Genomic DNA, 288,358 nt, shown 5'->3' on the forward strand with positions numbered 1-288,358 from the left:
AAACAATCCAGTGTTTAAGAACATATATATATATTCTGTAAACGTTTATCTGTATTCTTTTGTGTGTGTGTGTGTGTGTGTTTACTGTTTGTCAGATATTACTAGAAAGTTTTTCAACTTGATATTCTCATTTAGCTTAGTAACATGAAAGTTACCTTTGTGTACATATATACGTACAGGCTAAAACTCTAAAATACATTAGCAATTTAAAGCGTGACCAAGACGGATGTATCCTTGGTGCTCTGGAATGTCCTTCCTCACTCTGGCAGTAGTTTAGGAGACTCCAGCTCAGCAAGTGTGAGTTGGAGAACACAGGACCCCTGGCCAACACAAGGCTGAGCTCCAAAGGCTCCCATTTCCTGATGAAATCCTTTCCTTCCCCTTCTGTGTCCATTTGTGGCATAGCCCATTGGGTATTCCCAGTCCCTCTTGAACTCGTTTATAAATATGTAAAGCAGCAGTCAGTTGAGACCCTCTCTTGGAGCCTTTCCTATGATGTCTCCTGCCCACGTGCACCTCTCAGCAGGAGGAGTCAGGGTGTTTTGCTGCTTCTCTGCTTCTAAGTGTCCATTCCTCCCCAGCACTGTCAGTCCACACTCCACTGCATAACAGAAAAATTAGTAAATTGTCCGCAACACTCAAGAGTTTATCATACGAATGCTAAGATACTTTATTTTTAGAAAATACTTTTGAGACAGAGTTTCATTCTATTACCCAGGCTGGAATGCAGTGGCATGATCTTGGCTCACTGCAACCTCCACCTCCTGTGCTCAGGTTATCCTCCTACCTCAGCCTCTCAAGCTGCTGGGACTACAGGCATGTGCCACCCTGCCCAGCTAATTTTTTGTAAAGAAAAAATATATATATTTTTAAGAGACAAGGTCTCATTATGTCCTCCAGGATGAGTGCAATGGCACAATCATACCTCACTGAAGCCTCGAAATCCTAGGCTCAGGCGGTCCTCCCACCATAGCCTCCCAAAGTACTGAGATCACAGGCATGAGCTACCCTGCCTGGCCAGAAAAATACATTTTAAGAAGCTAATTTTTTTTTAATTATTACACTTTAAGTTTTAGGGTACATGTGCACAATGTGCAGGTTAGTTACATAGGTATACATGTGCCATGCTGGTGTGCTGTACCTATTAACTCATCATTTAGCATTAGGTATATCTCCTAATGCTAACCCTCCCCCCTCTCCCCACCCCACAACAGTCCCCAGAGTGTGCTGTTCCCCTTCCTGTGTCCATGTGTTCTCATTGTAAGAAGCTAATTTAACCCATTTATGCCTGAGGTTGCAATTTTTTGAATTTGAAAAATCAGACCTTGGTGATGACCTTGAGCAGTAGGATATAAATAACTCCCACATGCTTACTGTTCTAATAATGGAACGCTAGGCATAGGTGGGTTTAAGCTGAAAGAATAATCTCAAGACATGCCAAAATGATATTTGATAAATTTCAAAGCCTACTGACAAAGATATATCAGGATCCAGGGATTTTCTCCATATAACAAATCATTTATAAATCACAGTGAAGTCAACATCCTCATAATGAAACATGAAACTCTCCTATTTAAAATTAGTGATAAGGCAGGGATGCTTACTGCTGTTTGCGTTATTTGCACTTCTACAGGAAACATTAACCTATATGAAGCAGAAAAAAAATTATGACTATTTGCCAATAATGTTATTTTGTAAAAAATTATACATTTCAAATTCTTTAATTCAGCCTTTACTAGAATTAAAGTAAAAATTAGAAATCACACAATTTTTAACAGCCAAATCTTTGAGAGATTTATGCACTCTGACCTACCAACCCCAATATTTAGGAATACAAAGAATTGAATTGGCTATTACATTTTGTAATATGGGTAAGAAAAAACAGTGGCGAGGCATGGTAGCTCACACCTATAATCCCAGCACTTTGGAAGACTAAGGCAGGGGGAGTGCTTGTGGCCAGAAGTTTGAGACCAGCTGCCCACTACAGAAAGACCCTGTCTCTACAAAAAAATAACCAGGTATGGTGGCGTGTGCCTATAGTCCCAGCTGTTGGGAGGCTGAGGCAAAAGGATCATTTGAGTTCAGGAGGTTGAGTCTGCAGTGAGTTGTGATTGCGTCACTGCATTATAGCCTGGGCAACAAAGCAAGACCCTGTCTCTAAATAAATAAATAAATAAATAAATAAATAAATAAATAAATAAATGAGAAAAAGAGCTGGAAATGATTCAGACACAGCTACCCTGAAGCTTGGGGTAAAGTTCCTTTCTGGCCTATTTTTATTTATTCTATATCTTTTTAGAAATACATGTTTTCTAATTTTTAAAGTTGATACATAAGAATTTTTCATGACACCTGTAATTCCAGCACTTTGGGAGGCCAAGGCAGGCAGATCACTTGAGGTCAGGAGTTAGAGACCAGCCTGGTCAACATGGTGAAACCCCATCTCAACAAAAAATATACAAAAATTAGCCAGGCATGGTGGCACGTGCCTATAATCCCAGCTACTCTGGAAGCTGAGGCAGGAGAATGGCTTGAACCTGGGAGGCAGAGGCTGCAGTGAGTGGAGATCGTACCACTGCAACCCAGCCTGGGGGACAGAGGGAGACTCAGTCTAAAAAAAAAAAAAGAATTGTGCATGTTTATGGAGTACATCATTACGTTTCAATCCGTAAAGTATATAGTGAGCAAATTGGGGTAATTTGCATATCCAACACCTCAAATATTTATCATTTCCTTGTGTTGTGAATATTTAATATCTTTTCTTCTAGCTATTTGAAAATATATAATAAATTATTGTCATCAGAATATTGAAGCATGACTAGTTTGTTTGCAAGAAGCTTTCCTGCGAGAGTCTACTTGTAATTTAAGTGATGACTATCACAGAACTATTGACTTTGAAACTATAAGGCTCTTTCAATTATTTGCTACAAGAAAATGTTTTCTTTTTATTATGTATGTGTCATACGAAGGTAAAATTTCAATACTTAACACATACTTCAGCTATAATAATCTTGTTATGTTGAAGTCATGAATTATAGAACAAGAAAACTAAATGGTGATTGTAGCAGTAACATTTAAAAAATACAAAGCAGAATCTCAAAAATTTGTGTAAAATTCTTAGCACTGATAAGAATTCTGAAAGTCTTGAGGTGGTAGTGAGCTAAGATCAAAATTAAATAAAATTAAAATTTAAGAGAGTTCTGAAAGTCACGTACAAGAAACTAAATGCATTTATAAAGTATTTCTAATTAGCTGGGCATGGTGGCGCATGCCTGTAATCCCAGTTAGGAGGCTGAGGCAGGAGAATTGCTTGAACCCCCGAGGAGGAGGTTGCAGTGAGCCTGGATCACGCCACTGCACTCCAGCCTGGGTGACAGAGTGAGACTCTGTCTCAAAAACAAAAACAGAAAAAACCCCAAATAAATAAAAAGCATTTCTATATACTGGACGTTATGGAGTTCGTGTTTGTGTTTTCCTCTAATTCTTGTGTTGAAACCCTGACCCCTAATAGGATGGTACTAGGAGGTGGAACCTTTGGGAAGTGAGCAGGTCATGCGGTTGGAGCCTCCCTGAATGAGATCAGTGCCCTTATGAGAAGAGACAATAGATCTCTTGCTTCCTCCATTTCTGCAATCTGCTATGTGAAGACACAGAAGAAGATGCCCAACTGCAAACCAGGAAGTAGGTCCTCATAGATACTGCACCTGCTTTGATCTCGGACTTCCAGATCTAAGAGAAGCTTTCCAGAACTAAGAGAAATAAACTTCTGCTCCTTAAACCACTCAGTCTATGGTAATTTGGCATAGCAGCCTGAACTAAGATACCAGATATATACAGAAAAAATTATTTTTAAATTTCCATTCTTGTAATAGTTGCCATAAATACCTAATACCTAGAATTAACCTTAAAAGGATATATTCAGGACCCCACAGACAAAAATCAAAACATTTTTAAAATGTTATTGATGAAAATAAAAGAATTGAGTAAATGGAGAGGCAAACATGTTCTTAACTGGTAAGTTTAAATAATTGAAAATTTTCCCCAGGCTAATTTTTAGATGGACATCCCAAAGTTTGTTTGTTTCTCTGAAGTTTGACAAAATATTATATATTATTTTTATTTTGGTCACATAATAAAATGGCATAAATACCCAAGGACATTTTTGAGACAAGGTCTCACTGGAGTGCAGATCATGGCTCACTTCAGCCTTGACCTCCTAGTATCAAGCCATCCTCCACTTCATCCTTCTGAGAAGCTGGGACTACAGATGTGAGCCACCATGCCCAACCAAGGAAGTTCCAAAAAAGAGAAGTAAGGCAAGATGTGAACCACATTATAAAACTAAAATAATTAAAATGACATCATACTAGAACCAAAATCATCATACAGGTCAGTGGAATAGAATAAAAGGTACCAAAACAGTATCTATATATACACATTTATTATCTGGGTAAAGAAGTCACTTCAAATTACTGAGTGTTAAAAAAAAATGCCACTGGGACAATTGATTAACCAAAAAGAAGAAATTAAAAACTTCATTATGTTAAGAAAAATTTTCAGTTAGGTTAAAATGTTAAAGTAAAAATAAAAATGTAGAATCTATAAAAGCAAAGCAAATTACTTAAGTTATTTTAGAGCAGGAATTTTCTGAGCATAGGGCAATGGATGAAATTCGAACACATGAAAGTAAAAAAACATGTCAAGTGAAAAGTAAAATGTAAAAAATATATGTGACAAATATGACAGTTAACATACAATGAGGTTGTTCAGCTAAAAGAACACCTCAAATATGTAGAAAGGAGGTTTCACATATCTCAAGTTGCTAATAAAAATAATAAAAATATTCAACTTGAATATAAAGCAAAAAATACAAATTATATACCATAAAATACAAATTAAGAACAGAAGTTATATACTATCTTTTCCTTACCAATTTATAGAGAGTTGGCAATGCCGTATATTCTATGATGCCTTTAAAAGGCACTCATATACTGCTGCTGTCAGAAAAATTGGTATAGACCTTCAGAAAACACATAACGAAACCTGTGAAGACATTAAAATAGGTTTATATCATTTGATTTGGTGATTTTGGTTTGAAGAATTGAAAATAAGTATATAGTCAAATAAAGATTGATATATAAAGTTCATTACAGCATTGTTTATAATAGTTTGAGTAAATAAACGGCAATAGTAAAATGGATAAATCATCGTGTCTCTAGATGGTTGATTGTAACAAAACCATTAACATTTGACATAGTTCCACAATCATAAAGTCATATGCAAAAGTCAAGATGTATAATTGTGTATAGATCTTAATTTCATGTATATTATAATTATTGAAATGTTTATAATGTTTTTTACTGGGAAGCAGAATTATAATTTTCTATAATTTCCGAATCTTCTAATGAATTATTTCAAGCAAATGGGCAAATATTTTCCTCCTTACTTAGATGTGCAAAAATCAAACAAAACAAATTTGTATTGCATTCATTCATTCATTCATTTCTTTATCTGTTTGCTTATTTATTTATTATTCCTTTTTCCTTACAAGTGCCTCTTCCCAGCTGGGTAGTGGAGGAACTTAACTTGGTCAATTGACAATCTCTCCATGTCTTCTTTAAACCATTTCCTTTCAGTTCCTGCTGGTCACCTACAGGTTAATGTTCAAGTTTTCAGAATGGAGCTTTTCATCTTTCTCCTTCCCAAGATGGAGTCTGGGTGTGAGGGAGGACATTGTGTCCTGAGGAAGATGGGGAAGGGCCCTCTCATCTTCATCTACTGTGGTGCTGTAGAGTCTTTCTCAGTCTCTGAGTGATGATTAGTGGAGTCTCTCAGCCAAAGATAGTCAGTTTCTGGAGGATGACGTCCGCCATTTGAACATCTCAGCTAACCCTGCTGCCGTCTCTTATCATTTGCATCTGGTAAATTCCTCATCTGTTATCTCTCAGTTGGTTGGAGTCCCATATCTGCTATCTACTCTTAGAAGTCTTAAGTGTTGGCAGGCCGAGGCAGGCGGATCACGAGGTCAGGAGTTCAAGACCAGCCTGGCCAGCATGGTGAAACGCTGTCTCTACTAAAAATACAAAAATTAGCTGAGCATGGTGGCATGTGCCTGTAGTCCTAGCTACTCAGGAGGGTGAGGCAGGAGAATTGCTTGAACCCTGGAGGCAGAGGTTGCAGTGAGCTGAGATCATGCCACTACCCTCCAGCCTGGGCAACAGAGCAAGACTCCACCTCAAAAAAAAAGTGTTATATTTAACTTTGAAGTCTACTTAGATTTGCTGTTTGGTGTACTTTGTAAGCTACATTGTATGTCCTTTGTCTTGTCTTCAGAGATGCCCTCTCACTCTTAAAACAACTAGTATCATCAGCTACATTCTGTATCCCTTTACAGGGTGAATGGGGTTTTCCAGATGATTCCCAGGCTATGTGAGAGCAAGCAAGGTTCTGAGGAGGGCAACTTAGTTATTCTCCTGGCCTAACTTGTCATAGCCCTTATTTTACTTTTTGCCAAGTTAGTGTGGGGTTCACCTGGAGAGGTGATCTAATCCCATAGTCTCAAATGAACAAGAGAGCAGTTTAATTTCATTTATTTATTTATTTGGAGACAGTTTCTTACTCTGTCATCCAGGCTGGAGTGCAGTGGCATGATCATAGCTCACTGCAGCCTCAAACTTCTGAGTTCAAGTGATCTTCCTTCCTCAGCCTCCCAAGTAGATGGGACTACAGTGCACACCACCCCACCTGGCTTTTTATTTTTTGTAGAAACAGAGTCTAGCTATGTTGCCCAGGCTGATTTCAAACTCCTGGCCTCAAGCAGTCCTCCCTCCTCAGCCTTCCAAAGTGCTGGGATTACAGGTGTGAGCCGCTAAACTCGGCTATTTTTATGAAATTTTAAAACATAAGTGTATTATTTGACTCCTTGAGAAGGACAAGTAAGAAACAGAATTGTGGACCTGTTTAGATGCTAGGAGGCAATATGGTGTGGTGAAATAAATATCAGTTTTGGATTAAATATTTCTAATTCTGATCCGAACAGCGATGATTTCTCTGTGATATTTGAGAAGTCACAATGTCTTAGAACACAATTTGTCTAGACAATGGAGAGTCCAAAGTGGGCAGGGGGACACAGGTCAAAAAAATGACCTATCTGGTACTATGTTTGCTACTTGGACAACAGGATCATTAGAAGCCCAAACCTCGGCATCATGCAATATGTCCATGTAAAAAACCTGCACATATATCCTCTGAATCTAAAATTTTAAAAAAGAAAAACATGATGTGTTTCATTTATAAAGTGACCCTTTAACATACTGTGAAGGATTGCTGGGAAAACTTGAAATAATATATGTAAATTGTGTAGCTCAGTGCCTGGCATGTATTATGTGGTCAATAAAAGTGGGAGCATTTGTTGGTAGTGCTGGTTCTTGTTGAGGTTTTGGTGATTCTCCTCTTTTAAACTCTACTCAGGCTAAGGCTCATGTCTTCAATACACTTTGGAAGGAATCTCAACACTTGCTCAAGTGCTGGGTATTCAGTAGATGTGACGGGCTAGGATACAGACTGTGATATTGACTTTCTTTTTAGAACTGTGAATTGTCCATTATGCCTATGGTTATGGAAAAATAATATGCACAAGTTTTTCAAAAGAAAGAGGAGTGTAGTCAAAGGTTATTATTAGCAGTTCAACACTGCGATAGGTGTAGTCCAATCCGCTGTACACAGGTCTCCTTTAGAGCCAATGTCTTGTTTAAAAAATAAAGCAAGCTAAGCATGTAATAGTGGCACATCGAGAAATGCTTTATGTGATACAGAGTGTACCCGAGTGCTGACTGAAGTAGTTATGAAGCTCCTGGGCAGGCCAAATGGCATAATAGCAGCAAACCCATAGATCTAGGCTTCTTACATGGTAAATAACAAGGTAGGTCAGGTGTACCCTGGGGAGGAGGTTTTGGGGATCTGAGTTCCTGCATCTGAGTCTTTTCCATTGTATATATCCTTTCCCTCCTTGTTGGTTGGTTTTAGTATTAAAACAAAGACTATCCCAGGTTCTCTGCACCCTAAAATCTGGACCAGCCCATAGGATCTGGTCCAACCACATACTTACCTATTAAGAATAAAACAATTGTAAAAGTGTAATATTTCTATTCCCCCCAAAAAATCAGAAAGTAAAAAGCAAGTTAATCTCATTAGCTTTCAGGATAATAAATTATTTTACTAATTCACTCTCTCTCTAATCTCATGATATTTCTAAAATATTTTAACTGTTATGTGATATCTTCAAAAACATATAAGGAACTCTGAAAAAGAAGGAGGGCATTTTTCCAAATTTCTTACTTCTCAGAATATATAAAAATATTCAAAAGTAAAAAGAATGATTCTTGAAATCTGAACTTGAGGCTTTGTTTTATTATATAATGCAGGAGAGTGATGCCGCTGGCTGAGTCTGGGAAAGTTTACAGAATTCTGGTCTGAGGATCATCCCACAACCCCCTCCCCTACCAAGACCTAGAGTCTGGGTGTTCAGATTGGGCACTTGGCAGCAGACGATGATCTAGAAGGCAATCAAGGAAAATGGCTATTAAAAGATCACAGGCTTACTGAAGGGAGAAAAATGACTTTTGCTAAAAGCTAAATCTCTGAATATCCCCGAAGCTATTTTTTCTCTTGACCTATATGTGTGGCCCTGTGTATGCATAGTCACAATTTTCACCTGATTTTTTTTTTGGGTGTGGGGGGTAATGATCTTTACACACATTTAAATTTAACACTTGCTAAGCCACTTAAAGGACTGAGTTAAATAAGAAATCACTTAAGCAATCTTGGATTCTTGCCATTCCTTGTGATTTCATGGGGAGGGGGGTACCACTCGTAGGACAGAAGCCAATCTCTAATTGTTTTATTTAATTAGATCATTTCAATAGCTAAGCTAGCCTGAAGACCTTGTTTCTCTGTGTCCTCTCACCTTGATTGGGTTGCTTTGTTCAAGCCTATTTCTCTAGAACCTTTGTACTTTTTGACCATGGAATTGATGGGGTATTAGCTGGGGTCTTCACATATTTTAGCAGAGGCATTTCTCAGGTTGCTTCTCATTTTCCCTTCTCCTCTGCTCCATGATATATGAAAATTGATTATTTTTGCCTTCCTGCAGCCAAGTAGAAGGTTGTAAGTCACTATGAATCTATAAAAGCTGTCACCTTTCAGTGGTGGTGCATTTGTGATATTTTCTGAGGGCTAAGAGAATGGGTGTTCTTGATAAATACTTCTCCCTGTCACCTAAAAGACAAAAAAAGAAAGTATTCCACTGTCAATTTATCATAAACTTGAAATGTCAATGGAAAACAGCATTTTTTGGTTGCACATGAAAATTACACATGGCATTACTTTGAAAGATTGAATCTTCTGAAACTCATCAAGCAATAACTGCTCCACACATTCAGGGATGGCAGTGTTTTTCTTCCTCTTCTGTCAGGGAATGCATTACAGAGGTGATGTGAGTCTATGGCTTCTCTGAGCACCAATAAGAGGTCCAAATGAATGATTGGAATGCTTGCAACTTGGCTGAACCAAATGTGATGAGTTCTTGTTCTCACCTATTTTTAAATAACTCCTAAATATTCAACCAAATGTAATTTAATTGCATTTACATATTGGAAGCTAAGCAATGGGTGAATAAGGCCAAATCCTTAGCAGGATGCTAATGGGATTTGGAAGTTCAAGATCCCTGATCAACTCTACTAGCTTATTTATGATGGAATCACAGATGTGGATCACAGGTCAAGAAAGGTTGGTCAGTTGTCTGAGGGAGCATTTCTCCACAATTCTGCCCCATCATTTCCATACAAACTAAGGTTACACCCTATAATTTGAGTGTGGTCTGAGTCTACTAGGAAGGGGGCCCTGGACCCTAAATCTTATCTTCATTAGATGTCAGAGTTAGATGGTACCTTACTCAAAAACGGGCCCAACTCCTACATCTTAAGCTGTAAGATTTACCCAAAGACATACAACAAAGCAAAGTGGTTGCAGATTCTGGTGCACAGCTTTTACCCACAAGTCCATTGTCATGTTGGTTTTGTTTTGTTGTTTGCTTTCCCTATCTCCACTCTGATCCTAATTCTGACCATAAGTTTCATCTGCGATTTTGCACAAGTCAGGAGTGACTTGTGGGTGAAGGCCTGTGTATGAGTGGGATCCGCACTCATGCATTTACTTGCATAGGTCCTGCAAGGAAGGACCTCAGCCTCAACAGCATCCTTCAGAGCAGCCAACTGCAGTGATCCTTTTCTTATCCGTCCTTATTACTTATTTACATAAAGAGCTGCCATCCCTTAACTAATAAATTTTGAGCCTTTCTTGTAAATCTGGATGGCTTGCCAGTGTGATGGCAGTGCAAAAGTGATTTCCCCAGAGGGCAGGCAGTAGACAGAAAGTAACTCCGCCTTTGTTAGGGAAGATATATGAGGCTTTTAGCTATCTGCAAATATGGTGAAATTGGACGATGGTAGCAGCATCCAATCACCATTCCAGTTCCTCTCTGCCAGAAGGACATAATGCAGGAGTCAGTATATGGTTCCATGCCCAAAGATGCAAAACAGAAAGATAATAGCATATGTTTGCTGAGACTTGAAGCCAGGTATTGCATTAAGCATTTTAAATACCTTATTCCATTTTAAAATCCTTACTATAGCCTGAGAGGATGAGTATTATTAAAATGACCATTTTGCAATTGAGAAAAATGAGGCCCCAAAAAAGCTGATCCTCTTGTTTAAGGTCTTAAAATTAGAAACAGAAAAGCTGGCATTGAACATGGGCTATTTGACCCCGAAACCTACGGTTGTAGCCATCACACTCTGACATGAGAAACTGCTAACTTAGGGCTCTAATTTCATGCAAGCCCAGAAAAACAGTGTAGTGAAAGAAAACTGGTACCAACCTGTGGGTACGGTGATGTGTCTTCTAGTCCCAGGTCACCACGCACTGACCATCAATCTTAGGGAAGTCATCTGTTCTCTGCAGCCCAACCTTTGCATTCTCATCTGTTAAATGAGTTTGGGACAGTTTGGTTTCTAAGATCTCTTCTAGTTCTAACTATCTGGAGCTAGGTTGTAACCAAGCCAAGGGCAGGAGACAGATCACCTGATTCTGAGTTAAAACCCCACAGGACATTTATATGAGGTCAGTGTTGATACCTCCACATGACTCTTTATACAGAACAGTTCACAAAACATGACTTATAGACTGTACCATAAAAGGGCTTTTAGGAAGCATTTAATTAAAGCCCCAATTCTTTTCTTAATATATGATGCTTACTGAAAAATATTAGACGTAAAATTAAAAAAAAAACATGAATCTCATTGGTAATTCTACCACATTTCAAATATATCACACTTAATAGTTTGGTAAATATATTTCCATGTCACCCCCTGTTTTGGTACTAACATATGCAAGTATTTTTCTAAACAAAAAAAAAGTGATAATATTTAACCTGCTTTTGACTCCCAATAAACAGTGCAGTTTTTTTCTGTTAATATTCTAAAATATAAAATATAGTCATACAGGGAGGGGAACAACACACACTGGGACCTCTTGAGGGTTGGGGTTGGGGGAGGGAGAGCAGCAGTAAAAATAGCTAATGCATGCTGGGCTTAATACCTAGATTATGGGTTGATAGGTGCAGCAAACCACCTTGGCAAATGCTTACCTATGTAACAAACCTGCACAACCTGCACATGTACCTAAGAACTAAAAATTAAAATTAAAATATCACCATAATGGCTGCATAGTATTCCACTGAATGAAAGCAAAATAATTGGCGTTATCTTTGCTCAATAGAGCAAAACGAGTTTTCATTTTTAAAAATTGTTTTCATTTTTTATTATGAATAACTTGACAGATATTCCTAGAGTTAAATACATACTATCTTCAATGGGATAAAAGAAAATGAAAGAAATGCTACATTAAAGACAATGCACTTTTAAAAAGATTTTAGGTACATACTATTAAAATCTCTACAGAAAGGTTTATTAGTTGTCATTTTACCCGTTAGTATAGGAGAGTGTCTATTTCCCTAAACATTCATCAATATTACGTACTATTTTTAACAAGTATTGCCAAACCATTGCTGAGTTCTCAGGGTGTCTTCAAGGCAATTTAACATGATGGTTAAAACACAGCCCCTAGAGGCAGGCTGGAACTGGGGCTCTGCTGTTTGCTATGTTGTGACCTTTGGCAAGTAACTTAACATCTCTGTGTCTATAAAATGGAGACTTTAGTAACATGAAGGGTTGCATGTTATATATGATAACATATAGAGAGGAAGTAGAATGTAGGTAAGAGATATTTTAATTGTGAATTACTATTCTTTAATTACAAATGAATTTGAGCACTTGAATAAGTTTGCTAACCATTTGTTTCTCTTTTTCTCAACTGTAGCTTGCTGTGTTTAGCCCACTTTTATATTCAAAGATTCTTTTTCTTTTCTTAACTTTATAAGAAGGTTTTATATGTTAGGAATATTACTTTTTGCCTTTCACATGTTGCAAATAAGCCTCATATTTTCAAACAAGCACCCTGAGACCCAGAGAGATTAAGCTCTGTGTCTTCTAATGTTCCATCCAGGTCTCTTAATTTGCTTCATTTTTCATTCATTTGTTGTCACAAAGCTTTTCCTTTTTGTTTTTTACTTTTGGTGAGTTGTCGATTTTATTCCTCTTTTTTTCTTCATGTTCAATCCAAATTTGAACTTAAATAAATACAATTACACCTTGTTAACAAAGGCCTCTGGAAGAAAAGTAATTTCAAGAAAATTGTAAAATTGACTTATTACTTCAGATGTTGAGCTCTATGTGTCTTTTGTGATTCTGTTCACATCCTCTGAAGTCTGTTCTAACCATACCTGTCTGTTTTCCGGTTATGCCAGGCAAAATTTTAAGTTGAATCCTGTGATGGTTAGTATTGATTGTCAACTTGATTGGATTGAAGGATGCAAAGTATTGGGCACTTATTTCTTTCCTGTGTTCTTATACACTTTGTCATATTTAGATAATGCACTTCCCTTGCATTATTGAAATTGTCTTTATGTATGTTGGTCTCTCAGCAAACTGTGAGTTCCATGAGGGTAGGGACAATGTTTCTTTTGCTTTTCTGTCCTCAGAGCCTAATAGGCATTTGGAGAATGGCAAATCAGATCCCTTATATCAGGATGAGAATTAGCAGAACTATATGTCCAGAAGCTACCTGAGGCCTTCTGCCAGCTACATCTGCCATAGGAAGTTACAAAAGCAATTAAGTGTTCATACAACTCTAAACTTAACCATGCTACAGTAGAGGTGATTAAAAACAACAACAACAACAAAAAACTTAAGCACTGTTGATGAAAAGAGTTGAACTCTGTAAATTATTTGAAGAGATTTATTTTGAACCAAATATGTGTGACCATGACCTGTGACACAGCCATCGGGAGGTCCTGAGAACATGTGCCCAAGGTGGTTGGGGCTCAGCTTGGTTTTATACATTTTAGAGAGGCATGAGACATCAATCAGATACATTTAAGAAATACATTGGTTTGGTCCAGAAAGGCGGGATAACTCAAAGCAGGTGAGGGAGCAGTGGGGAGCTTCCAGGACATAGGTGAATTTAAACATTTTCTGGTTGACAGTTGGTTGAGTTTGTCTAAAGACCTGGAATTCACAGAAAGGGAATGTTCAGGTTAAGATAAAGATTGTGGAGACCAAAATTCTTTTGAAGTCTTATGGTGGCTGCCCTTAGAGACAATAGATGACAAATATTTCCATTCAGATCTTAGTCAGTCTCTTTAGGATTGGGAGGGTCTGGAAGAAAAAGATCTAGCTATGTTTATAGAGATTCTTTACAGATGCAAATTTTCCGCCACAAAGAACCACTTTACAGGGCCATTTCAAAATATGGCAAAGAAATATGTTTGGGGGTAAAATATTTTTATTTTCTTCCTTGTCTCATAATGTTATGCCAGAGTCAGTTTGGAAAGTAAGTCACAGTATATAGGGTTAAATAAAACCCGTCTAAGGAGAATTTACGATTTGTAGGGCATGACTCCCCACATCCCTTAGGAATTTGGGCAAGAAAAAAAAATCAGAGTTTAGTCCTCAGCACATAGAAAAATCATCTGACTTCTATTATCTTCCACTAAATCACTAAATCTTGGGCATGCCATTTGATCTCTCTGCATCACACTCTCTTTATCTGTAAATGAAATATTGGAACTAATTGAAATGCCTCTAAGGCCAGTGTTTTAAGTTCCAGTGTTTTATAGTTCTATAAGGCTTCAAACTAGAAACCACATATATTTGTGTTTTTATTTTTTTTTAACTTTTAGGTTCCAGGGTACATGTGCAGTTTCATTATATAGGTAAATTGTGAGTCACGGGGGTTTGGGGTGCAGATTTTCTCATCACCTAGGTAATAAGCACAGTACCTGGTAGGTAGTTTTTCAATCCTCTCCCTCCTCCCACCCTCAAGTAGGCCTTGGTATCTGTCCCCTTCTTTGTGTCCATGGGTACTCAATGTTTAGCTCCCACTTTTAAGTGAGAGCATGCGGTATTTGGTTTTCTGTTCCTGCATTAGTTCACTGAGGATAATGGCCTATAGCTCCAACCATGTTGCTGCAAAAGACATGATCTCACCCACTCTTTTTTATGGCTGCATAGTATTCCATGGTGTGTATGTACCACAGTGTTTTGTTTGTTTGTTTGTTTGTTTCTAATCTAATCTACCACTGATGGGCATTTAGATTGATTCCATGACTTTGCTATTGGAGATCACATATTTGAAAGAGAAAAGCAAGAAATAAACAAGAATAGGAGTGAACCCATGTTCACTAGATCTAATGATCTGTCTCATATACTTGAGGGAGTTCCTTATTCAATGGAGACAAACAAAAGAACAACAAAACACAAAAATAATTATAAAAACATCAAGATAGCCTTCACCCCATAGGATTGTATTTATGATAACAATTCTTAATCTTCTATTAACGGGGTTAAAACATTCTTTACTCTGCACAGCTGTTCTGTAGCTTTTAAGATATGGCAAAAATTGCAAAAGAATCCTGAATTTTAAAGGAAGGGATACCAAAATAGTGTGCATATTATGGCTACAGAAGCAGTGGCTTTGGTGCTTTTATTTGGAGCTACCATCATTTCCACTTAGCTCATTTCTGTATGAAAATGAAACTAATCAGCTTCAGTGCATGAAACCATTAGCTACTACTTCAAAGTGCTGCTTTTCACAAAGGTCAAAGAGGGCCCACCCAGCAGCAACAGGAATTTTGCAAGTGATGTGTGTCACATTTGCATATGATAATTAGTTTCTCTATAAATACAATTTGTTCTGCAGATTAACATTTTGTGTCCTCATTAGATAGCAAACATTTCCATATTAAACCCACAAAGCTGCCAGCGTTGGCTCTGCTTGCATTGCATGATAGCATTAATACCTTTGTTTATACTGATGCCAATTAGTAGTGCTAAGTCTTGGAAGAATAAAAGAGATCACTAATGCTATTAATATAAGTAGTAATAATAATGTTGAGAAGCTTTCACAAACCTTGTTAACTTCAAAGATCATTAGCAGTAAAGTACCACTGGGTTGTAAATGGCTGCGTTCTTGGACACATAAAGTATAAGCATATCTAGAATGCTCTGGTCTGCCTTCTCCTGGCTTACAACAATGCCAGTCTTAAATGATTTGCATGCTGTAAACAGGAGCAAGCAATTAAAACGTTGTTTTCTTTTGCTAAATGCATTTAGTTCAATAAGGAAAAAGGATGTGCTCTAGCCAGAAGAAACAGCAGTTTGCTCAACTTGTGTAGCTCATTGCAACACAGTTTGCTGTCATTTACCAGGCCAACTTCTCTAAGGCGGCGAGGCATTTTATGGTTCCATAAAAGGTTTTTATAAAACAAGATGACCTGGAATTTCTCAGGGGAGGATTTAGTTTTCACTGGACCAGAGTGGCAAGTTCTCTGAGGAGGTTGTTGAGGGATATAGAAGACGGTGATAGATACATGAGAGATGGGGTGGTGGTTGTCACCTGTTGCATTAATCTTTTAATACTGAGTAGAGGAGGCTGTGTCAGACAGATGCTCCCTTGTGAAGTGTTAGTTCTGCACCTGAAAGGGCTGCACTTACATGAAGACTAGTAGTCATTCACCCACAGTTCAGTGACAAGGTATGGATGATCATATAGTCACTGTTGGTAAGCACATTTCTTACAGTAATTAACTAACTTCATTTCTCGGCCTGTTTTTGTTTTGTTTTGTTTTTGAGATGGAGTCTCACTTTGTCGCCCAGGCTGATGTTCAGTGGTGCGATCTTGGCTCACTGCAACCTCCACTTCCCAGGTTCAAGCGATTCTCCTGCCTCAGCCTCCCAAGTAGCTGGGATTACAGGTACATGCCATCATGCCTGACTAATTTTTGTATTTTTAGTAGAGACGGGGCTTCACCATGTTGGCCAGGCTGGTCTTGAACTCTTGACCTCAGGTGATCCACTCTCCTCGGCTCCCCAATGTGATGGTATTACAGATGTGAGCCACCGCACCCAGCCTTCCTGCCTGTTTTTTGTTTGATGTGGTGTATATACTTAGATTCAGCAATTTTAAAAAACATTGATTAAAGCACCAGTTAATCAACTGCGATATTCAACCAAAATTTAAATGCTTTACCATTGGAGTTTGGGCTGGGACACAGAGCCCAAACTAAATTTTACTAAAATGCAGAATTTTATATCATTTCAGAAGTCAGGCTCACAGCTCTGCTATTACTAGCTGGGCAATTTTGGATGAGACAGTTTCTCTGTCTTAATTTCCTCATCTGTGAAATGGAGACGAGAATTGTACATACCTCACAAAATTATCATGAGGATTAAATGAGCTACTCCAGTGGTAACACAATGCCTGGCCCAAAAAACAGACTCCAGTGGATACAAGCTATTGTTCTCAGTTTTGCATACTTAATATTTCCTGATGCTGGGGGAACAACAGTTACAAAATAACATCTCTCTTGGCAGATTGATAAGAACTCCAGTCTTCCTCAAATCTTACCCAGGAGGCGTCACATGTGCCAGACACAGAACCCTCTCCTCTCAGCTGTGACCTGAGTTCTCTATTCTCCTGCCTCTAGTTGTTTCTTAAATATCACCTGTCACTCAGATGGTGTTTCCTTCACCACTTCCCCATCCTTGCACCTGCCTTGCTGTGGAGCTAATTTTGTCTTATCCAATATGACATGATATTCTGCCATTGTCTCATCTTATGTGGTATACAGCATCACTCAAGTTTCAGAAGAGTGTAGTCTTATATTTTCACTGTTGACCAAAGATTTCTGTAACCTTGGTCTTTTGTTCTCACTATTCTATCACTCCAAGCTTTGGCACAAGTTCCTTGTGGGAAGAAAACTGGATCCACATAAGTAGTTGAGTCCATACCTCCAATCATTCTTCCCTTCTTATGCGGACCTATGGCCCTGAAGAATGACTTGTGGTTGGTGATATGGTTTGGATCCCATGTTCAGTTGTAATCCCCAATGTTGGGAGTGGGGCCTGGTGTGAGGTGACTGGATCATGGGGGTGGATCCCTCATGTTTGGTTTAGCACCATCCCTTTGGTGCTATTCTCATGATAGAGTTCTTATGAGATCTGGTTGTTTAAAAGTGTGTAGCACCTCCCCCTACTCTCTCTCCCTCCTGCCCTGACCATGTAAGACATGCCTGCTTCCCCTTTGCCTTCCACCAATGATTTTAAGTTTCCTGAGGCCTCCCCAGAAGCCAAGAAGATGCTGCCATGCTTCCTATACAGCCTATGGAAACATGAGCCAATGAAACCTCTTTTTTCTATAAATTACCTTAGGTATTTCAGAGCAAGAATGGACTAATGCGGTTGGTTAGCTAGTTAATCATTGGCTTCGCCCTTTAGCCCTTCATACAGGAAATACACAATGGTATACAATGAATACCCTTCAGGTCCATTCCTGCTGTTCATGTTTCAATCCTCAATGTGAATATCTGGAAGACTCCCTTGCTGAGATTTCTGCTGTATGTTTCTGGGTGTGAAAAGGAACCAGGGACATTTAATATACAAAAGAGGAAGTTTAGGGAGGCCATGTTAATTTCTCTAAATACCTGAAGGACTGCCCAGTGGAAAGAAAGATTAATCTGCTTCCGACAACCAAGCCAATAGATGGAGGTTATAGGAAAAAAAGAGATGTTAGCTAACAAGAAAGAACATTCTAATGATCATAGCTGCACAAGGAGGCCTGCTCTGGGAGAAAATGAGCTCTTTGTTTTAGAGATATTCAAGCAAAGGCTAAATGATAACTGGCAAGATGGCCAACAGAGGGGATTCATGCTTCAGATAAGAGTTGGCCTTGAGCAGTGATGGCTGTAAATTTCTCTGTGGGAGCATCTTTGGGCACCAACTAGTATGAAAGGACTACTGGCATTTAAGGGAGACTTTAATAATTGCCTTATAATTATATGTTACACAATGCTTCATATAAAATGAAGAAGTAACAGTTATCCTTATCAAAGCACAAAGTGATAGGCCGAAGGTCATTGCTCATTCATTCTACAAATGTTCATTGAACCTTTATTATGCCTAGAAAAGCAGACACGTTTCTAGGTTTTGGGGCAGGATATTGAGCAAGACAATGTTTACTCTCTTGAGCAGGCATTCTAGTAGGAGACAGGGATAGGCCTGTAGACAAAAGAAAAAGTAGATACAAGTCAAGGTAGATATCTTTTAAGACACTCCATCAACTTATCTTTTTACCACTTCATCTAGGGTTCTTTTTTCCATGAGTCTCTGCTACACCATCCTCCAACACTAGTACAGTCAGATTAAAGGGAAAACAGCTGATAGACAATAAATTAAGTCTCTGGTCCTGAAAAATGTGATGAGTGGATTTCTCCTACTAGCTGTTTCTCTCCTTCTCTAGATTCAACATGGAAGAGTAAGAACCCTCTCATTCACATGATAAATACTAAATAAATACACAATGAAAAAAATAGACTGTATTACCAATGGCCATAATAATACAAATATTTCTCTGTATTACTCAGGAGAAAAAGAATGTAAAATTATCTTTTTAGATCAGGTGTCCATCGAGTCCCTATGAAATGTCTGTAAACGTTCAAGGTCTAAGTCGTACATTTCCTTTGGAGTCTCTCATGAAACTGAATCTTCTAAACCCCCCACTGCTTCGATCACAAAATAGATTCTTGGAAGTGAAACAGGCCTGCTAAAAACTCTCCTTTAAGCAATGAAGGATGTAAGGAAACTGGAGGAGTTTCAAAGAATAATAACAAGAATGATTAAGGGGCTGAGAGCATGATTTATATTGAATGATTAAAAGGATTAAACATGCAGAACTTGGCCAGTGCTACACACTTAGTTATAAAAAACATCAGAATCAAGTGCCAAAGCTCTCAGCTCCCATGAAAAATACAAATTTGCATATGATTTGGCACATATTTCTAAGTGAAGTTCAGCAGATCTTTACCGAGGCAGCATTCATACAATGCCAAAACCACTTGTCTGGTCATTTTAAAGTACAGCCTGGTGATGTCAGTAAAAACTTGCTATTTGACTTCATTGAATAGACAATTAAAACAAAATGTGCCCACCCAGGGCTGCCATCCACATGTGATGCATCCATAAAGTATATAAAATAATGTAACACATAATCATTTACTGTATTAGTCTGTTCTCATGCTGCTATAAAGAACTGCCTGAGACTGGGTAAATGATAATGGAAAGAGGTTTAATTGACTCACAGTTCCACAGGGCTGGGGAGGCCTCAGGAAACTTACCATCATGGCAGAAGAGGATGCAAACATGTCCTTTACATGGCGGCAGGAAGGAGAAGAAGGAGAACTGAGGAAAGGGGGAAGCCCCTATAAAACCACCAGATCTTGTGAGAACTTACTCACCATCATGAGAATAGCATGGAAGAAATGCCCCCATGATTCATTTACCTGCCACCAGGTCCTTCCTATGCCACGTGGGGATTATGGGAACTACAATTCAAGATGAGATTTGGGTGGGAACACAGCCAAACCATATCATTTACCCTAGAGTCACAAACCAAAATTCCTACAGATAGCAGACAGGCAATCACATGAGTGAAGTGGGCTAAGCATAAAGGGTGCAGGGCCTATGGGTTCCAGCCAATGTTTCCATGTGGGTATTTTGGCCAAGAGCTGACAGATCTTCTTGTCTATCAGATGACGCCAGTGATTAAGGGTGCTTTCAGCAGCAAGTAATGAAAGAGCAACACAAAAAGGGGGAGCTGGTGGAGCCAGTTACCCTAGAGCTGCATATCTCCAGAGTAGGAAGAGGAACTACTGGGTTAGGAGGAGGGAATAGAAATCGATGTGAAAAGGAAATCAAGTGGTAGTCATTAGAATTTAAAAATCCATGTTGTTAATATTTTTAAAAATCCACTGACTTAAAACACATGGACAGAAATACCATTCTTTGGATATTAGCTTGTTGCCACTTATCTGGCTAACTTCTTTGTTTTAGAGCTAGAAAATAGATCCAGGGAAAAAACATTCTCAAATGCATAGTAAATGTAGATCCAGGGAAAGGGAAAAAACATTCTCAAATGCATAGTAAATGGATCATCAGAAGAACTGATTAGAAGCAGTGGCCTAGGAAAGAATATCTGGGTTCTTTTCTGATTTTGTTGTCGGAGTGATTTACTTCTAGGTTCATAACTTTGAACTTTCTTTTCAATTACTTTTTATTGTATAGACAACATAAAATTTTCCATCTTAACTGTTCTTAAGTTTATAACCCAGTGATGTCGAGAAATACATTGTGCAAACATCACCACCCTCCATCTCCAGAACCTTTTTTATCTTGCAAAAATGAAACTCTGTATGTATAAAACAGTAAGTCTTTATTCCCTCTCCCTGCAACCCCAGACAACCACCACTCTACTATCTGTCTCTTTGAATTTGAGTACTCTTATGTACCCCAAATAAATGGAATCATATTTTTTTTGTGATTGGCTTATTTCACTTACCATGAAGTCCTCAAGATTTATCTGTATTGTAGCATATGTCAGAATTTCCTTCCTTTTTAAGACTGATAATATTCCATTGTATGTATATACCACATTTGCTTTATCCATTCATCCATCAGTGGGTATTAGGTTGCTTCTACCTCTTGTGAATAATGTTGCAATGAACAGGGTGTGCAAATATATTTTTGAGATGCTGTTTTCAATTATTTTGGATATGTACCCAGAAGTGGGATTGTTGGATCATGTAGTAATTTTACTTTTAATTTTTAAATAAACCTCCATATTGTTTTCCATAGAAGCTGCACCATTTTACATTAACATGAAGAGTGCACAAGGATTCCAGTTTCTCCATATCCTTGCTAATGCTTGCAGTTTTTTGATAGTGGCCATTCTAATGGGTGTGAGATGATATCTCACTGTAGTTTTAATTTGATTTTCCTGATGATTAGCAATGTTGGGCATCTTTTCATATGCTTGCGGACCATTTGCATATATTTGGAAAAATGACTGTTCAAGTCCTTTGACTGTTTTTCAATCGCATTGTTTGGTTTTTGTTCTTCAGATTTAGAACAAAAACAGAATTCTTTATATGTTCTAGATACTACCCCTCATCAGATACTTAATTGTATGTATTTTTTTCCCATTCTGTGGGTTGGCTTTTTACTCTGTTGATAGTATCTTTTGATGCACAAAAATTTGAAATTGACATGAAGGCAATTTGTCCATTTTTTCTTTTGTTGCCTGTGCCTTTCATGTCATCTCTAAGAAATCATTGTCAAATCCAATGCCATGAAGACTTTGCCATAGGTTTTCTTTTGAGTTTTATACTTTTAGGTGTTACATTTAGGTCTTTGATTCATTTAATTTTTGCATATAATATTTGGTAAGAGTCCAATTTCATTCTTTTGCATGTGGATGTACAGTTTTCCCAGAACCATTAGTTTAAAAGACTATCTTTTCCCTGTTGAATGATGTTAGCCTCTTTGTTGAAAATAAGTTAACCATATTTGTGCAAGTTTATTTGGGGATTTTCTGTTCAACTCCTTGGTCTATATGTCTGTATTTCTTCAAGTGCCATACTTTTTTTGATTACTGTAGCTTTATAGTAAATTTTGAGATCTGGAAGTATGACTCCTTCAACTTTGGCCTTTTTAAAAGTTGTTTTAGCTATTTGGGGTTCTTGAGGTTTTATGTTAATTTTTGGATGGATTTTTCTATTTATGAAAAAATTATGATTTTGATAGATTGCATTGAATCTGTAGATCACTTTGGGTATTATTGACATCTATCAATATTGTCTTCCAACCCATAAACAGAGAATATCTCTTCGTTTGTCTTCTTTAATTTCTTTCACCAATGTTTTGTGGTTTTTATTTACAAGTCTTTCAGCTCCTTGGATAAATTAATGCCTAAGTATTTTATTCTTTTTGATGCTATTGTAAATAACATTGTTTTCTTATTTTTCAATTGTTCATTGTTAGTATAAAGAAATGCAACTGATTTTTGTGTGTTGACTTTGTATCCTACTACTTCACTGAATTCATTTATTTCTATTTTTTTGGAATTTTTAAGGTTTTCAATGTATAAGATAAATCATCTGTGAACAGAGATAATTTTACTTCTTCTTTTCCAAATTAGATGCCATTTACTTCTTGTCAATTGACCTGGCTAGAATTTATTGTATTATATGCACTAGAAGTGGTCAAAGTGGCCATCCTTGTCTTCCTGACGTTAAAGGAAGAGTTTTCAGTCTTTCACCATTTAGTATGAGATTTGCTGTGGGGTTTTCATATATGGCTTTTATTTTATTGAGGTTATTTCCTTCTATTCCTAGTTTGTTTAGTGTTTTTTTTTAATCGTGAAACTATTTATAGTTTGTGGAGTGTTGATTTTGAAAAGTGACTTTTCTGTGTCAATTGAAATAATCATGCACGTTTTTTCTTCATTTTGTTAATGTGGTGTATTATGTTGATCAACTTTCCTATGTTGAACACATTCTTGGATTCTGGGAATAAGTCCCAGCTAGTCATTGTGTACAATCCTCTTAATATACTGCTGAATTTGATTTGCTAGTATTTTGCTGAGGAGTTTTGCATCAGTGTTCACACTATTGCAATAAGCATTGCATTAATGTTCATGATCTGTAGTTTTCTTTTCAATGTGAATTCTGTTGATCATTCAAATAATCAAGCTTTGGTTTCATTGATTTTGTCTATTACTTTTCCATCCTCCATTTCACTTACTTCCATGCTAAACTGTATTATTTCCTTCTGCTACCTTTGAGTTTAGTTTTTTTTCCTAGTTCCTTAAGTTGTAAAGTTACTTTGTTGTTTTGAGATCCTTCTTGATTTTTAATATATTTACAGCTATAAATTGTGTCTTTAGCACTGCTTTTGCTGTGTCTCATAAGTATTGGTGTGTCCCATAATTATGTTCTGTTTTGTTTTCATTGATCTCTAAGTAGTTTCCAATTTCCCTTGTGGTTTCTTCTTTGATATATTGCTTGTTTAAGAGAGTATTGTTTAATTTCCAAAAATTTGTGAATTTTTCAGTTTTCCTACTGTTACTGATTTCTAACTTTATCCTGTTGTGGTCAGAGAAGATACTTTGTATGGTATCTATTTTAAAATCTATTGGGATATAGACATATGGTCTATCCTTGAAAATGTCCTATGTGCACTTGAGAAAAATGTGTATGTTGTTGAGTACAGTATTCTGAATATGTCTGTTAGATATAGTTGGTTTATTGTGTTAATTCCTCTAATTTCTAATGCATCTTCTGTCTAGTTATTCTGCTTGTTATTGAGAGTGGCGAATTAATGTCTCCAATTATTGGAACTATCTGTTTCTTCCTTTAATTTTGTCAGTTTTTACTTCACATATTTTGATGGTCTGTTATTAGGTGTGTAAATGTTTATAATTATTATATCTTCTTGCTATAGTAGATCTTTTATGAATGTATAATCTTTTTTGTCTCTTGTAACCTCTTTTGATTTAAAGTCTATTTTGTCTGATATTGGTATAGCCACCCCTGCTCTTTTTAGATTACTGTTTACATGAGGTATTTTTTCATCCTTCCACTTCAATCTATTAGTGTCTTTGGTGCTAGTGAGTCTCTTGTAGCTAGCACATGGTTAGATCATGTTTTTCTAAAAATGTATTTTGCCAATCTCTATCATTTGATTATGGAGTTTAATCATATACATTTAAAGTAATTACTGGTAAGGAGGGACTTCTGTCATTTTGTTATTTGTTATTTGTTTTATATCTTTTTTGGTCCCTGATTTATTGCATTATAGTATTCTTTGTATTTATAGTTGATTTTTGGTAGTGAAATGTTTTAAGTCCCTTCTCATTTCCTTTTCTGTATGTTTTATAGGTATTTTCTTCGTAGTTAACATGGGAATTAAATATAAAATCCTGAAGTTATAACACTCTAATTTGAATTTATACCATTTTAACTTTAATAATATAAAAAACTACTCCTTTACAGCTCTGTTCCCATCCCTTTCAGTTGATGTCACAAAATTACATTTTTATACATTGTATTTCCAAAACAATAAACTAATAATATTTTAAGCCATTAGTCTCTTAAATTATATAAAAAACAAAATGTGGAATTACAAGCCAAAGTTACAATAATACTAGCTTTTATAATTGCCCATGTATTTATTTATCTTAACTGTGCTCTTTATTACTTCCTATGGCTCTGAGTTAATGTCTAACGTCCTTTTGTTTTGACCTGCAGAACTCCCATCAGCACTTCCTACAGAGAAAGCCTAGTGGTAACAAACTCCCTCAGCTTTTGTTTATCTGAGAGTGTCTTAATTTCTCCCTCACTTTTTAAGAACAGTTTTGCCAGATATAAGATTCTTGGTTGAAATTTCCTTTTCTTTTGCACTGTATCAACCACTGCTTTCTGCCCTCCAAAGTTTCCAATGAGAAATCTGCAGATAATCCTGTTGTAGAGCCCTTGTATATAATGAATGGCTTCTCTCTTGCTGCTTTTAAGATTCTCTGTCTTTGGGGTTTGCAGTTTGATAATAATGTGCTTAAATTGAGTTTGTTGAGCTCCTCAGATGTTTACGTCTCTCATCAAATTTGGGAAACTTTTAGTCATTATTTCTTCAAATAATCTCTTTTTCCCTTTTTCACTCTGCTATCCTTCTGGGACTCACCACAATGCATATGTTGGTCCACTTGATGGTGTTTCATAGGTGTCTTAGGCTCTGTTGACTTTTCTTCAATCTTTTTTTTTTCTGTTCCTCATACTTGATAATTTTAATTGTCCTATCTTCAAGTTTGCTGATTCTTCTTTTTGCTCAAATCTAGCTTTGAATTCCTCTAGTAAATTTTTTATTTCAGTTTTTATGCTTTTCAGATCCAGAATTTATTTTTGGATTCTTTTTAGGTTTCCATCTCTTTATTGGTATTTCTATTTTGTTCATATGTTATTTTATTGACTTTATACATGTCTTCCTTTAGTTTTTTGAGAATCTTTAAGATAGTTGTTTTGAAGTTTTGTCTAGTAGATCTGTCTTCAGGTCTTCTTTTGGGAAATTTCTATTTATTTTTTTCTTTTGAATGAAATATATTTTCTTATTTCTTCATATGCCTTGTTATTTCTTTTCTGTCGAGGTGGCCATTTGAATCTAATAATGTGCTAACTCTGAAATTCGGACATTCTTTTTCTTAATGTTTGCTGTTTTTTCTAAATTATTATTGTTGCAGGCTGTTTCTGTGCCAAATACTGGTCTAAGGCATAAAATTAAGACCTTCTCAGATATTTTCTGAGCCTATGTTTTCCTCTGTGCATACACACTGACTTTCTAATTTTCCTATATATGCGGTTGCTTTTGAATGCCCTAGTCCTCCATGACTGGCTCAAAAGGGGAAAAAAAGAGAAAAGTAAAAGCGAGGAGAAGGCAACATCCCTTCAAATCTTCTGGAAGTCACTTTAGTCAGAAGGTGAGGGGCTTGCAACAATGGGGGAGGTATGACAAGAATGGCCACAGACTCTGTCTGTGCTTCTGTAATCAGAAGCAGCAATTAGTGATCAGAACACACATCTACAGTATTTGAAGAACACAGCCCTTTTTGGCCACTCTGGCTTCCGTACTCTATTAAGACCCTTAGAAGGAAAATACCCCTAAGAATTGTATAATTATAATTTCAACATGACAGGCACATATATACATCAGTGTACATTTACATGCAAGATAGACATGAATGAAGCTTTAATAAAAGGGAAGGGTTTTTAAAATAATTTTTATAGGACTATCTAGGTTGGTTGAGTTTGTGCACTGCACAATTCTAGGGGCTTCAGTGTCAAGTGCACATTCAATTTGTGGCACCGAGATGAGATATCAGGTGAACCCTCTGAGCCATGAAGTTGGGGGGAATTCTATTGTTGGAATGCTGAGATATCACAGCCCAACCATCTAAAAATATATTTGCCTAATTGCCAAGATTTCCTTATATGTTCCCTGCCTACTTGCTGCTACAATGACTTCTAGAGGGAGAGAATCAGAGAAGAGTTCTGGTGACAAAATGGAAAGTGGTTATACAGCTTCAAAAAGATAGAATGTTCATTCTGACAGGTAGGACACAACTTTGAGTAAGGAAAAGCAGTTGCCATTTTCAGAAAAAAAGGAACATTTGGACTAAACACCCTGAAAAATTTTGACAGCAAGAATTATGAGATTGGGGAAATATGTAGTAAAGGAAGTGGTGGAAACCCCATCCCTAGAGCCATTTGAAAGTCAACGGGATAAGGAAGTAGAAAATCTATTCTAAGAAAGAATCTTCCACTGCTTCCCCTGGGTCTGACAGATGACATAATGGGTCTCCTCCATCTCTGATTGTTACAGTTCTCAGACTTTATGTATTTTCCAGGGTTTTATAATGTTGCTGTTAGACCAGGCTGCCCACCTCCCTCTAAAAAGAAAAAAAAAATCAGACTCCAAACAAACCCTAAACTAGTTGCTCCAAGGAGTGCAAAGATATACCAAATGGAAATTGTGAATCATAAAATTCTCTAGTGTGAATTTCATTATTCCCTGAAGATAGTCTACCAAGATGAGAGACGTTGTCATCATTTTACTTTATTTATCTGTTTTTCTCTTTCTGGTACATTTTCATTTCAGGAGAGAAAAACCAATGGGACAGCAAATTCTCATAGAACTGGCTGAAAAGGATCTGTATTTTTTTCTTGCTGTCCACTTATTTTCCAACAAGAACCCTGGCTGTCTTTGTGATGACTCAGGAAGAGGAGGATTTGTGCACAGCCAAGAGGAAATAGGACCTCCATATTTGCCATTTGGATGCAGAGAATATGAACAGACTTCTCTGAGACCCAAGAACTGAAGAAATTGTTGGGTCCTCTCAGTAAAGTGGGTCTAAGAAGCATGTGTGAATGAGTGTTGGTTGGGCATGCAGGTGTTGTTAATTGTGTTTTTGCTCTTTTTTATACATATCTTTGTGTTATCTACTTACAGTTATAGACTCAGATATGGAAGAAATCTGAGTCTCACTCAGACAATTTGGGGTTTCATTCTTTTTTATATGTAAAATCTAAGAAATACCCTAGTAGTTAAGTGACTCGTCTGCACCGCCCAGTTTTCTCTCTGTGGCAGCAGCTCCAAGGGTAATCTAGTAGCAAAATCTAGAACCATGGCAAAAATGCAGAGAGAGAAATATATATTTTCATGGAATCAGTATACAACACTAAATGTAACTGGCCTTTTGGGAAAAAAAAAAAGGAGGGGGCGGTGGAAACCTGGTCTAACAATCGTCTCAGCCCTGTCTGGATTGTGGAAAAGGGCCCATAGCCCAGGCGCTCTTCCATGATTACATATTAACATACATGCATGTTGGAAACCTACTATATATATAATTGCTTTATGTCCACAGTAGATTTTAAATTCTTTTTTTTTCCCTAGCAAACATTCTTCTAGAGACTCTCAACTTTAATTTGAAAAAAAGGTAAAATCTCATTTGTCTTGATGAGGGCTACAGTGTACCCCTAGTGACCAGATATTCCATACTGAAATCATTGCTGTTTCTAACTCCAGGGCCAGTGAATCTAGGACTAGTGTTGAAGGGGAGAGTGCAGAATGAAGAACTATTTTCCACTCAGTTTTGCCTGTTTACATTTTACTACTAGAACCTCTCCTTTATTGCTTCGTTTAGAATCTGGATTAGCAAAGCGTCAGGAGCTTTCATGTTTATCACACAATTTAAAATGGAATGAAACACACACCATCACAAAGCCCAGGTGTTGGATTAGAATTTTTTTTTTTTTGCTTTAAAAATGGTTTTTATTTCTATTTTTATTTTATTTATTTTTTCTTCAACTTTCATTTTAAGTCCCAGGGTACATGTGCAGGATGTGCAGGTTTGTTACATAAGTAAACAGGTGCCATGGTGGTTTGCTCCACAGATCACCTAGGTACTAAGCCAAGCATCCATTAACTATTTTTCCTGATGCTCTCCCTGCCCCCACCCCCACTGAAAGGCCCCCGTGTGTGTTGTTCCCCACCATGTGTCCACATGTTCTCATCATTCAGTTCCCACTTATAAGTGAGAACATACGGTGCTCAGTTTTCTGTTCCTGCGTTAGTTTGCTGAGGATAGCATCTTCCAACTATCCGTGTCCCTGCAAAGAATGTGATCTCCTTCCTTTTTATGGCTGCATATTATTCTTTGGTGTATATGTATCACATTTTCTCTATCCAGTCAATTATTGATGAGCATTTGGATCAATTCCATGTATTTGCTACTGTGAATAGTGCTGCAATGAACATATGTATGCATGTGTCTTTATAACAGAATTGTTTACATTCCTTTGGGTACATACCCAGTAATAAGATTGCTGGGTCAAATGTTATTTCTGCCTTTAGGTCTTTGAGGAATCACTATTTTGTCTTCCACCGTGGATGAACTAATTTATACTCCCACCAACAGTGTAAAAGCATTTCTTTTTCTCTGCAACCTTGCCAGCATCTGTTATTTATTGACTTTTTAATAATGGCCATTTTGATTGGCGTGAGCTGGTAACTCATTGTGGTTTTGATTTGTATTTCTCTAATGATCAGTGATGTTGAGCTCTTTGTGTATATAAATTGTGTGATTCCAACTCAGTGCTGTCTAACCCTCAACCCTCCTTGCCCTCCTCTCTTCCGTTCCCCTTCAGAAATGTCTGAATCCAGTTTTTCTTCAGAATACTTTCTCCAGGCAATGTTGGAAGTTTTCTTTCCAACTTCCAGTCTTTTCTGCTCTGTCTTGATCAATAAACGTGTTCTTTTGCTTGTAGCCTAGGGCCAAAGCCTGTGTGTTAAAGTGATGTTGTCACAAAATGCCTGGTGATGTCATAAAGCACTGGGAGATCTGGCAAAAGCAGCAATCCTCATTTTTATGTCCCCAGAAAATTATTGGTACCCAAAGGGCCATCACATCTTCTGTCTATGCACCAGTTGTTGTAGAAATAGTGAAGGCCTAGTTAACTTCGTGCATTTACATGTTTGACAGATTTCTATAAAAGACTGTGTAGAGAATATAGATTTAAGGAGCCGAAGTTATTAAAATGGGGTGGGGTGAGAGGAACTAGGCCAATAAAAGCAGACAACGTGGTTTTTTAATCCTTTCCACAGGAATTCAGGCAAAAGGGGAATAAAATAATTCTACAGGGTCACTTGTAATTCAGCTTAAACTAAGCTCAGGAAACTGAATAATATTTCTCAGAAGGCTGATTTATGCACTTAAAGTAACTAAGTCCCAGGTGTCATAGGAAGTAATACAACATCTAGCAATGTCCTAGCCTGCATGCTCAAACTAGCTGCCTAAATAAATTTCTAACTTCTCTTTAAAACATTTCAGAGTGAGTTCTACTGGGATTGCTACAGCCCTAGATTCTCTGTTAGAAGGGGCTGCCTCAGTAAGAAAAGCCCAGGGACCTAGGTAGGTTCTGCATTATAAACAAATTGTGTTCCAAAGTTTGTCTGTGAATCATTTCTTTGGAAACCTAAACATATTTTCTTTACAGAAACAGAGGTAGACACAGTTAGGCTCCCTGGCTTTCATAACCCTCCAAAGTCTATTTAAACCATATGCAGGTCAAATCCCCTCTGCTACATAAAAACTAGAGAATAATCACTTAATCACACAAACCAAGGGAGAGGAGATCAGATTTAATAAATGTTTTTTTTCATTTATTCCCTCCCCCCTCCATTTATCCCTTAATTAGAAGAGGGTAAGTGATAGATGGAAATTTGGTGGATGTCCTGACGGAGATTTCCAACACTTTCAAGGATTTTAGACGCCAATGGCACAGATTCTTTATTAACTAATTATGCATAATTTATCTTTTATGACAGAGAAAATAGCAAGGAAAGTGGCTCAGCAGAGAAAGGAAAGGGAAATACCTAGCAATTTCTATGGGAAAAAAAAGGCCCTTTCAGGGTAACTGTTATTGCTATATCAGGACATCTTGGAAGCTAAGTGTTTCAAAGTCAAATGTACTTGGAGCCATGAAGCTTCATTTTTCTCTTTGGTTCCAGTGACCTCACTTACCCAGGTCTTTATTAGGCATGCTAATAAAAAGTAAAATAAAAACAGTTTTGGCAGTCTATGTCTTTTTTTTCCCTCAAAAATGCCCTGAAGTGGTGGTACAGAGTGGAATTAACACATCCTAAATGCAGGCAGTCGGAAGGAGACAGAAGAGAAACAAAGGGCTGGATACCCCACATACTGGATAAGAAGAGCCTGATAACGGAGTTGACTGTATTTGGAATTTGCCTGTTTCCTTCTGTAAAGGAGACAGGGAGCTGAATGAAGTGCTTATCTAAGAAGTGTCAGAACCCTTGCGCAATGTTGTTACAAGGATGTTAGTAAAGCAGGGGGAACGTTTTGGCAGGTACAGATGGGATTCTGTTTGACGGAATGTATTTTCTTGCTATGTGTTAATCTGTGCTCTTCTGGTATCAAGCCCTTAAGGAGTTTGGATAAAGCCTTTAGGGAACCCACCTTTAACCCTCTCTTTAGTATACATTACAAGGAATTTAGCATCCCATATGTGACACGGATGGAACTAAATAATTGCAGTGGGGTGTTGGGAGAAAATCACCCTAAAGCAGGCAACTCCTGCCTAGAAATTATAGCTGGAGAAATCTGGCTAAGCAAGAAATCTCTGGAATATTCCACATGAGACTAAGGGATAGGTTGATGGATTTCTAACAGGTTACACCCAACTCCAAGTGAGAAGTCATTTGAAAGAGTCCCAGCTGGACGTCACAGGCCCCTAATGAGAGAACACAATGAAGCCAGTATATCCACATGAAAAAGTTGAATTCAAAGAGGACTCTAAGAGGGCCTAGACAAAGCAGTTTGGAGTTTCAGAGGAGCAAACACCATTCCATAAGGTCTTCAATCTTAACCCACTGAAACAATGTAAAAGTCTTCTCTTCCCTCTATTTAAGTCAGAGCAAGTTTTTAGCAGAATTTAAACTCAAAAGATGAGGAAAAAGACCACATTCCACAAGAGTAACTAAAATGATAGTAAAAGAGAAGCAATTTTTGTCTCCATAAAAATAACCTTGGAGTTGCAGTTCACAGCACCTAAAAAGCACACTACCATGTACTTAGCACCAAAGGAATATCAGATGAAGTGAGATTTCTAAAGTAATGCAGATCAAGGGCAAAGGGAATAGCTCGTGGTCAAGAACAAATGTAAAGGAATGACATGGGTAACTACAGAATCAAGAGAGTCACCCAGAGGGAAAGAAAATTCATTGGAATATGTGACGGGCAGGAATTAGTGATGAAGAGAGAATACCAAACAAGAAAAGGGAGACGTGGGGCATTGAGAATGGATGGCAGGAGATAAGCTACTCTATTCCCTGTGGGTTTGATCTTCCCTGATAAAGAAAATTGTGTCCAAATTCGGAAGGATAAAATAAACACTGTAAAGGAGAAACTGAAGCCCAAGATAGGTGAATCATTTCAAAAGGCATCTAGCTCCTAAAATACATGCAAATGTTTAGGTCTAGATACATTTGCCCTAAACTACAAAGAAAACTTTGCAGATTGAATTTATTTTTTTAATTACTTAAAAATAATTAGAGGGGGAGCCAAGATGGTTGACTAGATGCAGCCAGGAAGAGCTTCTCCCTCAAAAAGAGACAAGACTGCCCAGTAGACTGGCACACTCTGCACAGATCTTTAGAGGGATGGCATTGAGAGTGGACAGTGGGAGGACATGGACCGTGGGCTGAAGGGTGGGGAGGGGAAGCTGGGAACCTCGCACAAGATTCCTGAGCGCTAGGACTCTTTCCTGGCCCTGAGCAACTCCTACTGAAAAGGTGAGTGAAACAGGTGTGGAGTGGCCCACTCTTGTAATGGACCTCTGGTATCCTAGCCACAGGAGACCCCAAGACCCCCATAAACATCTGAGCTGGCAGGAGGAACTGCCCAAAGAGTTGGCAGAGACAGAACTCCAGCCTGCCCATAGCCCCAAAGGTTTGGCATGGGAGTGGCTGGAGTAGAGAGTACGGCCATGGGCACCCATTCCCCAGGCTTGCCATATTCTTCTAGGTGGTTCTAGCCTTTGTTGACTGTCTGACCTGGGCAGAACAGGGCTGTCTTGTCCCTGGGATAGGGACAGTCTGACCTGAGCACCCCCTGTCTTCCAGCCTCTTCCAGGGTCCCTGCGTGGCCACATCTGCTTGCAGTGCAGCCTCAGCTTGCCAGTGACCACTGCCATATCTCTCTTGCCAGCAGACCCTGCCTAACAGAGCACTTTGGCAGATAGACCCCACCCGCACCTACCAGCAGCCTTCCCCTGCCGGAGCACACTTGCTTGCAGCCTCCCCTGGCTGCTCCACTAGTGCACACACGTGCATCAAACCCCACCTCCCTGCCAGCATGCATATACTTGGGGACGCCTACCATCTCACCAGAGTGCTTTTGCCAGCATCTCCTGTCAGAGTGTTGTTGCCAGCAGACTGTGAACACCTTGATGCCTCTAGCACAGCAGGTGCTTGACTTGGAGGGACCAGAGAACAAAGTTGCTGGCCTGGTGCCAGCCCTACAAGATTAGAGCATGTAGTCTAGGAATACTGAGCTGAGCTTTGGCCCCCTGAAAGCATTCAGAAATGAAGCCCATCAACTAAACCTAACTTATATCATGACCAAACCCTCAAGGGCGCAAAGAATATAAAAGCAAAAGGCTTCATTTGAAAGGCAGCAACTTCAAAGATTCAAAGAACATCAGCCCACACAGATGAGAAAGAACCAGCACAAAAATTCCTGCAACTCTAAAAGCCAGAGTGTTGTCTTATCTCCAAACAACTGTACTAGTTCCCCAGCAATGGTTCTTAACCAGGATGAAATGGTTGAAATGACAGACATAGAATTTGGAATCTCTATGGCAAGAAAGCCCATGGACATACAGAGGAAGGTTGAAACCCAATCTCAGGAAATCAGTTTGAGTTGAAAGATGACATAGCCATTTTAAGAAAGAACCACATTGAACTTTTGGAAATGAAAACTGCATTATAGGAATTTCAGAATTTAATTGGAAGCACTAATAACCGAATAGATTAAGCTGAGGAAAATCTCAGCTTGAAGGCAATTCCTTCAAATTAATGGAGGCAGACAAACATTTTAAAATATGATTTTAAAAATGAGTGAAACCTCTGAGAAATACGGGATTATGTAACGAAACCAAACCTATCATTTACTGGCACATTCCTGACAAAGATGGAGAGAGAGCAAGCAACTTGGAAAACATATTTGAGGATACTGTCCATGAAAATTTCCCCAGTCTCACTAGAGAGGTCAACATGCAAATTCAGGAAACCCAGAGAACCCCTGCCAGATGCTATACAAGATGACATAGAGTCATCAAGACACACAGTCATCAGATTCTCCAAAGTCAACACAAAATTTAAAAATTTTAAGGGAGCTAGAGAGATGGTGCATGTTTTCTGCAAAGGGAACCCTATTAGGCTAACAGAGGATCTTTCAGCAGAAGCCTTATAGGCCAGAATAGACTAGGGGACTCATCTTTAAAAAAAGAAATTCCAAACTAGAATTTCATATCCAACCAAACTAAGCTTTATAAGTTTATAAGGAGAACAAAATCCTTTCAGACAAGCAGATACTAAGGGAATTCATTACCACCAGGCCTGCCTTACAAGAGGTCCTGAAGGGAGTGCTAAACCTGAAAATGAAAGACTGATAACCCGCCACCACAAAACACACAAGTAAATAGACCACTGACGTTATAAAGAAACAATACAATGCAAGTCTACATAACAACCAGCTAACAACATGATGCCAGGATCAAATTCTCACATATCAATATTAACCTTGAATGTAAATGGGCTAAACACCCCACTAAAAAGACAGAAAGTGGCAAATTGGATAAAGAAGAAAGACCCGGCTGAGTGCAGTGGCTCATGCCTATAATCCCAGCACTTTGGGATGCCAAGGTGGGTGGATCACTAGAGTCCAGGAGTTCAAGACCAGCCTGGCCACTATGGCAAAACCCCATCTCTACTAAAAATACAAAAGTTAGTGGCACATGTCTGTAATCCCAGCTTCTCGGGAGGCTGAGGCATGAGAATCACTTGAACCTGGGAGGTGGAGGTTGCAGTGAGCCAAGATCATGCCACTGCACTCCAGCCTGGGTGACAGAGGGAGACTCTGTCAAACAAAAAAAAAAAAAAAAAAAAAAAAGAAGAAAGACTCAATTGTTAGCCTGTTGATGCTGTCTGCATGAGACCCATCTCGAGTGCAATGACAACCATAGGCTCAAAGTAAAAGGAAGGGAAAGATACATCAAGCAAATGGAAAACAAAAGAAAGCAGGTTGCTATTCTTCAGACAAAATAGATTTTTAAACCAACAATGATCAAAAAGGATAAATAAGAGTATTACATAATGATAAGGAGTTCAATTCAATTCAACAATAAAGCTTAACTATTCTAAAGGTATATATACCTAACACTGGAGCACCCAGATTTATAAAACAAGGTTTTGAAGACCTACAAAGAGACTTAAATAACCACAAAATAATGATGGGAGACTTAAACACCCCACTGACAGTGTTAGATCACTGAGACAGAAAACTAACAAATATATTTGGGACTTAAACATGACACTTAACCAAATAAACCTAACAGACATCTACAGAATACTTCACCCAACAAAAACAGAATATACATTCTTCTCATTTGCACATGGCACATACTCTAAGACTGACCACATGCTCAGCCATAAAGCAATTCTTGACAAATTCAAAAAACCAAAATCATACCAACCACACTCTTGTACCGCAACCCAATAAAAATAGAAATTAATGAGAAGAAAATCTCCCAAACCATACGATTACATGGAAATTAAACAACCTGCTCCTGAATGACTTTTGGGTAAAGAATGAAATTAAGGCAGAAATCCAAAAATTCTTTGAAACTAATGAAAATGAAGATATATTGTATCACAACCTCTGGGACACAGCTAAAGTAGTGTTAAGAGGACAGTTAGCACTGAACACCTATATCAAGAAGTTAGAAAGATCTCAAATTAACCTAACATCACTCTAGAACTGAACAAAGTTGTGACACAAAAATTCATACAAAAGGTCAATGAAGCCAAAATTGATCATCTAAAAGTATAAATAAAATTAGTAGACCACTAGCTGATTAATAAAGAAAAAGAAATCCAAATAAACACAATCAGAAATAACAAAGGTGACATCACCACTGATCCCACAAGAATACAAAAAACCCTCAGACACTATTATGAACACCTCTATGCATACAAATTAGAAAACCTAGAAGAAATAGATAAATTCCTGCCAACATACAACCTCCCACTATTGAACCAGGAAGAAACTGAAATACTGAACAGATCCATAATGAGTTTTAAAATTTAATCAGTAACAAACCTATCAACCAGAAAAAGCCCTAGACCAGACACATTCACAGCTGCATTCTACCAGACATATAAAGAAGAGCTAGTACCAATTTTGCTGAAATTATTTGAAAACATCAAGGAGGAAGGATTCCTCCCTAGCTCATTCTATGAGGCCAGCATCATTCTAATACCAAACCTGGCAGAGACACAATAAAAGAAAACTTTAGGCCAATATTCCTGATAAACATACATTTAATGCTCCTCAACAAAACACTAACAAATCAAATCCAGCAGCACATCAAGAAGCTAATGCACCACAATCAAGCAGGCTTTATCCCTGGGATAAAAGATTTGTTCAACATACGCAAATCAATAAATGGGATTCATCACATAAACAGAACTAAAAGCAAAAACAACATAATCATTTCAATAGATTCAGAAAAGACTTACAGTAAAATTCAATACCCCTTCATATCTAAAACTCTCAACAAACTAGGCACTGAAGGAACATACCTCAAAATAAGAGGCATGTATGACAAACCCACAGCCAACATCATACTGAATGGGCGAAAGCTGGAAGCATTCCCTCCGAGAACTGGAGCAAGACAAGGATGCCCATGCTAACCACTCTTATTCAACAAAATACTGGAAGTCCTAGCCAAAGCAATCAGTCAAGAGAAAGAGAGAAAAAGCATCCAAATAAGAGGAAGTCAAACTATCTCTCTTCACAGACACTATGATTCTATCCCTAGAAAACCTTAAAGACTCTGCCCAAAGGCTCCTAGAACTGATAAACAAGTTCAGTAAAATTTCAGGATACAAAATCAATGTACAAACATCAGCATTTCTATACACCAATAATGTCCAAGCTGAATGCCAAATCAAGAATTCAATCCCATTCACAATAGCCACAAAAACAGTAAAATATCTGGAAATACATATAACCAAGGAGGTAAAAGTTCTCTACAACAAGAATTTTAAAACACTGCCAAAATAAATCAGAGATGACGGAAACAAATAGAAAAACATTCCATGCTCATGGATTGGAAGAATTAATATTGGTAAAATGGCCGTACTCCCTAAAGCAATTTACAGATTCAGTGCTACTTCTGTCGAGCTACCAATGTCACTTTTCACAGAATTAGAAAAAAATATTCTAAAATTCATATGGAACCAAAAGAGAAGCCTAAATAGCCAAAGCAATCCTAAGCAAAAAGAATAAAGTTGGAGGCATCACATGATCCAATTTCAAATTATACTGCAAAGGTACAATAAGCAAAACAGCATGGTACTGGTACAAAAACCGACACATAGGCCAATGGAACAGGTTAGAGAACCCAGAAATAAAGCTGCATGCCTATAACCATCTGATCTTCAACAAAGTCAACAATAACAAACAATGGAAAAAGGATTCGCTATTCAATAAATGGAGGTGGGATATCTGGCTAGCCATACGCAGAAGATTAAAATTGAACCCCTTCCTTTCAGCATACACAAAAATCAACTCAAGATGAAGGAAAGACTTTACTTTAAAACTTGAAAAACAGTAGAAAACTTAGGACATACCCTTTTAGACGTAGGCCTTGGTAAAGATTTCATGATGAAGTCTCCAAAAGCAATTGCAACAAAAACGAAAATAGACAAGTGGGACCTAAAAAAGAGCCTCTGGGCCAGGCGCGGTGGCTGACGCCTGTAATCCCAGCACTTTGGGAGGCCGAGGCGGTTGGATCACAAGGTCGGGAGATCAAGACCATCCTGGCTAACACGGTGAAACCCCGTCTCTACTAAAAATACAAAAAATTAGCTGGGCACGGTGGAGGGTGCCTGTAGTCCCAGCTACTTGGGAGGCTGAGGCAGGAGAATGGCATGAACCCGGGAGGTGGAGTTTGCAGTAAGCCAAGATAGTGCCACTGCAGTCTGGCCTGGGCGAAAGGGTGAGACTCCATCTAAAAAAAAAAAAAACAAAAACAACAGCTTCTGCAGAGCAAAAGAAAGTATACCAGAGTAAGCAGACAATCCACAAAATGGGAGAAAATTATTTACAAACCATGCATCTGACAAACGTCTAGTATCCAGAATCTTTAAGGAACTTACACAAATCAACAAAAAATAAACCTAATACAAAATGGGCAGACACGTCTCAAAAGAAGGCATACAAGTGGCCAACAAACATATGAAAAAATGCTCCACATCACTAATCATCAGAGAAATGTGAATCAATACTACAATAAGACACCATCTCACACCAGTCAGAATGGTTATTATTAAAAAGTCAAAAAATAACAGATGTTGGCAAGGTTGCAGAGAAAAAGGAGTGCTTATACACGGCTTTGGGGAATGTAAATTAGTTCAGCCACTGTGGGAAACAGTTTGGAGATTTCTCAAAGAACTTAAAATAGATCCAGCAATCTCATCACTGGGTATATATCAAATGAATAGAAATTGTTCTACCAAAAAGGCACATCCACACATATGTTCATTGTAGCACTATTCACAATGGTAATGGAATCAACCTAGATGCCCATCAATGGTGTACTGGATGAAGAAAATGTGGTACATATATACCATGGAATACTATGTAGCCACAAAAAAGAACAAAATCATGTCCTTTGCAGCAACACAGATGAAGCTGGAGGCCATTATCCTAAGCAAATTAACACAGGAACAGAAAACCAAATACCACATCTTCTCACTTGTGAGAGCTAAACATTTAATATATGAACACTAAAAGGAAAATAGACACCAGTGCCTACTTGAGGGTGGAGGGTAGGAAGAGGGTGAGTCAAAAAACCAGCTATCATGTGCTATGCTCATTACCTGGGTAATGAAATAGTTTGTACACCATTCCACAGTGACTCACAGTTTACCCATGTAACAAACCTGCACACGTATCCCCTCAACCTAAAACGAAAGTTAAAAAATTAAAAATAATTTTAGTAATAGGAAAGTACAAAGAAATATACAGGGAGGCTCTGTGCAAATTTCACCCAGCCTCTCCCAGTGTTTGGAGATACAATTTTTAAAACCACTGACGTTCGTTTTTGAGAATTTGTAGAGAACAGCAGGAATGGTACCAACAAATCAAATGATGAACAAACATTTTCAGAATTTTCAAAAGTGTTGAGAAGGTAGTTTCTGAAATCTATTCTTTTGTGGTAATGTTAGAGATGTCTGTTAAATTCTAGAAATGGTTAATCAATTTTTGGATTTTTTATGATGCAGCCATACTAGGAACCAGAATAATCTCACTGTGAACAAGTTGGACCATTTACTTTTTTTCGAGAAAATTTCTTGACTGATAAACCAAATTACTCTTTGTCTACATTACATCTGTTTTGTCTAGCATATTTAAAAACCTCTTTTATTATACATCTATTGACAAATTGGTTTTAACTATAGTTTAGTTAGATGAGTTCATAGCAAGATACTAACGAATCAGGATCAAAATGGAAAGTCTGTCTAACAGTGTGTCACAGGGCTTTGCACAAACTAGTGATGACTGAACAAAAATGGAAAATGACTTTGATTTTTGGAAGACTAGGTTGAAACCACCACGATGAATTTTGATTCTTTTAAAAGAACCATACTATAGAACTACAAGGTCTGAGAAAAGCGCTTTAATAGCAATAATTGTAAAAATTTTGGAGTTCTAGTTGATATTTCAATATGAATCATAAGTGGGGAAAAACTGAGTAAGTTTAGCCATTATGCATCTATCGCAAGAGAGGATAAAGTCACACTGTAGTTTGCACTGTCAAAACCTACCTGGAATATCGTGATCAACTACAGGTCCCAATTTTAAGAAGGACATTGACAAATCATTACTCACCTAAAGAAAGGTGGAGCCAGCAATGGTGGCTTATGCCTGTAATCTTAGCACTTTGGAAGGCTGAGGTATGAGGATTGCTTGAGTCCAGATTTTCAAGACCAGCCTGGGCAACAAAGTGAGACACTGCCTCTACAAAATAAATAAAAAATTAGCCAGGCATGGTGGCATGTGCCTGTAGTCACAGTTACTTGGGAGGCTGAGGCAGGAGGATTGCTTGAGCTCAGGAGTTCAAGGCTGCCATGAGCTATGATCACACTACTGCACTCCAGCCAGGGTGGACTCTGGTTCTAAATTTAAAAAAGAGAGACAGAGAGAAAGGTAAGGGTTTTGGATACACTTTTTAAAAAGAGATTGAAGCAGCTGGGTTTATCATAGTTGTCTTCATACATGGGAAGGGCTATGATGTCATAGATTAGAATAATTCTCTGTGGCCTAAGGTGTAGAAATAGTCCCAAAACATGGAAGATGCAATAAATACTCTTAAGTTAATCTAAGGAAAATATTTTACAAGCTAGAGACAGAGGCATCATATTTCAGCAGATCAATTGATTTGAGTGTTTGAAACATAAGGGAAAGATGTGGAAGAAATATATACATTTGGGAATCGGCCTATAGTTTAAATGATACAACTAGAGAGTGTGTGTAGATCAGATGTTCACTTCCCAGGATATATTTCATCCTAGGGTATCTTTAATCAGCTACAGGGAAGCCACATTTTATTTGTATGTGCAATTCTCCAGGGAGATGATCTCTAATTAATAGTTCCCAGTGTTCTAAAGATCCCATAACCATAAAATTTAAACTTTCCTTACATGTAGTCAGACAAAAAAAAACATTGACCAACAAAAGGGCACTTGAGGTGCACTAACTTAAAGTGCAGGTAGAGGAATGAGAAGAAACAACGAGAGAACCATAAGGACAACTGTGTAAAAATACAGTGACAGAATTCAATGAAAGGAAATTTAATGGTGAGAGTGAACAGCAGTTTGAATGCTTTGGAAAGGTTTCACATGACAAAACTCAGAACATGCCTCGAAGAGGTGAGACATACATCTCAAACAAGGTAAATGATATGCAAAGCAACAACACAAGAGCTGTCAGGAAGCCAAGTGGCAGACCAATTTAAAATAAATGGTGCAGAAAAAGCTGTGAGGTCAGAAGAAGGAAAGTTTTAGTGGAGAGAGCTGAAGGTTGAAGGAAACCCTTGTACAGATGGTCGAACATAAGCTAGATTTGCAAGTCATTACACTTGTTATTTTATTCCAATGAATGGTATTTTTATAGTTAAACTTCTTTCATCTTATTCTGTCTCCTGAGTAAAAACACATCCTTCACAGAAGTACCTACATGTTTGAGGATGACTATTACGTCTCTCTCGACCTTCTTGCCTCTAATTTCAAGAATTCTTTCCAATGAAGAGCCCCACAGAACTTGATTAGAAGTCAGGATTTGACTTGAGAGGATATGAAGAGCCTCTTCTAGATTCTGTGTGAGTTGTATCATGACCCCCTGAAAAGTTTCAAGAATAGCATTTTGCATCACAATATTTCATGCAGAAAAGACTGGGAAAAGGAAAATGTAAGTCTCTTATGCTTGGTCTCTGGCCACAGCAGTGGAAATCCAGAGGAAGGGGCAGACCTGAGAAACACTGGCAAGGAAGGATTGCAGAGCTTGGTCATGAACAGGATGCATGATGGCTGAGATAGCAGAGATTGAACTCTCCTTCACTTTGTGACGGTTTTAGCAGCCCCAGTGCTCAGACGGGTGCAACTTGGATTAAAGACCAGCATTCAGTTGCCACATCTTTTTATTACACAAGCAGTACAGGCCTGTAAAAGACAACCATGGAAGGGAATATGAAAACTACAGAGCAAGGAATATTAAAAGAATCTTTTGACTGGATTTTGTTTTCTGGTTTCTGAAATGAAAGTGAAAGTGTCCAAAAGGATCTAAGGTGTCTCTTACAGAGTTTGGTTCAGAAAATCCTCTAAGGATTAGCTTAGGAAGCCCAAGGAACTGTGTGTCAATCCTCTGCCTATCTGTTGTTTGTCATTGTTGTTTGTTTGTTTGTTTGTTTTTTGAGACAAGGTCTCACTCTGCCACCCAGGCTAGAGTATGGTGTGATCACAGGTCACCCCAGGCTCAAGCAATCCTCCTACTTCAGCCTCCTGAGTAGCTGAGACTACAAGAACACACTATTTATTTTTTTTATTTTTTATTTTTTTCATTTTATTTTTAGTTTTATTTTGTAGAGACAGGGTTTTACCATGTTGCCCAGGCTGGTCTTGAACTCCTGGGCTCAAGCAGTTGTCCTGCCTTGGCCTCCCAAAGTGCTGGGATTACAGGCATGAACCACCACACTCAGCTCTCTGTCCATCTCTAAATGGGAACAGGAGAATAAAGAAGTGGGGGAAAAAGGGACACTTCACTCAGAAGAAAGGGCACTAATTATCTGGCACAGGTATCTGAAATGAAATTGACATTTGTTGAGCCTCTACTAGGGATCAGGCACTTAATGTACCTTGTTTACTGTCTTGGTTACTAATAGTCCTTGGAAAGACTCTTTTTCCTATGGAGAAATAAACAGCCTACCTGTACAGGATGCATCTGTCCTCTCTCAGAGAAATAATGTCTCAAGAAAAAGAATCATGAGACTTTAGGGGAAAGGCTAGTTTCAGAATATAATCTGTGCAAAAACGAGGTTGAGGTTAGACCTTATGAGCAAAGCATATTTGTTCACAGTGGATAGAATCATAAGAGATCCTGTGGTCTCCTTCCTCTATGAAGATAATGTACTACTGTCATTATGCCATCCTTTTAAAACAAGGCACCCAGGCCCAGGCAGGAGAGCTTGGAACTATGATGGCAACTTGCTTCCTGCTCTGTGATACCTCCTACCAGTTTTCTCCACCCTGCAAGTCTCCGCCAGAGTTTGTAAACCTGGAGTACCAGTGGCATATTTCACACCCTGACTTCTACATTTTGCAGGAATGTTGGAACGATTTCTACTGTGCATTCTCAGTAGAAATCAACTTGCATGCACTGACTTATTTGACCTCCATATATCTGACATTTTCCATCCCAGTTGAAAAGACAGGACTACTGTATATCACTACAGTTTCCTCAGAGTCCATGAGGAAGACTCAGTAATGGCAGAGAGTGGGTAAACCACCTTCTCTCAGAGATGTAGCACTTGAAAGAGGTTGCTTGCTTCCAGAGCTTGCTGGAAAATAAATGTAGGTATATCCTTTCATGCTGGGTGGATTTAGCTGCATTCCCCAGAAGACTAATATTTCTTCTGAGGGTTATTTTCTTGAAATCCTTATGAATGTTTGAAAAGGGGTCCCTATAGAGAAAACTACCTCAGTCACATGCACAAGGGCCTCTGAATTATGTTGCAATTTCTAGTGTGAATGCTATGTTAGAGTGCAGTATCATGGGTGACGATGAAAATGCACCCAAGTCAAGAAATTTAAATTTATGATTTCAGCAACAGTCTTAACTTTTCCCACTCTCGTATGCTCAGTGCTTTATGTTATTGTAGTTCCAGTGAAATTTATGCCTCAGTGTGCATTGCAAGTGAGTTATGGCTACTCTGGGAATGTTAATTTTGCATTTCCTGACTTCTGTGTGTTCAAAGGGACAAGCTTTCAAAACTGGCCTACAAAATAGCACACCAGACCAGCTGATGCTGTGTACCTCCCTGTGCCTGTGGAATGGGAGTGAGAAGACCTCACGGCTGGGTCTTCTTTGTGTCTATTCCTAGGTCTATATTTTACAGGAGCATGGCTCAGGTGGGGAATGTCCTGCCTTACATGGGCATTCAATCCAGGCAAGAAGTATGAGGCAATGGAAAAGGAAGATCACATGGATTACTTGTTATTTCCTCTTCTTTTTCTTTTTCTTTAAAGACAGGGTCTTGCTCTGTCACCCAGGCTGGAGTGCAGTGGTGTGATCATAGCTTACTATAACTTTGAACTCCTGGGCTTAAGTAACTTGTTGTTATTGATAGCTATCATTTATTGAGCACCTACTCTATGCCAGGAATTGTTCTAAATGTTTCACTTTTGTGTTTCATGTTGCTTTTTATCAACCATTTGAGGCAGGTTTTATCATCCCAGCACTGAGTGAGATAGACAGTCGTAAGTTTGCTCAAGGTCACCTGACTAGTAGAGCCAGAATTCAGATCTAATTTTTTTTTTTTTTTTTTTTTTTTAGATGGAGTCTCACTCTGTCGCCCAGGCTGGAGTGCAGTGGCATGATCTCGGCTAATTGCAAGCTTCGCCTCCCGGGTTCAGGCCATTCTCCTGCCTCAGCCTCCTGAGTAGCTGGGACTACAGGCACCTGTAACCACACCCAGCTAATTTTTTGTATTTTTAGTAGAGATGGGGTTTCACCATGTTAGCCAGGACGGTCTTGATCTCCTGACCTCGTAATCCACCCGCCTCAGCCTCCCAAAGTGCTGGGATTATAGGCGTGAGCCACCGCACCTGGCCTAGATCTAGTTCTACTGACCACAATGTCCATGCTCTACCTGGGGCTTGCCTCTCCAGTCCCCAAGTCCTGAAATGCAATTTCAGCTCAGCCCTCGCTAGCTGTGTAATCTTCACTAGGCCTTTAACCTTGGTTTCTTCATTGGTGAGACAAAGAACATGTTGGCATAAGTAGGATCAAATTTAATTATGACTTTGCTATTTTCATTGCTCTCTGTTAAGGACATCAAGCCCACAATTGTTGGTTCAGCCAAAGAGAAAGGGCCAAGAAAGAAAGGTCTATCTATATTTATCATTGGTTACATGCTAATGAGGGCCAGCATTTTTGCCTGTTTTGTTCATATTTGTCCAGTGCCTCGAGGAGTGCTTAGTATAGAGACATTCAGTATTGTTTGTTGATTGAATAAATTATTTCCATTATGCCATCTCTCACCCCACAGTCTCTCTTCTGTTTCCTATCATCTTGGGCACAGTTGTGTGTTCTGGACGTTGGACATTTTCTGTCTTCTTTCAAAAATCGTCTTGCCCAATCACTACAGCAACTTACTTTCTGCTTAGGAACTGACATCTTGCTCCAGAAACAATTTAGTGTTTCTACTCTTGGGAATTTGCAAAGCAACAGATGTTTTCTGCATACTGTATCTAAACCCACAGCAATTTGAATAGTGAGACTTCCTGATACTGTGCCAGGCTCTGAGGAATAGATTTTGGAGACAGATATTTGGCACCCCTAAAATTTTAGTAGGCCTAGGTCCAGCCTCGTCCATGTCAGTGGCAGTTGGGCCAAATTCACCGAGTCAGACATTCCTGCCCTCAGGAGACCCCACCACCCCACAAGCTGTGGTTTCTAAGAAGCACTGAAGTTTGTATATCCAGCACCTTTGCAATTGTGTTAGTAACTTCTTCTGCCTTATGAAGAAGTTTTCTGAAATGCCTTACCCTTTCTGAAGGAGCTTTTCAGGTTCCAGACATTAATTCTTGTGCTTCTAGGTCCTATAGCCAACAATCAGCCTCAATACCCTTCCAATCATGTCCACATTACCATCCACTAAATTTGGGGCTCTCTGCTGCTTTGTGATATTGTCATCTTTTTCTTGCTCTGCTGGAGCAGATGATCTCAATATCATTATCCTTATGGCAAGGTTTTAAAATTCACTCTTTCTAAAATGACTCATTGGCACTCCTATAAATGGTCCATTGCCTCTAGCTCATGAGGTCTCACTGCACTCTTCATTTCTTAGCAAGGCTGACTTCCTCCCAGAATGCTGTTCTTGCTCCTGATAACTCCTAGACTCCCTCACTCCTCCCCTTCCCAGTTCCCTAAGTATACTTGCTCAGTTTTGTTCTGACATTAAAAAAGGCAAGGTTATGAAACTAGTGAGGAAGTAACTTTTAGTGGTGAAAACAAGACCTTGAGGTATAAATCACAACTTTGCCACTTAATATCTGGGTGAGAGGGAGCAAGTTGTTATTGCTCTTTTAGACCCAGTTTCTCATCTGTTGAGCTAGACAACAATGCCCTTTTTGTGGGGATTGGTCTATCATTGGTAAGTGCCCATTGAATGTTTCTTATTCCTAGTGAATAAGAGTCATACTGCAGATTTCCTGGAAGAAGTATTTTATTGACAATAAAAAAATAATAAAAGAGCTGTCATTCAGATTTTTTTTAAGGGGACTGAAGGGGGAAGAGACTGCAGAAAGAAATATTGTCATAATTGTGAAAGTTACTGTGTTTAGTAATTTGACTTTCTTTGTAATCAATAAAGTAAAGAAACATATTTTGGTTTTTCAGTGTGTTTTTGAGTGTGTGTGTGTGTTTCATTTGAGCTTAAAGTTTCTTTTTCTTGTCAGAAGCAGTAAATTCATTCATCCCTTTCAACAAAATTTTAGAGAATGCCTATTGTGTGTCTTATACTCTGTAAAGTGCTGACTAATGCAGACTCCCATGCAGGCAAAACAGAAAATCACAATGAATGATTATAATTGTGACAAATGCCACCACAGTGTCTCATAGAGAGTTCATTTTTGCGGCCTCCTGCTTGTGTTACAGGAAACGGAAGCATTTATGGGAGATGTTCTGAAGGGGATTTCCCCCTGGCTCTTCTCCCTGTCAGAAGGGGACATCTCCTTTGAAGTGTCTCATATTATGGGAAGACAGAGCTATCCAGAAAGCAACTAGCTGAAGCTTCAGGCAGTTGTAGGGAAGGGAGGGCACTTGGGATTGTTGTCCTAATAATTTAAAGAACCCTCAGAAGATTTCAAAAGCCAGGGAGATGTGTGCCATGAATATGAAGCCAGTTTTTTGGTTTTTGATTTTTGTTTTCTCCACGCATTTGCACAGATGCAGCAGGGATGGATGACGGGTGGTGTGATGTCACTAGTGAATGATATCAAAGGAAAGAGCTCTGGGTAATCACCAGGGCTAGTCTATTTATCTGGATAGACTTGTTTAGACTTGTTTAAGTCTAAATAAGTGTTGTTCGTTAGTTTGTTCTGGTAGCTGAATATATCTTTGGAATCTAAGATTCTATATGCACATATGTACATACATGTCCCTTTACGGGGATTCCTTGTTCTTCAGCTAAATGCCATCTAACAACAAGCTAATTGAAAACAGTCTCAGTATCTAGGTCAGTGAATTAAATGGATTCCATGCCACCACCCATCCCCAACACAACACACATATACACACACACTGACACACTGCAGATACATTCTTTCTTTTTTCTTTTTTTTGAAGATGAGATCTCCCTCTCTTACCCAGGCTATAGTGCAATGGTATGATCACAGCTCACTGCAGCCTCAAACTCCTGGGCTCGAGTGATCCTCCCACCTCAGCCTCCTCAGTGGCTGGGACTACAGGCAAGCACCACCATGCCTGGCTAATATTTTACTTTTATTTTGTAGAGACGGGGTATTTCTATGTTGCCCAGGCTGGTCTTGAACTTTGGGACTCAATAAATCTTCCCACTACAGCCTCCAAAAGTGCTGAGATTACAAGTGTGAGCCACCCGCCATACCTGTCTCAGATACATTATTTTAGCAACCTTTCCTCGTTTAATTTTTGCGATAGTCCAAATTCTAAATGTTCTGCTTAATTTTTGGACATTGTGTCAAACCATGTGTCCTGATTTGGCACTTACAATTATACAATCTTTCCATGAATATTAAATCTCAGTATTTCTCTAGGACATTCAACAGTTTCTTTAGTGGCATTGCTTTGCTGTCCCAGTAGTCCTGGTTTTCTTTTTGTCCTTGGTAGCCCCCATCAACTCTGCTTTTCAATATTCCCTAATGAAATACCTCTCCAGGGATTGGTAGTTCCCACCCTGATGTCACCATCTGACCCTAGAGACCTAAAGTAGTGTTACAGTGAGTAAGGTCGGAGTATGACAAGACAACCCTCTGGAGGTCATCCCAGTTCTGTAGTTTGTCTCCAGGTCCTTCTCATGAGTGGATCGTGAATAGCCAGGAAAGTAGAGGTTAGCTATTCCTATGATCTGAAGTTCTCCAATCTAATTGTGAATCTTGTTGTGCCACCTTGAATGAGTCACCCAATCCTCTGTGGCTCAGAGGATTGGGTATCCTCTGAAAAAGGGGGATACGATTTGTACCAGCTTCATGGTGTTGCTGCGAGGATGAGGTGAGTTAATACATTTAATTAGACCAGTGACTGGAAAATAGAAGGCACGATATAAGTATCTTCTTTTAATGTTATTACTGCTACTATCACTACTATAATTTATCAGTATTAGTAGAAGTGCTAAGGTGCAGTGACACAAGCCCTCTTAGAAAGCTCATATGAGCACAGGAAGGAAAGAAGAGAGAAAGTAAGAAGGCAACTTTAACAAAGACCAAAGCACTCCTTTTCCCTCCACACTGAACTACAGGTTAATGATGAGGTTATCATGACCCGGTTGGATCGCAAGGGCTGTTCCAGCAGCTGACATCTGTTCTAGAACCTATCCTTTTTTCTCCTTGTTTGCCTCTGCTTGTATGGTCACCTCACCCCGCACCACATTGCTAGCTGTCTCTCTTTACTCTGACTCAGCCAGCAGGCATCTCAAAACTCAACACAGGGAAATCCACAGCCAAGCATCACAACTTTATCTCTTGTCTTTTCTTCTCACTCTTTGTGGTACAACGTTCCTTCCAATGCAGTTGTGGGTCTCTATTAACACTTCTGTGGCTTTCTCCCCACCCCATCAACTCTGTAACCAATCACTACATATGCACTGTAATTTAGGCTGGAATCTGAGCTTTGACTTTTACCAAGAAATTATGTATTTCTAAATATTGGCCTTTGGTTCTACTACTTGGGTCTAAAGGACATGTTCACATATTTCCTGTCTATTCAGATGACTGGTAACTTGGGTGATTAAATGTTTTTCAGATTGTTTTATTTTACTTAAACTCTAACCTCCTTCTCTAATGCTTGAATTATTTTTTTTTCAAGGGATTGGCCAATTTGTGTTTGGTTGTCTAGGGAAAAAAGTGTCTGAGAGCGATTAGATGAAGCCAACTTGCTTTCAGAAAATGTAATTTTCTTAAGATACTAGAGCATGATGACTTCCTTTCTTTGACACAAATATGCCTTATCTAGACCTACTAATGAGATTAACCTAGAAAATGGACGTGCAAAATGGGGAGTTTGTTTTAAACTTTGACATACACCAGTTGAAAAAAATTCTGAGAAATTTTTAACTAAAAAAAATTCAAGCCAGGTACAGTGGTGCATGCCTGTAATCCCAGCTACTCAGGGGGCTGAGAAGTGATGATCACTTGAGACCAGTATTGGAGGCCAGCTTGAGCAACATAGCAAGAGCCTTTCTCTAAAAAAGACATTCAAGTGGTAACAGAGAGCAATTTAGTAAAAATCATTACATTCAGAATTTTCAAATATAAAAAGAAAAAAAGAAAATGCTAGCTAAGGGAAAATAAAAGCAGCTTGCAGTCCACAGTGACTGCCAGTGTCAAGCAGGAACTTCATTGGCCTTGGACAGGGTGTTCTAGATGTCACAGTGTCAGGCAATCAACAGACGGCTGTCTGATAACTGTAACTTTTGCCACAGTCCCTGGTCACAGCAGCTGATGTGAAGGATGTATGATGAAAGTGTGTACATTATTAGGAATGCAGAAGTTAGAACAGCCAAATGCTAAATGGCAGGTGGACAGACAAAAAAAAAAATGTGCTTTTATTCTGTTCCAAGGTGCTTAATTTTGGTTAATCCTTTGCTTTCTACTGATCACACACAACCTTCTTCAATTCTAGACACCATTGCATATGGGCACTTAACACTTTTAAATATACTATGTATTGTGTCTTACTTATTTTATTTTCTGTTCCTTATCCCCCACTACTGTTGTGGGAAGTCAGGGACCCCGAACGGAGGGACTGGCTGAAGCCATGGCAGAAGAACATAAATCATGGACATTTATTAGTTCCCCAAATTAGTACTTTTATAATTTCTTATGCCTGTCTTTACTGCAATCTCTGAATATAAATTGTGAAGATTTCATGGACATTTATCACTTCCCCAATCAATACTCTTGTGATTTCCTATGCCTGTCTTTACTTTAATCTCTTAATCCCATCAACTTTGTAAGCTGAGGAGGATGTATGTCACCTCGGGACCCTGTGATGATTGCGTTAACTGCACAAATTGTTTAAACAATATGAAATCTGGGCACCTTGAAAAAAGAACAGGATAACAGCGATGTTCAGGGAAAAAGAGAAATAACCATTAGGTCTGGCTGCCTGAGAGCTGGGCAGAACAGAGCCATATTTCTCTTCTTTCAAAAACAAATAGGAGAAATATCGCTGAATTCTTTTTCTCAGCAAGGAACAGCCCTGAGATATAGAATGTGTGGCTAGGGGTAGGTCTCTAAAATGGCAGCTTTGGGAATGTCTGTCTTTTACTTTTATAGATAAGGGATTAAATAAGCCCTGGTCTCCTGTAGCACTCCCAGGCTTATTAGGACAAGGACATTCCCGCCTAATAAATTTTGGTCAGACCGGTTGTCTGCTCTCAAACCCTGTCTCCTGATAAGATGTTATCAATGACAATGCGTGCCCGAAACTTCATTAGTAATTTTAATTTCGCCCCAGTCCTGTGATCTCGCCCTGCCTCCATTTGCCTTGTGATATTTTATTACCTTATGAAGCATGTGGTCTCTGTGACCCACACCCTATTCGTACACTCCCTCCCCTTTTGAAAATCACTAATAAAAACTTGCTGGTTTTGAGGCTTGGGGGGCATCACGGAACCTGCCAACATGTGACATCTCCCCTGGACACCCAGCTTTAAAATTTCTCTCTTTTGTACTCTTGCCCTTTATTTCTCAGACCAGCTGACAGGGAAAATAGAAAAGGACCCATGTTGAAATATCAGGGCTGAATTTCCCCCGATACACTACAATGTAAGCTCAGTTAGAGCAGGGGAGTTCCATCTGTTTTGTTCACTCCTATATCTCTCACCCAGAATAGTTAGTGCCTGGCACATAGTAGGTGCTCAATAAATATTGGTTGAGCAAGCATGTGATTTCCTTGCAGTTCCACAAACAAAACACTACTCACCTTAACCTCCAACAGAATACCCAGATTCCAGACACAATGATCTTTCTTAGAATCATGGATCTTTTGAGCCTAAAGAAACTAGGAGGTTCTACAGTCCAATCCCTTAATTTTACTGATAAAGAGGCTGAAGTCCAGAGTTTCAGCGGATTGCTCCAGCACATAACAAATCAAACAAATAACCAGGAATAGAAATTGAGACTTCTGGCCCACTGCTCTTTTTCCATTAATTTCAGCATAAACCCATTCCCATTGCTGAAATAGCAGTGGCCTCATCCATCATAGGAGCATAACCCTTGGGAGTTCTCTTGGGTGAAGAGCTCCATGACACTGAGCCTGCTCTGGGATCGTTTTGGTGGCTCATATGTTTTCCCAGTCGAAGACAATGAATTCCATGTTGTTGAAAGCTTTCATTCTACCTTCAAGTCTTCAGACACGCAGATTCTCCTCTCCCTCCCTCCACCAGATTCTAGCTCAAGCTCTACTCATCCCATGAAGTTTTGCCCCTTGAATCCAGCCCATATTGATGTCATGTTCCTCTGCTTTGCTGTAGTTGTAATAGGATGATAAATCCAAAGGCCTGTAGAGGCCAATTTAGTAAAGTAAATAAAGAAAACTGCCCAGGGTGAGAAATGAAATCCCAGGATCACTAGATCCTTCCACTTTTAAAGAAGCTATAGTTTCCCAGAGTTAAGTTCCCACCGTCACTGATCTCTTTAGCTTTTTGCTCCTTCCTTTCAGGAATTCAAAGGAAGAATGTGGTCTCCAGGGGCATTCCCAGCCCTACCATCTCCCCTCTGGGTGCCCTCCTTCACTGCAGTTCACCCTGTAGACTTTATTCACATCACCACCAAGGTGATTCCCTGACAATGTGAACCTCAGTGAGAGGTGAACAGAGAGGACTCCCTGCTCCTCCTCTTTCAGACCCAGGAGCTGTCTTTAGCCCCATTCTGAAGACCACCCTTTTCCTGTATTTCCATCCGGGCTTTGGTCAAGTAAGCATTCCTAAATCCCTTAGAGATGAGGGCTCTTCTCCTTTCTGGGTCTAGGGCTACATCATTTTGCCTTCAGGTTTGAATTGCTGTTCCTTCAGCCTCATTTCTCACTGATTGCACTGTTTTCCCTGGAGATGGCTTTGAGGACATCCTGGAGGAGCCGTGCTGGGGTGTCAGCCTGCCACCCTCCCCTGGGCAGCTGCCCTGCCTGCCTTCTTAACCTCACGTTGGACTTTCCTGTTTTCTCTCCCTTTCATTCATCTTTGCCAAGAGATGATTCTTTTAACACCCTGACTCTGGATCAAATTGTTTTCTATCTCCTGAAGCTTCTCTTCATTTGAGCTTCTCTTCACTTTTGACTTTTTTTGCTCATCGCTATTTGAAAACGGAGCTATTTCTACTTCTTTGAATTCTGAATGTTCTTCTAAGGGATCCAAATAACCATCAACATGTAAGAAAAGCTGTCTCTGTCTTTCTCTGAGTTCTTCTCTAATCACTGAGAGAACTATAGGATATACACAGTCATCTTTGAAAAACCCATCTCTTGGGTAGTCTCTTGACCTCCCAGTCCCTTTGTAGGAACATCTCTGCTGAAGCCTGTCCCTAGCATAGACAGGCTGTTCTTGCTTTAGAGCCTGAAATGTGTGCGTCTCTTTTCCTTGACTCAGAAGAAATGAATTTAAGAGATACATATTGTTTTAATCAAAAACTTTTTTTCATTTAACCAGTAATACAGATAGTTTCAAGCTATCATCCTTTCTCTTCTTCCCTGGGACAAACATCACTTATTCCAGTAAGCAGGAAAGATATTTTATGGCTTCAATGACGCACATTTTATCAAGCTGTCAACTAAACTTTGTGAATTATTTGTATGGAGTATTTTGGTGTTGATGTCTGGGGGCAAGGTCAGGTCAGGATTGCTAAAGACGAGACTAGGAGACTTCATCAACCAGATTGTGAAGATTCTTGAATACCATATAAAAGGGTCTGGAATTTTACCTAGAGAGAACACATACATTTAGGTAAGAGTGCTAGGTTTTAGAATAAAATAATGTGATGGCAGGAAGGAAGATGATTTTTAAAGATAGAAACTAGGATTAGGAAGACAAGCCATGGTCATGGATACAGAAAATAGTGACAGATTTGAGGGAAAGAATTGGCAGGATTTGAGGTAGGTGAGGAAAAGGGAGGGATTCTATTTGGTGGGGGGGATTTCAGATATAAAGAGAAAGATGGATGATTTGAGAGCAGGATGGTTGCTCTAAAGGTAAACTTTCAGATGGTTCTAAAGTCATCTCTGCAGTAGGCTATTTCTTCAGAGGTCTAGTGGACTTCTCACAGACCACCAGGAGAACAAATGAAAAGTCTTGGTGGCTGAGGCCACCTCCTTTCCCCACTTTGTAAAACAGGAGGAATATAAGGGTGCCTTCATGGGATAACTGTTCACAAAGCTATCTGAACTCTGGTTAGAAACACAAAGAAATTATAAATGTTTGAGTTGATTGATATGCTAATTACCCTGATTTGATAACTATACATTATACATATCAAAACATCACTATGTACTCCATATATATCTGCAATTTTATGTGTCAATTAAAATTTTTTAAAAATCTGTTAATTAGAGTCTATTGGAAATTTCACTACTGGCATTAAAAATCAGAGCCTGTGCTGCTGAAATTTATATTCTCCACTGGTAACCTAGGAATTGAAGTGCTGTTCAAGTTTTCAAAAACAAGCATGAAGCATTAAGAAAAATGCAATTGTCAACAGAAGGAAGTAAAATAGAAAGTAGATACAACTCCCTATGATCAGCCTGAGGTAGAGTCAGACCCTGGCCAAACCCACAGCAAACTTCATAAATTTAAAAATAATTTTCTAAGTGCTTACAAATCCATTGTATTATGATCTTTTTTTAAAAAGGAAAAGTCATTTTATCCCCCTGTTATCTAATGCTATCTATCATCTAATAGATACTCTTGAGGAAAAACATCTGTTAATACCCCTGAGCATTCTTCATTGTACCCTAAACACATGAGAATTCCCTTTCGTAAGTAATTGACCTTCATTATCATTGTGACATTATTCTTATTCTGGGAACCAAGCTCTCTGATTGGGAGTCCCACCCTGGGTTAACCTTAGTCCCTATGGTTCCTTCCTTTAGCCAAGTTTTTGTTTGTTTTGTTTTGTTTTGCTTCCAGGACTCTCCACCATCCCATTCATGTACCCCTCCCGATAGGGGGTTAGTGGCCACACCTGGCCTGCAAACCTGAAGATTTAAGATGCACAGTGTCGCTATTTGACCTTCATTTTTGGAGGCTATAGGATTTTAGAGTGATAGCTTTTCTCTTTCAACACTCTAAAGCTGTTCTATTTTTCTTTTCTGGTTTGCATTGTTTCTGATGAGGTCTGCAGTTTCCCTTATTTGTTTCATAGTATTATTTATTATTGTAAAGTTTCTTCTTTCCTCTGGCTGTTTGTAAGATTTTATTTTATCTTCTCTTTCTAGTAATTTTATTATGATGTATATTTATGTGGTTACTATTCTGGGGAGTTTGCCAAGATTCTTAGATCTGTTAGGTTACAGTTTTCAAAAAGTGTCAAACAATTTGTCCATTGGTTCTTCAATTTTTTTTCTCCTTCTACCTTGTTTTGGACTTCAGTAATATATATGTTAGACTAATTATTATTGTCCTATGGGTCGCTGGCTCTCTATTTCTTTATTTTTTTTCAGTCTTTTTAAATATCTATTCCTCAGTTTGTATAACTTCTATTGCTCTATCTTTAAATTTACTAATTTTCTCTTTTACAGTATCTAATCAGCTGATAATTCTGTCTAGCATGCTGATAATTCTATCCATGGAATTTTTTTTATTTTCATAATTTTTAGCTGTAAAAGTTCTGTTTTATTCTTTTTCAATCTTCTATTTTTCTCATTAGTTTCATGGTTATTCCTCTAAATCTATCAACATATTTATGAAAGCAATTGTAAAGTCTACTAAATTGATCATGTCTGTTATTTCTGGATCTATTTCTGCCATGAATATTTCTCCAGGTTATACTGAACATTTTTCTTTACATACCTCAACATTTTTGTTTGGATGTTGAATATTAAATTATCAGGTCTAGATTTTGTTGTCTTCTCCTTAAAGAACATTGAACAATTTTGTTTTGGCAGATACTTAAGTAATTTGCAAATCAACTTGATCCTTTCAAGTCTACTTTTAAAATTTTGTTAGGTCAGATCTAGAGTAGCCTTTACCTTAGAGTTGGTTCAGCTCTAATACTAAGATATGATTCTTCTGGAGTCTCTCCTGAATATCTGAGTTTCTAATGCATTGTCTCTAAGAACTTTAATGTCTCCCAACCCTGTGTAAGCTCTAGGAATTTGTCAGATTAAAACTCACCAGTAGTTTTGGCATACTATGTATGACAGTTTCACCCACACATGTCCAGTGTACTACGGGCATCAGGTCAAGTGGACTTAGATGCAGAGTTCTGAAGTTCTACTTCTGTATACGTTTCTCTCCTCAGGTACTCTGTCATCTGAATTCCAACCTCCTTTGCCTCCTCTAATTTCAGCATCTGTATTTTAAGTTAAGGGAGAACTTCCTGCTTTACTTGAATTTCTTTCCTTGTCCCATGATCTGGACATGCTTCTAGGTAGAAATCCAGAACCAATGCAGGGCTCACTGCATTTACCTTTTCTCATGGATCACAGTCCTGAACTTCATTTTATCAAAGATCTAAAAACAGCTATTTCATATTGTTTTTTAATATTTTATTTATGATGCAAAGGCAAGTCCAGTAGAAGTTACTCTGATATGGCCAGAAGTGGAAATCTTATCTGCATAATGTATTAAAATTCAAGATTTACATAAAAATCCATATATATATATATATATATATATATATATATATATATAATCTCTTTTTGAAAAGTAGAAAGATCTAAACAGTTCTACCTTTCATGAAATTTATTGACTGAAGTTGATTTGCAAGTGTCCACTTCTTGGTTGAATATGCATGCCCAAGTTTTCTCATTTCCACCAAGATAATGTCACTCATTTTGCCTGCTGCTTTTATTCTATAACTACAACCACAAATTTATTCTATAAAGTAATACTAGTCAGTATTTTTGATCAAATGATGACAATCTTTCCAATGCAGGTAAAAAAGCAAAACTTTAAAATGATAGCATTTTATACAATATTCCAAAACATATACCATCAAGCGTTACAGGAATATGCAAGATATTATGGTGGCACAAAGATAGCAATGAAACACATTTTGAATTGAATAACAATTTTTAAGTATTTTGAGATGGCAATATTGAAGAGGAAGCTATCTAGCTACTTGTTTACCTGTAAGATAAATATGGTGAAAAGAAATTGTTGGAAGATGCTTACTAATGCACAGTTGTTAGCATATTGTTCCCAAAATGGCATTGATGATGATCATTAATCATGACTAGTTTGGCTGTTTTCATCCAAATCCTGTCCTATACTCTTTACTAAATCTGGATGTCCTGTTTTTGCAGCCCCATTAGCCTTCCAGATCCTTAGACTTAAACCTGCAGTCAATTTTTTTTTCTCCTTCCTCTTGATCCTTCCTATCCAGTAAATTGAGATTACTGACTTGAGGCTGGATGCTGTGGTTCACGCCTGTAATCCCAGAACTTTGGTAGGCTGAGGCGGGCAGATCACTTGAGGTCAGGAGTTCGAGACCAGCCAGACCAACATGGTGAAACCCTGTTTCTACTAAAAATACAAAAATTAGCTGGGTGTGGTCGTGGGTGCCTGTAATCCCAGCTACTCGGGAGGCTGAGGCTGGAGAATTACTTGAACCCAACAGGAAGAGGTTGCAGTGAGCCGAAATCACACCACTGTACTCCAGCCTGGGTGACAGAGGTAGACTCCATCTCAAAAAAAAAAAAAAAAAAAAATTACTGACTTGACCTTGACCTTCATAGTTTCTCTCCTATCTCTTCCTACTCTTTGTATTACCGATGTCTATCTTTGCTCAGTCCCTGCTTCCCCAGCTAGTTTCCACAATAAATATTGCCAAATATTAATCTTCCTAATATAAACTGGTGTCATATTACTTCCCTGGTTACAAACCTTCTGTGTTTCCTCATGGTTTATAGAATGAACTAAAAACTTCCTAGTCTTTCAAGGTCTACCACAATTTAGCCACAGACTTGCTCTCATCTTATTTCTTACTATTCTCATTTATGTATATTACCTCTAAGATATCAAGAAATGTTAATTAGAGCTGAAATAAATATGTATCCTAAAGAGGCCTCGAATCTTTCAAATTCCTCCTTACTTTGTCCATGCCATTGCCTCTGTTTGATGTGTTTATACCAGTATTTTATGGGTCCAAACTCTACTGTTACTCAAAATTCAGCTCAGTTACTAACCCGTATATATCTTCCCCATTTCCCCCATTTTAAAGCTTTTCTTCTGACTATGGGACAACTTTAGCAATTTATCTGTTTGTATTGAGTTGCAACTTATCACTTATTACCTTGTATTATTGTTATTTGCATACACATATATTCTTACATGTCTTGATAATGGATTATTTCCCTGAAGGCAGGATTCATGTTCATTATTCTGTCCTTTACATCCCCTTGCATGGTACCTTGTTGGTCCTTGATAAATATTAAGAGGATGAATACTTCTCTGAGTTCTGTGATGCAGTCTTCTAACACTATCACTTTCATTGCAAGTAAATATGTTGGTTACCAGAATAATCATATACATTTAGTATTTTTTCCTTCCGTTTACTTTTTAATATTCACATATATTCACGTTTATTATGGTAATATCGAACTCTGACATTGTCCTCAGTACAATTTTGTGTTTTATAAGGGGCCTGATTTGAAAAAAAGAAGGAAGAGAAACCAAAGATCTGAAACCCACAGGCTCTTTTCTTAATCATGAATCTTGGCAGTGAGAGTTGCAATATGTTGCCACCTATTAATTAAATCTGTACTCTGGTGAATTGGCCAAGAGAGAGAACATTAAAAAAAAAAAGAAAGAAAATAACTAAGAAGGATGAGGAGCATAATAAGTCTAGGAAACCACTTGAGTAATCAGAAACTTTCATGTAGAAATACCCCGGCCATACCTTTTTCCTAGGGGCTGTGAGAAAACTGCAGGGAAGTCTGAAGGCCAAGAAAGAACCTAAAATTTTGGCTGGTGAGTCACCACTAAAATATTACATAGCCTCAAAACATGTTAATAAATAACACTGAACCAAAAGTAAGAGCCAATTATGAGCTTAATCAGAAACAGAGAGTAAGATATGGATGAAATTTTAGAGACCATCTAGATTTCAGAACATTGCTAATCATTACTGAAAAACAGATCTCTTGGAACATCTGTTGACAGCTATGAACCCTGCCTTTAGGAAAATGCACATAAAAACAAAATTAGTCTTAGGTTGAGATCTTTTGATTCAGAGCACATTTCATCATTAAAGGCATGAAAAACACATTTCGGGAAGAGCTGGCAATCAGCTCAAGATCACATAGGAAGTTAGTGACAGGGAGGTAGTGTCTGAAAAGTGCCTACAGAACTCAAGCTCCTGTCTTGGGATTCATCCAACACATTTTCTCTCATGTGTAGTAGCATTCCATGCATAAAGTAATCGATTTTATTTGAGTAAAACTTGCTTAGTTTTTTGCTTTCTAGAAGGGAAACCAAAATAAAAATGTAATGTCTTTTGTGCTAGGCACTATACTGGGTCCTTCCACATGTACCATTTTACTACTCCCACAGCCATAGATAATATTCTTATTTCACAACGAGGAAATGAATATTAAGAGAGATTAAGGTGACTTTCCCAAATCAATACAGATACTATAAAATAGGGTTTAGATATGAAGCCATAGCTCTACCTCAGTTTTGGTGATTTCTTTTTTCTATGCCTCCTTACCTTTCACTCTGCTATGCTGATTCTCTGGGAAGGCTTTTTTTGATCTGGCAAATGAAATAAGGCTTACTGATACTACTACAACAAAAATGATTGCACACATTTAAAGACATAAGAACTTTATATAGAAAAGCCACCAACAGAACTGTTTGGGAATGTCTGTATACCTTCTCTGGCACAATTTTTCCAGTTATTATTTGAGCTAAGTGTACCCATTTCTTTCCTCCCTGTTTAAAATATTATCCAGCACTGACCACACAGCTGGTAGAACTGTTTTGGAGAACCACCCATTAATATGTACCAAAAGCCTTAAAATTTTGCCTGCATTCTGTCCTGGGAATTCTACTTCTATTAATTTATCCTAAGGAAATCATTGACCAACAAATAGCCAACAAATGTATGAACATGAATGTCTAAAATAGTTTATTATGACTTAAAAATTATAATATGAAACAAACTAGGGATCTAGAAATAGAAAAGTATGGCATATTCATACAACGTTAAATATGCAGCCATTAGAAGTGATGTTGTAGATATATGTTTATTGAAATGTAAATATTCTCATGGTGTAATTTCATAGCTAAGGGTTGTATTGTACCTGAATTATTGTTTTTAAACTCTATTACATGACCATGTATTATTGACCTATTATTGATACATATATACATTGTTTCCATTTTTTAATGTACTATAATGATCTTCATGTGGGATCTAGGCAGTGACTCTACCTTGTTCACTTCTTTTCCAAATACCTTTCCTTCTAAAGAAAGGGGTCTCTATGCCTTTACTTTCGTCTTATGGGAACTTCCCTATGTGGCAATTTACATTCTATCCACACTACTGATAATGGTAAAACCTTATCATCTAGGTTAGTCAGATTTAGCACTTGAAATACAAAAGAGAGATTATGAAACTTAGAAACTCTCTTCCCCACTCACCAAACCTTGGCTTCCAAGACAATTTCTTTGCTGTGGAATCAAAAATTCTATTTTTGAAGTAGAAATCTGAATATTGGCTCTTTCTCTTTGAGCTTCTGCTTTAAAATCTTAATTTGTCCCCAGATCAATGGAGGCCTCCACATGAATAGGTTACAAAGATATGGGAAAAGATAAAAGTATATTTATTCATATTTTAGCACACCAACATGGTGCATGTATACATATGTAACAAACCTGCACATTGTGCACATGTACCCTAGAACTTAAAGTATAATAAAAAAAATTAACCCCATTAATCATTAACTTTATTGTTTAATTTGAAAGGGAGAAGGATCTTTATAATGAGCTTTTCTATACAAGCACATGCTGTATCTTTTAAATTAGTTAGGTCTTCTTATATATCCTAAAATATGTTATAATTTTCTTCACAAACATACATTTATTATCACATTTATTTCTAGGCAGCACAGAGTGGTGGTTGCTGTTGTGTGATCTTTTCCTTCTCCATTTTATTTTCAAATTATTGACAGTGTTTTGGAAAATAACTTATTTTTTAAGTTCATCTTGTACATAGCTGCCTTGTTGAAATCTTTTATTTATTATTTTTGTTTGTTTGTTTTTGAGACAAAACAAACAGAGTCTCTTTCTGTTGCCCAGGTTGGAATGCAGTGGAGGGATCATGGCTCACTGCAGCCATGACCTTCTGGGCTCGGGTGATCCTCCCACCTCAGCCTCCCAAGTAGCTGGGACTACAGGTGCACACCACCACATCCAGCTAATTTTTTGCATTTTTTATAGAGAAGAGATTTCACCATGTTGCCCAGTCTGGTCTAGAACTCCTGGGCTCCAGTGTTCCACCAGCCTCAGCCTCCCAAACTATTGGGATTACAGGTGGGAGCCACCACTCCTGGCTGAAATATTTTATCTTTTCCAATCTTTTTCTTAGACATTGTGAGTGATTCTTCTCTTGTATGCCCTAGATAGACAATAGTGACTATCTTATCTCTTTCTTTTTAATATGTGTTTCACTTATTTCTCATTGTGTGTTTTACATTAGTTAGAACCTTAGGGAAAATAAGAAAGTGTTGAAGTGTAGCTGTGATATAGGATAACTAGATCACTTTTTTAAGCTTAAAAAAACCCCTTTACTATAAATGGCTAATAGTTTACAATTAGGTGTCATGTTTCTGTTAGTTATCCATCCAGGCTATGGGATTTTCTTTCCGTTCCAAGTGACAAAGTATTTTAATTTTAAAAAGAATCAGAAATGGGTGGTATCTATCATTAAGATAATCATGTTTTTTCTCCCTTAGCTTTTGGTCTATTGAATTACATGGATGGATTTCCCAATGTTCAAACCTTCTTATATTCCTCAGTAAATCCTAATTGGTCACAGTATATTATTAGATTTAACTTGTGAATACTTTGGTATTTTGTATCATAGCGTTTGCTAGCAAGACTGGCCTATAGTTGGGATGATGTCCATCAATTTCTATGCTTTGGAATAGTTGATGTAACATAAGAATTACATTCTCCTGGATATTTTGGTACACTATAATGCCAAGGGAGAAAAGCAATTTATTGACCATTATGTATAATATGATCCATTCTTGAAAATACAAATACACATATGACAAAATCTGAAGGAACATATCAAAGGTTAATAATATTTCTGAGAAGCTTCATTATTGTTGTTTTTTCTTGCTTTTTCTCAACTATAATTTTTAGTATGTCTATAGTGGATGCAGACATTCTGGGGGAAATATAGGAGGGTCAAATGTTATATGGGGTAGAAATATAAAAAGCATGGTAGTTAGAAGCCACTGATTCTGGGAATATGCTCTGAGCTCTCCAAGCAAGAGCATCTTGCACTAAAGATTTCTGTGCCAAACTCTCTGCTCCAGATAACAGATCCCCGTTTCCAGAACCTGCACCCTATATCTGTACTCACCTCCAAATTTTGACCTGGCTCCTGCTAGTCTGACCCTTTTGTAGACCTTCTGATACCAGTCTCTTTATAGATACTGCATTTTTTTCTGACGTTTGGGCATCTTTTGGCTATGGCAGTGCCCCCTGTACCCACTGTCCTCTCATGGCTTCATTCATGTGGTCATAACTCATCTCACTGCCTCTCAGTTGGGAGCTGACACTTGATTTGGTAAAGGAAACAGTGTGAGAGTGTCTGGGTCTCCTTTCTTTAGCCTTATATCAAGCTCTTTCTCAGATATATACTTTGCTTCATCTGAATTAAAAAAAAAACCCATGAGGAATCATGGCTACTAACTGAAATTTACTTTTATTTTTTGACTTGAAAGCAAAACAGTGATTTTCCCCAGTGAGTCTATCGATACGGGATAAAGTACTGTAGCTTCAGAGTTCTTATTTGGTCTTTCCAAAGTTTTATACTTTAGAGTTAGGATTCTCAGTAGATTTTCCAGTCATTTAGAAATAACCCAGGGCAGCAAATATGATCTGCTTTAATAGGATGAACGAGTTTAGGCTACAGCACATTGCAGCTTGGGGAATCCTGCTCACCTTATCTATCCCTCTCTTTATGGTCTGCGGATACCGCATGGTGAGTATTCTCAGAATTGCCAAGTCTGCAAACATACTGCCACTTAAAGCAGTCTCCTTGGTCAGAAAGGTGCTTTCTCCCATATGTTCTCAGAGGACTGATAGAGGTGTCCCCCTGGAGTTATGAAAATTAAGTCTTCCCTTCTTTCTAGTCATTTGACATAAGGCAATTTTAGTCTCTGTGTCTCATGTTTAAGGGCCTTCCTCTGAAATCTGAAAAACTCGTTTTAAATTGTTAGGGTGTTGCAGTTTCTTACCATATTTCAGGCAAAGTTCTTCCCACTCGGGTCATCAGCCTCACCTTTGTGGGATTCCAAATTGAGTGGCAATACAGTGTAGCAGTTAAGAAAATGGACTCTAGAATGGATTGCCTGGGTTCAAAATGGCCACCACAACTTTAATTGTGTCTACTTGACCAAATTAATTTTTCTTTTTTCACCCTTCTTTCTCAATCTGTAAAATTGGGGAAAATAATAGCACCTACTTTATTATGTTGTTGGGAAATGTAAATGAGAAAATTTTTTAAAAGTTCTAAGCAAGAGTGTCTGGCATATGGCAATTTGTCAGTAAGTGCTATCTCTTCTTATTTTCATCAAGTGAAGGTGTACCCAAGGCAATGTTCAGAAACATTGGCTCCTGGCACAGGAGTCATGCCCCAACCTCATTGCTCTCATTGTGCAAACACACCTTCCCTGTCCATTGCAGAATTCCATACCTGCTCCACAGGCTCACAGTTTTGCTCTCCATAGCATCAGCTGAGAATCTGAAAACAAAACATCCTGTTCTCATAGTTTTTCAACCTCTTCATCTTCGGTGACCTTCTCTTTCGCTCATGCCTTGCCATCTGCACTCATAACCACACTGATTATCACTAGAAACTGTATCATCTTTTAATTTGTTAATTGATGCTCACTTCCTAACACAACATCCGCCCTTCCTCTTAACTTTCTAAAATGTCCTCACCTCCACAGGACTTGGACCTCATCCAATACTGCCTAATGCCCTCTCCCTATCATTTTCAGTCGCTGAGTTCCTTCTGTTCTTCTCCTGTCTCCGTATTCAGCTAGATTTTGTGATATTCCATTATGTTCCTGCTCTTGTCCAGCTCATCTTCCATTGTACCTCCTTCCAAAAATGCCAGCTCTTTGATAAATCTAACCTCCAGTACTCAGTGCTCAGGACACCTTAATGAAAATAAGGGGGAAAAAAGCTGAGATAAATAGGTAGAACAAGAGAAAAGAAAAATCTCTGCCTAAGAGGGAAGGTATTCCAGATGATCTTGTTATGGGATTTTCATATATATATACATTCTAGCAATCTAACATGACAGCCTTAAATTGCTGACTCATAGCATTACTTAGAAATGAATTTGAACCTTGGAAAACTGCAGAGTTCAGTTTGTAATTTTCCAAACCTCTTGATCTCAAATTCAAAATGTAAATTTTATAAGATTAGACTTCAAAAGACTTCACTGTAATATAGTACTTAACAATTATTGGGAGGTGGAAGGGGCTGTATCATGTCTTCCATAATCACATATTTGGTCCTTTTCAAATATTCCAAAAAGCCATTTGAAAATGTAGTGTGTGTGTGTGTGTGTGTGTGTGTGTGTGTGTGTGTGTGTGTGTGTAGTTTGTATTAGGGAAGAAGTTAGAATACACCTTATGAGGAAAAAAGAAACAAAAAACACAAACAAATTTAGAGAAACAAATCATATTGATTGTTCATTATGTGCCGTGTCTAATAGTCTCACTATATTTTAAAAAGAACTAGTTCCAGCTTAAAAAAAAAAATAAGGGAATAAGGCTCAAGTTCCTTTTCTCTCCATACAAGCTTGTTTTCTAAACTCAACTCACATATTTTTTTAAAAGACACTTTTCACACACTGGATAAATGCCTCACTCTGCACTGAGTGGTGAAATGAGGGCAGGTCAGGGGGAGAGCTATGTCTGGCAATCCACCTGCCTCTGTTAAGAACTTTTATTATCCATGAAATTTATCTTTGGCACTTTCTTTTCTAAATAAATTTTCCATCTCTGCTTGCATCAGAAATGAAAAGACTGAAACCACGTTCTTTGCCAGCTTTTTACTTTTTATGAAAACAGTTAGTACCTTTTACAAGAGAATTTAATTTGCAATGGTGTCTTCACTGCAAGTAGAGAGAATGAAGGAAGATAAAGGAAGACAAAGGAGAAGAAATGAGGATCAAGAGGGAACAGATGGCAGAATAGCATCTACAGTGTGCCCAGCATCCTGCTCAGAGCTTTAGCAGGTGTCAGCAAACTATCGCAAGGACAAAAAACCAAACACCGCATGTTCTCACTCATAGGTGGGAACTGAACAATGAGAACACATGGACACAGGAAGGGGAACATCATACACTGGGGACTGTTGTGGGATGGGGGGAGAGGGGAGGGATAGTATTAGGAGATATACCTAATGCTAAATGACGAGTTAATGGGTGCAGCACACCAACATGGCACATGTATACATATGTAACTAACCTGCACGTCGTGCACATGTGCCCTAAAACTTAAAGTATAATAATAATAAAATAAAAAATAAAAATAAAAATAAAATAGAAAGTAAGATGCGGCCAGGCACGGTGGCTCACGCCTGTAATCCCAGCACTTCGGGAGGCTGAGGTGGGTGGATCACCTGAGGTCAGCAGTTCAAGACCAGCCTGGCCAACATGGTTGAAACCCCATCTCTACTAAAAATACAAAAATAAGCTGGGCATCTTGGCGTGCACCTGTAATCCAAGCTATGCAGGAGGCTGAGGCAGGAGCATTGCTTGAACCTGGGAGGCGGAGATTGCAGTGAGCCAAGATGGTGTCATTAGACTCCAGCCTGGATGGCAGAGCAAAACTTCATCTCAAAATAAAAAAAAAAAAAAAGAAGTAAGATGCTTCCCCGCCTGAAAGAAGACATATGGCTATCACATGCAGGTAGGCAATGAAGGTCACACCTCTGATAATTCTTCTTTTCTTTACTGTGAATCCACCCTGCCCCAGTCTCCTGCATATCTGGTCATTCAAGTGCACAAATAGGAAAATAGAACGTTAGAGAGGGAAAAGATCTTAGAGCTTCCCCTGCTCCTAACTTTATGTTATATACAGATAAAGAAACTGAGGCTCAGGGATGGGACACTTCGAGGACACAGAGTTGTTGACATTGCTGATTTGAACTAAAGCCTTTGACTTCTCTCCAAACTTTCTGATGGAGCATGAAAGCAAGAAATTACGGAGTAAAAATTATTCTTTCTAAGAAAATATATATATTTGATTCTTCTAATAGATCAGGGCCAGTAAACTACAGCCTCTGGACCACATCTGGCCTGCTGTTTTTGATAGTTTGTTAGATCACGGTCACACTCATAGAGTTTTGTATTGACAATGGCTGCTTTCATGCTACAACATAATTACAATGTAATTACAATGTAATGATGACAGCCTGTATACCTGCAAAGGTTAAAATATTTGCTACTTGTCCCTTTGTAGAAAAAATGTTTGCTGACCCTTAACCTAGCTTACTACTTTGTGAGGCCAGGGAATATCACTGCTTTGTCCACCACTGTATCCCTAGCATCTAGCTTGATGGGTCTTCAAAACTTTGTTTAATAAGAAATTGATAAATTAGGTCAACTCAAATATCCAAGTGAAAATTTGTAGAGTTGGATAAACAATGGAGAACTTTAAAGTGATCTGAGTGAACAGATAAGTTTTAGAGGCTTTGAAGATTTTGCAGTTTGAATTAATTTCTGCCCAAGTGCCATGTTTGTGCAGAGTAAAGGTAAGACTAGTACCTCCTGTCTAACTTAATTCTCCACTGTCCTTTTTTACTGTCTTAGGTGTTGCTTGCCAAATATTCAAATTTTTCCCATTTGGGGCTGGGCCATGTGGCTAGTTTTAGTGGATGAGTTTAAGTGGAAGTTGAGATATGTCGTTTTCAAGCAGCGCAGTTCTTTGGTAAGACCCTCCAGAGTTCTGTGTTTTAGTCACAGTTACCAAAAATGCTCCCAATAGTGACCGATCTATCAACCTGGGCCCCTGATGCAGAAATGGGCAGGCAGAATGGAGGTCGCAGCTGAATCTCAATGACATGTAGTATAAGCCACAGATAATATTCCTGCTATATTTATTTGTATGCTAATTTTTCAAGAAAGCAAATGTCACCTCCCCACCTAAATACAAATCCCTTGACACCATCCAAAACCATGCTTATCACTCACCGAATTCCTCAAAACACCTCTTAACTTGATTTGAATGGATCACAGTCCTGATACATTATTTATTCAGTCTTTCAATAAGTCTTTAATGATGCCTACTGTGTGTATGGAAGAGATTGACTAGTTGTTAATCAAACCTTTTTCCTTTTCCTCCTGGACATACAGTCAGACCACATTTCCCAGTCTCTCCTATAGCTACATGTAATCTTGTGACTGACTTCCAGCCAGTGAAATGTGGGTAGAGTAATTCTGAATGAGTTCTCTCCTGGCATGTAAAAATATCCTGCCTTGACTCCCACTTTCTTTCTTTCCTTATTTATTGATTGCCTTGTGATGATAGCAGAGCCTCCATCAGGCTAAGTTTCTGAAGGACTGTGTGGAGTAGAATCTCCAGTCCTTTCACATCCACCTACCATTTGGACTTTACTTGAATGAGGAATAAAGCTTTTATTGTGGTATGCCATTGAGAGTTAAGGTTTTAACTTTACAGCTGCTAGCATTACCTTAACTAAGAAAGCAATCTGGGAGTGAGGGATTACAACTTTTAACATATGGTCAGGAAGTTCTCATTAAGAAGGTGACACTGGAGCAAACTTGTAAGAGCAGAGGGAGAAGCTGTGTAAACATGTGGAGAAAGAATGGTCTAGGCAGAGGGAACGGTGTGTGCAAAGTCCCTGAGGCAAAAGCACGCCTGGCATGGTCAAGGATGGCAGTCAGCTCAGTGTGATTTAAACAAAGGATGGTGGATGAAGTAAATGAGAGCAGAAAGATGTTGCCAGATTTTACAGGGCTTGACAACTTTATAATACAATTCTAGCCACTGAAACTAGGCTTGTAGTTTATATGCCCAAAGGGCATTTTTTATTTTTTATTTTTATTTTTTTGAGATGGAGTCTCACTTTGTCACCCAGGCTGGTGTGCAGTGGCATGATCTCAGCTCACTGCAACCTCTGCCTCCCAGGTTCAAATGATTCTCCTGTCTCAGCCTCCTGAGTAGCTGGGATTACAGGCATGTACCACCATACCCAGCTAATTTTTGTATTTTTAGTAGAGATGGGGTTTCACCATGTTGGCCAGGCTGGTCTTGAACTCCTGACCTCAGTGATCTACCCGCCTCGGCCTTCCAAAGATCTGGGATTATAGGCGTGAACCACCGCTCCAGGCCCCATTGTGCTCTTTTTCAAGCCCATGCTGAATCATATGACTGCATCTGAGTATCTTATACTAAATGATAAAATAAATGATAGTATAAATGAACTCTCCTTGTTATAATATTATGGGCACACTTTTAAGCTTCATACTCCATTTTAACTTTCCTTTGCAAGTATAGCAAAATTCTGTGCTCATATAGATTCAGAGAAAGGAGTTAATACAACTTAACTATTTCCTATGAATCAGGATATAGGCACAACTAAATCATGACTTTTCCTACAAGAAGGGAGAAAAACTTAAAATCACTCCATACCTCATACAGACTCATAGGATGTTAGTGATTGCTGTCAGTGCAATGGGAGGTCAATATGAGATTTTCCAAATATTTCATTCCACTCTGGAATTTGTCTTAACAATTGTCTTTTCAGGTGAGCTTAAGGTGAAAAAAGATAACTGAATGCCTGTTCTTCTATTCCCTAAATATAATTAAGTCAAGAGGCTTACTGGACACGGCCATTAGTATTAGTTTTCTGTCATCTTAATATCTAAATAGCATAAAATTAAGTAGTTTACTATAGTTACAAAATGACCAGTAGTAGAAAAATGAATGAGCAAATGCTGCAAATAGAAAATTTATAAAAGGAGAAAGTAAAATGCCTAGTATGTAACTGAAAAATATCTAATTGGCACAGTAATAAAAACTTCAGGGATGTACACCATTTTAAAAAGTATCAATTTGGTAAATTTAAATAAATCATAATGACCCTTTTAGACAAACATAGGAAAATTGCTCTCTCGTACAATAGTGGTATAACAATGTAAACTAAAAAAAAGAGAGAACAATTTGGAAATATATACTGAAATTCTTAAAAGTATACATGATTCCTAGCTCTGCCCACTGAGAAGGCCTAGAATTAATACAACTCTAGTGGCAATGAGCACAACTAGTGCCTAGATCTTGGTTAGTCAATACCATTCACCAGTCAAAGAAACCAAGGCTCCTTGAAGAAATGGTTTATTTTGGGGCTGAGCAGAAAAAACACAAAGTAAGAAACCTGAAGCACCCCACAGTGCCAGAAAGTTAGAAAAGAGAAACAAAGAATGTAGGACCCCAAACTGAAAGAGTTGGCCAAAGGCAGAAAACATGAGAAACAAATAAATAAAGACTGTATTGGATTGTAAGTCAAAGAATCAATAAATGTTTTGGATCCATACTAATGACCAGTCAAGCAAGTAACCAATCATTTAATGGAGAAGAGGAAATCTCTTACATGAGAATTCCAAGCAATGTATGCGGTGGACTTAGTGACTTGGTTCCAAAGAATAAAGTATGGAAATAGAAAAATTGTAGCTGTGGAAAAATCTAGCAGACACCACTTTAACCAAGTGGTAAAGATGAAGATTACCAGTAATAAGTCGTGATGACATCAGGTGCTCTCTTATATGATGCAATGAGAAGATTACCACAACTCTCTTCCCTCAAATACTAATAATCCTAGTCTAATAATGACAAAACATCAGATAAACCCCAAATGAGGATGTTCAGCTAAATACCTGATAAGTTCTCTTCAAAAACGTCAAGGTCTTGTAACATAAGGAAAGCCTAAGTTGTCACAGACTTTAGGCGACAAAGGAGACATGAGGACTAATGGAATATAGGATCCTGGATTGGATCCTGGAAGATGGAAGGTCAATGTATGGAAAAACTGGTGAAATCTTCATAAAGTCTATAGTTTAGAAAAAAACATTTTGATCAAGCAGTATTACTCCTAGGTAATTATCCTGTGGAAACTCTTATGATGTATGATATCAGTTCTCAAACTTTAGCATATAACAGAATCACCTGCAGGGACTGCTATAATCAGATTTCTGGGCTCCGGTCCCAGAATTGTTATCCAATATATCTGCAGGGAGCAAGGGCCGGAGAATTTGCATTTCTAACCAGTTTTCAGGTGCTGCTGCTCAACTGATCTGGGAATCTCACTTTGATAAACCCTGACATATGTAAACATTTGCTATAAGAATATTTACTGTCATAATTATGTATTGGATTACATAATTTTTCTTCTCTTCTCTTCTCTTCTTTTCTTTTTTTGAGACAGGGTCTCACTCTATCGCCCAAGCTAGAGTCCAGTGGTACAATCTAGGCTCACTGCAACCTCCGCCTCCTGGGTTCAAGTGATACTCCTGCCTCAACCTCTCGAGTAGCTGGGATTACAGGCACCTGCTACCACACCCAGCTAATGTTTGTATTTTTGGTAGAGATGGGGTTTTGCCATATAGCTCAGGCTGGTGTGGAACTCCTGGTCACAAGTAATCTGCCCACCTCAACCTCCCAAAGTGCGGGGATTACAAGCGTGAGCCACCGTGTCCGGCCATTTACTATCTTTTTCTTATTAATGTTTTCAAACATTTAAAAATATTTTCAAATGCTTCTATAATATTTGTACTGCTTTTGCAGTAAGATAAAAATATTAGTTTAAGTTAAAAAGGCAACCCTTTCTGACATGATGTTCTTAATATTTAGATGAGATTTTTGTGTTTCCGAAGGATGGCTGATGCACAGGGAATTCTTTTAGTGGCTGCTTTTTAAAACTAATGTTCAATTCATTAAAGTGACAAATTAAAAACCCTAGTTTTCCCTTAAGCTTTTAAGTTTAACCTAAAAATAACATTATCACAGTTATAAGTCTACTGATACTTAACAGTCATTTCCAAGATAACTAATTAATATTTTGACACTCTTCTGAATATTCTGTCCCATTTACAAACATAGCTAAACTGCCTTAAAATAATTTAAACTTCATTTATAAATTTAATATAATAGATTCTATTACTATATATTTTAAATATCTGTTCAACAAGCAAAACTTTCCCAGATCCTTTGACATTGCAAGTTAATGTATTAAATTATACTTTAAAAACATAATATAATCTCAAGTTCTTTAAAATAGCCTAACATTATTTATAAACAGTCAAAATCTCATACATTTCAACTTAAAATTCCAAGTCTAAACTGAATGACTCAACTACATGTTTTATGTTTCCTCATAAAGCTAATCTTTTAGAATTTTAAAATGCCAAATTCTTTTAAATGTGACAATCATTTGAAATGCTGGAAACCCAGATTATTCCTAAACCTAACATAAATGATCAGTTCGATGGCTCTGATTTAGTTTTTTGTATATGTGCTGTTGTGGGCTGTCTTGTATGTCCAGCCTCAACCCTCAAATTCATATGTTGACATCCAAACCCTCACTATCTCAGTATATGACCTTATCTGGAGATGAGGTCTTTACAGACCTTAAGATTAAGTTAAAATGAGGGAACAGAGAGTGATACCATAAGAAGGTGGGAAGAATGCACTTTGAAGACCATGTTGGCCATTTCACAAGTTGGGGAGAGCAGGTGAGCTGAGAGCTGATAACTGAAAGGAAGTCAGTATGAAGCAGCAAAAAGAACTTAGCTCCTCATTGGGAGGAGTAAAATGTGTTAATAGACAAACACCCTAGTGAAGTTAATGTATTCATCCATTCCACATGTAAAACACACTCATTTGGAATAAGTGACGTTATCTAGCAGAGTCCACTGTTAGCATATTCATAATCCCTGAGTAACTGAGAAAGACAGTTTCTCTGAGCCCCTGTATTGGTTTCTTTTTCTTCTTTGTTTTGCTTCCCCACTCCCCTAAAGATCCTGCCTGGAATTGCCTCTCAAACTACATGCACTCAAGTCCTTGGTTTGATATTCCAATCTATGACAGTAATGCACATTTATAAAATTGTATCTGGAGAGAGAAAGCTAATCTGGATATTTTGGGGGATGGTGGTAAGGGAGCAATCTCCTATTGTTGTAGTATAAAAAAACAGTGAATTTGGAGTCGGAAAACTTGTATTGGAATCTTAATTCTATCATGTATTAGATCAGTGCACTTGGGAAATGGACCTCTTTGAATCCCCAAATCCTAGTTTATAAAATGAAGGTAATAAATGATTATCAAATGAGGTAATCTATGCCAAAGTGTCAAGCACATAGTAGGTACTCAGGAAATAGGAATTTCCTTTCTTATTGTTTATATATTTGTGTTATTGATACATAGTTGAAAAGATAATGTGATGTTGTAGAGAGAAAAGGTTCTATATCAAACAAACTTACTTTTAACTTCAGTCCTGGCTTCAGACCATGATCCTGGGTCCAGTATTCAATAGAAGAAATAGTAGCTTTCCCCTCTTCCAGAACTAAGATTATTAAAGGCCTTTGTATTAAAGAGATAGAGAGATTTTACTCTAACAGATGTCCAAATGTGTATGATGTAATCTGAATTGTAATGTGGAATTAAAATATTGCATACCATGATCCCATCCATCAATTCAAACACCCCTCTTCAATTTGATGTTAAAAGCTTTATTACTTTATGATTGTGGAAAATTTGTAGACAATGTATTAGAACAAAAATCCATTGCAATGTGTTAGCACAAATCTGAATTTTAGGCTCAATAGGCCAGTCTTTTGATAGATTTATCAAGTGACTTGTATCTGAATGGTTAATCAGGTGTATTGATAATGCTGGACAACTCAGAGCCATATTGTATATGCAATATTCACACACATATACACACACACTAGGGTATTTATTTAACATGTATATGATTGTTAGTTTATGTCAGTCACTTTAGTTCCAAGAATCAAAGAACTTGGCCCTATTAGCCAGAACTTAATTGTCTTGGTCACTTATCCCTGCTGAAGACAGAATGATTATTAATCCTGAATTTTATAAGGGTCCATTCACTGATATTGGCAATGTGTTCCTAATTTTAAAAATCATTGATTTTACTCTATTCAAGCAAATGTTAATTTGGATGTAGAACTTGAAGGCTTAACTTTGTCACACTGATCATTGGGCTTTGCAGGGATTAAAAACTAAATGTGAAAATTCTCTCAGTGAAGTTGTGTTGAATTCAATTTTGAGCTATTACCTGTACATGGAAAACATGAATAATGAAATAATAGTAGGTATTTTAAAAAGAACACATATTTTATGGCATTATCCTAAATACTTTATGCACAACATACCAATATATTCTCATAACCTGCATATAGAGTAAGGCCATCCCATTTTCAGTGAGAAAACAGAGGTTACGGGAAGAGAAATTATTATCCATGGCCTTGTGCTAATAGATGTTAGAATGGGGCTTTGGAACAGATACCATTGACTTCAAAATTTTTGTACTCACTAGTACCCTATAATGATTCATGATCAAACAAAATTTTACCTAAAATTCCAAGAGTCTCACAACAGCCTTCCAATCTTGTGCCTGGGCCCAAGGACTCTGGGCCAAGAATCTTTTTACTAGTTGCTGCCACTCATGCATGCCCCAGCTTCTCGGCTTCTCCAGAGTTTAATCCCTTCATTAAAAACCACCATTGTTCTCTTTTGTTGACAAATTTGAGATGTCCTTTTTGATTTTGACATGAAGGGACCCTGGATAAGGCCTCATCTCCTTTCTAGCTCCATTCCCTTATGGGCTTTGTCTCCACTTCAGAACTACATGACTTCCAATTCAGTCAAACAGAGCTTCTTGCTATTCTCCCTGTACCAGCTTCTGAGGGCTGCGGTAACAAAGGCCCACAGACTGGGCGGCTTAAACAGCAGAAATGTATTGCCTCACAGTTCTGGAGGCGGAAGCCTGAGATCAACATGACAGCAGGGCTGGTTCCTCCTGAGGGCCATCAGGGAGGAATCTGTTCCAGGTCTCTCCTTCAACTTCTAGTGCTTTGCTGGCAATCTTTGGTGTTCCTTGGTTCCTGCTGCACCCTACCCCCAATCTCTGCACTCATCTTCACATGGTATTCTCCTTCCATGCTTGTCTTTGTTGAAATTTCCCTGTTTTATAAGGACACCAGTCATACTGGATTAGGGGCTCACCTTATTCCAGTATGACTTCATCCCGTCATCCTAATTACACCGTCAATGACCCTATTTCTTTTTTTTTTTTCTTTCTTTTTTTTTTTTTGAGACAGAGTCTCGCTCTGTTGCCCAGGCTGGAGTATAGTGTCGTGATCTTGGCTCACTGCAACCTCTGCCTCCTGGGTTCAAGTGATTCTCCTGCCTCAGCCTCTGAGTAGTTGGGATTACAGGCACCTGCCACCACCCCTGGATAATTTTTGTATTTTCAATAGAAATGGGGTTTGATTATGTTGGCCAGGCTGGTCTTGAACTCCTGACCTCAAGTGATCCTCCCACCTCGGCCTCCCAAAGTGCTGGGATTACAGGCGTGAGCCACTGCACCCAGCCCCAATGACCCTATTTCTAACTAAGGTCACATTCCATGGCACTGGGGCTAGAGCCTCAACATATGACTTTCAGGCAAACACAATTCAAACTATAACACCTCCTGGTACACCAAACAGTTCTGTGTTTTCAGCCCCAGAGGATGCTCTTTTAGGCTGTTCTTTCCCTACTACTTTAGAGTGAATTTCTAGTCAACATTTAAGGCTGTCCCCAAAGTAAATGTTTTTGCGAAGACATCTCTAACTCTTGCAGGTTGTTGGTTACCATTTCCAAACCTGAAGGATGCTCTTCTTGATCTGATAGCCCTCCTTACATGTGAGGGTATAAGTTGTCATTTCTTTTGAAACAGTAAGCCCTTCAAGGGCGGTATCCATGTCTTTTTCACTTCTGTCTCTTTAGTGCTATCACGGTGTCTGGCACACAGTGAGTGACCAGTAAAAGTTGTGGAGTGAGTAAAGCAAACATTCTCCTTACTATATTAGGGTCCTTCTAACTTTCTGGTAAAGGACAAGTAAGGGGTGGTCTTCTTGAGACTATTAATCTTACAAAATATGAGACTTCATGTTTAAGGATATGGGTATTGAAAACTTTTGCTTTGCTAAATAAAATAAAAGAGCTAAGATGATATTTCTGGTGAAATTGTCTGATGGCATTTCTCATGTCCAATGTCTAAAATTTGCCAAGCTTCAGCTTCATGCAGTCTCTCCCACTTCCTGGCTGGTGTTTAGCCATTCCAGAGGTCGACCAGATGCTTGCACAGCTGTCTTGTGTGCTCTTGACACTTTCCAAAGTTAGGCTACACATCAGGAATGAGAAGCTATGAACTTTCCTGGTAATTTTTCCAGGGCCTGCCATCTCAATATGTGTCTTGCTTGTTGGTATCCACAGGCTCAAACCAGTTGGAATTTGAAGGCAAATCCCAGCTAACTACTTCATTCGAGGTGGAAACTGTAATGATAAATGCGTGACTCCATTAAGCAGAGTCTCTGTGGTGGAAACACAGTGATGAATGCAATTCTGAGTTCTATCAGTCCTACTGGGATACAAGTTGTTTAGTAGTCACAAATGGCTTAGCCATAATGCAGTCAGCATTCCCAAAGTAAAGCATTTCCATTCCTGTTACTACAAAGGATAAATTAGCTCCTACAAGGGAGGGAATAGAAATAGCTCCTCAAACACTGTCTTTAAGAGGTTGCTTAAAACCCTCACCATGACTGTCTCCATCACAGACAGCTGTGTTATTTGTTGATTTTAATACTGATGATTTGCATTCACGTAATAAGGACTCAGAATTACTTTACAAATAGTCTCATTACACCTTGCACTGCTGTTGCAAAGTAAGTACATGGTTAATTGTATTTTGTTCATTTTTCTAGGCAGGATCAGGAGCCATTGAGTTTAATTTACCTAGAGCATACACTGATTTAATAATACACAAGATTGAGAAAACAACTGCAAAGTAATGTGGTTTATTTTCTTAACAGACATTCTAGAAATTCAATATCACAATCTAGAATATAAATGAAATGTCCTTATTTAAATGTTGCTGACATTGCCAGAATTTAGCTTTGGGTAGCCTTAGTGGTAAAAGTACATGATTTGTCCTTTGGCATTTTAGAAATGGTCAGACGACATCCAGAACCAAGTCTGGTGAATACAGTGTGTGGCCCCACTGCCTGACAGAGATTGGTGATCAGAAATAAAACACTGATTTCTATTCAGGTATACCTTCTAATGTAGCTGTTCTGTAAATTTTCACATTGCCTGAAATGTTTTCAAATACAGCAGCATTACTGGAAAAAGTATATACAGCCTCTCAAGAGATGTGTATGATAAGTCAGCATTTGAATATATAGGTTTGGGTATATTTTCTCTTAATAGCCCCTTGGCCAGGCACAGTGGCTCACACCTTTAATCTCAGCACTTTGGGAGGTCGAGGTGGGAGGATCACTTGAGGTCAGGAGTTCAAGACCAGCCGGGCCAACATGGTGAAACCCCATCACTACTAAAAATACAAAAATTAGCCATGTGTGGGGGCACGCACCTGTAATCCCAGCTACTCGGGAGGCTGGGCAGGAGAATCACTTGAACCCAGGAGGCAGAGGTTGCAGTGAGCCAAGATCACACAACTACACTCCGCCTGGGTGATAGAGCAGGACTCCATCTGAAAAAAAAAATAAAATAAAAATAAAAATAAATAAATAAATAAATAACATAGCCCCTCAACCCCACTCCCACCTCACTTGCCCTACCACCATCAATGATTTGGTCTCAATTCTTCCTGTACCCATAAAAAGGGTTTCTGAGTTTGTATACCCATTTTAGAGTTCCATGCCTCTGAGAACACACTACACCTCCTGTCCAACTTAAATATTTGCTTCTTACATTACACTCCAGTTTTGGTATCTGTTGTAGACTCAGACCCTGACTAAGGAATGGATCAGCCCAGAAGATGTCTAGGATGCTAATCTTTGTGGAGCGCCAAACGTTACAAGTGTGACCAAATCTTTCTGAAAAGGAAAGGAGACTGAGAAAATTGTAACTGCTCAAATTCCTCTTCTTACTCTACTAATAAAAGCCAATGCTTATATGTAGTCCAGTCTGTAGCAGGCATTGTTAGAAGTGAATAAACTTTATTAACTTCTTTAAATCTCACAACTTAATGATGTAGATATGATTATTATTCTCATTTTACAGATGAGGAAACTGAGGCAGAGAGAGGTTAAAAAGTAGCACGGCTAGGAAGTGCCATATCTCATATGATGAATACTAAAGTTACTATGGAAAATACTTCAAAAATCTCTTTAAGAAATGCCCGAAACCACTGCCCCACCAGGTTATATTTGAGAATTGTAACATGTTCATTTCATTTAGCTCCTCACTAAGGAGGATAAGCCCAGAGGGCAGCTGGGGTTTTTGCTTGGCTGAGGGTATGTACATTCTGTGGCCAGAACTGATTGTTCAGGGCAAGGAAGAGAGTAAGCCCAGCTGCCTGCTGCCAGGCCCTTCTCTGTCCTTCCCCCAGGCAGCTCTCAATTTCTTCTCCAAGTCAATGTGAACAAATGACCCAAGTATGCACGCTGGAAAGGGTAGCAGTGTATTAGTCTGCTTGGGGTGTTAAATTATTAGCCTGCATGAAAAGCCTATATATCTTTGTCAGAAGCTGCTCAGGTTGAATGTATTTTCATGAAAATAGGCCCTGAAATAATTCAAAAAAGGAAAGGAGAGGTAGAACAGCAGAAAGTTCAGAGCACAAGTGATACAGGCACTAGCATTACGTCCTGATGATAGGATGGGACTTGTCTCTCTAAGCCACGAGAACTCCCACTAAGAGACTGTGGAATGGGCTTTGTTGGCTTGTTTTTGTCCTGTGGGAGAGAAGCTCGGCTGTGGTTGTACTGCCTTATGACACTGGGGTGTTTGCTGAAGTGGTGGAACCTTTTTCCTCCTCAGGAAAATCTAAGTTCTTCACATCAAGATTCTCAAAGAATTTTACATACATGCAGCTGAACTAGGCCATCATTAGGCCAGAAACATAGAAATGGAGTTTTATGTTAGGAAGAGATTGCCATGCCTGCATTAAGGAACTTGACTCAGGCCAACAGAGATATGCTACATAGAAAGTTTATCAGCAGTCTGGGCACAGTGGCTCATGCTTGTAATCCCAGCACTTTGGGAGGCTGAAGTGGGCGGATTGCTTGAGGTCAGCAGATTTTTATGGATGCACCATAAAGAATGTGTCATAATTACATTATCTTCCCTTCCTAATATCCACACTATCCCCGTGGACCCACTCTGCCAGCAACTACTGTTTCTTCAAATTTGTCTTGCTTTTTGCATAAAGAACTGTTTTCTTAAAGTCCTGTTTCTGTTTAGGAAACTCTCATGAATCCAGATGACGCTGAAATATAAACCCCAATGGTATGTATTTCCAAGCTTCCAACAAATATATTGCTCTGTATTCTCAACTAGCTTAACTTTGATCCCTAACTAAAAAATGTTTGCTGGTCCCATCAACATATGCATTTATGAGATCACCAATAAGATAGTATGATTTCAGGGGGTCTAGGAAAGGTGGTAATCCCCATATATTTCTCTCATTCACTTGGATGTAGCCTGCTATTTCATTATTAGCATTTCTTTCATTTGCTTAAGATTTTGATCTTGTGAAGGGTGCTCCCTCCTAAGAGATAAGCATTTCAAACTTACACTTCAGTGTGAAGGACTTTTCTGAAGGCAAATAAGATAGGTCAATATTCACAGAATATGAGGGTACTTGAAGTAAAAGAAGAAGCTGTCACTACATACAGGATATTTCATGTGTGTGTGTGTGTATGTGTATGTGTGTGTCATCAGAGATCTGAAATACACAAACATGGTTATCATCTTACACAAAAATCCAAAGATGTTTCATTTCAGTAAATTGATTTATGTTAACTAAGGATCCAGGAGGCAGTCTATAATTCATGTTGCACTTCTAGTTAAGTTTAGAGGGAGGAATATTTGGCTAGAGAACTGTGATCTGTTATCTGCATGGATCCAGAAATCAGACATCCAAATTTTCAAGAACCACACTACATTTCAAGCCTTCTGTCACATATTCACCCCAATACACTCATATCTGTAGAACTATATGTCCAGATTGTTGATCTAGACTATCTGAAAAATGCCAATCCTACTCTTAGGCCAACCCTTTTAGGTAGGTTATCTATTCAGAAAGACATACCGTTTTCAAAGTTTCGCCTATTGGTTCTGGAGTCAGAGATAAACTTTCTCTATGAGAATATGGTTCAACAGACCCATCATCTTTTCCTTTTTTGCATTATCTCCTAGAGAAGAATTCTACGAATTTTGCACCATGCTAGTTTCCTAAAATCCAGTTCCTTTTTCCTTGATCTTTATTTAAGGTCATGATCCAGAAAACCTTAAGAATCATTTCTATCATCTGATCTCTTCTTCTTAATTCCTTGTTAATTTCACTCTACCTATAATTTACAGTGGGTATAACATTTCACATTCACAAATGTACATGTGCAAAAATGTGTTTTTGCAAAACTAAACTTAATGTAGCTTTACAACCTTATAGTATCTGTTTCCACAAGATAGCCAAAAACTTATACCAATTCAAAGTTATTCACTCACTTCCAATTAAGAACTTTGTATCTTTGTGTGCCACCAGATCAATCCAGGAGTTTCTCTACTTTGCTATCCTTCTCCATAGAAGTTAAATAAGTTTCCAGGTGGCTGAAATATTGTGACTTATTGTCCTGGGATAAGGTGAGGGCTATCTGGCCTTCCTGTTACATCATGTCCTCTTTGACCGTTGCTAAGATGTGGCTTGTAACACTTGATCGTGCACATCCATTTCTGGCCCTGCTACATCTGCTGTGGTTATCTGAGACCCAAGCTCAGACCCCAGACAACACTTGACATCATGTAAGCCCAACAAGCAAAGCCAGTTAGCCCCTTCTGTGCTCTTCCTTCAGGGCTGACGAATTCTTGCCGGCCTTTTCCAGGCTACACTGAGGTGCTCACATTGATGCCCTGCCTTTCAAGTATCCACTTCAGCTTTGGTTGGACTTGGAGCACTTCTAAGAGGCCTGCAGTCTCCTAGACTATCCTCTGATAGGCCAGGTCTTCTCTTCTAAGACCTAAGGTTTCTGACAGTGTTTACATAATCCATCCTGAACAACAGATTCATTCTAAGATACCAAGCAGTTACTCCTGGCCCCTGATTCTTCCTTCCTACTCTCTGGATGCACCTTTGTCTCTTGGGGGTGGGAACCTGCTCTGGGATCATTACTCAAGATATCCCCCCTCTACAAGTCATGCCATAAACATTCTACTATGAGCCCTCCATCGTTGTCAGGATTTGGAGTTTAATAAAACTTTTTTTTTTTTTTTTTTTGTGAGACAGAGTCTCACTGTGTTGCCCAGGCTGGAATGTAGTGGCGCCATCTCACTGCAAGCTCTGCCTCCCGGGTTCACACCATTCTCCTGCCTCAGCCTCCCGAGTAGCTGGGACTACAGGTGCCCACCACCATGCCCAGCTAATTTTTTGTATTTTTAGTAGAGATGGAGTTTCACCATGTTAGCCAGGCTGGTCTCGATGTCCTGACCTCGTGATCTGCCCGCCTCGGCCTCCCAAAAAACTTTTTTCTGTAAGAAATTCCAGCTCATACTGTAGCAGGACTTGCACTTATGGCTCGTATTTCTGCTATTTTCAGCAATGTCTGATTTGATGTTGGAAATTTAGTAATAATTTATTTCTTTCTGGCAGTTTCTGGTCACCCCTGGGGACAGTACTTATGGAAGATAGTTTTGGTTTTCTTAGGGACTTCCAGTAAGCTGAAACTTCCCTCTATTCCTTCATATTTTATTTAAAGCTTGTTTCCATAAAAGTCATCACAAAATAAACCACTTTATCATCTTTGTTTTTTTTTTCTTTTTGTACAGGCATTGCTTGCTACATTTATTAACTTGTCAAGGTTACTTAATCTAAGGGTTGTGTCCCTGTGAAAGACAAAATGCACTTGGTAATTAAAGAGATTATTTTATTCAGTCAAACCATTCATTAATGAAGAGCAAGAACACCTGGGGTTTAGAAAGGCAGGTAAACAAGAGGGCCATGAAGAAGGATAGGCAGGGAGACTTAGAGGTTTGGAGAAGAGTGTGGAGGGCATTCTTATTGTGGAATATACCAGGCAGGGTGATTCTTGGTGGTTAGCCGTTTCCCAGAACACCAGTAAAGGATTAAAGTTCAACATCGTCAGTTCTCCTTTTTGTTCAAGAAGAATATTATTCTTTGTTCTGTAATCTGATGATTACTTAGAAGGTTAAAAAAAAAGCCAACAAAAAAAAAACCCTTTACAAACTTTTACTAAAGCAGACAAGGTAAACACAAGCTCTTTTTAAAAATCCTGTAAATAAACCCATCAAACCTTAACTAACTTTGACCATGGTAAATAAATTTCCCCTTTGTTTTTTTGGAGAACTTTGTACATCTATTCAGGTTTTGTCTTGCACAACAACAGTCAGTCATTTCACCTTAGGACAAAACCATTCTTTTCAGCAGACAAGCTGAGCTCATGAATTATACAACTCACAACTTTCTGCAGCCACCCATTCCTTATAGTACAACTTTACGAAGTGGTAAAAATCAGCATGTTCATTAACAGGCCCAAGTATATAATCTCCAAGTAACAGAAAATAAGAGGCAAAATATAGATAAACTTAAGACTTTGCTTTGTTTCAGTACTCTGTCTTACTAGGAAATGATTTAGGTATTCAATAAATATCTATCAATTAACTAACTTTAGTGTAAATCTGAGGTTTTAAGTTGCCTAAAGATCTTGGAAATTATCTTCAAGCTGACATACTATAAAACAAAATTACTATTGAAATAAGGTTTGTCATGATAATAATTTATTTGGTTAAACACAAATTTATACTTTCCATAATTTTAAACATTAATCTTAAACATTAGTAATACAAGCTTAATAAATCAGTAAACTTGTATACATTTACACAGAACATTCCCAAATAGAAATAAAAATCTATGTATATATTATGCTTAACCCTGATAAATCAGAGAAGACATAGCTGTTTTTATTAAAACCAAAAATATTAAACTAGTCTTGTTTGCCAAAGCTTTATCTAAATTATGTGAACTTGAATTCCTAAATCATATCCAAGTTAGTTTCTGTAAAAATAATTTTTAAATCAAGACATTGAAAGTATTTGAGATTCAGTTTTCACTTATTTTTTATTTTTTAATTTTTTTCCTTTTTGTGGAGAACGGGATCACACTATATTGCCCAGGCAGGTCTCCAACTCCTGAGCTCAAGCTATCGTCTCACCTCGGCCTCCCTAAGAGCTGGGATTACAGGCGTGAGCCACCGCGCCCAGCTAGATTCAATTTTCTTAATTTCTGGAAATATTAGGAATATTCAATTTATATAAGTATTTACTTATCTCTGAAATAACAAGAATAGAGCACCATTAAGAGATTTTATAATCTAATGACTAATATCATCCTGTGGTAGAGAAATGTTACACATTCACACATGACAGGTAAAGGCCTCTCTGAATTATAAATACATAAACCTGCAGGCATAGAGAGAGCTTACAGTTTCAATTCTGAAATTTTAGCCATGGGTCAAGTATAAATACATAATTACAAAACTCATTGGTTCATATCAAAGAGCTGTTCTTTTCACAGCAGGTATGAATCCTCAATTTATTTGAGCTAAATATGGACAGGTAGGCAAACATAAGAGATTAACACACTAGATTGTCCGTCAGCTCTCACCCAAGAGAGACAAGACTTCTATAAAATTATTAATCTATTTACAGAGATCACCAAATGGTCAGACCACAAAATCAAAAGAAGCCACAATCCAGCCGGGCATGGTGCCTCATGCCTGTAATCCCAGCACTTTGGGAGCCCGAGGTGGGCAGATCGCCTGAGGTCAGGAGTTCGAGACCAGCGTGACCAACATGGTGAAACCTCGTCTGTACTAAAAGTACAAAAATTAGCGGGGCATGGTGGTGCCTGTAATCCTAGGTACTTGGGAGGCTGAGGCAGGCGAATCACTTGAACTCGAGTGGCAGAGGTTTCAATGAGCTGAGATCTTGCCACTGCACTCTAGCCTGGGTGACAAAAGTGAAACTTCATCTCAAAAAAAAAAAAAGAAAGAAAGAAAAAGAAAAAGAAAAGAAAAGAAAAGAAAAGAAAAGAAGCCACAATTGGAAATCAAGTGAGTTCTAACAAGCAATCAAAGTCAAGGGCCCACCATGCTGCCAGTGGGAATGGGTCCCCAGAGCACAGGAGTTGGGAGTCCAGCATGAAGAGTCAGAACCACCCCTGGTCCTCAGAGCGCCCATCAGGAACAGAGCACAAAGGGCTCCAACAAGCCTCCTTGCCTGGGTGGAACAAACAGAGATCTGAAAGCAAGATGTGATCCTATCCAAGTCATGTCACCAAAGCTGTGAAAGACAAATGCCCTATAAAGTTAAGGGTATGATTTTATTCAGGCAGAACATTCATGAATGGGGAACATCTCAAAGAAGAGGGAGAAAGCCTGGAGTTTTGAAAAGGAAGTCACGAGAAAGGATGGACTGGAAGTCTTATGGGATTCACAAGAGAAGGCATTCTTGCAATATGTGAGGGCAATGTGGCCCTTTGTGATGAGCCATTTCCCTGAACACAGAAGCTGGGGAGATTTCTTAACTGTTAAACTCTGAGGCTCAGACAAATCTCAAAATTTTCACCCCATCACCTTCTAGTAGGTCTCAACTGGTACAGAGGTTTAGAGTTTGCAGTAGGTAAGGAGGCAGAGCTGTTTAACTTGGAAAAGTTACTAAAGTGATTTTGATTATGCTGTCTTCCAAATCAAAATCACTCATCTATTTAATAAGTTCCTTAAGGTCAGCAATTATATAATCATATCACTTTGTAACATTGGAGCAGTTATTTAATTTCTCTCAGCATCCCTCTCCTACTCAGCAAAATTAGGAGGTTGTAGACAGGTACAAGAATGCTCATTGCATATTTATTTATAAAACCAAAAGACTGAAAACAACGTAAACATATGTGTATGGGAGAATGAATAAATAAAATAATTTATATTCATACAATAGGCTACTATGGCAGTTTAAATAATTTGATGCACACACATTATCACAAATAGATCTTAAATATAACATGTTAAGAAAGTAGAGAATGATTCCAGCAGTGCATCATGCATGGAACTTTAAACTCACAATACAGAAACGATACTATGTATAGTGAATGCATATATACTGAAACCATTTTAAAAAATGAATGAGAGGGGCTGGTCCAATCCCTACCACTAGCCACATGTGGCTATTGAGTGGTTGGAATACAGCCAATCTGAATTGAGATGTGCTATGAGAGTAAGTTACTAACAAAAGGTAAAAATAGCTCATTAACACTTTTTAAATGTTAACTGTCTGCAGAAATAATATTTTGGATATATTGGGTTCTATAAAATAATTACTAAAATTAATTCCATTTGTTTCTTTTTACTTTAAAAAATGCAATTAACTTGTTATATTTGTTTTAAAACACCTTTATTGAAATAAGAATTAATATGCCAGGCAATTCTCCCATTTACATTGTACCATTTAATGTTGTTGTTTTTATATGTTCATAGGGTTGTGTAATCATCGCTACAATAAATTTAGGACATTACATCACCGCAAAAGAAGCCTTGTTCCCATTACCAGTCAGGCAATCGCCATTCTACTTTCTGTCTCTAAGGATGTACTTATAGCTTGTCATTTTATATAAATCATACAACATGCAGTCGTCTGTGACCGGCCCATTTCACTTAGAATAATGTTTTTCTTTTTTAAAAAATACGTAATGCTTTACAAATTTCTGTGTCATCTTTGCATAGGAGCCATGCTAATCTTCTCTGTATCATTCCAGTTTTGGTTAAACTTTTGATTTTAGAATAGTTCTAGGTTTACAGAAAAATTGCAGACAGTACAGGGAGTTCCCATATATCCATATTCAGTTTCCCCTGCTATTAACATCTTACATTAGTATGATGCATTTGTCACAATTCATGAACCAATTGTTTACATTATTACTTATATTCCTATTTTAATGTTTACATAAACATGGTCAATATGTAATTGATACATCAATATGTATATTGATGGGATACCTAGTAGCATTTTGATACATACAATGTATAGTGATCAGATCAAGGTAATTAGCATATCCATCCTCTCAAACATTATCATTTCATTGTGCTTGGAATATTCAATATCTCCCTTTTAGCTGTCAAAAACTATATATTATTATTAACTATAGTTATACAGTGGTATAGAATACGAGAACTTATTCCTCCCATCTAGCTGTAATTTTGTCTTTAACAAATCTCTTCCTATCACTCCCTTTCTCCCTACTCTTCCCAGCCTCTAGCATCCTCTGTTCTACTTTTTACTTCTTTCAGATCAACTTTTTTTTTAGCTTCCACATATGAGTGAGAACATGCGGTGTTTAATTTTCTGTTCCTGTCTTATTTTAAATGTAGCTACTAGACATTTAAAATTACATATGTGCCTCCCATTATATTTCTGGTGGACAGTGCTGAACTAGAAGTTTACATCCCAAATATCCCAAATAGCACTTGCAGTGATATTTAAAGGGACTTTTAGTCATGTTAGTAAGGTTGAATGCATTAAAGAAAAATAGACTAGGAGCAAATATGACAAAAATGTTAACAGTTGTTAATTCTGAACTATGTTAATTCTCTACTATGATAGTAGAGATGATTGCTATAATATTTGTCATGTATTTTTTATTTCTCAAAAAAGAAAAAAGTCTCCAAAAACTTGCATATCTCCCACTCTTATATTTGACTAGATAAAATGAGCAGTGCACTGGAATTTATTAAAAACTAGCCATGTAGGCCTGGCATGGTGGCTCATGCCTGTAATCCAGCACTTTGAGAGGCCAAGGCGGGTGGATCACTTGACCCCAGGAGTTTGAGATCAGCCTAGGCAACATGGTGAAACCCTATCTCTACCCCCCCAAAAAAAAATTATCTTGGCATGGTGGCATGTCCCTGTAGTCCCACCTACTTGGGAGTCAAAGGTGGGAGGATTGCTTGAGCCCAGGAGGTCAAGGCTGTAGTGAGCTGTGACTGAGCCACTACACTCCAGCCTAGGTGACAGAGTAAGACCCTGTCTCAAAAACCAAAACAAAAGCAAAAGCAAAAAACTAGCCATGTAGCCTTAGTCACCTAATTTTTCTGTGCCTCATTTTTCTTTTCTACAAAATGAGTAGTTGAAAGGAATCTTCAAGATCTTGCCAGCTCTCAAAGAAACCTGATTTGTTCTTTATCATATCATTTTGGGGACCTGGCATAGTAAGTGGTATTAATTTATTGTAAAAAAAAGCTTGTATTTATCAAAACAAATGTTTCTAGTAGTGGCGATGACATTGGCGTATGTTATTCCGTGTAATTAATCTGAAGATAGTTGTTTTAGGAATTTGGTATAATTTTGAATTAATCACCATGAAAATCCTGGGTTTGTTTTAATTTATTTTTCTGTTTCTAATAAAACATTTGCCTTTATCATGCATCAGGGAACTCAGTACAACAACAGACTTTTATGCAGAATTTGATGATCTATGTTGTTATGCTGTATAATGTAGGTGATGTTAATAGTACTTGGGAGTAATTATATTTTGGCCCCTCAGAACACTGCAAAAGGCCTTCTGTTGATGCTCCATAAAGTATTACAGCATGAATAAACATTTAAAAATATGTTTTAAAACACATTTTTACTAAGAAATGAAGGATAAATAGTAAGTAATGTGGTCTATTACTGATTTTAAACTTTCAAAATGCAAATAGGTTCTCCTCATATGTAATATTTTTATTCAAAATACACCCTTCCCAAAGCTACTAGTCATAGCTACATACTTAAATGCGGGAGAGAAAAAGTGACTTTATCTTACTTCTGTTTTTTTTCTGTGTATTTCCAAAATCATCATTTTCTCATTTTATTTTTTATTTTCTGTTTAATGAGTATTTGGTTTGGTTACACTGGGTGACTTCGAAGATATGCAAATATGAAAGCTAGACAAAAGTAGAAAACTTAGATGAAGTTCACCTAATAGTAATTTTTATCAAAATATATTCAAAGGAGACTTTATCTGGCAGGATAGGGAATCTATACTCTCTGGGCAGATTACACAGAAAATAAAGAATAATGTTTTGTTAAAGAGTTATAAAACAATTTATAGTTTTAACAGATTAAAAAATCAAATTCTAGGTTTTTTGCAAATATATTTAGCAGTGAAGAATACACAGAAATGTTTTTCTTATGGATAAACCCATCAAAATCAAGCCATCTTTGATAAAATTTTAACACATATTATTGCTTTCTTTCCAGACTCAAGTATTATAAAGTAAGGGAAATAAAATGATCCCTCCTTTCTGCAAACCTTCTACACCTTTCTGCAGCCGTTCATTGTTTGTATTTTTCTATCCTCTAGGTTTCACATTCTGGAACAGCCAGATCTCTAAGACAAGATTCTCTTTTTATTTTGATAAAAATGCATTCCATTTTGTACTTGGTCACCATATTTATATTTCTCTGTCACTATTGTTCTCAGTATAGCCTCAAAATTCGTATTAGTGATAACTTTATCAAAGTCACTGTCAGTCCATTTGTGTTGCTATAAAGGAATACCTGAGGCTGGGAAATTTATAAAGAAAATAGTTTTATTTATTTGGCTCACAGTTCTGCAGGCTGTACAAGAAGCATGATGCCAGCATCTGCTTTGCTTCTGGTGAGGTCCTCAGGCTGCTTCCATTCATAGCAAAAGGTAAAGGGGAGCTGGAGTGTGCAGAGATCACATGAAGAGAGAGGAGGCAAGAAAGAGGGGGGAAGACACCACACTCTTTTCAATAACCAGCTCTAGCAGGAACCAATAGTAAGAACTCACTTATCCCTTTCACCTTGAGGGTGTTGATCTATTCATGAGGAATCTCCCCTCAAAACCCAAACACCTCCCACTAGGCCCCACCTCCAACATTGGGGATCAAATTTAAACATGAGGTTTGGAGGGTCAAATATGCAAACTATAAGGGTGGGGTGTGGTGGCTCACACCTGTAATCCCAGTACTTTGGGCGGTCAAGATGGGTGGATCACTTGAGCTCAGGTGTTCAAGACAAGCCTGAGCAACATAGTGAAACCTTGTCTCTACAAAAAAATACAAAAATTTGCCAGGCATGGTGGCACACTCCTGTAATCCCAGCTACTTGGGAGGCTGAGGTGGGAGGATCGCTTGAGCCTGAGAGGTGGAGGTTGCAGTGAGCTGAGATCGTGCCAGTGCACTCCAGCCTGGGCAACAGAGTGAGACCCTGTCTCAGAAAAAAAAAAAAAAAAGCAAATTATAGCAGTAACTAACTTCTCTTTTACATAGGAAAGTGGGAGGTACTATGTTGGTGCAAAAGTAATTGCCATTAAAAGCCACAATTAATTTTGCACCAACCTAATAGGTAAGTGAGACCTATCTGTCATATATAAGCATTTTAGTGGAGTAGCAAATCTCATGAATACATACAACTTTCTGCAGCTGCTCACTCACCTTCTATGCTTTTTTGCAGTAGAAAAACCAAACATGTTTATCAATATAACCCACAAGATATAGTGACACAGCATGTAAACATAGAGGCAAATGTATATATACTTTAAAGTATGCTTAATAATCTATGTTTCAAAGAATAGACATACTTAATTATCTGAATGTTATTTGTTACTTACTTAACATATATTAGTTCAAGGTTTTAAGTCATCTAGACAACTTAGATATTGTATTCAACCTGATACACTAAAATGATTAGTGATGATATAAAAAGATTTTCACAATAATGTTTCAAATTAAATGAAAACAAATTAACATTTTCATAGTCTTAGGTATTTAGGAATAACTAATTTTTTCTTGATAAATAATCTATTAAATATTTATAAAGGTCTGATAGACTAGTTTCTTCATGAGACATTAAATCCTAATCTCATAAAAATAAAATGTACTCTTGTATTCTATGCTGATAAAAATTTGGGAATGGATACACAGCTGCATTTGTTTGCTTTCTTAAACCCAAATTATTAAACCAAGGATTGTTTAACCTTAATTGTGTAAACTTGTATTCTTATACACAATCTTTTTCAGTTGGTTTTTATGAGAAGAATTTTTTTTTCTTAAAAGGCTACCACTTTGAACAATTTTCAAAGTTTAGCTTTCTTATTTTCTGTGAAGTTTGGAAAACATTGTCTCTACAGATCAATAAGAATAGTTCCTTAAATTTAAGGTACATCATAATCTAACTTATTAAATATTTTAGAAGTAGAAAAATATTTAATTCTCAATAATAGGAGTTAGATGTCTTTCTGAATTATAGACATACCTACATAGAGCTTACAGTTGTAACCAAACCTAAAAACAAAAATTCACTGTCCAGATCACAAAGAGTTGCTCTCTTCCATGGTGGGCACAAAATTCTTTTAGTTTTTTAGAGACAGGGTCTTGCTCTGTCACCCAGGTTGGAATACAGTGGTGCAATCACAACTCATTGCAGCCTTGACCTCCTTGGTTCAAGCAATCCTCTCACCTCAGCCTCTTAAGTAGCTGGTAGGACACTACCATGCCAAGCTAAGTTTTGTGTTTGTTTTTGTTGTTTGTTTTCTTTTTGTAGAGATAAGGTCTTGCTATGTTGCCCAGGCTGGTCTCAAACTCCTGGGCTCAAGTGATCCTCCTACCTTGGCCTCTCAAAGTGCTGGGATTACAAGCAGAAGCCACTGAGCTTGGCACACAATTCTTAATTCATCTGAGCTCATAAATAGGCAAACAGGCAGAGGACCAACAGGTTGGATTTTTATGTAGTTTCTCTTTTCTTTTTTTTTCTTTTTCGATGGGGGAGTCTCCCTTTGTTGTCCAGGCTGGTCTCGAACTCCTGGGCTCAGGCAAGCCTCCCACTTCGGCCTTCCAAAGTCCTGGGATTACAGGCATGAGCCACCGCACCTGGCCTTATGTTGTTTCTCATCTAACAGAGAAGAGATCTACATCATTGATCCAACAGAAATCACCAAATGGCCAAACCATAAAACCAAATTCCCAATCATTACTGCCATCAAATAGTGAATAATTTATTACCGTGGGTGATCAAGAAAAAAACAAAACCACAGAATTAATAGAAAGTGAAGGGAAGGCCTAGAAAGACAGCAAATTTAAACCTCTTTGACCACCTGGAAGGAGCCAAATGAAACCAAACCAAACCAGTTATTGGGCTTAAACAGGTCACTGCTCAAGCCAAGCATTTTATTTGGCTCAAGTGAGTTCCCTTCATAATCTTGGTGAAACAAAATTGGTGTATTTCTTAGCCAACTGACTTTTTAAAAACTTTTTATTGTGGAATATTTCAAACATATATTAACTAGAAAGGACAGTATAATAAAATCCATGAGCCCATCACTGAGCTTTAGTAACTGTCATTCATGCCAGTTTTCCTTCATCTAAACCCACATCCACCTTCTCCTTCCCTCTGGATTATTTTGAAGCAGGTCTCACACATAATACTTCACTTTTCCTTTTATACCTCAGTGTGAATCTACAAAAAGAACTCTTAAAAACACCATGACTGAATCCCACATCTGTCCCAATAATTTACCATAATCCCTTCATACAATTATCCAGACAGACTTCAAATGTCATGAATTGGCCTATAACTATAGTCTATGGGTTATTTGAATCAGAATTTAAACAAGTTCTACCTATTGCGTTTGGTTGATTAATCTCTTAAGTCTCATTGAATCTGTAAATTCACCTTGTATTTTGTTTTTAAAAATCTTACCTTTTATTTGTTGAAGAAACTGGGTCATTGATTCCTTAAAATGTCTCATATTCTGGATTTTGCTGATTGTGTCACCAGACTTTTGTTTAATATAGTTCTCAGTCCCCTGTATTTTCCATAAACTAGTTGTTATATCCAGATATTTAATTAGATTCAGTTTTGATTTATTGGCAAGAATTCTTCATAAGGGGAGTCGTGTACTTTTGTTGAGCGGATGTACTATCTGTCTCTTTTTTTGTGATGCTAAAATTTATCGATGGGTTTGGGTGTTGTCAGCCTCAATCTTTTATTATCAAGCTCCCATTAAGCTTTTTAATGATTTTAGGCTGATCATCAATGACCAGACCAATTATTTTATTAGGAATTCCAAAGTGGTGATATTCTATCATACCTTTATGATTGACCAGCTGGAATGCTTCTATTAAAAAAAAGTTTAAAAAAAAACAAACAAGATGAAATAATCTAAGTGTGCTTTAAGAGAATAAATCTGAATTGATAGGAAGAATGAGTAGGAAGGTGAGACACTGGGCATAAAGATATAATTCAGGATTCCTACAAACCATGTCTGTGAGGGAATTAATGACCTGAACGAGGTAATAATGAGCAGGAGAAACTGGCAGAAAATAGGGCTCCAGAACTGGAGGAGGCAATGATATGCCTGACCCATCAGAAGGCGATCATAGAACCTGGTATCTGTGAAAATGTGGATGCCACTAACAGTAACAGCGAGGACTAGTGGTTTGGAGAAGGTGAGAGACGATGGATATTATTTTGTCTGTTGTCATCTCTTTGTTAAAGGAGGCATTCTCTCCCTGCTGCATTTTCTATTGCTTTGGAGAGCCTGATTTTTAAGAGCTTTACAGTGATTTCTGTCAATTCCCTCAGGGACCTCCTTCATGATCTAATGTTTCTCACCATCTGGAAGTGGAAAGATTTTCCCAACATCTAACCAGAATTTTTATCCCCTACTTTTGCCTCTCTGAGCTGCAAACACAATCATTTCAAGGGTTTATGGCTAGGCATTTCCATTTTTTTAAGTTTGAGGAACCGCCGTGATGACTCAGCTAATTTGGAATTCAGAAGGTTGCCTCTGAGGATCTTTTAAATACATAAACAAAGGCATTTTATTCCATTCCATTGCCCCTACTTAACCTTTTTCTCTACCCCTCTAAAAGATTCTTCTCCCTCCTGTGCTCTTCAATTACAGAGCTGTCACTTCCAAGCCTGGCCTCCTGCTTAAGTAACCTATGTGGACAGTATTTAGTTCTGTGGGTCTTTGCCCATAAATCACTCTCCTACTTTCTAATCATTTATGTTACTGTTCTTCCAACTCCTTTGAGTTGATCCATATTATTCTGGCATCAATGTGCCCAGGCTTGTATTCAGGATTCCAGAGCAAACTTACCAAAGACACCTAAAAAGAGATTTTTCTCTTTTTTTCTCTATTTGGTCACCATTGCCATTGGCTTTTTTTTTTTTTTTTTTTTTTTTTTTTTTTTTTTGCATTGCCTGCCAATCCATTAATTCCTCAATGTTTATCAATGTTCTTCCCTGAGACTAACAAGTCATATTTAACTTAAGATCATAGCATTGAGAAATGAAATACTTTACTTCTGCTTTATTCTGGTTGTGCTATTGCTCTGTTGAGCCATTAAGTTCAGAGAAATTTCATTCCTGTTGTATCACAATGTAAATAATAGACCTCTTCCTTAAATACTTTATAGAAATCGATTTTTTAAAGTGGAACTTTTCAAAACTACACTAGAGCTGGATACATAAAACAATCTTGATGTAGAGACTTTCTTGAAAAGTAAACAAACACTTTTAAATGAACAATTCCCTAACCTGTCAAATTTTCGTGCATTGCATTTTTTTAATGTGATGGGTGTCTGGGGGACACTTCTGCTTTCATTTCTAATGTATGCAAAGAAAATGAAAACCCAGAGACAGAGCAGTGTACCAAGTTATGCCAACAAGTGGAGTTTTTAAGAATAAAGCACAGAGCGTTGGATGGGTTCGTCACTTACTTTCCATGGGCTATGGCTGCTTCTGAGAAAAGTATTAGTCGCATGGTGGATGTGGTTAATGTGTTTTTATTTTTGGAGTGGGCACCTGGTCCTCTGCACCTCACCACCAGCTGAGAAAGCCAGTCACTGAGAAAGAAGGTTTTATATTTGGAGCTGGTAATGGGTACCAAAGTGGTTGGGGCCTAACATCATGTGTTTCATGACTCTTCAAACCTTGGAGAAGCAATTTGTGTCTCATAATATCTATCTTTGGGGAGTCTGTAAAATAGACCAAGTGACCTTTGAAAAAAGGCAGTGAATCCCTTCTATCTCAGGCTGTCTAAAAGAAGCCAGACCATTCACAGCAGTTTCAGATACAGCCCAGCCCAAGGGACATGAAATGCAGGAGTTAGCCCCACCTGGCCTCTTGGATAAAGATGGGACTCTGTGTTCTCTAGTTCCTGTGTGGGACAGGCAAACATGTTAGAACATGTCAGATCATGGAATAGAAACTGAGTCAAGTTTTCCGCATCCTAGGACTTGTGAAACCACCACAGAGCATCAGGGCTGATTTGAAGGCCAACATGCTATTCAGTGCACTAGGTGTTGAAAACCCGTAGCCTTGCTGATGTGTGGTTGAGCCCATTGTAACTGGTATGTTGTTAATATTTTAGATATCGCCACTGAAAAACCATTCCTTGCAAAGTTCAAAAGGGATGCATTCTTGAAGTTAAAGTAATTCCTGAACTCTTCAGTCTGCTCATTGAAAAAGATATTTGAGTATGATTGAATTAGATCTCAGAATTTCCACCTGATAGATTTATATTTAGGTCTCAATTTAGCTAAGCTCTCCAGGTTTAAAGACTGACCCAGTTAATGAAAAGTAGTTATTTGGTTGATTGAGGGTTCATTTTCCTGCCCGCTATGTGTTAGTGAATTGCAAATATAAAGGACAAGGTTATCTTTAGAAATGTGTGCTGGGTGGCTGATTTTTTTTTCTTACTAAATCCAGGGTCTAAACAAGGTCATATCTTGGATAAAGAGCTCCAACAAGTCCCAAGAGTGATACTTCCCACTCCCCTTTCACCCCCTATTTATAACCCGGTGAATTCTGGTTAAAATGAACATCCCAGGAAGCTGATAAGGAAAAAATAAATTCTGAGCAGTGTATGTGGAAGAAAAGGTATTGTGTCATGAACAAGCAGCAACAGATAGTCTTAGCTCCATCTTGTAGCTGGGGACCAGAGAGGTAGGGGAAATGCAGGGTATGCAGTGGAGCCATGCCTCCCATCTATGGCTGTGCATGTCACTTCACATCTCCACCAATTGTACTACAGATGCCAGGGTCATTTCCCAGATTTGCCATTGAAAACCCATCCCCAAAGTGTAGCTAAACACCTGTTCTATGGGTAAGAAACCTCTAATAGCCCCAAGTTTCCCTCTCTTGAAATACATTTTCCAACTCAATCACTAACTGATAATTCTTGATTTTATCTCCTATCCCACTTGTTTTGTCTAATATAACATGCTCTAGAAGGCCAAATCTGAAACTCTCACAGAATCCTCTCTTCCTTTATTCTCAAAAGCCTAAATGAGTTGAAGAAACAAGATGATCATATGCATAATTCAGATTACACTCTTGCGGTGAGGCTGGGGATGGTGATATGGGATGCATTGCACAATCCTTAAAAAAAGATTGGATTCGTGATGCAAGTGCTCACTTTGCTTTTCAGAGTGCACCTGGATGAAAAGCTCTGTGGTGGAGATGGAAGGTCATCCAGGACTTGTCATGACCTGCTTAGCAAAAGAGTTTCAAAGTATAGTCTGTCCTCAGCAGGTACCTGTGAATAAGGTCCCTTTGAGTCTGAAATGCCAGAAATTTGTCGAAGCTTGTGACTCATCAGTAACAAACTGTAGAGACAATTAGCTAAATTCATCTAATTTGTTGAAATTCACAGTTAGGATTTTAATTTGCAAGTCGAGTGGCTACAGCTGTTTGCCTTTCAATGTATGTTAAGCCTTTAGGATATCTTCTCTGTAATAATTTTAACAGCATTGAGTTGAAGCACAATCCCCACAACTTCATTGGGCCTAAGTATTCTATGCTCAAAACAGTATTAGTAAAATAATAAAAGATCCAGGCCATCAAAAGGACCATCTAGACAACTGGAGATAGTCTGACTTGATCCAAAGTGATCATCTCAGGTCATGTTGTATTAGAATATGGACACTTGGTGAGGTTGCCAGTAAGTGATGCTGTTGCATTAGGACACAAGTTGTCCAGGTCATAAAGTGGTGAATTCTCCAAGGTTCAGCCTATGAAATATACTAAGAAGCATCCTTTTTTTGGAAAACACACACTTTTAGTGCTTGTTTGCCTTTCTCATTAATGTCTATGGAAGTTACATGAAGCAAGAAAATAATCACTGTTTAAGAAAAGAGCCAAAGCAAATTGCTATCTTCTCATTTCATTACATATAAGAGGGCAATCCTCTGTGTTAAAGGAAATGAAGTTGTGATTACAGTCACATTTTGAACAACTTTCAAAACTTTGCTTGGAAGGAATCCTTGAGGTTTTCCTCTCTTTGCAAATTTGTATTACATAGAGAGTTAAGGTTTTCATAGCAGTAACCACAAAAGCATAAGAAAACTTGATTAGTGTTTGTGTATCATCTACCTATATTCTTTATTTGTGACAAGGTGATTTTGCATTTGTTTTTTGTTTGTGTTTGAGTGTGTAGATGTATATGCGTATAACGATATAGGTATAAAAATACCCAGATCACTGTGACAAGAAATTCCCATCCATTGGGAACACATGGATGTGTGTTTCCCATTCATCTCCATGTGTTGTATATGCACGTAAATCAATCTGGCCACAAAAACCATCAGGTTTTTAAAAACTAGATACTGGTTGTGCCAAGAGTTAGAAATAGATGAGCACTCTAGGTTTTTCCATAACAAACTTGTGATCAGGTAATCTGTAAAGTTAAAACAAGTGTCAGATGAAATTCTGACATAATAGACTATCATTTATTAGTAAACAAGTACGTAATTCATAGAACTGCGTAATAAATAGGGTGACTGTCTCCCTTTGCCTAGAACTGTCCCAGTTTTGGCACTAAAATCCCAAGTCCAAGAAACACCCAAGTCTTGAGCAAACCAGGGTCTTTGGTTATTCTATATACAATCTTTTCTTTGTTCCCTAACCACTCTTCAGGGCACAGATTAGAGGACTGGCACCAGATTACAGCGTTAGACTGCTGAAGAATTGACCACTCTGAATGAATGCTTTATATGAAGCCTATGAGAAAATTCTGAAGGAAGATGTTGTCAAGCTTATAGTTGGCATGTTGTGGACACAGCCCTCTGAACTACCAGCTGGACACAGAGACACTTAGGACTGGAGCCTCAGGTGCCATTATTAAGGGTAAATTTGAAAAATCTGCTAGACTCCTTTTCATGCAAGAATGGAGTATCTCTAAAATATTTCAGCTTATCCACAAATCTTGAAAACCACCCATTTCATGCTGGAGAACTCATTTTGGCACCTATTATACAATTAGTATTGATTGGCCATTACTTTAACCGAAGAAAGTCCCTTTCTAATACTCACTGTTCTATATTTTTAATGTAAAATTTTGTTCTCAATAGCTTTTGGGGTACAAGTGGTTTTTGGTTGCATGGATAAATTGTATAGTGGTGAAGTCTGAGATTTTACTGCACCTGTCGCCTGAATAATGCATATTGTACTCAATACGCAGATTTTATCCCTCATTCCCCTCCTACCCTCTCCCTTCTTGAGTCTCCCAAGTACTCACTTACAATAATGGGTGAGGTAACTCAGGAATGAAAAACCCAATACCATATGTTCTTACTTATAAGTGGGAGATAAGCTATGGTTAGGCAAAGGCATACAGAGTGGCATAATGGATTGCAAAAGACATTATTGCTGCAAAAGACACTATTTCATTCTTTTTGATGGCTAAGTGGTATTCCATGATGTATATATACCACATTTTCTTTACTCATTGGCTGTTGGGCAGTTGGTTGTTTTCATATCTTTACAATTGTGAATTATACTGTGATAAACATACAGGTGTCATTGCTCTATTTTGAAAAGCCTCTACTGTTGATCGCCAGGATAGTTAGTTGTAGCAGCCTCAGGTTTTCTGATTACACACCTGCTCATCACCACTAGAGTGTGGAGTAAAACTAACCCTATGCATTTATATAACACTGTGTATGATCAAATATTTTAGAGCTGAAATACCACATGCTTCAAAAATAAGGAAATCCATAGACTGAGAAACTTGGGACAATATACTCTCTAAGGACAGAAAATCTGAACTATTTGCTAACAAATTTTTCACAATGTCCAGGTTGTCTTATAACAATATCAAACTTCAACAGAAAGGAGGTCAAGTCAGTTTCTCTAGAAATAACAAGATTAAAGTAAACTCATGACATTCTAGCGAAATGTTGATCTACCAGAGTTAAGGTTTTGGGGAATGGGGCTTTGGAGAATGGGGCTTGAATTCTAGTCTTCCTTCTACCTCTTAGCAAGCTCTATAATTTCAATAAGTCATTTCACCTTTTTTGAATTTTTGTCTCCTTTGTTGTAAAGAGTGGCTGATCTTCAAAGTCCCTTCTACTCTTTTATTATTATTATTATTATTATTATTATTATTATTATTATTATTATTATTGAGACAGCCTTGCTCTGTTACCCAGGCTGGAGTGTAGTGGCACGGTCTTGGCTCACTGCAACCTCCACCTTCCAGGTTCAAGCAATTCTCCTGCCTCAGCCTACCGAGTAGCTGGGACTACAGGTGTGCACCAGCATGCCCAGCTAATTTTTTTTTATTTTTAGTAGAGACAGGGTTTCACCATGTTGTCCCAGTTGGTCTTGAACTCCTGACCTCAAGTGATCCACCTGCCTTGGCCTCCCAAAGTGCTGGGATTACAAGCATGAGCCACCATGCTCAGCCTTCTAGCTCTTTAAAGTGTCCAAAATGTATATTATAATTCCAGGTATACCAAATTTTTACTTTAAGTTTGAGAGAGATAATTAGCTTTTCCTGTGTTTTGTTAGCATTAAGTAGAAATTTGGTGAATTTTTACACTGCTAGTTCTTCAACCATTCTCTTTGACTTTGGAAATGCTAGATGATTTCTCTGAAGCAGAGAATATAACCATGAACACAGTGGTGCTTTGCAGCATCTTTTAAGTGTCTAAGTCTTTTGATGCTTAACAATAGGGAGCATAGGCTGGACCCGGTGGCTCATGCCTGTAATCCCAGCATTTTGGGAGGCCAAGGCAGGTGGATCACCTGAGGTCAGGAGTTTGTGACCAGCCTGGCCAACATAGTGAAACCCCTTCTCCACTAAAAAATACTAAAAATTAGCTGGGCATGGTGGTGGGTGCCTGTAATCCCAACTACTGGGGAGGCTGAGGCAGAAGAATCACTTGAACCCAGAAGGCGGAGGTTGCAATGAGCCAAGATGGCCCCACTACACTCCAGCCTGGGCAACAAGAGCAAAACTCTGTCTCATAAGAAAAAAAAAAAGAATAGGGAGCATATTGTGACCACTGAAGGAGCTTCGTACAAACATTCTGAGTGTGTGTTTACTTCATATTCAAAGACAATGCCCTAAATAGTCATTCCCTAGGAATGCAGAACTTTCAGCTTTGGCATTAAATTTCTCTAAATGGAATTTGCTGTACAGATAAAGCACAAAACACAGCAAGCTTTGACTGTGAGGACATTTCCTTTGATAAAACACACTCAAAAAAAGTCAATGAGAATGATATTAATAGTCCCGTGTTTATGTGAGAGCAATGATTTTTATAATGTGAGGTGAAGATATCCAAACCAATTCTCTAGAATATTTTAGCTGAATTTTCAAACTGGTGTGCTGCCTTAATCTGACATCTAAATCAAGTGATGCTATACACTTCAGGGCACAAATTAGAGGACTGGCACCAGACTACAGCAGTTAGACTGCCGGAGAATCGATACAGGTCATTTAAGCATCAGGACTGCCTATGTTTCATTTTTGACACTGGAGTTTATGCTTATTGAGTGGGGGAGCTTTAACTCTATGGTGGCAATAAACTCATTAGAAAGTGTCAGCTGGGATTATAACACATGTTAAATAAATATCACCAGTGCTGACACACAGTCTTCATTACCTCTTTCCTAGGGTATCTGGATATAAAAGGAGACTAAGCAGTTTTAAGTATAGTGGGATTTAAAAACAATTTTTCTCTCTCATAGACTTGCCACAAGTGCTTGAATCCCATTATTGGGAAGGAATGCCTATGAGCAAAAGACTTTTCTTTTTTTCTAGGAACTTGTAACTAAATGATATGCCAGCTAACACTGTTAAGAGGATTAGCTCAGTGTGGTCTTGTTAGAATGAAACTCTAATTAGGTATCTGGGAATCCTGTGTTAGACAAACAATCATACTGATAAGTTGTTTTAAGGAAATATGGTCTCTTCAGAATATGTTCTCCAAAATCACATGAATTTTAAAGGCAATAGATTGACATAACCATTGGCAAGACTATGATGAATGGAGTCAGATGAAGCAAAATGCTGGGTAGCAGGACCTTGAGAAATGCCCTTTATAAAATGTACTTGTGCTTCTTCTAATCAATGGCTCAGCTCTGCCTCCATCTCAAGTTCTCAGTCCCAGACCTTGCTTTCCTGAACTACATCTTTTTGATCCATAAGCAGAACAGGATCACTGCACAGGAAAGCAGTTGGGGCCAGAGATGAGCTTTGTCTGCCACACTGCCTGCTCTAGTGTTGAGTGTTTACTCAGCAGCTGTGTTCCCGCAGTCAACTGAGAATTCATCAAAGCTTTGCTTTCAGCTCTTCTCTGGGTCCAAATGAGTATAACTCCCCCTTCTGAGTAGAAATTCTTTTTAAATGTCATTGGTTAACTTTTAAATAGTTTTTCTTTTTTTTTTTTTTTTTTTTTTTGAGGAAGTCTCGCTCTTTCGCCCAGGCTGCAATGCAATGGCACAATCTTGGCTCACTGCAACCTCTGCCTCCTGGGTTCAAGCAATTCTCCTGCCTCAGCCCCCTGAGTAGCTGGGATTACAGGTGCAGGCCACCACGCCCAGCAAATTTTTGTATTTTTAGTAAATACAGGGTTTCACCATGTTGGCCAGGCTGGTCTCAAACTCTTGACCTCAGGCGATCCACCTACCTCGGCCTCCCAAAGTGCTGGGATTACAGGCATGAGCCACTGCACCCGACCAACTTTTAAATAGCTTTAAACTGTGACCCAGATTACCTTATGTGTTGCATCATTACTGGATGGGGGCTCTTCATCTGCCCCTTCCAGCCAGTTATCCTCTCCTGTCTTTTTTTTTTTTTTTTTTTTTTGGAGATGTAGTCTTGCTTTGTTGTCCAGGCTGGAGTGTAGTGACACGATCTCAGCTCACTGCAACCTCCGTATCCCGGGTTCAAGCAATTCTCCCTGCCTCAGCCTCCTGAGTAGCTGGGATTACAGGCGCCTGCCACCACACCCAGCTAATTTTTTTGTATCTGTAGTAGAGACTGGGTTTTGCCATGTTGGCCAGGCTGGTCTCAAACTCCTGACCTCAGGTGATCTGCCCACCTTGGCCTCCCAAAGTCTCCTGCCTTTGAACAATGTATTTGCTGTGCATTTTCCAAGAATTGATGTTCATTATATAAAATATATCTCACAACAGATAACAAAAGAATTTTTATAACTATCATTGATCCTGTAGACGTCTTCATCTAGTTCACGCACGTAATGGGTCATAGAATTCTTGCAGGATCCACAGTTTACGGGCCCACTGTATCATGTATTTCCTAAGACAAATTGGAAAGCTGGGTCGTTAGGACCAAGGCAAGTTGTTTAGTCACCCAAATTACTCTCCTGCAACCAACTCATTGTCAAGAACCTAGTAGGTGTGCCCTGCTGGCCTAGAGAATGCAAATGCTGAGCCCTGGGCTCTCAGCCTGACCACGGAGAAACAAGTTAATGCACTCTTCTGGGAATGGTGCATCTGAAAACTTACAAATATTTAACTGTCTCCAATAATGAATTGACCTGGAACAATTCCTTATTCAATAAAAAAAGTGCTGAGTTTTAATGAAAAATAATGAAGCCATCTACTAAAATGTTAATCCATGCAAAGCACCTGGAAGAGGGCCCGGCACGTAGTAAGTGCCTGTACTTATTCTCCACTTGACCCCTTAGCAAGACTCCCTCCCCCGCCAGTCATTCTCCCATCTTCTCTGGCCTGCTGTCTTCCCAGAAAATAGGACTTCTACATAGGACTACATCACCCAAATTCCCTTGCGAGCCAGCTTCAGTTAGGGGCCAGCCAATGGGAGGAAGTGTCAGGGAACCAGTAGGCGGGAGAAGAAAGGGTAGGGAACTTCCTTCCTGCCCCCTCCGAGTTTTGCCTCTCTCACTGGCAGCAACCCAGCGCTTCCATTGCTGACCTCTACCGACCTCTACCTGTGGTCCTTCCTCTACTGCAGCAGAGACACTGTTTTCTTCCTTTGTTCTTCCAACCCCATGTAAGTTAATGCCTTGCCTCTCTTGCTGGTACCTGGGTGCTTCAACATGCCATTTTTTGGTTCCTTAATGCTGCCCAAATCTCTGTAAGTAGGCCCTTCACTAAAGACTATTAACTTACATCAGTGGTTCTCAACCCTTGCTGCACGTGACCACCAAGGGAGCTTTTGAAAACTACCGGTGCCTGGGCTGGCATTCCCAGAGATTATTGCAACTGGCTGGGGTGGGTTCTGGCCGCTGGTGTTGTCTAAGAGCTTTGTAAGTAATGAAGCCAGAGTTAAGAGCCACTTACTGAAATCACCCGAGTGAATTCCAGCCTCCTGCCAAACCCCTGACTGATAGAGCGCTCAGTGAATGTTACCTGTTGTGGTTGCCATTACAACAACTACTACTGCCACTTCTATTTCTACTGTGCTAATATTAATAGTTTTCCCCAGTTTACAGATAAGGAAACTCACACAGAGGTTAAGTAATTTTCTGAAAATCACATAAGTTAGAGTTCAATTTATTTGGCTGAAAAGCTCATGTTCTTTATGCTTTTTTTTTACTATGATATCCTGCAAAGGTCAGGTCTTCTCGAACTTTAAGGTGCATATGAAACACTTGGGGATCCTGTTTAAATGGACCTTTTGATGCAGGAGTTCTGAGGCCTGAGAGTCTGCTTTTCTGACAGCCTCCCAGGTGTCGCCAATGCTGCTGGTTCAATGACCATCCTTTGAGTATCAAAGGTGTAAACAATTAGCCACTCTTTTTTTTTCAAACCTTCAAAAATTCCTCCGCTATCCTCATCATTTTCACCTGATGATCTTGCGTCCTTCCTTATTGAAAGAGGTTTCCAAAGAGATTCTGCCAGACTCACACCGTTACATCTACGCACTTTCCCACATTTCCTACATACTCTGCCTTCCTGCCCATAGCCATAGATGAAATATTTGTACTCACATCCAGTGCCATTCCATCCATTGCAACAGATCCCATCTGCTCTTGCTCACCCAAGAGTATTTCTTCATGAATGCGCTCCAGTTTTGCATCATTTTTTCCTCCATCCTGAATTGTTTCCATTAGCATAACATGCAAATATCATGTTTTTAAATTTTAAAAACAAAAAACTTAGTTTGAATCCATCCCCTCATCACCAACTTCCACTCCAGTTTTTGTACTTATTTTCAAACAAATTACTCAAGTTTTTTTTTACTTGGTCTCCAATTGTGTTTTTCTCATTGTTAGACCCACTCCACCTTAATCAGCCCTCATCAAGGTCATCAATGTGATTCATGTTGCTAAATCCATTGGGCGTTTCCAGTCTTCACCTTTTCATTAGTATTTGGTACTTTTATAACTCCCTCCCCCTTGATACGGCTTCTGTACCTTGGTCTTTAGAACACCACATTCTCTTGTTTTTTCTTCCAGCTCACTAACAACTCCTCTGCCCTCCTCACCGGTTCTTCCTCTTATCTCTAACGTCTTTGGCAAGCTCCAGGACTCAATCTTTGGTTCTCTTTTCTATGTACATTTACTTTTTTGATGACATCCTATAGCAGCATAGCTTTAAATAGCATACATATGCCAGACTTATACCTCCATCTCAGATCTTTCCAAACTCATAAATCTAGCATCCTATGCAGCATCTCCACTGGAATATCTAATGGACATTTGAAACATAACATGTTCAAGACTGGACTTCAAATATTCTTTCCTAAATTTATTTCACTTGGAGTTTTCCCCATCTCAGTTGATGCAACTCCATCCGTCCTGTTGCTTAGGCCAAGAATCTTGAAGTCATCCTTGACTTACCTCTTTTTTTCATACCTCATGTCCAAGCTAACATGCATTCCTATTGACTTTTCAAAATATATCCAGAATGTCACACTTCTTACCACCTCTACTACTAGTACTACTACTAACAATAACAACAACAACTACTACTACTACTACTACTACTACTACTGCTACTACCCTTTACTGAGCTCCTTGCTTGGATTTATTGCAATAGTCTCTGAAACAATTTCTTGATTCCATACTTGTTACCTAATGCAGTCTATTTTGAAAAAGCAGATAGAGTGACCCTTTTAAAATGTGAAGTGGTTCTTATGGCTCCATTGTTTAATATCCTGTAAAAGCTTTCATTTCACTCAAAGAATAAGCCAAAGTTTTTATATCAGTTAAAGGTGTCTACATAGCCCACCCCTCTTCTTACCCTTCCCAACTTTACTTCTCTGGCCTTGTATCCTGCTAATTTCCTGCTTGATCGTTTCTCTCCAGGCATATTGGCTTCCATGATGCTCCTTGGAGTTTCCAGGCACGCTCTTGCCTTCTTGCCTTTGCACTGGGCTTCCCTTGTCCCTAGAATGCTGTTCTTTGAGTATCTGTGTGGATAGCTCTTACATTTCTTTCAAGCTTTTGTTCACATGTCATTTTCTCAGTGAGTCTTATCCTTATTACCCTATTTAAAATTGCAACTGTCCTTCATCCAGTACCTCTCTCTGGCTTCCCTGATTTCCATGACTCTGCTCAATTTTTAAATTTTTTTTTTTTTTGCAGTATGCAATCTTCTTATTTATTATGCTTGATACTTATTACCTGGAGTATAAGTTTTCAGCAGAACAAGGATGCTTGGTTTTGGTTTTCTAACATTTTTAAAGTACCTAAATGAGTGTCTAGCACATAAATTTACTCAAACAATTTGTTGAAAGAAATGAAGAACAATTGTTTTAGTTTTAAGATGACAGATTATAGAATACACTTAATCAAGAGCCGAGAGTATAAGTTTTCCAAGTGTGGTAACGAGACTCAGACATAACACACAAACAATAAAAACAAAAGTTTCACCTCTTTCTAGACCTCAAAAGAGATCTAGTCATTTCTTTGGACTTCTGGCTATTTAAAAGTGGGATCCATTGACATATGAAAAAAATTTCTAAGTTTTGCCCCTGTCTAATATCTCAGTTAAAGTAAACAACTATTTCCTTTTTTCTATGCTCAACAGCATTTGCCAGCATTTTATAGTATGAAAAAATGTCTCATGGCATGGAATTTAGGCTATTGACAGATTGTATAGGGGAATCTAGAGACGATGAGGTGATATTCAGCATTTCACTGCCCAGAGCCCTTGGGGTAATGTTCTCAAGAGAAATCAGTAATTGGAAGCCAACTAAATAGCTTTGTTTCCCTCAAATGCGAACCTGGTTACTTTATCAAGCAAACAGATGTTTATTACTTTCAGGCGGAAAATAATAAGTCAGGCAGGTTTACAAGCCCCCTTTCCATCTTGAAAGCATTTTTGTCAGCTGCTTCATCCTCAGAGAAAATTACCAAATCAAACCTTGAAAAGTAGATGATTAGTGGGTGTCACATGCAACATCTCATTTCTCTTTCGGGTGGGGATATGGAAATGCTATTGACCTCCCACTTAGGAAAAAACACACGTTTGACAGTAGAGTTGTTCAAGGGCTTTTTCTTGGAGCATAAACACCATGTAACCATATGCTAATGGAGAAAAGCAAAGGAACCTGGCATGAGGCACTCGGGAAAGCTTAGATCATGGTTTATAAACAATGATAGAATAGCTGACACTTATTATGGGGGAGAGAAGAATCTCATGTCTTCTCCCCAAAAGTAATTTGGAACAAGCTGAATAGGGTCACCTGAAAAGCCTCTTCATCCTTTTTGATTATCCTAATCTTTCAAAAACCAGTTGCTACACCTCTCAGGAAAATCCAGGGAAGAACAATGATGGTTATGATAAATGGTGAGAGTCTTTAAAAGTCCAAATGCCAAGTTCAGAGAGCATTCAGTAAGGTTCTCCAAACACAGAGGGATACCTGTGAATTTTCTACCTTTCAATCATTGTAATAAAGATTTAAAAAATACCTGCAGTGACTGTGAGAGACAGAGAGTTGCAAGGTCTTGTGTACCTTTCAAAGCCAGGAAAAGCCAAGACCAAAGGAGCCTGAGGAATCTTTATCTGCACCAGGGTGCAGACATTGGAAACAAGTGGAATGGGAATCCAAGCGTGGCTTGCAGATTGAATGAATATGTGTTCTACACACGTAATGGTGTTTTTGTATGGGTGTACCACTAGATGAGGTCTATAGGAATTCTTCAAACTAGTCTCAGAGTTGCATGAGAGCCAGCTACTAACAGTTAGCTATGCTGCCTGCACCAGCTGTGCTGTCAGCAGAGTGAGGAGACTCATCCAGTGTTCCCTTTATGTGTTGGTTTAATTATCTGTCATTTCACATGCATGGAGTATCCTTCCCCCAACATAGGTAACCGCTTGAAGGTAATGGAAAAGCATGGTATTTGTAGATAGTCCTAGCTTTGTGTTTAGTAGTGCAGCAGAGAAGAAACTGTAGGGGAGAAGAAATCTTTTCTTATCCATCGCGTGGTTCATGGCTGAGACCCCGGTAAAGAAAGACAGATTAACAAGAGAAAAGCATACAAATTTAATATAAGTTGTACATGACACAGAAGCCTTCATAAGGAAATGAAGTCATGAAGAAATGGATAAACCTGTGTATTTTTATGCTAAGTCTGATGAAGAAGTGACCTTGGAAAAGAAGCATGATTAGATAAAGGTGCATGATCTAATGGTAATAAACTTGGGGAAACTTAGCAAGGCCTGTTTGTCCAGATTCTTCTCTGTGTCCCTATATCTTCAGAGATAAGGATATGCCTATCATCCAAGTATAGAGTAGGTGCCTCTGGAAAGAACCTGCTTTGGGAGAGAAGGACCAAGGAAAGATGAGAGTGGCCTTCGTTTTTCTGCTGTTATCTCAAATGGCAAAGTGCCATATATTGGAGTGGCATGTCCTGAACTCCATCATTAACTGTAAGTAAAGGGCCAGTCATTTAACATCTGAGTCTTATTTTCTTAATTCTATTTGCAAAATGGGAAGTTAATCAAAATAATACCTTCAACACAGTGTAAGGATCCAGTGTTGAAAGTGATTGTAAATTCTACAAATGTTAGTTTCCCAAGTGACATGTAACTGTGGCTCACGGTGTAAGTCACTTAGTTATAGTTTTTCATCTGATTTTCTTGGTCTTTGCTGAACCGTCTCAATCATGTTTTTTTAAGAAATTGGGTTCTCATATGGGGAAGGAGGTCATGAGAAAATCAGACTGCACCTCTTTAGTACAGCCATTGTGTGCCTGTTGTCTCTGCTTATTTAAATATTTTACTTTCATGAACTTCTACAAAGTTCTACCAGGGCTACTTGGTACCTTCTTCTCCTCCTTACACCTCTGACTATGCAAATTGACGTCTCTGAATAGCATCAAGAATGGGCATTTCATTCAGTTATTGCCTCTAGAGAAGTACACTTCTATAGATGTTTTAAAAGGCAATAGAATATTTCCATGGATTTAATACCTTGGGCTTCAATTATACATACATTTTTTTTTCTTTTACAGTTCTCATTCATGCCCTTAATGACCAAAATACTATTTGCCACCTGCAGGAGTGATTATATTAGCAGAAGGGACATTAGAGACATTTGTAGAACCCAAAATGATGCCTTTCAGGAAGTATATATTCTCTTTACCAGGAGGAAGTTGCCACTGGTGTAGTGTATATAGATAAGACATTAGGAAAAGGATGTTAAAAATAGATGAGGCAAAAAATCAGATTACTTCTCCAGCAGCCATTACCATAGAACCAACCACGAATTACCAAGGTCAAGGATAGGATATTAAATAGAAGCATACACAGAAAGAGAGAGAAATGAACAGAAGATATAGGTAAGTGGATACAGGCCAAGAACTTTCTTCTGAACAAGTTTCTTGTCAAAGTCTCACATCTTTTTAATGATTTCTTTTTTTCTGTCTTAGTACTGATTCTTTTAAGAAGGGCCGTAGTAGTTACAAAGTTATAATGATTTGCTGAAGTTTTCTTCAAGAAATAGTGCAGAAGACCATATTGGTGATTACAACTCCTTGTCATTAATAAGGAATATACCAATTGATCTTATAACACTTTTTTTTTTCCTGGACAGTCCTGTTGTCAGCCAGAACTTGCCATAAATAACTTGTATGGTTTTTGGTCATTTTTCCCAATACGATATAAAGGGCTTTTTAAAATATGAGACAGGATCTTTCTCTCTCTCTGTCGCTCAGGCTGCAGCGAGTGGCACAATCATAGCTCACTGCATTCTCAACCTCCTGGGCTCAAGCGATTCTTCCATCTCAGCCTTCCAAGTAGCTGAGACTATAGGTATATGTCACTATGCCTGGCTAATTTTTGTATTTTAGGTGTTTCATCATGCTGCCCAAGCTGATCTTGAACTCCTGAGCTCAAGCAATCCACCTACCTCGGCCTCCTAAAGTTCTGGGATTTACAGTTGTGAGCCATTGCACCTGGCCCATAATTTTAATAATGAACATTGTCCTAGATGCCAAAGAGTCAATAGTGGAATGCTGGAAATCTATAAAGTAACAGTAATAGTTTATATTTCTGCAGGATTACTTTCTAGAGCTCTATAGAGTATCTTACCTAATCTTCCCTCCAGAAGCTGGATACAGTTGATACTAACCATTCCTTTTTATAGCTGAAAAAACTTGATTAATAGTGGCCTGCCTAAACATCTGAAAGCCCATTCTTTATCTGCCTTCACCTTTCTTTCTTATGTGATAACTTCTTTTTTAGGGAAAAAAAATCTATAGAATGGAAAGTTTAATAAAGCAGCTTTTTATATCCCATTCTCTCACACGGGGTCTCTTTCAGTCTACCTTCCCTTTTTACACTTGTCACTGAAGTTCCTTCCCATTTTCACCTTTTCCTTCCCAATTTGAGGGCAAGGTTAGAAAGAAAGTAGAATAGGACAGCTTATACTATAGCCATGAATAATAAGGTATTTCTGAGAGCTAATTAAACTAAAGAGCTTTTGCACAGCAAAAGGAACAGTCAGTGGAGTAAACAGACAACCCACAGAGTGGGAGAGAATCTTCACAATCTATATATCTGACAAAGAACTAATATCCAGAATTTACAACAAACTCAAATCAGTAAAGAAAAATAAGTAAGCCCACAAAAAGTGGGCTAAGGACATGAATAGACAGTTCTCAAAAGAAAATATACAAATGGCCACAAACATGAAAAAAATGCTCAACATCACTAATGATCAGGGAAATGCAAATCAAAACCACAATGCGATATCACCTTACTCCTGCAAGAATGGCCATAATCAAAAAATCAAAAAACAGTAGATGTTGCCGTGGATGCAATGAACAGGGAACATTTCTACACTTCTGGTGGGAATGTAAACTAGTACAGCCACTATGAAAAACAGGGTAGAGATTCCTTACAGAACTAAAAGAGCTACCACTTGATCCAGTAATTCGACTACTGGGTATCTACCCAGAGGAAAAGAAGTCATTATTTGAAAAAGATACTTGCACATGCATGTTTATAGCGGCACAATTCACAATTGCAAAATCATGGAACCAACCCAAATGCCCATCAATCAATGAATAGATAAACTGTGGGGGTGTGTGTGTATATATATATGTGTGTGTGTGTACATATATATATACACATATATATACATATACATATATACACACACGTATATACATATATGTGTATATATGTTGGAATACTACACAGCCATAAAAAGGAATTAACAGCATTTGCAGTGACCTGGATGAGATTGGGTGAGACTACTATTCTAAGTGAAGTAATTCAGGAATGGAAAACCAAGCATCATATGTTCTCACTTTTATGTGAGAGCTAAGCTATGAGGACTCAAAGGCATAACTGATACAATGGACTTTGGGGACTTGGGGGGAAGGGTGGAAGGGGGGTGAGGAATAAAAGACTACAAATATGGTGCGGTGTATACTGCTCAGGTGATGGGTGCACCAAAATCTCACAAATAACCACTAAAGAACTTACATGACCAAATACCACCTGTACCCCAATAACTTATGTAAAAAACATCCCCTTAGAAAAGATATTTATTGGATTTTGTAAATCTGGAAAGAAATAGTTTTTAAGGAAAATTAACACTATCCATGTTGGCTAAAGAGAACATACAAAACTTAAATATATCAATAAACATGATAGGATGGGAAAATTTTGAAAAATATTATTCAAAGTTACTGCTGTTTAGACTTACAGATTAACTCTTTCTGTCTTTGGAGGATAGATAACAGAATATATATAGTGTCTTAAAATGCTGGGAAAAAAATAGAAGTGTGCCATTAATACTTGACCAAGTATCACACAAAAGGAAACTTCAGGCAAATCTCACTGAAGAACATTGATGCAACTGACCAAAGCCAACAGCAACGCGGAAGTTTTAAACAGTTTAACTTTTATGTGAATACCCAAGTTATAAAAGCAAAAAGTTTTATTATTATAAAGCTTTTTATAATTCTAACTTCATAGAGTTGATCTATTATGTAGCCAATTTTTATGGACCGTGAGGTTACTTTGATGATTAAGACAATATGAAGGAAAGGATCCTAGATCAGAATTGCCATCACATAGCAGAGAAATTTAAAAAAAAATCATAATTCAAACCGAAAAAGTAGTTGCCAATGGATCAAAGCTTTTCACAGTTTGCCTTATAATTCTTAGGTTAAACTGACCCAGAAGCCTATAAAAGAAAGCATAGGGATGGTTTGTCTGGTTAGTCAGCAAAACTTAGTAGTCCACCATCTCTAGCACAATATTTGTTCACTTTGGGAAGCTTTCATGTGTGACTTATTTTCACTCATTGGAGGCCTTGGTGTCCATTCTGCGGTTGCCACTGGGGACATTGTGGCAGGGGTTTTCCTTCACATTGTTGTTCGCAAAATGAATGACTGCCAACTTGCTTGAGGATGAGATTAAAAACTGATACATATTTTTTTTTTCTCCTGTAATGTACCATCCAAGTTATTTGGCTTCATAAGACAGTGGGGACTGTTCTCTCTTTCTTTAATTTCTCGACAAGGCAGTTTAACCCAGGATTAAATGAAATTAAACCATAAAATATTAAATTACGGGGCTGCTTGGTACAATCAATAGGTGAATATGCTCTTTGATTCTCTAACATGGAAACAGAGTGTGGCAGATTTCTAAAGTTTTGTCATAGAACTTTTTCTTCAAGGAGTACAACTGTTCAATAAAATATACTTTGGGAAACCCTAGACATATTCCAGTAAAAGTTAAGAACAGTAGAAGCATGTCGGGTATCTCTATTTTTAATCATTATTTCTGAAGGGCTGGTACAAGACTACAAAATAAGGAATTTAATGATTCGATGTTTTAAAAAAGAAGATAACATTTTCATTTGAAGATTGTGATTTTTCTCTTAGAAAATACAAAAGAATTAACTAAAACGCTATTAAAATTTAATTTAAAAAATGCAAAAGAACATTACTATAGCATACAACCTGTCCTAAAAAAAAAGGTTACAAAGTAAAATTAAAACCTTAAAGCTCCCTTTCTGGCCTTCAGATGAGCGCTTGTTTTAAAAGAGAAAAATGCAAAAATCAACTTTTGATTTGGTGAGAACTCTTGTTAAAAATTTCATAAAATGATTTTTCTGGTGTTCATGTACCCACTTGGTGGACTCTGTCATATCATGGATTTAAGTCTGCCAAGTTCAACATCCTACTTTTTATTAAAAATCTCTTTCTGGCTAAGAATAAATGCTTCTTAGACTTCTTCATTTTCATCACCAGCACTAGCAATGGTTTATTTCTCCCATAAGAGCCATTTTTCAAAAATATATGAAGTTTTTATCACTTAAGAACAGTTACTGCTCATGAAAGAGAAAGAAGAACAGAGCTAAGGTGAGCCACTTATAGGATGAGAAGAAGCCAGCTCACTGTTCATGAGTAGTGGTATTGGGACAGGCCTCCACATATCAGGCCATTAGTTTGTACAATTAAAATCCATGCCACCACAAAACTACTCATCACTCTGTGGCGTGAACCCTTGAGGTTGCCTCCAAAGAATACAAACTGTGTTATTAAATCCCTGAATGCCAGGAGTCTACTGAACTACAAATAAATACAGTAATAATACTTATCATCACCAAGATGGTTAGGTTTATTATTTTTATATAGTCTTAAAACATTTCACTCTAGGCCACCTAGGATTAACTCATTTTAGCTAAAAATATCGCACAGGATGTATCGTTCTTGCCACCTATTAAAAAGTGTGTGTAATATCTGAAATTTGTGAGAGATTGTATACTCTAATAACATAACATAAGTGCATTCGGCAATGAATAATGCATGGGCATCTTCAAAATAGTAGTGTGTGGCAGATTATGGATCATCTAACATTAAATAATTCATCTGCTTGACTGCCCTTACATCACAGGGTTATGAGTCTCATTTAACACATTAGGAAGCATAGACACTAAAAAGTTAACTGGCCTTTTTAGGGCTTTATGGGAAATTGTTGGGAGATGAGAATGAAAGATCAAAAATTCTTAGCTTCAAGCCATTTCCTCTGTTCTTTAGATTTTGGTTTTCTGATTAGAAAATTTTCTAATTTTAGCTGATTGAATATTCCTGACATACTATTGAGATATATTTAAAGCAGAAGCAATATGCAGACTTATATATAGAAGAATGTAGCAAATCATTTAAGGTCAGTCGAAGTGCCTGGAAGTTGCATGTAATTACTACATGGGGAAAGAGAATCTCTCTTAACCTTGGAGATCTTAACTGAGACCCAAAATACTGAAGCAAACCACCCATTGGAATTGAATGCTTCGTTTATTTGGGAGGCAATTCAGAGTAAGCAGAATGAAGCCAATAGAAGGTGTTAATAATCAGCCTGTCACTGTAAGTCATTAGTTGCCAGGCCCACTAATAACTGCTCTACCCAAAGGTAAGAAAGCTTAGATATGTATTTACTAATTCCTGTTTTTCACTGTTGAAGATGTTCATAGAGCTTCTGTGCCCTGCTCCTCCCTGCCTGTCCTATTTGAGCTTAACATGTTCCAGTGGCCGGAAATTGCTCTCAGTCAGTGATGTGTAGATGAGAAGCTTTGTTTGATGTACGAACCTGCAGGTGTATATGGGAACAGTGAAAGCAGAGAGGATATATGTGGTCAGCAAAGGCATCAGCTACAATTCACCTCTGGTACTACCCACATTCACTCCTGTCCGAAGTTGAGTTAAATTTGTCTGATTAGAAATTCTTCAAAGTCATGGCCAGACAAAAAATTTTTTGAAAGGCTCAGAAAAATGGTTAAAGTGATCATCTGTAGCCTACTGCTGCAACTGGTTTCAAGATCATTATTTATATTGATCATCTTCCTCTGTCATGCTTTCTAGATTCCTCTCACTCTCAGCTGCTGTAGGCTTTCACCAGGGAGGTAACCTGTACTCTCATCTACGAAAATGCTCCCCCATTTTTTCATTTCAACCTTTGTCAAATATAGTTACTGCAACTACCCATCCATCGCTATTACTGGGCATTGAGCACCAAGACACATTCCTATTAAATCCTCTGATTTTTTCCTCTTGCCCTCATTATATAGCAGCAACAATATCTTCTCATGATAGTCAGATACTTCAGTCAGTATAGTTATTTCTTTGCCCCTTGGTCTAGTCCCAAGGGACTAGGTGGTACCAGTAGCTTTGGGTTTAGTGAAACCCATATTCTGTCCCCTGGTATAAAATTTCCTTTCCAGCAATAGTACTTACAATCCATCAGAGCCTGATGTAAAGATAGAAAGCACAAATTTCCCAAGTGGGCCACTGAAAACAATGGTAAGAATAGCCACTTCTTACCTAACCCTTTGTTTCATGATCTCATTTTCTATCTGTAATCAACATAGGCCATATAACGCTTATCGATTCAAAGTGTATTCTCTATTTCGAAGGATAGCACCCTAACTATGCATGCTGTCATACCCAACTTGGATGGCTATAAAAAGCCGTCTCAACATTCTGTCAGTCAGACCAGCAGCTTTGGGTGCTGCTGTTTATGGTAGAATCAGTGAACCCCACAATCTAGACTTACTATGTCACCACAGTATGGATCCTTTGAGTCTGAGGCAATATTACATTGGTAAATCAGATATTTTGAGACTTTGGGTAGTTGTGCTAGCCATTCCACTTTGTTTCAAATCCATCGTAACTTGAATATATCATAAGTTGAAAATGCTTTCAATAGCTTACAGAATATCATAGTATAGCCCAGCCTATCTTAAACATGCTCGGAACACATACATTAGTCTACAGTTGGGCAAAATCATCTAACACAAAGCCTATTTTCTAATGGAGTGTTGAATATCTCATGTAATTTATTGAATACCGTACTTAACGTGGAAAACAGAGTGGTTGTATGGGTACTCACCATTAATGTACACAGCTGAAAGCACACTGGGCCTGAAGAATGTTTGAAGAATTGGACTACAATCAATTGCTGGATGATGGGGAGGCTACAGCAACAGGGTTATTAATTTCTGTCTCTTCTGATGAGGCTCAAGAATAGCTGGTAGAAGGCACTGGTGCATGGACACTTAATGGTTTAGCAGGCATAGTGTTAGTCAAGAAGATATCAAGTATTGTTTACCCTCGTGAGTGGCTGGCTGCCTGGGAGCTGTGGCTCACTGCTACCACTGCCCAACATCAAGAGAAAGTATCATACTGCATATGCTAGCTCTAAAAAAAGATCAAAATTCAAATTTCTATGTACGATTTTTACTGAATGTATGTTCCTTTCACACCATGGTAAAGTTGAAAAATTATAAGTTGATCTATCATAAGTAAAAAAAAAAATGGCCATTCCACTTGGGGTGAGATGATATCTCATTGTGGTTTTTATTTGTATTTCCCTGAGGTTTAGTGATATTGAGTATTTTTTAATACAGCTATTGGCCATTTGTATGTCTTCTTTTGAGAAATGTTTATTCATGACCTTAGCCTACTTTTAAATGGAATTATTTGTTTTTGTTGTTGTTGAGTTGTTTGAGTTCCTTGTATATTCTGGATATTAGACCCCTGCTGAATGCATACTTTGCAAATATTTTCTGCCATTTAACAGGCTGGCTCTTCAGTTTTGATTGTTTCCTATGTTGTGCAGAAGTATTTTAGTTTAATATAGTCTCATTTATCTATTTCTGTTTTTTTTGTTTTCTGGGCCTTTAAGGTCTAATCCATAAAATATTTGCTTAGACCAATGTCCTGAGACATTTCCCCTATGTTTTCTTCTAGTGGTTTTATAGTTTTGGGTCTTTCATTTAAGTCTTCAATCCATCTTGAGTTGATTTTTGTATATGGTGAGAGATAGAAATCCAATTTCATTGTTCTGCATATGGATATCCAGTTTTCCCAGCACCGTTTACTGAAAACAGAGTTCTTTTCCTAGTATGTTCTTGTTGTCTTTGTAAAAAAAAAAATTAGTTGGCTGTAAATACATGGATTTATTTTGGAGTTCTCTATTCTGTTCCATTAGTTTGTGTGTCTGTTTTTATACCAATTACATGCTGTTGTGGTTACTATAATTTTGTAGTATATTTTGATGTCAGGTAGTATAATGCCTCCAACTTTGTTCTTTGTGCTGAAGATAGCTTTGACTATTCAGCCTCTTTTTTTGTTTCCATGTGAATTTTAGGATTGTTTTTCCTATTTCTGTGAAAAATGACATGGGTATTTTGATAGGGCGTGCATTGAATATGTAGATTGCTTTAGGTAGTATGGTCATTTCCATTTGTGTCCTCTTCAGTGTCTTTCTTCAGTGCTTTGTAGTTTTTCTTGTAGTGGTCTTTCGCCTTCTTGGTTAAATTTATTCGTAGGTATTTTATTTTGGTAGCTATTGTAAATGGAATTACCTTCTTGATTTCTTTCTCAGATAGTTCATTATTGGTGTTATAAATACTACTGATTTTTGTATGTCGATTTTGTGTCCTGCAACTTTACTAAACTTTTTTTTTTAATCAATTCTAAGTTTTTTGGTGAGGTCCTTAGGTTTTCTAGATATGGGATCATGCCATCTGCAAAGATGGACAATTTGACATCTTCTTTTCCAAGGTGGATGCTATTTAAGTGTTTTATTTATTTATTTAGCCTGATTACTCTGCCTGGGATTACCAGTACTATATTGACTAGGAATGGTGAAAGTGGACATCCTTGTCTTGTTCCGGTCCTTAGAAGAAAATCTTTTCTGCTTTTCCCCATTTATATGATGTTAGCTGTGAGTTTATCATATATGGCCTTTATTATATTGAGATATGTTCCTTCTATGCCTTGTTTGTTGAGAGTTTTCATCATTAAAGAATGTTAAATTTTATCAAACGCTTTTTCTGTATCTATTGAGGTGATATGGTTCTTGTCCTTCATTATGTTGATGTGATGTTTTACCTTTATTGATATGTATATGTTGAACTATCCTTATATCTCTGGCAAAAATCCCACTTAATCATGGTGTATTAGCTGTTTGATGTGCTGTTGGATTTGTTTTGCTAGTATTTTGTTGAGGATTTTTACATGTATGTTCATCAAACATATCGATTTCAGTTTTATTATTGTTGCATCCTTGTCTTGTTTTAATATCAAGGTAATGCTGGCCTCATAGAATTAATTAGAGAGAATTTTCTGTGCTTCAATTTTTTGAAATAGTTTGAAGAGAATTGGTATTAGTTTTTTGTAAATTTGGTAGAATTCTGCAGTGGAGCCATCTGCTCCTGACTTTTCTTTGTTGGCAGAGACTTTATTACTGAGTCAATTTCATCATTAGTCTGTTCAGGTTTACTGTTTCTTCTCGATTCAATCTTGGTAGGTGTATATATCCAGAAATTTGTTTATTTCTTCTGGGTTTTCAAGCTTGTTAGTGAATAGTTGTTCATAATATACTCTCATCTTTTATATTTCTGTGGTATCACTTATATGTCTTGGTTTTTATTTCTGATTTTATTTGGATTTTCTTTTTTCTTGGTTGGTGTAGCTAGTGCTTTATCAATTTTTGCTTTTTTCCCAAAAAGCCAGCTCTTTGTTTCATTGGCTCCTTGTATTTTTTTTAGTCTCTATTTTGTGTAGTTCTGCTCTGATCTTTATTCTTTTCTTCTATTAACTTTCGATTTTGTTTGATTTTGCATTTTTTTTGTAATTTTTTGAGACTTGTTTTGTGTCCCAGCATATGGTCTATCCTGGAGAATGTCCCATTTGCTGGTCAGAAGAATTTGTATTCTATAGCTATTATACAAAATGTTCTATAAATATCTGTTAGCTCTATTTGGCCTACAGTGCAATTTAAATCCTATGCTTTTTTGTTAATTTGCTGTCTATATTATCTTTCTAATGCTGAGAGTGGAGTATTGAAGTCCCCAATTATTATTGTATTGGAGATTATATTTCCCTTTAGATCTAGTGAAATTTGCTTTATATATCTGGGTCCTCCAGTACTGAGTGCATATATGTTTAGAATTGTTATGTCCTCTTGCTGAATTGATCCCTTTATTACATAACAACCTTCTTTGCCTCTCTTTACTGTTTTTGACTTAAAGTCTGTTTTAATTGACATAAGTACAGCTATTCCTGCTTGTTTTTGGTTTCTGATTGCATGGAATATCTGAATATCATTTTCCATACCTTTACTTTCAGCCTATACATCTTTAAAGGTGAGATGAGTATCTTGTTGGCGCACCTAATTGGGTCATTTTTTAAAATCTATTCAGCCAGTCTGTATCTTTTAAGATAAAAGTTTAATCTATTTACACTCAAAGTTGTTATTGATATTGGAGGCTTGGTTATTCATGTCATTTTATTTACTGATTTCTTGTTGGCTTGTATTTTCTTTGTTCCTTTCTCGCTGTTTATCATTGTGCTTTGGTGGTTTTCTGTAGGGGTAACATTTGAGTTCTTTCTCTTCCTCATTTGTATGTTAACTCTATGAGTGGGTTTTATACTTTCATGTGTTTTCATGATGGCAGATAACGTATTTTTGCTTCCCTTAATCAATTTTTGTAGGGCTGGTCTAGTGATGATTAATTTCCTTAGCTTTTGTTTATCTGGAAAAGTCTTTATTTCTCCTTTATTGGTGAATGATAACTTCGTTGGGTATATACTTTTTTTCTTTGAGCACTTTGAATAAACCACTCCATTCTCTCCTGGCCTGTAAAGTTTCTGCTGAGAAATCCACTGTTAGTCTGATGGGGGTTTTCTTATAAGTGACTGAAGACTTTTCTCTTGCTGTTTTGAGAATTCTGTCTTTGACTTTTGACAACTTGACTATAATGTGCCATGGAGAAAACCTTTTGCATTTGTCTGTTTGGAAATCTCTGAGCTTCCTATATCTGGCTATCTAAATCCTTGGTAGACTTGGGAATTTTTCAGCTATTATTTCATTAAATATGTTTTCTATCCCTTTTGTTTTCTCTTTGCCTTTTGGGACACAGAAAATTTGAATATTTGGTCATGTTATGTGTTCCATCTGTCATGTAGGCTTTGTTTATTCTTTTATAAAATTTTTTATTTGACTGAATGATTTTGAAAGACCTGTCTTCAGGTTTTGAATTCTTTCTTCTGCTTGACTTAGTCTGTTGTTGAAACTCTCAAGTATATTTGTCATTGATTGAATGAATTCTTTAGTTCCAGAGTTTCTGTTTGGTTGTTTTTAATGATACCTATCTCTTTGGTAAATTTCTCATTCATATCCTGAATTGTTTTTCTGATTTCTTTATATTTTTCTTCTCTTGTATGTCACCTTCTTTAATATCATTATTTTGAATTCTTTTCCCAGGATTTCATAAATTTCTTAATGGATTCTATTGGTGGAGAATTATTGTGTTCCTTTGGTGGTGTCATATTTTCTTTTTTATATCTCCTTTGTCCTTACATTGATATCTGTGCTTCTGATGTGACAGTCACTTCTTTCAATTTTTTCAATTTGCTCTTGTAGGGGAGGACTTTTTCCTGAAAATGTATCCATGGTGTTGGCTGGGAGGGTACTTTGCCTTTGATTCTGAATGCATGCGGTGATGTGTGCATATCATTTCATTAGCTATAAACAATATCAGTAGCATCGGTGATTTCCTCAGTGGCTTAGGGTGCCATGTCAGTAGAGGTTGTGGTAAGTTATGCTTGGAATGGAGATATCAGGTGGGCCCCAGTGGTGTCAGTGGTAGGCTGACTATGCTTGTTCCTGTAACCCAGGGTGGTATACACTAGCACCAGTGTCAGTGGGTTCAGGCAGACCAATTCTTGGGCCTCTGGCTGGCTGGCTTGGGTGCCAGCAGTGGCATTAGTGGGCTGGGTGAGCGAGTGGGTCTTTGGGCTCCTGTGCAGTGTGGCATGGACAATGGTATTAGCAGTGTCAGGACAATCCCCTGGCTTCCAAGTAGTCTGCACTGGTGTCAGTAGTGACTGTGACAGACTTGGTGGGCCAGTCCCCAGGCCTGCAGGTGGGTGTCAGCTATGGTTGTAGCAGCAGGTTGGATGGGCTTATCCTCAGGCTTCCAGAAGGAATGCTCAGATGCCAGTATTGGTGGATGAGTCAGGGTAATCTCCAGGCCCCCAGATGGGGTTGGAGATGCTTGGTTGGGCACTAGGGGGAGCACTTGGTCAGGCACTAGTGGGAGTGGAGTTGGTCCAGGTGGGACTGTCCTCAGGCGCCTCGCTAATGTGTGCAGGTGCTGGCTGTAGTAGGCATGGATGGGGTGATCCCAGGCCCCTGGCAGAATGCTCAAGTGCAAGAGGAAATGGCTGTGCAGCATCCCCACTGCTGGGGAAGGTGGGCTTATTTTAAGTGGCAGTAGCCATAAATGGAAGTCTGGGAAGCAAACACTTTGGCCCCAGGTGTTGGCCTTATAAATGGGGTACCCTTTCCTTAGGACACATTTAAATGTACTGTGGTGCTGCTACTGGAGGTGAAAGGATTACTGCCAATAGTTAGGCTTTGGCCCTGGCAGCAGCAGTCAGCAGTGGTATACAACTGTGGGCAGGGGATGTCAGTGGGGTTCCAGATATATCAATGTTGGGCCCCAGGGCAGAATCCAGTTTGGTGAGGGATGCGCTCTCAAAATGGTGCCCTGCTGTAGCTGCTTAGGACTTGGAGGATATGTGGGACCCAGTGTGAGCTCCCTCTCTGGAGCAATCTGTTATGTAGTCTCCAGGCAGATCCTTATGTTAGTCTAAGGGCCTGTGAGGGTTGAGGGGCTCTCCTCTATGGCTAGGATTAAAGGAGTCCATGATGGGAATGTGTACCACTGGGGGTTATTCACCTACCCTTCTCCCTCATGGGGAAGCCTCTCCTGGCTCCAAGCCAATCCTGATGGAGCAGGCTGCCTCACTTTTTTCTCCTTCCTTGCTTTGGGTATTTTCTGTCACTTCTCTATTGAATTCCAGCATCCTCTCTTAGGTGATCTATTAAAGTATGATTATCTACTTGCTGTTTTGTTTCTTCTTTGTGGAGGAGGCAAGTAACAGATGACTAGTCAGCCATTGAAGCCCCTGGCATCACATTTTTTTCATCTACTAATCTATTAATGGACATTTGGGCTGCTTTAACCTCCAGGCTATTGAGAATAATGCTGCAATGAACATGGAAGTGCAACTACCTCTTCAAAATCCTCCTTTCAGTTTTCTTGGATATATACCCAGAAGTGGGATTGCTGGATCATATGGTAATTCTCTTTTTTAACGTGTTGACAAATTTCTTTGCTGTTTTCTCTAGCAGCTACACCATTTTACTATTTCCACCAATAATGCCTAAGTGTTCCAGCTTCTCCATGTCCTCAGTGACACTAGTTCTTTCCTCGGTGTGTGTGTTTTTTACAACGGCCATCCTAATGGCTGTGATGTGTTACTGAGATTTTCATTTCTTTTATGACTAGTGATATTGAGCATCTTTACATGTTTTTTGGTCATTTGTATATCTTCTTTAGAGAACGGTCTATTCAAATCCTTTGCCCATTTTTAAATCAGATTATTTGTTGATGTTTTTGAGTTGTAGGAATTCTTTATGCATATTGGATATTACTCCCTACATGGTTTGCAACTATTTCTTCTAATTTCTTCCAATTAAATAGGTTATCTTTTTCACTCTGTTGAGTGTTTTCTTTGCTGCACAGAAGTGTTTAAGTTTGATGTAGTCCCATTTGTCTATTATTGCATTTGTTGCCTGTGCTTTTGTGATCATATCCAAGAAATTACTGCCAAATCTAATATTATAAGATTTTCCCTGGAGTTTTCTCCTATAAAAACCTATAATTTCAAGTTTTCTATTTAGATCTTTAACCCATTTTGAGTTAATTTTTATATATGGTGTAAGGTAAGAGTCTAATTTTATTCTTTGCCTATGAATGTAAAATTTTCCAAATACCATTTGTTGAAGAGACTACTCTTTCCTTACTATGTAGCCATGGTGCCTTTGTTGAAGATCATGTAACCGTATACATTAGAGACTATTTCTGGGCTGTCTATTCTGTTCCATTAGTCTATTTGTATGTCTTTGTGTCAGTATCATACTCTTTTGATTAATGTAGCTTTGTAATATGTTTCGAAATCAGAAAGTGTGAGTTCTCTAGCTTTGCTGTTTCTCAATTTTGTTTTGGCCACTTAGGGTCCTTTGAGATTCCATATAAATTTTAGAATGTTTTCTATTTTTGAAAGAAAAACTAATGATATTTTGATAAGGATTGCATTTAATCTACAAATTACTTTGGGTGGTATGGATATATCAACAATATTGTCTTCCAATCCATGAACGTGTGATACCTTTCAATTTATTTGCATCTTTAAACATTTCTTTTATCTATGTTTTATAGTTTTCAGTATACAAGTCTTTTACCTCCTTGGCTAAGCATATTCCTAAGTATTTTATTCTTTTCAATGCTATAGGAAATGAGATTGTTTTCTTACTTTCCTTGTTGGATTATTCATGGTTAGCACATAGAAATGCAAATAATTTTTGTGTCTTGATTTTTTTTTTGCAAATTTGTGGAATTTATTAAGTCCAACAGGCTTGTTTTTCGTGGAATTTTTAGGGTTGTCCACATAAGATCATGTCATCTGTAGAATAGAGATAATTTATCTTTCCTTTCAAATTTGTGACTTTTATTTCTTTTTCTGCTTAATTGCTCTGGCTGAGACTTGTAGTATTGTTGAATACAAGTGGCAAGAGGGGGCATCTTTTCTTTATTCCTCTTATTAGATGAAAACATTCAGTTTTTCAATGTTGAGTATATTAGCTTTGGACTTTTTGTATATATAGCCTTGATTATGTTAAGGTAATTTTTATTCACACTTTGTTGGGTGTTTTTATTAGGAAAGGGTATTGTATTTTGTCAAATACTTTTTCTACATCAATTGAGATAATCATGTGGTTTTGCTTTTTATTTAATGTATTTGGTTAATGTTGTGTATTGCATTGATTTTTTTTCATTTACTGAGCCATCCTTGCATTCTAAGAATAAATCCAACCTAGTCATGGTGCATAATCCCTTTATGCGCCTTTATGCACTGAACTGGCAAATTCAGTTTGCCAATATTTTGTTGAGGATTTTTGCATCAATATTCATCAGGGATGTTGGTCTGTTGTTTCCTGTCTCAAAGTATCTTTGTCTGATTTTAATATCAGGGTAATACTGGTACCATATAGTGAATTTGGAAGTGTTCCTTCCTCTTAATTTTTGGAAAAGTTTGAGAAGGATTGGGATTAATTTTTCTTTAAATTTTTGATAGAATTTTCCAGCGAAGCCAGCTGGTCCTGATCTTTTCTTTGTTGGGAGATTTTTGATTACTGATTTATTCTCCTTGCTAGATGTAGGTATGCTGACATCTTAAAATTTACTCATGATTCAGTCCTGGTAGGTTGTATGTTTCTAGGACATTTGCTATATCCCATAAAGTTTTGGTTTGTTGTGTTTTCACTTTTCTCGAGATATTTTCCAATTTCCTTTGTGATTTCTTCTTTTACCCATCGGTTGCTCAAGAGTATATTGCTTAATTTCCACATGTAAGTGAATTTTCCAGTTTGATTTGTTTAATTGATTTCCAGTTTTATTCCGTTTTATTCAGAAAAGATATTGGTATGACTCCAGTCATTTTAAATTTGTTAAGAATTGTTTTGTGGCCTAACATGTGATCTATCTTGATGAATATTTCATGTGTGCTTGAGGAGAATGTGTATTTTGCTGTTCTTGAGTGGAATGTTATGTGTCTATCTGTTGGGTTCAATTAGTCTATAGTGATGTCTAAGTCATGTTTCTATATTGATTTTATCTGATATAAGTATGGCCACCTCTGCTTTTTTTGGTCACCATTTACATAGATTATCTTATTCCATCCTTTCATCTTCAGCCTATGTGTGTCTTTAGATTTGAAGTGACTCACCTACAGGCAACTACTTTGATCCTTTTTTTAATCCATGTAGCTACTCTGTGTCTGTTTATTGAGTTTAATCCATTTACATGTAAAGTAATTACTGATAGGGAAGGACTTACTGCCATTTGGTTAATTGTTTTCTCTATATGTCTTAATTTTGTCTCTCTTTTCCTCCCTTGCTTCCTTCCTTTGTGTTTTATTGTTTTGTAGTGGCATGCTTTATTTCTCATTTTCTTTTGTATATCTTCTATAGGTGTTTTATTTTTGGTCATCATTGAGATTTTTTAAAACTCTTAATTGCAACAATTTATTTTAAATGGATAACAACTTCAGTTAAATACAGAAACTCTGCTCCTTATATCCCCTACACCACTTTAACTTATTGATGTCACAAATTACATGTTTTTGTATTTTGCATTATTAATATATTTTATAATTATATTTATGCTTTTACATTTTAAATTCTATACCAGAATTAAAACTGTTTACATACCACCATTACAGAATTACAGGATTCTATTTGTCTGTATATTTACCCATATCAAAGACTTTTATATTTTTTATGTGCTTTCATGTTGCTGTCTGGAGTTATTTCATTTAAACCTAAAGCGTTCCTTTAGCATTTATTTTAAGACAGGTCTTTCCAGTGAGAAACTCCCTTAGTTTTGTTTACCTGGAAAGGTCTTGGTTTTTTCTTCATTTTTAAAGGTAAGTTTTGCTGGATATAGCATAGATAGACATAGAAAGATAGACAATATCCTTGGTTAGCAGGTTTTTTTTTTTTTTTAAGCTCTTCAAATAAATCATCCCACTCCTTTCTGTCTGGTAATGTTTCTGCTGAGAAACCCACTGGTAATATTATTTAAGCTCCCTAGTATGTCATGAGTTATTTGTTTCTTGGTGGTTTCAAAATTCTCTCCTTGCCTTTGACTTTTGACAATTAGATTACAATATGTTTCCGTGTGGGTTGCTTTAAATTCATCTTAGAGTGCTTTGAGTTTTTCACATTTGAATGCCCGTTTAGTCCAATTGGTCTGAGGAGTATATTGGTCCATTCTTGCATTGCTGTAAAGAAATACCTGAGATTGGGTAATTCATGAAGAAATGAGGTTTAATTGGTTCATGGTTCCTCAGGCTATACAGAAAGCATGATGCTGGCATCTGCTTGTCCTCTGGAAAGGCCTCAAGAAACTTACAATCATGGCAGCAGGCCAAGGAGGAGCAGGCATGTCACATGGCTGGAGCAAGAGCAAGAGAGTGAACAGGAAGGTGCCACACGCTTTTAAATGACCAGATCTCACAAGAACTCACACTGTCACAAGGACAGTACCGGGGGGGATGGTGCTAAACCATTCATGAGAAATCCAACATCATGATCCAATCACATCCCGCTAGGCCCCACTTCCAACACTGGGGATTATTCCTCAACATGAGATTTGGTGGGGACACAGATCCAAACTATATCAGGGAGAAATCAATGATTTCTTCAAAATAAACTCTGTATCCCTTTTTCTCTCTCTTCTCCTTTTTGGATTCTCATATGTAAATATTGTTCCACTTGGTAATGTACCATAAGTTCCTTAGGCTTTCTTCATTTTTCTTTTTGTTCCTCTGGCTCAGTCATATCAAATGACCTGTCTTGAATTTGGTCATACTGCAGGTTCTCTGGTGCTACAACAAGCCACTGAGTTGTTCTTTGTTCAGAGTGCTCCTAGATGTCAAAGTTCTGCCAGTTCCCCAACACAGCTTCAAGTAAGGCAAGCTATAAATCTATCTTTTGTCAGCCTGTGCCCAAACTAGAATGTTAGACGTATTTTCCACACTTCTCTTTCTCTCGCAAGGGAGAAGCTGCGAGTTGGGCATTTCCTCTCAATTGCACCAAGCTGTGCTGGCTTGAGGAAAGAACTTTAGTGGGTGAAATGCAATTGTTTTTCTTGTTTCAGTGCAACTGTTTATAGTTTTGTGCTTGTCTATGGTACTGTGATGTCTTAACTGGTTTCTGAATTCCTCATAAAAGCTTTTTGAATTGTATATTGCTGTTAAGTCACTGTCTACAGCAGAAGGAGGTCTGGGGCTTTCTATTCTGCCATCTTTGCTGATACAACTCTCCCAGGAGCTGTTTATGTAAACAGTGAATAATTCTGTGCCTCAGATGGCATGGCCTTGTTCCTGAACCCCAGGAGACTGTATTGCGACTCAACTATTAATGCTTGGGAGAAATTCTAAAGTTTAATCTACTGTGCTAACTTCTGGCAACATTAGATATGCCAAGTCATATGCCCCTAGTGGCAGGACCGATTGCTTCAGAGCTAGAACATGTTGCAGAGGTCTCCCTTGTTCTGGTCACCACTCAAAATTGGCACTCTTTCATATTACCCACTAAATGACTTAAGCAATATTCCCCAGCATGGCATATGCTCTCTCCAAAATGTAAAGAGGTTTGCCAAGTACTTTCTTAGTAGTAAGAGGTACAGGGTGCAATAACTTGTCATTTACCTTGGAGGGAATATCCCAAAATGCCCTAGACTGTTGGTTTCCTCCTGATAATTTGGAAGGTGCTTGAATTGTACAGATAATATTTCTGATCCTTTGTCATGCATGTATCTTACTAGGCCATCCAGAGTACTTATCACTTCCTATTTACTAGATTTAGTTTATATGATGTCATTACTATCATAACATTATTACCATTTAGCTTACATGATGTCATTACTTTCATGAGGAGATCACCATGATGTTCTGCAAAATGTCAAGATTCTCAAGGTACCTTGCTGAGAAAGGAAAGCTAACAAAAGCCTAGGACAAGTCGATATATAAGGTTTGCAGTTCATTCTAAGTGAATGAAGACAGCTTTTGATGCTCCTTCTTGATGGGCATTGAAAGAAGGCATGTACGATATCAAGAGCTGTATGCCAAATTCCAGAGGATGTTTTGATCTTCCTAGTAAATCTTCTACTTCCAGCACATTGACTATGCTTGTGGCTACCAGTTGATTAAGTTAATGTAGTCCAACATCATCTTCCATGACTTTCACCATCTAATTTTCACCAGATTGGTGAATTAAGTAGGGACGTGATGAAGACTACCTCTTCTGCTTTCCTTAAGTCTTTGAGGGTGACGCTAGTCTTTGCCATTTTATCTAGCATGCAGTATTGTTCCTGATTTGCTATCTTGGTGGGGTTGTGAGGGAATTTTAGTATCTTACACTTGGTCTTTACTATCCTTTTATAATGGGTCTTTTCCAAAGTTTAGGAAATGTTTGTAATTGTATCCATCCTGATTATGCCTCAAGGAACTGAGGAGAAACCACAGGGTGGGTTGGTGGACCCACTATTACTGTGAGATGGACTTCAAACCACTCCACTGTCATCTTTTCATGACACTGTATCAGAGGGGTCATTACGGCATTTTGTGTTCCCTGAAATCAGTTTTAACTCAGACCCATTATCTAGCAGCTCTCGAAAAAGATAGCCTCCTTTCCTTATCATAGAGTTTCTTTGGGAAATGGGTGTAGATTCTTTTAGGGAATATACTTGTATTGCAGGGACTTTCCTCAAAGAGACCTAGATTTCCATGTAGTAAATAGGCTCTACATCTGAGAACTACTGCACATATGGCAACTGGGAAAAAGATTGTGACTTACAATTGTAGTGCCTAAGATCAAGCTTCTCACTTATTGTTGATATTTTCTGTTTTATAAATCAAGCAATACTTTCATTGGTTGTTCATTTATCTTACCCCAAAGAAAATTATGATCTATGGGCTTTGCCATAGACCTCTGTGAGCCAAGACCCCTGTTGCTCTCCATCATGTAAGAATATCTATCTCGCCTAAGTAGTTAAGTACTGCCACATGGTCTCTGAAATTCCAGAATCTTATATTCCTACCTCCGTTAGGGATTCCAGATCCACTGCAGTACCTCCTGTCATTAAGCCTGGGTACAGAGGAGAGCCGCTCCTGTGCTTCTCAGTGGTGATGACGCTACTCTCACTGGCAAATTTCTTATTACTTTAATAAAAAGAATTGGAAATATAACATGGCAGATTTTCTGAAAAAGAGAGATCTTAACCAATCCATTCTGCTACATTCACCTCTCAGAACTATATGACTCCTTCTCTAATACTCTGCCAAGTTTCCACCTCATTTTCTGTAGGCCTTCATTGTTTCCAGGCTTCAAAGAGCCATTCTCACAACACATGAGGATGGACTCCAGGCATTCTTGCCAAAATGTTAAATCATGATTCAAGAAAGAGGATCCCATATCAGTAAACTCTCCTCTATCCAGCCTTATATTTCATCCTTTCTGGTCTACTACCCTCAAGCTCCAGTCCAAAACATGTTCTTCTAGTTCCTGCTAGAACATCGTACCAGCCAAGTCCTGACGCTTGGTGAATAATCTCTTTATTCTTGTAGCAAGAAGAATAAATTATTACTTTGAGGCATACTGTCTTTATATATGACTCTCTAAACAATGAAGGAAGGCAGAATAGATGTTGAGGAGATAAGCATCATTTTGTGAGATACTTATGAAACCTCTGAATAATGCATGACAAATTACCCCCGAAACCTAGTATCTTAAAGTAATAAACATTTATGATCTCACACAATTCTGAAGATTAGGACTCTAGAGCAGCTTAGCTTGAAGATTCTAGCTCAGGATTTCCCATGTTGCTGCAGTCAGGATATTGGCTGGGGCTGTATTATCTGAAGCCTTATCTGAGAATCTGGAGGAGCCAGTTCCAAGGTGGTCACTCACATGGATGTTCACTGGAAATCTCAGTTCCTCACCATTAAGATACCTCCATAAGGCTGCCTGAGTGCCATCGCAATGTGGCAGATAACTTCCCCAGTGTGTGTAATAGAAAAGAGAAAGGAGGAACAATGCACAATGCCTTTTATTTCCATTGATTAATTGATTTGAATGATTGACAGGGTCCCACTTTGTCACCCAGGCTGGAGTGCAGTGGCACAATCATAGCACATTGTAACCTCAAACTCTTGAGCTTAAGCAATCCTCCTGCCTCAGCCTCCTGAGTAGCTGGGACTACAGGCACACACTACCATGCCTAGTCTTAGAAACCACATACTGTCACTTCTGCAATATTCTATTGTTAGACATGAGTCACTAAATCCAGCCCTCATTGAAGGGGCAGGGCTTTAAGCTCTACTTTTTGAAGAGAGGAGTATAAAATAATTTATGGGCTTATTTTAAAACTACCACATAAGATTTGATTGTATCTTATACATGCTTGTGCAACCATCATATGTAGCATTTTGCTAGTACATAAAAAATGTTCAACTACTCTTTGCTAAATAAATTAATGAAGAAATGAATGAGTTAGCGGATGGACATTACAAATAGGAAAATACCTAAAGAGCTCTAAAACTCATGACTAGAATTCTTTGGCTCATAATGTTTACTAAAATATTGTTAGTACCTGTAGTTGAAATATGTAATTTGCCTGTGTTACTTGAACTATAACTGAAAGAGATCTCTTTTATTGCAAAGAGAGAATTCTTTCCCATGCTACTAGTGTTTAACTTGTGAATTGTCCTGGGATTCTCTGTAAAGCAAAAACCATTAGATAGGTCATGAAACATGCAGCCTCCATCACAGCAATGATCTGAGCTGCATGTGTACTGTAAATATATTTCTAATACTTTTTCCAGTGGCTTCTATAGCAATGCTCTGCAGTGTGACATTGGTGGGCAATCTAGCTTTCATTTCAAGTTTGCCTACTGTCCAGGTGTCCACTGAACATAAGCCAGTCCCAACTACTAAAAAACAAACAAACAAAAAACACCTAACAACAACAACAAAAAAACTAATCCACCCTGTTCCTAAAAACCACCACATCATGTTGCTAAAGAGTATCTTTTAGCCAATAAAAACTTCCTTATATACTTCTATGTGACTTTTAAAATGTAATTGCTTTTATTTAAATTCAAATGGCATAAAAGGTCCTGCATTAGTTAATTTTGTTTGTTTATAGATATTTTGTTTCTAGGAGTTTCACCAAACGTTTGGGCTGCAGCCAGCCAAGAGCTATACTTGGGCTGCCTCCCAGTTCTGAATACTGTGGACCCAAGCCCAAATTTCAAGGTCAAGGGACTAGAGACCACTGGGCTGTTTGGAACTATTAGAATTGAGACAGAAAGGGCCCCAGTGACCTCAGCAGTGAAGAGAAAAACCTGAAAGTCCATTGATTTGTAGCACCTCATCTCTCCCCACTTGGAGCACTAGATTTAGGATGCAAGAAAATTCACTGTATGAAAAGTTGATGTTTTTAAACCTCTGGTTAAAAATGAAGGACATAAAGCCTGGAAGTCAGGGGAACATGACAATTAAATAATCTAGAGTAACTAATTGAGAACTTGGCCAAAGAGCTATGGATTCATGGAGAATGGTAGATAATCATGAACTTAACGTATTCTGTAAATGACCTTAGATCTAATGCCAGTCCCATGACTCTACAAGAACCATATCATCTTGTATTTCATTAGTGTTTGTCAGAGCTATAATACCCCTTGAGTTACTGAGCCACTTTCTTTCATTTGACCCAAGAATATTAGGTTAATGACCAAAATATTACCAATATTTCTGAAAGACAAGAGAGGACTATCCCTCAATTATAAGAAGGGTGAGAGAAACATTCAGATAGATTAAAAATGACTGTACAGAAGGCCCAGATTTGGGTAATGACAAAGCCAGGAGTAAATTGTGAGTTTCCTGCCCTCCAAACACACACTCTCCATTCAAGTACATTTTGGCCTGTGCTTTTGGTGATTTTCTCTGTGGTCTTAAGTGGATTTTTACAAGATCTGTGGAGTTTCTGCATGCTGTTACATATGTTTTAGTAATGCTGATGTTAAGTTTTGCATGTGTTTTATTTTATTCCCCTAGTAGTCTTAAAAATAGGACAAGAATTATTTAAAAGGGGAAAGAGATTATTATTTCAGTTTAAGAGTCCCAATAGGATGGGGAAAACTTGGAAAGTGTAAAGAGTTCTATATTCCTATATAAGTGTGACTCGAAAGCCACCCTTGGTTTTACACCATCTCTACCTATAATTTTACTTTTCCCCAGCATTTTTTTCAGACCTGCACAGCAGCTAATCCTCATAAAGGAAAAGCCACACATGAAATTTAAACTCCAGCACTTTGGTTAAAATTCCTGTAGGACAATATCTTCTCCCTCTGCCTGACCATATTAAATTGACTGCATGGAAGAAAGTCAAACTTCTCCCTCCAATATTCACCTTTGGATAGACTCCAAGCATTAACTAAGAAATGTATAGAAGTTTAGGTGTGATCAGATGTAGATTATCTAAACAATGCTTTTGTGGTCTTCAGAAGTAACAATTCATGGAGGGAAACATTGAGAACCTTAATAGCACACATTGAATTGAGCTACTTATCTAATTTTAATAAATGGCAAGATATGTAAGATGTAGACATCTGTGCTTGTAAGGAATTCCAGAGAAACCTTACAGAGGGTCAAATTTTATGTTTTATTTTATCCAAACAAGGTCAGATATTAGAAGGCTTCTCAGAGACGTTTTCTTCCCCAAATCCATTGTTTAGTAGGTATTGGAAGAAAAAGCCTTATGAATGAAAGACTTCAAAAGCCTTTGTTTTTGGTCTGAGTCATGAAACCCTAAATTGTTGAAGTCTAAAAAGCATAAAGACCAGTAGATTTCACATTTTCTTCGTTAGAGCCCTGGGATATCTCAGAGGCCATATTGGAGAACAAAGACCATGGTATGAAGCTCCCAGTCAATGGGAATAAGTTCTCCCTTTTTCAGTCTTCTCTGAGAATCTGCATAAATTTTGTTTGAAGAAAGAATTCTGCTGCTAAGAAAAAGTCTAAAAACTACTGATATATAATAGATTTCCTCATTTTTTATGTAGAAATAATTGAGACCAAGAGGGGATAGTGACTTTTTATTATTATTTTGCTGCTCAATGTGGTATTGTACATAAGTCTATAGCCTCAATGACCCACCAGCAGTAGCATTTATACTGCACAAACTTGGGATGTAAGAAAAGTTATTGTCCAACTTCATACACCATTTCATCCTTTCTAATGTTCAATTTCAATTTCCCCTTATGGTTATTCAAGCAGAAGCTGCTAGTTGTCTACCCAATATCAAGTATCCCCCTTTTCCTTAATAACAGAACCCTAATTTTATTCCAGAACATATGCCTAGCTAAAACACTACATTTCACAGCCTCCTTTGCAGCTAGGTGTGACTATAGTACTAAATTCTGGCCAATGTGATGAAAGCAAAATTATTGTGTGAAACAGCTAAGGAGGCTCTTTAAAAAGAGCTAACTCGGTTTAGAGGTGGGTTTTTTTTTTTTCCTTTTCTCCTCTCCTTTTGGAGGTCTGGAATGTACATTCCATAGCTGAAGCCTACAGTGACAGAGCAGAGAGACAAAAGGTGCTTCCATTTCAGATGAGGCTTTTGGGGGGCTTTCATACAAGACTTGTGCTTATTTAGGAGAGTAATTATTTGTGTGTTTAAGCCACTTAAGATCTCCACGCATATGTTATACCTTATCTGTGCTTTCCAGAAAACAACTGGTCTTTCTCTTAATACCCATTATAAATAAAAATGAATCAAACCTCTTTTTCCTTCCCTCAGAGTCTCAGACCTTTCAAAATAAGTTAATAATATTTTTCGTAATGACTGACAACGTTTCCTTTTCCACAGAACATTTGTCAAGAACATTGAACATGTTTTCCTTATAACCAGTCCATTTAGTAGTGTTCAGAATTTCCAACAGAATGTAAGCTAACTGGAAAGACATCTGACATTTTATTTTATTTTTATAATTTCAACTTTTATTTTAGATTCAGGGGGTACATGTGCAACTTTGTTACATGGGTATATCGCATGATGCTGAGGTCTAGAGTATGACTGATCTTGTCACCCAGGTAGTCAGTATAGTACTCAACGGTTAGTTTTTCAACCCTCGCCCCACCCCCATCCTTTTCCCTCTAGTAGTCCCCAGTGTCTGTTGTTACCATCTTTTTGTCCATGTGTATGTACCCAATGTTTAGCTCCCACTTATAGGTGAGGACATGCTGTATTTGGTTTTCTGTTCCTGCATCAGTTCGTTTAGAATAATGGCCTTCAGGTGTATACATGTTGCTGCAAGGGACATGATTTCATTCTTTTTAATGGGTACATGGTATTCCATGATGTATATATACCATATTTGCTTTATCCAATCCACTGTTGATGGATACTTGGGTTGATTCCATGTCTTTGCTATTGTGAATAGTGCTGTGATGAACACGTAAGTGCATGTGTCTTTTTGGTAGAACAATTTGTTTTCTTCTGGATATATATCCAATAATGGGACTGCTGGGTAAAATGGTAGTTTTGTTTTAAGTTCTTTGAGAAATCCCCAGACTGCTTTTCACAGTCGCTGAACTAATTTACATTCCCAGCAGCAGTGTATGAGTGTTCCCTTTTCTCTGCAACATCACCAGCATCTATTGTTTTCTGACTTTTTATGTTAATAATAGTGATTCTGACTGGTGTGAATTAGTATCTTATTGTGGTTTTGATTTGCATTTCTGATGATTATTGATGTCAAGCATTTCTGCATGAGTTTGGCCATTTGTGTGGAGAGATTTTTTGTTTGTTTGTTTGTTTGTTTGTTTTTGAGACAGTTTTACTCTTGTCGCCCAGGCTGGACTGCAATGGCAGTATTTCAACTCACTGCAACCTCCACTTCCCAGTTTCAAGCAATCCTCCTGCCTCAGCCTCCCCAGTAGCTAGGATTACAGGTGCCCACCACCACACCCAGCTAATTTTTGTATTTTTGGTAGAGACGGGGTTTCACCACATTGGCCAGGCTGGTCGTGAACTGCTGACCTCAGGTGATCCACCCGCCTCGGCCTCCCAAAGTGCGGGGATTTCAGGTATAAGCCACCACACCCAGCCGAGAGATTTTTTTTTAAGTGGGTGAACATTTCTTTTCCCTTGGATTTCCCCTTGCAAGCAACTATCTACTGAAAGATCTTGGTTTTAAAGTACAGGTTCCAGGAAAACCCAAGTGCTTCCCTTTGAAATTGATAGAGACTTTGAAATTCTACCAAGTATTTAGGGTGTTTATTAAGTGATTTCGTATTTTTAACTACTATCTATATTTTGAGAAAAAACTTAAGACTTGTGTTTTCAAAACTTGAAATATATACACAGAAACTCTTGTAGATATTGGATTTGTCAATAACTATAACATGCAGTGAGGACACTTCTGACTTTAGAATCATTGGGACGTAGAATTTTAGAACTAGATACATGCTGGAGACCACATGGTGCAACTCCTTTGTGCACAGTGGGTAGCACAGAACTAGAACATCAGGCTTCTGCAGACTTCATTGTTCTTTTCTTCAGCACAGAGCTTCTGCTTTTAGTATAAGAAAGATGTGGCCAGGCGCAATGGCTCATGCCTATAATCCCAGCACTTTGGGAGGCCGAGGCAGGTGGATCATGACGTCAGCAGATCAAGACCATCCTGGCTAACATGGTGAAACCCCATCTCTACTAAAAATACAAAAAATTAGCCGGGTATGGTGGCATGTGCCTGTAGTCCCAGCTACTTGGGAGGCTGAGGCAGGAGAATCGCTTGAACCTAGGAGGCGGAGGTTGCAGTGAGCCGAGAGTGCGCCACTGCACTCCAGCCTGGGTGATAGAGGGAGACTGCATCTCAAAAAAAAAAAAAAAAAAAGTCTGTTCAGCATGTACCAATAGAAAATATAGGAAAAGGAAAAACAGGTTGGACTCTAGATCTCTATTTGGCTTTCTGTCCTTTATGAATCTTCCTATATAAAGGACCTTTATTGCCTCACTTCATTCTGGGTGCATATTTATTCACTGTAAGAAGGAAGTGAAGGCAAGATCTCAGCTATTTGCATTTAGTCCTTTCTGAGTTTAATCTCTCTGAGCCTATCATTTGCTGAAAGAAAGTAGCTGACTTAGCTGGGTGCAGTGGCTCACATCTGTAATCTCAGCACTTTGGGAGGCAGAAGAGGGCAGATCACTTGATCCCAGGAGTTCGAGACCCACCTGGGCATCATGGCAAGACTTGGTCTCTACAAAAAAAGGAAAAATAAGAAGCTGGGCATGGTGGTGTACACCTGTAGTCTACTTGGTAGGCTGAGGTGGGAGGATCACCTGAGCCCAGGGAGGTTGAGGCTGCAGTGAGCTGTGATTGCAACAGCGTGAGACCCTGTCTAAGAAAAAAATAAAATAAAAAGAAAGTAGCTGAACTTTTTAAGTCACAGGAATGACTTCCAAGCACCATTCTGAAGATCACATTTTCTGGTCATTAGTTTGTGTCTAAACACCCCAGACAGGGTAAGTTTTTCTACAGCTGTGCCTAGAGAACATGATATAGATATAGATGAAGAGAGAGAGGGAGATACAGCTATGAAAATGTTTATCTTCTCTTTTATATTCTAAGCGCTTTCAGAAAACTCATGAAAAAATTTTGTATCCTTCTTATAGAGCACAGTGCCTGGTACCTACTTATAGCATGTTTTTATCATGAGAACTGTGATTGTGAATCCCTAGGTTTGTTTTTATACTCACTTCATCAGTTTTGTACTAGAGATGAGTTTTTGGTTGATGTTGTTTGCAAAAATTTACCTGAGGAAACAAAAAAACCCCACAATCCATTCATCCAAAAACCAACGATTATTCTTACTGTGTTCCAGGTTGAAAAGATGAAGACTCTGCCCTTCAGTGTTCTTACAGGCTAATAAAAAAATGTGCAGTATTTTCTACACATACAAAATTATAGAGATTCTAAGAATAGCCTTCATAGTCAGTAAGCTATTTCATGAGGGGAAGAGTAAGAAAACCAACTTGCACAGAGCAGAGGGCTCATATTAGAGCCACAGTGAAACACACGTGGAATAAACAAAAGGGATCCATTCGAGGAAGGGCCGTAACTGTCTGCATGAGAAGTTTAACCTGTCCTGCTCAGCCATAGGGAGCCATGGGAGATTTTTAAACATGGAAGTGACAAAAGTAACTAGCAATGGTGTACTGGAAGGATACGCAGGAGGAAGTTGCTATAGGCAGAGAGGCTAGTTGATAATTTCTGTCATCAAAACCTGTAGTGAATTCAGAGACAACAAAATACAATTTCATTTATTCAGAAAATATGTAGTACGCACCTTATTTGGGTCAGACTCTGTTTTAAGAATTGAGAAAGCCTCTGTGTTCCTGCCTTCCAGAATACACATAGCAGTGGAAAGCACTGGTTATGTGTGTATGAGAAGGGGGCCAATATTTAATGTAAGAAATGGAAGAGAAAAATGGGAAACAAATGAGTATAAAAGACATAATAGTATGCTTAAAACACTCAAAATCAGATATATATTAACATCATAATGAGATAGCCTTAGACTGGGAAAAATTGTAAGTGGTTGACAATAGCAGGTGTTAGCAAGAATGTAAAACAATAGGGACCCTAATAATTGCCCATCTGAGTGTATATTAGTTTAACTGCTTTCAAGAATAATCTGACAAAAACAAAGCTGAAAGAATATATTCTTTAACCAAAATTAAAGCTACCTACATATTTATCAACAGGAAAATACAGAAAAAAAACTAATTAGCAATGCAAATGAATGGACTGGAGCTATATTTATTAATGTGGATGAATCTTTCAAATATAATGTTGAGTAAAATCAAACTATAGAAAAATATGTGTAAAATATCTTTTATACAAAATATGCAATCATTCAAGTCAATGTTGTATATTAATTTTAGAAAGAAATGCTTGAGAATAAAAAGCATGTGATTTAGCATAGGGATTGATTACTTCCGGGAGCCTAGGGGAATGAGATTGGGGATGGTATAGAGAGGCTTCAAGTTTATAGGTCATTTTTAAATTTCCTGTGCTATGTAGTGTATCATGGGCATTCACCATATTCTTTATATCTTTTTGTACATCTTAAATAATTTTTAAAAACCTAACCCATTATATGCACATCATGGACCCATGACAATAGTCTAATGTTGAGAAGTTGGCTGGTAGCACACTGTTTTTCAGGAAATTTCTCCCCTGCACAACAAACTTCCTTATTATTTAAAGAAAGTGGCTTTCTACTGGACACTGAAATTTCCAGGGAAGAATTAAAGCTACCAAGAACTACCACCATGGAATATAATGACGCTTTTTAATTTAAGATTATATTGGGGAAGTGTCTTAGAAATGGTCTACTTCTTGATCACATCCATATAGTCAAGAATACCTAGGCAAGATACTGACTTTGATAATGCCAGCTGATGTTCTGTCTGTGAACTGGTGAAGATACTGCTAAATCTATTTAAGGACTTAACATAGGTCCAATTTTCTACTTCCTGACAAAATAATGGTGATGAATGGGATGAGACTTCCCTAGGGTTCTTCAGAGTCTCTAGGGATAGGACTTTTACTATCAAGAAATGCTCTCCCTCGACCCACTTGGATACAAAATCCAGCCCTGGATTTTATATTAGGTGTCTCCTGGCTGCCTGTTTCAGCTGGCAGTCTCCCCCTTCTAAACAACATGGCCCTGTTGTCTTCCGGGTGGTGTTTCTTTCCAAGACCAGACTTTCTCATTAGTTTGTGAAATAGCCTACTGGACTAACAGAATTCTCAGCTGAAATTCCCAGCCCTAGAGAGTCATGCTGAGGATGCTGTGAAGCCAATCTGGGCTGCTTTCTCATGGGTACAGCCACAGAAGAGTCAAGAGCTTAACATTTGGAATCTGACCTGCATTTAGATGCATCTAGTGGACCAATGGCTACTTGATTGGTGGAGGGTTTATTGAGATGCTGTTTTTTAATTATAAATCATTGAAATCCACCCCAGAATTATTACTGAAAACAGGAGCCTGGAGTTCTAATAAAATTGGAATTTCTATGTTTTTCTGTGAGGGAAGCAAGGCAAGGATTTTAGAGTCATTCCATACACACTAAATAAATCATGTTCCCTCGCTCTGGGGCAGAGGGACCCAGCACTTCCTGTGCTAGGCCCAGCTGATCGACCTCTATAAAATCTTAGCAGGCACTTAGGTCCCAGCAGGAGCTCTGCTGGGATGAAATCATGTAGTGCCTGAGGACAGCATCCGTCCCCCCATCCCCATGGCAACCGTCAATCTCACAGGAACAGAAGACATGCCTTAGGTTTGAGATTTCTCTCAGAATGCCCTCTGGGCTGGAAATGTCTTATTAAATTTCAAAGATTCAAGTACTGAGACCCAAGGGAGATGGTTTGCTCTTTTCTTGTACTGGGGTAGGGAAGTGAGCCACTTTCTCTTTATTGGGAAACCTTGCCTGATGGGTAGAAGTTGTAGGTGGGCATATTTTGCTCAAAACAGACTTCTCCATATAAAAAGCTCTGCTCAGTAAAGGAGTGACCTATCTTGGAAATTCAAGCATCCTCTGACATTATAATATTAAAGCAGAGGACAGGTGTCTGTTAGTCGAAGATGACAAAAAAATTGAGTGAGGTTCCCAACAATGGTAAGATTATGTCTGGATTCCCCCACAAAGACTGGGTTGAATCTAGTGGGGTCCATGACTTATGTTAGTGTCCACTCACGTTGACCAATCTCCAGAAGGAAAATGCTGGATATATGGGAAAGTTAAGGATTTAAAGAGACCATACATGATGAATTTTAAAAACAGGAGACATGGGAGAAGGACTACGTGTGGACTCTGGTTTTGTCTTTGCCACTAGATGGCTGAGTAACCTTGGACCAGTTATTTAAATGCCCAAGCCTAGGGTTGCTCATTATGTAAAATGAAGAGACTAAGCCAGATGTTTTCAAACACCCTTTTCTACTCTCAGAATCTCAAACTCAGATCCTTGACAAATGAACAGAGGGAGGGAAATGAGCTATAGAGCCATGTCATGAATGGAAATTCAGCATTACTAGTTAGTGAAGATAGGCCTCAACCAAAAGGTATTTGATAGATGTAAACATTAATCAAAGTGATGGATTTCTTCTAAAAAAAAAGAGGAATATGGTGACCACTCTAAAACTTTGACTTTTTTAATTTGGATTTTTCCAAACTAAAAAAAAAAAAAAAAAAAAATTAAAAGTAGCATGCCAAGCAGTTCTGTCTTATCACTCTCTTCCTTTGTGTTCTTGACAGCAACCTAATAATTTCTGGAGAGACATGAGATATAGGTAGATAAGTGAATAACTGTTGCTTAATGAAAATCTTCCCCATCTTTGTTTTAAACTATATAACAGATTAGGGGTCCTGAGAACAAGTCATCCTCCTGTTAATTCTGATATCCCATTCTCATGTCTTAACAGTCCATTTTATAACACAAGAGCAGAGAATTGCTGATTCCAGGTAGATAGGGTCAGGATACCTGGTGTGGGATGTAGGTGATCAAATCCTCTTTCAGGGAAAGTGCCTTTCGTAATTTTCTCCAAAGAGCAAAGGACTGCCTTTGAGTTCCTAGTCCATAGTTCTAGCAGGGTCATGTTTAGTAAGTGTAACAACCTCATGAAAAAGCTGTACAGTCTTAAAATAATGTTTTTTGGCAATATCATAATTTTCTATGTCCCCAAATCCCAGGAGTCCTCTAGGTTCAGAAATGTTCACATTCTGGTTATGTGAGATAAGTATGAAATTAACTTCATTTCATATTATAAAAACCTATGATAAAGCATATTTGACCAATACAAGCTTTATGTTTCTAGTACCTTCATTACATTTTGACTTTATTGAACTTAATACCATATGTGATATCTGGAATGGGAAATTGAGCTGACTCAGTACTGCCATTTATATTTTATAATTAGGAATGGCGTGTAATATATGGACATTTGTGCCTTCTTTTTTTTTTTAAGAGCCTATTTTTGAGCCAAACAAAACCCTCAATTAGTACAGATTTGAGTTAAGTCAGCAGCTTGTAGTTAAGGAGGGAGAACTCCCTGTCAAATGCCATTTCTTAATTTAACAAACATGAAATGTTTCTCCCTGTAGTGGTGATCTCTGGGATTTCCTGGTACTTACATTTCACCTCAAAGAATTCCCACGTCTTCTATAAAAATCGGTATTACCTTTAATATTTCCAATATGATCAGTCTTCTCTCTGCAAATAGATTTAGAAATCTAAGTTTCTTCCAATAGATTTATCTTTGTCATGAGAAAAGGCTTGTAAATCACTAAGCAACAAACAAATATTATTTGTCATTTGTAATAATCTTATTACAACAAATGTCATAGGAAAACTCTACAAAAAATTATTTAATCCAGAAGCAAGTTTGCTACCGTAAGTATTTTTCCTTGTAAACCTACAGAGCTTCACTCTGTAGGTTATCTTTAGGATGCCTTTTGTTTTTCCTCTCTTCCATTTTCTAATGTTTTCTTGTGAGTAGTTGTGAAGACATTTTTACTTGCATCTTTGCTTCCTTTATAGACTCTCTTCATCTTAGGAAATGTGGGAAATTCCATTTGCTGAAGATTGGTCTCCAGCAAGGAGAATACAGAGAGAATGCTTTTCACATTTCTAGAGGGATTAGAGTGGGTTATTCTTTAACACTGAAAGAATCCTTTTATAGGTCATCAGAAAAACAAAACAAGCAAGCACTAAAATATAATGCCCTGGAGCCAATGTAGGTTCCACAGACTTAGAAAGTTAATTTTTTTTTTTTAATAAGCCCCAGTTTCTCTAATCTGCTCACTTACCCTCCAAGTATCCCTTGGGTTTCTCAATCTATAAGCACCTGGTGCCTTCATGCTGTCTCTTTTAAGCCTCAATAAAAAAACTAAAATTATATTTTGGGTTCATCCTGGGATAGAAATGATAATTACATAAAGCATTTACTGGCAGAACGCTGCTATGGTTTGAAAGTTTGCGTCCCTCCAAAATTCATGTTGAAGCTTAATCTCCAATACAATAGTATTAAGAGGTAGGGCCTTTAGGAGGTCATTGGGTCTTGAGGGCTCCTCCTTTGTGAATGGCATTAAGGCCCTTATAAAAGAGGCTTCACACAGTGCTGGGCCCTTTTTCATCTTCCGCCCTTCTGCCGAGTGAGGACACTGTGTTTGTCCTCTCAGGAGGATGCGACAAGGCGCCATCTTGAAGCAGAGAGCAGCTCTCACCAGACACTGAACCGGCCAGCACCTTGAACTTGGACTTCCCAGCTTCTACAACTGTGTGAAATAGACTTCTAAAGTTTTTAACTTGCCCAGTCTGTGGTATTCTGTTATAGCAGTGCAAATGAACTAAGATAAAGGTCATTTGTATTTAATAGGGAAAAAAGTTTAGGGTTGAAGGAATAAGTTTTTGTGAGAATGTTGAGTGGAGCCATGGGTGGGGGTGATTTGTCAGAGATTTGAGCCTTCTCATTTCGCTCTCTGCTGCCATCAAAGCTACCTATGCTTGAGGCTAGCCCAAGGCTGGACCTCTTTTCACCACAGAGACAAGATTCATGATCTGACCACTTATTTACTATAACACACAGATTTCATCAAGGTAGGAAGAAGTGAGAAGTTGAGAAAAAGAGGCTTTGAGCAGACAGGGAGAGTACCTGTTGGTTTAGCAAGATTCAAAACACTTTCCAGAGAAGACCTCAAAGATCCACAGTTTCGACTGTGAGTCCTCATGCTATGGAGTGTCTCTGACTTCCTTTAATGTGATCCTGTCATGGTCTATAAAATCTACCTTAAAATTAATTTCTGAAGAATTGGGATGGCCTCACCACCATCTGCTTCTTACATTCCTGTGCACTTGGAGCTGGAAGCCCCTGGAGTGATGAGCCTGGAATACCAGGCCTCATATTAACAATTTCATGGGGTTAACAACTGTGATTTTCTGACTTTCTGCCTTCTTTACCTTCATGCTTCATTTATTATTGCCTAATGGTTCTGATAATTGAGGAATAGATTGAGAGTAAGCGCAAGGCCAACTAGGGGCAAAGGACAGAAACTTGTGTTTTCTAGAAAAAAACAGAGCAGGAAAACCTTTTGGTTCTTTGGCGGTTCCTGGAGGAAATTACTTTCTGTACCTCAGCCAGTTGTCATGTCCCAAGCAAATGGACAGATCAGATATTTAGCCCTATCCTGATCTTAGCTAATTTAGTGTGCTCTGTGGTTGCTGATGTGTAACTGGCCAATGGTTTAGGCTTAGAACTACCTCCTAAGCCCTGCTCTCAGATGCAGATAACCAAGACCGTGTCCTCTGTGGCCTTATGTCAAAAGGAGACCTATACTAAAGAGGTTAGGCCAGAGCTGACTAGTCACTTGGAGGAATAAGTAGAAAAAAGAAATGCTTATCACTTTATACCTTAGAGAGAAGAGGCCAAGAACAATTGCTTTGTATAATGAAGAGAACTAGGCCCAGTAAAAGACCAGGTTTCTTTGGAGTGGTTAACCTCAGGGAGCAAGAAAATTCTATAGCAGTCCAAGAAAATAAGATGAAAGCAGCACACGGGTACTTCCTAACATGACTGAGGTTTCTGTCAATTTGAGCAGCGTTCCTAGAATCCCCCAGCACCACTTCCTAATTTGACCTTTCATGATTTGAGACCTTAAACCACAAAACCAAACTACAATCCCTATAAAACTTTGGCACAAGAGGGTGGACTCAGGAGGATTTTTATCCTTAAGCCTATATTTTCTGACTTTGGCTGGCTTATGTGTTATCCTTAAAATATCTGGAACACATTTTTTATCATTTGTGATTTACTCTGAAGGTCTGGGGCTAAAGCAACAGAAACGGCTCTTTTGGGGATCATTTCACACATTGGAGCCTAAGAAATTAGGAATCCCTTAAAATTGAAGTTAGTAAAATGAAATTTCCAAAAGCAGTGGATTTTGGGATTTTCTATGGTCTTATCATCTGCAGACTGGTTTAAAAACCCAAATTATTATGACATATATAAAGTGCAAGTATGAATTGGTAGTCAAATCTTACCCAAACCTTTCAAATAATTATCAAATGTGTGCTTTCCCAGTCACCAAGGGGCAGGTTTGTCATGCTTAGTCCCTAAGATTCTTCTTTATAATTCTTGTTCTCATTTTTTATTTTCTTCTCTGAACTTCTGCAGTCTGAACACTGGTCTACAGTCAGCAAATATTTGCTGCTGGAAGCAGGAATCACTCCAGCTATTTTAAGCAGAAAGAGATTTAATACAGAGATTTGAATGCTCATGCATTGTTGGAAGGGTTACCAGAATGAGCTTTAGGCTGAGTATCTAGGAGTACCGCCAATAAGATCTCCTAACTGGCCTATCAGAAGGAAAACATACCTTTCCCACGTTCCAAACAGAGAATGGGAATTTCTAGGATCAATATAAAAATATTTTTTTGAGACAGGATCTTGCTTTGTTGCCCAGGTTGGAGTGCAGTGATGCCATCGTAGTTCATGGCACCACTGCACTCCAATTAGATTCTTCCAGTTGGATGCATGGTATGAGAGTTGGAGGAATCTCATTGTATGAGACCCAACAGAAGTGAGATGGAAACCTTCTGAGTGCTGCTACTCTTGTTTTTGCCGCCAAGCTAGATTGTGGAGATGGGTTTTTCTATGACTACATTGTAGCCTCCAGTCACTAATTCTCTGGCTATGGTTGCAGACCATAGCCTGGAAGTAGTTGCAGACACGGTAGCAATGGCTTTCAAAAAATCTGAGTGACAGGTCTGTAGATAACTATTGAGCCTAGGGCTAGTGTGGTGGCTCATGCCTGTGATACCAGTGCTTTGGGATGCCATGGTGGGAGGACTGCTTGAGGCTGGGAGCTTGAGACCAGCCAAACAACATAGCAAGGCCCTGTCTCTACTGCAAGTAATAAAAAATTAGTCAGGCATGGTATGTGCATGTAGCCCCTGCTACTCAGGAGGCTGAAGTAGGAGGATTGCTTGAGCCTGGGACATCAAGGCTACAGTGAGCTACAGTGGGACCACTGCACTCTAGCCTAGGCAACAGAGTGAGACCTAGTCTCAAAAAAAAAAAAAATTGAATGACTTTCCTTCTTATTAGGTAGAGTATATTTTTAGCATAGTTTATTTTTTTATGCCCAAAGATCTTGCGGTAACTTGAGGTCATCATTCTGAACATTTATGATCACCATACAGAAAGAATGATAGAGAAGGCAATTGGAGGTAGATTATGTCGAGTCTAATGTGTAGGGACTCCAAGTCATGACTTTTTTAGGAAAAACACATTGATGTCAATCATTTTGCCATATTTTAGTTTTTTACTAGAGGCTGAATGCAAGGAAAAGTGTGGGTATCAGCACTATAATAATTCTGGCCAAACTTAAACTTGACAGCTCCATATAACTACAGTATACAAACTAATATCAACATACTAAAATTTTATTTAGCAAAATTTTCCCCAAAATCATTTCTTGCAGGGATAAGTAGGTTGTCCGTGGTGATTGTTGGAAGAAGTTCATAAACTAGAAAGTCAGTGCTATAGAAAAATCACAGTGTCAAGGAATATTAAATTGAGAAGGATTCTTAGAGATTATCCAAACATGAATGCCAGAGAGATACTGTGACTTGCCTAGGGTCACACACCTGCTAAGTGGAAAGGTCTGTATCTTCTGATTCACTCAATACTCTTTTCACCACTCAACAGGTGAGGTGCTTGTTTAATAGAATTGAGTTTTCATTCATTGGAAAAGAAAAGTGGCTAAAGTCTACATTCATATACTAACCTTTGGAGGACTTAAGAATCTCCAAATTCATTGCCAAATATATAAAGAAGCTTGACTTCTGTTCTTGGCATATTGAGCCAAATACACATACATATATGTACATATACACACTACCATCTGGTTAAAGTGATTTCAATATAGATATTAATAAAGGTGATGGCAATAACAGAAGGAAAACTCTCAGATTTCCTTCAGCCATGCAATTCTTTGAATTCTCATCCATTTCTGTGATACACTCAAAACATCAATGCTCTCATCCACACAATGGCTTTCTTTTACCTTAACTTAAAAATTGGGATCATTATGTGTATGTTTCAGTTCAGTGTGTGGTGATATAAGTCTTCTAAGAAGGTTGCGCACTTTGATGTCAGAATTGAGAAAATGAGTGTCTTAGATATCATGAATTGGTAGTAACTGTTATGCTGGCATGATGAATTGTTTCCAGGAATTGAAATATGATAGACTTGGTTGTTCTGGGAAGAAAGAACACAAAGCCTACCCAGGGAGGGTTGCGGGGGAGGTGGGGATGAAATAATAGACAAGTTAGTAGGACACTTCCCAGGACCAGCAGAATAAGATATTCTATTATTATATTTCTAGTTCCTAGTGGGGTTTTTAATTTTATTTTTATTGAATTTAGCTATTGTTCATACCTGCAAAGAGAGTCCATATGGATCCATAAAGCAGAGAACAATAATCAGATGATCCAATAACCTATAGGAAAGCAGTGCCCCCCAAATACCTTCTCTGCTCTCTCTCAGCACCATGTCTAAAGTAATGAGTGTTAGCAGCATAATAGGGTCATCCCTTCTCTTAGCAGAAAACCTGATAGCAAGTATGTATTCTCAGGCACTGTGCTTACTAACCAGGATAAGCAAAATTCACTAAGAAAATCACAATTCCTTAGCCTTTATCAATTCAAGCTGATTGCCGGGACTCAAAAAACTAATAGTAATAATTATGATAGTAATAAGGAAAGAACATTAACAATCCCTTTTAAAGAACTTACTAAGTGCAGTCTCTTGGTTAGTGTTAACTGTTTTTGTTGTTTTGTTTTGTTTTTTGTTTGTTTGTTTGTTTGTTTTTGAGACGAAGTCTCGCTCTGTCGCCCAGGCTGGAGTGCAGTGGCGCGATCTCGGCTCACTGCAAGCTCCGCCTCCCGGGTTCACGCCATTCTCCTGCCTCAGCCTCCCGAGTAGCTGGGACTACAGGTGCCCGCCACCATGCCCAGCTAATTTTTTTGTATTTTTTAGTAGAGACTGGGTTTCACTGTGTTAGCCAGGATGGTCTCCATCTCCTGACCTCGTGATCTGCCCCCCTCTTAACTCTTACAACTAAACACACACAACTCCTTCATTAAAGAAACAAATGATGGCTTCTTAGGAGAAAACTGATATTTATAAAATAATTAGGGAAAGAAAAAAAACTAACCTTAACCATTAACCAGGAAGTTTCCTGGGGAAAAATACTTTAAAGAGATAAATAGTATGAAGATGGGGTGTATTTTGAGTTTTCATAAAGGAAAGACTATTTAAAAAAAAAATTTGTTCAGCTACTCAGGAGGCTGAAATGGATCACTTGAGCTCAAGAGTTTGAGACCAAGCCTGGGCGACATAACAAGACCCTGTTTTAATTTAAAATATATATATTGTACACTGAAAGTAGAATTTTTTTAAAACCACTTCCTGATGTGGAGAAGCAAGCATCCTGGAAATGCAGAAACTAGATCATCAGCTAATATCAATTGAGTATTTATTATGTTAAGAATTTTATTTTAACCAATCTTTATATGGAATCTATGAGATAGGTACTAAGAATAATAAAATGCAATGTGTATTTAGTATTTAGAATTTTCTGAGCATTACTTTAATTACTTTAGATCAATTTACTCTTTGAGCTCTCTTTATGGCCTATGAAATAGGTACTAGTATTATCCTTATAGAACAGGAAACAAAGCACAGAGATATCAAACACATTGTCCAAAGTATCTCACCACCAAGTAGATAAGCCAGGATTTGAACTCAGGCAGTCTGAATTCAGAGGCTACACTAAGCCATGCTGCCATTATTTTTGTGAACCCTATTATGCCTGTGATGGGTTTTTTTTTTTTCCTTTTCCAAAACAGAGATTTATGGCATCTTCACTCATTTCTTCAACAAACTGATATTTGTTGAGGGCCAGTGTGGTCAGGTCCTGCTCTAGGGCATGGAAAACCTCAGTGACCATAACTGACTGTTCTCTGCTCTTGTGGAGTCATCATTCTAGCTGTCTCTTTGACACAGTTTGGATGTTTGTCCCCTCCAAATCTTACGTTGATGCGTAATCCCCAATGTTGAAGATTGGGCCTGGTGGGAAGTGATTGGATCATAAAAGCGGATTCCTCATGAATAGCATAGCGCCATCCCTTTGGTGATGAGTGAGTTCACGTGAGAGCTGGCCCCTCCTCTCACTCCCTCACTTCTGCTCTCTCTCTTGTTCCTGATCTCACCAGGTGATGTGCTTGCTCCCCCTTCCCCTTCCACCATGATTGTAAGCATCCTGAGGTCCTCACCAGAAGCAGATGCTGAAGCCATGCTTGCACAGCCTATAACACCATGAGGCAATTAAACCTCTTTTCTTAATAAAATACCCAGCATCAAGTATTTCTTGATAGCAACACAAAAATGGCCCAACACAGGCCTCATCTGAGCAATGACTTGAATGCAAATGGGAAGATTTGTCTCATAGAAATCCTGATCCCAAGAAAAAGTGGTCAGGTGAAGGACAGTTAATCAAAGTCCTAAGATAGACGTACATGTTTCAGAAAATTCCAGGTGGAAAGGACAGCTTGAGCAAAGGCTCCAGGGTAGGATCATATTGGGCATGCTTGAGAAAAACAAGGAGGACAAACAGCTGGAGCAGTGAAGCAGAAGGTCAGGATGGTGAAATGGTTTGGCTGTGTCCTCACCTAAATCTCATCTTGAATTGTAATATCCATAATCCCCACATGTCGAGGGAGGGACCCAATGGGAGGTGATTGGATCATGGAGGCAGTTCCCCCCTTGCTGTTCTCATAATAGCGAGTGAATTCTCACAAGATCTGATGGTTTCATAATCATCTGGCATTTCCCCTGTTTGCACTTCTCCCCACTGCCACCACGTGCAGATGGTCCTTGCTTCACCTTTGCTTTCTGGCATGATTGTAAGTTTCCTGAGGCCTCCCCAGTCATGTGGAACTGTGAGTCAATTAAACGTCTTTCTTTTATAAATTACCCAGTCTCAGGTAGTATCTTTATAGCAGTGTGAGAACAGAGTAATACAGATGGTCACAGGGACTAGACATTATAAGGCCCACAGTAAGCACACTGGTTTTCACTTTGAGTAAAATGGGGAGCCATTGCAGGGTTTTGAACTGAAAAATGACATAATCTGACTTGTTTCTTAAAAGAATCAGTCTACTGAATTGTGAATAGGCTGTAGACAGGCAAGGATAGAAGTAACAAGTTCCTGATAAACTGATGTGGGGAAGGCTAATGTGGACCAGGGACCGAGCTGAAAGATCAGGAACTCAAGTTTGGATACACTGAGTTCAAATGCTTATTAGACTTATGAGTGGAAATGCCAGGTTGACAGTTGACAGGACTTTGGGAGAGAGACCTAGGCTAAGGATGTAAAACTAGGGGTTACCAGCACATAAATGAAATTGAAACCTACATGGCTGGATGAGGTTAATAAGCTAGCAGATATAGCTGGAGAGAAGGCCTAAGGACTAGCTCTGGGCAGTCTAACTTTAACAGGAGGAACCAGCAAAGGAAACTAAGAAGGAACAAACAAATGAGGCAAAAGAAGATAAATGAATTTGATGTTCTACAAGGCAAGTATAAAGCATATCTCAAAGAGTAATTTTTTTTTATTAAGCCCTTTGTAAACAGGCCTTATTTTCACCACTCTGTTGCTTGTCATTTGTATCAGACAGCTATTGGTGCTTCTGTGGCTGACCTCACTCATGAGCCTGCTGTTGTTGAACCAGACTAGGAACCACTCGCCCAGTGCAGCAAAGCCAAACACTGACATTGCGATTATGGCAAAAGAAAGGGAGACATTTATTGCAGAGCACCAAGCAAGGAAAATCAGGCAGCTAACGCTCATGACCTGAACTTCCAGATGGCTGATAGAGAAGGGTTTTTAAAGGTGGGGAGGCTGAGGTTATAGGCAAAGTCATAAGTAAAAACATGGAAGCTATATATTAGTTTGAACTAAAAAGGCAGGACATCTCCAAGTGGGAGCCTACAGGTTATAGGTGGATTCAAAGATTTTCTGATTTGTGATTAGTTAAGAGGGCAAAGCTTTGTCTGAAAATTTGGGATCAGCAGAAAAGAGTGTTAGCTTTGGCTCATGGACATGACCTCCTCCAAGCACCTCAGGAAGAAATTTAGAACAAAGAATGGCAGGCAGAATTCAGTCCTCAGTTTCCCCTTATCTGAGGCCTCTGTGCCCACAGATCTATTTGGTGGGGGGCTGGGTTTCTAAAACACAACTCAGGGACATGTGTTAAGATGTTATCTTTAGTTTCTACAGAGAACAAAATATCCCATGATTCTAGCTTCCTTCCTTCTTGGCTATTGTTTTAAACTACTATTACTTTCTTGCTTATCAAGTTGTTCTCAGGGCTAGCTGAGTGCCTGGAATTTCTCATGAAGGAACTCAAGATTTTCCTTTATTTTCAGGCTCAGGGGGCTCTGCAGGGCCCTTAGAGGGGTCCCTGTTCTGTCTCACTACAGCCAGCTGGAAGGTCAGCTGGGGGCTGGTTGGTCTAGGATGACTTAGGCTTGGCTGATTCAGCTCTGTTCCATATGATGTCTCATGCTTCAGGGGACTAGCCCAGTCTTATTCTCACAGAAGAAGGCAGGGGTTCAAGAGAGAACAAAAGAAAGGGAGGGAAGAAATGCACAGGCATCTAGAGTCCTAGGCTTGGAACTGGAACACTGTCACTGTTGCTATTTTATATTGGCCAAAGCACGTCAAAAGATCAGTATGTATTCAAGATGTAGAAAGTACATTAAACTTTTTGATGAGATGAATGCAAGTCACGATGCATAGATCATGGAAATAGAGAGGGATGAAAATTTGGAAACATTTTGCAATCACTCTTGATACTAGTTCTTATCACTCTTAAGTCCCTGTCTCTATCAGGAGGCTGTCCTCACAATTCCACAAACCACACCTGTGATTGTGATGCCCTCCCTATGTAGGCTGCTTTCCGCATCTCCTGTGCCTTTCTAGACCTGCAGCTTAACTCCTTCATCTTTTCAAGCCATTTCTATTCATACAGATCTCTCCCCCTTTGAATGCCTGCAGCCCCTGTAATTGGAACCATATATAATACATTAAAGTGCTTAAGTAGGGGGTTGGCACATAACACACACTTAATAAATGGTAGCTATCACCATGATTCTTCTTTACAACATTACAAGTCATCTGAAACTTTCCTCTAATGATTTTAGGCAGGAGTCTTGTCAGTCTCCTGAAGTGTGCCTTCATCCCCTTAATAAAAGAGAGATGTCATCTGTATTTTTGTGTTCTAATGGCAGCCAGCACAGAGAGAGGCACATAATGAGTTCTCAGTACATTTTTGTTAATTATTAAGGATTGATTTAAAGTCTAAGGAGCTTCGTATAGTTTGGAAATTATCACGTAGTAGAAACGTCTTGAAGCTACATAAGTCTTGAGAAGGCTAAAAGTATGCATCTTGGAGAAAATTCTATTACGAGTGGAAGGATTATTCTAAGGAAATTATTTGAACAATTTTTCACCATTTCAGAGCAATTTTGCTGTTTAACTACTTGGAATTAAAGAAGTGAACTTGGGAGTTCTGGAAGCCTGATAAAAGCAGGTGTTAATCACTTTTAAGCACTGTACCTTGTATTGTCAGCAAATACGTTGTAACATCCATTAAGTACTTTCCCTGAAACTTCAAAATAAATCCTGCTCTCGCTGGTAAGCTTGAAAGAGAGACAATAAAATTCAGGTTCTCTCAAAATTGAAATGAGAGGCTGCAAAAGAAGAAAAAATAAACATATAATGGAAGGAAAATGCCAGCAAGTATATTAAAAATTGCAGTAACATCATTACCTGACTGAGGTTATGTGTTCTGTGGCTCCTGTTTGAATCACAGGCTTCATTACTTCAGCGTCAGGTCTCACCATTTAGGAGATAAAAATTACTGGAATAGCGTTTGGGGGTGAGCAGGAGGATATCAGAGGTCAAATGAAGTATTCACTGAACCATTTCCATAGAGCAAGATTATTTTGCTTCTTTATGAAATTAAATTTTCCATAAATAACATGCGTGTCATGGAGTTCAACACACTTTTTTTTCCTTAGAAGTCAAATAAAATCAAAATTAGAAAGTCTCCGTAAAATAACAGTGAAATTTCTGATTTTTAACCATTTAATAATTGCTGTAAGCTTTGCATCAAGCAGAATCTGAGTTGCAAATATATGGGTATTAAATTTGTTCCTTATGGAATACACTCTGGAATAAAATTGGAATGCAAAACATAGAAATTGGAACATTAGATGTGTCAAGGCATTTTTCATTTTTAAATATTTCCATAGGTTTTGATTTTCCATTGTATTTGTTAAAAGCCTGGACATCTGTTCACTGTATGGGCATGCAATTGAGTTTACTGTTGCTGAACATGAGAGCTTTTTGGTTGAGATTTTAGAAAAGTTTAAGTTGCATAGACCACACCTGGAGATTTAGACTCTATAATAAAAAGTTCTAGTGACTTAAAATGGAACATGTACTTTGTGGCCAATTGATCCGTCTCCTTCCCTCCCTCCCCCAACCTCCTTTACCCACTTTGAATTCAGGAATTACATCCTGATACCAAGACACGTTATACTTCAACATTTGTAGCTTTCTCCTCGTCTTCACTCTGTCTTTTCTAATTCATTCTGCTTATTGTCAGATTAATCTCCCTCAAGTAAAGATTCATCATATTCATTCATTGTTTTAAAACTTTCAATATTTTTTCTTTTTTTTAAATTTCAATAGGTTTTTGGGGGAACAGGTGGTGTTTGATTACATGAATAAGTTCTTTAGTGGTGATTTCTGAGATTTTGATATACCCATCACCCGAGCAGTGTACACTGTTCCCAATGTGTAGTCTTTTATTTACCTCCTTCCCACCCTTTCTCCCGAGTCCCCAAAGTCCATCGTATCATTCTTATACCTCTGCATCCTTATAGCTTAGCTCCCATTTATGAGAATGTACAATGTTTGGTTTTCCATTCCTGAGTTACTTCACTTAGAATAATGATCTCCAATTTCATTCGGGTTGCTGTGAATGTCATTATTTCATTCCCTTCTATGGCTGAGTAGTACTCCATGGTGGGTGTGTGTGTGTGTGTGTGTGTGTGTGTGTGTGTGTGTGTATAGGTGTGTGTATATATATATGTATATATGTGTGTGTATATATGTATATACACACATATATGTATATATACACATATATGTATGTGTATATGTATATATGTATATACGTATATACACATATATACATATATATACACACACATATATACACATATATATATACGTACACACACACACACACATACACACTACAATTTCTTTACTCTTTGATTGATGGGCATTTGGGCTGGTTCCATGATTTTGCAATTGTGAATTGTGAATTGTGATGCTATAAACATGCGTGTACCAGTATGTTTTTGTTTTTGTTTTTTGTATAATGACCTCTTTTCCTCTGGGTAGATACCCAGTACTGGGATTGCTAGATAAAATGGTAGTTCTAGTTCTTTAAGGAATTCTCCATAGTGGTTGTGCTAGTTTACATTCCCACCAGCAGTGTAAAAGTGTTTCCTTTTCACTGCATCCATGCCAACATCTATTTTTTTTATTTTTTAATTATGGCCATTAATTAAGGTGGTATCGCACCTTACTGAACAAAGAAACAATGGATTGAAGCTATACCCTAGAAAAAATGGACTTAATAGGTATTTACAGAAGATTCTACCCAACAACTACAGAATATACATTCTACTCATCAGCACATGGAACATTCTCCAAGGCAGACCATATGATAGGCCATAAAACAAGTCTCAGTACATTGAAGAAAACTGACATTATATCAACTACTCTCTCAGACCACAGTGGAATTAAATTGGAAATCAACTCCAAAGGGAACCCTCAAAACAATGCAAGTACATGGAAATTAAATAACCTGCTCCCAAATGATTGTTCGGTAAACAGTAAAATCAAGACGGAAATTTAAAAATTCTTTGAACTGAATGATAACAGTGACACAATCCACCAAACCCTCTGGGATAAAGCTAAGGTGGCGCTAAGAGGAAAGTTCATAGCCTTAAATGCCTACATCAAAAAGTCTGAAAGAGCCCCAATAGACAATCTAAAGTCACACCTCAAGAAACTAGAGAAACAAGAACAAACCAAACCCAAACCTAGCAGAAGAAAAGAAATAACAAAGATCAGAGCAGAACTAAATGAAACTGAGGAACCAAAAAATACAAGAGATAAATGAAAGAAAAAGCCGGTTCCTTGAAAAGGTATATAAAATTGATAGGCCATTAGCAACATTAACCAAGAAAAGAAGAGAGATCCAGATAAGCTCAATTAGAAACAAAGCATGAGAAATTACAGCTGATACCACAGAAATTCAAAAGATCATTCAAGGCCACTGTGAACATCTTTATGCACATAAACTACAAAACCTAGAGGAGATGAATAAATTCCTGGAAATACATAACCCTCCTAGATTAAACCAGGAAGAATTAGAAACTCTGAACACACCAATAACAAGCAGCAAGATTGACATGGTAAAAAATTGCCAATAAAAAAAGGCCAGGACCAGATGGAGTCACAGCTGAATTCTATCAAACATTCAAAGAGGAATTGATACCAATTCTATTGACACTATTCCACAAGATAAAGAGAAAATCCTCCCTAAATCATTCAATGTATTTTGCATTTCTCTGTGTCCTTCATTTCCAGAAATCATGGTTTCTTATTTAAGCTATGTCACTGAAGATTTTTCTCTCATATCTTGTATCATTTTTTTTTATTTCATTAAGTTAGACTTAACATCTTTCTGGTGTCTTCTTGATTAGCTTAATAATGGATCTCCTGAATTATTTTTCTGGCAATTCAGGAATTTCTTCTTGGTTTGGATCCATTGCTGGTGAGCTAGTGTGATCTTCTGGTGGTGTTAAAGAATCTTGTTTTGTCATATTACCAGAATTGTTTTTCTGGTTCCTTCTCACTTGGGTAGACTATATCAGAGGAAAGATCTGTGGCTCAGTACTGTTCAGATTCTTTTGTCCAATGGGATGCTCCCTTGATGTAGGGCTCTCCCTGTTCCCCTAGGGGTGTGGCTTCCTGAGAGCCAAACTGCAGTGATTGTTATTTCTCTTGTGGATCTAGCCACCCAGCAGAGCTACCAGGCTCCAAGTTGGTACTGAGGGTTGTCTGCCCAGGGTCCTGTGATGTGAACCATCTTCAGGTCTCTCACCCATGGATAGCAGCACCTGCTCTGGTGGAGGTGGCAGGGGAGTGAAATGGGCTCTGTAAGGGTCCTTAGTTGTAATTTTGTTTATTGCACTAGTTTTGTGTTGGCTGGCCTCCTGCCAGTAGGTGGCACTCTCAAGAGAGCATCAGCTGTGGTAGTATAGGGAGGATCAGGTGGTGGGTGGGGCCCTAGAGCTCCCAAAGGATATGTCCTTTGTCTGTGGCTACCCATGAGGGTAGAGAAAGACCATCAGGTGGGGACAGGGTTAGGTGTGTCTGAGCTCAGATTCTCCTTGGGCCGGGCTTGCTGTGGCTGCTGTGGATTTGGGTTGTGGTTCTCAGGCCAATGGAGTTATGTTCTCAGGGAGATTATGGCTGCCTCTGCTGAGTCATGCAGGTTGCCAGGTTGCCAGGGAAGTGGGGGAAAGCCAGCTGTTATAGGCCTCACCCAGCTCCCATGCAGCCCAAAAGGCTGGTCTCACTCTCACTGTGCCCCCAACCCAGCAACAGCACCCAGTTTATTTCCAGGCAGTGGGTGAGCAGGGCTGAGAACTTGCCTCAGGCTACCAGCCTCCCAGCTAAGAATGCAAGCAGGGCTGTCAGGTTTTGTGCCTCCCAGCCTGTGGGATTCCGTGCTGTGTCTGTACTTCTAATTCACCCCCTCCCCTGAATTGAGTCCAGGAAACTTCACGTTCAGTCAAAATTGTTAGAGTCTAGCTGGAAGTTTCCTTCTCCCTGTGATCCTTCCCCAGTTCCTCTGGCAGCCCTCCCCAAGGACCTCTGTGAGACAAAGTCAGAAATGGCTTCCCTGGGGACCGGGAGAACTCACAGAACTCTTCCCACTGCTTCTTCTACCCGGGTATTTCACTTGGCCCTCTAAATTTGTCTCAGCTCCAGGTGAGGTTAAATCCTTCTCCCGTGATCTCAACCTTCAGGTTGGTTCCCCATTGAGGGTGTGTGTTCTGGGGCAGACAATCCCTCTTTCATACTTTCACACTTTGGGCACTCACAGTTTTTCAGCTGTCTCCTGGGGCCTGAAGGAGCAATCTGCTTCCTTCAAAGGGTCTGTGGATTCTCTCCTTAAAATTTTCAATAATTTAATTAGACCTTGAAAATAAAAGTAAACAACTTTAGCTTGGTATTTAAGACCTCTCACAGAATAATGTCAACCCACCTCTCCTGTGATGCCATTGCTCCTTTATATGATGCTTTCATTCAGACAGCTGGTCTACTTTTCTTCTCTATCTTTCTCTCTCTCTATATATATATGTGTGTGTGTATATATATGTATATATATATACACACACACACAGTGTCTCCTCATAGATGTGTGTGTGTGTATATATATATATATATATATATACACACACTCATACAGTGTCTCATTAACAGAGAGTGAGACTCTCCATGTCAGGAACCCCATATACTTGAAATTCCTGCCTTCTCTCCACCTACCTAATCCAATGCTATCATCCAAGCTCAGTTCACCTCCTCATAAAGCTTTCTCTGACTAATAAAAACAGAAGCTGTCAAGCATCCTGAGAGGCAGTGGACATTGAACAATACCTGCTGATACCTGACCTAAGAAAGCCTTTTCCCTTTCTGGAATTTAGTTATTTTGATTAGTTTGCATTCACAACCCTCCAAATTGTCCAGTTTTTCTAGTTGTTTTTGTGAGAACAATGATCTGTGAGAAACTTTGACGTTCTAACTGGAAAAAAAACCTTCTTTCTTCAGTGATTTTTTTGGGAGCCTCTGGAAAGCATAGTTAACAAATCAATGTCAGGTAGGTTTAAAATAAATATTAAGCTTTGAGCATGTTCTTGTCTACAAACATTGGAAGAAACACGTTTATTCAAGACTGATAAACATAGTTGTGCTCTATCTGCTGATGCGTTCTTTAGACCTGTGACATGGAATATAGTGGCAGAAAACAAATTGGCCTAATGTAATAGCTTCCAACAAAGTCTGAAATTTTATTATAATTGCAAAGCAGTTGCAGCACAAATCATATTAATGTGTTGTAAGGTCCTCATATCCTCATTTAACTCTACATGATCTCAGCTAAAGCAAGTCTTAAGAGTTATTAATATTCACTATTACTTTTTATTGGTAGCAATTCTTTTTCTTTACTAAGTGTGACATTTTGAATAATGAAATTTGCAAAACCTTGTTTACTAACACTTTGTAAAAGTTCTCATGTAAGGTGATTCCTAGATACCTGCTTCACTCATTCAACTTAAAATTTTTCATTAAGGCAGCATTTCCAAAGAGTACTTCACAGAATGCTGATTCCCAAATATTGTTAAAATAAGGTCCTATAGATAAAGGTATCTTGGAAATCAAGTGCAATACCTCTCTTGATTTTATCAATCAGCGTTTAGCGTATGAAAGGATCTGAATGATTATGCAATAATACTTTTTTAATTTGTTCGATTTGGCATTTCCACACACTAAATTAAAAAATCTTTTTTTAACATCACATCTAGTAAGCCCTTAAATCTGATGTTTTATGAAATACCCTTTGGAAAATGGCTAAGAGAGCAATAAGGAAGTTAATAAAAATCATATATACCTACTTTTTTGAATGAATTGAGAGACAGGCAGCTCTGTTGTATACAATACAGCCTAGAAATCTCAATATCTTTGGCAGAGATTTGAGATGTAATTTAATAGACTTTAAGCTGGGAGTGTTGGGTCATGCCTGTCCTCCCAGCACTTTGAGAAGATAAGGCAGGAGGATTGTTTGAGGTCAGGAGTTCGAGGCCAACCTGGGCAACAAAGTGAGACCTGTCTCTACAAAAACATTTAAAAATTAGCCGGTTGCAGTGGCACATACCTTTAGTCCCAGCTACTCGGGAGGCTGAGGTGGGAGGATCTCCTGAAACCAGCAGTTCAAGGCTGCAATGATTAACGCTTGTGCCGCTGCACTCCTGCTGCGTGACAGAGTAAGACCCTGTCTACAAAAAAAAAAACAAAAAACAAAAACAAAAAAAACCAACTAAACTAAAAAGCAGACTTTAGTCTATATATGCACTCTCTTGTAAGTATTGTAGTATTTCTGAACACTGTGGAACTTGTGAACATGGCAGAACTACCAGCCTTTTCAGAATAAGAAATGACATAATTATATGATGTTATAGACTCTCAGCATTTTTCAAAAAAGATTTTGAATGACAAGGAGATCCTCCTGGAAAGAAACATAACAATCTGCATGATTTTCTTTGTATCTGAAATCATCTATAAATATTTGTGCATATTTCCTAGGGGTTTCTGACCCTATTAGCAAGACTTTATATCTGAAAATATAATCTTAAGTAGAAGCTACTACTTTCGTTTCTGTGAAATTAGGTGAACAAGTCTTACAAGCTAAAGTTTATTTTTAGCCATTATAAATGCCAAATTTTATCCAGTCAAGAGAATCACTGGAGTGTTTCATCACTGTGAATTTCCATACATAATGAAGATCCAACTCCATGATGTCATCCAGGAAATTTCCAATTTTTAGAAACATAGTATAAGAATTATCTCACCTGAGGCCTGATGTTGGTGAAACTTGAATCTTTCAGCACTACTGGATGGTGCTGAAGTTTTCTCTGCCTGGAATTCTTCCCCCGAAACATTCCTCTTGGTTAAATCTTACTCAACCTTGAGGTTTTAATTTAAATGTTTCTTTCTCAGAGAGAACTTATGTGACCTCCCTCCCTAAAGCAATTCAAATAAGCTCTCTACATTTATCCTGTCTCAGAGTAACCTAGTTTTAATAATTATATATTTATTTAAAATTTTAAATATGTAATGTCTGCCTCTCCCACTAGACTGTGAACTCTACACAGGCAGAGATTTTATCTGATGGATTTTTGTTTTCACCACAGTGTAATCAATGCTACGAACAGTTTTAGCACATAATTGTTACTTGATAAATACTTGTTGGCTGAAGGAAGTGCATGTTCTTTATAGATGGAATCAAAAAATGTCAAATCTGGCTGGGCGCAGTGGCTCACGCCTGTAATTTTAGCACTTTGGGAGGTTGAGGTCAAGAGTTCGAGACCTGTCTGGCCAACATGGTGAAACCTCATCTCTACTAAAAATACAAAAATTAGCCAGGTGTGGTGGTGAGCGCCTGTAATCCCAGCTACTCGGGAGTCTGAGGCAGGAGAATTGCTTGAACCCAGGAAGCAGAGGTTGCAGTGAGCCGAGATCATGTCAGTGCACCCCAGGCTGGGCAACAGAGCAAAAACTCCCTCTCAAAAAAAAATAAATAAATAAAAATAAAATAAAAATGTCAAATCTAAAAATGTCAAAGACTAGAATGGTAGTTACTAAGGGTTCAGGGAGTAGGGGGTATGAGGGGATGTTTGTGAAGAGCTACAGAATTTCAGTTTTGCAAGATAAATTCTAGAGACCTAATGTACAACAATGTGACTATAATTAACAATATTGTATAATATACTTGAAATTTGTTAAGAGGTTAGAGCAGAAGTGTTCTTACCTCACAGGTAACTATGAGGTGATAGAAATGTTAATTGGCTTCATTGTACTGGATATTTCATAATGCATATAGGTATCAAATCATCAAGTTGTATGTGTTAAATATATACAATATTAAATTTTCAACCATACCTCAAGCTTGAAAAATAATTGATGTATACATGCAAGCATCCCTCAGTATCATCATATATTTTAATCCTAACAAAAACTTGTTTGAATTGCACAGTAGAATTCTGTTCAGAGTCTTCTTTTGCTTCAAGATGAAATAAAAGCTATTGATCAACTGCAAATCCCAAGAAACAAATTTGTCATAAAATTTTCCACAAAGTAGTAGCTTTAAGTACAAAAAGGGATTTTAGGCCGGGCACGGTGGCTCACGCCTGTGATCCCAGCACTTTGGGAGGCCGAGGCAGGTGGATCACAAGGTCAGGAGATCGAGACCATCCTGGCTAACATGGTGAAACCCCGTCTGTATTAAAAAAAATACAAAAAAATTAGCTGGGTGTGGTGGCGGGCGCCTGTAGTCCCAGCTACTCAGGAGGCTGAGGCAGGAGAATGGTGTGAACCCAGGAGGCGGAGGTTGCAGTGAGCCGAGATCGCACCACTGCGCTCCAGCCTGGCCAACAGAGTGAGACTCCATCTCAAAAAAAAAAAAAAAGAAAAGAATTTTAATGTTAGGTCTTGGTATTCAATTGCATAACCAAAATATTTGAGAAATATTTGGACTTCCCTTGTTTTATTTTCTTTCAAAAGGCTGTTTTCTGTGTCATTACAAAGTGTATTAGTTAACAAGAGAACAGTCGTGGTGAGAGAAACACACATTTTGTGTTACCTTCTATGCCCATAACTTGATTGTGATGGGATAGTCTGCCTGCATTTAGGTAAAGCTGTGAGGTCCTTTCCCCACAGGAAAAGACTATGCAAATTTTCCACCAGGGTCATCTTCCCACTTACTTCCTAAGAGTTTGTAAATATTAGACCAAATGCTGGTGGCTGTTAAATGTAGCATGGCTGCAGTGATCCCAGGTGCTAACATTTGCCTGGAATGCTATAAAAAATAGCACTACTAATCAGAAGAAATGGAAATACCTCTAATTTGTTCCTTAAAGGTAATGGCTGCCTAAGAAATATTTTCACTGTTTTTCCTACAATTTCTTTTGGAAGCCCAGAGTAGGAAGTAATTGTTTTAGTTGGTGCTGAAGATTGGGAAGGTATTCAGGGCATAGCCACATCCAGCTTGTCCTAAAGAAATGCTGAAAATGATGTTAGAATGGTGGAAGAGAGATTCCATATCTGCTTTTCCTCCCTTCTCTTCGTCTTGGAACATGTGAGATGGAAATACTCATTACTGAGAAAAATTCAACCCCAAGATAAGAGGTTTGTCCTTGTCTGACAGAAAGGGCTATCATGAGAGGGAAAAAAGTGTTACATTCATCATTGCCTGCAGAAGAAGATGGTGTTAAGTAACGCTGGGAGAAATTCTGAGCCCTCTCTTTTTCTTCCTCCTCCCCCAACCCACCTCCACTTCTTTTAACCATAGTCCATGTAGAAAAAGCTATTGATTGTTCTATAAAATTTTAAATTATCCTCAGGATAAAATATCCTTAACAATTTTTGTTTGTATTTTTTTGTAGTGTACTCTGTGCAAGCCCAAGATAAAACCCAAAACAACTTGTTTTTTAATGGTTTGGTTTTGCCAGGCTTGAACTGACATAAATTGATTCATGTGAGATAAATTTAACGAGCTAGAACCTCTCTAATGAATAATTAGCTAATCATACAATTTTTACAACTGAAAGTTACCTAATCACATGTCTTCAGTTTACAAATGAGAATTAAGTCCTTGGCTCTCCTCTGAGTACAGTCATAAAAGTTGTTGGCTGCTTCAAAGAACAACTCAAATGACCTCTCATTACCTCCTGTATTAAATGCAAGCCAATGTTAGTACTGGATAGAGATTTAGTAGAAGCCAGAAGTCTTTCTAAAGTGACTTCTTAGACATTGGAATAGTTAATTCAAAGGCTGCGGTTATTCTTGAGCTGATGTTTCCTATGGATTATTTTACCCATGAGCAGTGATACTTACATTTGAGATCAACAATCAATAGTGTAAAAAAATTTATTTAGAGCATCCTTGTAGATAAACCTCACTTTGTAGCCCCTTCAAGTATTAAGATGATCCTGTTTAATTTTTCTCCATTTTGAATATTTTATTAGAATATTTCAAGAGGATTAGAATATTTCAAGGTTTCTTTCAAGAGGAAAACAGTCGGTAAAACAGAGAAAGAAGTTCAGTTAAAAAGGAAATCTGTCAACAATTATTTAGCACAAATATTCTGTAAAACACTTTAATGCATGTTTTTGCATGCACTAAATTATCTCATTCAGTTCTTTCAACAACTCTGAGGTAAAAAATGTATTTTGTAGATAAAATAAACTAAGTGATGAAAAATGAATGAAACTAAGTGATGAAGTAACACGCAATCACCATGTGGTTGGTAAATTCAGGTCAGTCTGATTTCAGTGCTCTTTTTATTATCATCTTTGAAGCTTGGACTATACTGAGTAAAAAATATGTGAAAATAGTAAATGATACAGACAGAAGTATCTTGAGTAACTGTCTGCAGAAGGGTACTGATGGAATTCAGAGTTAAATGGTAGAACCAGAGAGCTTGGGTGAGGCGCACGTTTTCTTTGTTTATATGCTCAGAATGTTCTTCATCCAGTTGGAGAAACAAATTTGTTTACTCTCTCTCTGTGTATGTGTGTGCACACACATGTGTATTTGTATGCAGCTAGAGTTTGAGAGTTAACATCAACATCTAAGAACCAGCTCACGAATTAAACTTAACTACTTAAGATCCCAGTTACAGCTCTGGGAGAGAAGATGAGTCTTTCTGAATTGATCCTCAGATAAAATCTGTATCTTTCGTGGCTATCATATAACCTTATTGGATTACAAGAAATACACAATGGGTTCTCTCCAATTGGGAAAAAAACTTTCCATCAAATGTATGGTTCTTGAATAATAATTTAGAACTGTAGATATCCAACTAAAATCTAGAAGTTACATTTATTTAGGATACTTAGAGATAAAATTAGAATTATGTTTGAGTTTTATGAGAAAAAAACAAAACAGGAAGAGCTGTATTAGGAAGAAATCGATTTCTCTCACATGTAAAAGGAATATAAGATCTTCTGCTTCTGGTATAATTCAGCCTCTTTTTATCTTGTATTTCTCCCATGCAGAGCTTCTATGCTCAAAGTCACTTTAAGGTCCAAGATGGCTGCTGGAACTCCAGCAATCACATGCACGTTCTAGCAACTGAGAAAGAGGATACATCTGGAAGTTGCACAAATTTCTGTTTATATCCATTTGGTAAAAGCCTAGCCAAAACTCTGTATGTAGATACAAGGCATCCTAGGTAGTACAGTATTTATTTATTTGGGTTGGCCACATATTTATCTAAAAGGGGTTCTGTTACAGTGGTTCAAGTGGACAATGGACATTGGAGGAAGAATAATAAACACTCTTCCCTACATAGTGGTATGGCAGTTTTGGGGGAAAGAAAAATATAAGGCAAAAACTAGCGTATATCAGGATTGACATGGAGAAGAATTAAACTTAACTACTTAAGAGTCCAGAGTTACAGCTCTGGGAGAATAATAAAGCTGGGGAGGACTTTAGAGAATTATATGGGAATGAAAGTACAATGAGCATGGATTTGATTCTTCACAAAAGCAAGCAATACTACTTTAAATTGTAAATATCAGGAATCATTTATTAGATACAGATGTTTATATAAATGATAAAAGGGAATGCTCCATGCTGAGAAAAGATGAAAATATAAATAATTTCCCACATGGAATTTACAATTTGCTTTTGTTGCAATAGTTTTTGGCTGCTGTTTTTGCTAGATGCTGTAATAAAACTTAAAAAAAAATGTATTATAGCTCAAACAAAAGGTTATTTCTAGCTCAGATAAAGCCTAAAATATAGCCCTAGACAAAAAGCTAGCTCATTTCCATGCTGTGATTTGGGGATCCAGGCTCCTTCCATCTCGTGGCTCCACCATCTTCAACCATTGGCCTCTAAACTTAGAATGCTCATGATGTCCATCAAGTTTGCCGAAGGTGAAAAAGGATGGAGGATCATGTATCTCAGGATTTTATGGTCCAGGCCAGGAACTGGTGCATATCACTGCCATTCACATTTCATTAACTAGAACTTCAAAAAATAAATCAATAAATAAAATAAAGTGAAAGTTTATCTGTAGGTCCAGGAAGAAGAGGAAATGGGCTTAGTGAAAAACTAAACTCTGATAGAGCCCATCCTTGTTGTTTTTAAATAACCTATTTTGTTCTTCTTTTTGGTTTTTAAAATAATTTTTTATTTGTAATTTTTGTGGGTACTTAGGAGGTATATATATTTATGGAGTACCTCAGATGTTTTGATACAGGCATGCATGCAATGTGTAAAAATCACATCATGGAAAATAGGGTATTCATCGCCTCAAGCATTTATCCTTTGTGTTACAAACAATACAGTTCTACTAGTTAGTTTAAAATGTATAATTAATTGACTATAGTCACCCTGTTGTGCTATCAAATACTAGGTCTTATTCATTCATTCTATTTTTTGTACCTATTAACCATCCCCATCTCTCCCCAACCCCACCACTACCCTTCCTATCATCTGGTAACCATCCTTCTACTGTCTGTCTCCATGGGTTCAGTAGTTTTGATTTTCAGGTCCCACTAATAAGTGAGAACATGCAATATTTGTCTTTCTGTGCCTGACTTATTTCACTCAACCTAATGACCTCCAGTTCCATCGTGTTGTTGCAAATGACAACCTCATTCTTCTTTTTAATGGCTGAATAGTCCTCCGTTGTGTATAAGTACCACATTTTCTTTATCTATTTATCTGTTCATGGACACTTAGATTGCTTCCAAATCTTGGCTATTGTGAACAGAGCTGCAACAAACATGGGAGTGCAGATATCTCTTTGATATACTGATTTCCTTTTGGGTATATGTCCAGCAGTGCGATTGCTGGAGCATATGGTAGCTCTATTTTTAGTATTTTGAGCAACCTCCAAACTGTTCTCTATAGTAGTTTTACAGATTTACATTCCCACAAACAGTGTACAAGGGTTCCCTTTGCTTCACATCCTTGCCGGCATTTGTTATTGCCCAAGTTTTGGATGTAAGGCGTTTTAACTGGGATCAGATGATATCTCACTGTAGTTTTGATTTGCATTTCTCTGATCAATGGTATTGAGCACCTTTTCATATGTCTGACTGCCGTTTGTAAATATTCTTTTAAGGAAGGTATTCAGATCTTTTGCCCATTTTAAAATAGGATTATTAGACGTTTTTCCTATAGAGTTGTTTGAGCTCCCCCTATATGCTGGTTATTGATCCCTTGTCAGAGTTTGCAAATATTTTCTCCCATTCTGTGGGTTTTCTATTAACTTTGTTGATTGCTTCCTTTGCTGTACAGAAGGTTTTTAACTTGATGTGATCCCATTTGTCCATTTTTGCTCTGTTTGCCTGTGTTTGTGGGGTATTACTCAAGAAATCTTTGCTTGGAGCAATGTCCTGGAGATTTTCCCCAATGTTTACTTGTAGTAGTTTTGTACGCTGAGGTGTTAGATGCGAGTCTTTAATAAATTTTGATTTCATTTTTGTATACGGTGAGAGATAGGGGTCTAGTTTCATTCTTCCACACATAGATATCCAGTTTTCCCAGTACCACTTATTGAAGAGACTGTGCTTTCTTCAGTGTATGCTTTTGGCTCCTTTGCCAAAAATGAGTTCACTGTAGGTGTGTGGATTTTTTTCTGGGTTCTCTATTCTGTTCCATTGGTCTGTGTGTCTGTTTTTATGCCAGTACCATGCTGCTTTGTTTACTATAGCTCTGTAGTCAGCTATAATTTGAAGTCAGGTTATGTGATTCCTCTAGTTTTGTTCTTTTTTGCTTAGGATAGCTTTGGCTATTCTGGGACTTCTGTGGTTCTGTGTAAATTGTAGGATTTTTTTTTTCTATTTCTGTGAAGAATGTCCTTGGTATTTTGATAAGGGATTACATTGAATCTATAGATTGCTATGGGTAGTATGGACATTTTAACAATATTCTTTCAATCCATGAATATGGAATATCTCCATTTTTTGTGTGTCCTTCAATTTCTTTTATCAGCATTTTACAGTCTTTATTATAAAGATCTCTCACTTCCTTGGTTAATTTCTAGGTATTGAATTTTATGTGTGGCTTTTCATTTCTTTTTCGGATTACTCACTGTTGGCATATAGAAATGCTATGGATTTTTGTATGGTGATTTTTGTATCCTGCAACTTTACTAAATTTGTTTCTAATAGTTCTAATAGTTTTTCATGGAGTCTTTAGATTTTTCCAAATATAAGATATCATCTGCAAACAAGGATAACTTGACTTCTTCCTTTCCTATCTGGATGCCCCTTATATCTTTCTCTTATCTGATTGCTCTAGCTAGGATTTCTTGTACTATGTTGAATAACAGTGGGCATCCTTGTTGTGTTCCACATCTTAGAGGAAAGGCTTTCAGTTTATCCTTATTCAGTACAATACTAGCTGTAGGTCTGTCATATATAGCTTTTATTATGTTGATATGTGTTCTTTACCCAGTTTTTTGAGGGTTATCATGATCTGATGTTAAATTTGATCAAATGCTTTTTCAGCATGAATTGAAATGATCATATGGGTTTTGTCCTTAATTCTATTGATAAGATGTATCACATTGATTTGCATACATTGAACCATCCTTGCATCCCAGGGATAAATCCCACTTGATCATGATAAATGATTTTTTTTTTTTTTTGAGACAAAGTTTCACTCTTGTTGCCCAGGCTGGAGTGCAATGGTGTGATCTTGGCTCACCGCAACCTCTGCCTCCCGGGTTCAAGTGATTCTACTGCCTCAGCCTCCCAAGTAGCTGGGATTGCGGACATGTACCACCATGCCCAGCTAACTTTCTATTTTTAGTAGAGAGGAAGTTTCTCCATGTTAGTCAGGCTGGTCTCAAACTCCTGACCTCAGGTGATCCACCCACCTCGGCCTCCTGAAGTGCTGGGATTGCAGGCATGAGCCACTGTGCCTGGCCAATGAATGATATTTTCAAGGTATTGTTGAATTCAGTTTGCTATTTTTTATTTATTTATTTATTTTTGAGATGGAGTCTTGCTCTGTCACCCAGGCTGGAGTGCAGTGGTGCAATCTTGGCTCACTGGAACCTCCGCCTCCCAGGTTGTAACAATTCTCCTGCCTCGGTCTCCCGAGTAGCTGGGACTACAGGGATATGCTGCTACACCTGGCTAATTTTTTTTATTTTAGTAGAGACAGGGTTTCACCATGTTGCCCAGGCTGGTCTTGAACTCCTGAGCTCAGGCAGTCCACCTGCCTCAGCCTCCTAAAGTGCTGGGATTACAGGCATGAGCTGCTGCACCTGGCTGGGTTTGCTAATACTTTGTTGAGGATTTTTGCATCAATATTCACCTGAGATACTGGCCTGTAGTTATCTTTTTTTGGTGTGGCTTTGTCTGGTTTTGGTATCAGAGTAATAGTGGCCTCATAGAATGAGTTTGGAAGTATTCTCTCCTTCTCTTTTTTTTGGAATAGCTTGAGTAGGATTAATTCTTCTTTAAACATTTGCTAGAAATCAGCAGTGAATCAACTGGGTCCCAGGCTTTTCTTTACTGGGAGACTTTTTATTACAGCTTCAATCTCATTCCTTGTTATTGGTCTGTTCAGGTTTTGTTTGTCGTCTTGTTTCAATCATGGTAGGTTGTATGTGTCTAGGAATTTGTCCATTTCTTCTAGATTTTCCAATTTATTGGCATATAGTTGCTTACAGTAGCCACTGATGATCCTTTGAATTTCTGTGGTACCAATTGTCTCTGATTTTATTTGGATTTTTTCTTTTTTTTTTCTTAGTCTGGCTAAAGATTTGTCTACTTTGTTTAACTTTTCAAAACCCCAACTTTATGTTTCATTTATTTCTTTTGGGATTTTATTATTTGTTTTTCTACTAATTTTGGGTTTGGTTTGCTCTTTTCTAGTCCTTTAAGATACATCACTAGATTGTTTATTTGAAGTTTTTCCCTGTTTTGATATATAGCCACTTACAGATTTAAACTTTCCTCTTAGTACTGCTTTTGCTGTATCCCATAGGTTTTGGTATGTTGTGTTTCCATTATCGTCTGTTTCAAGAAATTTTTCAATTTTTGTAATTTTTTCATTGACCCACTGGTCATTTGAGAGCATATTGTTTAATTTCTTTGTAGTTTCAAAAATTCCTCATTATTAATTTTTAGTTTTATTCCATTGTGGTCAGAGATGCTTGATATTATTTCAGTTTTTGAATGTTTTAAGACTTGTTTTGTGACCTAACATATGGCCTGTCCTTGAGAATGATCCATATGGTGAGGAAAAGAATGTGTATTCTGTAGCTCTTGGATGAAATATTCTATAAATATGTATTAGATCCATTTATTCTATTGTGCAGATTAAGTCTGATGTTTCTTTATTGGTTTTTTCTCTGTTAAATCTGTCCAGTGCTGAAAGTGGGGTGTTGAACTCTCAACTATGATTATATTGGGACCTATCCCTTTAGCTCTAATAATATTCTCTTTATATATCTGGGTTTTCCAGTATTGGGTGCATATATTTTGAAAAGTGTTATATTCTCTTGCTGAAGGGACCCCTTTATGATTATATAGTGACCTTCTTTGCCCCTTCTTGTAGTTTTTTAGAAATCTATTTTGTCGATATAGGTATAGCCACTCCTGCTCTTTATTGGTTTTCATTGGCATGGAATATCTTTTTCCATCTCTTTATTTTCAGTCTATTTTTGTCTTTATAGGTCAAGTGTGTTTCTGGTAGGCAAAGGATTAATGGGCCTTGATTTTTCACCCAATCAGCCACTCTATCTTTTGATTGAAGAGTTTCAATTGAAGAATTTGATTGAAGAGATTCAATGTTGTTATTGATAAGTAAGCACCTACTCTTGCCATTTTGCTATTTGTTTTCTGGTTGTTCTGTCGTCTTCTTTCCTTCCTGCCTGCGTTTAGTGAAGGTGATTTTCTCTGGTTATATGATTTAGTTTCTTGCTTTTTATTTTTTGTGTATCCATTGTTTCTTGGGTTGAGGTTACTGTGAGGTTTGCAAATACTATCTTATAACCCATTATTTAAAGCTGATAACAACATTGTTTGCATAAACAAAAAGAAGACTAATAAAGACTCTGCACCTTAATTTTTTTTTACTATTTATATTTTATTGTACTTTGTTTTCAAAAGTTGTAATAGTTACTTTTTATTGGTTCATTGTTTGGTATTTCTACTTAAAGAGTAGTTTACACACCACAGTTATAGTGTTATAATACTCCGGTTTTTCTGTAATTAACATTACCAGTGAGTTTTGTACCTTCAGATGATTTCTTATTGCTCATTAATGTTCTTTACTTTCTGATTGACATACTCCCTTTAGCATTTCTTGTAGGGCAGGTCTGGTATTGATGAAATCCCTCAGCTTTTGTTTGTCTGGGAAAGTCTTTATATCTGCTTCGTGTTTGAAGGATAACTTTGCTGGATATACTATTCCAGGGTAAAGGTTTTTTTTTCCCTTCAGCACTTTAAATATGTCATACCACTCTCTCGTGGCCTGTAAGGTTTCTACTGAGAGGTCTGCTGCCAGATGTATTGGAGCTCCATTGTATGTTACTTGTATCTTTTCTCTTGCTGCTTTTAGGATCTTTTCTTTATCTTTGGCCTTTGGGAGTTTTATTATTAAATAAAATAATACAACTTGAGGTAACTTTCTTTGGGTTAAATCTGTTTGGTGTCCTATAACCTTTTTGTACTTGGATATTAGTATCATTTTCTAGGTTTGGAAAGTTCTCTGTTATTATCCCTTTGAATGTGCTTTCTACCCCATCTGTACCTCCTCTTTAAGGCCAATAACTCTGCCCCTCTGAGGCTGTATTCTAGATCCCTAGATCCCTCGTAGGTGTGCTTCACTGTTTACTCAGTTTTCTTTGGTCTCTTCTATTTTCAAATAACCTGTCTTCAAGCTCACTAATTCTTTCTCCTGCTTAATTCTCCTATTAAAAAACTCTTCAGTATGCCAGTTGCTTTCTTCAACTCCAGAATTTCTGCTTGATTTTTGATGATTTCAATCACTGTTAAATTTATCTGATAGAATTCTGAATTCCCTCTCTCTTATCCTGCATTTCTTTGAGTTTTCTCAAAACAGCTTTTCTGAATTCTCTGTTTGAAGGGTCACATATCTCTCTTTATCCAGCTTGGGTCCCTATGCCTTATTTAGTTTATGTTTTCCTGAATTGTCTTGACACTTGTAGATGTTCATCTGTGTCTGAGCATTGAAGAATTAGGTATTTATTATAGTCTTCTCAGTCTGAGCTTGTTTGTACCCATACTTCTTGGGAAGGCTTTCCGTATATTCTAAAGCACTTAGGTGTTATAATCTAAGCTGCATCTGCTTTAGTGGGGGGACCTCGAGCCTGGTAACACTGCAGTTCTTGCAGACTCATAGAGGTACCATCTTGATGGTTTTGGACAATATCCAGAAGACTTCTCTGAATTTTCAGGCAGAGATTCTTGTTCTCTTCCCTTGCTCTCTTTTCTGAGCCACCTGGAACTGTGGGTAGAGTGGCACAAGCACCCCTGTGACCACCACCAGATCTTGCCCAAGGCCTGATATAACCACTTCCTGGCTACCACATACATTCACTGAAAGCCCTGGGCTTCTGCAATCAGCAGGTGGCAAAGCCAGCCAGGTTTGTGTCCTTCATTTCAGGGCAGCAAGTTCCCCCAGGCCCTGGAAAGGTGCAGAAGTGCTGTCTAGGAGCCAGGGACTAGAGGCAAAAACCTCAGAAGTCTACTTGGTGTTCTGTTGTACTGCAGAGAAGCTGGCACTTAAACCACAAGACGGTCCTTCCTACTCTTCCCTCCCCTTTCTAAAGGCAGAGGAGCCTCCCCCCTTGACACCTCCACCTCACACACACACACACACACACACACACACACACACACACAGAGTACTGCCAGACTACTTCTGATGTTCCCTTAAGCCCCAAGGGCTGTTCAGTCAGCTTGTGGTAAATGCTGCCTGGTCTGGGACACAGCCTTCAGGGGGAGCGGATTCCCTTCTGGCTCAGGGAAAGTCCAGAAATGCCATCCAAGAGCCAAGTCTCAGAATTGGGGACCTCAAGGGTCTGCTTGGTGCTCTACCCTCCTGTGGATGCGCTGGTACCTAAGGTGTGAGACAAAGTACCCTTTACTTTTACCTCTGCTTTGCTCAAGCAGGAAACTTGCCCCATAGCCACCACAGCTGGGAATGTGCTGAGCCTCATCTGAAGCCAGCAAGTCTCAGAGTGTCACCCAAGGCCCTCATTGTAGAACCTGGCCATCACTGCTAGTTATTCAGGACTCAAGGCTCTTTAGTTAGTTAGCAAGTGATGAATGCTGCCAGGAATGGGTCCTTTCATTCAAGGCAGCGGGCTCCCTTCTGGTCTAGGATGTGTTTAGAAATGTCTTCTGAGAGCTAGGGCCTGGAATGGGGACCTCATGACTCTGACCGGTGTCCTATCCTGCTATGGCTGAGCTGGTATCCAAGATGTAAGACAAAGTCCTTCTCACTCTTCCATCTCTTCTTCTCAAGTGGAAGGAAGGGATCTCTTTTGGAGCTGTGCTCTGTGCAGCCTGGGGTAAGGGGAGAGGTGATACTAGTACTCCCTTAGCTGCCCCTGCTGGTGTCTCAGTATGTCACATGCTCCTCCAGTCCACACTAGGACTCATCTAGGTGTTGCAGTCCTTGTGGCCTAGAATGCCTTTCAAGTTTATTTAGAGCCCCAGAGCACTTTAGCTTATCATAGCAAGGCTTGTGGGAATTCAGGATCTGACCACGATCCTTAGCAATTCCTCTTTGGGTGGGACTGGTTTAAATGCTCCCTCTATGGGTGAGTATTAGCTGAATTTGGTCTGGTTTTGCTTTCTGCTATAACAAGGGAGCACTGAGTTCAGTATCTCACAATTGCTGCCCTTCCTCTTCCCCAGGGCACAGAAACACTCTCCACTGCGGCCAAGGATTGCAGGAGAGGTGGCATCAGTGATTCAAGACTTCTTTTCCTACCTCTTCAGTGTTTCTTTCAGTGATCTGAAGTTAAAGCCAGGTACCATAAGTGCTCACCTGATTTTTGCTGCTTACAAAGGTGCTTTTTTGGTGTGGATTGTTGTTACATTGGTGTCCTTGCAACAGGGGACAATTGTTGTAGCCTTCTATTCTGCCATCTTGCTCCACCCCTTTTATTTTGTCCTTTTCATACATAGAAGAGAACTTCCTGCCAAAGGAGACAACCCAAAGCCCCATCCATTGACTATTTTAAGCTCAAAATCTGAGATCCTTGGTTCATGCATAACCCTTTCCTTCAGGTCTGAATATGACCTTATGTTTTCATGGCTTAAGAACAGGTAGCTATATGTGTCATATGCACATACCCACTATACAACAATGAAGCCTTGCCAGGGTAGCCTCAGTAAAAGCTCCCATTCTGAAAAGGGAAGAATAAAAGAGACACAGCATCCACTGGTTAATAGCAGATTTAAAATACAGTGGACACACATGGGGAAAGCCTCCTCTACTGTGGAGTACAGAAAATTTCTGGATTAGATCCTGATTCTGCCCTTTGATAGTTTTCTCTTTAGTTTTTACCTTTGACTTCTAGAATGTTTTACTGTAATCATTTGATTTCTATGGCTACATCTGAAATGGCCATGGGGAATATGTCTTTTTTTTTTTTCCCTGAGGCTTCCCAGGTCTCAACCTGATTTGAGTTGATAAAGCTTGTAGTTGCCATCCCAGCCCATTTCCTGACTTTTTTTCTCATTTTATGGGAATGAGAGAGATATACTTTTATGAGTTTTATGCTACTGCTATTTAAAACTGCAGTTACAAACAGGTAAACCTAATGCAAACAAAATTAAATGTTTTCTGTTTGTTTGAGTTCATTTTTGTCTCATATTCTTTTCTTACAAAGTCCAGCTTTTGATATTGTTTTTGTTGTATTATATTTTCTTCATATACCTTGTTTCATTTTAAAATTTTTAATGCCAGTCTTTTAACTAGTAAGTTTAAACATTCACATTTATTGGAATAACTGTTGCATTTGGATTTTGCATCATATCTAGCATATTCTATGTATCCCCATTTTTCTACTCGTTTACCTCTTCTTTGCCTATCTCCCACTGCTAATCTGAACAGGACTGACTGAGATAAAAGCTGTGTCTCTGTCACTTCCATCAAAGGTCCTGGTCCATTCCCCTACAGTGACAAAAGATATTTCTCCCTCTCCTACTGGAGACACCCAATATCTCTTCTCCTTGTGAAAAGATTCCCTTCTTTTCTTTGCCTCACACCCTTTTGGCCTATCTTTTATTCCATCTATTGCTGCTGTAACCAGCTGCACACAGTAGTAATTTGGCAACAACTCACCTCATCTCCACTGCATAGCAAGTCTTCCCCGCCTTGGTGCTTTCATAAAACCAGGCAAGAGTTTATATGCACAGCTTGGGAAAGACGAGAGGCTTCTAAGTTCATGAGGCAACACCTAGCCCATGGGAGATACAAGTGCAGGTATAAATACCCCCACTTCTGTGCTTCAAGAGAAAATGATGGGTACATTCTATATGGCTCTTCTTAAGGGTCAATAGAAGTGAACTCTAGGTGCCCACAGCAAGAAAACATCTCGTATCAACTTTTTCTCCTTGCCTATTTCATTCTCCTAAGTCCTCCGCTCCTGTTACATGGAATCACTTCAAACAAACCAAAAAAAAAACAGAAACTACTGACTCATAAGCCCTTGTTTTAAGTGCTGCTCTGCTTTCAAGGGAGAACCCAAGCTAAGACAACATTCTTCATGTGAAATAACCTTCCAATCTTTACCTACCTTAATGAGGTTGTCTAGATATATTACATTTTTAAAGTATAATTCTTTCTTTAACTCTCAGAATCAAATGTAATACTCCAGGTTTCATTTTACCAGAAACACAATAGGATGCAACTTTTGTTTCTTGTAGTTTGGACACAACTTTGCTACTTTGTCAGCTATTAAAATTTACCTTAACATTCCCCAATATTTTTTAGAAGCTTCAAAATAAAATCTACCTCATCCTTTGCCTTTTTGTAATATAAGCCTTTTATTTTAGAATAGCTTATATTTATGTAAAATTGTGCTGGTAGTAAAGAGTTTTTACGTTAGCATACTACATTTATTGCAATGAGTGAATCAATAGTGCATGTTATTAACTAAAGTTCACACCCTACTTCGATGTCCTTGTTGTGTTCCAGAATCCCAAACAGGATACCATGTTATATTTAGTTGTAACGTCTCAGACTCCTCTGGCTATGACAGTTTCTCTTTGTTTTTGATAATCTTGAATGTTTGGAGAAGTATAGATAAAGTATTTTGTAGAATATCCCTCTATTGGGATTTGTCTGATGTTTTTCTCATGATTATATTGGGGTATGGATTTTAGGGAAGAAGAACACAGAAGTAAAGTACCTGCTATGGTTTGAATGTGTCCCACAAACGTTCATGTTGGGAACTTACTCCTCAATGCAACAGTGATGGGAGGTGGGGCCTAATAAAAGGTAATTGGTTCATGAGAATTCTGCCCTTATGAATTAATATCATTATCATGGGAGTGGATGGTGAGAGTAGGTTATTATATAGCAAGTAGGGCCTCTTGTGCCTGTTTCTCATGCTCTCTTCCACCTTCTGCCTTTCCCCATGGGATAACTCTCACAAGGTGCTGGTTCCACACTCCTGGTTTTCCTACTTTCCAGAACCCTGAGCCAAATAAACTTCTACTTTTAATAACCTGTTATAGCAATAGAGAATGGACTATGACAGTGCCATTCTCAGCTCATCATGTCAGGATACATACTAAGATTCTTATACTATATACTCTTTGGAAGAAAGTCACTGTGCATAGCTTGACTGAGGAGTTATGATACGCTTTTTGAGGGTGGAGTATCTACGTAAATGATTTGGGATTCTTCAATACAGGAGATTTCCCTTCTCTCTAGTTATTAATTAATTCAACCATTTATTTATAGCAGTATGAACTCATATATTTTATACATTAGGTTATAATCCAGCATTTATATTGTTGCTCAAATTTGTCCAGCTTTGGCCATTGGGAGCTCTTCCAGTTAGCTCCAGGTCTTTTTGACATATCCCCTTCCTAATAGTTTGAATTTTTTACTTTCTCATTATTATAACCAACTACTTCTTAACAGGAAAAGCCTATATTTCATATTAAGTTCTGTTCTCTTGGCTTTAGTTCATTATTCTAATATGCTGAAATGATTTGACTCTTCTTTCAATTTTTATTTATCTTTCCACATTTTGGTTCATCAGCAAATTTGATGTATCCTCTGTGTTTATATAAATACTCTAAACAAGACAGAAGCCCTGCGGTCTTCTGCTAAATACCCCCACCCTCTATCTCCCCTCCAGCCTGATCCTGAAGACTTAATTAGAACTTGTATGGTACCTTATTCACTCAGATAAAAGTGAATATTATCTTCTAGCTCACATTTTATCCTCTTATCCACAAGAACAAAAAAGAACAGGAAGTCTAATGGGAAAGTTTCATGTGGAGAATAATAATTATGAGGTAGTTCACTGTTCAGAAGTGAAAGGAGAATGTAGTTTAGTGGGAGGAGAGGCTCTGGAATTTTATCATTTTAAGGAAGGAAGCAGTTATCAGATTTGGAGGGCAAAACATACAGAATGAAAGATGAATTGAAGTAACCTCCAGTTCTCCACACAGACTGTGTGACATCGAACCAGAAGAGAAAGGGCACAAAAACGTTTCAGGGTCACATTAGTTTCCATGGTGGTAAGAAGGAGGAGTAGAAGAAAAGAATCATGCTTGGAAGTGGCAGATAACAAGAACACTGACCAGAGTAGATAGACGCATGTGTGTGCAGTTTAAAAATAAGTGAATACTGCCAGGCCTTCACATCCAAAAACCTCCAGTGACTTCAATTTTAGCTTCTACTTAACATGTTTTCTGATGCTTCTGAAGTAGCCACTGCATGGAGAGAAACAGTGCTTCTAAAAAGCAAACCCGTGCTCCTGGCTTAGACAGTCCATTGTTAAGAAGAAAGTGAGTTTGGGGGAATGCTTCTCAGAGAAAAGCCAACAAATTGAATTTGTAGCCTGAGATGATTCCAGAATAATTTCTGAGAATACATATTCAACCCTGATCATTTTTCAAGTGTGTTCCTTCAGTGCTGCCAACCATAGAACACCTATTACTTGCAAGACCTTGTGTTTGTCTTAATTCTCCTAACAACCCAATGGGATAGGTGTGATTATTTTCACTTACCAATATGGAACTGAGTGTCAGAAAGGTGCCTCATGTCTGGTGACAGCAGCAAGAACACTCAGGTTGTTCTGGGATTATGGCAGTTCTCTGGCTACCTCAAAGATGTTGAACAACTATTAACATAGGATGGAACACTTTGTCTCAGCAATGGGGGTATTTACCTCTCTGAATACAGAAAAATATAAAAATGAAATTTTGGACTTCATAACTCAGTTTCACTTCAGATATATTAGGTTTTGACAAAGTGGCTTTTTACTTTTATTGCTACCTGTGAATCTGACTCCATCATACTTTGTTATGCAGCTGAGCTTTTAGAAGTCATCGCTAGGTAAATATGTTATTCAGAGTCACAATCTTTTACCTGACCCCTCAAAAAAAAATTCCAACCTGGAACTTTTATCAAAAGAAGTGAGTTCAGAGGAGAGTGATACTAATTCCTGAAGCTGAGACTTAAAATTAACTGTTTTGCCAAAGGCAAGGTACATTTATTTAATCTTGAGCAGGCCAGAAAACTCCAAGTTCATTCTCCAGGCAGTATTTTTCTTCCTTTTTGCTCCTGCTTCCTCCATAAGCTATACTTATATCCTCACAGGTCTAGGTGATATTTCAATCTTTCATCAATAGCAGGCTGATTTATGGTTATTGAAAAAAGTTCATAGGCAGCGTATAACATCAGACCTTATTCCCAGTAAATTTTCTCAGAGGAAATTTTGTGTGTTGTTCCTCCTTGCACCTGCCAGAAAATATTTACCTGATCCGTAAAACTTTGAGGTCCTGACTGATTAACATGCTGGTAGAAACCTTGAGGAAATCACTGTTCCTGAAAGTTTTCATTAGCACATTCTTCTTGGAAGATAGCATTCTTCGGCCTGCAGTCTGATTATTCTCCAGTCTCAGCAGTCTCCTGGCATGGGGCCACTGTAAACTGGAACATCTTTTGTTTTCTCAACCTCAGTGAAAGTTGATGGGTTTAATTGTTATTACTTCTCTTAGAGAATGATCATATTTATTGACCGTTGATGCAGCTATGTATCCAACGCAATGATCTCAGGACAATTCTTTTAATCTATGCTAGCCTGTTAGCATAGCGCTCTTGAGTCCTAAATGATGACATCATAAATTCACCTTTCAAAGCAAGAATATGAAGGAAGGCAAAAAAGATATTAGGGATCTTGGAAATGTTAGTACAAACTAAATTAGACTCTCTAAGTATGAGAACAGGGGGCATTCATCTCTCCAGTCACCTCAGTTATATGTATGTCTCACCGTCTGAACACTGTTTAGAAATAAAGAAGAAATGTGAATATTGAAGCTCCTAACCCAAATAATGCCTGAAGTTAAGCGCTTGGGAATCTCTTCAGTAGTCCCTGGGCAGACCCAAGCTCTTCTACCTCTCTGAGGGGATTTGAGTAATTGGTTCCATTAAAAGCTGGAACCAATGATGATCAGCATTTTTCTGGTTCATGGTGCATGGTGTTATGTTTGGAGTCCTGTTCCTTGTCATCATCGTATTGCAGTGCAGAAGCCTAGCTATTGGTGGTTTGATTAGATTCAGCAATATTGTCCTGGAAGGTCCCGGAAGGATTTAAAACCAACTTCTAGAATTTGGAAATACGGATCCTGGTTTATTTCTCTCCTCCTTTATCGTCTGTAACTCACAATACTCCTTTTAAAATTCACTCCATTGTCCATAGCCCTAGGAAGATAATATCTTCTTTTTGTGCCTTTTTTAAGAGCTATCTTATGTTTATCATTGGTCAAAAGTTGCACCCTGTGATAATCTGACTACTGGGAAGAAACCCAGGACGTTTTTTAGCCTTTTGTAAGAAACTTGAGATCCTTGTCCCATGGTGAAGAACATGGGAATGGGGATGGGGACCAGAGTAGGGATTCCAAAGGAAGGGGATTCTCTTGCCCAGATTGCAGGGTCATAGATCTAGTAAGGAAGACTGTATCTCCTCCAGAGATTAGAAAAATCCGTTAGCCCTGAATTTCTCATTAACTAGGATATGTTTGTGTTCCGAGCTGGATAATGAACATGAACACACATACATCTGTCTGCTTTGGTGAACTTTTACAAGAAAGAAGATTAGTGTTCTACTAGTCTGTAAGTCTGGGCTTCTACTGTTGGACTGGGTATGAAATCAAGGTTTAGTATGTGCCATGTAGAAGTCTGAACCCCCAGTGGCTACTATCAACTGCTGCATGTCTTCAGAAAGGAGAGAGATATGGCAAGGGTGAGAAGCAAACACTAAGATAGCATCTTGACATTGTACAGCAATAGATGTCATTGCTAGGTTTTCCGGAACTTTTTTTTTAATAGGAAAGATAGGCATTTCACAGGTAGAAGAAAATGTCAATAAACACATTGAGTCAGGTTATTGAATTTTCAGAAACATGAAAATAGGCTGTTCATACAAAGGTACAAATTTGTGAATAACTTTCACTTTTATAGCCATATACATTTCCATATTGTCAATTTGGCTTTGTTATTTCCAAAAAATAAAGTTGGCCTATTTTTTTAAAATTTTCAAAGGACAGCCCCATTTTCATGTCTTAAAATAAGGATTATAGATTCACAGGAAATTGCAAAAATACTAGACATTCTTTAGCAAAGTCTGGAGCTAAAGCTGGCTCAAAGTGGTCAAGTTATAATGAAATCTTCTGGGCTTCCTTATGTACCTTTCACCCAATTTCCCCCAATGGTAACCTAAGTTATGTTACATAAGATTATAGCAAAACCAGAAAACTGACAGTGACACAATTCTCGTACTGTGTTCAGATCTTACCGTTTTTACCTGTACTCACTTGTGTGTGTGGGCACACCTGTCTATAGTTTTATGCACTTTTGTCATGTATAGATTCATAGCCACCACTACAAGATAGAGAACTAGTCCATCATGACATATCTCTCGTGTTACCTTTTATAGTCACATGTATCTCCCTCTACCCATCTCTAATCTGTACTTCAATCTCTATAATCTTGTCATTTTGAGAATATTATGTAAATAGAATCATATAACCTTTTGAGATTGCTTTTCTTCACTCACAATTGCCTTGAGGTCTATTCAAGCTGTAGTTTTTCTTTTTTATTGCTGAACAGTATTCCGTGGTATGGGTATACCAGTTTGTGTAACCATTCATCCATTGAAGGACATCTGGGTTCCCCCCAACCCCCAGTTTTTGGCTATTGCAAATCAAGCTGCTGTAAACATTTGTAAATAGGTGTTGGTGTAGAGATGAGTTTTCATTTCCTTGAGATGAATACCCAGGCGTGTAATTGCTGGATCATATGGTTGGTGTATGTTTAATTTTTTAAGAAACTGCCAAATATTTTCTAGAGTAGTTTCACAGTTCTACATTCTCACCAGGGGTGTATACGGGATCCTCTTTCTCTGCATCCTTGCCAACATTCGGTACTATCACTATTTTTCATTTTAGCTGCTTTAATGGTTAAATAGTCATCCTCACTTTTACTTTTTATTTTAGGTTTGGGGATACATGTGAAGGTTTGTTACACAGGTAAACATGTCATGTGTCACAGGGGTTTGTTGTACATAGCATTTCATCACCCAGGTATTAAGCCCAGTACCCATCTTTTCTGCTCCTCTTCCTCTCCCCTCATGTGGACCCCAGTGTGTTTCTTCTTCTTTGTGTTCCTATCGTGTAGCTCCCACTTATAAGTGAGAAAATGCAGTATTTGGCTTTCTGTTCTCGCATTAGTTTGCTAAGAACAATAGCCTCCAGCTTTATCCACATTCCCACAAAAGACATGATCTTATTCTTTATGGCTGCATACTATTCCATGGTGTATATGTACCACATTTTCTTGATCCAATTTGTCACTGATGGGCATTTAGGTTGATTTCATGTCTTTGCTATTATGAATAGTGCTGCAATGAATGTTCGTGTGCATGTGTCTTCATGGTAGAATGATTTATATTCATCCCCAATTTTAAATACCATAAAATATCATTTGTTTTCTTGCCATCAAAAACAGCTGCTCCAAGAGAAAAGGTAGGTTAGCTCCATGGACAATACATACAAGAACAATTGCATGGTTCATGTCCTGATTTGCATGCGATTCAATAACTTAGTTAAATCCTGTGAAGTTAAATGTCCAAGAATGATACAGGTATTAATGCAGCAAATTTTGACTGGGATAATTAAGTTTCTTATTAAATACATTTTTCTCTGGCAAAGTCAAAAAACTTGCCAATTACTACACTAATTGTATTGAGTTCAGAGGTGATTATACTGAAAAATCACTCTGGGGGCTATATAGAAATTTAACATACATCTTCTGACTTTAGTGTTTGCTTCTTTGGTTAATATTTGAACATTCCACTCTACCTTTTCTCAGTGTGTTTGAGAACACTAAAGTATAGAAGGGAGGGTTCTGTTCACTTCCCTATGGAGAGCTAATTATGTAGATTACACTCCCTGGATTCCAATTATTACAGATGACATCATCATTCTTTCACTTCCTGGGTCAAGGTAGAGTGGGGTACATTTGCCTAGATGCCAACATCTGTCCTCCTCCCAAATGGAACTCAAGGGGTCAGCTCCCCTTGTTGTGTAGCATTAGAAGTAAGAGGCATTATTTTTCCTGGTTCTGTTTTTCTGTTGCATCAGATCCCTGAGAACATGAGAGGCTTTGAATTCTATGCTGAAAAATTCCCCTCAAGTATATGAGGTCCAACTGAAATCCTTTGAGCCATATTTTAGCTTTTATGCATTTCAATTATGAGGAAGAGTCAGCTGAATAGCACGAATGCAACATAAGCCAGCCAGTTGGAAGAGAGTGGTGCCATAAATTTATGAAGAGAAAGAGCCTGTTGAGAAGAGGAAAGAAATGCAGATCTCAATCACTTTAATCTATCACCTATAAAAGTGTTTAGAAAAACTGTAAATCATAAATGCTTCCATTTATAATCACTCATTTGCAAGGAGGAAGAAAAAAATCAGAGAGGAATGTCTAGGGTAGAAAATCTCATGCTCTTCCTAATGTGTCACATGTGCAATGTAGGGTATTTAAAAGGCACCATCCTTTGAGGAAGAACATACAGAAACATTGCTTTTTCCAGAAACCATATTGGTGAAAGTGTTTTGATGGAAACCAGCCTTGGGAAATGTTTTCTTCTGGCTTTGTCAGCCTAATGGGAATGGTAAAGTTGTTTCCCCAAAAAAAAAAAAAATCTTTATAGAAATATGTTGCCTCCTGGTAAGTTTAAAGTTGTCTTTTTAGGCACAGGTCAGGAAGTTATCTCAGATTCATAGTGGTGTGTGGCGTGTTCTTTCTACCCAACTTTTATCAAAGAACAAAGTTCAGAGGGCATCAGAGTTACAATTCAAACAGTCTCAGAGGAAGACAAAACAAGGCTATCTTTAATAAATAAAAACAATGGAAAAGGAATCCCAATGGCTAATGTTTATCTTGCTTCTAAGATTCCTTATGAAATAGTGGAAGAATTCTTAGGACTCATTTTTTCTTCTCTTCTCCCAGGCAATTATCAAGACTTCATTTTGTATCAGCCCAGGATCTCTTCCCTCTCTTATTGACACATCATCTGTTAGTATTTCACAATTTTTTCTAGATTCATACAGAATAGGTTTGGTCTTGAGCCCTATTTTGCTCTTGCTATCATTTGTCTCATTCTGGGGCCTCTACTATTTAAAGCCTTATATTATATGCTGATAACTTGTGATCATTTGAATAACAATATAGCCAGAGTCCCTAAATTTCATTCATCATGTCTTGAGAGAAAACTGTTACTCCTATCTCTACTTCCAGAGCAGGGATTATCCCCAAATCATGTGACTTCCTAATAACCACTAAAATTGAAGATTTTAATCACTTAGTTGCTAAATATTCTTAGTCACTAGACTTGTCCTCTAATAAACTTAGACTGATACATGAAGAATCTTCCCCTGACATAATTTGATGGTCAGATGCAAAGGCCCTAGTCAGTATCTATGCTTTCCGCTTCCCCAGACTCTAAGCACTGAATTGCACTTGTTCTCTATACCCTCTATACCATCTTTTCTAGGTTTGTGCTGAAATGTTTAAAAAACTGTTTCAGAGTATATTACTGAAGGAGTGGATTTATGTGTCTCAAAAAATAGCAGTAATAGCATCTCACTCTGTCGTCCAGGCTGGAGTGTAGTGGCAAAATCTCGGCTCACTGCCTCTCTGGCCTCAGCCTCCTGATTCACTGGGACTACAGGCACGTGCCACCACACCCAGCTAATTTGTCATATTTTATTTTTAGTAGAGACAGGCTTTCACCATGTTGGTCTCAAACTCCTGACCTCAAGTGATCACCCACGTCAGCCTCCCAAAGTATGAAGGAGTGGATTTAGATACTCAGTTCTCCATTATGTCCAGATCAATCCTTCCTTATTCCTTCTCCACCTGTTGGCCACTGCTTGGCTATTCTATTTTGCACCAGTCTATTTTCTTGTTTCAGCCTAGACCCAAGGGACCATCCCTTCAATGTTTTTCCTGTAAATCTGCACTGCCATTTCCAACTCTGGGTCAATTCAACCACCCGCCATCTCTGACTTACATATCTGGACTATTGAACCCTGTTGGTGCAAATTCACAAAGTCAAAGGCACCAGAATGTACTTTCTGAACTCTGGCTGTACATTAGAACTAACTAACTGAGGAGCTTCGGGAAAAAAAATATATGTATATCTATATATAGATATCTATAGATCTATATATAGAGAAAGATATATTTCTTCCCAGAACAATTAAATCAGCATCTTTCAGGGGAGAAACTGGGAACGTGTATTCTTGCAAAGTTCCTAAGTGATTCTATTATGAAGGAGGGATTGAGAATCTGAAATTACACATCTGTGGTTGCCAGTGTCAGCCGGGTCCTTATTTTCATTTCCTTCTCCTCTGTTCTATTCTTTTAGCTGTTGACCTTGACTTTCACCTCCTTTAAATAATTGCCATTGGGCAGAAATTCCAGCTTCTCCTTGCTTTCATCCAGACCCTACCGGCCTACATCTGTTTCATCCCTAATCTTTACCTTTCAAATAAAGCAACAGAAAAATATTTTTTCATTTTAATCTCCCATCCTCACCCATCTTCTATATCTATCCTTGAAGTTCTTTCCCATTAATATTTAAATATTGCTTTGTGCAGTGGCTCACACCTGTAATTGCAGCACTTTAAAAGGCCAAGGTGAATCACTTGAGTCCAGATGTTCTAGGCCAGCCTGGGCAACATAGCAAGACTCCACCTCTAGCTGGGCATGGTGGCACATGCCTATAGTCCAAGCTACTTGGGAGGCTGAAATGGAAGGACTTCTGGAGTCCAAGACTGCAGGGAGCTATGATCACATCACTGCACACCAGCCTGTATGATAGAGTGAGATCCGGTTTCTAATTAAAACAAAAGAAAACATTTAAACCTGCTCAAATTGTTGCCACCTTTAAAATAGTGTCTCACCTATGCCTTGGCCTCTTCCTTTATAAAATTGATTAAACAGCAATCTAAGCTTTCTCCATTTTATCACATTATATTTACTTTTCAAACTACTGAAAATCTAGTTTCCACCCATCTGTATGATTATTCTCACTGTGCCAATGATTAACTATTTGTTATTAAATCCAAAGGATGTTTTCTAGGCTTATCTTTTTTGAACTCTTGATAGCATTCGATTCTGCTCATTCATCAGGTTTCTTATTTTCTCTTTTCCATGGGCTTCTTGACACATTTTCCTTCATGGATCCTTCTGCCCTGGTCCTTGATTCTCTCCTTTTTTTTTTTCTTTTTTCAACACATTTTTCCTTTGTAAGTTAATTAAATCCCATGGCTCCAATTACTACTTACATGTGAATGACTCCCAAGTCACACGTGCGTCTCAGAATTCTCCCCTGAGCTCATGAAAAGCTCCATTTGGTCAAGAGCATAGTAGCTAAGAATTTGAGCCCTCCAAAGTCTACGCTTTCTCTATTACCTATCTAAGCAAATGGCTGGCCCCTATCTAGCTGCAGAAGCCAGAAACAGTCATGTGATTCCACCTCTTAATGTCCCCAGAATCCAATCCCTATGTTGTATTTCTACTACCATAGTTTAGGCTCCCCTCATTCCTTGCCTAGCTTACGGGTAGAGGAGCATAGTGGACTTCTTACTTCAGTCTGGCCCCTATCTAATGTTTTCTATATACTCCATCTCTTTTCTGTCTGTCCTTGGACTTGAAGATGTTCATTTGGGTCTTTCAAGGTAGAAATCAAAGGGGGTAAAAAAACAAAAGGATACATCAAGAGAGCGTTTGAAGTGAAGATCCATGAGTCTTACCTAGATAGCAGAAGAAATGGAAACAAAAAGGTCATAGACACATCGGAAGAACGGGAAAAGATCAGTGTAATAGAGATCATGACACTGAAGAACAGGTAAAGGAGTGAAGGAGACAGATGGGAGAGGAAGAAAATGAAGTGCTTTTTCACTTTTCAGATAAATTTGATCCGTCCTTTTGCTAAAGCATCCCTAGATAGAGTTTTTAAAACATGCCAACATAAACCTGCAAAGGAAGTAGATAATGAAGTCTGTAGAGAGAGGCCTTGGTATTAAGTAGGTCAGTGTTTATGGTATGGAAACCAGGACCAGTGGGAGGAAACTGGATCCTTTCACACTACACTATGTCAAGTACAGATTAAATAGAAAAAAATCCACATTGTTTTCCAAAATACAGTTTTATATTCCTCCTGGGAATATATTTATGGAGAGACAATCCTTAAACTTCTGGAGAGCTTTTGCCTTTCAGAAAAATTTAGGTAGGTGAAAGAGTAATTGGAGTCTTCAATCTTTAAGCCCGTGAGTAAAGTTGTAAAAAGTCATGACAAGTTATTTAGCACAAAATTGAAAATTCAATCATATCTGCAAGATCCATCACAACTGGGGTTGCCTTACCTTTCCAGCTTCATCTCTTACTCTGTCCCTTTGCTGTCTCAAATGCAGTAAGATGGAAGTACTTTTAATTCACTAAGCATTACCATGTTTTCTCATTCATCTTTATGTTTTTGTCACTCTCTTGACTTGAAGTCATAGCCTCTGTGCAAGCTCCTCTACCAGGAAAGTGTTAGAAACATAATAACTGCTGACTAAATGCTTTTGAAATAAAAGACAAAGTTTTGAGTAGAAAAGCTATGCACAGAAAGGAGCCGTTTGCATGGTGATTTTTAAAAATCAGTGAACAGATTTTGTTTTAACCAAAATAAAATAATGAGACTATTGAAGGGTTTCTACAGCCTTAGATTTGCAGGCATTAGGCTACTGGGAAAGCCCAGGGCTGTGATGGTGCAGATGGGGGTAAATATAAGACAGTATAAAGAGAAAACTGCACATCCAGATATGACCTTGATGGTGTCCAATCGTCTGGGTCTGCAGTTTTTTCTTTATATCAGGAGGCTAGGTTCCATCACAAGTTAATGTCTATCAGGTTCATCATCTGAACAGAGATTCTACATCATGCTTAATCTTAAGTTTCTCCTATTCTATAAAGACTGCAGATACACATGGAATACTCCATTGCAAAATCCCATTTACTAAGGTATAGTTGTAGGTGAGGAGATGTGGAATTTCTGGGTCACAGGTTTTGTAAGTAATGCCAAACAGTCTTAAACACTGCACTAGTTCACATTGCCGCCTGCAGCTTATGAGAGTTTCACTTAACATCCTTATCTGCATTTGTTATTTCTGCCTGAATAACTACCTTTGGTATTTTCATTATTGCTTGTTTACCAGTAATGAATTGCCTCATTTTTGTTCCACTGAAGTATGTTTATTTCATTTTCTTTCTTTTTAAAAGAACTGTCTCTGTAATCCCAGCACTTTGGGAGGCAGGTGGGTCATCTGATGTCAGGAGTTCGAGACCAGCCTGACCAACATGGTGAAACCCTGTCTTTACTAAAAATACAAAAATTAGCTGAGTGTAGTGGCACACACCTGTCATCCCAGCTACTTAGGAGGCCGTGACAGGAGAATCGCTGGAGGTTGCAGTGAGCTGAGATCGCACCATTGCACTCCAGCCTGGGCAACAGAGCAAGACTCCATCTCGCTTGGGGGTGACTATACTGAAACTATACCTGGCATCCAGTTCTTACATCAGGTCAATAAAATTAAGATCGCCCACTCTTTCCCCTTAAATAAGACATCTAGATGGACTAATGACTACCACCCTATTAACCAGTCACAGGAGCACTGTCACGCATTTGGTATTTTTAACTGTAGGGGATGCCATCACTCAACATCGCGGAAGGCCTAGTCCCTGCTGAATCCACTGTAGACGAACTCGGATTTGATTCCTGCCAAATCAATTGTAGAAGCTGAGCTTTTATTGAATATTCTGGGCTGACACAGTAACCATACAGTGTTAATTAATTCATGCTTGAAGGACATAACAATCAGTAGACCTGCACGTATGCTCACTTTCAAGAACTATTTCCGATTAGATCCGCAACCCCCACCCCCATCTCTGAATTTACCATCAACCTAGGTAAATGTACCCTTGCCAAACCTCAAAAACAAGACTAAAATGCAACCCAGTTGGAGCCCAGAAATCACATTTTAACCATGAATACAACAGCTACCACTCAATTGATGTAATTTTTCTAAAAATCGTAAGACCCTCCCACTAAATTAATACTGCATTTTGTATAACTCAATTTCCACCCTAATACTAATATAATACCTTGAGCATCTCCCTCTGAAAGCACTGCCCCATATATCATATCCTAAATAAATTATACTCTAATTATAAGTAATCCTCTCAGCCAAAGCTCTGCCAATTCAACTTTAAAGACCCTGAATTTCCAAAACTGTAAACGACTATTTATATGTATTTCTTTCTGTCTTATACTTCAACTTTATACTTAAGTATTTATGTAGCTAATGTAGCTTAATTATTCAAAGCAAGACACTGAAAATATCTAGATGGGTCTGCACAACCCCATAAACAGATAGGTTTGGCCCTGACCTTTTTATTAGCTCTTAGTAAGATTACACATGCAAGCATCCCTGCCCCAGCGAAAATGCCCTCAGAGCAGGTATCAAGCATGAATACAGCTCAAAACACTTTGCCCAACTACACCCCCACAGGAACAGAAGTGATAAATCTTTATTAATAATAATCGAAAGTTTAACTAAGCTATACTAATAGTTAGGGTTGGTCAATTTCGTGCCAGCCACCACACGATTAACCCGAGCTAATGGAACTCAGCGTAAAGAGTGTTTAAGGTCTGCCCTCAATAAAGTTAAAGCCCATCTAAGTTGTAAAAAACTCCAGCTGAAATAAAATGTACTACAAAAGTAGCTTTAATACCCTGAAGACACAATAGCTAAGACCCAAACTGGGATTAGATACCCCACTAGAGTTACATTAACAAAACCATTTGCCTGAGCAACAGCTTAAAACTCAAAGGACTTGGCAGTGCTTTATATCCCTCTAGAGGAGCCTGTTCTATAATCAATGAACCCTGATACACCTCACCGCCTCTTGCCCCCAGCCTATATAGGGCCATCTTCAGCAAACCCTAAAAAGTTTATTGAGTAAGCACAAGTACACACATAAAAATGTTAGGTCAAGGTGTAGCCCATGAGATGGCAAGAAATGGGATACATTTTCTATGTCCAGAAAATCTCACGACAACCTTTATGAAATCTAAGGACTCAGGAAGATTTAGCAATAAACCAAGAGCAGAGTGCTTGGTTGAATAAGGCTATGAAGCATGCACACACCACCCGTCACCCTCCTCAAATATCCCTCTAGAAATCACTATTACTAATAATTTTCTATGCATGTATAAAGGAGATAAGTCATAACATGGTAAGTGTACTGGAAAGTAGCCTTGGACAAACCAAAGTGTAGCTTAACCCAAGGTATCTGGCTTACACCTGGAGGATTCCATCATGACCTGATCACTTTAAGCCAACTCTAGCCCCAAACCTCGCTAAAAATTTTATCAAACTATCTTAATCAAACCATTTACCTTAGACAAAAGTATAGGCAATAGAAATTTTTACCCTGGCACGATAGACATAGTACCGTAAGGGAAAGATGAAAGAACTATATCAAGCATTAAAAAGCAAAGCAAAACCCTTATACCTTCTGCATAATGTATTAACTAGAAATAACTTTACACAGAGAACTACGGCCAAGTGTCCCAAAACCAGATGAACCACCCAAGAACAGCTGAAAGAGCAGACTCACCTATGTGGCAAAATAGTAAGAAGATTGATAAGTAGTGGTGATAGCTGGTTGTCCAAGATGGAATTTTAGTTCAACTTTAAATTTACCCACAGAATTACTTAATCTTCCTGTATGTTTAACTGAGTCTAAAAACAGGGACAGCTCTTTAGACATTAGGAAACAACCTTCCTACAGAGAGTAAAAAATATTACCACCATCGTTGGCCCAAAAGCAGCCACCAATTAAGAAAGTGTTTAAGCTCAACATCTAACTATCTTAAATTCTAATCACGCTACTGAACCCCTAACATCACATTGGTCTAATCTATTACTTAATAGAAGCAATAATGTTAACATAAGTAATATGAAGATATTCTCCATTGTATAAGCTTACATCAGACTGGAATAATCCACTTACAGTTAGCAGCATAACATTAATAAACAATATAATAAGCACCCTATTGTTTACACTGTTAACCAACACAGGTATGCTCTAAGGAAAAATTACAAAAAGTAAAAGGAACTTGGCAAATCTTGTCCCGCCTATTTACCAAAAACATCACCTCTAGCATTACCAGTATTAGAGGCACTGCCTGTCCAGTGACATATGTTCGATGGCCGCAGTATCCTGACTGTGCAAAGGTAGCATAATCACTTGTTCCCTAAATAGGGACTTATATGAATGGCCACATGAGGGTTCAGCTGTCTCTTACTTTTAATCAGTGAAATTGACGTATCCATGAAAAGGCAGATATAAACAAATAAGACGAGAAGACCCTATGGAACTTTAGTTCATTAATACAAGTAAAACTCAAGCCTACAGGCCCTAGCCTACTCCCCCTGCATTAAAAATTTTGGTTGAGGTGACCTCAGGGCATAATCCAACCTCTGAACAACCTAAACTAAGACCGCACTACTCTAAGTGAATACACATTGACCCAATAATTTGATCAATGGAATAAGTTATGCTAGGGATAACAGTGCAATCCTATTCTAGAGTCCATAGCGACAATAGGGATGACTACCTCGATGCTGAATCAGGACATCTTAATGCTGGAGCCGCTATTAAGAGTTTGTTTGTTCAACGATTAAAGTCCTACGTGATCTGAATTCAGACCAGAATAATCCAGGTCAGTTCCTATCTATTTAACATTTCTCCTAGTATGAAACAAGAGAAATAGGGCTCACTTAATAAAGCACCCTCGCTCCATAGATGATCCTATCTCAATCCAACAAATCATCACACACCCTACCCAAGAACAGGGCTTAAGATGGCAGAGGCCGGAAATTGCATAAAACTTTATAATCAGAGGTTCAACTCCTCTTCTTAACAATATGCCTATAATTAACCTTTTCCTACTCATTATCCCCACTCTTATTGCTATAGCATTCCTTATATTCATTGGATAAAAAATCTTAGGCTATATACAACTATGCAAAGGACCTAACATTGTAGGTCCCTATGGGCTGCTTCAACCAGTCGTTGATGCAATAAAACTTTTCACCAAAGAACCCTTAAGGCCCTCAATATCTACTATTACCCTCTATATTACTGCTCCAATCCTAGCCCTTTCTATTGCTCTCGTCTTATGAACTTCCCTCCCTATACCAGACCCTCTAATTAATTTCAATATAGGCCTCCTATTTATACTAGCCACATCAAGCCTGGCTGTCTACTCTGTGATCAGGATGAGCATCTAATTCAAAATATTCACTAATCGACACATTGTGAGCTGTGGCCCAGACAATTTCATACAAGGTCACCCTAGCCATTATCCTATCAGTTCTACTGATAAGTACATGTAAGTTAAATGAGCCAGTTATCACAGTGCAAGAATTCCTCTGACTGGTCTTGCTATCATGGCCTCTAACCATAATACGATTTATCTCCATACTAGCGAAACTAACCGAGCGCTTTTTGATCTAACAGAGGAGGAGTCAGAGTTAGTCTCAGGCTTCAACATCGAATATGCCACAGGCTCATTTGCCCTCTTCTTTATAGCAGAATACATGACTGTTATCATAATAAATGTCCTAACTACTACTGTCTTCCTAGGAGCACTACACACTATATATTCACGAGAACTCTATGCCACAAATTTCATTTCCTACAGCCTTCTTTTAACCACCCTATTTTTATGAATTTGAACAGCATACCCTTGATTCCGTTATGACCAGCTCCTGTATCTTCTATAAAAAAATTTCCCACCACTTAAGCTAGCATTCTGCATATGATATATCTCAATGCCGGTCGTAATTTCCAGCATGCCACCCCAAACATAGGAAATATGTCTGACAAAATAATTACTTTGATAGAGTAAACAATACAGGTTAAAATCTCTCATTTCTAGAACTACAATAGAGGTTAAAATCCTCTTATTTCTAGAACTATAAGAATTGAACCTACCCCTGAGAATCCAAAATTATCTGTGCTACCTATTACACTATGTACTAGAGTAAGGTCAGCTAAATAAGCTGTTGGGCCCATACCCCAAAAATGTTGGTTACACCCTTCCCATGGCAATTAATCCCTTAGCTCAACTTGTTATTTCCCTGTTTTCACAGGAACTCTTATCACAATGCTAGGCTCACACTGATTTCTCGTCTGAACAGGCCTAGAAATAAACATGCTCGCCCTTACCCCAATCTTAATTAAAAAAAAAAATCCCCGCTCTACAGAAGCAGCCACCAAATATTTCCTTACACAAGCACCACATCTATAATTCTCATGATAGGTATCCTTTCCAATAACCTGTCCTCTGGACAATGAACAATAAACACTATTAATCAGTTTTCATCCTTAATAATAATAGTGGCCCTAGTAATAAAACTAGGAATAGCCCCCTTTCACTTCTGAGTCCCACAGTTAACCCAAGAAACCTCTCTAATTTCTGGCATACTTCTCCTCACATGACAAAAACTAGCCCCTATCTCGATTATGTTTCTAATTTTCCCATCAACAAACACGAACATCCTCCTGTCTATCACAATCCTATCCATTATAGTAAGCGGTTAAGAAGGGCTTAACCAAACAACTGCATAAAATCTTAGACTACTCTTCAATCACTCACATAGGTTGAATAATAGTACTAATCTATAACCCAAACATTACCATTCTAAACCTGATTTTTTTTAACTTTTAACTTGCTTTAATAATTGGATTCAATTAATATCAGTATTATTGTGTATAGTAAATCCTTAACATTGTTGATAGTTTTTTAGAAACCGATTTTAAGCAAAATGAAACAAAAGAAAACCCATTTTACCCTAGGCTAATTGATATCAGCAAGAGTTAAGTTCCTACAGCATATTTCTGGTCACAAAAACATCACCAAACTTCTGAATAAAGACCAAACACTTCTAATATTTAACACTGAAATAAATATGAGCTATATGTACATTGAAGAAAAACCAATAAAAATCACTTCTCAGCGTTTTAGCTAAGATCAAGTGAAGAAAGATCAATAAAAACAAGATAATTATTTACCAACTTTTTTCAGTTACAGTTCGAGGTGAGATCTGCATGATGACACAAAGCCAAACTGTATCAAGATCCTTAGATAACGTCCTTTCATTCAAGGTCATTTCCTTATAAAGTTGATGAGGAAGAAACCTGCCTAGGGCCATTATATGTATAGGGTCTGCATGATCTCACCATGTTTCTGTCGGTTTTCTCTAGGTACTCTGGTTTCTACCTACATCCCAAAAATATGCACGTTTGGTGAACTGGCTGTCTACACAGTCCCACTGTGAGAATGAGTGAGAGTGTGTGTGTGTGTGTGTGTGTGTGTGTGTGTGAATGTGCCTCAGAGTAGAATGTATCCTGTCCTGAGTCATTTCCCTCTTTGTCCCCTGAGCTGCCCAGAGAAGCTCGAACTGGCCATCACCCTAAACGTGATTATTTACCTTATCTTAACCACATTTCTAGCACTCAACCTTACAAGCACAACCCTGTCACTATCTCACGACTGAAACAAATTAACATGGTTGACACCTGTAATTCCACTAATTCTATCCCTAGGAGGTTTACCTCCATTAACAGGGTTCCTGCCTAAATGAATCATCATCCAAGAATTTACAAAAAACAATAGCCTTATTACCCCAACCATTATAGCTATCATAACCCTACTCAACCTGTACTTTTACATATGCCTAATTTATTCCATCTCGGTGACGCTATTCCCCACATCTGGTAATATGAAAATGACAATTCAAAAACAAAACCCATACTATTCTTCCCACTACGTATTATTTCTTCTACCCTCCTCCTACCTATGTCTCCATTAATACTAACTATAACTAAGAAATTAAGGTTACATAAGACCAAGGGCCTTCAAAGCCCTTAGTAAGTAAATTACACTTAATTTCTGTAACAGCCCTAAGTACTGCAAGACTCTATTCTGCATCAATTGAACGCAAGTGAACTACTTTAAGCTAACCCTTTGCTAGATTGATGGAAGTTAAACCCATGAAAATTTAGTTAACAGCTAAACACCCTAATTAACTGGCTGCCCAAGGGAATGCTTTCTAACTCCCCTGCTTCAGAGCACTGAAGAGAACAGCACCCCAGTTTTGAAGCTGCTGAAAACAGAGGCAAGCAGCATATTAGAGCTGCAGTTTCACAGGGAGATGCCAGGAGGAAGATACCAGAAAAGATCTGAGATGATTGGTGAAGGCCTTTCCCTGCACAAAGCCAGTACACAAAGACTAAGAGAGGTGGTGGTTTTTTCAAATGCCCAAACTTCAACCATACATACTTCTTCTCACAAGGTATAATAATAAGAAACTGGGAAACATGGTCCAAATGTGTAAAACAAAACAAAACAATAAATCTCCAGAAATCAACATTAAGAAATGTAGATCTAGGAGCTGTCTAACAAAGAACTTAAAATAACTATCATTAAGATGTTCACAGAAACAATGCCGCATATCTACAACTATCTGATCTTTGACAAACCTGACAAAAACAAGAAATGGGGAAAGGATTTCCTATTTAATAAATGATGCTGGGAAAACTGGCTAGCCATATGGAGAAAGCTGAAACTGGATCCCTTCCTTACACCTTATACAAAAATTAATTCAAGATGGATTAAAGACTTACATGTTAGACCTAAAACCATAAAAACCCTAGAAGAAAACCTAGGCGATACCATTCATTACCTAGGCGTGGGCAAGGACTTCATGGCTAAAACACCAAAAGCAATGGCAACAAAAGCTAAAATTGACAAATGGGATCTAATTAAACTAAAGAGCTTCTGCACAGCAAAAGAAACTACCATCAGAGTGAACAGGCAACCTAAAGAATGGGAGAAAATTTTTGCAATCTACTCATCTGACAAAGAGCTAATATCCAGAATCTACAATGAACTCAAACAAATTTACAAGAGAAAAACAACCCCATCAAAAAGTGGGTGAAGGATATGAACAGACACTTCTCAAAAGAAGACATTTATGCAGCCAAAAGACACATGAAAAAATGCTCATCATCACTGGCCATCAGAGAAATGCAAATCAAAACCACAATGAGATACCATCTCACACCAGTTAGAATGGCAATCATTAAAAAGTCAAGAAGCAACAGGTGCTGGAGAGGATGTGAAGAAATAGGAATGCTTTTACATTGTTGGTGGGACTATAAACTAGTTCAACCATTGTGGAAGTCAGTGTGGCAATTCCTCAGGGATCTAGAACTAGAAATACCATTTGACCCAGCAATCCCATTACTGGGTATATACCCAAAGGATTATAAAACATGCTGCTATAAAGACACATGCACACGTATGTTTATTGCGGCACTATTCACAATAGCAAAGACTTGGAACCATCCCAAATGTCCAACAATGATAGACTGGATTAAGAAAATGTGGCACATATACACCATGGAATACTATGCAGCCATAAAAAAGCAGTGGAAAGTATAATGGTGGTGACAAGGACAAGACTAAGGGAGAAAGGAAGTTTGCTGTTTAATGGGTATACAGTTTCAGATTTGCAAGATGAAAAAAATTTGGAGATCTCTTTTAAAACAATAAAGATACTAAGCATTATTAAGCTGTACACTTAAAAATAGTTAAGATGGTAAACTTTATTATGGGTTTTTTAACCACAAAAAGTTACATATGTTCGATGCTATTCATTACTGTTGCTTTATAGAAAATGTTGGAAAGGTATCCCATGAGTCCTCCAGTTTTGTACTCTTTTTTAAATTATACCTTTATTCTGATATAATTGTATATTTGCACGCAGTGGTAAGAAACAATACAAAGAGATTCTGTGTATCCTTTACAGTTTCCCCCAATGGTAGCATCTAGCAAAACTGTAGTGCAATATCACGAGCAGGATATTTTCATTAATTCTGTGAAGATACAGAACATTTCCATTACCACAAGGATCCTTCTTGTTACCCTGTTGGTTTTGTTTTGTTTTGTTTTGTTTTTAATTTTTATTTTATTATTATACTTTAAGTTTTAGGGTACATGTGCACAATGTGCAGGTTAGTTACATATGTATACATGTGCCATGCTGGTGTGCTGCACCCATTAACTCGTCATTTAGCATTAGGTATATCTCCTAATCCTATCCCTCCCCCCTCCCCCCACCCCACAACAGTCCCCAGAGTGTGATGTTCCCCTTCCTGTGTCCATGTGTTCTCATAGTTCAATTCCCACCTATCAGTGAGAACATGTGGTGTTTGGTTTTTTTGTCCTTGCGATAGTTTACTGAGAATGATGATTTCCAATTTCATCCATGTCCCTACAAAGGACATGAACTCATCATTTTTTATGGCTGCATAGTATTCCATGGTGTATATGTGCCACATTTTCTTAATCCAGTCTATCATTGTTGGACATTTGAGTTGGTTCCAAGTCTTTGCTATTGTGAATAGTGCCACAGTAAACATACGTGTGCATGTGTCTTTATAGCAGCATGATTTATAGTCCTTTGGGTATATACCCAGTAATGGGATGGCTGGGTCAAATGGTATTTCTAGTTCTAGATCCCTGAGGAATCGCCACACTGACTTCCACAATGGTTGAACTAGTTTACAGTCCCACCAACAGTGTAAAAGTGTTCCTGTTTCTCCACATCCTCTCCAGCACCTGTTGTTTCCTGACTTTTTAATGATTGCCATTCTAACTGGTGTGAGATGGTATCTCATTGTGGTTTTGATTTGCATTTCTCTGATGGCCAGTGACGGTGAGCATTTTTTCATGTGTTTTTTGGCTGCATAAATGTCTTCTTTTGAGAAGTGTCTGTTCATGTCTTTTGCCCACTTTTTGATGGGGTTGTTTGTTTTTTTCTTGTAAATTTGTTTGAGTTCATTGTAGATTCTGGATATTAGCCCTTTGTCAGATGAGTAGGTTGTGAAAATTTTCTCCCATTTTGTAGGTTGCCTGTTCACTCTGATGGTAGTTTCTTTTGCTGTGCAGAAGCTCTTTAGTTTAATTAGATCCCATTTGTCAATTTTAGCTTTTGTTGCCATTGCTTTTGGTGTTTTAGCCATGAAGTCCTTGCCCACGCCTAGGTAATGAATGGTATTGCCTAGGTTTTCTTCTAGGGTTTTTATGGTTTTAGGTCTAACATGTAAGTCTTTAATCCATCTTGAATTAATTTTTGTATAAGGTGTAAGGAAGGGATCCAGTTTCAGCTTTCTCCATATGGCTAGCCAGTTTTCCCAGCACCATTTATTAAATAGGAAATCCTTTCCCCATTTCTTGTTTTTGTCAGGTTTGTCAAAGATCAGATAGTTGTAGATGTTTTCATTAATTCTGTGAAGATACAGAACATTTCCATTACCACAAGGATCCTTCATGTTACCCTTTTGTAGGCACACTCACTTCGCTTTTACTTCTTGGCAACCACTAATCTGTTCCCATTTTTATAAATATGTCATTTTGCAAATGTGATACTAGTGGAGTCATACATCATATGACCTTTGGGGATTAGCTTTTTTTCACTCAGTTTAGTTCTCTGGAAACTTACCCAAGTTGTAGTGAGAATTAAATCATTGTTCCTTTTTAACACTGAGTACTGTGCCATGGTATGAATTTACCACAGTTATTTTAACAATTCACCTATCGACATCTGGGTTGTTTCTAGTTCTGGCTCTTATGAATAAAATTAATATACATTCTCATGCTGGTTTTTGTGTAAATGTAAGTGTTCATCTATCTTGGATAAACAAATGCCCCATATTGTTGGGTCTTATAGTAGTTGTATGTTCAATTATTTAAGAAACTGCCAAACAGTTTTCCAGAGTGGCTGTATAATTTTATATTCCCAACAACACATGAGTTAACACGTTCTCTGCATCCTCACCAGCATTTGTTGTCAATATCTTTAATTTAGCCATTCTGATAGGTATATAGTGATATCTCATGGTGGTTTTAGTTTGCATTTGCTGGTGATATCATCATCTTATGTGCTTACTTGCCATCAGTATATCATTTTTAGTGAAATATATCATGTCTTTTGCCCATTTTTAAATAAGATTATTTTTTACTATTGAGTTTTGAGAGTTCTTTATATATTCTGGATACTAGCTATTTGTCAGATATATCATTTGCAAATATTCTGTCCCACTCTGTACTTTGTCTTTTAATTTTTCAAAAGAGGGTCTTTCATAAAGCAAATTCTTGATTTTTGATGAAGTCCAATTTATGTTTTTGTTATAAATTGTGCTTTTTGTTGTAAATCTAAGAACTCTGTTTTGACCTAGATCTTAATTATTCCTTCTGTATTTCCCTAAAAGTTTTAGTGTTAATTTTTTATAAGGTGTGAGATTTAGTTTGAGAGTTTTGAAAGGTGGGTGTGGAGTATAAATGTATAACTCCTCCAGCACCATTTGTTGAAAAGGCTAGCTTTCTTCCATCGAATTGCTTTTTTACCTGTGAAAATCAGTTGGGCATATTTGTATAATTGTATTGATTGGTCATCTAGTCTGTTTTATTGGGCTATGTGAATATATTGATAATATAGTTGATTACTATAGCTATGTAAGGCTTTGAAATCACATAGACACATTCCTTTTATTATTCCAGCTTTCTTAGCTTTAACTGCAAAAAAATCTTGTTGGGTTATTTATAAGAATTAAGTATGCATGCTAATTGAAGAATTGAGATCTTTACTATGCTGAGTCTTCTAATCCATGAACAGAGTACGTCTCTATTATATTGACCTTGAATTTGTTTCATCACTGTTGTGTAATTTTTCCCATTCAAGTCCTGTACATGTTTTATAGATTTACACCTAAGTATTTTAATTTCTTAAATAATTGTAAATAATACGTTAATTTTTGTCTACTTTTCCACTGCCACTATATAGATACAATTGATTTTTGTATGTTTATCTTATACCCTGGGACTCTGTTGAACTCACTCAATTCCAGGAGGGTTTTGTTTTGTTTCTGGTAGATGCCTTGGAATTTTCTACATGGTAAATTATGTCACTGCAAACAGGAATAGTTTTATCCTTCCCGAAAAATGTGCCCTTTCATTTTTCTTTCTTGCCTTATTGCACAGGGTAGACCTACCAGTACTATGTTGAACAAGAGTAGTAAGAATGCACATCTTTGCCTTGTTCTCAGTTCTAGAGGGAAGTTTTCAGTCTTTTAACATTTAGTGTTAGCTATAGGGTTATTGTAGATCCCCTTTATTCAGTTGGAAATTTTACCTCTTTTCTTTTCTGTGAGTTTTTATTATGAATGGGTGATGAATTTTGTCAAATATTTTTCTGACTTCACTGACATTATCATGATTTTTTTTTTAGCCTGTTATATGGTAGGTTACTGTAAAATGTAAAATAGAGGTTCCTCTTCAAAGACTTTCCTCCCTGTCTAATTAGGAATAAATAATAACTTCTCTTAAAAGCAAAATTTATTCATTCAAAGACCTGTGCTAACATTCCTAAATATCTGCTAGCTGTAATAAAGAAATCAATGTACTTTATGTCCTTAGCTCCCTACAATTTAGCGTAAATATTTGCCCTAGCATGCTTATACTGGTCCAAGCAAGCATTAGGTCATAGCCTGTTCCTCTTCCTTATTTAAAAGTGTTTTTATCTCTCTCAGCATTCCACAAGTTACTTCCTCCGTCCTTTGTTCTCCTCTACCTTTACCTCTTTTAGAAAGTTCTAAGTTGCTAGCCAATCGGGACAAATACAGAATGTGAGGTACCATTCCATCCAGTGGAAACTGAACACAGCAGCAGGATGGATGCGTCAAGTTATAAATGACCCTGTCTCCTTTGTTCGGTGTACTCTCCCAGCAAAACTGCTGGAGAATATACCCTTTCTGCAGGAGGTAAAAATGGCCTTACTAAATAAATTTATGTTCAAGTGCTATTTCTTTATGGCACTGGGGAACAAGCATTTCAAACAGTTACATTGATTTATTTTTAAATATTAAACCAGCCTTACATCTATATACATTCTCATTGAAACCATCATGATTTAATGATTTCTTAACTTAGGAGAGGGTCATTTTTAAATACAGAATTTAACTTCCTTAATAGCTGTTCAAATGATCTATTATATATGTTGGGTGAGTTGTGGTAGTGTGTGTTGTTAAAAAGTAGTAGTACATTTCATCTAAACTCTTAAATTTATGTGCATAGAATTGTTCATTGTATTCCCTTATGATGTTCTTGATATCCCCAGGGTCTCTAGTGATAGCTCCTATTTTATTACTGATACTAGTATGTCTTTGATAAAATTTTGTCACACTTATTGACCTATTCAAGGAACAGCTTTGTTTTATTGACTATTTTTTTTCTGTTTCCAATGTCATTGAATTCTGCTAGTAATTATTTTATTCCTCATACTTGCTTTGGGTTTTTATATTTTCTAATATGTATATTTAGTGCTATCATTTCCCTCTCTGCTTCAGGTATGTTACACAAATCTTAGTTACATTTTCATTTGTATTAAATTTAATGCAGCTTTTAACTTTTTTGGAGACTTAGTCTTTGATTCATGGATTATATAAATGTCTGTTTTGTTTTTAAGCATTTGGAGATTTTCCTTTTTCTGTCATTGATTTCTGGTAGTTACATTTCCTTGTGATTGGAGAACACATTTTACATAACTTCAACTATAGATTTTTGAGCTTTTTTATGGCTCAGGGTATCTATTTTAGTACATATTCTAGGGACACTTGAAAAGTACATTTATTTTGTTTTTGGATAGAGTGTTCTATAAATGCTGATGAGATTCTGTTGAATAATAACGTTGAGTTCTTCCATATTCTTGATGATTTTCCGTCTAGTTCTATCCAGTATTGAGACAGCAGTGTTTTAAGTCTCCAAATATATATGTAGATATCTCTATTTCTCATTCCAGTTTTACCACTTTTTGCTTCACATTTTATAGCTCTGTTGCTTATAACTTATTTGTAATTGCTACATCTTTACGGTGGACTGGCTCTTTATTATTATATAATGTCCCTCTCTGTTTCTGGAAGTTCTTGTGGCTCTGAAGTTTACTTTACTTTATCAATAATAATATGGCAATTCATGCTTTCTTTTGATTGGTTGCATGACATATATTTTCCATCTTTTTACTTTAATCTCGCCTATGTAATTTTTTTTGAAATTAGTTTCCTATAAAGCACACAGAGTTGGAGATGTTTTAAAATCGACTTTGGCAATTGTCGTCTTTTAACTGGAACACTTTACACCATTTAGTCAAATTATTGATATATCAGGACATAAGTCTGCCATTTTGTTTTTTGGTGTATTGTATGTCTCCTCTTTCCTGACTTCTTTGGGGTTACACATTTTTTTTAGAATTGTATATTTAGTCACATTGAGTAGATTCCTTTGTATAGTTTTTTTTAGCAGTTCCTTTACGTATACATAATGTATGTGGTCTAACAGTTATTATTTTATAAGTACAAGAGAGTATAGAAACATTACCTCCCTCTGTATCCCTTTACCTTCCTTCATTTATAATGTAACAGTTCTAACTAATTCCTCCACATACTTTTAGAACCACAGACAGTTTTATGGTTCCTGCTTCAATAATCAACTTAGAAAACTCAAGAGAGTCTATTTACTCATATTTTTGCTTGTAATAACCTTCCTTCTTGCTTAAGTTTTCTTTCTGATTAGATAGCTTTCTGAAGGCATTCATTTAGAGTAGATCTACTGGCAACAAATTCTCTTATTTTCCATCATCTAAAAATGTCTTCATTTACCCTTCATTCTGGAGGGATATATCCACTAAGTATATGGTTCTGAGTTGACAATTACTTTATTTCAGCACTTGAAAAATAGTGTGCTTTATCCTTTTGGCCTCCATGCTGATGAGAAATCTGCTGACATTCACATTGTTTTTCCCTTATGGATAAGATATTTATTTTTAGGCTCTGTCATAATGTTTTCTCCATCTTTGTGAAGATTAATTTTGATTTTTCTTGAAGTGGATTTCTTAGGTGTTTTATTTTTTCCTCTTCGATATTTCCTTGTCATACTGAATCTCAGAGTTTTTGCCTCTTACCAAAATGTGATAAACTTTTAGCCATTAAATCTTTGAGTACTTTTTCAATCTTTCCCTCTTTCTTATCTCCTTCTAGAACTCTGGTGATACAAATATCAGATATTATATTATAATCCTAAAGGTCTTTGAGTCTCTGTTCATTTTTTCTAGTTTATTTTCTTGATGTTGTTCAATTAGATAATTTCTATTGTTCTGTATTTTAGTATACTGATTCTTTTCTGTCTCCTCCATTATTAGGCTGTTGAGCCCATTTGCACATCTTTATATTTCATTGGCTATATTTTTTAGTTCTAAAATTTCCCTTTAGTTCTTTATATTGTCTGCATCTTTGTTGAAGCTTTTTTTAGCTGAGGTTTTCTATTTTTCCATGTGTTTCAAGCATGTTCATAATGTCTCATTGAAGCATTTTTTATTATGGCTTCTTTAAAATCTTTGTTGGGCAATTCTAATATCTCTGTCATCTTGGTGTTGACATTTGTCCACAGTCTACTTTCATTTAATTTTAAATTATGATTCTTTTCTTTAGATTTTATTTAATTTCAATAGTTTTTGGTTACAGGGATAAGTTTGAGGTTTAGATGCACTTGTCACCCGAGCAGTATACACTGTACCCACTGTATAGTCCTTTATCCATCTGAATCCCCAAAGTTCATTATATTATTCTAATGCCTTTGCATCGTCATAGCTTAGCTCCCACTTATAAGTGAGTACATACGATGTTTGGTTTTACATTCCCAAGTTACTTTACTTAGAATAACAGTCTCCAACTCTATCCAGGTTGCTGCAAATATTATTTTGTCCTTTTTATGGCCGAGTAGTATTCCATGGTGTGTATATACCACATTTTCTTTATCCACTCTTTAGTCGATGAGCATTCAAGCTGGTGTCATATTTTTGCAATTGCAAATTGTGCTGCTATAAAGATGAGTGAGCAAGTGGTCTTTTCCATATGATGATTTTTTTTTTTCCTTTGGGTAGATACCCACTTAGTGGCATTGCTGAATTGAATGGTAGTGCTACTTTTAGTTCTTTAAGGAATCTTCATACCATTTTCCATAGTGGTTGTACCAGTTTACATTCCCACCAGCAGTGTGAAACTGTTGTCTTTTCACCACATCCATGCCAATATCTATTATTTTTTGTTTTTTTAAATTATGGCCATTCTTGTGGGGGTAATGTGCCAAATTAAAATTGTGGTTTTAATTTGCATGTCACTGATAATTAGTGATGTTGAGCATTTTTTCATAAGTTTGTTAGCTGTTTGCATATCTTCTTTTGAGAACGGTCTATTTATGTCCTTTGCCTACTTTTTGATGAGATTGTTTTTTCCTTGCTAATTTGAGTTCTTTGTAGATTCTAGTACTTTGTCCGATGCTTAGTTTGTGAATATTTTCTCCTGCTGTGTGAGTTGTCGGTTATTTCTTTTGCACTGCAGTAGCTTTTTAGTTAGGTCTCATCTATTATTGTTGCATTTGCTTTTGAGTTCTTGGTCATGAAGTCTTTGCCTAAGCCAATGTCTGGAAGGACTTTTCCCTTCTCCCTCAGGGTGAGGTGAGGTGTTCGCATTTGCAGTGGCCTACTACTATTTGGGAGGGGATCATGCACAGTGTGTTTACTGGAGTTGTACACATGCTCACTTGAGGCGTTCTTCCTTCACTGGTCCTTCCCTTACCAGTCAGATGTCTCTAGGAGTCATATACCAATTAAACTCCACCATTTTGCCTCTTAATGTGCATGTGTGAGCCCCCTCACCACCTCCTGAGATCTTAGCAGGAAGCTGCTGGTCACATTTCAGGTGTTTCTATCTATTGGGAGACTGCCTTTCTCTGGGCACTGGCTGGGACCAATTATTTTAGAGAGACAGTATAACAACTGCCTGACCATCATTTGATGGTCACCTGACATTCCTGGTGGGGAGCCCCCTGCTCATGTCTAACTATCTGTAACATAATGAAACTCTGATTCTTAAACCCCTTGTACCCTAACACAATGTTTATACTTGATAATCTCCAAAAGTTTCATTTCATGAAATTGGGCATATGCACCTGGGGCAGAACCAAGTTGAAGGCATAGTATCTAATGAGATCACTAGGAACTAGGATAAAAATTGTCCTTTATCAGAGTATGTTTTTTAATTGAGCAGAGGGTGTGATTATTTATTCTTTACCTGGTAGCATTTAATCACCTGGCAAGTCAAAATTATTTGACTTTTAACCTCATCTTCAGGTAAGTACTTTTGGTGAAAATCTTAATAAGTAGTTAAATGGCCAAAATCTGTGCAACAAGGAAGAAAAAGAGCCAATTTATAAAACTTTAAGTAACCTAGAATTGGCTGTAACTCAAAAATATAATCTAAGGATCGAAGTTAAATTTTATATAGCTTTCAGCAAAAGAGTATTCTTATTTATAAATATACTTTCTACTTTTGTTCAGTGATAATCTTTCCCACTGAAAAAATCAATGTGTGCTGATTTTTTTTTTTCAGATAATATGGTTCACCAAAGCCTTTGGCATTTTCTATGCTATTTCTTATACCTAAGCTTCCTACTGTTGTCCACCAAATAAATTGGCCCTTCTGTTTATTCTTCTTCAGAATGAATGCTTTATTTCAAGCTAATTTTCACCAACATTTTATTGAACATTTACTTCATGCCAGTCTTCATACCAAGTTACATACATACACAATTTCATTGAAAAGCTTCATGAGATTCTATGAGGTTAGTTTACTATTCTCTTTAATAAATGAAGAAATTAGGCCATCAAGACTTAAGTAACATTCATAAAGCTACATCTCTGATGAGTAAGAGAATGGGGATTCAAATCCAGGTCTCTCTGACTTCAGAAACTGTAGTCACAACCACTAGGTGATGCTATCCCCATTCTTCTGTATGTATGTAGCCTTACATTCTCTACCCCAGGTCTCATTCAAACTTTAAGCTATGTAACTTTTACTCTACATGTTTTTATTGCACTGCCATTTGAATATTTCATTTTCAAACTTCTCTATAGCTTTTTTTCCCTCATTTTATTTCCCATATTTCTGAGCCCTTTAAAAACAAATTATGTCTATGCATTTCTCATTGGCCTATTATAAGGCTCACCATGCAAGACCTGCTGCCACCACTACTGGCACCTGCACACACTTCCCAGGGGCCCATGGACTCGCTGATCCATGGCCTATCACTGCCACTTCTGGCAACCCTACCCCATCCTGTAGCAGAGGGGCTGTACACCTACATATTCCCCCCAGAAGCCACAAAACCAGCCTTTTCTGCATTCTTATTCCAAGGAAAGCCATGCCACAGCCTTCACAAACAACAGTAGCCTAGGCCACTGAGAGACTCACAGACAACACTCACATTCATTACAGCCCAAGAAATTCAGAGACTGTATCACTGTGCCCAGCAAGAAACAAAACCAAAGCACCCTACCCAACTGACACTTACAGATACATCAAAAGGAAAAAGTAATTTCCTACAAAAGCTCCTCTATACAATTGGAAGACATAACTGTTTTATCAAATGCATAAAGCAAGAAAACATGACACCTTCAAAGGAACACAATAATTCTTTAGTAGTTGACCCAAATGAAAAAAAGTTATGAAATACCTGAAGAAGATTCAAAATAAGGATTTTAAGGAAATCCAGCAGGAAGCAAGAGAACATAGATGGATAGCTTAATAAAATTAGGAAAACATTTTATGATCTGAATGAGAAATTGAATCAATTAATACAAATATAATTGAAACCTTCAACAATAGACTAGATCAAGTAGATAAAAGAATTTTTGAACTTGAAGAAAAATCTCTGGAAATAACCCAGTCAGATGAATAAAAAGGTATGGAGAAAGTCTATGTGATGTATGGGAAACCATTAAGTGAAAAAAAAAGTTGCATTTTAAGAGTTCCAGAAGAAGATATGAGAAATGACATAGAAAACATAATGAAATTATAGGTGAAAATTTCCCAAGTCTTGGAAGCAATATAGACATCCAGATAAAGGAAGCTCAAAGATCCATAAGTAGGGTCAATTCAAAAAGGTCCTCTTTGAGATGTGTTACAGTCAAACGTAAAGCAGAATTCTAAAAAACACCAAGAGAAAAGCATCAAGTCACATATAATGGAATCCCCATCAGACTCACGAAGGTTTTCTCAGCAGAAACAAATGGGACAATATATTTTAATTGCAAAGAGAAAAATAACTGCCAGGCAACAATACCATATTTAGCAAAGCAATCTTTCAGGAAAAAAGAAGACAAAGTCTGTCCCAGACAAGCAAAATTGAAGGAATTTATCGCCACTAGACCAACCCTACAAGAAAATTTTAAAATAGTCCTATATGTAGAAGTGAAGAGACCATATCTACCGTTATGAAAATAAACCAAAGTATAAAACTCACTTGTAGAGCAGATACATAAATGACAAAAAAGAATCAAAAGTTTTCACTATTGAAAAACCACAAGGATAAACTATAAGACAAAGGAATAAATTTTTAAAAGAACCAGAAAACTATTAACAAAATGATAGGAGTAAGTCCTTGCCTGTCAATAACAATTTTGGCTACAGATGGTATACATTTCTCAATGAAAAGATATAGATTGGATAAATGGATAAGAAACAGCCATCTATATGTTGTCTACAAGAAACTCATTTCACCTATAAAGACACATATAGACTGAAAGTGAAGGAATAGAATATTACATGCAAATGAAAACCAAAAACATGTAGGTGTAGCTATACTTACATCAGACAAAATATACTTTAAGTTTAAAAACACAGGCCAGGTGCGGTGGCTCATGCCTGTAATCCCAGCACTTTGGGAGGCCAAGACAGGTGGATCATGAGGTCAGAAGATCAAGACCATCCTGGTTAACATGGTGAAACCCCATCTCTACTAAAAATACAAAAAATAAAAAAAATTAGCCGGGTGTGGTGGCAGGCATCTGTAGCCCCAGCTACTTAGGAGGATGAGGTGGAAGAATGGCGTGAACCCAGGAGGCGGAGCTTGCAGTGGGCTGAGATCGCACCACTGCACTCCACTCCAGCCTGGGCGACAGAGTGAGACTCCATCTTAAAAAAAAAAAAAAAACACACACACACACACTCACACACACACACAAAGAATGTCATCATTATATAATGATAAAAAGATAAATTCAGCAAGAGGATACCGCAGTTGTAAATATATATACACCTAACACTAGAGCAGCCCAACAAGAAGCAACAAGATTGAATGAGTAATAAATATTTCCCAACAAAGAAAATTACATGACCTGATGGCTTCACTGCTGAAATATAGCAGAAAACTGAAACTGGACCCCTTCCTTATACCTTATACAAAAATTAACTCAAGATGGATTAAAGACTTAAATGTAAGACCTAAAACCATAAAAACCCTAGAAGAAAACCTAGGCAATACCATTCAGGACATAGGCATGGGCAAAGACTTCATGACTAAAACACCAAAAACAATGGCAACAAAAGCCAAAATAGACAAATGGGATCTAATTAAACTAAAGAGCATCTGCACAGCAAAATAAACTATCATCAGAGTGAACAGGCAACCTACAGAATGTGAGAAAATGTTTTCAGTCTATCCATCTGACAAAGGGCTAATATCCAGAATCTACCAAGAACTTAAACAAATTTACAAGAATTTACAAGAAAACAAACAACCCCATCAAAAAGTGGGCAAAGGATATGAACAGACACTTCTCAAAAGAAGACATTTATGCAGCCAACAGAAATATGAAAAAAAGGTAATCATCACTGGTCATTGGAGAAATGCAAATCAAAACCACAGTGAGATACCATCTCATGCCAGTTAGAATGGTGATTATTAAAAAGTTAGGAAACAACTGATGCTGGAGAGTATGTAGAGAAATAGGAACACTTTTTTACACTGTTGGTAGGAGTGTAAATTCATTTGGCTATTGTGGAATACAGTGTGTCAATTCCTCAAGGATCTAGAACCAGATATACCATTTGACCCAGCAATCCCATTACTGGGTATATGCCCAAAGGATTATAAATCATTCTATAAAGACACATGCACACACATGTTTATTGCAACACTATTCACAATAGCAAAGACTTGGAACCAACCCAAATGCCCATCAATGATAGACTGGATAAAGAAAATGTGGCACATATACACCATGGAATACTACACAGACATAAAAAAGGAAAAGATCATGTTCTTTTGCAGGGACATGGATGAAGCTGGAAACTGTCATTCTCAGCAGACTAACAAAGGAACAGAAAACCAAATACCACATGTTCTCACTCATAAGTGGGAGTTGAACAAGGAGAACACATGGACACAGGGCACAGGGAGGGGAACATCACACACTGGGTCCTGTCACGGGGTGGGGGTCTTGGGGAGGGATAGCATTAGGAGAAATACCTAATGTAGATGACGGGTTGATGGGTGCAGCAAACCACCCTGTCATGTGTATACCTATGTAACAAACCTGCACATTCTGTACATGTATCCCAGAACTTAAGAAAGAAAAAAACTAGATGAGGACAACAAAAACAACAATAACTACAGGCTAATATCTCTGATAAACATAGGTGCAAAAACCCTGAACAAAATACTAGCAAGCCAAATCCAACCGCATCACAAAGATAATACAGCGTGATCAAGCAGGATTTATCCCAGAGCTGGAAAGGTAGTTCAAAATACCTGTATCTATAAAAGTGATGCATCATATCAATAGAACGAAGAAAACTATATAACCATCTACATAGACACAGAAAAGGCATTTGGTAAAATTCAACATCCCTATATAAGAAAAACAATCCACAAATTTGCCATAGATGGAACAAACCTCAACATAAAAAAAGGCCATATGTGACAAACCCACAGCTAACCTAATACTGAATGGGAAAAAGCTGAAGGCTTTTTCTCTAACAACCAGAACAAGACAAGGATGCCTACTTTCACCATTCCTACTCACTGTATTATAGGAATTCTTAGCCAGAGCAATTAGACAAGAAAAAGAAATAAAGGGCATTCAAATTGGAAAAGAGGAAGTCAAATTGTCCTTCTTTATAGATGACATGATCTTATATGTCGAAACACCTAAAGACTCCCCAAAAAAACTCTTAGAACTGATAATTCAATAAAGTTACAGGATCCAAAATCAACATACAGCCTGGCCAATGGGGCAAAACCCCATCTCTACTAAAAATAAAAAAAAAAATCGCCAGGCATGGTGGTGCATGCCTGTAGTCCCAGCTACTCGGGAGGCTGAGGCACAAGAACTGCTTGAACCCGGGCAGCAGAGGTTGCAGTGAGCCGAGACCACACCACTGCACTCTAGCCTGGGAGACAGAGCAAGACTCCATCTGAAAAAAAAAAAAAAAAAAAATCAGTACTGTTTCTATATTCCTATAACATAATAGCTGAAAAAGAAATTAATAGAGCAATCCTGTTTATAATAGCTAAAGAGACAAAAAAATCAAGGAGGTAAGAAATCTCTACAAGGAAAACTCAAAAACACTGATAAAAGAAATTAAAGAGGTCACACATGCACAAATAGGAAGACATTCCACGCTCATGGATTATAAGAATATTGTTAAAATAACCACATTTCCCAAAGGAATCTATGGATTCAGTGCATTCCTATCAAAATATCAATGACATCATTTACAGAAACAGAAAACACAATCCTAAAATTTGTATGGAACCACAAAAGGCCCTGATGAGCCACAGCAATCCTGAGCAAAAAGAACAAAGCTGGAAGTGTCACACCATCTGAGTTCAAAATATACTATGAGGCTATAGTAACCAAAACAGCATGGGACTGATATAAAAAAGGACATATAGACAAATGGAACACAGAACTCAGAAATAAATCCCTATACTTAGAGCCAACTGAATTTTGACAAAGATATCAAGAACTTACATTGGAGAAAGGAAACTATCTTCAATAAATGGTGCTGGGAAAACTGGATACCCATATGCAGAAGAATACTAGACTCCTATCTCTCACCATTTACAAAAATAAACTCAAAATGATTAAAGACTTAAATGTATCACTGAAAATTAGGCAGTAGGCTAGGCATTGATTTTATGGCTAAGACTTCAGAAACACAGGCAACAAAAGCAAAAATAGACAAATGGAATGATGTCAAACCAAGGTTTCTGCATAGCAAACAGTTAACGAAGTGAAGAGACAACCTGTAGAATGGGAGAAAATATTTGCAAACATTATCCAGCCAGGAACTAATATTCAGATTATAAAAGGAACTCAACAGCAACAAAATCAAATAATATGATTTTAAAATGGGCAAAAGAGCTGAATAGACATTTCCCAAATAAGACATACAAATTGTCAAGAAGTAAATGAAAAAAAAATGCACAACATCACTAATCATAAGGGAAATGCAAATCAAAACCACACAATGAGGTATCATCTCACTCCAGTTAGAATGGCTATGATCAAAAAGACAAAAAAAAAAAATGCTCATGAGGATTCAGAGAAAGGAAGCTCTTATATATTGTTGTTGGAAATGTATCAGTACAGCCATTATGAGAAACAGTATGGAAGTTCCTCAAAGAACCAAAAACAGAACTACCTTATGATCCAGCAATCCCACTGCTGGTTATTTATCCAAAGGTAAGGAAATCAATATATCTAAGGTATGTCTCAACCTCCTTGTTTCATTGCAACACTATTCACAATGGAAACTATATTAAATCAAGCTACCTGTCCATCAACAGGTGGGTGGACAAAAAAAATGTGGTACATGTACACATGGATGAGCCTGGAGGACATTATGTTAAGTGAAATAAGCACAGAAAGATAAATATTTCACATTCTCACTCACATGTGGAAGCTAAAAAATGTTGAGCTTATCGAAATATAATTATGGTTGTCAGAAGCTTGGAAGGGGAGGGGACGATAGAAAAGGTTGGTTAGTAGATATAAAATTACAGCTAGATAGGAGGAATAAGTTCTAGTGTTCTACAGCACTGTGGGATGACTATAGTTAACAATAGTTTTGTGTATTTTCAGATAGTTACAAGATAGGATTTTGAATGCTCCCAACACGAAGAAAGAATAAATGTTTCATGTGATGGATATGCAATTACCTTGATTTGATCATTACACATTTTATACATGTATCAAAATATCACTGTATCACATAAATATGTACATTATGTGTCAACTAAAAATAATTAAGGCTCACAACTCCAGGAAGTTCCACAGGAGTTCCGCTAGAAAGCAGAGCTTCCACACTACTGTGGATATTCTTTGAAAGCCTCAGAACTCTCCAGGAATTGAGAGGTTTTCTTAGATATGGTCCTAGATAAGATTTTCAGGGATACCCCAGTAAGAAACAAAGCCTTCAAATGATGCTGTTTGTGATGCGGTGGCAGGCCTGGGTATATCCAAAGACATTTCTCTAAAATTTTGAGAGATTTTCTCCCCTGACATACATCTCTTGTTAGCAAAAGACATTGCATTGAATTCTTACTTGAGGACATAGATGGCCTTGGGGACCATCTGTTCAAAGTTTTCTGGATTTCATGCCAACTTGTGTGAAATCCAAAACAAGCACTGTGTCTACCAAAGGTAAATCATTAAGCCTGGAACAGCCAGCAGGAGACCTGAATTCTTTTCTTGGCTACTTTCAAAAATAGTTGACTATACCACAGGCAATTTTTTTTCAGCACCCTGCAATTCAGAACCTCATGTCAAAAAGCACATTACTTTTGGCAATTAACTGATTTCACATTATAATGCAATTCAAAATTTATTATAGTCAAGTATTCTGGTTATGTCAGTGGTGGTAACTGATAAGCTATGTTATCTATTCTTTTTAAAGATGGGGTTGTGCTATGTTGCTCAAACTGGAGTGCAGTGGCTATTCATAGGCATGATCAAAGCACACTATAGCCTCAAACTCCTAGGCTCAAAGGATCCTCCTACCCTAGCCTCCTGAGTTACTGGGGCTACAGACATGTGTCACCATGCCTGGCTAAGCCATGTTATCTCAAATGGACATTTTCACATTACTACACCAGTAATCCACTAATTGTGCCATTTGTCAGTCATGGAGAAGCTGCTGTGTGTGTGTGGACTTAGACCACCCACTGTTTGAGGCACAGGGCAGCTTTTATTTTCTTTTTGCAGACAAATTTCTCTAGCCAGACTGGACTTTGGCCAAGGAGGCACTGTCTAGTGTCTTCCCTGCATAAAATTCTTGTATTTTTGATGTGAAGTAGTCTTTGTGCTGCTATCATCACTGTGATACTGATGGAGGTCAGAGGGGATGGACAGCTTGTGGACTGAGAGCCACAGAAGGCTGTCCTTTAACACAAGCTCCTTCATTCTGCCAAGCAGACCTCCGTAGGGAGTTGCTAGGCCATCCAAGGTTCAGCTGTACTGACATGGAACTGGAAACTGGACAAGAAATGGAAATATACTGTGACTTCCTCTCTCTTCTTCTTCTATGTTTGCCAAATAGCAGTTTAGCTTTGATATCAGGAACACAAATGAGGCTGAGGGAAAGAGGAGGTGTTTGTGGGTCTTTGTCCTCATTTTTCCATTCCTACTCACCTTCAGCCACTGCCATAGTTCCATGGAACATCTGTTTCCAGGTAACCTGACAGAACATGGGAATAGCACCTTTGGAGTTCATCTGTTTGGGGCCCCTCTGAAATGTTTCCACAGAGTCACATCTTTTTTTCCAACAAAATGTTTTTCCTTCCTAATTTACTTCTCCCTTCAGTTTGCTATTGGAACCAGGGACAATGATAATTTCGTTGAAATTGAATCAATTGGAAAGCACTGGAAAGAAGTGTGGTTTAAAATCTCAGGTTGGGTTTCTTGGAATTCTGAGCCAAGTCCCTTTCCCAGTTGCTCACAGGAAGTTTCGACTGATGTCATTGGAGAGAGTGTGTGTGTCTCTGTGTGTGTGTGTATGTTTACATCACAGTACAGCCTTAAGGATGCAGAAAAAATCCTTTCTTTCAGTTCATGTCTAATGACTGTATCACTCTTCATGCCTAGCTAATATTTGAAACCTCATGATGCTGACGAACCAGGCAACCATTCCTGTCTCAGATTGAGAGTCCCATTAAAGAGTAGCCATTTATGGGGGAAATCAGAGATTTTTGTTTCACTCAATGTTTCACAGACATAAACCTTTCCAAAATTCTCCTTCCCACTTCGAAGATGCATATTTAGATCAAGATGATACTCGATATTAATTCAGAAGAAATTATTTATTCATGCCTTACAGTTTTTCACTTCAAGTTCTAAGAGAAATTGATAGTCACTCTCATCTAAGGAGACAAAAATTATTTGTCATATGACAAAAACAGCACTTGATGTGTTAAAAGGGGCCAAACCATGTGCAGTGAGCACAATCCCACGATGCTGCATCAAGTTTCTGGTAGAGGAGCATTATGCTGGTAATGCAACATTTGTGGCTTGGCTGAAATCCACAGGCACCGTGCACCTGAACAACAAGGCACTCTTCATTTCACTTCCTTTCCTTTAACCAAGTTCAACTCCATTTTGCTTCACCCCAAACAAACTAGTATTTTATGACAGGAAAATATACAAAGGTCCATGTTTTTCTAACTTCTTCTGAGCCCCTTTTCACAGCCTGTCCTTTACTTTGCCTTCTTTTGACACAACAGTGGTAAATTATCCAAATAATGTCTTCAAGGATGTGATGAGAGACCGTGTTTAAGGGAAGCAAATCAGTATGATCTGTCTCTATCATATACTCTAGTTCTTTTCTTCTTCCTTTTGTCTGTTTTCCTTGGGGAAAATTAAACTATTTTCTTCCTGGGCTCACTTTTGTATTTTCCATACAATGTTTGGCAGGCTCCCCAATGACTTTCCTTTTCCCATCCAGACAAGATAGAGACTAATTCCAAAGCTGTGGCCCTGCTTTTCATCCTTTAAATGCAGTGTGAAACATAGGACTGATCCTCTAAATTTAATGACTGCTCTTGTTGGATTAAAAAAATCTAATTCGACAGTATTGGCCCTTAGCTTGCCACGAACCTTTCTCACTCCCCGTGGTCCTCTGTAGTTTCTGAAGTATTGGCTTCTGCTTCCTCCCACCACCAAAAACTATCCCACAAAATTTTAAAAGCCTGAGCAGCTTCCTAGTTCAAAACCAGTCATAAAACCCAGTATTCAGAGTTGTGCTTCTAGTTGGACAATGTGTGGCTTTTGAACTCTGATTTACATCCAGATTTTAGTGCATATTAACCATTGTTTTTCTCTGTCTTACATGGTAGGGTTTTTTGTAGAGTGTATCCAACTCAATCTTGCTGGTTTCCCTCCCACCCTCCTTTCCTTTAACCAACAAATTTCCCCAGTCCCCAGATACATAAAATTGGGAACTTGCTCATTGATCAGAAAATCAGTACTTGCTTCATAGTTTCTCTCTCTCATTTTAGAAGACTTTGATTTCCTCTTCTGGCATCTTTCTATCTCCTCACTCTATGTCAACAGAGGTGAACCTAGAGTAGAATATAAGGAGTTTCCAGTGTCTGGTCAAGATTTTTTCCAGGACTGGTCATTTTCCTGGCATTACCAACCACCTCAGGAGGCAGTGGCTCCTTAATTCTGGGCTGTGAAAAAGATATGCTCCATGAATGCAGGAATTTTATCTGCTTTCCTTATAGCATGTAGAACAGTGCCTGGCACCTAGTAGGTTCTTAATAAACATTATATGAATTAATGCATACAATCCTGATGAATTGGAGAGTTTTTAATTCAAATAATAGTTCATCATTTTTAAGATATATCATGAAAATATCTGAAGGCGTTTTCATGCTTCAATATTTGATATTTTAAGTGTTCCCATTTTCACCATGAACTCAGATTAAAAACAAACAAATGTATTTCGGCTCAGTCAGGTGAGGAACAGATACTTCTGGAAGAGCCTTTATGATGGCTGCCCAAGGACATTCCTAAGTTTTACTTAAACATGTGTTGGCTGGAGATGGCAGTACTGGTAAAACTATATTTGGGAAATGTTAATGTCATTTGAATGGTGAATTTGAGAAGCATATAGTCACTTTAGTTATTGAGGTCCATCACCTGTGTTTCCTACCAACACTAGACCTTTTAAATTCAATGTACCAAACATACACTTGGTGGCCTGATAAATGGCTGTTGTATCCAAGTCCAGTGTACCATTATCATGTCTGATATAACATCAAGACTTATAAGTATGTATCTAATTGGCACTGAGGTCAGATGGCAGTATATGGAAACATCCCATCACATTGTGTGGCAATGCAATGACACCGGAGTTAGGCATGTTAGATATGAGTTCTAAATTTCTCTTCAAAGAATCAATATGTCAGTAGGTTCAATTCTTTGCCTTCTACTTTTAAACTTAACTTCCTCATAAAGCAACCTTTTCTGATTACCTGCTCCATCCTGACTCATTCCGATTTCCTGCTCTGCCATAACCATTTTTCCCACCAAACCACTCACCCCGTCACTATCTTCAAATTAGTCAGCCGGAATTAGTTTAGCCTGTGCTGTCTAACCTTAGCCAACAGGGGAACTACACAGCAGCAGGGGCCACGTGCATCAGGAATAAGACCCCCTTTTCGAAACTCCCTTGTCCAGGTGTGCATTCACCATTGCTCCATCTGTGAGGTTGCACCCTTCTATAGAAGTAAACTGCCTTGCTGAGAAGAAAAAAAAGAAAATTTTCTATTCGAGTGCTATTTCTTCTGTGGCACCAAAAACTTTATTTATAACAGGCAGATAGTGAGGGTACAGAAGTGCTTAGTAAGGTTTTCCTTTTAATGAAGAGCAGCCCCAAATCATTTTTCTTTCTAACAAAGAGCAGCCTGTAAAATGGAGCTGTAGACATAGATGCTGGCAGTTGTGCCAACCGTGTTCAAAATGGCAGCTCCATCTTGCATTCTCCACCAGCTACCTGTACAGTAAGGAGCAGACAAGATGGCTCTGGCCAAGGGGAAAGTTCATTTGCATAATAAGATTAGGGTGAGGCAGCCAGCCTTCCCCAGTGCCCTATGTAAACGTCATACCTGATTAAACCAATTTCTGAGCCCTAAGTAAATCAAACACTGCCTCCCCAAGCCAGACTATAAAATCTGGTGCATCCACCACCAGCAGGCTGCCTTTTACCCTCGGAACTCCCCTCTCTGTCACTAGAGAGCTATTTTCCTTTCTCTTGCCTATTAAACCTCTGCTCCTAAATTTTCCTGGCACAAGATGATGAAACCTGGGTATTTATCATAGACAATGTAGCTGCTTCAGTAATGGATAGTAAAGACAGGAAAATTAAGGCAAAATTTATTGTCTTCCAGTGAAACAAATATCACTAGTGCTACGACATTTCTGCCAGAAGCAATGGCAACTTTGAAAGACCTTTTCATTGGCTTGCTGGAAAACTAACTGACAATGCTTACCAGAAGTGCCTTGCTGTGTTTGTTCTGGTCCTACCAGAGGTTGCCATGGATCTACCTCTGGAAACTCATGAAGCACATGACTTAGTGTGGCTCTGACAACTGTTCTCCTGAGGGGAATGATACCCTGCAAGAGAAGGTGAAGTCAGAAGCCTACTTTCATAGGTGCTTGTTCTCTGATGTCTGAGATGCAGCGTTCTCTGATGTCTGAGATCCCATTTTATTATATGGCCAACCAGACTGTGAGCTCAAACTTTGGGATGCTAAAGGGAATGAATGTGGCAGTTTAAAAAAAAATACCTTTATATTTTAGACCTCCATATTTGGCTGCTTAGATCCCAGTTGTTTCCTTCCTGAGTTTCAAATGTAAGAATGCTATAGTCACAACACACTCAGACACAAAATCACTGGGTTTCGATTTTTCTTCTGGAATTGGGACATACATGAGTGAATAAAATATCCCTGGGAAAAACTCTAAATATCCAACAAACTAGTAAATCAAGATATAACAACACATTATTAAAAATTTAAAATATATAAAAAATACTGTAGTAAACTGATAAAAAGCAGAATACAAATTAAATATACATATAGTCACAATTATAGTTCAAAATTAAAAAATAAGCCAGGCACAGTGGCTCATGTCTGTAATCCCAGCACTTAAACCTAATGGGAAATACGTTTTAAACAGTTAACATGGGATTATAAGTAGTTTTCTTCTTCTTCTGTGCATGTGTGTATTTAATTTGATAACATTTTATTGTAATGGAGGAAAAGTAAACTGAATTGACTAAAAATCATCAAGCATTAAAAATTCCTTGAAAATTAAAGGAAGCATAAAAATAGCCTATGATCATTAGATTACTGGCAAATATTTATAAAATAAGACATTGATGTATCACTTATCTACATTATGAAAAACAATTACATGACAAACGCATCATTTTAAGATGATTCTGTATCAATAGGATTTCAAAATATGGCTTCCAGTACTTCCCAAAACTTTCAAGATCATCAAAAACAAAGAAAGTCTGAGAAACTCTCACAGTTTCAAAGCAACACAATTGTGCAATACCGTTCCTATCCTCTTTTGGTTTATTTCTCTAATAAGAGCCAGTTATTTCTGTGTCTTTGGCCATAGCTGTATAAAGCTAATTAATAATTTTGGTGGATGTATTTACTATTCTAACCCTCCTCCCCCAAATATTTTCTCAGTCTGAATTAAGGCAATTATTTTATTGGAAAAAAATAGTTCTAATAGCTGGCTCAGTGTCCCTGGCCTGATTATTGTGATTATAAGCTATTTACTGAAATTAAATGCTATTGGCTACATGCTGGCTGTGTTACACAGTGTTCAAACTTTTTGTCTTCTATTTGCATCTATTTTTGCAAGAGAAAAGAATTATTCTAGTCTATATTTAAAAACTAATCCAATAGATTTTCTGCAAAGCTCTCTTCAGTACATAAATTTTAAAAATCTCTATCCTTTTTTCCTACACTGTTTTTCCTTCCATTCACTCATTTATTCCACAGGTATTTTTATTTTAGAGCAGTTTGAAATTTACAGGAAAAAATTGCAGTTGATAGAGTTCCCACATATCCTACAGCCAATTTTCTCTATTATTGGCATCTTACATTAGTATGGTGTATTAGTTATAATTAATAAATTAATGCTGATAAATTATTAACTAAAGTTTATACCTAATGCCTATTTATTTAGTTTTTTTTTAAACAAAATATCCTTTTTCTATTCCAGGATCCCAACTACAATACGACGTTGCATTTAATCATAATATCTCCTTAGGTTCCTCTTGGCTGTGACAGTTTCTCAGACTTCCCTTGTTTTTGATGATCTTGAAAGTTTTGAGAAGTACTGAACGGGTATTTTGTAGAATTTTCCTCCCTTGGGATTTATCTGATTTTTTTTTTTTATGTTCTAACTAGACTGTGGTTGTGTGTTTTCAGGGGGAATATCACAGAAGTGAAGTGCAATTCTCATCATGTCATATCAAGAGCACACACTAACAAACAACATGACTTATTGCTGAATATTGAACTTGATCACCTGGCTGAGGTAGTGTTTGCCAGATTTCTCTGTAAAGGTACTGTTTTTACCTCCATTCTATATTGTACTCCTTCAAAAGAAATCGCCAACCACAGTTCATACTTAAGGGGTGGGGAGGTTATGATCTATTTATTTGAGGACAGAACATCTCCATAAATTATTTGGATTCTTCTGCATGGAAGATTTGTCTACTCTCACCAATTTACTAATTCATTCAACTATTTATATCCGTATGGACTCATGGATATTTATTTTATACTTTGGGTTATAATCTAATACCACTTTACTTATTTTGTTGCTCAAATTGCTGTGGCTTTGGCCACTGGGGGCTCTTTCAGTTGATTCTCATGTTTGTTTGATATGCCCTCATGCATGTGGAGTTGTTGTATTTTATTTGAGCACTGCCTTATTTTTTTGGTACTAAAGGATGTTCCAGGATCATCACAGATATATTCTGCCCCAGTCTTAGAATCAGCCCATTTTCCAAGGAACCCTAACTCCATTTATTCGAGAAAGGTATTAAAACCTGAATATGGGTGCTAGATGTGCTTGTTATTCCTGGGGTGTTGTTGCTTCCAGACCCTTTCAGTTGAGAGAGCAAGGAAATCTATGTGTATATAAACATATTTATAAATATTTCTATATGTAACTGTATGTTATGCTGAACGTGAGTTTATAAAGGTGTTTTCAATTCTAATCTATTAGAATGCTTTTAGTTCTAATCTGGCCTCTTCCCCTTGCTTACCTGTAAACTCTCACCCCAGTAATGAGAAGCCTAGATGTTTCCATTCACCACATATTTACTTAATTGTTCATTTCCAAGATAGATGTGCAGTGGTATCAGAACTGTTATACCTTACACAGGCATTTATTTTTGAGTGGAGTTTTTGATAATCAATTGCCTGAATCTGGGCTAAATATATGTATTTTTTAATCATCTTCATTTGTTAAATTTCATTATCTCTACCTCACAATTTAAACATTCCTATGAGTACAAACATAAAGATTATGTTTGCAACTGGAAAACATAATTTTAACACTCTCTTCCTCTCCTGTTTTAAATATGATGAAACTTGAGTTCAAAGAAGTACATACTCAAGTTCACACATGAGTAACAGTTATAGGGTGATGTCCCTTGATAGATATCTATGTTAAAATGGTAGCACACCAGTTATACCTGATCCACCATCTTTAAATTTCCTTTAAAAGACCATAAAAATACATATTAAAAAATACAATAAAAGAAAAAATATAAATAGAAATTGTGTTGATTGTAGCCCCCAAAAAATCAAAGAAATGCCCTAGACTTTTCTTTACCTATGCAGATAGACCAGAAGAAGATAAGAAAATATTTGGTTTATCTTCTCTGCTCATCCTAACTCTATAATAAAGGAGCATCAGTGTCTAAAAATATTGAGATGTTTACACAGCAATAAAATTATCAATAAAAAGGTTGAAGGCAGTAAAAAATAAATAATTAATGAGATGCCTGAATGCAGAGCATAGGGAGAAAAGACATTGTGACAGAGAAGTTGTTGACATGGAAATTAGAGGATGGATATTTTACCTGTATAAGAAATCAAAACAGGCTGGGCATGGTGGCTCATGCCTGTAATCCCAGTGCTTTGGGAGGCTGAGGTGGGAGGATCACATGAGCCCAGGAGTTGAAGAACAGCCTAGGGAAAATAGTGAGACGCTGTCTCTACAACAACAACAAGCACCAGCTGTGCAAGGTAAGAGGCTGAGGTGGGATGATCATTTGAGCCCAGGATGTCAAGGCTGTAGTGAGCTATGTTCACACCACTGCATTCCAGCCTGGGTGACAGAGCAAGACACTTATGTGTGTCTCAGAAAAAGAAAAATGAATGAAAACAAAGAGAGCAAAGAAAATCACATTTTTCAAGTCCTGAGCAGTGTAACTGAAGTAAAAGATATAGTGACTGGAATTATAATTTACCTAGAAAATAATTGACTACCTGGAAATGCAAACACACACACACACACACAAGGTCCTAGAATGCCTAAGAAAGCAGTGCACCTTACTACAATTACAAAGATACGAAGGTATGATCTTTATTAGTATAATAATAACCAGTTAGAAAGCACAATGGAAAAGTATTCCAGTGCCTATGGTGTTAGGGAACTGCTCACATATTCAAGAGAAATGCACAGATACCAAAGCAGAAAGAACAATAAACAGGAGTCCTCATGGTCAAAAGATTAGAAGACGTAGCTTTCAATGGGAGGAGGTTTTGTACCACAATGCAGCACTTTTCTTCTTTCTGTGCTGCCTTGAGGGAAGGCAGTGGTAATACTAATCGTTAACACATAATGGTTCTTATGAGGTGGACACTGTTGTAAATGCTACGTACATATTAATATACTTAGCCTTACTGTAGACTTAACCCTATAAGTTTAAGAAGCTAGGTGAACCCTACACGGGTTTAACCAAAGAAATCCAAATCAAGACACAATGTAATTAAACTTCTGAAAACTAAAGACAAAGAAAAAATACGGAAAGCAACCGGAATAAAATGATCTTAGATTCCCCTTACCTACAGGGAAAACAAAAACTATTTGTATGACAGCAGATTTCTCTTCAGTTAATACTCATATTATTTTCATTTTGTAGGTGAATAAACTGACACTGGAACATTCAGGAACTTCTTCATGGTCATGGTCACCCAGCTAGAGTGTGGAAGCCAGGCTGTCTGATTCCAGGATCTGTGTTCTTAATCCTATACATAAGGAAGCCATAATGAGTCAACCACTATTTTTAAGATTCACAGATGTTCGGGTCCAATTCACCAGAATGCCAAGTTATACAGGGTTGTGGAATCAAAAACTGCAATTAGTAATAAAATGTGATGCTATCTAGAATGTTTTTCATACATATATATGCTTCTTGGGACTCTCCCTGCAGGTTAAGAGAAATTGAGAAACGATGGAGAATTTAAGTGTTTTAGATCCTACATACATTAGACTTAAAAATAGTAACTATGTACATGAGTATTTGTAAACTTAAGAATGAACATAACATGAACCATGTGGCACCTATAAAATGAAAATAAAATACCTACAAACCAAATGAGAGCAATAAAAGAAGCTTTAAGGACTTTCACTTCAGGGAGTCTGAATTAGATGCGCTTCTTCCCATTCCTCCCTCTAATTACAACAAGCTTGGACGTTACATACAGAACAAACAGAAGGAGTCTCTGAAAGATGAAGAGAAGGCAAGTAAGCTACAGACTTCACAATGTAAGGAATAATATGGTGGTGAGTTACATTTGTGATTTTTTTTTGTCTCATATCCCATAATATCTCATATCTCATAATCAGTTAGAAAGCACAATGGAAAAGTATTCCACTGCCAATGGTGTTAGAGAACTGCTCACAAATTCAACAGAAATGCACAGATACCAAAGCAGAAAGGACAATAAACAAGAGTCTTCATGGTCAAAAGATTAGAAGCTGCAGCTTTCAATGGGAGGGACAGGTTCTGGACCACACTGCAGTGCTTTTCTGCTTTCTGTGCTTTCCCACTCTAGAGCTGAAGAAGGTAACGACCCCAAAATGTCAATATACGTAGACCAAAAACCAGCCCCAATAAAAGTCTGCTCTCTCTAGCCAAAGGACTACAGTAGGGCAGCCCAGCAAGACAGAAAACCTTCAGACAACCTACCCCAGCCAAACACTACCAAAAAAAGTAAAGTGAGCCATCACCCAATCCACATCAGTAAAAACTAAGTGGAAAGTCCAGACTTTCACCTCAAGAGGTTGCGACAAGCTACTCCAATACCCCTGCTGGGATAGTGTCACAGAAGGCTAAATAAGGAGCTGTAATGTTGATTCCCCTCCAGAAGTAAAGAGTCCGTACCTGCTATTTTCAGAGAGACCACATGGAAAGCCTAGATTTCAACACCTACCCAGCATTAATGAGGTATTCCTTCCCTTCTTTACTCTCTGGTGTCAAAGAAGCTCCATGCAGAGTCAGAATGTTTGGCATTACTCCTCAGTAGGGAGGCCACCCCCACCACGGTGTTAGTGGAGACCATGTGAGGACCAGGACTTGTACCCTGCCCAGAAGTAATGAGTAGACCCCCCTCTACAGGAAGGCCAAAGGGCAACCTAAACTTCTACCTCTCTCTGGCAGTAATAAAGTAGGGCCTCACTTTTCCCTGCTGAGCAATGTCAAAAAAAAAAGCCAGCTGAAGTAAAAGCTTATTTCTTTCTTTCTTTATACATATTTTTGGAGACAGGGTCTTATTCTGTCACCCACGCTGGAGTACAGTGGCCTCATCAGGTCTCACTGCAGCCTCAACCTCCTGGGCTCAAGCAATCCTCCCACCTCAGCCTCTTGAGTAGCTGAGACCACAGATGTGCACCACCACACATAGCTAACATTAACATTTTTTCTAGAGATGGGGTCTTCCTGTGTTGCCCAGGCTGGTCTGGAACTCCTGGGCTCAAGTGATCCTCCCACCTTGACCTCCTGGAGGGCTGGGATTACAGGTATGAGTCATCACTCCAGGCTGAAGCTTTATATAATAACCAGAGTCTCATATTACAAAATGTCAAAGATTCAGTCAAAAGTTACTTGATATCAATGGACAAGATCTCAAACTAAATGAAAAAAAGACAATTAATAGATGCTAACACTGAGATAACAAAGTTGTTAGAATCATCTAACAAAGATTTTAAAGCAGCTATAATAAAAGTGCTACTGCAAGTGATTATAAACATGCTTGAGACAAATGAAAAAGTGCTATAAAGCTAAGAAATAAAATATATAAATAAGAATCAAAGAGAAATTATAGAACTAAAAGATACCATAACTGAAATGCAAAGCTCCGTGGATGGACTCAACAACAGAATGGAAAAGACTGAGGAAAGAAGTAGTTTACAGGAAATTAGAATAGACTAGAAAAAATGAACAAGACCCTGTGCTAAAGAGCAAATATTTATGTCATTGGATTCCAGGAAAGAGAAAAGAATGAAAAAGTACTTAAATAATGGCTTAAAAACTTCTCACATTTTGCAAAGATTTAAACCTACAATTTGAGAAGCTGGGTAAACCTTAAACAGGATAAATCAAGGACACTCACACCAAGAAACATAGTAATTAAACTTCTGATTAAGGAAGAAAAAGAAAAATCTGGAAAGCAGCAAGAAAAAAATGACACACTTTCTATATGGTAAAAGCAATTTGAACAACAGAAGATTTCTCATCAGAAACTGTGGGGACCATGAGGAAGTAACAGATATTTTTCAAGTGCTGAAATAAATCAACTGTCAATACAAAATGCTCTACTCAGTGAAAATATCTTTCAGGAATAAAGGGGAAATCAGGACACGCACAGACTTTTTTTAAATTAAGAATTTATTGTCAGCTTATCTCCCTAAAAGAATGGCTAACATTCTCCAAACACGAAGGAAATTGATAAGGAATCTTGAAATTTCAGTTAGAAACAATGAATATGGCAAGCAAAATGTAGGTCAGTACACTAAGTTTAATTTCTCCTCTTGAATTTTCTAAATTATGACTTATGATTGAAGCAAAAATCATAACATTATCTGATGTATATGTAGAGGAAAGATTTAAGACAGTGATGTTATAAATGAGGGGAGTAAAGGAACATGAGATAACCACTAATATGACATACCAATAGACTATGATAAATTATGTGTCTAATGTGATTACTAGAAAAACCAGTTAAAATATAAAGATTGACGGAGTGAATTTAAAAACATGACACACTATATGCTGTTTATCATAAACTCACTTTGAAGATAATGCCATCGTCAGGTTGAAATCAAAAGGAATAAAATAGTGTATTATGTAAACCATCAAAAAGAGCAGGAATGGCCATATTAATAACATTAAAGTCAGCTTCAGAACTAAGGAAATTATCAGAGAGGGACATTATATAATGAAATAGTCGATTTACCAAAAGAACATAGCAATCATAAATGTGCATGAAGCAAACAACAAAGCTGGAAAATATATGAAGTGAAACTGATAGATCTAAAAGGAGAAACAGATAAATCCATTCATTATAGTTGGGGCCTTTATCACCCCTCACTCAACAATTGATAGAACTGGACAGAAAACCAGTAAGAATATAAAAGAACTCAACAACATGAGACAATAGGATCTAGTTGATATTTATAGAACATTCCAACAGCAGAATACATGTTCTTCAAGTGCTCACAGAACACACATATAAAGATAGACCCTGAGCATAAAACAAGCCTCAACAAATTTAAAAGAACTGAAATACTACAAGTACTTTCTCCAACCACAAAAGAACCAAACTAGAAATAAATAACAATGATAATGGGAAAATCACCAAACACTTGAAAACTGAACAACAATATTTTATAACCCATGGTCATAGAGGAAATCTCAAAAGAAATTTTAAAAATGCACTGAACTGAATGAAAATGAAAACAACATAAAATTTGTGAGACACATAAAGCAGAACTGATGGGAAAATATATAGCACTAAATGCATGCTCTAGAAAAGAAAAGTCTTCAACCAGTAACCTAAGCTTCCACCTCAAAAACCTAAAAAAAGAAGGAAAAATAGACCCAATGCCAGCAGAAAGATGCAATAACAAAGAGTAGAACTCAATGAAATTGAAAACAGATAAACACTTTAAAGAATAAAACAAAGAGCTGGTTATTAGAAAAGATCAATTAATTGATAAACCTCAAGCAAGACCGTCAAAAAAAAAAAAAAAAGGACTTACCTATACCAGAGATGAAATGGGATATCGCTATCAATACTGCAAACATCAAAAGGATAAGTAGATACTATGAACTGTACACACATTAATCTGACAATTTAGACAAAATAGATCATTTCCCTAGAAAACACAAACTACTACAGCTTACCCAATATAAAATAGATTATTTGAATAGCCTTATAAGTACTAAAAAAAAATTAATTAAACTCATTATTTAAAAATTCCTAAAAAGAAAGCCTCCAGAGCCAAATTGTTTCCTTCAGAATTCCACCACATTCATAAAGATTTGACAGCAATTCTATACAGTCTCTTTGAGAAAATAGAAGGGGGTATTTTCTAATTCATTTTAAGGAGCTAGTAAATACCCTGATACTGAAATGTATACTGCAAATTGATAAAATTATAGACCCCTGCATATTAAATTTCAAAATAAAAATGATAAAAATACTTGGGTAATGAATAACAGCATAACAAAAAACCACAGACCAATATCTCATGAACATAGACACAAAAAATGCTTCACAATATGACATAGAATTCAGTAATACATGAGAATTATATACCACAACCCAGTAAGACTTAATCCAAGAATGGAAGACTGGCTCAATATTTAAAAATCAATCGATGTAGTGCAAATATTAATAGCTAATGAAGAAATGTCATAAAATTAATGCAGAAAAAGGATTTGACAAAATTCAACACTCATTTATGTAAAAATGCTCTGAAAAATAGGAATTAAAGGACACCTACAAGAAACTTTCAGCTAACATAATTCTTAATGCTGAATGATTGAATGTTTTCTTCCTGAGCTTGAGAATAAGGTGAGGGTATCATCCCTAATGACGCTTATTCAACATAGTGCTCAAAGTTCTATGAAGTGCAATTAGGCAATAAAGGGAAATAAAAGACAGGTAAAAGAAGAAATTAAATTTTATTTGAAAAAGCTGATTGTCTACCTAGAAAATCTCAAGGAAAACACTATTAATATACAGAACAACCTGAATGAATCTTTGGAGAATTACGCTGCATCAGAAAAAGCCAATCACAAAAGATTACATACTATGTAATTCCATTTGTATAACATTTTGAACTGACAAAAGTATAGAAATGAACAGATTAGTGGTTGTTAGGGGTGAGGGGTTATGGGTCAGAGATAGGAGTTGGGGATATAAAAAGGCAACCTGAGGGATCCTTATGGTGATTGAAACATTCTGTATGTTGGTTCTATCAATGTCAATACTCTGGTTGGACTATGGTTCCACAGTTTTGCAAGATGTTATTGAGGAAAACGGCATAAATGGTGCCCAGGATCTCTCTATTGTTTCTTACTGATTATGTATCTGCAATGATTGCAAAATAAAAAGGTTTAATTTTTAAAAAGGATTAAACATTACATAGCATACACTTGAGTAAAAGACAAAATCTGGCTAAGGATTATTTTTGTCCTAAGTAATATGTGGATTTTGTACAACATAAATCACAATCCCCTAAAATCTATATTGTAAATTGATAAAATGTAAAACCTGTGTATTACAGAATAAAAGATGAACAAAAATTACAAAACACTAAGAAATACCCTAGTGCCCCAATGTATCAGTAGACAAACACATGGACAGATAGTTTGCAAAAGGGGAAGTACATATGGTGAATAAACATTATGAGATGTCTAATATTGTTAGCTATCAATGAAACATGAAATAAAATGATGACATTGCACACATCTCAAGTCTCTGGCAGAGCACAGACCAAACTGAAATTTCCCACTTCACCTGGAATTTAACTTGCTTAATCATTTTTCCTCAATCTAAGTAAATTCGTAACTATTCTTTCTAAATACATTCACTAGAATAATCGACAAGACACTGTACATCTCTTGACTTCTTGACCTGCAGCTTCCTGATTGCCCTCTTGGCCTTACTTAGAAAATACCCACTAGCATCCTACTATTAGTATAATTCTCAAGTCTCTCCCTGGAAATAATAACAGTCTAGGAAAAGGGCCTACAACATAAACCTCAGAGGGGTTACAGATTTTTGTGAGAAATGATATCTTCATGGGGCACACCCCACTCACAAGCACTGGGTGTGACACTCCCAGGACCCTTGGGAGTGGTGGTTCTCTGCAGCTACAGACTGATATTACAAAGATAGGGCAACCTCATAGGGAAACCTCATGGGTTTCCGAGCCTTGAATGTGCCTCATAGTTTTATTTCTTCTAAGATATGTTTCTACTGGATTGAGTTATTGTCAGTCTTCACAATTTCTCTTCATTCAATGGAAAATTTGAAAAAGAATTAGGTGTTTGGTCTGAGACTGGGAAGTGGACAGGCCTGGCCCTGACATTTATGGGATCTACTCAAGGGTATAGAAGGAGACACACACTATGAGCAGTGAAACCCTGAAGCCAAGCCAACCAATTCCTGTTTACAACTTGCGCAGACCTCCCAACTCTGCTTATATCACCCGTTCCAGGTTAGAAGGCCAGATTCAAACAGAATTCCTGCAGAAATTCCTATAGATTCTCTCAAATCCTCAGCCAGAATATGGCAGCATTGAGAGAGCTGATCCCCTTTTGCCCACACCCCAGACTTCAGCTGGCAGCTGTCCCTTCTGTTTCCTTCCTGGGTTCTATCTTGTACTACAAGGGACCTCACAAACATGTATGTGGACACCCCAGCCATTGAGCTCTGTATTCATCTCACTAGGAGCCAATCTTAGGCCACCGTTCCTTGGGTTTTGGAATAGGCATATCAGCTTTGGGATCTGCTCTTTGGAAGTAGAGCTTTGTGAAGAGCCTGCACATGCCCAGAAGTGAAGCCAGGGCTGTTTTGGGCAAAGAATTCTGAGGATCCAGGGCCCAGACCATGAAAGGCATGGTAAGTTCTCTGAGTGAACAAAGATCTCTTTGGCCCCACCACTCTGCCCTGTGGAGAAGAGCTCAGCTAGAGAGTACAGTGAGGCTGTCAGAAGTATAAGGCCCAGGACAACGGGATGTTTAATGCCAGACATAGAGGTAATTGTCTGCAAAAGTGGAAAATTTTCTAATTTACCAATTGACCTATTATTCAATAATTAACAAGGAATTCAATTCATTTTATTCCCATCCATCCACATCAAATGGTCTTAATGAATCATTGTGCATATCTTCTCAGCATCTTAGGCATTCATAGGGAAGGAGAGATAGATATAAAGATTTGGTGGGTACTCCTTTTATGTTTTGAGGAATGACAAAGGGGATATAGAGATCGGAGTTTGGAGGTAGAATACAGCTCCACTTCTCTCTGTTGCAATATAATGGAATGTACCATACTGCTAAGATGGTCCCCCAGATGTTCACCTTTTATTTATGCCATATATCTTACTCAAAATTATTTGAGGCAACATTTCATTACAATTTAACTTTGTCCTTTTAAGCTTTTGTCATGACAAAAAGTACTTTCACGTATAACATTTCATTTTACTCTAGTATAATAGATTGCATTCAAGAGTTACTTTCTAATTTCTAATTTTTGGTTCATTAATAATAAACAACTTTACATATTGAGTAATTTTTATGCATCAGGTACAATGTTACATGCTGGGAATATAATAGTGAGTAAACAAGATAGACTATAAATTCAATGAAGACAGAATTGCGTCTATTGGAAAACACACTCCCAAAAAATCAGGAAAAAATTTCAAACAATTATTAATTTTAATAAATAGCTTTAAGGGGGGAAAATACAAAAGAACATATTAGATCATCAAGACAAAATTAACAAGGATATTCAGAACTTGAACTCAGCTCTGGATCAAGTGGACCTAATAGATATCTACAGAACTCTCCAACCAAAAACTAGAGAATATATATTATTCTTAGCACCACATGACACTTACTCTAAAATTGATCACATAATTGGAAATAAAACACTCTTCAGCAAATGAAAAAGAACTGAAATCAACAGTCTCTCAGATCACAGTACAATCAAATTAGAACTCAGGATTACAAAATTCAAAACCACACAACTATGTGGAGATTGAACAACGTGCTCCTGAATGACTCCGGGTAAAGAATGAAATTAAGGCAGAAATCAAGAAGTTATTTGAAACCAATGGGAACAAAAAGACAATGTACCAGAATCTCTGGCATGCAGCTAAAGCAGTGTTAAGAGGGAAGTTTATAGCACTAAATCCCCACATCAGAAAGCTACAAAGATCTCAAATCAATACTCTAACATCACAACTAAAAGAACTAGAGAACCAAGAGCAAGGCAAACCTCAAAGCTAGCAGAAGACAAGAGATAAGATCAGAGCAGAACTGAAGGAGAGAGAGCGACACAAAAAACCCTTCAAAAAAATCAGTGAATCCAGAAGCTGGTTTTTTGAAAAAATAAAATAGACAACTAGCTAGACTAATAAAGAAGAAAAGAGAGAAGAATTAAATAGACACAATAAAAAATGATAAAGGGCACCTAACCACTGACTCCACAGAAATACAACCAACCATCAGAGAATATTGTAAGCACCTCTATGCAAATAACCTAGAAAATCTAGAAGAAACGGATGAATTCCTGGACACATACATACTCCCAAGACTGAATCAGGAAGAACTTGAATCCCTGAATAGACCAATAGCAAGTTCTGAAACTGAGGCAGTAGTAAATAGCCTAACAACAACAACCAAAAAAAAAAAAAAAAGCCCAGGACCAAATGGATTTATAGCTGAATTCTACCAGAGGTACACAAAGGAGCTGGTACCATTTCTTCTGAAACTATTCCAAACAATTGAAAAGGAGGGATATCTCCCTAACTCATTTTATGAGGACAGAATCATCCTAATACCAAAACCTGGCAGAGATACAAGAAAGAAAAGAAAATTTCAGGCCATCAGTGCAAAAATCTTCAGTAAAATACGGGAAAACCGAATCTAGCAGCACATCAAAAAGCTTATCCACTACAATCAAGTCAGCTTCATCCCTGGGATGCAAGGCTGGTTCAACATATGCAAATCAAACATAATTCATCACATAAACAGAAAGACAAAAAACCACCAGATTGTTTGTCTTTTTAAATGTAGAAAAAGCCTTCAATAAAATTTCCAACTTTCCTTCATGTTAAAAACTCTCAATAAACTAGGTATTGATGGAGCATACCACAAAATAACAGCCATTTATGACAAACCAACAGCCAATATCATACTGAATGGGCAAAAGCTAGAAGCATTCCCCTTGGAAACCAGTACAAGGTAAGGATGGCCTCTCTCAGTACTTCTATTCAACACAGTATTGAAAGTTCTGGTCAGGGCAATCAGGCAAGAGAAAAATAAAGTGTATTTATATAGGAAGAGAGGAAGTCAAACTCTCTCCATTTGCAGATGACATAATCCTATATCTAGACAATCCCAGTGTCACAGCCTGAAAGCTTCTTAAGCTGATAAGCAACTTCAGCAAAGTCTCGGGATACAAAATCAATGTGCAAAAATTGCAAGCATTCCTATACACCAACAATAGACAAGCAGACAGCCAAATCATGAATGAATTCCCATTCACAATTGCTGCAAAGAGAATAAAATATCTAGGAATACAGCTAACAGAAGATGTGCAGGACCTCTTCAAGGAGAACTACAAACTACTGCTCAAGGAAATCAGAGAGGACACAAACAAATGGAAAAACATTCCATCCTCATGGATAGGAAGAATTAATATTGTGAAAATGGCCATACTGCCCAAGGTAATTTGTAGATTCAGTGCTATTCCCATCAAACTACCATTGATATTCTTCACAGAATTAGAAAAACTACTTTAAATTTTATATGGAACCAAAGAGGAGCCCATTTAGCCAAGACAATCATAAGCTACCTAGCCTCAAACTATACTACAAGGCTACAGTAACCAAAACAGCATGGTACAGGTACAAAAACAGACACGTAGATCAATGGAATAGAATAGAGAACTCAAAAATAAGACCATACACCTACAACCATCTGATCTTCGACAAACCTGACAAAAACAGGCAGTGGGAAATGATTTCCTATTTAATAAATGGTGCTGGGAGAACTGGCTAGCCATATGCAGAAAATTGAAACTGGACCCCTTCCTTACACCTTGTACAAAAATTAAGAGAAATTAAAGACTTAAATGTAAAACCCAAAACTATGAAAACCCTAGAAGAAAACCTAGGCAATACCATTCAGGACATAGGCATGGGCAAAGATATCATGACTAAAACACCAAAAGCAATTGCAACAAAAGCAAAAATGGACAAATGGAATCTAATTAAACTAGAGAACTTCTGCACAGCAAAAGAAACTATGAGAGTGCACAGACAACCTACAGAATGGAAGATTTTTGCAATCTAGCCACCTGACACAGGTCTAATATCCAGAATCTACAAGGAACTTAAGAAGAAAACAAACAACCCCATTAAAATTGGGCAAAGAACATGAACAGACACTTCTCAAAAGAAGACATTTATGTGGCCAACAAACATGAAAAAAAGCTCAACATCTCTGGTCATTAGAGAAATGAAAATTAAAACCACAATGAGATACCATCTCATGCCAATCAGAATGGTGATTAAAAAGTCCAGAAACAACAGATGCTGGAGAGGCTGTGGAGAAATAGGAATGCTTTTACACTATTGGCGGAAATGTAGATTAGTTCATTGTGGAAGACAGGTGGCAATTTTTCAAAGACCTAGAATGAGAAATACCATTTGACCCAGCAATTCCATTACTGGGTATATATCCAAAGGAATACAAATCTTCCTATTATAAAGATACATGCATGCATATGTTCACTGCAGTACTGTTAACAATAGCAAAGACATGGAATCCACCCAAATGCCCATCAACGATAGACTGGGTAAAGAAAATGTGGCACATATACACCATGGAATAGTATGCAGCTATAAAAAGGAAAGAGGTCATGTCCTTTGCAGAGACATGGATGGAGCTGAAAGCCATTAACCTCAGCAAACTAACACAGGAACAGAAAACCAAACACTGCATGTTCTCACTTATAAGTAGAAGCAGAACAATGAGAACACATGACACAGGGAGGGGAACAACACACACTGGGGCCTGTTGGGTGGTTGCGGGGAGGAAGAACAAAGGGGTAAATAGCTAATGCTTGCAGGGCTTAATACGTAGGTGATGGATTGATAGATGCAGAGCACCACCATGGCACACGTTTACCTATGTAACAAACCTTCACATCCTGCACATGTATTCCAGAACTTAAAATAAAATTAAAATTACAAAAGAAAAAAATGCAGAATATATAGCTACATAGGACTTTTAGCTCTATTTCAGGTAAATTTAAGAAGCCTTTTCTGACCACTCTATTAAAATTAACAATCGTTATTTCAGCACTCTTCCTCTCCTTCTCACTTTTCTCATACACACACATATGATCAGCTAACTTTTGATTTTTGCTCTCTCATATGTAAGCTCTATGAGAATAGGGACTGCTGCGTTTTTATTGTAATGGTTTCTACTCATTTTTTCTGGGACTGAAATAATGCCTGGCACACAGTACAGTAGTTCCCTCCCCCCTTATCCACAGAGGATATGTTCCAAGACCTACAATGGATGCCTAAATTACACATGATACCAAACCCTATATACAGACAGTCCCCAACTATAATGGTTCAAATTAAGATTTTTCAACTTTACAATGGTAAAAGCATATGCATTCAATAGAAACTGTACTTTAAGGACCTATACAACCATTCATTTTTTGAATTTCAACTTTTGGCTACAGGGAGTACATGTGCAAGTTTGTTACATGGGTATATTGCATGATGCTGAGGTCCGGGGTACAGATCCTGTCACCCAGGTAGTGAGCATAGTACCTGATAAGTACTATCAGATAGATTCATTAAAGAACTCAAAGCATGTTTATCATTTGATCCAGCAATCCCACTACTGGCTACCTATCCAAAGGAAAATAAGTCATTATATGAAAAAGACACATGCACACATGTTATTGCAGCTCGATTCATAGTTGCAAAGATATGGAGTCAACCCAAGTGCCCATCAACCAATGAGTAGATAAAATGTAGAATATACCCACCATGGAATACTACTCAACCATAAAAAAAAATGAAATGTATTTTGCAACAACTTGGATGGAGCTCCAGGCTATTATGCTAAGTGAAGTAACTCAGGAATGGAAAACAAAACACCATATGTTCTCATTTATAAGCTAAGCTATGAGTACCAAAAGGCATACAGAGTGTTGTAATGGACTTTGGAGACTCAGAAGTGGGAGAGTGGGAAGGAGGGTGGGAAGGGAGGTGTGAGATAAAAAAACTACATATTGGGTACAATGTATACTACTCTGGTGACAGGTGCACCAAAATCTCAGAATTCACCACTATATAATTCATTCATGTAACCAAAAACCACTTGTACCTCAAAAGCTATGAAATAAAAATAATTAAATAATAATATCTATTCTAAGTGGTATGAGATGGTATCTCATTGTGGTTTGATTTGCATTTCTGATAATGATGTAGCATTTTTTCATTCTTGTTGGACACTTCTTTTGAGAGTGTCTTTTCATGTTCTTTGACCATTTTTTCCTGGGGTTATTTGGTTTTTGCTTAAGTTCTTTATAGATTCTAGATATCAGATCTTTGTCAGATGCATTGTTTGTGAATATTTTCTTCTATTCTGCAAGCATCTGTTTACTCTTGATAGTTTCTTTTGCTGTGCAAAAGCTCTTTAATTAGATCCCACTTGTCAATTTTTGTTTTTGTTGCAGTTGCTTTTGGGGGCTTAGCCAAAAATTATTTGCCAAGGCTGATGTCAAGAAGGGTATTTCCTAGGTATTTTTCTAGCATTTTTATAGTTTGAGGTCTTACATTTAAATCTTTAGTCCATCGAGTTAATTTTTGCATATGGTGAAAGGGAAATATTAAGTTTTATTATTCTGCATGTGGCTAGCCAGTTATCCTAGCATCATTTGTAGAATTGGGAGTTCTTTCCCCATTGTTTGTTATTGTCACCTTTATTGAAGATCAGATGGTTGTGTGTGTGTAGCTTTATTGCTGAGTCTTCTATTCCATTCCATTGGTCTATGTGTCTGTTTTTGTGCCAGTACCATGCTGATTTGGCTACTGTAGACTTGTAGTATTGTTTGAAGTTGAATAGTGTGATGCCTCTGGTTTTGTTCTTTTTGCTTAGGATTGCCTTAGCTATTCAGGCATTTTGGTTTCATATGAATCTTAGAAAATTTTCCAGTTCTGTGAAAAACGACATTGGTGGTCTGATAGGAATAGCATTCAATCTGTAGATTACCTTGGGCAATACAGGCATTCTAAAGATATTGATTCTTCCTACTCATGAGCATAGAATTTTTCCAGTTATTTGTGTTATCTATGATTCCTTTTGGCAGTGTTTTGTAGTTCTCCTTGTAAAGATCTTTCAACTCTGGTTAGCTGTATTACTAGGTATTTCATTTTCTTTGTGGCTATTGTAAATGGGATTGTGTTCTTGATTTGACTTTCTGCCTGGATGTTACTGGTGTATAGAAATGCTATTGATTTTTATGCATTGATTTTGTGTCCTGAAACCTAATTTATTATAATAGTTCTAGAAGTCTTTAGGGTTTTCTAGATATATGATCATATTGTCAGTGAAGAGAAATAGTTTGACTACTTCGTTTCCTACCTGAATGCCTTGTATTTCTTTCTTTTACCTGATTGCTCTGGCTCGGACTTCCAGTACTATGTTAAATGGGAGTGGTGAGAGTGGGCATCCTTGTATTTTTCCAGTTCTCAAGGGGAATGCCTCCAGCTTTTGCCCATTCAGTATGATATTGGCTGTGGGTCTGATATAGATGACTCATTATTTTGAGGTATGTTCCTTTAATGCCTAGTCAATTGAGGGTCTTTTTTTTTTTTATCATGAAGGGATGTTGGATTTTATTGAAAGCTTTTTCTACATCTATTGAGATGATCATTATTTTTTACTTGCAGTTACAGGATCCAATAAATTATGTGAGATATTCTATACTTTAGCATAAAATAAGCTTTCTATGAGATGATTTTGCCCAACTGTAGGCTAACATAAGTGTTCTGAGCACATTTAAGGTAAGCTAGACTAAGTTATGATATTAGTATGTCTACTAAATATAATTTTGACTTATGATATTTTCAACTTACGATAGGTTTATCAGAATGTAGCCCCATGATAAGTCAAGGAACAGCTGTATACTGTTTTGTTGTTGATCTGATAACCAAGAAAGCTACTAAGTGACTAACAGTAAGTAGCATACATAGCATGGATATGCTAGACAAAGGGATAACTCACGTCCCAGGCAGGATGAAACAGAACAGTGCAAGGTTTCATTACGCCACTCAGAATGGTGTGCAATTTAAGACTTACCAATTATTTCTGGAATTTTTCATTTGATATTTTTAGAACACAGTTGACTGCAGATAACTGAAATCATGGAAAGCAAAACAGCAGTTAAGGGAGACTGTTGTCAGTGCTTAGTAAATACTTGTTGAATAAATAAATGAGGTCATAAGAAAAGGCTTTCTGAGAAATAAACATTTAAGCTGAGACCTAAATATGGAGCCAGTCGTGCAAGGAGGGGTGAAAAGAGAAGACTTTTCTAAGTGGAGGAAAGAGATACAAAGGCCCTGAGGCAGGGAAGAGACTGATGTACAAGGAACATAAGAAAGTCCATATGCTAGAAGCTTGTGTTGGGCAGTGGCTGGAGCTGAGGTTGGAGACATGAGTAGGACAAGGTTGTTCGGTGTCTCATAGGTTAAGGTAAAGATTGGATTTTATTGTAAATGAATTGGGAAGCGATACAAGCAAAGCAGTAATATTGGGGTTTAAACATGATCACGCTGGTTTGTGTGTGTGAAACAATTAAAGGATGACAAAAGTATAACCATAGAGATCAGTTATAAGACTGTTGCAACAACAGTGATAATATTACCAGTATTTATTAAGCACTTACTCCTATCAGGTAGTAGTCTAAGTGCTTTAACAAAATTTTAGTTTAATTAACTGGTAAATTTGATGCTTTTCAAATTGTTTTTTTCTTAAGCATTATTTTTCCATATTATAATCTACTTTAGTGTAATATCAGATACAGCAAAACAGTATCATTTTAAAATTTAATATGTTAATCTTTAATGGAACTCCAAAGAGAACACTATGATTCAAAGGGTTTTTTAGTTTATTATTTTTTTTTTTTTTTTGGTTTTTTGAGACAGAGTCTCGTGCTGTCACCCAAGCTGAAGTGCAACGGCACAACCTAAGCCCACTGCAAACTCTGCCTCTGGAGTTCAAGCAATTCTCCCCCCTCAGCCTCCAGAGTAGCTGGGATTACAGGTGCTCACCACCATGCCCAGCTAATTTTTATATTTTTGTAGAGATGGGGTTTCACCATGTTGGCCAGGCTAGTCTTGAACACCTGACCTCAGGTGATCCCCCTGCTTTGGCCTCCCAAAGTGCTGGGATTACAGGTGTGAGCCACCACACCCAGCCTTAAAGGCATGCTTTATCTTAAAAAAAAAAATGAGAAATGTTCTCCTAGATATTTAAGAATTACAGTTGATCCTTAGGCATCTGAAAATGGTGTTTAGAGACAATAATGAAGCTATGTAGGGGATATTCTAAACTGGGAATTCTTTTGGGAACTGGGTAGGAAAATCCAGCTATCAGAGGTGAAAGTCTAGGCTAACATGACTGCAGTGGGAAATACACGAAGATCAATGCAGGTTAATTGCAAAAAAAAAAAAAAAAAAAAAAAAGAATTTGAAGTCTCATTGAATAGAGGGGAAGCATGGAGGTAGGGGGGAATTAAAGATGTCTTCAAGGCTTTGAGAAACAGGGATGTAGTGGACACTGTTCATGCTCTGCCCAGATCCCCTTTATGTGTCTATTGCATCCGTCTTCCAAATGCCAGGGAAATTATGTCTTTTTATCCAGGGACAGCTGACAGCTAATGACTGACTTATACATCCTGGGATATGCCTCAAGGAGGGACAACTCTGTGGTGCCGTCCTGCTTCAGAGTTCCCTGTGGGATCAGGCTGAGGCTGGACTTCAACTGAAACCACATCTTGCTCAACTTCTGCTCTTGCCTTATCTGTTTCTTCTCCTTCCAGATTTCTCCTGAGAGAACTTCCTTAATAAATCACTTATGCAAGGATACCTGTCCTAGGCTCCATTTCTATGGATACTGACCTAAGATAGAAGAGTAGGGAAATACTGGAGCAACTGCCTTAGAAGGAAAAGTGGGAGAGCGGTGTTAATTTGTACTTGTTTGACAGATACTATCAATCTTTTCCCAAAGTAGTAAAAGCTCTCATGGTGCACCTTTTCACATGGGAAGGGTATGATCGCAGCTAGAGGAGGAAATTGCAAGATACTGAAGTAGTAGGCATATTTCAAGTACACTTCATCTAAATTTGACTTTTTAATACCATTTCCGTAACTATAGAGCCAAATGCCCATTGAACTAGTTCTAAGTGCATTTTATTAAGTGACCTAAATTTTAAAAATCGAAGTACTTTTCAAATAGAGAATAGAGGACCCATGAGCACCTAGGGATCTGTAAAACATCCCAAACAATTTTTCAAGTGTTTTATTTTTGGCAAAACTTAGTTTAACTCATTTTGCAAGTGCTCTTCTCTCAGTTTTTAAACCCTTGGGCATTTCAAAGGAAATTTAATCCGTATGTTTCTGATTCATTTACATTTTAAGTCATAAAACTGTTATTTTTATAAGGGCTGTTTGATATCCAAGAAACTTTCTGAGCCTTTTTAAAAATCTCTTTAAAGTCTTGTTAGTGGGAGCCAGGGAGCTGACATGGTGTGTGATGCACCACCCGAAAATGTAATCCAGACAGTCTCAGTCATAGACTGACCTCAGAACAATGCATGCCACAGCCAGCCAAAAAATAATGGCAATGTGATCATCAAGAAAGTTGGTCTGGACACCAGAGAACCCTTGAGACACACAAGAGAAGCCAACAGAAAATGATAGGAAAGATTAAAGTGAGATATACTAGCATGTCCTTGATGCATGTGCACATATAAGGACTAGACTAACCTCCATTATAGCAAGCCATGATTCCTGGCACCTTTCAGGAAGATCTGCAGATTTCTGCAGGACAAAGTCGCATATCACAACCCAAATACTTTAGGTAAAGAAAACTGTGCCTCCCCCCAGCATTGTAAATAATAAGGGGTCCAAATAACATTCAAGGACTTAAAGTAACTCACTGTATATTCTTACTACAGAGTACTAGGCAGCAATTAAAATGCTGATGTTAATAATACTTAAAGATGTAGAAAGATGTTCCTAGTTCATTGCTAAATGCAAAATGTGGTGACAAACCTGTATACAGAGATTAGGATCACATTTATTTAAAAAAGGACTATCAAATATATATGTGCATTGAAATATTAAATAGTAATTATCTGTAACTGGTAGGGTCAGGGTGTTTTTATTTTATTTGCTTTGTTATATTTTCTAACTTTTCTACAATATGCATTGTGTAGTTTAAAAAACTATTTGTCTACCTTTTAAAAATTATACAGAATAGTATTCCTATAATATTGTAGGAGAGCAATGCCCTTCTTTTTCTGCTTGTTTCTTTTGCTTGGTAACAACGTGCACGGGGTCCAAGCCGGAGGGGGTGCTGCAGCAAGCACTCGATGATCAAACTGTCTGAGAGTTGATGGAATGCAAGCGTTCATCTGGAATGGCTGAGTCTGTGGTGACCATGCTTTCTGAACCCCAAATTGGTCACACAGTCTAACCTGTGGGGGTGCATGACAGGATAGATTATTTTAAATCAGAACTGCTCTCAAACTTCCAGGACATATGGTCTTTCTGGCTGTGGGACACGTTGCTTCAGAAAGGAAGAAAAATTCTAAAAGGCAATCTGAGGAACTCTGAAGGAAAAAATAACAGCTGGTAATTTATAAAGCTATAGCTGCTGGTACTGAACATCCGCTGAACAAGAAGAACTCTTCATTCTCCCTTGTGTGACTGTAGCAGCATTTTAAATCCAAAGGCCTATTACTCTCACATCTGCTGGCATCTAGTCAGCTGCTGTTTAAAGTCCTCCCTGCACAAAATGAACACGGCTGCCAATATTAATTATCTCCATAATTCTCCTGAAACGTGTAAAATAAATGCTTTCCCCTGAAGAACCACTCTCCCTAATATCATTAGCACCCCATTTCCTCTCTGCTTTTCTACCATCCCCACAACCTCAGGGCTGGTTCTGAATAACAAGCTATTTTCCTGTCTGTTCAGCTGGGCTCATCACATCCTCTTTGATCATAAAGATGGAGTAATGCAAAGCAAAACCGTCCTTTTTGAGCTCCTATCAGTAGAGAAAAGTTAGATAAATAATCTTTAATGCTTTTTTTTTTTAAAGTGATTCCACAACATTCCAATCAAAAGGAATAGGATAAGTAGGGGAATCAGTTAATTATATAAAATCAAGTTATTTCAAGGTCCTGGAAAGACTTTAACGTTCTGTGATGATTCTATTTAAATATGCTATATTCTTACCTTCTGGAATAGCTAGATCCATTCTAAATAGGCATTAATTTTAAAGTTTAAAAATGATGAAAAGTTTAACCAATTGGCCTGTCATGGTTAATCATACTCTTCTACCAAACACTTTCTGCTCAACTTACAAGAAATGAACTCTCAGTTCCATGTCCTATGGGATAGTTTCCAAATGTTGGCAAATCTCTCTTCCGACGGAGAGCATTTTCTTCAAAAGTTTACCAGGGCCCTAGTTATGGATCGATGTCATATAAAGTCAATGTCCATCCAAATCAGACATACATGAATGAACTTCAGAAGTCCTTCATCCCATAGCAACGCAATGGGATGTTTTACTGATTCCCCCATCTGAGAAAGTTTAAGAGAGAGAGGGGAAGCAGGAGGAGGAGAGATGCAAGGAGGGGAAAGAGAGAGACTGACTTGAACTTTGATAAATTCATCCCCTAGTGTTCTACTTTTGTCATCGTGCCATGAGTCCTAGATTCAAATATCACCAAAGCAGTGGCCCCCAACATTAGACAGGATGTGAAAAATTGTTACAGACTATAGGTGCCTAATAATTATCTCATTATAAAGTGTAGGGTGATTCGTACAAAACAAAAAGACTGTATATACATCATACTATGAGAGGGAAAGTAACTTTCTCAGGAAAGTTGACCCTTGAGTTAAATGATTAGGAGTTAAACCAGGGGTAGAGTGTGAATGCAGAGGATAAATAAATGAATAATATTATCAAGTATTTTTTGGTCAATGGGCATTATATCGCTACCAATTAGAGCTGGTAGGCATATAGACTACCCCCCTCCCAAAAAAAGAAAACAGATCAGAACTAAATTATGATCAAATGTATATTTGAAAACAATTAAAATATTTTGTTAATTTTTAAAAAATCAACATCCCTCATCTTAAGTAAATTTTTTCTCATCGGAGGTCCAGCAACATTTTATTCTCTGGCTACTACTGAATCATGTAAAACCAAGCTCTCATTTTTTTCAGAAAGCAAACAAAAAATTGTGTGATGTTTGAGAATACTTTTTTTTTTTTGAGACGGAGTCACTAAGTTCAGCCACACTCCAAGTGAGGGAAACTAGCCTCTACCTTTTGAAGAAAGCCATATCACTGCACTGTCGCCCAGGCTGGGGTGCAGTGGCACAAACTCGGCTCACTGCAACCTCTGCCTCCCAGGTTCAAGCAATACTCCAGCCTCAGTCTCCTGAGTAGCTGGGACTACAGGCCTGCGCCACTGTGTCTGGCTAATTTATTTTTTATATATTTTTAGTAGAGACAGGGTTTCACCATGTTGGCCACACTGGTCTCGAACTCCTGACTTCAGGTGACCCACCTGCCTCCACCTCCCAAGGTGCTGGGATTACAGGCATAAGACACTGTGCCCAGCCTCTTTACTATTTTTTTTTAACATAATATTGTGTTTGAAAAAGCATGTAAGCCCAGGACTTTGAGACTAACCTGGGCAACATGGCAAAACACCATCTCTACAAAAAATACAAAAATTAGCCGGGTGTGGTGGGACACATCTGTAGTCTTAGTTACTCAGGAGGCTGAGATGGGAGGATTGCTTCAGTCCAGGAGGCTGAGACTGCAGTAAGCCCAGATCACACTATTGCACTCCAGCTTGAGTGACAAAGTGAGACTATCTCAAGAGAAAAAAAAAAAGAAAAAAGAAAAAGCATGGATTTAGGTTTGAATCCCAGATTCCCCACCCATCAGCTTTGTGATGTAGCATATTAACTTTTCAGAGACTCAGTTTCCTCATCTGTTTTAATAGTGGCCAACATTTCTTGTTTAATGGAGCTGTTGGTAGACTTTAATTCAATTATATTTATAAGGGTGATAATATAGTATCTGGCATACAATCCATGTTTATTCTCTTCTTTTTCCCTTTCCTTGGGGATAGGGGTCTGAGAAGGGGAAATGAGATAGCCCAAGCTCATCATCTTAGAAATAGTGCCCATGTTCAGGCAACACTAATATTTGCATGGTTGGCCTGATGTAAGTTAGCCAAGCCTGACTCAGTCTGATCATGTTCCTTTTCATCAGCTGGAAAAAAAAAGTAATATTTAGTTAGGGATTTGGGATGTCAGTAGAAAGCTAGTGCTCACCATTTCATTTACACAATGGAGAGACACCTGCAGTGTAGCTTGCAGAACAGAATAGAATTGTTATAAAAAATATCCCCTATGGCAGCAAGGACACTTACAGTTAATGAGCTAATAAATATTGTCAAGTGACCTTTCTCTTGCCAAGTATTAAATCATAAAGAGGGGGGAAGGGAAGGATTAGAACGGCATATTTGCTACAGAGTTCAAATTCTGAGCTGCTTCTGGCAAACTTTTATTACAATTGACCACATCTTAGGCTTGTCAGTCCACCATTTCCCCATATTGCCTGACACTGCATGTTTGTTCTGTAGGGCAGAGACTTCTTTCTTGTGGATCAGTATCTGGTAGGAAGCACAATGTTCTTTTTCCTTTCAGGAATGGCCTTTTGCAGGTTTGTCTCTCCTGTTGCTGCCACACCTAAGGAGAAAGATTGGTCTTCCCCACCGCAAAATTAGCCTTTACAGTCTCATTTCATAGTCTCATGTCTCTCCAGAGATTGTTATGAACACTTGTTCTCAGTATTTGCTCAAAAATGTGTGAATTTTTAATTTCCAACCTTGACACTCCATTCCAAATATCTGGTCTGTTCCAATTCTTTTTCACTGGACTGACACTACAACTCACCATTTCTTCAACTTCTAATTAGAGCCAGTGTGGTTGTTTTAGAAAATGTCCACAAATGCTTTGATATGGCTTTCTTCAAAAGGTAGAGGCTAGTTTCCCTCACTTGTAGTGTGGCTGAACTTAGTGACTTCTAACAAATACAATGTGGTAAAATTAATGTTGTTAGACTTCCAAGACTAGATCATAAAAGGAATAGTGACATTCTTTCTGTTCTTTTTCTTGGATTAACCACTTTGGGGAAAATCAGTGCTATGAGAATTCTCAAATAACTGTGTGGAGAAACCCACAGGGCAAGGAATGTAGGCTTCCTGCCAATAGCTATCAGAGTCAACCATCTTGGAAGCAAACCCTCCAGCCCCAATTAAGCCTTCAGATGACTACAATCTTGGCTGATGCCTGTTTGGCAACCTCATGAGAAACTCTAATAGAAAATCATCTAGCTAATCTGCTCCTAACTTTCTGACCCAAAGAAACTGTGAGGTAATAAATGCTTATTGTATTAAGCTACTAAGTTCAGTAATTTGCTAGGCAGCAAAAGATAACTAATGGAGATGGATTGTAAGATGTGTTCCTGGTCCCCTGCTTACTTACGGATTACAGAATAAGTTTTCTTTGAATACTTTTATTTTTCCCAAAGAAATGTTACATTTCTGTTCAGCATTACTAGAGTTATTTCAATGCATGTCTTTATGAAGTAGTGGAGATTTTTATTTGGGGATTCCAACCTTCAAATAGATCTCCAGTAACACAAACAAATGGAAAGACATTCCATGCTCATGGATAGAAAGAATCAATATCCTTAAAAATGGTCATACTACCCAGAGCAATTTATCAATTCAATGCTATTCCTATTAAACTACCATTGACATTCTTTGCAGAAAAAGAAAAAACTATTTTAAAATTCATATGGAACCAAAAAAGATCCCAGATAGCCAAGGCAATCCCAAGCAAAAAGAACAAAGCTGGAGGCATCAGTCTACCTGACTTCAAACTATATTACAGGGCTACAGTAGCCAAAACAGCATGGTACTGGTACAGAAACAGACAAATAGACCAGTGGAACAGAATAGAGAAACCATAAATAGGGCTGCACACTTAACAACTTCTGATCGTATATAACAATCCTTATAAAAGCAATGAGGAAAGGATTCCCTACTCAATCAATTGTGCTGGGATAACGGGCAAGCCATATGCAGAAGACTGAAACTGGACCCCTTTCTTACACCATATATGAAAATCGACTCAAAATGGATTAAAAAATTAAATGTAAAACCAAAAACTATAAAAACCCTGGAAGATAACCTAGGAAATACCATTATGGAACAGGTAAAGATTTTATGATGTAGACACCAAAAGCAACTGCAACAGAAGCAAAATTTGACAAATTGGATCTAATTAAACTAAAGAGCTTCTGCACAGCAAAGGAAACTATCAACAGAGTGAACAGACAACCTACAGAATGGGAAAAAATTTTTGCCAGCTATGCATCTGAAAAAAGTCTAATATCCAGCACCTATAAGAAACAAATTTACAAGAAAAAGGGGCCTAAGACATGAATAGACACTTCTCAAAAGAAGACATACATGCAGCCAATAATCATGAAAAAAAGCTCAACGTCACTGATCATTAGAGAAATGAAAATCAAAACCACAATGAGATAGCATCTCACACCAGTCAGAATGGCTATTAGTAAAATGTCAAAAAATAACAGATGCTTGTGCGGTTGTAGAGAAAAAGGAATGCTGATACACTGTTGGTGGGAGTGTAAATTAGTTCAACTGTTGTGGAAGACAGTAGGGTGACTCCTCAAAGACCTAAAGGCAGAAATATCATTTGACCCAGCAATCCCATTACTGGGTATATACCCAAAGGAATGTAAATCATTCTTTTATAAAGATACATGCACACATATGTTCACTGCAGCACCATTCATAATAGCAAAGACAGAATCAACCCAAATGCCCATCAATGATTGACTGGATAAAGAAAATGTGGTACATATACACCACAGAATACAATGCAGCCATAAAAAAGAATGAGATCATGTTCTTTGCAGGGAAATGGATAGAGCTGAAGGCCATCATCCTTAGCAAGCTAACACAGGAGCAGAAAACCAAATATGTCATGTTCTCACTTATAAGTGGGAGCTAAATGATGAGAACACGTAGACGAGAACACCACATATAGGGCCTTTAGAGGGTGGGAGGAGGTAGAAGATTTGGAAAAATAACTAATGAGTACTAGGCTTAATACCTGGGTGACAAAATAATCTGTACAACAAACCCCCATGATACAAGTTTACCTATATAACAAATCTACACTTGTATCCCTGAACTTAAAATAAAAGTTTAAAAGGAAGACACAAACAGATCTCTGGGAAAGATGTAGCCTCAAAGCAGAGTGTTATCCCTGAGTCTGCTTGCCCTTCCTTTGCCTGTCTTCACTTTTCTCCTCTTGGGACTTCCTTTGAGCTCCCTCTTTACTGTCAGATCCTGCCCTGAGGCAAAAACTGCCTGGGTGGGAGTGTTTGCTGCAGGGAAGGCACACCTGTAAGATGGGTGGGAGGGGCCAGACACAGAATCAGAGAGGCCTTGCCTAAGCCTGGAGAAAATGAACTGTCATTGCCAGAATGGAGAAATAGAAATTAGTAGGTGCAGGCCTACATTACAAGCAAGAGAGGGATAAAAACCCACCTCCAATTTGAGGTGCAAGTGAAAGACTTGGCTAATGGAAAAACAAGTCATGACATGAGAACGAGGCTCAGGAGGAATTTGGCATCTCCAGTGGCATCAAGAGGTTCTGAGGTTCCAGTGACCTCTTCCTTTAAAAGATACTCATTCTTCTCTTGTCTTTGGTGAAATCACAGGCTCCCAAGCTTCTTCCTAAGTTTCTGGGTCTTTGCTCTGTCCTTCTCCACTGGTGGATCTCTAAATGTGACAATGTCCCAGGATTCCATCCTGAAACTTTTTCTTTCTGTATGCACTCACCCCAGGTGACATCATTTGACCCATGGCTTGAAATGAATCTATAAGTCAATGATTCCAGATCAACATCTCTGGACTTCAGGTTTATATATCCAGAAATATTCTATCTCTGCGTGGGTGTCTAAAGAGCAGCTCAATCATAAGATGATCCTAAAACCAAACCCTTAATTCCTACCCCACAACAAATTGGCTTGTGATTTTCTTGGTTATGGATTTTTTAAAATTACTTTTGCTCAACAAGTGCCTAAGCCCCAAATCTAGAAGTTATCTTGATTCCTCTCTTTCCCCTAGCAACCACATTTTGCCTATCAGCAACTCCTATTAAATTTGCTTCTGAAACTCACCCTGTTCTTTCACCTCGTCCACTTATTGCTGTAAGCTAATGTGTGCTAGTACATACACTCTTCACCTCCATGATCCATTTCCCATACTATAGCTGACTTTTAATTTAAACAATTCAGATCATAACTTACAATTGTTTTATTACTGTGAGAACAAAATCCATATGTTTCACCCTGATTTTATAAAGCCCTCTATGGCCTGGTGCAGTGGCTCATACTTGTAACCCCAGCTCTTTGGGAGGCCAAAGTGGTAGGATCACTTGAGCCGAGGAGTTCACGACCAACCTGGGCGACACAGTGAGACCCCATCTCTACAAAAAACAAACATTAGCTGGGCATGGTGGTGCATGCCTGTAGTCCCAGCTACTTGGGAAGCTGAGGTGGGAGGATTGCTTGAGCCTGAAAGGTTGAGGCTGCAGTAAGCTGCAATTATGCCACTGCACTCCAGTCTGGGCTACAGAGCGAGACCTTGTCTCAAAAAATATATATGAAGCTCTCCATGATCTGGCTTCTGACTTGCATATGCCCTTCAACTCCTTCCAGGCACACTGATCTGGCTTCTGTTCCTGCAACACATCAGGCACCTTCTTATCTTAGGACCTTTGCACTTTCTGTGCCCTGAGCTTCAATTCTCTACTTCCTGATCTTTGCATGTCCAATTCCTTCTTGACATTTGATCCTTAACTTCAATATGACTTCCTCCAAGAGGCCATTCCCAACCAAACTCTCTAAAATAGCCATTCAGCTTCTCATATCACTTAATTTCAGTTCTTTGCCCAACTCTATCAAAACTATCTTGATAATTTTGTTTTACTTTATTTGCCTTATTTTCTTTTTTGTAATTTTTTTTTAACTTTTATATCCCATTCACCTAGAACAGTTCCTGGTACAAAGTAAAGACATAGTTAATACTTAATAAATATTAAGAAAGAAATTGGCCAGGCACAGTGGCTCATGCCTGTAATCTCAGCACTTTGGGAGGCCAAGGCGGGTGGATCACCTGAGATCAGGAGTTCGAGACCAGCCTCTACTAAAAACACAAAAAATTAGCTGGGCCTAGTTCTGGGCACCTGTAATCCCAGCTACTTGGGAGGCCGAGGCAGGAGAATCGCTTGAACCCGGGAGACAGAGGTTGCAGTGAGCCGAGATCACACCATTGCACTCCAGCCTGGGCAACAAGAGTGAAACTTTGTCTCAAAAAAATAAATATTAAGAAAGAAATAATGAATGACCTCCTGTGTTCCTAAGGTGGGGCTCAAAGAAATAATGAATGACATCCTGTGTTCCTAAGGTGGGGCTCAATAATATTCCCCAGTTCTTCCCTCTGTTAATTTTTTGATGAAATGCTTTAATGTTGGGAAGTCATAAATTTGGAAACGAGCAAGAGTTTCTGTCTGACTAGGATCCTATTTGTGTCCTGAGAATACAGTTCCTCATTTCCAGGAGGGCTTGGTGACAGGACTGATATGGAAGACTGCCATATGGTACATTGGTATGCACCTGCCATGAGAACACTCATTGGAATAAACAGGAAAATTATGGAAAGTGGCTGGCTACAGAGGACTTGACATTTTGCCTCACAGCTCTGAGGGGAAAAAAGGCAGAACTATTGAGAAAGTATATGCACATATTAATTGGCATGTCATACACCTCCCTGGAGTAACACTAATTTGAGAAGGAGAAAAAAAGTCTTTCAATTTTTTTTATAGATGAATACCAAATACTTTTGCTTTATTATGTACAGCAGACCAAATTCTCATTGTGTACATACATCCAAAAATCTATGTGTGGTGCATACACATGAATACCTGGAGGTTAAACTAACACCACAGTAGAAAAGATAAACAACCATATTTCTTTGTTTTTATTTATTTATTTTGAGATGGAGTCTCACTCTGTTGCCCAGGCTGGAGTGCAGTGATGCGGTCCCAGCTCACTGCAACCTCCACCTCCCGGGTTCAAGCGATTCTCCTGCCTCAGCCTCTTGAATAGATGGGATTACAGGTGCCTGCCACCACGGCCGGCTAATTTTTCTATTTTTAGTAGAGATGGGGTTTCACCATGTTGGCCAGGCTGGTCTGTAAATCCTGACCTCATGATCCACCAGCCTTGGCCTCCCAAAGTGCTGAGATTACCAGGCATGACCCACTCTGCCCAGCCACATATTTCTTATTTATGGTTGTGTTTATACTTCTAGCTTCTAGGCAACTTAATTGATTTGAATGTGGTATGTCCTTGTTAACAACTGTCCGAGCACATGACAAAATGACTCAGGCTAATATCCTGGTTTTGAAATATAGCATGTCAAGGTGAAAGGAATGATAGAAATATTTCAGTTCTTTTTTTTTAAACACTCGAGAACAAGTTTCCAGAGATGTTATATCACTTTCCCAAAGTTCCATAAGTATATAGCTGACACAAAGAAGAACATGCTATAGAAATGTAAACACACTTTAATTTGCTCATTAACATATTAAAAGTGAAACCCCAAACTCAAGCTAGTAACGCTGAGATGAGAAACATTTTATTCAGTTAATGAAGAGACTTTCTCTACCTCATATATTCATCAGTTCATTCTGTAATATCAAATTTGGACATATACACATATAGACATAGATACCTGTATTCTGTCTTTTTTCACTGACCTGAATTTTTAATTTGATAGTTGAAATGCTAGTCAAGCAATTTTTTTTATGACTCAAATTTTCAATCAAGGAGTTAATGAATAACTGTGACATATTTTATATACATAAAAGCCACACACAGTGATATCTTAACATAGAGCTTTTCCAGGGACTAGTCAGGAGTTACAAATGGGAAAATTCTTAAATGGCATATATCTCCCACCCACCTTCCTTGTAGCTCAGTTCTCTAAGGAACACTGACATTATTTACAAAAGCTATGAGCTACCAAGAGGATATAAAAATGCTGAGTTGCTCAGGCAGAAGCATCTTTACTATACAGATGCTCAGAAGATCAAAAGCTAAAGTCAAAGTTATTTTTTGCATACTCTAATGTATTAGAGAACTTTAATTCTGTAGTCTAATTTTTAAAGTTGTATAAATGTCCAATAATATCTGCTAAAAGAAAAGAGGGAATAGGAAGAAGGAAAGAGAAAACGTCAAAAAATTCAATAGCCCCCATTATGCACCAAGGCAATTAAAGAGACATTTCATGAAAAGGAAAGATGAAGGAGAGAGATCAGTTCTTTTTTTCTTTGAGACAGAGTCTCACTCTTGCCCAGGCTGGAGTGCAGTGGCACAATCTCAGCTCACTGCAACCTCGACCTCCCAGGTTCAAGCGATTCTCCTGCCTCAGACTCCCAAGTAGCTGGGACTACAGGTGTGCACCACCACACCCAGCTTATTTGTGTATTTTAGTAGAGATGGGGGTTTCACTATGTTGGCCAGGCTGGTCTCAAACTCTTGACCTCAAGTGGTTCACCCACCTTGGCCTCCCAAAGTATTGGGATTATAGGCATGAGCCACCATGCCTGGCAAAGATCAGTTCTTAAAGCTGTAGTGATGGTGATATCTGATTTCCAGAAGATGGACATTAACACTGTCTACTATTGGTGGCAACATCAAGAATTGCACTTAGTCTTGAAGCTACATTTAGCGAGCACATTACTATTACCTTTAGATTGTATATTTATTTGGGTAGAATGGGGCACTGATTAAAAAGAGGTGGAGGGGGGACTAAAGCACCCTTACACACAGCCCACCATTTAGATTTGCCACTGCAGTTTTATACTTTTTAGGTTGGAGAAACAATTAATGCAGGAACAAAGGACATGAAGAAAAACTATAGTATTAGAGCTGGAACAGATCTAAGAAATCATCAGGTTTGTGGTCTGATGGCCACACAAGAAGCTGAACAAAAGGGGTAATTATTGAATCTGGGTGATAGAAACATGGAGGTTTTATTATAGTATTCTCACTAGTTTATGTGTATTAGAAAATGTTAATAGAAGAAGAAGGAAAGAAAGAGAGGCTTCAAGTCCTACGAAAGAGAAATACTGATCATTTCCCCCTAAACTAATAGTAAATGCCATTGCAAAGGACTTTGCACTCAATACTTTGCTCTTGTACTATGTCAAAAGAAACCATGACCAATTTTCTCTTTTGCGGAGATTGTCCCACCAACTGCCTCAACTCTTGGAAACAAGTAACCCCTTTGAGAGAGTCAGAAACAGGAGTCTGGATCAGTACAAAAGCAGAAAATGAGACATAAAATCAAAACACCCCATGCTCTCAATCCTCTGTCGATCTCTGTGCCACCAGAAAGGCAAACCCTGCACATCTGCTTTCCACTGCACAGCTGCGTCACGGACATCAGGTGGGGTACTACTTTATGGATTCTATTTGCAATCATTGTATAGACTCTCAATACTAAGCAAGCCCAGAAATGAATGTTAGCTTTGTATATGCCAAATTAGGAACCTACCTTTTCAGATGCTAAATTCAGAAGGTGTTTAGAAGGAGAATTAAGGGAATTTGACTTGATGAGAAGGTAGCTCTTCATGGAAAATTGAAATGAGTAGAGAGACCCAGTGATATTCCAACCCAGGCATTGTTTGTCCCTGTGCTGCTGAGGGTTCCTCTGGCCACACACAGGCTGAAAAACCCCTAGGAACTTCAGCAAGTTCCCTTGGAAGTAATTTTTAATAAAGTCCAATCAATCCGCCAAAAGTTTACCATAGAACATGTTAGGTGCCAAGTGTTATACTATGTCATAGAAATAAGATACAAATGACTTCAAGAAAATCAAGGTCAAGTGGGTAAGATTAAGAGAAATATCAATAATAATACATCTGACACATGTATTGCTAGGTGTTTATCCAAGGAGAAATCTCATGAAGACAGTAAGGAAAGCCTAGAAAGAGGACATGGCATTTGAGCTGAGTTTTGAAGGATGAATAGGAGCTCACCTACTGAAGGTATGGAAAGGGAGTACATTGCACGACGACAGAGCAGCATGAATAAAGTTCCTGAACTACACACAGGCGTGAAATGTACATACTCCATCTACTGGGTGGGTTGGTCTTCTGGCAAACATGGTATGCCTTTGATGAGTGAGGCACCATGTCCCCAAGCTGGGTAGGGGTGATGCAAATAGCAATCCGATGTGGCATCTGCCCAGAAGAGATAGCTGTGAAGCCTGCTTATGGCTGCTGGTGAAGGTCTCATCTACACTTGAGCTGGAGGTCAGGAAACAGAAAGGGCTCTTTTCCTACCTTGGGCATGAGCATCCCACACAGAAGGAAACTCAAGCGCCCCCTCCCTGCTCCACCCCACCAGCACAGGGATTTAGGAACAAGTGGAACAGCAACACAAGGTAAGCCTTAGGCACAATTTCTGAGACAGCAAAGCATGCCTCTGTCTTTGGATTTACTTAGATCTCATTTTTCTTACCATCTGCTTCTTGTCACACCCTCTGCTCCCAACAAAGTTTCATCTACAACCCTTCGGGCCTCTAATACTCAACAACCCCAAGCCCACTTTACCCTAGACTACCTTTCCCAGAAATTGCTTATTCTAAAACTGTGTCCTTTCTGCCCAAAAAAGCTTCTATTCTCAACTACAGGGACCTCGACTTGATATTAAAGGAAAATGAGCAAAGTGAAATAGTCCTTAGTAAGCTGTGAATGATGCAAATTCTCTCAGATCTCCCTGGGGACTAATCTTCTCTTTTAATAGCACTGTTTAACTCAAATTCCAGGTGGCATTTCTGGTAGTTTGAAGGGAATGTCTTAGGATCGGGACTTGTTTCAGTGATTCATATAGTCTACAACCAGCACACAGGCTCCACTACCCACATGGAAGCTGACCCTGGGAACCGGGAGGGAAACAATCATTCTTAGGCTGGCCTTTTTTTTTTTTTTTTTTTTTTGAGATAGGCTCTGGCTGGGATGCCCAGGTTGGAGTCTAGATGGCACCATCATGGCTTACTGCAGCCACGTACTCCCGGGTTCAAGTGATTCTCCCACATTAGCCTCCCAGGTAGCTGAGACTACAGGTGTGTGCCACCATCCCTGCCTAAATTTTTTAATTTTTTTTTTTTTTTTTTGGAGAGACATGGTCTCACTATGTTGCCCAGGCTTCTTAGGGCTTTTTAATTTGCTCACCTACCTGAGAGAGGAGACAGCTGCTGCTGTTCTGTTTCTCAAATCTGTACTATGGTGAGCCCTAGGCTGCTCTGGGCTACTCTATTTCTCCATGAAGGCCTACCAAAGCCTGTTTGAGAAAGGTCATGGGAGAGAGCTGCCCAGAAGCAAGGTAAACGTGCTTCCAGTACCAAGGGCTGCCATGATCAGTTCCAGCCACCAAACCACTGCATTCAGTCAGGGACTCATGGCAGCCCTGCCACTTCAGAGAGGCCTCTTATTCCTCCTTCATCCCCCACCCACCTTGCTAGATTTCCTTGTTCCTTCTCCCAGGTGACCAGGCATTGCAGAGCTGTTCAGAGGAATTTGGTCCAGATTCTAACATCGTCTCTCCTAGCCACTAGGTGTTTAGCCCTTGCCCCATTTTCCAATTCAATTAGGACTTTCTAGGAGGCCTTGGATTCACAGGTCCCTATCACTGGTACACTAAGTCCTGTATTTTCTTCTGGGACACAGTCCTGACAAAGCCTTCTCTGGCTCACATCTCACCCCAGCTGGGACCCCTCTGAAAAGAGAATTGATCTTTTGGAAACTAAAGCATCAAGCCCTCCTCAAAGCCTTGGGTTACATATCCACGAACGAGGCTAGCCCACATCCCAGGCGGTGGTTCCTGCAGTAGTGCCACATGGCCTAGTGGTCACTGAAGCTCATCCTCCTGCAGCTGGGCATGTTGTCACCCTAGTGGTCTCACAACCAGAAAGGGCGGCTTTGAAAGAGATCATAACCAAACTCTTGCCAAACTAAAAGGATCAGGAGTCTGGAATGTTTTCACCTCTTTGTTTCTCCAGTTTCAGGAAAATAGACAAAAGTAATCTCAAGGGGTGACGGGAATCTTATCGGTCGAAGAGAACTCAAGGAAACCTCAGCTGTTTTGCAGGCTCATTTGTTTATTTTCTATGCAGTCACCCTGATAGCCCCACTGGGCTCACTTCCCTTCCCTGTAAACAACTGGCTCTAATTAAACTTTTTCTGTTAGCTAAAGGTATATAACCTTGGAGAGTCCATAAAAAAATGGCTTCACTCTTAAGACTTCAAAAAGCGCGTGGTCCCTTTGTCAGGCCCTTGACAAGGTTAATTTATGTCGTTGCTATCTTACTCTGAAGGATTCTGGTTACTCCACATCTGTTCTCTGTCTAATCTTTGTACGAACATTGCGGTGGTCTTGGCAGTTCAATGCATCTAGTGGGCTCTTAACTGTTTCCTGCCCAAAAGGTCCAAGCTTTCAGATTGGATTTTTCTCTCCTCTCTTTGCCCTCATAAAAGCTTTCAATTTCCTCTCACAGTGATCTGGCTGTTTCATGTTCTCCGACTCCAGCATGGAGAAACTCTCCCGCTCCCCAGACTGGGTGACTGCAAGAAGAGACTAAGAAGCCCTAGAAGGGAAAAAGGCAATGATTATTTGTGAAACGGAGAGAAAAGATTATGAGAGGGGAAATGATGCAGGAAAATATATATGGTAGAGAATGTGTTTTTCAACTTGTGGTTGCAATTACAATTTTTTAAATATTGAATAAACACATCAGAATATATTACATTAGTAAGGGCGTTCTTTTGTAAAATGTTTGCTTTGTCTGTGCCTGTGTGTGTGTGTGCATACATGTGTATATTCTGAGTCATAATTTAAAATGCACTTCTTCCAAGGTGCAGTCAAAATAGTTGAAAACCACTGGTGCAGTGCATTTGGAGTAGAATCTGCCACCCTATCATTTTCTACCAGCACAATTGTGAGCAAGTCCATTATCTTCTCCGAGTCTTTGATTTCTCATCTGCGAATTGGGAATATTACGTGCTCTACACACTTCACAGGTTTGTTGAGAGGACCCCAATAACAATGTGTGTGTAAGCTTTATACCAAAGCTCTAGACCAATCAAAATTCACTTCACAGACCAGAAAGAGCTCCACAAGTATCCTCAACAACAGTGCTAGATGGCAGACAAGAGAAAGCCTCAGACTCCAGCTTGGCTTCAAACCTTCACATATTATTTTACTTATTCAACAATATTTATTAGGTGCCTACTTTGCATCAGGGACTATGTTAGTGGATAGTAATAAACAAAGTTCTTGCCTTCATCTTGCTTGTATTCTAGTGAAGGAAGACATTTTAAAAATAGTGAATGATATGTTAAATTCTGCAATGAATACAAGTAGACAAGCGTATCTGTTAGTAATTTTATCTAAGAACTCATGCAATTTCTTTTAACAAGGTTGGTGGCTGAAAATGTTGGGAAATCACTGTTTAGTTGTGCTGCTTTACAGTCATGTGCTACGTAAGGTCTCCAAAGACTTTTCTTCAGGAGCTTTCTGGGGCAGTCAGCCTTGGGCATCTCCAGTTATGTCATCATTAGTTTTAATAAAAATAAGCCCTAAATTAACAAGAAGGGCTTCTTCTCCAGAAGGTAATAAGCATATGGAATTTATTGCCCAACCTAGTTGTAAAAGCCAAAACATAAACAGGTTCAAGACAGGTTTAGACAAATACATGGGTAATAAATGCATATGGTACTACAGATTCTTAAAAGACATTATACAAACTATATTAAGGGACTTAAGAGACTCTGGGTGCTCTCAGCTCCTTTGGGCCAAGCCATCTTCTAGCTCATTGTCATCAACACTATGTAACTGCCACATTATGACTTAAGTCTCAAATCTCAAGCTTTGGTGATTATTTTTAGCAGCAAAGTCCTAATCAGCAAACCACAGAAGTGGATTATAGACCACTTGAAGCAATAGGATAGCTGGTGGACTAGGGCTGGGAAACCTGGGGCCACATCCTAGCTTCTAGTTTTAACAAGTCAGTTAATATTTTTTTTTATTATACTTTAAGTTCCATGGTACATGTGCACAACGTGCAGGTTTGTTACATATGTATACATATGCCATGTTGGCATGCTGCACCTATTAACTCATCATTTACATTACGTATATCTCCTAATGCTATCCCTCCCACCTCCCCGCACCCCACAACAGGCCACAGTGTGTGATATTCCCCTTCCTGTGTCCAAGTGTTGTCATTGTTCAATTCCCACCTATGAGTGAGAACATGTGGTATTGATAGTTTGCTGAGAATGATCATTTCCAGCTTCATCCATGTCCCTACAAAGGACATGAACTCATCTTTTTTAAGGCTGCATAGTATTCCATGGTGTATATGTGCCACATTTTCTTAATCCAGTGTATCATTGATGGACATTTGGGCTGTGGGTATTGTGGAAGACAGTGTGGCCATTCCTCAAGGATCTAGAACTAGAAATACCATTTGATCCCGCCATCCCATTACTGGGTATATACCCAGAGGATTATAAATCATGCTGCTATAAAGACACAGGCACACGTATGTTTACTGCGGTGCTATTCACAATAGCAAAGACTTGGAACCAACCCAAATGTCAGTTAACATTTCTAAGGCTCACTTAGCCCTAGGTAAAACCATTAGTCTCAATGGCCTTTGATGACCCACTCAGCATGGGAAAAACAAAGCCAGAAAACCCCTGATATGAAATTTTATGAGATGCTACTCCTGTTTGTGGATAAACCAGCTGGTTACCACCATGATACTTTGTGAAGAAATAAGATACTTGTGAATTAGCCACGATCTCAGATCTGATCTTCAGTCTCACATAGTCAGAGAGTTGAATTTTTCAGCACATTGAAAGTGAGACTGCTTCTTGAAGGCAGTGCACATTAACCAAGCTAAGAGAGATTTATATGAAACAGAAATTCAAATTTTTACTAAAAATGAAAAAAAAATGGTCTAAGACAATGTCTGCAAACTACAGCTTATGAGCCAGCTCTTCATGACCCCTGTTTGTGTAAATTAAGTTTTACTGGAGCACAGCCCTTCCCATTGGTTTACCTAATGTCTATGGTGGATTTCCCCATGAGAGTGGCAGAGTTGAATCATTGCAACAGAGACAACATGGCCTGCAAAGCCTAAAACACTTAGAACTATGCCTTACCTTTTACAGAAAAACCCCGATGAGAGTATTTTTGTCAACACAATTAGCACATCCCACTGAAGGAATAAAGTGAGAAGTTTGCTTAGTGAGCAAAGGAGCAGAATAGATGGGCTTGAGTAGCATTAAGGAGTAGTTCTCAGCTAAGAAAGCATGAGACACAGTTGTCTATTACAGGGAGCATCTTGCTAGGGAAGCCATCACATTAAAATCCACAGATCGAGTTTCTTTTTCCTTTGGGCTATGCTTGAATGAACATTGCCAATATTTGCTTTTCTTTTGTTACTATGTCTCTGTTGCTGAATAATGCCCGTCAGATCAATACATTCTTTATGTAGCCTTATCAAAATTGGTCATATTTCCCCCCTCCAAAGAATCCACCTCAAAACAGTCACACATGTGAACGAAATACAGATATGACAAAGCCATGAAGTATAACACAGACGTGAACTCAAGATCTCAACTGGTAAAGGGTAGCTACTCTTTGCAATGTAGCAAATTTTTGAAAATCATCTTAACTGTCTTTCCCATATTAAATTTAAAAAATTTCTTTCTCCCTCTTCAATATTTTACTTTTTATCTTCAGTCTGTTTTTCTTCACGTAGGCATACCACCTTTCTTATTTTAAATTTTATTTCTGGGCATCACAGTGCTATTTCTTATATACATCAACTTAGTTTCTCTCACCTTCTCCTAATTATGTCCTATATGCCTCACAAAGATTTCATGGCTAACCAAGCAAGAGAAGAGAGGAGGGAAGAAAGAGAGGGAAAAGAGACAGGAAGAAAAGAAAATAGAAAAAAAGCTTGTGATTTTAAAATCTTATCCCTGCCATATTTCAATATGTAAATTAGTATGTGTTGAATTATGCCCCTCACTAAAAAAAATATGTTGCAATCCTAACTACCATTACCATAGAATATGACCTTATATCGAAATAGGGTTGTTGCAGCTTTAAACATCAAGTCATGTGGAAGTAGGATGGGCCTCTAATCCAATGTGATGGGTGTCCTTGTAAGAAGGTGGCCATGTGAAGACAGACACACCAGAAGAATGACAAGTAACAATGAAGGTAGAGATTGGAGTGATGCAGCTGTAAGCAAGGAATGCCCGAGATTGCAGTCAACACCGAACTCTAGGAAGCTAGGAAAAGCCAAGGAAGGATTCCCCTGCAGACTTCAGAGGGAGTAAGGCTCTGCTGTCATTTTTTTCCTGTTTTATTAAAGTGTAATTTTTATGTATTTATGGTATACAATATGACGTTCTGATCTATGCATATACTGCTAAATGATTAAATCAAGCTAATTAACACATCCATCAACTCACATACTTTTCTTTTGGTGAGAATATTTAAGAGCTACTCTCAGCTATTTTCTAGTGTAGAGTACATTATTAACTACAGTCACCATGCTGTATAAAAGGTCTCCAGAATTTATTCTAATTGAAACTTCTGCCCTTTTGCAGATATCTCTCCCTTCCCCTCTGCATTCCAGGCCCTGGAAATGAACCTTCTATTCTTTCTATGAGATCAATTTTTTAGGTTGCACATGTAAGTGAGATAATGTGGCATTTATCTTTCTGTGCCTGGCTTATTTCACTTAGCATGATGTCCTCCAGGTTCATCTATGTTGTTACAAGTGGTAGAATTTCCCTCTAAGTTGAAACAGTATTCAACTGTATATGTATACCACATTCTCTTTATCCATTCAGCCATTGATGGACACTTAGTTTGATTCAATATCTTGGCTATTGTGAATAATGCTGCAATGAACATGGGAGTACAGATACCTCTTCAACCTACTGATTTTATTTTCTTTGGATATATACCCAGGAGTGGAATTGCTGAAATGATATGGTAGTTTTATTTTTAATTCTTTGAGGAACATTCATACTGTCCTCCCTAATGGCTATACTAATTTACATTCTCACCACCAATGTACAAGGGTTCCCTTATCTCCACATCCTTGCCAACACTTATGATCTTGTCTTTTTGATAACAGCCATTCTAACAGGTTTGAGGTGTCATCTTATTGTGCTTTTAATTGTACTTCCTTGATGATTAATGATACTGCATTTTTTCACATTCACATACCTGCTGGCCATTCAGGTCTTTTTCGTATGATTTTTCATTGTAGTCCCTACTAATCCTTTGTAGTTGCACTATCAGTTGTAATGTCTCATCATTCATTTATTATTTGACTTTTAGATCGCCGAGCTATGGGTTTGTCAATTTTATTTATCTTTTTCACAAAACCAACTCTTAGTTTTATTGATGTTTTATATTGTTTTACCTCATCTCTATTTTTCATATTTCTACTTCGATCTTTCTTATTTTCTTCCTTCTACTAACTTTGCTTCTTAGTTTGTTTTCTACTTCTTTGAGATGTAATATTAGGCTGTTTGAAATATTTTTTAAAATCTAGATGTTTATTGCTATAAACTTCTCTTAGAAGTGATTTTGCTGCACCTTACGTGTTTTGGTATGTTTTGTTTCCGTTTTGTCTCAAGATTATTTCCCTTTTGTTTTTTATTCATTTGTATAGGATGATGTTTAATTTCCACATATTCATAAATTTCCCCATTATGTTTGTGTTATCCATTTCTAAGTTGCATACCACTGTAGTCAAAAAGATACTTCATATGATTTCAATCTTCCTGAATTTATTAGGACTTGTTTTATGGACTAATATATGACCTATCCTGGAGAATGTTCCCTATATACTTGACAAGAATGTGTATTCTGCTGCTGTTGGATGGACTGTTCTATAATATGTCTGTTATGTCCATTTGGTCTAAAGTATAGACAAATTCAATCTTTCCTTATTGGTTTTCTGTCTGGATGATCTGTACAATTGTTGAGAATGGAGGGTTGAAGTCTCTTATTATTGTACTGCTATCTATCTCTTCTTTTAGAGCTATGAATTTTGCTTTATATATTTAAGTGCTATGATGTTGGGTGCCTACATATTTACAATTTTTTTTTTGAGATGGAGTCTTGTTCTGTCACCCAATCTGGAGTGCAGTGGTGCAATCTCAGCTCACTGCAACTTTCGTCTCCTGGGTTCAAGTGATTCTCCTGCCTCAGCCTCCTGAGCAGCTGAGATTATAGGTGTGCACCACCACACCTGGCCAATTTTTGTATTTTTAGTAGAGATGGAGTTTCACCATGTTGGCCAGGCTGATCCTGAACTCCTGACCTCAGGTGATCCACCCCTCGGCCTCCCACAGTGCTGGGACTACAGGTGTGAGCCACCACATCCAGCAACAATTATTATATCCTCTTGATGAATTGACGTTTTTGTCATTATATATCAACCTGCTTTGTCTCTTTTCACAGTTTTTGATTTAACATCTCATTACTAAGAGTTGCTTAGTACCCTGTGCCCTCTTTTGGTTTCTCTTTGCGTGAATCTTTTTCCATCCCTTTAGTTCCAGTCTATTTGTATCCTTTCAGGTGAGGCAAATCTCTTATAGGTAGCATTTAATTGGACTATTAAAAATCTTTTCAACCCCTCTATTTATTTACATTAGATAATGTAATCCACTTACATTCAGAGGAATTATTGATAGGTAAAGACCTACTACTGCCATTTTATTAATTATCTTCCGGTTGGGCCAGGCACAGTGACTCACATCTATAATCACAGCACTTTGAAATGCTGAGGCGGGTGGATTCCTCGAGCTCAGGAGTTCAAGACCAGCCTGGGTAACGTGATAAAATCCCATCTCTACTAAAAATACAACTAGCTGGGCATGATGGTGCATGCCTGTGGTCCCAGCTATTTGGGAGGCTGAGGTGGGAGGATCACTGGAGCCTGGGAAGTCAAGGCTGCAAGTGAACTGTGATCGCATCACTGAACTCCAGTCTTGGTAACAAGGCAAGACCCTATTCTCAAGTAAGTTTAAAATTATCTTCTGGTTGTTTTGTAGATTCTTTGTTCCTTTCTTCCTCTTATTGTCTTTATGATTTCATAATTTTCGGTAGTGGTATGCTTTGATTCCTTTCTCTTTATCTTCTGTGCATCTACTATAGATTTTTGCTTTGTGGTTATTATGAAACATTTTGTAACAGTTTAAGCTGATAATTTTAATTGCATACAAAAACTACATGTTTACTCCATTTTGGTTTTGATGTCAAAACGTATATCTTTTTATATTGTATATCCCTTAAAAATTATATTTTTAATAATTTTAACTTTTTATTACAAATAAGTGATTTTATATAACATAATTAAAGTTTTAGAGTATTCTGAATTATGTACTCACTTTTACCAGTGAGTTTTATAATTTATATGTTTTCATGTTACTAATTAGCATCCTTTCATTTCAGTTTGAAGAATTCTTTCGTTTTTTTTGTAAGGCAGGTCTAGTGGTGGTAAACTCCCTCCATTTTCCTTTTCTGGGAAAGTCTTCATCTCTCCTTAATTTCTGAAGAACAGCTTTGTCAGGTAAAGTATTCTGGGTTTACATTTTTTTTCTTTCAGCACTTTAAATGAATATTATTCCATTCTCTCTTGGCCTGCAAAGTTTCTGCTGAGAAATTCACTGATAGGCTTGAGAAGTTCCCCTGTATGTGAGGATCCTTTTTTATCTTGCTGCTTTAAAAAATTATCTTTCGACAATTTGCTTATGATATGTCTTCTTTTGGTTGAATCTAGCTAGAGATCTGAGATTCCTGTGCCTGGGTGTTTATATCTGAGATTGGGGAAGTTTTCAGACATTAATTCTTTAAATAAATTTTGTCTCTATTCTCCTTGAATTCTACAATGTACATGTTAGCTCTTTTGAAGATATCCCATAAATCTTGTAGGCTTTTCGCTCCTTTTTATTTTCTCCTCTGATCAAATATTTTCAAATATCCAGCGTTTGAGTTTACCAATTTGTTTTTCTGCTTGATCAGTTCTGTTAATAGTCTCTATTGTGCTTTTTCATTTTATTCATTGTATTATTTAGCTCCAGGTTGTTTGGTTCTTTTGAATTATTCCCACCCCTCTGTTAAACTTCTAGTTTTATTTGTATTGACTTTCTGATTTCATTGAGTTGTCTCTGTTCTCCTGTAGTTCACTGAGCTTCCTTAAAATAATTATTTTGATTTTTCTTTCTTTTTTTTTTTTTAAGACAACAGAAATATATTTTCTCACACTTCTGGAGGCTGGAAATACAAAATCAAGATGTTGGCAGGACAACACTCCCTCCAAGACTTCGAGAAGAAGATCCTTGCCTTTGAGCTTCTAATGGCGCCAGGCTTCCCTGGCATGTGGTTGCACAACTCCAATCTCAATCTCATCTTCCTGTGCTGTCTTGCCTGTGTCTATATGTCTCCGTCTTCATATGGCATTCTCCTCCCTGTGCCTCCATTTTCTCTTTTTTTTTTATTATTATACTTTAAGTTTTAGGGTACATGCACACAACGTGCAGGTTTGTTACATATGTATACATATGCCATGTTGGTGTGCTGCCTCCATTAACTCGTCATTTAGCATTAGGTATATCTCCTAATGCTATCCCTCCCCCCTCCCCCCACCCCACAAAAGTCTCCAGTGTGTGATGTTGCCCTTCCTGTGTCCATGTGTTCTCATTGTTCAATTCCCACCTATGAGTGAGAACATGCGGTGTTTGGTTCTTTGTCCTTGTGATAGTTTGCTGAGAATGATGGTTTCCAGTTTCATCCATGTCACTACAAAGGACATGAACTCATCATTTTTTATGGCTGCATAGTATTCCATGGTATATATGTGCCACATTTTCTTAATCCAGTCTATCGTTGTTGGACATTTAGGTTGGTTCCAAGTCTTTGCTATTGTGAATAGTGCCGCTATAAACATACGTGTGCATGTGTCTTTATAGCAGCATGATTTATAATCCTTTGGGTATATACCCAGTAATGGGATGGCTGGGTCAAATGGTATTTCTAGTTCTAGATCCCTGAGGAATCGCCACACTGACTTCCACAATGGTTGAACTAGTTTACAGTCCCACCAACAGTATTTTGATTTTTCTTTGTCAGGCAATTCATAGATCTCCATTTTGGAAAGATTGATTATTGGAAAACTATGGCATTCCTTTGGTGGTATGTTTCTTTGTTTTTTCATTTTTCTTATTGCCTTGTGTTGAGGTCTGTGCATTTGATGGAATAATCATCTCTTTCAGACTTTATAGACTGGTTTTGGTGGGAAAAGGCCCTACGCTATGGCTACATTCTAGGACACTGACTGGGTGGGGTGCAGTGGTTCTGGCTCCAGTGAGGGTGCAGCAGCATAACCTCCATCCAGGTCTGTCAGCTGAGGTTGGCATTAGCAAAGAGTGAAGTGGTCTTCTGCAGCCAGTGCTGTAGGCTTCAGTAGCAGTGAGGGCTGTTGGAATGTTGTGGTGAAGTCTACTGATTTCCTCCTGATTTTTTATTCCACCATGGAAATTGTGGCCAAGGAAATCCCCTCTTGGTTCTGAGTCCAACTTATGGGTGCTTGCAGTGGCACTGATGTCTAATGTGTGACACTCATGGAATGGTCACAGAGCCAGAAACTAGATGATTGGCGCATGTGAGGGACCACAGCTCTAAGGTCCAGGGCAGCAATGGCACTGGTGTCTCATTGATAATGGTGTGAGAGATGTGAGTGCTTTTGGAGCAGCCGCAGAGCTAGAGTCTGAAACATATGTGTATATAGACCTATAGCATCTCCAGAGTTCAGCATATGGGCTAACTCACTGTGGGAGCAGAGCCAGTGTCTGGAGTTCAGGTATGCCCAGAGAGACCATAGCTCCATGGCCCAGGGTGTGGACTAGCTCATTACAGTGGTAGCTGCAGTTTCTGAGGCACAGGTGTGTATGGTGCAGCCAGAGAGCCAGGTCTGGAGTGCAGACACACGAGATGCTGCATCACCTCCAAGATCTGGGGCTGGCTCACTGTTGAGGTGACTCAGGTATCAAAGGTATAGGCACTCATGGAGCAGCAATGGAGCTGGTGTCCTTAGTGTGGGTTCACACAGAGAAACCAAGGCTCCAAAACCCAGGGAAGGGCTCATATTCAGCAGTAGGATTGTCAGTGTTTGAGGTGTGGACACATGCAGTATGGTTGCAGACCCAAGGACTGGAATGCAGGTACTTACATAACAGCTGTGGAGCTGGGGTCTGGATTACTGACATACACAAGAGTGACTTAGGTCCAGGGTCTGAAGTACATGCCAGGTTTGGAAAGGTGGTGGCCCCAGTCCCAGGGCAGCTCAACTGGGTGCTTGTGGAGGGTGGGGGAAGGTGCAATATCATCTCCTTTATCAGGAGAGGGGATCAACAACAGGAATTGCTTTAGTAACCTCAGTAAAGAAAGATGCCAGTGTCCTCTGCAAAAGCAGCCATTGGGTACCACAGTGGCACCTCGCATATAGTTGATCCTGATAGCATCTCTCTTTTTCTTTGATCCTAGCCATCTCTAGACACCTCAGGATCTCCCCAACAATCCTTTGTGTACTTATTCTCCATTTTTGCTCCACTGTGTTGTTGTAGATTCTTAATTGGGCTCTTGAGCCCTCCCCAAGGCTAATTTTGTTCATGGATCACTGCCTATTTGTTCGTTTTTGTGGGGGGATGAACACTGGTCTCTCTCACTCTGCCATCATGCTAATGTCACTTTCTCACTGAGGTCATCTTAATTTTATGCTCTTGGTCTCCAGAACCATGAGATAATAAATTTCTGCTGTTTTAAGCCACCTAGATTATGGTGCTTTGTTATAGCAGCCCTGGCAAACTAAAACATAAATACATTTAGTCACATCTTGTGCTTCAGTACAAGGCTTTGTGCACCCCTAATCTATTTCAGAGCATTGACTTTATAGCTGAACACTGAGGGAAATCCGTTTCTCTTTTTCTAGTTTTTTTTTTTTATTTGGAGCTCCTCGTATTTGACCCAAATTACTTCCTACACCTGGGAGAGCAGACATTTTTCTATAAGAAATGTTTATTTCCTGTCTATTCCATAAATGGTTTTTAGAAAAGTTTATACAAGATACTGTGTCTTGTGCAAGAGGACACTTACTAAAAAATATGTGGAAGTACTTTTCCTTAGACATCTCTAACACACAGAGTTCTCTCTTCCATGGGCATACAGTGGGTTAAGAAACCAAAGCCCTCACCTCCAAAGGCCGTTAGTTTCTATGACTGTGATTTACTGTACTACCCATTAACCTTCACACCTGGAACCGGCCCATGCTCCTCCCTCAAATCAGACACAACCCACGTAGATCAACATCCTTAAAGAAACATGGCAACTCACACTAGTTCTGGCTCAGTCACTGGTAAATAGCAGTGGTGATGATGACAGGGGTCTTTGGCTTTTTAAGCCCTAAACTTAGCTCAAGAATTTTGATTCATAGCTGGACACAAAATACTGTGTGAATGCTGATTAGCAGGTGGTACCATCAGGTGGATGAATTGCTTATGCTTTCTCCATAGCTATTCACAGTTCATTTTCCCTTCAGAATTTTTAGGTAAGAGTTTGGAACTCTTGCATGTTTGGGTTTCAGATTCTGGAAAGCATGCAATGAAATTTTTTGGCACTCTCTACTGAGTGATTTATGTGCTGCTCCCATTGGATAATTCGTTTTACGCATGTGTGACAGGGCTGGTGCTGGACTTCTGCTTTGGAAACCCTTGCTTCAAATTTGCATGTGTTGGCCCTTCTGGATCCTTCAACTTTACATTTGGCTGAAAAAACCCATCCCAAGAGACAGGTACACTACATTCTGCGATAAAGAATCCTGAGATCCTTTCCCTCCTCTTTTCCGTTGGGAAGAATAATTAAGTAGCAAAAAATAGAAACTTTGCTTCTTAATATAGGAACACCGATTCAGAGATTGGCAGAGAAAATACCCAGCTAAAATAACTTGGAAATATGTTGGAAATTTCTTACAGGAACATGATGTATGGAGACAAGATAATTGAAACAAGAATCGCTGAGGCCTCCAACAAGCAGCAGAGCAGCAATCTCTGCTAAGGCATTTGCTTGGAGTTTGTCTTTGATTATAGATGACTAGTGATGCTTCTAGTTCTGAAAATGGACATTGCCTGTGTTAAACAGAAAGAAGGACTGCAAACAGATCATTTGCAAGTTACCCTGAAGGTAGCAATGTTTAAGCATCAGCCCTCTTGAAATAATTTTTTTAGAGCCATTCTCTTGGACAGTTGCAAATTAGCTAGATTCATTAGTAGTATCAGTCCCAATGTCTTATAATTTTTGAGTTGGAAGATGGAAGAGACATTTTGTTGGGTTTTAAATAGGCTGTTGAATCTAGTCAATGTGCCACTACTGTCAGAGGATAAGATAATATAGTCTCAGTCCTTCATTATTAGCGGAGGGCCCTGCAGGGTGAAGAGCCAAACCCACAGTGCAATATCAGAACACCAGTGCTAACAGAGTTCACATCTGGAAGCATGGCTGGCTTCAAAAGGAACCCTGGATTCACACAGAAGAACTGAGTCTAGCTTATTAATCTTTCTTTATGGTATTAAATGATTTTATAGTAGTCAGCCACATGCTTTGTGTCATGGAATAGACAGATAGACCCAGATCCATCCCTCAGTAACAGTAAAGATAAATCTAGGTGCTTTTGAGAGGGCATTATAGGAATGAGGGTCCATGCCTCAGACAGACAGCATGTTGAAAAGAGTTTAGCCAAAGAGAATGTAGTGAAGAAACAGAGATAAGCGGCCTGTCACAAGATGTTAAAGTGCTCAGGGACTAGCAACAGTGGGAACCTGTTACTACTCCTGATCCTGAAGGTCACAGGGAGGCAATGGTGTTATTGAAGCCAGGAGAATTGAAGTGATGGAAGAGGGGCACCTGGCCAGTCCTTTTGCCATAGATAATTTTGTTGTTGTGACAGAGTTTTTGCTCTGTTGCCCAGGCTGGGGTGCAATGGTGTGATCTTGGCTCACTGCAACCTCCACCACCTGGGGTCAAGCGATTCTTGTGCCTCAGCCTCCTGAGTAGCTGGGGATACCGGCACCCACCACCACACCCAGCTAATTTTTGTATTTTTAGTACAGACAAGGTTTCACCATACTGGCCAGGCTGGTCTCAAACTGTTGACCTCAGGTGATCCCCCCGCCTCAGCCTCCCAAAGTGCTGGGATTACAGGCGGGAGCCACCACGCCCGGCCGCCATAGATGTTTGAGCCACTTCCACAACTGCTATGAGGCAAGCAGGCACTAGAGGAATAAATACTTGGCCACTCTCATTTTACTTCCCAGCCTGCAGTCTCCTGAAGATGCCCCACCTTTTACCCAAACTCATGGAAAGTACTGGACAAACGTTCCCTGGGGATGCTGTCTGTATATGGCAGCCTCTTTAGTAGAGTGGAAAATGGATTTGGGGTTGAAGAAGAGGCAGACAGAAAATGATGTTTGGCACAGGCATCTAAAAATGAAACAAGCCTCTCTCCTTTACATAAGGTGTGACCATAGATTACCTTGAGGTGAATCACTTTTGTTCTGGTTAAGATCACTTACATCACTCACTGACCCTCCTCCAATACCTATGCTCACCCTATTCACTATGTTCATGTAGGGTAGATAGATATTCCTTGCTGGGGGAGGGGAAAATAATAAGAAAGACTGCAGTTGCCGGAAAGATATAGAACTTGAAATAAACCTTGGTATGGAAATGTGGTTTCTGAAGAAGAAAAAATATACTAGTTTACAAAGAGGACTCCTAAAGGGAAGCTAGCCAGAACGACAGAAGGCACCTGGGCTAATGACAAGGGCCTCCTGGATTGATGTTCCAATAGGAAAGCGATTTTGCACCATGACTGACCAAAGTAGAAGACTCTCCAGATCTAGCCACTGAGAGCCAGCAGTGTATGTGAGGAACAGTGGCTGAGTGTGGGAATATGAGCCAGAGTTGTGGTCTTGGCACCAAACATAGCTCACTGCTATTAACTGGGCAGGGACCTGGACCAGCAAGAATATCCCAGATGCAGTGGACAATTACCCATCCAACTGGCATAACCTGTGTTCAATTACAAAGGCAACTGGCAGCAAGAAATAACAGCAAGTGAACTGATCAGAATCAGATCCCTTCTGCATGTGCACCACAGACTGGGGAAGTGGCCTATTATATCAGCTTTCAGGAGCCTTCTGCTCAGATAGGAAGACAAGACTCACATAGAGAACAACACGAGAAAGTGTACAAAATTGCTTTTATGTGCCAAAGGATTTCAGGGACTGGAGAGATTGTTATGGATGGTCACAGGAGGCTCATGGAGGCTGCGACTGAGCCCAAAAGAACGAAGACTGCTTAGGAAGGCAGAGGAGAGTGTTAGGAGAAAGCCACATTCCATGCAAAGGTTTCCTAGGTGCAAATGCATAAAGCATGCTGGGAAGCTGAGAGTAACTCATCTGGCTAGAGAAGACTGCACTGAACACATCTGAGGGAGAGAGGTGATGAAAACACTGTTTAAAGAAAATCATTCCTTGTGGATGCCAGATGGAGTACATTGGGAAACAACTGGAGGTAAGGAGACGAGCTAGAAAACTGTTGGCTGGGCAATAGTGTGGGCATGAAGGGATAAGGGCTCAGACTGGTGGGGATAGAAGACAGGCTGACTCAGGAGACACTGACTGATAAGCAATGATTAACAGGCCTTGATGACTAATTGAAAGTTGAGGGGTAAGCCAGGCACGGTGGCTCACACCTGTAATCCCAGCACTTTGGGAGGCCCAGGTTGGCAGATCACAAGGTCAGGAGATCAAGACCATCCTGGCTAACAAAGTGAAACCCTGTCTCTACTAAAAATACAAAAAAATAATTAGCTGGGCATGGTGGTGGGCGCCTGTAGTCCCAGCTACTTGGGAGGCTGAGGCAGGATAATGGCATGGCGCGAACCTGGGAGGCAGAGCTTATAGTAAGCCAAGATCGCACCACTGCACTCCAGCCTGGGCAACAGAGCGAGGCTCCATCTCAAAAAAAAAAAAAAAAAAAAAAAAGAAGAAAAAAAAAAGAAAGAAAAAAGAAAGTGGAGGGGTGGGAGGCATTGAGAAGAGGAGGAACCAATAATGAACATAAGGTTTGCAGCCTTACTGACACAGAAAAGGACGGTATTATAAAGAGATATGACAAGTTAGTTGGGTGGGGGACCTAATAATTTAGTGAAATAAATATGAATTTAATGCTTTAGTAAATTGTCTGGGAAGATAGTCACTGGAGATATTCTTCTACAGATAAATCCTTCACCTGGGCTCAAGAGAGCTCATTAAATGACACTACTGCCCACCGTTTTCTCAAACCCAAAACCTAAGAATCATCCTTATCAACTCTTTCTCCATTACTCTCAAAATTAAATCAGTGTCCAAAACCTATTAATTTTACTTTTATTTTCTCTTAAATCCACCCACTTGCCCCAGTCCCATACTCTCTACCTTACAGTAGACCACCCTCATTTTTCACCTCAAATCAGCCATGATCTCCCCTTCAATCACTTTCCACAAGAAAACCACCAAGTTCTTTCTGAATTAAACATCTGACCCTGCCATCTGCTGATTTTATACCTCTGGTGGCTCCCTCAGGATAAAGCCTTAACAGAACATAACAGTCTTCTCATAGTTGATGCCTATTTCATTCTCTGCCCTCATCCCTCATCGTTCTATGGTTCACATTCTGTGTCCAGCCATATCGAGCTATTTACATTTCCTTAGATGTGTCAACCTCTCTCACTTCCAGTCTTGCACAACTGCCCCTCTGTTTGGAGTGTCTTTGACACTGCATCATTCTTCACATTTAATGTCAAAATAGCCCTTCTTCCGGGAGCCTTTGCTGACCCTCCAATGCCAGATTAGGTAACTCTTCTTTGTGCTTCTTTAACACTTTATTCACTCCTCTAGCATAATTGGTATCATTATGTACAGTGAATTGCTTATTTATCTGACTCCTACTCTAAACATATGTGCTGAGCCATTTAAAAAACCTATTTGTTTAATTAGTAAATAAATAGCACAAATAGAAACATGGTTTTGTGAATATTTAAATCAATTAGACAAGCAAACATTGAGTACCTGCTATTTGCCATGCCCTATGCTGGGAGTGGGGAATAAACTGGCAAATACACTCCTGCAAACAAGTGTGCAATCTCATATCATAGAGTCAGTGGTAAGTCAGCAGATATCATGAAGGTGCTCAGTAATACTGAAGAATCAGAAGGGCACAATCAAAAGGGCCTTTACTTAAAACTCAGACTGAGATTCAAGTTCTTTCTCAAATTCATTTTTATAGAGTCTTTAACAAGATGCTTAACCTCTTTAACCCAGTCCTTTTATTTATGTTGAGGATATAAGTCTGATTTTGTATCTTATTTTGATTAAATAACAACTCTGGATGTCATGCAGTACCTGCTCAATAAATGCTATTTCCTTTCCTTTATGTGTGTTCTTATATTTATGCTTTTACTTGTTTGGAACTTAAAATATCTTCAGACTTATCTTGTTAAAATATAACTAAGGTCAAGGGATAGGTACAGGGTAGAATTTAATTGAGAACTTTTGTTGGAGGGAAGAAGGAAATGGACTCTGGGAAGTGAGACTAATACTGTTAGAGAAGAGAGAATGTCCCAGAAATTGAGACTTGGAGACTAAGACTGCTTCTCCGGCCAGCGATGCATGTGCAGGGGAGGGAGAAGAGGGATCCAACTGGCATGTTTGCCAATGGCTGACATTAGCCTACTAACTTGGAAATCACGAAGAGTTTCAAAGTCTGTAAGTGTTTTCCAGCCACAGTGAATCCAATTCCTTCACATCCCTAATGCATTTTCTCCTTCCTTCCGACCAGCTCCAGAGGACTTCAGTGTGACAGACACATGAGCAACAGCAAGAGCAGAGCAAGGCTGAAGTCTAGCCCTGCTTCTAGCTAACTGTATACCTTTCACAGCATCTTCATTTTCTTTATTCAATCAGTTGTTTTCCTGCCCCTCAATGATAAGCAGTTTGGGATCTCTGCTAAATTTCTTAGGGAATTATGTGCTCCTGTGCATCTGCTGTGTTTGTGTCCTCTTCTCACTGTCATTTCCAAAACAAGGTTTCAATATAGTGCTGGGATATCCCCTGTGAGCAACAGTGAGCAATATCCCCTGCCTGCAACTGAATAAGAGTAAAGAAAAAAACAAGTGAAACAAAAATCACATCAAAAGCAAATGAAGGGCCAGTCACAGTGGCTCACGCCTGTAATCCCAACACTTTGGGAGACTGATGCAGGCAGATCACTTGAGGTCAAGAGTTTGAGACCAGCCTGGCCAAGATGGCAAAAATCCATCTTTACCAAAAATGCAAAAATTAGCCAGGCCTGGTGGCACATGCCTGTAGTTCCACCAACTCCGGAGCCTAAGGCAAGAGAATCGCTTGAACCCAGCAGGTGGAGGTTGCAGTGAGCCAAGATTGCTCCACTGCATTCCAGCCTGGGTGACAGAGTGAGACTCTGTCTCGAAAAAAGGAAAAAAAAAGCAAATGAAGAAAGGAAGAAAACAATTGGACTCTATTGGACTCTATTTACAGATGGGATGAGTATTTATATAGGAAATTCCAAGGAATCTGTGCAATAACTACTAAAATCAATATGAAATTAGCAAGGTTGCAGAATGTAAAGTTAATACCAGAAAAGATTGTATTTTTGTATATTAGCAGTAAACAATTGGAAAACTAAATTTTAAAGATGTGATCTGCAAGAGTAAAAAAGTAAAAACTACTTAGGAATATATTTAAGGTGTGTGAGCACTCCTCACAGAAAACTACAAAACACTGCTGAGAGAAATGATGGAAGAATCTCATAAATGGAGAAATAACACATGTATAAATGTATTGGAAGATTCCAAGTCATAGTTCGTTGGAAGAATCAATTGTCGAGATGTCAGTTCTACCCAAATTGATCTATGGATTCAGAGCAATCCCAGCCAATATTTCAACAGGCATTCAGTGAAACACTGAAATTGACAAGCTGATTCTAAAATTTATTTAGAAATTAGATGGATCTAGAATAGCCAAAACATTTTGAAAAAGAACAAAATGGAGAACTTGTACCCATCTACAGTAATCAAGGCAGTGTTGTATTGACATAAAGGTTGCTATCTGAAACAATGAAACGTAATAGAGTCCAGAAATAGATCTACATTTATATGGCCAATTGACATTTAATAAATGTGGCAAGGAGATTCAATGGTCCTGAAACAATTAGATATCCATACTTAAAAATAATCTCAATTCTTACCTCAAACTGCATACAGAAATTAACTCAAAATTATCATAGGCCTAAGTTAAAGCCTAATGCAATAAAATTCCTAGAAGAAAATAATGGAGAAATTTTATGACCTTGGGTTTTCTAAAGACTTCTTAGCTAGGACAAAAAACAATGAACTCTAAAGTAAAACAGGCTTACCAAAATTAAAAACTTTTGCTCTTTGAAAAACACATTGTTAAGCATATGAAAAAACAACCCACAGAGTAGTAGAAAAAGTTTCAAAGTATGTCATCAACAAAGGACCTGTCTCCAGACTATATAAAGACCCCTTACACCTTCATAATAGGAAAGCAAAGAATTCAATAAGAAATGAACAGTTTGAACAGACATTTCACTAATGAAGGTATATAAGTGGCATAAAGAGATGTAAAGCACATTATTCATCAGGGAAATTGAAATAAAACTACGATATGCCACTATCCATCCATTAGAATGACTATAATTAAAAAGATGAACAATACCAAATGTAAGTGACAATGTCAAGCAACTGGAACTCTCATACTTCGCCTGTGGGCATGTATTATGGTACCATCACTTTGAAAAAGCTGTTTTGCAATTTCTTGAAAAGTTAAACATATGACACAGACATTCCACTCCCAAATATTTACACAAAAGAAATGAAAACATATGTCCAAAGACCTGTATACAAATATTTATAGAAGCTTTATGCAAAATAATCAAAAATTGGAAACTATTGCAACTTTCTGTACTAGAAGCAAAATTGGAAATAATATATATGTCCACCAACAGGTGCTGGATAAACAAAAAGGGGTGCATCCATACAATGGGATATTATTCAACAATTTCTAAAACTACTAATTTACACACAAAGAAATGAATTAATGCCAAAATCATTATGTTGAATGTAAGAATTCAGAAATAAGAATATGATCCCATTTATACACAATCCTAGACAATGCAAAAAAGCTGTGACAATAAAGCAGATCAGAGTTGCCTGGGGCCAAGGGTAAAGGGAGGGATGGAAAGAAAGGAGTCAAGGAAGTAGTTTTGGAAGATAGAAATATTCTCTTGATTGTGGCAGTGGTTTAACAAGTATACACACCAAGTTGTACATTTTCAATGAATGCAGTTTATTGTACACAAATAATACCTCAATAAAGTTGATTTTAAAACAAAGGACAAGGAGCCCAATCCTTTATCTCTGCAAGCTAATCTCTGGAATTTGGACTCAAATTTTCTTTCTAAATAACACAAATGCCCTCACCAGGCTCATATAATGAAGGACTCATTCCATGTCTATTTTCCTTTCCTTCCTCTTATACATAACTCCACGTTCCACTCACTTGACATTCTCCTCAAAAGAAAAGCAGAAGGTCCCTTTCAACAAATGCAAAATACCCAAGTGTTCCTACCGCAATGAGTGTATATGGTGCATGTTACATCCTTTCCCCAAAAACCACCCTTAATATGGAGGGCTATATAGGGAGGCAAGTAGGTATATATAACCAAATGATCAGAAAGTTAAATAAATTGTAGAAGGAATGTAACTGTTAATCTATGGTCATATGTGAATCATGCCACTTTAGGGTGGACTATTGAGGGAAGGAGGGGATAATTTGCAGATCAGCTGAAACGACATTGGTCTACATGGCTCCATAGATATCCTGCCCACCCTCACATCTAGGTCACCTGCTACATGCAGGGTCAGCTAAGCAAGCACATTTCCTTCAATTTAGTGAGTATTTTTTTCTCATGGAGAGTCCTTAAAGCTGCAGTAAGTCAGCCTGACTAATTTGCTGCAATCCCAAAGCCAGTCACAGTAATTCCTTCTGATCCCAGAAAGGTACATCCAGTACCCAGAGAAGTTTTCTGTTACTGTCATTTACATACCCAGTCCTATTATCTTGACCAGCCAATGGGTTATATTTGTGTAGGATCTGAGTTCTGCTACTCTTTAGTGTCAACAGTATTTGCTGACTCTGAGACAGATCACTGCCATTGAAGTGGGGGTCTTGTTAACCTCTGTCTTCTACTGATGGCCAGCTGGTATTGTTTCTGAGCTAAAGCCTTGGAACCCTGAAATTTCATTGAATACAATCATAATGTATTTAATTCCTGCCAGTTGCCCTCTGGTCAGAAAGCATAATTAAAGTGTCTACAGATGGTACTGGCAAGGTTTCTAGAAGTAGTAGACACCAGCAGTGACTGCACAGCTATATGAAATTAAAAACTGTTTTGATACACACCATATGCACAAATATGAATGCACCAGGGAACATGGAACTCTTTGCATTATATGGGCACTGGATGCTATGGAATATGAATGAGGGCCAATCAGAGAAATGCACTGGAAAGTAAAGGAGAAACACAAATCAAAATCTTAACCCAGGAGACTCGGTGCCCAGACGAAGTGGGATACACTTTGGTTAAGAAAACATGGAGAAAACAGACGCAAGGTTTAAAACTCAAAGAAGACTGTTCATGAAGCATCTGGGAAGATGGCAATACCTCTTTTCTAGAGACTTTAAAAGGTATTAGATGTCCTGCTTTCAGCCAGAGAGAGAGAGACTAAATTACCTATGATAAGCCAAAGTCTTGATTTTAACAGCAAACCCAGCACTGTGGTTTTCACTTTGTGAGGGTTGTAGATTTGCAGAACATTGTAGGAGCAAGGAGAATGATTCTTACACCCATGTAATAAATTAGTGATGAGGTTAGACTAGTAGAAAAATGAAAGATCAATGGGAACCTTTGAAAGGACAGATGCAGCAGCTGAGGCACACTGGGCTAAATGACCTTTCGAAGTCCTTTTACATGGGGTCTTTCAGTATATTTTTGTTGAACAGATTTTGTTTAACAGATTCTATAAAGATGTCAAGGAAACCTGTCTACCAGTTGTTTTAGCTAAAATTTCATTTAAAAAATTATATATAAGACCTTTACTGTTCAAGATTCAGTATGTCTTCAAGGAGCCCAATCCTGGAATGAAAATTGAAAATCTTTTCAGCCATTTCCTGAATACTGGGACAATCTACTGTTCAGTTTTAATTCATACGTTTAGCATTTTTTGGATCGGCCTTCTTCCTGGTTTCATGAACCATTAGGGAACCCCTCCTTTCAGCTATGTAATCCAGTGTGACCCCTTAATGAACCAGGGTACAAGCTAGTTCTCACACACTTTCAATGAACTCTTTTCCAGTTCAGAGAACATTTCCTCCAAAAAGAATTAATAGTAAGAAACCCATGAAGGATTTCTCTTGTCTGAGTCAGCCTGCCACTAATGCTAAGTATGGGCAGGGCCTGCTCTAGGGTTACCTGGTCTGCAACTCTAAGCAATGCTAGGGTTTTGGAATAAGCATAAATAATGCCCCGTCCCCCTACCTCGAGTTTGGAAGCAAATCAGATATAGACAAGAAAAGGGTCAAGACAAACAACACCGGGAGTGGCACATAATTGTTCTCCGAGCTAGAGAATTATCAACAGAACTTTTCCTTTGGCTCAGGTTAGATTTCAGAAGGTATTCCTGTAAGTGAAAGTTAATATTAGAGTTCTGAGAGTGATCTAAATCTTTTTAAATCCTAAAATCTGAAGCTGTCTCTTTCGGGTAACCATTGAAATTTATGTTCTAGGCTGCAATCTTCGACTTAAACTATTTTAAAAGACCAACATCACACTTTTTCATACTCCCTGTAATTATTAGTTCTATTCAAAACTACTTTTCTCACTCTTTTTTGTAGACACTTTTTTAAGTGAGCAGAATTTTCGAGGGCCTTGGGCCTCACTGATAGCTTATATAATAAATAAGTGGGTGAGACAGTATGAAGTTGACCTGGCATTCATGAGTCACACTAAAGAATGAATGCTTTATAATTTGTTCCCACCTTTTTTTCTTGAAGTTTGGTATCTAACTTTTTTGTTGTGACACTTCCTATCCTATATGTCAATTTACAATTCTATTTCATTCCTATATCAGTATCTGATACATAAAAGGTATTCAGTAAAGGATTGAATAAATACATTTTCTACATTGAGCAGCAAATTAAACATTTACTATGTCTACGTTACTAGGAACCAGAAGAATTTCCGTAAGACAATCTTTGGGCAGTATTGTTTTCTTTTTACTGGACTAATATACCTTTAGATTCTTCCTTCCATCTTTTTCCAGCAATAATGAGAATCTATTGCATGATTTTCTTTAGAGTATTCTCAAGGCTTCCCCCAAAGTCCCACCCACTCCTCAGATGACCACTACACACACCTATGCATGTATCAGAGCCTTTTTGAGGAGCTAACACACAGCTCAAGATTTAGAAACTATGCTATTTTGGGCCAGGCACGGTGGTGGCTCATATCTGTAGTCCCAGCACTTTGAGAGGCCGAGGAGGGTGGATCACTTCAGGTCAGGAATTTGAGATCAGCCTAGCCAGCATGGTGAAATCCTGTCTCTACTACAAATACAAAAATTATCTGGATGTGGTGGTGCATGCCTGTAATCTTAGGTACTTGGAAGGCTGAGGCATGAGAATCCCTTGAACCCAGGAGGCGGAGTTTGCAGTGAGCCAATATCACAACACTGCACTCCAGCCTGGGCAACAGAGTGAGACTGTCTCAAAAATAAATAAATAAAACTATGCTATTTTGTGCTACAACTCAAATTTACTACCTTAAGAAGGTTCAAAGCTACTTGTTCCTTCAGCACAAAAATCCATGTTCTTCCCACTCCTTTACCCTCAGAAAAAGAGGGAGCAGTGTAGAAATAGAGGATCTGTAACAATTAGGATGCTGGATGGATACAGCTGGAGGCCAGTATCCTAAGCAAACTAACGAGAAACAGGAAAGCAAACACCACATGTTCTGACTTGTAAGTGGGAGCTAAACATTGGGTGCATGTGGACATAAAGATGAGAACAATAGACACTGGAGAATACAAGAGCAGGAGGGTGGGAACCAAGGGACAGAAAACTACCTGTTGGGTACTACGCTCACTACCCCAGGCGATTCATACGTGAAACCTCAGCATCACACAATGTATCTTGGAAACAAATCTGCACATGTACCCTCTGAATCTAAACTAAACTTTGAGGAAAAAAAATTGGGCCATTGGATCAGATATGGCTTAACTACTGAGTACCCAAGGTTTTGTTTTTTACTGTTCTATCCTATCACTCAAAGAAGGAAGAGAACTTTGACCACTCTTCCTGAGAGTAATTAATGATTGATTTGCTATGCTTGGAATGTGTAATGGAGTGAACTCCAGAGAATGTACCTATCCTTGTCAGTAGGCAAAAGAAAATGTGCAGATCATTCAAGAAAATAATCTGATTGGGTATCTCACCAATGACCGTGAGTGCTGTTTTGGGGGTAAAGCCTGCTCTGAAATTCAACCCTAAGCAGAAATTGTTTTAAAAGACAGGCAAAGATACAGCCAAAGAAAAACCTTCCTTATCAAGTGTGTATTTGTAAAAATTCCACATATCTTCCTTTGCAGACGTATTCTTTGGCAATGACTCTCATTCTGTCTCTGATGTTCATTAGATTATATGACCTTGGGTGAATCAATAGCCTATAAAATAACTCAAAACGTTGTTTTCAAGATTACGTAAATCCAAAGATGTCAGACATTTAGCATCACTTCTGGCGTACCAAAGCTTTTTATTAAATACTAGTTTTATTTTCTCTTTTCTCCATATGTGGCATTTTAAATGTATTTTGTATACCACTTGGAATTTTATATAAGCTTTGGGAAAATACACTTGAATATTTGTGTTTTACAAGTATGTGGAAGAATCCACTTCCGCGGCCCACCCCACTTACATGATGAACAAAAGCACATAACGTTGTGTGAAAATCTGGGCCAGAGCGCTTTTGCAGGCCTTGAGGCTAGTTAAGTATTCCTCGCACTGCAACACCTTGTTCTGCTTCCCCTGATCAAAGCGACTGCAGGTTAAAACAAGCATGCAGAGCACTTTCAGAATCTTGAGCAGTCGTTGGTATCAAAAAAAATTATCATCTATATTACCTTCCTCTAATAGTGTACTTAAGAATGAAAGTACACTTGGATGAATTTCAACTGAGAAGAAGCCCCTAAGAAATGAGGATTGTGCCAGTTCTAAAATTTGTGTACATGCAGTGAGATTTTCTGCCATATTTTTGATATGAAAAACTGAGGTGAATAACAGAACAACAACAAAAAAGCATTATTTAGGCCAGACGTGGTGGCTCACGCTTGTAATCATAGCACTTTGAGAGGCTGAGGTGGGCAGATCACCTGAGGTCTGGAATTTGAGACCAGCCTGGCCAATATGGTGAAACCGTGTCTTTACTAAAAATATAAAAATTAGCCAGGCATGGTGGCACATGCCCGTAATCCCAGCTACTCGGGAGGCTGAGGCAGGAGAACTGAACCTGGGAGGTGGAGGTTGCAGTGAGTAGAGATCACATCATTGCACTCCAACCTGAGTGACAAAAGCAAGACTCAGTCTAAAAAAAACAAAAACAACAACAACAACAAAAAAAAACTCTTTAAATTTATTTTTTTCTGTGCAGGAAGAGATGTCATTGTGTATTTTAAAAGCTCTAATCACTCTGGCTAAATGATAGCACAGCTAATGAACCACATTGGGACCAAGGTAGATGTCTTTTTGTTTCGGGTGAGAGTTTAATGCATCAAGGCCTTCAAAGAAACCACTTCCTAAAGAGTGATGTATTTCCCACTCCTTCAGACTCATCTATCAGCCAAGAACCCATTCATGTGTTGGTGTCATCTGCAAGGAAAAGATTATCCTAGGTGTAATAGTTAGGGATGACACCCAGGTGCCTTCATGACATTTAATTTTCAGCCACCTCCTTCATTGTTACAGAAGCTGCCTCCCACCAGGAGGAGCGAAAACATCTGACAGTTGCATTGCAGCCTTCCTTTGGGCTTGGCCATAGGCATGTAAGCCAATTCTGGCCAATGATTATTAAGATGAAGTCTTCTAGGGTAGAAATCCTTAGGAAAGATTTCTTTTCTCATGTTGAAAAGATATGTACAACACAAAACTGCTCTTCCTTCTTTTCTCTGAATATATTTACATGAAGACATGATATATGGAGATACAACAGCTATGTTGAAAACATAACAGGACAAACCTGAAAGTGAAAGCCAACACACTGAGGATGTCCCAGCAGAAAGATGATGGGAACACCTGGGTCCTGGATGACATCATCTTAGCTACAGACCTCTTGTTAAGTAAACCCATAAATTTCCTTATGGTTTGAGCTATTTTAATTAAGGTATACTTTACTTAGGACCTAAAACATCCCAATTGATATAATAATTCTTTGTCAGAGGGTGAAAAACTGCTTCAATCAAGGCTAGTAAAGCTTGGGAAAAGAGTTAGATTTCCATGTGATGTGACTGAAAATGCTATTGAAACACATGCCCCTACCACGTGGCATTCCTTATCTGAAATTCCCACGGGTAGAGGCCCAATGATATTCATTCCACAAACAAACTTTGACCATTATGTGTAGGGTTGTCAGATAAATATTTGGGACCTATTTACACTAAAATTTTTTTCACTGTTTATCTGAAATCCAAATTTAACTGGACGTCCTGGGTTATCTGTCAAGTCTGGCAACCTTAAGTAAGTGCCAGGTCCTAGGCTCTGGGGATACATCACTATGCTTTACTACAAAGGAACTCATCTCCTTCAAGGCCTACAGGTGATTCTAACGTGCAGACTGGTTGCAGATCCACTGTCTTGGAAACTGATTCAACTCCATATTCTACAGTTAAGAAAACTGAAGCCAGAAGAGGTTGTGTGATTTGCCTAAAGGCACACAGCTGTTCAAAGGCAAAGGTGGCACTAGCTCCCACATTCAGAATTCTTTCCTGTGTACGTTTTTCTAGCTGCCTCTTCACTTCTGCTCCTAAAAGCTCTTTGTTTTAGGATGAAATGAGAGGCTACTTTTTTCTGACTTTGCAGAGAGAGGGAGGCTTATAATATAAATGGTCCGAGTTCCTTTAATGAGGAAGATGATCACATTTTAGTCACCTAAATGTTTTATGGCAGGAGAGTATTTTGAATAAGAAGGGAAAGACAAAAATTATAGAGCAAGTAAGTCTTGTCCAAGTCCACGGAAATACTTTCTTGAAGAGAAAATTTTCCAAATATTCTTTTATATAGTTTATATATATATATATATATATATATATATATATATATATATATATAAGTTTTATATATATCACATGTATATGTCATATGTATGATATGTAGCTTATTAGATATAGCTCATATAGGTGATCTATATAGCTCAAAGCTTCAGGATGACTTGCTTTAATTTATAAGAATCAGGCCAAGCGCAGTACCTTTTGTCTGTAATCCCAGCACTTTGGGAGGCTAAGGCAGGGGGGTCATCTGAGTCCAGAAGTTCGAGACCAGGCTGAGCAACACAGTGAGACCCCCCGGCCTCTACCAAAAAAAAAAAAAAAAAATTAGCCAGTCATGGTGGCATGCATCTGTAGTCTCAGCTACTCAGGAGGCTGAGGTGGGAGAATCATTTGAGCCCAGGAGGTAGAGGTTGCAGTAAGCCAAGATCACACCACTGCACTCTAGCCTGGGCAACAGAGGGAGACCTTGTCTCAAAAAGAAAAAAAAAAAGCACAAATAAAATTTACAAGTATCAATAAAGAAGGCTACTTTTCGCTTTTCCTTATTTCTTCTCAGGCATCTTTTGTAAATATTTTGATCAAGACTGACAAATTCCCAGTCTCCGTAAAGAATAAACTCTGCTTGAAGTTTAAAAAATAGTGATCATGATGACATGCCAGGGAAGAAGTCATTATTCTTCCTGAAACTGGGCATCACAGAATTTAAAGCTTTCTGGGTAGGGTGCTATATATCACATTCCAACTCAAAGATCACCAGGACAGAAGGTTCAGAAACTTCCTTTTCACCTAATCCAAGTCTCTCATTTGTTCAGAGTTTGTCTAAATCCTGAGTCTATCATTAATAAAGATAGAGGCTGGATTCGGTCAATTTTGCATAGATCTTAATCTAGCATAGGTTTCTTGTTAGTCTTTTCTTGTGGTTCCTATATGCCAAATCCAATTATCCTAAATGCAAATAAAGCAAACTTCGCTTTAATAAAAGTGATCCCAAAACATATTCCTAGAGCATTAGACTCTACTGTAGAAAATTGCATGAAATTTCAGAATCAAGATAAATTCACATGATCTTTGGAGTTCCTTATGATGGAACGTGACCCAAAAATCTCAACTCTTTAGCTCTAGGCTTCCTCCAGCAGCACATCCAATTTTGATGTACTGAGTCCTTTAAAGGCCATCAAGGTGACTGTAAGTTGCTGCATTTGTCACGGAATACTTTCACTGGGAGAGAAGCACATATTACCATATCACACGTAACAACTCTACATCTCAAGCTACCCTTACCACAGGCAGAGTCAATCTTAGAAAAATCTAAAGAAGCTCCTATTTGAAAATGGAAAAACAAAAAAGGATCAAGCAGTGTAGCTTCTACCTTTCCAATTATTCAGCTAAGTGATTCTCTCCATCTCCTCCAAGCTTCCTACATTGCAGCTGTTTCCAAAACTCAAATCTTTTCTCAAAATGAAGTGGCATCATTGTCTGGGGTAAGTACCCAGGGTTCATTGTCTGGCACCAAGAAGATTAAGGACACAGACACATGTGGGTGGGTTAAGGAGTAGAAAGTTTAATAGGCAGAAGAAAGGAGAGAGAAGAGCAGAGAGATATGTCCAAAAGGGAAAAGCCAGCCTGCGGCAAACTGCAACAGATTTTATAGGCAGGCTTGAGGAGGCAGTGTCTGATTTATGTAGGGCCCAGATTTGTTCAACCAGGTGTGACTTTTACAGAGCTTGCAGGAAAGGCCGGTTGCCCCACCCTAATCCTATTATACAAATGGGCTTTCCACTTGGCCAGCCCATCTTGTCTGCTCCTTACTGTACACGTGGCTGGCAAGGAGAAAGGGAAGATGGAGCTGCCATTTTGATCATGCCTAATCCCAGGTAGCCTTTTTCTACTGGCACAACTGCCGGCATTCACCCATGCAAGCTTCTAGCTTACTTGTCAATGTCTGTGGCTCCACTCTACAGGCTGCTCTTTGAAAAAGAAGAAAATGATTTTGGGGCTGATTTTCAGTAAAAGAAAAACCTTGCCAAGGCCTTCCTTACCCTCACTATCTGCCTAAATAATTTCTTTTTAACTCCTATATCAAAAAGACAAGAATTATCAAGATTCATCAAGAAGTGTTCTGAAAAGAGTTATGGAGTATGTGCCATTCTGTTATGCTTGTTGATGTTTTTAAAGTGAATCACATCACATTATAGTCTCACTTTGTGTCCATGACAGTATTATTCCACGATAAGTAGTTCTGTATTTGAAAAGTTAACAGTACACCCTTCAGACATCTACCTACTTGATGGTAGATTTTGTCTTACCTGCCTGGGCATGTTGTACTGAATTAAGGTCACAGTTACATAAATAACATTCCAAACATTTTTCTCCAACTGAATTAAAAGGGGCAGTTATAGCTTCTCCCTTTCCTATTGGTTAGCAACTCTGACCAGGGCCCGGGAGAGCTCTCCAGTCCTAGAATAGAGCAGTTGCTATTCACATGATCTCTGTGAAGGCATGACTCCCTCCCCTCTACCTCTCTGCACCCCTGCCCCTTAGTCAGCATGACTCAACACTTGTAAACTAGGCAATATGACTGAGAACTTTCTACTTGAACTTTGATTTCAGGAGAGTGGCATGTCTTAAAATGTTGACCATTTACTCATTAACTGGCAAGATAGAATTCCCCAAACTGTGAGGTAAAGTTTGAAGCTAAAATTTTAACACAGGAAGATTGTGTTAATTCTCTTAGGTGTCCTGAGGTCTATGAGATTTTGACTCTAGGTAATGAGATTATGATACATTATGTCTTTGGGGTACTTTTTCTTCTTTCCCAAGACTCCCTAGCTATTGGAAAGTAATCTCTTCCTTATTAGGCATGTCCACTTATAAAAATCATAAAATAATTGCTGATGAAGTATCTACTATTTCACCACTGTAAAGAGAGCCATTTGAAACCTATTAAGCAAGTGTCTCAAGCCTGTAATAAGAATATTCAAAGTATGAGGACAGGACATGAGCTGTGCTGACAGCTGAAGGTGCCAGTATATGTACTGAAGAAGGCATTTCCACCCATGACTCCAAGTGGCACCCATAGATTACTTTACTCTGAAAAGTATGAGCTTCTGATTTGGGTGTGCTCTTTCTTCCTCAAGGGATTAAAGAGAGGTAAAAGAGGTAAAGTGTCTCATTCTTTTTTTTTTTTTCTTTGAGATAGAATCTCTCTCTGTCACCCAGGCTGGAGTGCAGTGGTGTGATCTCGGCTCACTGCAACCTCTGCCTCCTGGATTCAAGTGATTCTCCTTCCTCAGCCTCCTGAGTAGCTGGGATTACTGGTGTGTGCCACCATTCCTGCCTAATTTTTTATATTTTTAGCAAAGACCAGGTTTTGCCATGTTGGCCAGACTGGTCTCAAATGATTCGCCTGCCTCAGCCTCCCAAAGCGTTGAGATTACAGGTGTGAGCCACTGCGCCCGGCCAAGTGTCTCCTTCTGTAATATAAAAGTGAGTAAAGTGAACAGGAAGAGGTGGGAATGTGCAGAGGGATGAATGAAGTGTTAGAATAAAACAGAAAAGCCAGTTTTTTTGGGGGTGGATAAATGCTTAGCACCCCTGTCAAAAGTCCTGGTTCTAAGTTCAGTTAGTTCCTGTCATAAAAATTAATAAGAATAATCCTTATATTATTTGTTATTATGATCTAAATTCCATTCATTTAAGTGTTCTGTTGCCAATAGCAATCCCAAAGAGGTGACAGAATAAGTAACCCTCTGAGTTAAACCTAAAATTATTTCATCATTGTCATTCTACCCAGCTTTTTTCAAAGCCATGTTTAATGCTGTCGTTGACATACTTATCTAAGCTTTTTTTGGAATGCACTTATCTCAAAGAAGTTAGGTAATTCAATTGAGTACAAAAATATGTTTAGTTTTCTTGATAAAGTATCTTTGACTTTTTGTTCTTCTGAGAGTCCTGTCCATTTGCTGTAGTTTAATTCTTTCCTTAAAGAGGCAATTGCTTTTGAGTGAGGGCTAAAGTAAATCTGTCCCTAGATGGCTTTATGTAGTTGCTACCTTTAGCTTATATTCAAACAAATAGGAAAAGACAACTTTTTCAAAGATAGTGCTATGTCACTAACTTCCATTTACTAATATCTTTAATTAGTATTTAACTGGTGAAGAAATGGCTAGTTAAAACAATTCCAACAGGCTTGTAATGCCATCTAGTGGACAGTCTTCAAAATATCCCACGGGCCATCTTCTTTCTAAGTGATCATCAAATAAGTCTTTATTCTTCAGGATGTAGCCAAGCTACTAGCTAATAATTATTGGTTGGGATCACTGAACTCACTGAAAAATCTCTAATAGTATTTCTAACATTGATGCAATCTTGGGGAAAATTAAGGTACCACCTGTGTGCCTTGGGCTCTTCATCCATTCAATTGATGGAGCTAAGCCTTTGGAATAAAGTACAGCTGCCCAAAGTGGTGATTCAATGCACTCAGTTCATCCTCATTGATACCATATCATGTATCTCTTGCCTGCTATGTGAGGGATTTAAGTATAATTGCTCAGTTCTCTTGAGTAATAAGTTTAAGTAATAAATGACATTTGTGATTTTTTTTTACTATAGAAGAATTTTAACAATTTTACATACTTCTAATAGCTACTTTGTGTAGAATGTACTCATTTTACACATGAGGGAATTAAGGTTAATGAAAACTAAGTGACTTGAGCAGAGTCAGATGCATATTAAATTCAACTATAGATTTTCAAAATCTAAGTTCATTGACTCTTTCAATAAGCCAGTACCATATGGAAAGAATGGTACTTCATCACAAAGGAGAGCATTTCTCAGAAATGCAGAGAGGATTGAACATATATTCACCTATTAATGTGATTCACTACTTCAGCACACACAAAAGGAAAGAATGCCTGGTTATCTCAATAGACGCTTAAAAAGCATTTGATAAAATTTGACCCCGTTCTTGATAATAATAAAGTCTTGGTAGTAAAAGGATGCTACCATAATGTGATAAAGATCATATACAAGAATCCTACAACAATCCTCATGTATACTGATGAAACATAATTGTTTCCAATTACACTCAGTAATAGGGTTAGTATTTCTATTATCACTATGAATTAAACAATGTACTTGAGGCCATGCAATAAGACAAAGATTTAATTGGTATGATTTGATTGTTTATCCAGAAAATCTAAAGAATTTGTTTTTAAATCAGAACTTATGAGATAGTAAATAGTGCCAAAGAGAAATGCATAAAAATAGCTCTCCTATAAAATTAAAAAAGAAATCAATCGCATATACAATAGGAAAGGAAAAATACTGAAAACACAAAAAGCAAACTAAAAAAAGCAAACAAGTTGAAAATGCTTAGGAACAAACCAAATGAGAAATGTGCAAGTCATGTGAATAACAGTTGAGTTTTATCAGATGTTTAGCAGCTATTGAGATGACTATATATTTTTAAATATCTTTTGGGCTTTCTGATGCAAATATGGGGATGTTATCTTATTATACACAACTTAGAACTGAAATGTCATAAAAAATTTGACAAGAAAGAGACTGAGAAAAATACTTGCAATAATTCAGTTCAAATATAGTTTCCTTAAGAAAAGTCTTCCTTTACATCCATGTCTTGGTCATATTTTAACTCTCTCTCAATTGCTATTCCCATTATTCAGAGCATGTATCTCACTTTAGAATAATGCATTTACTATAGTGATTATCCTATTAGTTTTTCAATTAATTTCTTCCATGAGACTATAAGTTCAAGAGAACATGGACTCTAAGCACACATTTTGGAAAATAACAGGCTCAATAAGTAGTATTTGTTGAATGAATCAATGAAAATAAATCTAGACTATATATAAAATATAGAATATATAATTACATTAATTACATCAATTACATAACTATATTATATAATATATAATATACACAATAATCTATATATAACAATTATGGGGCCAGTCATGGTGGCTCACACCTGTAATCCCAGCACTTTGGGAGGCCAAGGCGGGCAGATCACCTGAGGTCAGGAGTTGGAGACCAGCTTGACTAACATGGAGAAACCCCATCTCTACTAAAAATACAAAATTAGCCGGGCATGGTGGCACGTGCCTGTAATCCCAGCTACTCAGGAGGCTGAGGCAGGAGAAATCACTTGAACCCGAGAGGCGGAGTTTGCAGTGAGCGGGATCGCACCATTGCACTTCAGCTTGGGCAACAAGGGTGAAACTCCATCTCAAAAAAAAAAAAATGCCAGTAATAAACCCTTGAATAATTTTCATTGCACTATAAGAGAGCACCTTTAGATTTTAGCTTCTTCCTTGGCATCTTATGATCTCAGAAAGAGTCAGACAAATGCCAATGTAGAAAGAAGTTGAATTATCATAAAAAGAAAGTATCAGACAAGAAGAAAACTTGAATGGAATGTCCATCTTTTCCATTCTCATTAATGGAATAGATTTATGGTGAGGAAGAAGGATTAAAACCACAATTACTTTTGCACCAACCTAATAGATAAGAGAGGGGAAAAAAGCCCCAGAGAAGTACATTAAGCTTCCTTAACAAGCTTAAATCCCTGAAGCCTTAATAGTTCCATGAGAGGTTAAACAAAAGTGGATGGGCTTTTGTGCCCCACACTCAATTTGGAAATCCATGGGCAGTGGAGGTAGGAGTGAGTTAACTATGAGAAATATTGTCTCACAAGGTTAGTCCATGGCAATATTGTTTGGTCGCATGGAGTTCAATTAGAGACAGAGCCAGAATGACACCTGAATTACTCTGATCGCATGAGACCAGGAAGTACATGGATGTGCTGACATGGTTGTGAAAGGTCACAGATGATTTTGGTTGGAAATCTTGATGGAGTTGTCATGGCCTAGAGGAGTATCATGACAGTTCTGAATTCCAGGGCAAATGTCCCAGATCGGAGATCTAGTGGGTATTTCAGGGACCTTAGAAAAATGGACAAGTGCCAGACAAAGGAAAGGTGGCACCGAATCATTTGGGAGGAAAAACAGGCCATGACAAAATCAAGTCAACAACTCTATGCATCCATGGCTGCAGACTTCCTCCTCAACCCCAGTCCAAGAGTCAGAGAAGGCAGCCCTAAGCAGAGACCACAGATGGTTTAGAAGACAATGCAAGGGTCCATAGGCTTTCCTCTCCATACCAAGAGGTCAGGTAAGCCTGTCTGTACAGCATTAATATATTTACCACATCCTATCTTGTGGCAGAGAAGGAGGAAAAAGGAAAAGTAGCCCTGACAGAAAGTTACAATTTGAATTGGCTCATAATTGCTTGAAACTGAATGGTCTTTAACCAAAAGATACTGATATACCATAAACTGACAAATTTAAGTTAGGTTTTACCTAAGATGAAATCTGTTATAGAAAATAAGAGTGAAGAGGATTGACATTATTACATTATATTTCTCCCAGCAGATTAGCAGAGACAAAAAAGATCAATACTATTTACTGTTGATGGAAGTACAAAGAAATATAATTTAAAATACTCGGAAGTATTACACACTGACAAAGTGTTTCTGTGGGTAGTCTCACACTATCAAAATTTTAAACGGCATGCCTCACGTCTAGCAATCTCATTTCTATCTATCTATAGATATTGAGATGTTCTCAAATTCAGTTATTGGAGAACATATTTAAATTTGATTTAAAATAAAGATAACTGGCATAATCACTGAAATGTCCAAAGATAGTTCAAGTTTCAGGCATGGTACCATCATGACTCAAATTTCGTTTCCCTCAATACTCTGCGTTTTAGTCTTCTGCAAGTAGCAGCCTTCTGTTCAGTCTGACAACTCTACTTCACAAAATGGCTGCAAGCAGAAACCAGGGTTACCAGTGTGAAAGGAAAATAAATCTTGGGGCCCCCAAAATCACTAAGCTAAAGGGAAAAGTCAAGCTGGGAACTGCTTAGGGCCAACCTGCCTCCCATTCTATTCTAAGTCATCCCTCTGCTCACTGAGATAAATGCATATCTGATTACCTCCTTTTGAGAGGCTCATCAGAAACTCAAAAGAATGCAGTGGTTTGTCTCTCACCAACTTGTGACCTGGAAGCCCCCTCCCTGCTTGAGTTGTCTCACCTTTCTGGACAGGACCAATGTACATCTTACATATATTGATTGATGTCTCACGTTTCCCTAAATGTGTAAAACCAAGCTGTGCCCTGACCACCTTGGGCACATTTCATCAGGACCTCCTGAGGCTGTGTCACAGACACGCATCTGCAACCTTGGCAAAATGAACTTCCTAAATTAACTGAGACCTGTCTCAGATTTTCGGGGCTCACACAAGCATCTTCATTTACATCTAGAGAAGATAGAGTATCTCTCCATACAGCACTGAATAAAATTCTTGATCATCACTCTGTTTGGACCACCTTAGGCAACAGACCCATAGTTAAGCCCATACATAGCAGGCGAGAGGACCCTGATAGGGTAAGCCAAACTAAAACACATCCAAGATTTCGAGGTAGAGTCAACCCCACCAGTCATATGGTTGCTATAACTAACATACTTGAATGTGTACCTGAATGTGAATAGCAGGTTGGTATTTTTAGATAAAGACATTTTCCTCGTTTCTGTACCCCATGGTCCCTCCTCCTGTCTGAGCAACTTAGTATCGCCATTGCCTCAAGGAAGGAAGGAACGATACGACAGAGAGCATAGACATCAGAAAAGTTAGGTCTTATCTTTTCAGTTTTGGAAGATTTGGTACACATAATCAGTTAAAATTATTTTTTCCCTGAATAGGAGAATAAAAGTATCAGAGAACGGAGAGTAACAAGTTATATGTAACTTGAGTCAGCTTCTCCCCATGTCAGAGATGGAGGAAACTACAAATGATAAAATAAAAATTCTACCAATATTTGAGGAACCCAAAAGCAAAGTGACCCTGAGCTGCTATCAACCTTCCCAGGTGTAGGGACCTTAAGGAAAAGGTCACAGAGCTTTTTCTGCTTCAAGAGAGTACAAGAGCACTGGAATGGAGATGCTATAATGGTGAAGGGCCTTAGGCAGCCCCACTTGGTTTCCTTCCCAAGACTAGAATGACTTTCAATCTGCTTCTGAGCTGTAAAGGAGCAGCTAAGAGACATCCAGATGTGGAGAGTCCTTGCTTTCAGTAACTAAGAATCAGATGGAACCATGAATATCTCGAAAGACAGAGGCCCTGATAGCTCCCTGTAATGTAGTACCTGGGGTCCCCAGAGGAATCTAAACACAGCCTGAGAAAGTGTCAGGGACATCTGAGAATTACATAAGATCATGTTTCTGCCATAGGAAAAATTAAGACCAACTAAGTTCAGTTATAGACAAAGTTACATACTTTGCGGACTGAGACTCACACTTGGTACTTATGCATGTAAATGATATGCAAATAAATCAATAAAGCTCTGGAAAGGAAAATGGCCAAAGGTTAACAGAGGCAAGGATGTCTCATAATTGCTCAAGTATCGTTCACATGAACTACAATATTCTTATATTATATTGATGAGAAATAGTGTAATGCAGAGGTTAAGAGTTCTGATTATGGAGACAGTCTGGGCAAGTTACTTAACCTCTTTGTACTATGGTTTCCTCAAGCAAAATGCAAATAATTTTAGCTTCCTCACAGTTATGAGAATTAAGTATTACATTGTCAAGGTCTTTTTTAAATGCCTACAAATATTAAGTGTTCAACAATGTTCATTTTTATTATTTTTCATTTTGACAAAATTTATGATTTACATAAATTAACATGAGTTTATAATAAAACTGATAGGAAAATTAATAACCCAAAGAAGAAATCAATTCAATTTTTAGATGGCATCAAATAAATAGCTCTCATATAAAGACAACAATGTGCCGATAATGGTGAGATCGGCAGGGATTAGAGATTTTGAAGGGTGGGAGAATTTGGATTGAGTCTTGACGATAAAGTAGGATTTGAATTTGGGAGAATACAGATTTTGGTTTTATAAAGAACATGACTGGTAAAACATACAGAGGGCCAAATAAATGTCCAAAGTATGTCTGAGAGAGGAGATGTCATTGGTTGTACTGGACGGCTTGTTTCAGATACCATATAGTTTAAAGTTGGAGAGGTAGGCTGGGCTGGACCACTCACTGAGAGCCTTACGCAGCCAAGATATACATTCAGGAGCTGATGTTTGAGCCACTGATGGGCTTTGCATGGGATTTATTGTGAATGAGGCAGCAGTAGAAGATAAATGGATCAGAAGTGAACAGACCCATTTAAAGGGGAACTTTATCCAGGCATGCAGGATTAAGGGTTTGAATCATGTGATTTTCTATTAACTGAAAAATAGAGAAAAAGGTCAATTTTCTTCAGAAAACAATGAGATCTGTATAAACTCTACACACCCAGGACCCTTGTGTCAGTGTCTGCTTGTGGGTGGGGTTGTTTTGGGAGGGCTTCCGATGGCTTTCTTCTGTGTCATTGTCTCTCAAGACAGGGAACTGTCTACTGTTGACTGACGTCACCATTTCATGTCCTGCCAATATTGGACACGTGCTGAAGCCTTACTGACTTAGTGAATTAGGTGAAACCCAAGGCAATAGTGGGACTTTGACCTGTTGAAATGAGGTCTAACCTAAATAAATCTTTTTATCCTGGTTCTCATTCCTTTTGAGTCTCTGTGTTCTATGCAGGTTTAGAAAATATCCAGGTTCCCAGGACCTTGTTTTCTTTTGCTATCAGAATTGACAACCTCGCTATTGGTTCTGTCTAAAGCATAGCTGAAAGACTGAACAATTACCTATACTAAAGAGTGTTGCAACAAGCCTCACACAAATGGCAGGGCTCATAATTAAAATTATATCCATAAAAAGGAATGTTTGAATATAATTATCTGTTCTTTGAGAAGAACAATAAGGAATCACATAAACTCACTTACATGCCGAGAACCCCTGTGTCTGGGAAACATAAACCAAGCCAAGATAATACTATGCAATTGATTTAGTATTTCCTTTAATATTAATTTAGCACATTGATAATGCTTATTTTCAGAAAGTACAACTGAGTTGAATTTTCAGAAAATACAACTGAGAAAAAGCAGAAGCCATAAAATGACTAACATAATATTAATTTAGACATTAATGTTTATTTTCAGAAAATACAACTGAGTTGAATTTTCAGAAAATACAACTGAGAAAAAGTAGAAACCATAAAATGACTTGACATATTGATATATATCCTTCAAGATATTTTCTTATGTGTAATTTTTTAAGAGGAGATAATACCATATACAATTTTTATTCTCTTGCTGCTTTTGCCATTTCATATATGGTGAAGACTTTTCAAACAATTAGCATTTTTTAAAACTGCAGTATATTCTATAATCCCTCTCAGTAAATCTTCCTTCTATTAAATATACAATTATTTCCAATTTTTCATTACTATAAATTATGCATTAAACATCTTTGTGCATTAATCTGTCCACATCTTGTTAAACTATGTGCTTTAGATAGATGCTTTTGTTCTCACTTATAAATGGGAGCTAAATGATGAGAACACGTGGACACAGAGGGAAACAACACACACTGGGGCCTATCAGAGGGTGAGGGTAGGAGGAGGGAGAGGATGAGGAGAAATAACTAATGGGTACTAGGCTTAATACCCGGGTGACAAAATAATCTGTACAACAAACCCCATAGCAAAAGTTTACCTGTATAACAAATCTGCACATGTACCCCTGAACTTAAAGGTTTAAAAAAAAAAAGATAGATGCTTTAAAATTGGAAGTTACTGAGTAAATGGGACACACATTTTTAAAGCTATTGCCAAGAAAATTTGTTGTATTTACACTGTATCAACACTATGGGAGAGTAATTTTGTTGCTTTAGGTGTTATTTCATATAGAAGCTATAGACACTTCTGTGTGCCATTTCCACAAGACTCCTTCTGCTGGGATGCTGGCAGGGACATCAGTCTAAGCCAGTGAATACAGATTTGAAAGAAAAATATGACACGGTATTTATTTGCAGGTGGCATTATCATCTATAAAGAAAATCTCAAAGAATCTACTAAAAACACTAGAACTAATAGAGTTCATCAAGTACCCAAGATGCAAGGTTGATAAAAATAAATTACATTTCAATATAATAGCAATGAAATATCAGAAATATAAATTTTACAGAGTACCATTCACAATAAGATCAAAAACACAAAACAATTAATAAATCTAATAAAATATATGACTTGTATGCTGAACATTATAAAATATGGATAAGGATATTAATGTAATCTAAACAAATGGCAATATATACACTGCTCATGGATCAGAAGACTCCAAAAGAAGAAGAAAAAAAAAACTAGTTCAGTAAATGGTGGTAAAACAACTGGATATCTACATAGAAAAAAATAGACTTCAACCATACACAAAAATGAATTTTAAATTAATGAAAAATAAAACCACAAGACTTCTGCAGGAAACCTTAGGCTAAAACCTCTGTGACCTTGAGTTAGGCAAAAAATTTTTAGGACAGAAAAACATAAATCATAAAAGAAAAAATTGACAAATTAGACCTCAAAATGTAGAAGTTCTGCTTTTCAGAAGATGTTAAGAATACCACACTGGGAAAAATATTTTTAAAAACAGATATAGTAAAAGTTTTATCCAGAATATATAAAGAACTCTTAACAATAAAACAAATATTCTAATAAAACCCTGGGCAAAGTATCACAAAACTAATATCAATAAGCACATGAAAAATGTCTAACCCTATTAGTCCTTAGGGAAATGTAAAATTAAATCCATGATGAGATACTATTACATATCTAATGCTGAAATTATAAAAGAAAAAGTTCACAGTACAAAGTACTGGCCAGGATACAATTAGAACT

At 38.1% G+C, this 288,358-nt stretch overlaps 1 long non-coding RNA gene and 5 pseudogenes across 9 annotated transcripts, besides 2 other annotated features; 4 read left to right on the top strand and 2 right to left on the bottom strand.

Annotated features, from left to right (window-relative positions):
- On the bottom strand, positions 84,378–84,483 carry RNU6-663P (RNA, U6 small nuclear 663, pseudogene; annotated as a pseudogene).
- On the top strand, positions 100,862–222,934 carry LOC105379362 (uncharacterized). Of its 9 annotated transcripts, none has more exons than NR_188155.1 (4): positions 100,862–100,978; positions 123,913–124,004; positions 214,520–214,656; positions 217,252–222,934. It is a non-coding gene; the product is annotated as an uncharacterized LOC105379362 (long non-coding RNA). The 9 variants fall into 9 exon arrangements; NR_188148.1 differs by lacking the exon at positions 123,913–124,004 and adding an exon at positions 169,086–169,240; NR_188151.1 differs by lacking the exon at positions 123,913–124,004 and adding an exon at positions 169,086–169,201.
- Positions 101,050–101,119: an enhancer, noted in NCBI's record as "active region_27217". NCBI's record gives its function as "activates an Ori minimal core promoter by ATAC-STARR-seq in GM12878 lymphoblastoid cells {active_cell/tissue: GM12878}" and the evidence as "EXISTENCE:reporter gene assay evidence [ECO:0000049][PMID:35858748]".
- Positions 174,062–174,672: an enhancer, noted in NCBI's record as "OCT4-NANOG hESC enhancer chr8:32858695-32859305 (GRCh37/hg19 assembly coordinates)". NCBI's record gives its function as "activates a minimal SCP1, AML or CMV promoter by ChIP-STARR-seq in primed H9 embryonic stem cells {active_cell/tissue: H9 hESC(primed)}" and the evidence as "EXISTENCE:reporter gene assay evidence [ECO:0000049][PMID:30033119]".
- Positions 186,966–187,910, top strand: MTND1P6 (MT-ND1 pseudogene 6; annotated as a pseudogene).
- Positions 188,013–188,084, bottom strand: NMTRQ-TTG11-1 (nuclear-encoded mitochondrial tRNA-Gln (TTG) 11-1; annotated as a pseudogene).
- On the top strand, positions 188,154–189,928 carry MTND2P32 (MT-ND2 pseudogene 32; annotated as a pseudogene).
- RANP9 (RAN pseudogene 9) lies at positions 212,408–212,678 on the top strand (annotated as a pseudogene).
- Positions 222,935–288,358: the final 65,424 nt, after the last annotated feature.

This window comes from Homo sapiens, chromosome 8 (genome assembly GCF_000001405.40).
Source record: "Homo sapiens chromosome 8, GRCh38.p14 Primary Assembly".
In the NCBI taxonomy this organism is placed as follows: Eukaryota; Metazoa; Chordata; class Mammalia; order Primates; family Hominidae; genus Homo; species Homo sapiens.